The 240,251-nt window shown below is 43.9% G+C and overlaps 3 protein-coding genes and 6 long non-coding RNA genes across 10 annotated transcripts; 3 read left to right on the top strand and 6 right to left on the bottom strand.

Moving 5' to 3' along the window:
- Positions 1–4,118: 4,118 nt before the first annotated feature.
- On the bottom strand, positions 4,119–7,088 carry LOC122455460. Its single transcript, XR_006273675.1, has 3 exons — positions 6,762–7,088; positions 5,971–6,538; positions 4,119–5,753 (listed from the first exon to the last, which is right to left on the bottom strand). It is a non-coding gene; the product is annotated as an uncharacterized LOC122455460 (long non-coding RNA).
- Positions 7,089–37,409: 30,321 nt separating this feature from the next.
- Positions 37,410–39,586, top strand: LOC122455461. Its single transcript, XR_006273676.1, has 3 exons — positions 37,410–38,493; positions 38,854–39,337; positions 39,536–39,586. It is a non-coding gene; the product is annotated as an uncharacterized LOC122455461 (long non-coding RNA).
- A 17,933-nt stretch (positions 39,587–57,519) lies between these two features.
- On the top strand, positions 57,520–66,955 carry IRF1 (interferon regulatory factor 1). Its single transcript, XM_043490493.1, is given in 16 exon segments — positions 57,520–57,781; positions 60,422–60,513; positions 61,474–61,573; positions 61,768–61,944; positions 62,410–62,459; positions 62,581–62,685; positions 62,687–62,717; positions 62,954–62,995; positions 62,998–63,053; positions 63,055–63,076; positions 64,035–64,060; positions 64,063–64,080; positions 64,986–65,015; positions 65,017–65,067; positions 65,069–65,120; positions 65,717–66,955. Coding segments are annotated over 16 exon segments (966 nt in total). The 5' UTR covers positions 57,520–57,774; the 3' UTR covers positions 65,824–66,955.
- Positions 66,956–72,656: 5,701 nt separating this feature from the next.
- On the bottom strand, positions 72,657–100,467 carry LOC119860237. The gene is made up of 4 exons (XR_006273893.1): positions 98,559–100,467; positions 91,666–91,812; positions 75,293–75,470; positions 72,657–73,597 (listed from the first exon to the last, which is right to left on the bottom strand). It is a non-coding gene; the product is annotated as an uncharacterized LOC119860237 (long non-coding RNA).
- A 947-nt stretch (positions 100,468–101,414) lies between these two features.
- Positions 101,415–167,080, bottom strand: LOC122455583. 2 transcript variants are annotated; one of them, XR_006273891.1, is made up of 3 exons: positions 166,726–167,080; positions 103,829–105,547; positions 101,415–102,039 (listed from the first exon to the last, which is right to left on the bottom strand). It is a non-coding gene; the product is annotated as an uncharacterized LOC122455583 (long non-coding RNA). The 2 variants fall into 2 exon arrangements; XR_006273892.1 differs by having other exon boundaries at positions 101,415–102,042; positions 166,726–167,054.
- Positions 141,739–146,343, bottom strand: LOC122455586. The gene is made up of 3 exons (XR_006273895.1): positions 146,167–146,343; positions 143,917–143,954; positions 141,739–142,244 (listed from the first exon to the last, which is right to left on the bottom strand). It is a non-coding gene; the product is annotated as an uncharacterized LOC122455586 (long non-coding RNA).
- Positions 167,081–177,727: 10,647 nt separating the features above from the next.
- LOC119860060 (solute carrier family 22 member 5-like) lies at positions 177,728–228,590 on the bottom strand. Its single transcript, XM_038413235.2, has 10 exons — positions 228,100–228,590; positions 208,347–208,450; positions 205,049–205,203; positions 203,835–204,006; positions 199,123–199,249; positions 190,872–190,972; positions 184,373–184,587; positions 182,746–182,928; positions 181,856–181,991; positions 177,728–180,878 (listed from the first exon to the last, which is right to left on the bottom strand). Exons 1-10 carry the CDS (start codon positions 228,490–228,492, stop codon positions 180,791–180,793), a joined length of 1,674 nt encoding a protein of 557 aa, XP_038269163.1. The 5' UTR covers positions 228,493–228,590; the 3' UTR covers positions 177,728–180,790.
- On the top strand, positions 219,019–219,694 carry LOC119860061 (60S ribosomal protein L12-like). The gene is given in 3 exon segments (XM_043491233.1): positions 219,019–219,260; positions 219,262–219,448; positions 219,451–219,694. Coding segments are annotated over 3 exon segments (492 nt in total). The 5' UTR covers positions 219,019–219,098; the 3' UTR covers positions 219,594–219,694.
- On the bottom strand, positions 223,166–227,843 carry LOC122455585. The gene is made up of 3 exons (XR_006273894.1): positions 227,761–227,843; positions 225,637–227,501; positions 223,166–225,489 (listed from the first exon to the last, which is right to left on the bottom strand). It is a non-coding gene; the product is annotated as an uncharacterized LOC122455585 (long non-coding RNA).
- Positions 228,591–240,251: the final 11,661 nt, after the last annotated feature.

Genomic DNA, 240,251 nt, shown 5'->3' with positions numbered 1-240,251 from the left:
ACTGGTAACCTCCCTCCAGCCTGACAGTTCACCTTTCAGTATGACCTGCTGTAGTCTCCCTGTTAACCAATTCCTTATCCACCTTTCAATTTTCATATCGATCCCCATCTTTTCCCATTTAACTAATAATTCCCCATGTGGCATGGTATCAAATGCCTTACTGAAATCTAGATAAATTAGGTCCACTGTGTTTCCTTTGTCTAAAAAAATCTATTACTTTCTCAAAGAAGGAGATCAAATTGGTTGGCAAGACCTACCTTTTGTAAAACCATGTTGTATTTTGTCCCATTTACCATTAACCTCAATGTCCTTAACTACTTTCTCCTTCAACATTTTTTCCAAGACCTTATATACTACAGATGTCAAACTAACAGGCCTGTAGTTACCCGGATCACTTTTTTTTCCTTTCTTAAAAATAGGAACTATGTTAGCAATTCTCCATTCATATGGTACAACCCCTGAGTTTACAGATTCATTAAAAATTCTTGCTAATGGGCTTGCAATTTCATGTGCCAATTCCTTTAATATTCTTGGATGAAGATCATCTGGGCCGATTTAGTCCCATTAAGCTGTTCGAGTTTCGCTTCTACCTCAGATATGGTAATATCTACCTCCATATCCTCATTCCCATTTGTCATGCTACCATTATCCCTAAGATCCTCATTAGCCCTATTAATGACTGAGGCAAAGTATTTGTTTAGATATTGGGCCATGCCTAGATTATCCTTAATCTCCACTCCATCCTCAGTGTTTAGCAGTCCCACTTCTTCTTTCTTTGTTTTCTTCTTCTTCTTCTTTCTATGGCTATAGAACCTTTTACTATTGGTTTTAATTCCCTTTGCAAGGTCCAACTCAACTTGACTTTTAGCCTGTTTCACTTTATCCCTACATGTTCTGGCCTCAATAAGGTAGCTTTCCTTGTTGATCCCTCCCATCTTCCATTCCCTGTATGCTTTCTGCTTTTTCTTAATCACCTCTCTGAGATGCTTGCTCATCCAGCTTGGTCTAAACTCCTGCCTATAAATTTTTTCCCCTTTCTTGGAATGCAGGCTTCCGATAGCTTCTGCAGCTTTGACTTTGACCCCCTCTCGTCAGTTCAACAACTACTTGATGAAGGAATCCATCAGCTATCGCATCTAGGAAAATCTGAGCCCTATTATTATTACTAGCACTTGTTCTCCAGTCTGTATCTGGGAAGATAAAGTCTCCCATCATCACGCAGTTTCCATTAGTATTTACTTCATTAAAAACATTAAAGAGGGCTCTATCTATATCCAAGTTAGATCCTGGCGGTCTATAGCACACCCCAAGCGCTATCACAGGGGAGGCTCTAGTAGTTTTCTTCCCCAATGTGATTTTTGCCCAGACAGACTCTGTCTTATCCATTCCATCGCTTCTTATTTCTTTACATTCTACCTCATCATTAATATACAATGCTACTCCACCACCTTTACCTTTATTTCTGTCTTTCCTAAACAGCACATACCCTTCAATACCTGTAGTCCAGTCATGACTACTATTCCACCATGTTTCTGATATCCCTATAATATCTGGTTTCACTTCCTGCACCAGTAGCTCTAGTTCCTCCATTTTGTTACCTAGACTCCTCACACTGGTGTACAAACATCTTAATTTTTGCTGTTTGGCCTCGCTCACATTCTATACCCTATTAGGCACGGTCATTCAACAGCCAGTATGACCTATTAGACTGGTATCCACACTGCCCTTCCTCCTTATGTCCACTCTCCTACCCTCAGCTGTATCCTTTCTTACTTTGCTTTCTTCCTTCTCAATGCTAAAATCTGGCGTGGAGATTACCTGGACATCTCCCAACCATCTCCCCCAAATTCCTAGTTTAAAGCTCACTTAATCAGTTGTGCCAGCCTCCATCCTAGAAGTCTATTTGCTTCCCTACTCAGATGAAGTCCATCCCGAGAGAACTGTCCTCTGTCCATGAATGCCTCCCAGTGGCCATACATCTCAAAGCCCTCTTTATAGCACCACTGCCTAAGCCATCTGTTGATAGTCATAATCTTGTCACACCTTTGTTGCCCTTCTCTAGGAACAGGCAGAATCCCACTAATGATCACCTGAGCCTCAATTTCCTTAAGCATCTTCCCCAGCCTAGCATAGTCTCCCTTGATACGTTCCAGCGAGAATCTACCGGTATCATTTGTTCCCACATGAAGGATAATTAGGGGATTCTTTCCCGCTCCCTTTAGGATCCTTTTCAACCTCAGGTCTAAATCCCATATCTTAGCACCTGGAAGACAGCATACCCTTCTATTCTCTGGATCAGCTCTGGTTACAGGCCTGCCTATTCTTCTCAGTAAAGAGTCCCCTATCACATAGACCTGCCTTTTCCTGGTGACAGTGCTATTCTCCAGTCTCTCCCCTGTTCCCTCTGGCTGCAAGTTCTTTCCATTCCTATTCTCCCTTGTAATCCTCTTCAACCCATCCTGTATCCTCCTGGGGCTCATATTTGGTGTAGTCTCCATTGACTCTTCCCCTTTTCCTATAGGACTAGCTGCTCTTCTCTTCTTCCTTGCCCTTCCACCTTCAGTGACTACGTGCTGAGCCCCTTCTTCATTTTCCAACTCTGCAAACCTGTTCTTGAGCTCTATTTCTCCTTCACTAGCCCGTCTTTTCCTCTGCCTGGTTCTTTTATTCACATGCTTCCACTGTCTACTTTCCTCACCCAGCAGTCTCCCCTCAGAATTCCTCAGTCCTGCTTCCATCTGCAAGTCTGAGCTTTTCCCTTCAGCTACCTCATGTCTTTGCTCCATAATCTGCTCGAACCCCTTTCTAAACTCAACCAGACTTTCCACCTGCATCTCCAATCCTCGGATCTTTTCCTCCATCAGCTCTATCAGACGGCATTTCATGCAGACAAAACTCTTACCAGATACCCCCTCCAGGATCATGTACATACCACAGCTTCCACATCCAGTCATCTTCATTGTGTCTTCCACTACATGGGTCACTCCCACTGCTGCCTCTGTATCTGTCATAGCCTTCCCACATAAATCCTGGCTTCAACCTCTCTCTGGAAGTATTTTGGCTTGTGAGTAAATTATTGCAACAACCACGGGGGAGCTAAGGGTGGGGTGGCTGCAGGGCCATGTTGTGCCACAAGGGGCCAGGCTCAGGGATGGCACCCTGCTAGTCTCCCCCAAACAAATCCTTGAATGTAGCCTTCAGTATATGCTATGTATTAGGTTGGCAGCTGCTGCAGAAAGGAGTGAAGACTAGAGAGTCCATTCATTTATTTAAAGAAAAATGCTTTCTTACACCCACAATAAGGCAAGAGGCTGCACCACTGGGCAACAAACTCCTGGAAATAGTTTTAGTGGGTCCCTGAGAGCTGTACTGAGTTTGTTGGTAAATTTTGACAGCATCCAACTTGTGTAGAAAAGGAGTACTTGTGGCACCTTAGAGACTAACACATTTATTTGAGCATAAGCTTTGAAGTGAGCTGTAGCTCACGAAAGCTTATGCTCAAATAAATGTGTTAGTCTCTAAGGTGCCACAAGTACTCCTTTTCTTTTTGCGAATACTAACTAAGACTAACACGGCTGCTACTCTGCAACTTGTGTAGCTGGAAGTTTGGGACGGGGATAAAGAACATGTGAGGAATTCAGAGGATTCTCTCCTCTGAGAAAAGTTTGGAAAAATCCGTGCCACTTTGTGCAATCTGGTCAATTCCAAGGGCAAAATTTTTGCAGGGTTCTTAGGAGACCCAGGGGTGAGTTGTCTCTGGCATAGATAACTAAGCAGCATCCAGAGAGAGGTTGAAGTCCATCAAACAAGGACTGAGTGGTAGAAGCTTAATGCAGTGCTCCTATGAGCCACTCTATCACATTGCAAAAAAGAAAAGGAGTACTTGTGGCACCTTAGAGACTAACAAATTTATTTGAGCATAAGCTTTCGTGAGCTACAGCTCACTTCATCGGATGAAGTGAGCTGTGGTATGTACATGATCCTGGAGGGGGTATCTGGTAAGCTCACGAAAGCTTATGCTCAAATAAATGTTAGTCTCTAAGGTGCCACAAGTACGCCTTTTCTTTTTTGCGAACACAGACTAACACGGCTGCTACTCTGAAATCTATCACATTGCTGCTTTGTAGCACAAAATAGCCCTATGAAAGGAGATTGGAAAACAGCAGGGGAGTGTTGTGTTGTTGGAAGTTAAAGTAAGACATATTGATTATGAGTTTGTTATTTATCTCTTTTCGTGGTTTGAATTTGGCTGGGAGTTGGTTACAGCTCTGACATCTCTAAAAGACCACACCAAAGGCCGTCAGAGCATGGTTTAGGATAAGCAGGGCTTGATTTTTAAATATCATGTTCAAGCAGAATTGCAAAAACATGTTTAATTTTCTGTATGTACTTACTGGGCCTGGGAATACAAGCCAGATTTTTGTATGCACAAATGGCCACCCTCATAAACATTACTACCAGAATGGTTCAGAATACAACATGCATGCTTTTCTGTAGAAATGATTTGATTAGATCCTTTTATTTGTTTCACCCAAGAGGTAATAGATTCCCAATACTCTCCTTGAATCTGGACACAGCAAATCCTCGATGATCCTCTCTCTTCTGTGTTAGCTTTGGTCCACTTCTTTTTATGTTCTGGTTATGTGATGATCTGTCTCCTTCCTTAAAGACAGCTGAATTATTCTTGCTATGTGAATTAGTTGTGCGAGTCTCCTACCACTCTGATGCATTGCTATTATGAAGTATAGTATACTCAAGGCAGAAGGTGCCATTGTCAGGGAAAGGCTCAGAATCAGATAACTTTCTAATTAAATTCTATCCGTAATAATGACTCAGTGGGAATACTTTCCCCCCCATCTCTATGCACAATATACAAAGAAAGAAAAATCCCAAACACTGCACTGAACCAAATATCCCTAAACTTTGGACAGGTTCAAATAGGACTTAGTCACCTGACCTGCTTATGTGTTTCTGATGTCTGTGTCCCACTAGGCCTCTATCTGCATCTTTAGGCATCTAAACACCTTTGAAAATCTGGCCGTTAGGACCCTACATTCCATTTTGACAAGTGACTGAAGCATTTAAGGACCGAGGTCACTTACCCACTTTTAAAATTTTTACCCCTAGTCAGTGATTCGTGGTGGCAAGAATACAACTGCAAGAGACTCTTGTGCTAAAAGGCATAGGTAAATCTATCTTGGATGCTTCTAAGGTGCCATGGTATCTAAACCCTATGGAAGGGGCAGGTCAAAGGGGTGATATTTGTTAAACTTGACAGTAGATCCAAAACCATACCAGAGCTGTTAAATCCACTGATTATTTCACAATCATCTCTAGAGATCAGATAAACTGATCAGAAGTAACCTTATGTCAATGGGATACTTAGACGCATGCTTAAATAAACATTTCAAGTGCTCGTCTTTCAGCCTGAAGTACCTAAGTCAGTTGAAAACACATTTGCAAAAACCTATTAAAACAAACACTGCCACCATTACTTCTGGGGCATTTAACCATCTCTGTCAATCTTTAGCAGGTGGATACAGGGCTAGTAAGTTGAAGTTGAGCCTTATCACTTAAATAATCAAATGGATTTGGAGAGTTGGAACAAAACTATTATGGGGCAAAATCAAAAGGGCAGTGTCAACTTGACTTTTTTTAAATGGACTCATTTAAAACATCGCAGTTCCTGTTTGAGCACTGTTCAAATGGTGGTCCTGATTCAACAAATTCCTTAAGCATATACCTAACCTAACCTAAAGCATAAAAGAAAAGGAGTACTTGTGGCACCTTAGAGACTAACAAATTTATTTGAGCATAAGCTTTCGTGAGCTACAGCTCACTTCATCGGATGCATAAGTGAGCTGTAGCTCACGAAAGCTTATGCTCAAATAAATTTGTTAGTCTATAAGGTGCCACAAGTACTCCTTTTCTTTTTGCAAATACAGACTAACACGGCTGCTACTCTGTAACCTAAAGCATGTAAGTGGTCCCACTACAATCATTTAAGTTAGGCACCTCATTCAGTACATTGCTGAATCTGGATCAGTCTGTTTTCAGTATATGTATATTTTAAAATTCTTTAAAAACAGTTTTTATACAGATTATTCCGGCTCTGGTGATATTTATAAAGGTCTTCTCAGCAAGAGAGACACAATATAGGGGAACCCAGTAATACTGACTACCCAGAAACTGCACAGATTTTAAAAAACAAAACACCACACAGAACACTGGAAAAAAAGGGTGTTTTCATTACCATCTTTCAGTTATCTTATGGGTCACTAGAATTTTCAAGGAAATGTCATTATCAGACAGCAGCCATTTAACATTACCAGAATTAGCATTTGCCTATGATATGTAGAAGGCCAATAGAGGAGAATGATGGAGATCTCTACAATATTCTTATGATTATTATATGCACATCAGTTTATCTGCTTGATATTATTCTGTATGAATGCATGGAGTTAAATCAAAGGAGACTGTTTGGGAAAAAACACACATGAAACAAAACAATGACAGAGATCAGATTCCTCCACAGAGACTACCAAAAAGAAAAGGAGTACTTGTGGCACCTTAGAGACTAACAAATTTATTAGAGCATAAGCTTTCGTGAGCTACAGCTCACTTCATCGGATGCATTTTCGTGAGCTGTAGCTCACGAAAGCTTATGCTCTAATAAATTTGTTAGTCTCTAAGGTACCACAAGTACTCCTTTTCTTTTTGCGAATACAGACTAACACGGCTGCTACTCTGAAACCAGAGACTACCAAGGGTCCTTAGGAGAACAATGGAGGACTATTAATTGGAATAATGCCCATCTAACTGGTTCCAGCCAATTAAGCAGATTTGTTTTCCCAAGGTCAGAGCCTAGGGTCAAATGGCTATAAAATCATTAAACCCCTTTTAAGAGGAAGGTGGGAGCAGGCAGCAGATGCTGGAAGGGAGAATGCAGTAGTGTAGCTTGTTGGGTGAATAAACAATACGTTTCAGAGGGGTGGCCGTATTAGTCTGTATCAGCAAAAACAACCAGGAGTGCTTGTGGCACCTGAGAGACTAACAAATGTATTTGGGCATAAGCTTTCGTGGGCTAAAATCCATTTCATCTACACAAAAGAATAAATGGACACAAAGCAGACATCAAGAATTGTAACATTCAAAAACCAGTTGGAGAACACTTCAATCTCCCTGGACACTCAATAACAGACTTAAAAGTGGCAATTCTTCAAAAGAAAACCTTCAGAAACAGACTCCAATGAGAAACTGCAGAACTGGAATTAATTTGCAAACTGGACACCATCAACTTAGGTCTGAATAAAGACTGGGAGTGGATGGGTCCCTACAAAAAGACCCTTGGGTCCTGATTCTGTCATCTCAGATCTGCTTGAGGCTTCATACAGGGGAAACGTAAGCCATAAGGACTAAGATCCCAGTCCTTATGGAACACCCTGCAATGATATTGGACATTGGACTATAACCTATGAACTATTTCTGAAAAAACTCTTTGCAACTACAAAACTCAATTACATTACTTCACCCAAGATTCATCTAAATGTTAATATTCTCTTTTGATCTCTGAATTAGTAGGTACAAAGCTCTCCATCTCTGCTTTGAATCTAAACCTCAAGAACTGAATTCATGTCCGTATGTATATTGATCTTTTAGCCTATACTTTCTCTTTTGTTTTTAAATAAATTTTAATTTAGTTAATAAGAATTGTTTGTATGCATGTATTTGGGTAAGATCTGGAATATTCAATAACCTGGGAGGTAATGTGTCCGATCCTTTGGGATTGGTAGAACCTTTTATTTTATATATGATTTTCAGAAATCTTCATCATATTTGACTTGGGTACCTGGATGCAGGCCTGAGACTGGGTCACTTTAAGGGAACTGTGGTGTTGGTTTTTGGGCAACCAGTGAGGTAATAAAGAAGCTGTTTTATGCTGGCTTGGTCAATCTAAGTATTGGAATATCCACCAGCTTTGGGGTTTGTCTGCCCCATTCTTTGCAGTTCATCCTGAGTGACCTCAGCTGGCCCCACTGAGACTCTGGTCACACAAGCATAAGAAATTAGTTCAAAAGAAAATGATATTTAAGGGGAGAAATTTTCAAACCCTTCCTCATTGCACCTCAGCAATTAGGCTAAATTAGCAGCATCGTCCCTCTTTGCTGCTCCAGGTTGGTGCATTGCAATGAAGAGAGCACCCTGCAGCAGCACTCCACAAAAGTGGGTGCTGCCAAAAGAAAAAAGGCACAGCTAGGAGAAGAAGCCGAGTCCTGTGTGCTCCTCTCCCGATATTATATATCTTTTATGTTCGTGCATTTTTAAATGCATGCACAAACCCCAACAGATACTTTCCAAGGGGAAATCCATGGGAAATATTTTTCTTTGAAAAAACATATACTTTTACCAGTAACTGATTTGGGAGTTTCAGAGTAGCAGCCGTGTTAGTCAGTATTCGCAAAAAGAAAAGGAGTACTTGTGGCACCTTAGAGACTAACAAATTTATTAGAGCATAAGCTTTCGTGAGCTACAGCTCACTTCATCGGATGCATTTGGGAGTAATTCACTCCTGCAGTAATGAATGTGCAAAATTATGGTACAAGGTAAAATGTATTGTAACAGTTTATTATTTCATGCAGTTACATTTTGCCTGCATTTTATCATTTGGTTCACAGGAAGCTGATGTTTCCTTTGATAGCCATACACCTAAGGGGATTCTGACGATATTACTTTCCCCTGTGACAGGTAGCAAATGGCTACAGTCAGCAGTTTTATTCTTGAAATAGGTTTGCATTTCAGTGGGTTCCAGAGTATGCATTGTACAGTAATAAATAAATACTATCCTAGCTATACCAATTAGAAATCAGTTAAGGCATATTACATTTTCTAATAGATTGTGGCAGGATGGGCTATTACACACAAAAAAAGGTTCAAATAATGTTATTGAGGTTGCAAAGTCAAGCACTCAGAAGTTAAGAAATGCCAGGTTTATGGTGAAGAAAAACAAACATTATTATGTACAACTTCCCCTCCCCCAATCATCCACAAGCTTTGAAACCTGAACCTTCAGCACTGACACACAGACTGCTCTACTACTCCAGCTAAAAGGAGTAAGATGGCAATGAGAGGAGGTTGTTTTTCCAGAAAGGATGGGGATTAGGGTTGCCAACTATCTAAATTGCATGAAACCGAACACCTTTGCCCCATCCCTGCCCCATCCCCTCCACGAGGTCCCACCTCTGCCCCTCCCCTTCTCCAAGGCTCCACCCTGCTTACTCCATTCCCCTCTCCCTCCATCGCTTGTTCTCCCCCACTGTCACTCACTCATTCATTTTCACCGGGTTGGGGCAGTGGTTGGGGTGCGGGAGAAGGTGAGGGCTCTGGGTGAGGGTGAGGGGTGCTTACCTTAGGCGGTTCCTGGGAAGCAGCTGGCATGTTCCTCTGGCTCCTAGGCAGAGGCGGGGCCAGGCAGCTCAGCATGCTCCCTGTCCCACATGCATGCCCCCATTCACAGGCGCTGCCCCTGCAGCTCCCATTGGCCACGGTTTCCTCCTCAGGTTGGAGGGATCCCAGCCTGGCTCCCTTTCCTCCCCCTTGCTATAGAGCTTAGGCAGCTCCAGGTGTCTCCGGTGCCAGGTGTGCTCCTGCTGCTTGGGGAATGACATGAGCCCAGCCTGGGAATATTTAGTGACATTGGAAGTCTGCCAACATTTTTACTGAGGAACACGTGAGAGAAAGAAAATAGCAATTTTTAAAACTCGGTATCTGAGCTAGATCTTCATGGAATTTTGTCGGGACAAAGAAAAGGCAGTTCTGTAGCCTGAGTTGATTTCTGCTGCCAGATTTCAAAGGCTTGATGTAAGCAATCGTGGTGTGAGAGCGTCTCAACAAAAAAAAAAAAAAAGTTGCAAGAAACCGTAATAATGGAAAGTTGTTAGGCAACCAAAATCTAGGGTCTCTACAAGCTCCCCTGTAGTGTGTAAGTGTATGTGTATCAATCTTTCTAAAAATATTATGTACTATGTTGTTATTTATGTAGCAATAGCGCCTAACATATGTAGTTAAGGTTGATTAGCACTTTCCATTTTAAGACCCTGTTGTCAGTTGCTTATAACTGCTAGACTTAAACATTTCAACCAGAACTTTTCCATGCCAGGTATTTGCCTGAATTTTTTTTGGACAATTTCAGCTAAAATTGTTCATCTGTTTTCAGGGATAAGATTAGGGAAAAATACATTGTTTTGCCTGTGTTAAAAAAGTTCTTACAATGATTTCACTGAGAAGCTCTAGTGCCCTCATGCTTTGGAGCAGGGAACTGCAATTTGGCAAGGGAGTCACACTGGTGTCAGGGATGTGCTTTTAGTCATCCTAGTGAAAATTCACCCAAATTTGGCCAAGCTATGAGTCTCTGAAAGAACTAATTTCCTCTATGCCGAATAGTTTGTTAGAGTTTGACAGCTAAATTCTCTAGAGATTCTGCCTGCACTGAGCATGTTCCAGTCCCTGTTCTATTCTAGATAAGGTATCATACTGCGCTCATCACAGTAGCATCTGTGTTGTGACTAACACCTGTCATATGTTTGTTCTCTCCTCCTCCTCCCAAGGGGAGTGTTTCAATTTGGAATTTTGTTAAGAGAGGATGTGTGCGCTTAAGCTGTGGGGACAACACTAGATTACACAGCGGAGTGTACAAATTGATAATGCACAGCACTGCACATCCGTTACCTCATATTATCATTAGCAATCTGAATGAGCTGCTGTGTGACTGGTTGGGTCAGTGTATGGAAGATGAGACGCCTTCGGGGAGACCAGCGGTACAGATCCTATTTCAGGAAGGGTTTTGAAAATACCTGCAGTTTGATGCAGTCAGGTAGACAGCTATTCTGATGGGTTAGGTCCTCTCTCCATCGAGCTTAGGGGTTTCAGCCCAAACTTCCCTTCATTTTGTTGGCAGAATTTTAACAGAGTTTCTAAGAATCCCCACCACACTTTACAGTTCTCAGAACAGTTTCTGATCCAAGCAGGTTTTGCAGCTGCTTTGCAGCAGTTATGTCAACTATGCCATGTCTTTGGACAGTATAAAAATGAGGTGCTCCATAGAAGTTACGAAAAGCAGATACTCTAAAAGGATGTGACCCATTAGCTGTGATGCAGAGCCCTGTCCTTCTTGGCTGGTTAAAGGAGAGTCTCAAGTAACTGGGCTCCCCACGTCAAGAAGGAATGGAAAGAACTTTGCTTGAAAGACATTAGTCACTGTTGTTACACAATGTCTGCAGGGACACTTTGATGCCATGGTGGTGAGTGGGATCTAGAACCTGAATAGAGAGAATAGCCTGTAACTCCACCAGATTAGAAATGTACAGAATTTTAACATGGGGTTTGTACTTCCCCTTTGCTGCTCAATGCTGACTGCCACCTTTATCCATGATGGTTGTGGAATCTCCATCATTTGGAGGTTTTTAAAAGCAGGTTAGAAAAACACCTGTTAGGAATGGTCTAGATAATACTTAGTTCTGCCATGAGTGCAGGGGACTGGACCAGATGACTTTTCGAGGTCCCTTCTAGTTCTATGTGTAATTTTTTTGACTGAATGTGGATGCTCACTACTCAGCAGTCCAACATGAATACACAGATTCAAAAATCTAACAGCCTCAGACTAACATCACTTCAGAACCAGTGGAGTGTTGATTCTTGACAGGCACAAGAGGATTAAAGGATTTTTCAAACGTCAAGTGATTCACAGAAGGTAAGAGGCTACATTTAAATCAATACATACAATAGGGCTTCCTGGAGCCCCTTCTGAAATGGCATCAGCTGGGTCACAGACCAAATCCTGCTGAGAAGTGAGAAGCAGGGATTTTCATTCACACATGGCAGAGGAGTGAGACAGCAAAACTATTCTGGCAGGCCACGGAGATAGTATATGTGGTCCTGGGGATTTCACTAAGAAAACCCACATATGTTCAGGTTAGGTCATTTTTTCCATCAAACAATTTAAACAGCAATCAAGAGAAATGCCTACAAAGGATTTCTTTCAAATTACTTTACTGAAAAGTTAACTCAGACTCTGACTCGGAGTTACCTCTATCCCCACCCCAGCCCCCACACAAAACCCACTCACCTGAAACGAGTAATGCTTTCAGCTCAGGCTAGCTAGCCCTGCTTGGGTTATGGGTTAAAACCTGTGTGCTGCTTTCACTTAGGGTAGTAACATACTCCTTTTGCGGTGAGGATGTAGGCAAAATCCTGAGTATTTATATTCCTCTAAAGCCTTCCCACAATTCCCCATGCCCCCACAAGGACAGACAAGTTCTCCCATAATTCAGTGGGAGAGAATCAGAGTGGCTCAGCTTACTGCAAAACAAAGAACCATGGAAGTTCATGGAAGCCCCCAGAAGATCTAGCAATGCACATGGGAAAGCGCATCACCATTGAGGATATAGTCAGATACTGCCATGTGGCTGCTTACACCTGGGATAGGCTAACCCAGGGGCTCAGATCCAGGTGCCAGTCACCTGAGTTAACTTTGCATGAAGACTTACCCTATTGGATCATTGGAGAAGTATCTGAAACAAAGATACTTTCCCCTTTCATTGATAGTTTTTATATTAGTCAATCATAAGTATGTGTTTCATTAATCCTGAGCTAATGGCTAATGACAAGAAAGCAATGTCTATCTTGGCCTCTGATGCACAACTAAAAAGTATGGAGTAACATGTACCAATTTTTAATATGTATAGAGCTATGAATTGTTTCATATTCCACAAATGGAACCTGATGCTTAAACAAAACGAGTTATAGGAACAGGACATTACATCCACTGTCAAATGCATTCAACAATTTGCTCTGAAATATGGACGAACAAGTGAAACAAACATTTGCAATGTTTACATTAGACTTGTTAGTCTATTTTGTCTTGTGGTAGTTGTACAAACTCTGAAACTTGAAAAAGACTTCTAAAGAAAAGCTGAAGTAACAGGTATAACTTGCTTATATTCTTTCCCTATCTCCTCTGATTTTCTTATACATAAGACTGGTCCCCTCTGCTGAAGAGTTTACAAGCTATGCGGTCCCCCTTCTGAGCCCAAGAACAGGAAAATGCACGAACACTAGACATATGGACTAGAAATGAGGAGAAGACACAGAGTTGCTATCCAAACCGATTTTAAATAAATAATTGGTATTCTGATTTTGTATACAAAGAGGCCTGAAGCTTTGAAATTCAGATCTAGAGCCAAATCTCACCAAAATTCGGGAGGATTATGACCAGTGTTCTCATTTGTGGCCACCTCTAATAAAAACGGTGCCTGGTGATTAACCTGTACCAAATTTATATTGAACCTTATGAAAGAGTGTGAGCAGGTGATTGCAGTTTAGGGTCCAAGCAACACTGTAGTCAGTGGAAACACTTCCAGTGACTTTACTGGGTTTTGGATCAAGCCCTTGAAGGAGGAGAACAATCGAATCAGAAAATGTCAGCCAGCGACCACTGACACTATTAAGTCACTCTCACTCTTTCCAGCTCCCAGTGCGGAACATTATTGTACATCCTGCTCCAATGAGAAACCAAATCTATGAGTCAACATTCTTAGAAATCATAAAGGGCAAATCTGTAACTTATCTTGTGGACCAACACAGGGAAGCAAGATAAAGAATTGTGTAAATCAAAGATAAGAAAAGGAGTACTTGTGGCACCTTAGAGACTAACAAATTTATTAGAGCATAAGCTTTCGTGAGCTACAGCTCACTTCATCGGATGCATCCGATGAAGTGAGCTGTAGCTCACGAAAGCTTATGCTCTAATAAATTTGTTAGTCTCTAAGGTGCCACAAGTACTCCTTTTCTTTTTGCGAATACAGACTAACACGGCTGCTACTCTGAAATCAAAGATAAGATTACATAAGTCTGCCATCTTCTGGGGCACAGGACTAACACCCATTTCCAAATAAGCACAGATCAATGAAGGGAGGACAATTAACCTGATGTCAGCCTATCCCCACCAACAGAGTGTTAATACTTTAGTGTTATCCTGCCCTAGTCTGCCAAGCAACCTCCCAAAATGAACATCAGAATCTAACCTCCCATTTCTGAGCAAGCTGTTCAAGCCAGGAAAGAACTATCTCCAACCATATCCATCAGCTAGCAGAAAGAAGAGGGGAAAGAGGCTGCATAAGTTATGTTGATCCAGAAAGATGTCCTCTTCTCCATGACCCAGGGGCATAGATCCATACTCATTCTCTGCGTACCACAATGGCATGTGATTCTACTGAACATAAAGTATGGCTGTCTCACTGTAGAGACATAGTAGTGAAAGGGATCAAGCTGAAATAGCTCCTAATCTTTCTCTGAGAGGGTCATTATGAGCAACTATTCTTCCCTTTCAGACCAGTTTCAGAAGGATTATTACTTTACTGAATGTTTCCATGAAATCACTGCGGGAGACCATGTGTCAACATATACTCAAATGCCAGTAACACAAAGACAATACCTAACCCTACTTCTTTATGGAAACAGCATTATCTTCCAGCTCATTGCCTTGGAGACATGAAGCTCAGACAAAGAACAGCTGGCTGAAACTGAACCCAGACAACTCTGGTGGGAAGAAGAAACTGTTCTGAAGAGCATTCCCTACTATCCCCCTCCATCAAAGTCATCTGCTCTCTGATTATTAAGTCAGGCCGCAGTGCTCCTCACTCAATGGGATGTTCAAGTAACCACAACATAATGGTGTAAAATGCCCTGTTCCATCAACAGCTGGCCAGAAGACTGCCCCCCATGCCATCAGACTCAGGCTTGGCTATAACAAACCATGCATTTGTGACTTCCAGCATTGATTACTCAAGAACATTATATCTAGGAATGAAGTTGCTCTCTCTGAGAAAGCTCCCATTGGTACAGGGAGCATCGTCTCACAGGACTCGGCCTATGCCTGCACTTATGGCAGTAGGTAGAGTTCACACACTGCATGCTCCCCTAGCACATAGAAATAGTGGTGTAGATGGTGAGGCCCTGTTAAGATGAGTACAGAACAGACACACCAAAAACGTAGGGTCTATACCATACATGGCTCTCCACATGCCCGAGCCATGCCACTCTGCTGCTGTTTTTAGCAGTGTAGTGTCCCACTGCCTCCCTGCTGCTGGAGTTTTCCCTGCTGCAGGGAAAGGACCTGGCAGTGGGGAAAGGCTCTGGTGGGGGAGGCAGCAGAAAAAGTCTCCGGCAGCCTTTCATTGCCATGTGTAGCTACTCACTAGTGTGGATGCAGCCTGCTTTTCACTGCAGCACGTACCTACACGTACCCTATATGCTGCCGTCAACATAAACAAGGCTTAAAAGCACATCACCATAGTGTTCAGTTCTCTGCACCTGGGCCCTCTTGAATGCCAAGTCACATCCAAAGTTTTGGATCTGATATTCAAAGCCTTTCATGGGACTGATCCAAGCTGCCTGTGAGAGATCACCTCTCCCTCTGAAGCCATGGCACCCTGTGACAGCTACGCTCCTTAGGAGAAACAGCTGTGTAAATGACAAGCATGAGAGTCTCATGAGCACAGGAGACAGCTCTCATAATGTAGACTTCATTTCCCTACAAGATTAGAATGACAGCAAACATCAGCACCTTTCCAATAAAAGGGCAAAATTTGCCTCTTTGATTTTACATTCCACAATAGTTAAAAATGTATTAAAGCTAATGTTAAAAAAATTGTATAGTACACAGGTTAAGAAAAGAGTGTCTGGGTATAGTGCTTGGATTATTCACAAATACAAAGTTTGTTTTTAAAGTCATATGATTTAGATATTAGCATCCAAGTATTCAGGTACATCACTCATGAAAAGTTATACAGAGAGTTGGATGTGGAAAGCAAATATAGCAATGAGTGAAGATTATCCCTCAGTAATTGAAAATTTAGAGAAGGTTGTTGCGAACGCTCTGTACCTCAGGGGAATGCCCTGCACCCCAATGTTCATCTTTATAAAATGATTGTGTGGTATCCAATGCAAAGTTTGTCATGTCAGGTGTCTTCGGAAGGCTCATAATGCACTGAGCATGGTTGTTATAGTAATTGTTACAGTAATGTTATAGTAAGGTTATAGGAAATATATATATAATTTCATGTATATAGTTATGAGGTTGAAAATGTATCCTCATGACTTAAAGCAAGCCCATGCAAAAACTCTCCAAGAACAGAGAGGCAGTTCACACCTCGTCAGGGCATGGATGGGACAAACCCAGTCCAGCCTCACAGGAACAATGGATGCTGGCTTAGGCAGCAACAAAGAACCTGTTAGACTCTCTAGGGAGCCACCTCCTTCCTTTGGGCACTTTGGAACTGTGATGAGGTAATGCTTACCCGACTCTAAAGGGGCTGGGGGGGGAGCAAAGCCATTTTGCCATGCTCTCTCTCTTCCACCTCCATCTACAGACACCACCAAGCGACTGAAATGCTGATCAAAGGGGAGAGCCTGACTAAAAAATAACCAGCTAGCCTGTGGTGAGAAGCATCTAAGTTTGTAAGGACATTGAAAGTGTTAAGATCAACTTAGAATGTGTTTTGCTTTTATTTCATCTGCCCAAATCTGACTTGTTATGCTTTGACTTATAATCACTTAAAATCTGCCTTTATAGTTAATAAATTTGTTTGTTCTACCTGAAGCAGTGTGTTTGGTTTGAAGTGTGTCAGAGGCTCCCCTTGGGATAACAACCCTGGTACATATTAATTTCTTTGTTAAATTGATGAACTCATATAAGCTTGCAGCTTCCAGAGGGCATAACTGGACACTGTAAGATGGAGGTTCCTAGGGTTGTGTCTGGGACTGAAGACATTGGCTAGTGTCAGTCACTCACAAGTACCTGGCAGCAGCTTACATGCCAGAGGCTGTGCATGAACAGCCCAGGAGTGGGGGTTCTCATAGCAGAGCTGGGTAAGGCTGGCTCCCAGAGTCAAGGATTGGAAAGGCTGAGCAGATCACCGGACCAGATAACACCAGAGGGGAACGTCACAGTTATCCATTTAGAAAATTCAATCCATGGAGAAAGTATTTCAGTTACTTTCCCGATTGCACTTCTCATCGGCACTCCAGCTCATCCCTCCCCATATTGCTGACGTATTCTAAGTAGATGTCCTTCGACCACCTGATGGCGTCCGACACCATGAGTTGTGTAGCATCTACCGATTCTACATTCTCTCAATACTCACTTGTTACTGGGATCCCATGCGCCCAGGGCTCCGATGATCAGCGCGTGTGTCTGGACCTGGTAACCCTTAGCTCTCAAGGTGTCGGCTAGAGGGACGTATTTCTCCAGCTTTCGAGATCAGGCATCGTGGAAGGCCAGGATCCTGTTTTCAAAGGGAACTGTGACCTCCACCATGATGATCTTCTTTCAGTCCTCGTTGGTGATGATGATGTCCAGTTGGGCTGTCGGTTCCAGGGATGGCAGAGTTCACAGCAACCTTCCCCACGAGCGGTGGGATAGCCCTGGCCAGGCAATCTTGGATGGCATTGTGGCACAGCTGCCAGGCTCTGGAATGGGGCTTGCAGCTACACAGTACAAGGGGTAGCATCTCATTGGCATAGACGCACTTCCTGCATCGCTTGTCCCAATTCCCATGGCGGACAGCTCTGTTCAGTGGGACGCAGTTGAGCTGGGCCCTATGGATGAACCTCCAGTTGGCAATTCAGGAGAAGCTGCCCCCGGGGAGAAAGTGGTTGCTGGCGTCCCACTTGCATGTCACCTCAAACACCTTGCCCTGGTCTGGCTTCTGTTTCAGGTTTTCCACATATTGGCAGCAGATGGCATCCTTCAGGGTCCTCTCCAGCATGGTTCTGGCTCTCAGAGTGATGATAGTGTGATCCGTATTTTTCATCTGTGACACCAGAACTCCCATCTCCTGGCATTCCTCACACACCACGTCCAACGGCAGCTGATACGCTTCTCCAATCATTGCGTAGCATTCTGGGCATGAGTCCAGAGCAAAGCAGTCTCCCCCCTCTCTTCCAAATTCTCCTTCCAGGGAGCCACTCAGGTAGATGGCGACATCTTTGTTGGAGGGGTCGTTGCAATTCGTTTCTTGACAGCTTCCTGGATAGCACTTTCTGCTATGTTCCTCACCATGGCGTCCGGGCACGTCAGAAGCCGTGAGTGATCACCACAATGTCACACAGATCACCCATTCAAGGGACACTGGCGCCACCTTGCCAGTGCAAGATGTACACCAATTCATTGCTGGCCCTCTGGGGAAGAAATCTCCACTTCTTCACCAGCTCCCTGATCGTGTTGTCTGCCTTGTTAAGAGCTACCTTCACCATGGCAGACCCCCTCAGGATGAATAAAATCTGGGGAATCAGGAAGGTATTCAAGGTGTTGATCTTCTGCCATGGTGCCAGTAGGGAGGAGTTAATCCTGGCCACATCTCATTGGATCTCTGTGATGATATCCTCAGGTGTCTGCTGGATGCAGAAACCTGTGGGCGTGCCAAGATGTTGGTACACTTGCCCATCCTCTAAGAAGATCATGGGTTCGCCCTGGATCTGAAACGGCATCACCTGAACCAAGTCCCTTCCATGGCCATCAATATGCAGGGCATTGAAGTGGAGACCCATCCAGCTGGCAGCCTGGCTGGTGATTTCAAGCATTTGTTGGAGACTCTCAGGGTTGTCTGCAATCAGATCGTCTCTGTAGGCCAGGATATTCTACTACTAAAAGCGCCAATACTATAATTGCCACACCCAACATGCAATCAGTGGGAGAAAAGGAGAGAAACAGAGGTAGATTTTAATTTTAAAACAGGTCAGGCACTCAAATACAACAGCAGTAAGTCTGGTATAAACACATGGGGAATGGCAGAGAGTTACTACTATGGGGTCACAGGGAAGTCAGATATGATGGCAATTAAAGTTTTGTTTTAAAAACTACCTGTTATTGATAGAGCTTATTTCATTGGCAATGCAGCAGGCAGAGTTGTAGGAAAGAGATCTTTCCTGAGTTTGCACAGAGGCCAGTCTTACATGCGGAGCAGCCTATATTTATCCAGTAGCAACCTCACCACTAGCTTGCACTCCTGAGCTCCAGGTGTTGAACCAATTGAGGTGTGACAATCAAAGGGTCCAGACACCTCAGTGGGACAACAGGGGGTCTGAACCCCGAAGAGTAGGCAATTGAATCAACTAGATAAGGTTATTGGGTATAAAAATATGCTGAGCAAGGTATTTTATGGAAGCTTGTAGCATTCTGAACTTGATGGTCATTGTGAGATGGATTTATAACCACAGTCTGTATACCTATGTATTTATGTATAAAAACTGTGCTCATAACCTGTACTACAGATTCAAATACAGTGCACAACAGAGAGGAGCAACTCCTGGAACCTGACCCTCTTCCATTACTTACTGCAGCTCTGACTTCAGCTGGTGAGTGAAAAAAAAGAGTTCCCCAGGAATATTAATTTGGTGTTGTTAATGAATTTGCCTTCACTGTCTTCATGCCCTGTTTGTGTTCCCTTTCTACAAATAGGACTTGCTGGCACAAATGCTCATGAAAAGTGAATTTAAAATGTGAGCAGTGAAGAGGGAAAAATGGGTTTGTGCTCTCTTTTTGTCTCTACAGTGTATACAAGCAGCATGGAAGGTTGCTTATTAAAAAAAGAAAGGTGATGAGGATACTAGGGGAAAAGGGTTCCTCTTGTTTTTACGAGAAAAAAGGATTTCAGATCTTAGAAGATTCTAAGCTGACTAGAAAACTACTGAAATTATGAGATCACAAGAGACTGAAGTTGTGCAATTGAAAGAGGAAGAGATTTTTAATTAGATAGTTTAAAATATTCCTATCTGGGTGTTCTTGATACCTACTTATTTAACTACAATGGAAAATACACAGTTTGGACAAATATTGTCTTTGTTAAAGATTCCTCATCCCTTCAGTAAAGATGCCGGGCTCATAATACATGTGCTCTGAGTTTTCCCCAACGTCAAGAAGTCTTCCTACAAAACCTAGGAAGACTGGTCTTGATATTTTAATTTTTAATTATTTTGTAGGTAAGAAAGTAAAACTGTAAAAAAAAATTAAAACAAACCTGTTGTATCTTTATACAGTAGAAGCAAAATCTCTCTCTCATACCCATCACTGTATCTTGGCACCTGAGAATCTTTAATGTATTTTTCTTCATAACATCCCTATGAAGTAGGGAAGTGCTAGTACCCTCCTTTTACTGATGGGGAACTGAGACACAGAAAGACCAAGTAAGTTATTCAAGGTCACACAGATAGTCGGTAGAGCAGGGGATTGAACCCAGTTCTCCCAAGTCCCAGGCTAACCATTAAACAATCCTTCCTCAACATCTCACTTCTCTGTTTGAGGACAATATGTGTGAGAGAAAGAGGCAAAATTAATCAGTTAAATTATTCATGATGACTTGTTTGCTATGTATAACGGTAACCTATCACTTCATGCACCTAAATCCAGTCTTTGAATTGCTGAGTTCTGAACACCCTCTTATGTTCCTAAGGGTAACTATGGAGGAATACATAACTACAAAAAAAAAAAGGAGGACTTGTGGCACCTTAGAGACTAACAAATTTATTTGAGCATAAGCTTTCGTGAGCTACAGCAAATGCATCCGATGAAGTGAGCTGTAGCTCACGAAAGCTTATGTTCAAATAAATTTGTTAGTCTCTAAAGTGCCACAAGTCCTCCTTTTCTTTTTGCGGATACAGACTAACACGGCTGCTACTCTGAAACATAACTACAGCGAGAGTAATCATTCAAGACCAATGAGAGTACAGCTTTCAGACAGCAGATGGCAGCATTAGACTAGAAATTGAGAAGGACAAGGTAGGTGAGGTAATATATTTTATTAGACCAACTTCTGTTGGTGAGAGATACAAGCTTTTGAGCTTACATAGACTCAAAAGGTTGAAAGCTTGTCTCTCTCATCAACGGAAGTTGGGCCAATAAAAGATATTACCTCAATCACCTTGCCTCTGTAATACCCTGGGACAAGCACACCTACAACAACACTGCATATAAAAATTAAGAAGATTTCCGGCATCAGAACAACTGCACAATGTGTTTTCTTGCGTTAAAAACAAAAGTTATACAATCCCCCTTTTCATGCATGGAGAAACTTTTTTTGTGTTTGTGGAAAATCCATGACATCCAGTTATCCTAATGTTAGTTAATTTTAGTGGATTTTCAGTTTAAAAAAAGTCAGTGTCCATTTTGTAAATATACAACACAGCACTGTGTGCACTGACAGGTGTGAGTATCTCAGTCAGCCACCAGAGGCGTGGCACAAACAGCCTGCCTATAATCCACCTTAAAAGATCAAGTTAAACTAGATACCATGGTTAAATTTCACCCCAGGTGTAGCTGACTGACTTCAGTGGAGTTGCATCAAGCATTAATTTAACCCAGCAGTTTAGAATTTTCTTTAGATTTCATACAATCACAGTATTACAGATGCATTTCTAACCAAGTGAGCAATAGTAGGAGTGCTAATGCATACAGGCTGCTGATGGGCTATGTCTACACTTAAAATGCTACAGCGGCACAGCTGCAGCATACATAATCCACCTCCCTGAGAGGCAGTAGCTAGGTTGATGGAAGAATTCTTCCACTGACCTAGCGCTGTCCACCCTAGGGGTAGATCAATTTAACTAATCTCTCAGGGGTGTGGATTTTTCACACCCCTGCGAGATGTAGCGATGCCGATGTAACTTTTCAGTGTAAGTCAACCATAATGCTGAGCAGGTTTAGGTGATGTTGTAGCCAGCCTGCACTAGCTCATTTCCCATCGCTGTCCCTGGTGGGCTGCACCTGTCGGTGCAATGGCGGGAAATGTGAAGAAAAACGCTAGCGCATTCACAGCCATTGTGTCACGTTTAACTCATTTTTCTTATTTGGCTTTTTAAAAGCACATTAAGAGCCAGAATCTTGGACTTCTACACGTTTCCAAATACAGGACATATGGCTCTTCCTGGATGTACATGGCTGGCAACTCTGACCTGGGCTCTCCTTCCACGTCATTGTCTCATTGTACTATAGCCAACATACCATTAACTTACCTGAAACTTCGCCAGTGCCTCACACAGCCTAAAAGAATAGGAGTTCCCAGAAAGGGCCCTATCCTGCAAGCAGCTAAGTGCTCTCAATCCCACTAAAGTCAACAGGAGTGAGTGCTCAGCACCTCACATGAGTAAGGGCTGCGTAAGCAATACTAACTATGTGCTTTGTACCGGTGTATCTGGCTATAAAACCTAGTGTTTATACAGTGTCGTTATAATTTCAAAATGTGGTTGAATTTTATGACTTTGGCTACCACAAGAATAGAGAAGGCACCTGTCACCCACTGTTAAATAAAGCACGTCATGTGCATGTTGAAGGTGTGGCAGTAAAGGAATGGGCGTAGCCAGAGCTCACTTAGCTGTAGGCCATCAGGGAAGCCCATAGGTAGCCATTCAATGCTGCCATAATTCAGAAGGGAGACAAGATGGATGCAGTAATATCTTTTATTGGACCAGCTTTTGCTGGTGAGGGAGACCAGCTCTAGAGCTTACACAGAGCTCTTCTTCATGTGTGGGAAAGGTACTCGAGAGTCAGAGCTAAATACAAGGTGGGACAGATTGTTTAGCATAAGTAATTAGCACATCTTCTAAGGGACCATCATTCAAGGGAGAGTAGGACAGACACAGCTACAACTACTCTGCATATAATTTAGAAGGGCCACTCTAAGTTGTGCCAGGCAGGACTCCAGCAGGGCCCAGAATCTCAGAGATATGAAGGGTATGACCCTAAATAGAGCTGCATGATCTTTCAGTACAGGAGACATTCTGCGATTCAGGGGGAATTCTCTCACAGGCTCGTGCTCATCAGCATTTAATGGCATTATTTATCAGCCAGACCCTCCCCCCCTCCCACTTTGTCAGTTTCACAGGCAAGGCTATGCTAGTGTACCTCAGGTACCCTATGTACCAGCTGTGAGAATGGCAATAGGCTGTGAAATGGGAAATTAAAGATTTCTGGTTGCACTCACAAGCCAGCACAAACAACAGGGGAGCACTGAAAGCTGAAACGGAAACAGTGAAGCGAGGCAGAGCCTCATTTTAATACCACAAAGCCATTTCTGAGGAGCCAAACTGAACCAAAGAGGAACAAACCAACGGGTGGGAAGGTAACAATGCTGTTGCAAATATGAAAAGCAGATGGTATTTCCAAGAGTTACCTCAGAAAGGATGTCAAAATGGAACAACACAGGATTCTGCTGGCAAAATGTCTTGTTAATTACACTGGCTTTTTGCTTCGGGTCTCACTAAGGAATGGATAAAAATGGTGACAAAAGACACAAGACTTTTCCCAAGATTTTTCTGTATGATTTTGTGTCCTCTGAAACGCAGAATTAGTGAAATTTCAGGAGACTGAAAATATTGGGGGTTGAATTATGATACAAATGCAAAACCTTATGAATAACCATAAATGCTTATGAAATCATGACAGTTTCACCAGGAACCATAGCGGGAATTTTCAAAGTTGAGGCCTGCAAAAATTTCAGCGAGGAGGAATGGTCTCTCCTCTCCCATTCCACAAAACCCATGTGAACTACTGAATTAAAGACAGGGCAGAAACCAATAAGGCCCCATGTTCTAGTCCCAGTGATTGGCTTTAATACTTTACAAAGTTTAGTTAATTATTATTGTCCCCATTTCATAGCTGGCAAAACTGAGGATGAGGAGTGAATCAAGGTTGAGTCATTTGCCCAAGATCATACAGCAAATCAGTGTCAAGGAAAGATTACAATCCTGGTCTAAACAACTGTACCATAGTGCTCCAAAAAGCAAGTAATTGAACCTCTGAGTCTCAATCTCACAATTGGTTAAAAAAAAAAAGTTGTTTTTATTTTCCACAGGTAAAATTTGCTATATGCAGGATTTATGTTACCCACAGTTACATCCAGGCTGGTTAGTATTATTATCTGATAAAGATGCTACAGATTTAAAAAATGAGGCTCAGAACATGTAGGTAAATTTCTTGAGGTGCAATGGAACTCTGTGGGTTAACTCTATTTTAAGGCAATTTTTTTACATGTAATAATAATTCTATTTTCATCTTCCTTCTTGAGATCTCACAGAACATTACAAAATATCATTGCGTCAGATATCTCTGCTGGCAAGACGCAAATGGAGGTATTAAAGCTGAATGTTACACAGGGATTCTTGAGCAGAATTGGGAGTAGAATTCAGATCTCCTGACCTTTTCTGTCCTGTTCTAATCACCTGATCATACTTGCTCTGAAGTGCAAAGATCTTTTCTTACAGGTTGGCTTTAAGACCACATCATGCAGGCTAAGAAACCCACTAAAGTACATTTAGGCTAAGAGATGCTCAAATATAGGGCATGAACTTAGTCCCTGGCAAAGCAGGATGGGGGCCACACAGAACCTTTGGCAGGGGGATAAATTGGGGGACCTTTGTACGGGGAAAAGAAAGAATAGGGGCACAGAGGAAAGAGAGGAATGGGGGTGCACACAGACCCTCTGCCATAGGGAAGACAGGTATGGGCGGATAGACAGAGCCCCTGGTTTGGAGGAAGGAAGGGGGAAACCTGACATGGGGAAGAAGGAACGCAGGTGGTGGAGAGTGGTGGGAACGGGGACACACACAAAGCCCCTGCCATGAAGGGGAGAATGGGGGACCTTGGAATGGGAGGGCATACCCCTGGTAAAGGTCGGCTGGGAGAGTTGCAGGGTGTCCCTGAAATAGACAGAGTTTGGGAGGATGGCACACCGAGGGCTGGTGGGGTGGAACGGAGGGATGCCAGGAGCCCCTGTGAGTGCAATGATCTTGGCCAACAGAAGCGATGAAGTGGGTGACCTCCTAGTAATTCTCTGGTGTACTGTAGATGAGAAAGTTCCATCGAGTGCAATCCCATCCTGCACTCTTAATACATTGCTGTATTAACATCTGTATGCTATCTCCCTGCACAGGTATCAATGTTTCAGATTCAGAGACAGACACCTTTATCAAGATCAGTGTTTCAAATTGAAACTTTTGAGTGTGTGCAAAGATCACAATTTTCGTTAATATTTGAACTAGGTTAGATTATTTGGTGTGAACTTGTTCCCACATATTTATTTATAGTAGGTGTATGGGTCAGCTGAAAATGGCAGGCAACTGACGGGAAAACAGGTGTGCACTCACATGTCAGACAAATGCAAATACCCAGTCATCTCATAAAACATGGTATAAGCTACACAGACAAAAGTACTTAAGGTAAAAGGCAACACTTCAGGCATCAACAGGTTCAGTGTGCACCCGTTCCAGTGATAGCTGGCATGTAAAGAAATAGACTTGAACAACAGCATTCCCAACTTACAAGACTAACAAAAACCAGGAGTGAGCAACAATAAATGAGTGCAGAATGAAATACCTGAATGGAAAAGAGCTGTGGTGAAATTAGTATTATGCATTCACAGATTCTAATTGAAATCCATCCACATTAGTCACATAAATCAAACAAGGCAGGTCATTTATCTTTGAAAAGCAAAACTTCATACAGCCTTATAAGAGTTCTCAGATTGGTCTGGATTTAACAGAGAGCAGAATTCTGGCCAATTTTTTTCCCAGACTCTCACCTCACACCATAATCTACAGTGCACAGTGTAAATGATAACTGCTATATTATACAGAATAACTCTTTCTCAATAGGGAAAGCTCATAACAAGTGTCTCTGCTGACCTCTGGTAAGTCCCAGAAGAATTGAGATACCCTTTAAATTAAAGACAAATGTCACAGTTTCAGAACAGCTGTACCTGTGTTCCTTTGCAGGAACAAACTCTAGGCTTCCAGCTCCCATCTCTCACCTCTTCTGGGTGGAACACTTGTGTCTCACTCCCTTCTGAGCAGGGTTTTAAGGCAGCACATCTCCCTAATCTACAGTGTGATATCCCCAGCAAGCCATACTGCCTAAACAGGCCAGTGCCTGTGCTTTGCTTTCTCTCCAAGGGCTCTGAGCAGTGTATTGCCTGCAGTTATCAGTTACCACACAGCTCCTTCTAAGCAAGCATATTTATTTTTAAGGTAAAAGCATTACAGAGAAAACATGTAAAAACAATAAAAGTTCCTAAACACATGCTAAAAGTTTACCAGATGTCATCCATTAGTCCAGGGGTCGGCAACCTATGGCATGTGTGCCAAAGACGGCATGTGAGCCGATTTTTAATGGCACGCTGCAGCCTGCTGGGTCCCAGCCACCTGCCCCACTCAGCCCGCTGCCAAACCCAGGCTGGGACCCCGGCAGGCAGCAGCATGCCATTAAAAATCCTGCCTGCCCCAGCCCGCTCTTCTCTGCCCCATCCCCCAGCGGGGGCAGGGTGAAGCAGCTTGGTCCTGCCGGCTGCTGCTGCAGGACAGGCGAGTTCCCCCCTCCCCCGCCTCTTCCCCAGCGTGCGGCGTTCCTGCCCCTCCTCCTCTCCCTCCCTGCCGCCCATCAGCTGATGGCCCTAGCGAGGGAGGGGGAGAAGTGGAGCTGCAGCGCACTCGCTGCTCCAGGGAGGAGGCAGAGAAGACATGGGAATGGGGTCTTGGGGAAGGGGGGTGGAATCAAGGCATATCCCCTCCAGCCCCCTGCCATGAGCTGCCCTGGGAAGGGGGCTGGGAGTGTGGGCTAGGGTCCTGGGGGCACTCCCAGCCCTCTGCCCTGACCCCTACACCCCCCCACACCACAGCCCCTGCCCTGACCCCTGCACCCCCCAACCCTAGCTCTGACTCCAGCACCCCCCACACATACCCAGCACCCCCACAGCCCATGCCCTGACTCCTGCACCCCCTCACATGCCCCCAGCCCTCTGCCCTGACTCCTGTACCCCTGACATCCCATGCCCTGATTCTTGCACCCCCCACATTCCCACCCCCATCCTGAGCACCAAACGGAAGCTCCTGCACCCCCGCGCCCCACATTTCCACCTGCACCCTCACACCAAATGGGAGCTGCCCAAGTAAGCACTCCACACCCAAACCTCCTGCCCCACCCCTGAACCCCCTCCCTCATTCTAGCTCCTGGTCAAACCCTGCACCCTAACCCCCAGCCTGCTCCTTCACCCCCAGCCCTGTGCTCAGTGCACTCCCACCCTCAGCTCAGTGCAGAGAGAGAGGAAGAGAATGGACTAGAACCAGGGAGAAGGTAGGTACCCACTGTATGTGGGCAGGGCCGGGATCCCAGACTAGCAGCGGGCTGAGAGGGGCCAGCAGCCAGGACCCCGGCTGGCAGGAGCCAGCGGATGGAACCCCAGACTGGCAGTGGGCTGAGTAGCAGCAGGCTGAGCCGCTCAGCCCACTGCCAGTCTGGGGTTCTGGCTGCCGGCCCCTCGCCAGTCGGGGTCCCAGCCACAGGCCCGGCTCAGCGTGCTTCCGGCCTAGGTGAACAGAACCCCAGGCTGGTAGCGGGCTGAGTGGGCCCATGGCGTAAGATCAGCATTTTAATTTAATTTTAAATGAAGCTTCTTAAACATTTTGAAAACCTCGTTTACTTTACATATGACAATAGTTTTGTTATATAATATATAGACAGAGAGAGACCTTCTAAAAAACGTTCTAAATCACAAATGTATTATTGGCACACACAACCTTAAATTAAAGTGAATAAATGAAGACTCGGCACACCATTTCTGAAAGGTTGCCGACCCCTGCATTAGTCTGATGGGGCCCTAGAAGGTCAAGTCCTTCCAACTCTACTGCAAGGATTGGGGCCCCACTTGGACAGACGGTCCTGTTGGTTTGCTGGATCAAAAAGAAGCCCCTGACTCAATTTAAACTCAGGCTATTTATCCAAACATCTTTTCTTTGTCTGTTGGTCTATGCAGCATCTAGTTTGAACTAGTATATGCCAGCCTCCCCAGAAGAGAGTACCTCTCTCCGCAGCGGTTACAACCTGGCTGATCTGCCCCCAACTGTTTTTAGCTCCTTACTGCTAAATGATGAACTAGCAATCAGCTGAGCCCTCAAGGGTTAACCCATTGTTGTTAATGTAACCTCACACTCTACAAGGCAGCACAAATGGAGGGAGGGAAGACAGCATGGCAGACAGACAAAGACACACACCCTGTGTGTGGGAGAGAGAGAGAAATGTGCATTGCCCTTTTAAGTATGCTGACCCCACTCTAAGTACACTGCCTTTTTAAGTAGATCAGCAAGTTGAGACTGAAGCTGCTGCCAGGAAGCTCACTCTGTCCTGAGCCCTGTCGTGTCGTCACCCCCCCCCCATGGAAATGGGGTAAGAGTGGTGCAGGAGCAGGGGGGAGAGGGACAACCTGACATTAGCCTCCCTCTTCCCCTCCCTCCCCCCACACAGCAAGCAGGAGGCTCCCGGGAGCAGCTCCAAGGCGGAGGGCAGTAGCAGCACACAGTAGTGGGGGGAGGGACAGCTGAACTGCCAGCAATTGGTAGCCTGCTGGGCAGCTGCTGCACAGAGAACTTAGGGGAGTGGGGAGCTGATGGGGGGCTGCCGGTAAACCCTGGTTCCAAGCCCCCACCAGCTAGCACCAATGGGCTGCTCTTCCTGAAAGCAGTGGACAAAGCAGGGGGCTGCCAAACGACGTTATAAGGGAGCATTGCACAACTTTAAACAAGCATGTTCCCTAATTGATCAGCAATGTAACAATGAAACAATGTTAACCGGGACAACTTTAAATGAGGAGTTCCTGTACAACGATAACTTGACCTACGTTAGCTCGACTTACAGCCACATCATTAATTACTGTGGGTGGCTGGTGTCCACACTACCCTCCTTCCATTGGTGGTATGCATCCACCAACTCAAGAGGGGCAGTGTGGGGGACTGAGAGCCAGGGCAGCTCCCATCCGGATGTCCAGCTTCCTCCCAGGGCTTCTCGTCTTTCCCCTCCCAGCCGAGAGCAGGGGGGCAGCCGCTGGGGGCTTCTCGCCTCTGGCGGAGGGATCCATACCCAGAGTCCAGTCAGCTCCATCAACCTAAACTACCACCTTTTGGAGAGATGGATTACCTGTGCCAATGGGAGAACCCCCTCCACCGGCATAGGTGGTGTCTTCACTGAAGTGCTCCACTGTAGTAGTTTATGTGTAGACATATCCTCAGCTCACATTTCAAAGTTTATCTTTGCAATCATAAGGGCAAGAGGCTTAAATTTAAGGCTTAGATTCCAGAACACAATTAGGCAATTCTGAAATATTCAGAGTTATGCAGCAATCTGTGCCATTACACACAGGGTGCTGCTCATAATTAGGTGTAGTTGCTCTTCTTTGAGTCTCAGGGTCTTCTCTTGAGGAGTCCATGGCCATCCAAGACAAACTTCAATTATAATAAAACTTGGTATTTCTAAAACACTCTCTCATACGAGGCTCTTAAAGGCCTTCCAAACAATTAAGTAAGCTTCACAACACTCCTGTGAGGTTGGCCAGCACTAGCATTCCCATGTTACAGATAGAGAAACCACAGCACGGAGAAGGAAAGTGACTTGCCCAAAATCATAGAGGAAATCAACGGCAGATTTTTCTGGACTCCATCAAACTGTCTCATATAACAACACAAACAGGACACACTTTGATCTAGAGAGAGTAAGATAAAATGTTTCCATCTGTACTAAGTAGCAGCTGCCCTTCATTTTTAGTCTGGGGAAACTTTGTTTTTGTGGGAATGTGTGTCAACTGGATACAATTTTGCCAAAATATTCAGCTTAACTGAAACAGGATTTTCCAACCAAAAATTGTTTTGACAAAAAACATTAGTCAGCTCGACTCAGGTGCCAGACTGAGGGGGGGGGGGGGGGGGGGGGCCGCCACTAGGACCCAGAGTGTAGAAATTGTTTCTGCTGCTGGGGCATATGTATTCTCTCTGCTCGAGATGCACAGAGATGGAGGAGTGCGGTGCTGGAGGAAGGAGGGCACAAGAGACATAACAGGCAGGCAGGAGAAACGGTGAGAGGGAATAACAGAAAACAGCAGGAGCTGCCGGGAGGGAGAGCAGGAGGAGCCTCTTATGTACCTCGCTAGCACCCCCAGGAGCCTGGACTGATTAACACCAGCTCCTCGGGTTGCTTCCTGTTTCCTGCTGCTTCCCTGAACCCACTTGAGGAGAACAGGCAGTCAACTGAAGTAGTAGGAGCCAGTTAGGCCCTTAAGACGTTGATATCTTCCCTCACTCAGGCCCTGCTACCAGCCTGCTTATTTGTCCCCTTCAATTGGGTGTTGAGAGCCACTATTGCTGGCACAGAACAGCAGTCATGAGTGAAAGAAGAAAATGCCCCTCTGGGGCAGCATCACTGGGTAATACCGAGGCTCTCCCCAAGCCCATGCTGTCACCATTCTCTCCTGTTAGTTCCTGAACTCTTCAAGACCATGCTTAGGCCATTCAGGGGAACAAACCTTCACCTGTCTTATCACAGCTTGTTAAGTTCATCTTCCCTATAATAATAGTACCTGAGGTCACCACCTCATCACCCCAGCTGCAATCACAATCCATGCCCTGAACCTCCTTCTTCTTCTGTACATCTCTGGGAGATGTGTGGCCAAAGCTACCCAGTGGGCCTCACAGGATCTTGAGGCTTTGCAGTTAGTAGACGCTGGAAAAGGAAAAGTTGTGAAAGGAAAATAAAAGGCCCAACTATAGCATCTCAGGTCACAAATAGCACCAAACTCTCAGCTTTAATTCATAGGCTATTGGGCCCATGCTGTTACACTGTGGGTTCTTGACACTGCTGAGGCAAGGTGTCTTGTTTTTACACTACCAGAGTGGTTCAGGGAGCCTCAGCATTATTGAGAAGCAGGCCCATGGATTTTCAGGCCAGTAGAGTCCACTGTGATCATCTAGTCCAGTGGTCACCAACCAGTTGACCACGATCAACTGGTCGATCCTAGAGGATCTCCCAGTTGATCACAATATCCGGCTGCCACTAAGGCAGACTCCCTGCCTACCCTGGCTCCACACTACTCCTGGAAGCAGCCACTGCAGTCCCGCAGCCCTAGGGGCGGGGGACAGGAGTCTCCCTCCGCGCAACACTCCTGCCTGCAAGCACCGCCCCTGCAGCTCCCATTGGCTGGGAGAGCTGTGGGGGGCAGTTCTTGCAGAGAGGGGCAATGCATGGAGCCATGTGCCCCCCGCCCTCCCCACCACAGGGGCCTCAGGGGTGCGTTGGCCCCTTCTGGTAGCAGTGTGGGGCCGGGGTACGCAGGGAGCCTGCCTTAGCCTCACTGCGCCTGCCGCCGACTGGGAGCCACTGGAGGTAATTGCTGCCCTTACCCCATCCCGAACCCCAGTCCCAACCCCCTGCCTGGTGAAAGTGAGTGAGGGTGGGAGAGAGCGAGCGATGGAGGGAGAGGGGATGGAGTGAGTGGGACGGGGCTTTGGGGAAGGGGCAGGGCCTCAGGGAATGGGTGGGATAGATCCTGAGTTGCCCTTAAATTCAAAAAGTGATCTTGGGCGTAAAAAGGTTGGAGACCTCTGATCTAGTCTGATCACCCTGCCTAGCACAGGCCATAGGAATCCACTAAGTGATTCTTGCAGTGTTTGTAAAGCACCACAGGTACGGAAAAATACCTTGGGCTATTGACACGCAGCATAGGCCCAAAGCTGGAATCCGGCCAGGGCACTGGCACCAACAATACTCTGACATGAGCCGAAAGTCCCCATCTTTCGCAATCCCAAATGAGTAAGGCATGTTTTAAATCTACTTCAGAAATGTTCACTGGGAGTTTAGGAACCCAGCTGGGGCATTGGTTCAACAGTGCCTCAGGGAGTATAGCATTCAGAGAGAACAGTATTAACTACTGATACTCCAACTCCTCTTCTTGAACACCTAGGCTTTTCCCGCAAGGTCTTCTAGCTAAGCACTGACTCAGCCTGAAGATGCCTCGCTAATGAGATTTAGTAAATCCACAGCCCAAAACAGAATAGTTGCAGAGCATTATTAAATTATAGAAATCAAAGATGGGAAAGATGTATTAGGTCATCTCCCTGCCAATGCAGGATTAGTTCAGAGGCCGGGGGTTTAAAAATAACCTCAAATACAATTCAGCTGCAATGGGGCAGGCATTATTTAGAGGCCAGCTAATATTTAGCAGAAAGACGTTCAATTATGTTGGTCACAGATATTGTGGAACAGTTTGATAGAGATTATAGCTCTGGGACATCTACTGTGGATAGTGTGGTTACGTGAATGATCCTGCACTAGCCTATAAATGAGGGGTAGAGGGATGTCATTTTAAGGTGGCCGATGAGCACAGCTACTCTCAGTCTGACCAGGAGGTGTCTCTGAGCAAACAGGTCCATCCCGAGGAACGCTCAAGAGACAAAAGCATCACAATGACTAGAAAATCTAAGCCCTGGTCTACACTAGGCGTTGAGGCCGAATTTAGCAGCATTAAATCAATTTAATCCTGCACCCGTCCACATGACGAAGCCCTTTTTTTCAACTTAAAGGGCTCTTAAAATCGATTTCCTTACTCCACCCCTGACAAGGGGATTAGTGCTGAAATCGGTTTTGCTGGGTTGAATTTGGGGTACTGTGGACGCAATTAGACGGTATTGGCCTCCGGGTGCTATCCCAGAGTGCTTCATTGTGACAGCTCTGGACAGCACTCTCAACTCAGATGCACTGACCAGGTAGACAGGAAAAGGCCCGCAAACTTTTGAATTTCAATTTTCTGTTTGGCCAGTGTGGCAAGCTGCAGGTGACCATGCAGAGCTCATCAGCAGAGGTGACCATGATGGAGTCCCAGAATTGCAAAAGAGCTCCAGCATGGACCGAACGGGAGGTACGAGATCTGATCGCTGTATGGGGAGAGGAATCCGTGCTATCAGAACTACGTTCCAGTTTTTGAAATGCCAAAACATTTGTGAAAATCTCCCAGGGCATGAAGGACAGATGCCATAACAAGGACCCGAAGCTGTGCCGCGTGAAACTTAAGGAGCTGAGGCAAGCCTACCAGAAAACCAGAGAGGCGAACAGCCGCTCTGGGTCAGAGTCCCAAACATGCCACTTCTATGATGAGCTGCATGCCATTTTAGGAGGTTCAGCCACCACTACTCCAGCCGTGTTGTTTGACTCCTTCAATGGAGATGGAGGCAACATGGAAGCAGGTTTGGGGGATGAGGAAGACGATGAGGAGGAGGTTGTATATAGCTCACAGCAAACAAGCAGAGAAATCGGTTTTCTGGACAGCCAGGAACTGTTTCTCACCCTGGACCTGGAGCCAGTACCCCCTGAACCCACCCAAGGCTGCCTCCCAGACCTGCCAGGCAAAGAAGGGACCTCTGGTGAGTGTACCTTTTAAAATACTATACAAGGTTTAAAAGCCAGCATGTTTAATGATTAATTTGCCCTGGCATTCGTGGCTCTCCTGGATATACTCCCAAAGCCTTTGCAAAAGGTTTCTGGGGAGTGCAGCCTTATTCCATCCACCATGGTAGGACACTTTACCACTCCAGGCCAGTAGCACATACTCGGGAATCATTGTAGAACAAAGCATTGCAGTGTATGTTTGCTGGCGTTCAAACAACATCCGTTCTTTATCTCTCTGTGTTATCCTCAGGAGAGTGATAACATTCATGGTCACCTGGTTGAAATAGGGTGCTTTTCTTAAGGGGACATTCAGAGGTGCCCGTTCCTGCTGGGCTGTTTGCCTATGGCTGAACAGAAATGTTCCCTGCTGTTAGCCATGCAGTGGGGGGAGGCAAAATGCGACCTTGTTACATGTGCTATGTATGTAATGTTAACAGCAAGGTTTACCGTGAAAGAGTGTACCCATTGTTCTATAAAATGTGTCTTTTTAAATACCACTTCCCTTTTTTTTTTCCACCACCTGCATGTGTTTCAAGGATCACAGGATCTTCTCCTTCCCAGAGGCTAGTGAAGAGTAGAAGGCGAAAAAAACGCACTCGTGATGAAATGTTCTCTGAGCTCATGTTGTCCTCCCACACTGACAGAGCACAGACGAATGCATGGAGGCAGACAATGTCAGAGTGCAGGAAAGCACAAAATGACTGGGAGAAGAGGTGGAGGGCTGAAGAGAGTAAGTGGCGGGCTGAAGCTGAAAGGTGGCAGCAGCGTGATGAGAGGAGGCAGGATTCAATGCTGAGGCTGCTGGAGGATCAAACTAATATGCTCCAGGGTATGGTTGAGCTGCAGGAAAGGCAGGAGGAGCACAGACCGCCGCTACAGCCCCTATGTAACCAACCACCCTCCTCCCCAAGTTCCATAGCCTCCTCACCCAGATGCCCAAGAACGCGGTGAGGGGGCTCCGGCCACCCAGCCACTCCACCCCAGAGGATTGCCCAAGTAACAGAAGCCTGGCATTCAATAAGTTTTAAACTTTTAAAGTGCTGTGTGGCCTTGTCCTTCCCTCCTCCGCTACCATGGTAATTATCCCCCTATTTGTGTGATGAATTAATAAAGAATGCATGAATGTGAAGCAACAATAACTTTATTGCCTCTGCAAGCGGTGATCGAAGGGAGGTGGGGAGGGTGGTTAGTTTACAGGGAAGTAGAGCGAACCAAGGGGCGGGGGGGTCCATCAAGGAGAAACAAACAGAACTTTCACACCGTAGCCTGGCCAGTCATGAAACTGGTTTTCAAAGCTTCTCTGATGCGCACTGCACCCTCCGGTGCTCTTCTAACCGCCCTGGTGTCTGGCTGTGTGTAACCAGCAGCCAGGCGCTTTGCCTCAACCTCCCACCCCACCATAAACATCTCCCCCTTACTCTCACAGATACTGTGGAGCACACAGAAAGCAGTAATAACAGTGGGAATATTGGTTTCGCTGAGGTCTAACCGAGTCAGTAAACTGCACCAGCATGCTTTTAAACGTCCAAATGCACATTCTACCACCATTCTGCACTTGCTCAGCCTGTAGTTGAACAGCTCCTGACTACTCTCCAGGCTGCCTATGTATGGCTTCATGAGCCATGGGTCCCCAAGGATAACTATAGGCATTTCAACATCCCCAACGGTTATTTTCTGGTCTGGGAAGAAAGTCCCTTCCTGCAGCTTTTGAAACACACTAGAGTTCCTGAAGATACGAGTGTCATGTACCTTTCCCGGCCATCCCATGTTGATGTTGTGAAATGTCCCTTGTGATCCACCAGTGCTTGCAGCACTATTGAAAAGTACCCCTTGCGGTTTATGTACTCACTGGCTTGGTGCTCCGGTGCCAAGATAGGGATATGGGTTCCGTCTATCACCCCACCACAGTTAGGGAATCTCTCTGCAGCAAAGCCATCCACTATGACCTGCACATTTCCCAGGGTCACTACCCTTGATATCAGCAGATCTTTGATTGTGTTGGCTACCTGCATCACAGCAGCCCCCACAGTAGATTTGCCCACTCCAAATTGATTCCCAACTGACCGGTAGCTGTCTGGCGTTGCAAGCTTCCACAGGGCTATTGCCACTCACTTCTCAACTGTGAGGGCTGCTCTCATCTTGGTATTCTTGCACCTCAGGGCAGGGGAAAGCAAGTCACAAAGTTCCATGTAAGTGCCCTTACGCATGCGAAAATTTCGCAGCCACTGGGAATCATCCCAGACCTGCAACACTATGCGGTCTCACCAGTCTGTGCTTGTTTCCCGAGCCCAGAATCGGCGTTCCACCGCATGAACCTGCCCCATTACCACCATGATGCCCACATTGCCAGGGCACGTGGTTTGAGAGAAGTCTGTGTCCATGTCCTCATCACTCTCGTAACCGTGCTGACGTCGCCTACTCGTTTGGTTTCGCTTTGCCAGGTTCTGGTACTGCATATACTGCTGGATAATGCATGTGGTGTTTAATGTGCTCCTAATTGCCAAAGTGATCTGAGTGGGCTCCATGCTTGCCGTGGTATGGCGTCTGCACAGAAAAAAGACGCGGAACGATTGTCTGCTGTTGCCCTGACGGAGGGAGGGGCGATTGATGACATGGCTTACAGGGTTGGCTTACAGGGAATTACAATCAACAAAGGGGGTGGCTTTGAGAGAAACTGAATGGCCGCCTCAAGGATAGAACTCAAAACCTCAAGGATAGAACTCAAAATTGGGTTTAGCAGACTGTTGATTTCACAGAGGGAGGGAAGAGAAAATGAATACAAAACAAATCTGGTCTATTTCTTGTTTTGAGCCACTTCATCTATCTTTATACATCTTGCTGGCAGCCGACTGTGCAGTACGACCGCTAACCATCGTCACCTCCTGGGTGCTCGGCAGAAGACGGTGCAGTATGACTGTTGGCCATCATATTCTGCTAGCTGCCGATTAAAAGACTCAATCGCCATGAGACAAAACAAGGGAAATGACCTGGCTGAGTCACTCCCATGTTTGCCCAGGTACCCAGTTAAAAGAGCACCCAGGACTATATCGATGACGGCTACCAGTCATACTGCACTGTCTGCTGCCAAAAAACAATAAACTGCTGCGGTGTAGCAATGCACTACCACGTCTGCCATCACCCAGGAGACATACGGTGACGGTTAGCTGAGCGGGCTCCATGCTTGCCGTGGTATGGCGTCTGCACAGGTAACTCACGAAAAAAGGCACAAAACGATTGCCTGCCCTTGCTTTTACGGAGAGAGGGAGGGAACGGGGGCCTGACGATATGTACCGAGAACCACCCGCGACAATGTTTTAGCCCCATCAGGCACTGGGATTTCTACCCAGAATTCAAATGGGCCGTGGAGGCTGCGGGAACTGTGGGATAGCTACCCACAGTGCAAAGCTCCGGAAGTCGACGGTTGCCTCAGTACTGTGGACACAGTCCGCCGACTACATGCACTTAGAGCATTTGTGTGGGGACTCGACTGTATAAAAACGCTTTCTACAAAACCGACTTCTGTAAATTCAACCTAATTTCATAGTGTAGACATACCCTAAGGATGAATGTATAGGGCTGCAGAACAGCAGGTAGGTAACTCACATCGGGTTAATTTTTTTTATTGTCTAATTTTGTAATTAACGTTTGCACAGAGAGACAAGTGGTTGTACACCTCACCTTTGCGCATGCAAAATGGGTACCCAGGTATCTGTGTGCTATTTAAGCTTGTCACCGCTTGGCGCAAGGACCCTCTCTTATTTATATTTGTAAGGCAAAGTGTCATTTAAAAGGAACCTGTGCTTATTAATAATATTGATACATGCTGTAAATAGCTTTTGATGGGGAACCCTTTACAGCCATGTAAATAAAACCACCCCTGTTCTGCGAATGAATTCCACCACTGAACAGGTTATTTTCATAGGCTGGGCCTGCATTTCCCCCTGACTCATTTCACACTGCCTGCTCATCCAGATTGCAAGAGAGCCTCTCCTGGGTAGAGCGGGAGGCTGGGAGCGATCTGGATCATGACTCACAAAACCTCTACAGAGGGCGGCAGCTCAGAATATAAACAGAGCAGATCCTCTGTGCCTCACTGCCCCTCTCGGTAGCTACCTCGCAGGGATGTTGTGAGGCTTAATTATTGTTGGTGAAGCTCTTTGAGATCCTACAATGAGAACACCTAACTGTCACAGGTAAACACTGCCGATGCATCAGCACCATAGACAGACAGCTGAGCAGAGGGGCTAATTCATCTGAAGAAGGCTGGCTCAGCCCTTTTCAGTCAGTGCTTGTGCAAGTCAAAGCAGCATTATTTGCACAGGCAGGGCAGGGTGCTGGAACAGCCTGGCTGCAGCCATACAGAAAACCCCTCTCCTTGGAGCTGTCAGCGCCCCCTGGACGGACCCAGCTGGGGCTGTTGGCCAGCGAAGCCCCCCTAGCCGCGAGCCTGGCTGTAAAGCAGCCCGCCCCATTTCGGCAGTGAGGACGAGAGTAAACAACCCTCTGCAAAGGCGGGGAGGGGAGCGCGGAAAATCAGGTGCCTTCACGCCGGGTATTTTCCCCCACGGCACGGATTTTCCCAGCCCCAGCGCTGGCGCAAGCACTGGACCCCTGCCCACCCTTGACTCACGGCTCGCCCAGGGATTCCCCAGCCTCCGGGCTCTCTGCTATAAAGCGCCTGGCAGAGACACCAGCGGCGCCCCGGCCCGGGCGCTGAGTCACGCCGGGGGGCGGCTGCAGGTGAGGGGAGGAGGAGGTGGGGGGGGGGTTCACTGAGCCCTTCCTCACTCACTGGTACCATCAAATCTATTCCACTGCCCGCGGGCCAGCTGCAGATCTGCCGCTGACCAGGGTGCAATCGGCTGCACAGAGACGCTCGCCCAGGATCTCGGCCCCAGAGACTGGAGCTGGTAGGAAAATGGGGACCACACAGGCTCCCACCCAGAGAGCTCCACCTTCCAAAGCAGAGCAGGTTCTCTGCACCCCGCGCGGCTCGCCCGGGGGACCCGCCAGCCCCACTGCGTGGTGGAGAGGGGCTGCTGTCCCCTCGCCTACTCGCCAGGCAGCGACCTCCGCCCTGCAGCTGCAAGCTGCAAAATCCCCTCCCTGACCTCTCCTTCCTCGCAGCTGCTGGTCCTGGGGCTCGCGCAGGCGTGTCACTCCTCAATGGCTTCAGAGTAGCAGCCGCGTGAGTCTGTATCCGCAAAAAGAAAAGGAGGACTTGTGGCACCTTAGAGACTAACCCATTTATTAGAGCATAAGCTTTCCTGAGCTACAGCTCACTGCAGCGGATGCATTTGGTGGAAAACACAGAGGGGAGATTTATATACACACACACAGAGAACATGAAACAATGGGTTTATCATACACACTGTAAGGAGAGTGATCACTTAAGATAAGCCATCACCAGCAGCGGGGCGGGGGGGGGGGGGGAAAGGAGGAAAACCTTTCATGGTGACAAGCAAGGTAGGCTAATTCCAGCAGTTAACAAGAATATCAGAGGAACAGTGGGGGGGGGAAATGACATGGGGAAATACTCCTCAATGGCTCAGCCCTGCTGGCCTCCTGCGGCTAGTGCCAATTCCCGGAAGATTCTCCGTTTCATTCACGGCGCGCCCTTTGCAAGAAACCGAAACTCCAGCCTGCCGGGGAGAGGCAGCCCTGCCCAGAAGGGAGGGAGAAAGACGCTTGGTTGGCGGGGCCGGTTGTATCTCGCCCCGCCTTTACCCACAGAGTGAACCCACAGCTCGTGACCTCTGCAAGGTTTAATAAATCGCCAGAGTTTCTACAAAACCAGCAAAGAAAGAGGAACGAAGAACTGGCCCCTTGTAGGGCAGCCAAAGTCAGGACCCCTAGAGCTAAAGCCCGGCACTGGGACTAGTTTAGTAGCAGGTCCCAGGCCTGACAAAGAAGCATGGAGAAAGAGGCTTTATCTAGGCTCATTTACAGAGGACAGACACTGGAACCCTAGGTAGAGTCTGAATTTATTTATAGCAGCATGGGCTTGTCTACTCTTCAAACACTACAGCAGGATAGGTTCCAGAGTAGCAGCCGTGTTAGTCTGTATTCACAAAAAAGGAAAGGAGGACTTGTGGCACCTTAGAGACTAACAAATTTATTTGAGCATAAGCTTTCGTGAGCTACAGCTCACTTCATCATGAAAGCTTAGGCTCAAATAAATTTGTTAGTCTCTAAGGTGCCACAAGTCCTCCTTTTCTTTTTACAGCAGGATAGCAGCACACTGTACATAAGAACATAACACAAAAATGGCCCTACTGGGTCAGACCAAAGGTCCATCCAGCCCAGTATCCTGTCTTCCGACAGTGGCCAATGCCAGGTGCCCCAGAGAGAATCATAAAGTGATCCGTCCCCTGTCACTCATTCCCAACTTCTGGCAAACAGAGGCTAGGGACACCATCCCTGCCCATCCTGGCTAATAGCCATTGATGGACCTATCCTCCATGAATTTATCTAGTTCTTATTTGAACCCTGTTATGGTCTTGGCCTTCACAACATCCTCTGGTAAGGAGTTCCACAGGCTGACGATGCATTGTGTGAAGAAATCCTTTTATTTGTTTTTAAACCTGCTGCCTATTCATTTCATTTGGCAACTCCTAGTTCTTGTGTTATGAGAAGCAAGAAACAACACTTCCTTATCAACTTTCTCTATACCAGTCATGATTTTATAGAACTCTATCCTATCTCCCTTTAGTCACCTCTTTTCCAAGCTAAAAAGTCCCAGTTTTATTAATCTCTCCTTATTCGGAAGCCGTTCCACACCCCTAATCATTTTTGTTGCCCTTTTCTGGCCCTTTTCCAATTCCAATACATCTTTTTTGAGATGGGGTGACCACATCTGCATGCAGTATTCAAGATGTGGACATTACATGGATTTATATAGAGGCAACATGATATTTTCTGTCCTATTATCTATCCCTTTCTTAATTATTCCCAGCATTCTGTTCGCTTCTTTGATTACCGCTGCACATTGAGTGGATGTTTTCAGAGAACTATCCACAATGACTCCAAGATCTCTTTCTTGAGTGGTATCAGCTAATTTAGACCCCATCATTTTAGATGTATAGTTGGGATTATGCTTTCCAATGTGCATTACTTTGCATTTTCAACATTGAATTTCATCTGCCATTTTGTTGCCCAGTCACCCAGTTTTGAGAGATCCTTTTGTAGCTCTTTGCAGTCTGCCTGGGTCTTAACTAATTTTATATGATCTGCAAATTTTGACACCTCACTGTTTACCCCTTTTTCCAGATCATTTATGAATATGTTGAATAGCACTGGTCCCAGAACAGACCCCTGGGGGACACCACTATTTACCTCTCTCCATTCTGAAAACTGACCATTTATACCTACCCTTTGTTTCCTATCTTTTAACCAGTTACCAATCCATAAGAGCACCTTCGCTCTTATCCCGTGGCATCTTATTTTGCGTAAGAGCCTTTGGTGAGAGACCTTGTCAAAGGCTTTCTGAAAATCTAAGTACCCTGGATCTCCTTGGTCCACATTCTGTAGCACTTCAGGCCACATCTACATTACAAAATTATGTTGAGCTAATTTACATCAGCAGTTGGCCACCACAGTTATTAAATTGCCTGTGAATGTCCATGCTTGGCTGCTTGTATCGGCGGTGCGCATCCTCACCAGGAGCGCTTGTATCGATTCCACTGTCAGTGTGGGGCATGGTGGGATGGTCCTGAAAGCCACTAACAGTTGATGTAAGCAATGCAATGTCTGCACTGACACTGCGTCACCTAATTACATCAATCGTGACACTATGTCGCTCGGGGAGGTGGTGTCACTAAATTAGCGTAGAGAAGCACTTAGGTCAGTGGGAGCCAAGTTTAAGTGAAGACACTTCCACAGCTAGGTCGACGCAAGGCAGCTTATGCAGACCTAACCCTGTAGTGTACACATCTCCTATGGCAATAGGGAGGGTTCTCCTGGAAGCCTAAGTAATCCATCTCTTCAAGAGGATTTAGGTCCAGTTTAACTACACTGCTCAGGAGTGTGGATTTTCTAGCGCAGACCAGGCCTTATCTTATGTCACTTTGGAAGCGGTTTACACTAAACCTGACAAAAGCCACTCTTATTTCAGAATGAGGCCTGGTCTACACTAGAAAATTAGGTTGGCTTAACTACATTGCTCAAGGGTGTGAAAAATCCACATCCCTGAGCAGCATAATTCAATTGACCCAAATCCCACTGTAGACAGTGCTAAAAATTTCTTCCATTGATTAGCTACCATCTTTAGGAGGGGGGTGGATTACACACACCGAATGGAGAACCCCTCCCGTTGGCATAGGAAGCATCTACACTTACACGCTAGAGTGACACAACTGTGCTGCTATAGTGTTCCCAGTATAGACATGCCCTAAGGCCTGGTCTTCACTAGGATGTTAGGTCAGTATAACTACGTCATTCACGGGTGTGAAAAATCCACATCCCTGAATGACAGTTACACCAACCTAACTCCCTGGTTGTAGATAGCACTAGGTTGTCGGGAGAAGTCTCCCATTGACCTAGCTGCTGCCTCTCAGTGAGGTGGATTACCTACTTCGACAGGAGAGCCCATTCTATCAGCATAGGTAGCATCTTCACTGCAGTGCTACAGTGGCTCAGCTGTGCTGTTGCAGCGTTTTAAGTGTAGATAAGTCCTAGGTGGGGAGTTATACTTGTATAACTATGGCACTTTAACTATACCTGTATCATTTTACTGGTATAACTGGTAACACTTTTCTGTGTTGACAAGCCCTGAATTGCTATCCAGCATTAAAGCAGATTGGTTTCACACCATTTGCTTTGGATATGATATGATTTTCTCTCACCTTCTCTACTAAACTTGGTTTTCTTTAAGATATATGGGTGATTTCATGTGGATGTCTATTCCTGGAGGAAAGAACACATTTCTGAATTTGCAGGAGTTGCCAGGAGGAGCAAAAGGATGGGGGAGAGAGAGGGCTGGGAAACTGGGTAAAATGGCAAAGGGCATCCCCAAGGGATAGCTGGAGCAGCAAGGCATGTGGACAAAGCCCGATGACCACTAGGAGTGTGTGACAGGTTCAGTCACAGAGCCCATTTTCTTTGCCAGCTTCAGACTCCAGAACCCTGTCTTGTTGAGCCAGACATGCTAGCTTGCTGCAAAACAGACCCAGAGTCTGAACCACGCACCCAATGCTGCAGACTTAACTGAAAACAGCTCAGCAAGTACTCCTGTGTCCAGCACCCAGACACCCAGCTCCCAATGATCCAAACCCCAAATAAATCCATTTTACTCTGTATAAAGCTTATACAGTATAAACTCATAAATTTTCTGCCCTCTATAATACTGATAGAGAGATATGCACAGCTGTTTGCTCCCCCAGGTATTAATCACTTACTCTGGGTTAATTAATAAACAAAAGTGATTTTATTAAGTATAAAAAGTAGGATTTAAGTAGTTTCAAGTAATAACAGACAGAACAAAGTAAGTTACCAAGCAAAATAAAACAAAACATGCAAGTCTAAGCCTAATACATTAAGAAACTGAATACGGGTAAATCTCACCCTCAGAGATGTTCCAATAAGCTTCTTTCACAGACTAGACTCCTTCCTAGTCTGGGCCCAATCCTTTTCCCTGGTACAGTCCTTGTTAGTTCCAGCTCAGGTGGTAACTAGGGGATTTCTCGTGACTGGCAGCCCTCTTTGTTCTGTTCCACCCCTTTTTATAGCCTTTGGCACAAGGCAGAAATCTTGTGTCTCTCTGGGTCCCCCCCACCTCCTTCTAAATGGAAAAGCACCAGGTTTAAGATGGATTCCAGTAGCAGGTGACATTATCACATGTCCTGTGAGACCCCAAGCCTCCATTCTTCCCGGCCTGACTCACACGAAACGCAGGAAGGCTTGCAAGTAAACAGAGCCATTTACAACAAACTGTCCTAGTCAATGGGAGCCATCAAGTTTCTAAACCACCATTAATGGCCCACATTTTGCATAATTACGATAGGACTTGAGTTATACTTCATATTTCTAGTTTTAGATACAAGAATGATATATACATTCAAACAGGATGAACACACTCAGTAGATTATAAGCTTTGTAATGATACCTTACAAGAGACCTTTTGCATGAAGCATATTCCAGTTACATTATATTCACACTCATTAGCATATTTCCATAAAACATATGGAGTGTAACATCACAGAGTGACCAAAAGTGACATGAGCGCTTTTATCATCTACTGCTGATACAGCAGCACTCATGCTCACTGTGCTTTGCAGAGCACACAAAGAGAGCTGGGCCAAAGCTGGAATGTCAAATCCACCCCCCTTTGTGGGATTCAAGCTGGGGGCTAAGGGAGTCACAATTTACTCCACCAATCTGAACCAGCCAAGAGGGTTTTGGTTTACAGTGATCCCAAAAAGCAGTAGGTGCCTATTTTCTGGTTTGACACAGCCAACTTCATGCAAGAACAGCTGATCTCACAAGTTTTCCACCATTTGGGGTGGAAATTTCATGAGAGCTGCTTACAAAATTTTGATACCTGTGAATCTGAACCCAAGCCCCAGTCATGGTTCAGCTTTGAATCCAGATCCCAAGCTCCAGCCTATCATTAATCTGGATCCAAATCCAAACACCACCTCCTAGAGTAAAAGACAGTGGGCAAATTCACTCCTGGGGAATTTGGCCTGGTGTTGCTGCCCTGAAGAATTACTATCTGAGGGCCCCTTCTAAATTGTGCTGGTAGCCTCATTCATAGAGCTGGTTTACACTAACTTGGCTGAACTCTAGTGAGACTGCCCAGTGTGAACAGGGCTAAATTTGTCAGCTAAACCACATTTAAACCATTTTAGCTTGAGCGTCTTTAAAACCATGTTTTAAATGATTTCAGTGAGTAGTTTGAGTCCCATTACAAGATATGGCATTAGCAACCTCATGTCATTTAAAGGAAGTTTCCATCCACAGGGAAGATGAATGACAAAGACCAAAAATTGCTGACTCAACAGTGAGCAATAGTGACCAATCAGGTTCCTTCAGCTAAGTGCCATATCATTCATCAACCGTCCCCTTCTAAATGACAATTTCTCCATTCAATGCAAATAAGTCAGCAATTCGAGATGGAAAAACGTTGAGTAATCAAGACCACCCCATGACAAATTCAGAATGTAGTTAAAGTCAATCAGACATCACACGCCTCCAATATTAAACTGATAAAGTTTTATCAGAGAATATTATAGAGCACAAGTTATTGAACACACATTATAAATACGCCAATTATATCAGTTCATGTTTGTCAAAAACAAGGTTATAACCATGAATTGCAAATGAAGAGAGAGAGGAAAAAGTTGTATGAGCTGACAATTGCCCACAGTAGAAAATACAGACAAAAGGGTTAGTGGTTAAGCATATAACAAAAAAAAAAGTACACTAGTTAGTTAAATCAGTTCAAAGATCCTTCAGTCTTGTTGCTTCTCAGTTAGTGGTCTGGATCATGTTATCCTCATATCGGTGGTGTTCAGTCACATGTTCAATATAGATGTCCCTTGATCAACGGATGGTATTGGAAACCATCAACTGCCTCATCAGCTTGGTGCAGTATCTGGGCACAATACAGTCCCGGAACACAGTCTCGTTCTCTCCCAGGCTCCCAGTGCTCTGATGATCAGCATGTGAACGGCAGTAGAATATCCCCTTCTCTCAAGGTATCAGCCAGGCTTGCGCTTAGCCAAAGGACTCAGGAGAAGTGAAGCTGCCTCTCTCCCATGGCACAGAAGCACTTGCCTGAGATCGTAGTGCAGGGCAGGGGGAAGCCATCAACTACTCTCAGAATGTGCACCAGAGGACTTTTTTAAAAAATGGTTATCATATTTGTCTGAGTATAAAACTTAGACCAGGTTATGAGCAGGGGAGACTTTTTGGGATAGGATTGCTCTGGGGTAGTAAATGAAAGTATGGTGGGTTAGGAGGGCTTTGGAACCGAATAAGTTTGTCTATTTGTTTATGATGACTGCTCAGCCCCTGGAGACAGCAGAGAGAGACTTAGAGAGGTGCATTTTCTCTCTCTGCCTCCTTTGAATCTTCAAGGACTATCATCTGCAGGAGCAGGCTACCATTTACCATTCATTTCATGGCAGATTGTTACCCAGGGTACAAATGTCATGTGATCCCTCCTCAAGAATTTTCTGCTTCCTTTTGTATTTTTCTAAATCTCAAAATCAAAGGTCGTTCTCACAAAAAGTATTTTTGTGTATGGAAAAATATTAATTAGAGGAATTCACTAGAGTACGGATTCCTTGGTACATTAGCAGCCATTCCTGGATTGGCAATGTGTTGTCTTTTGAGAGACCACCTCTTTTGAGTATGTTTTGGTTTAGTTTGAAGTGAGGAAATAGTTCTGCACATTCCCTTAGAGGAGCAATGCTTAGGTTTTTCTCTCTGTCACTTATTGATGCACTGATACCAAAGATGTAGCAGTTGTTTCAGTACCCTCACAGGCTGCATGTCGAATCCAAAGAACTGGGACCCCCTGCCAGCTTCAGCAGAGTGGACGTGAATCATCATCGGAATCCCTTTCCTTATGGAAGGGGATATCCAAGGGATTTTTATTTATTTTGCCATGACATTTTTATTATGAAAGGGACGGGACTGAATCAGAGAGGCAGCTGCAGGAGCTGGATATCTCGTTTGCCTTTCTCATGTGACACATCTCACTGGAGTAGGTGAGATTCCACAAAGGAAGCTAGGGTCTGGCCCTAATGGAGGCTGAATAGATACAGGACATTTAGAGACAAATCCAGAGTCAGTGAAAAGTCTCTCATGGGCCTCAGAGAGCTTTGGTACAGGCTTTTAGCACTAAACAGCATTTCACCTCTTCAAGCCCAGCACAAACATAATTAACCCTCCACAACCCCATAGAAAAGCATTCATTGTATACGGCCTGAGCCAATGCCCACTGAAGAGCATAGGAGTCTTGGCATTAACTTCAATGGGCCTTGGATCAAACCCTTAGGGTCAGATTTCAAAAGATCTCAGGTCCAGATTTCCCAGTGCTCGGCAGCTACAACGAGGGTCAGATTTTCATAAGAGCTCAACTGTCATTTAAGCACCTGAATAAGGGGCAGATTTTCATAAGTATATGCAACACCCAGCAGTTCCCATGGCCAGGTTTTCCAAAAGAGCTAAACACCCAATGTGCATCCAACATGGTGAGCTGTTGAAAATCTGGCCTTTTATTGTGGTGTTGAAATGGGAGCTGAGTTCATTTGAAAACCTGGGCCTGGCTGAGGGGGCTGAACCCTTCTCAAATGGCTGGTTTGAATGCCCAAAATGTGCTAGGCACTCACAAGAAGCTGGCAGGATTGTTTTAAATCAATATTGGTAAGTTTGCCACAGGCAATTTTATATCAAAGCCAAGTCCTGTTGGGTTGCATCTCTTGTTCCAATGTAAACTGACTGGGACTACAATGGCAATGAATGGCTGCTGGCACCAGCTATACCAACTGGCATCAGCCCCATGTTTTGCTTTAGCAGCAAGCACTCATTCAAACAGTTGTTTGCAAGCTCTCTGGTGTTCAGTTGCTTAGGTTGGACTGCAGTCCCCTCACTGTACTAACGGAAGAATGGTGTATGTTTAGCAGCCACGTCTGCAGATAGTGTTGGCAGAACTGGGTTCGTAACATATTGTGGACGGTCTTTGTGCACAGAGACCAAACCTACATTCATCCCAGTGCTGAAACTACTCACAGATTTTAAAACACGAATTAACACAGTCCCCACGAAGCCAGTCACACTGTCATCATCAACTGGTTTCTGCTCCAGGCTTGATCCACGTTGAAGCATGTGTTCTGAGCACAGCTGTTTGGGGTCAGCATCAAACAAAAGTTAGTGGGAGAACTGGAACACACTCCCGTTTTTGTAACATGTAGTCAAAGGCTCGGTCATTTGTAGAACCAATCTCTTTACCACACCCACATTATCAGAGTCACAGCTAGAAACTTTCTTGTTCCTTGGCACCCAGCTGCATTACGGAATTACCTTAAAACTCTGGATGCAAATTTGCACTAGCTGGCAGTCATGTCATGCCCTTGACACCATACGTTCCCCTAATGCAGGCAAACCAAACCGTTGTGAAAATGTAAACAGCCTAGATACAAAGCTACTCATCTACCCTTGCCTATATAAATGATATTGTACCTACCCGTCAAAAGATTCACTCTGTGTGCAGCAAGTGGGTGAGTAGAATTTTGCAAGGCGATAAATACCTTGGTCAGACTGTTTACCTAACACAGCGATAAACTCCATTATGTAAAAGCAACAGTAACTACAGATTCTTCTCCCAGGAAGATTAATAGCAAATCCCTATGGTCCAGTACTGCACAAAGCATTTTGAGATCCTTGAACATAAAGCTCATTATATTGTGACTACAACGAGTGCACTCCAGACACAGCCTTTCTAAGAGACTGTTCACGGCTCTGGTCATGATTAAAGTATACTCCTTATAATTTCCAACCCACCTCAGCTCGCCAAAGCTTGATACTGTGCTTCTTTCAAATCAGAAAGAGAGGGTGCAGACAGTCAAGGGGATGCATACAAATAATCTCTTGATTTGAGCATATCTGCCTTTTGGACCCACAAAACCATGAGCTCCAAGTTGCTGAACCCTTTCTATGCTCTACTCTAGCATCCTATCACCTGCTTTTTCATTTGGACCAAGCAGTTCTACAGCTAGCAAAAGCATGCACTCTCACACTTGGGCTATGTCTACACTACAGACCCTACAGTGGCACAGCTGTACCGCTTGCAGCTGTGCCACCATAAGGTCTTCTGTGGAGCTGCTCTATGCCAATGGGAGAGAGCTCTCTTGCTGGCATAATTAAACTACCCCCAACGAGCGGTGGTAATTATGTCAGCAGGAGAGCTTCTCCCCCCGACATAGTGCTGGCACTTTTGTCGGTGAAACTTATGTCAGTCAAGTGGGTTGTTATATCTTGAGATATTCAGAGATTGAGGGTGAGATCATGACATATGAATCACCTGCTTGGTGGTATGGGAGGGCACTGACCTAGCAGAAGGTCCCGGACACCACTGCATGGGCCTGATTTTTCTCTTGCTTAGAACAATGGAGTAACGTCTCCGAAGTCAAGAGGTTTCAGAGTAGCAGCCGTGTTAGTCTGTATTCCGCAACAAATAAAAGGAGTACTTGTGGCACCTTAGAGACTACAAATTTATTTGAGCATAAGCTTTTGTGAGCTACAGCTCACTTCATCGGGTTACACTCTTGCAAAAGGAGTTAAAGAGGATAGCCCACTATGCCTGAACCAGGTGTAAAGACTCCAGGAGCATGGGACCAGTGACACTCCTTACTCAGCCAGCCTAGCTCCAAGAACCAGTGAGGAGGGACTGTGTCCCCCACAATGAAGTTAGAACTGAAACTCATGCAGAAACTCTGGGGAGAGGTGACCTTTGGTGCACTGTCTCCCTCACTACCCCCTTCTGCTCTGATGCAGGGATAACCACAGTCTCCCCCCGCCCATTATCCTCAATCAGCTGATGAGTACGGATGTGGCTTTTAGGGTGGTGCAGATATAAGCAACAGGCCAATGACCTAGCCTTGTAAAAAATGTTAGAGATGTAACAAGGCAGCTATTTGCAAACAGCGTGACAACAGGGATGGCAGAGCCTTGTTCATGCCCTAAGTGAGCTCAAGCAGAGTGGGAAGGATTCAAATTCAGACTTGGACCCTTAGTACCGAGATTGCTGAGATCCCTCAAACCACATGTGGAAAATGTTGGCACAGGGTGCTCAGCACCTCCCAGGATCAGACCCCTTGTCAAATTTCCCTTGTTGATGTACACATTTGATAAGGGATCCAGCCCTTCCTATGGAACAACATTACAATTCAATAGTGGTGGTGTTTTGATGGAACTGGTAAAATTCTCTAATTTTTCCCCAAGCAGGCAAAACAGCTAATTTTTAAATTAATAATAATTATTATTAAAGTAGGAGCCTGATCCAAAGTCTATTGATGTCAATGGAGAGACACTGGTAGATTTTAATAGACTATGGATCAGGCACTAAATAAGTCATTTGGATTCTGGGAAAATTGTCACCACCCTCTCAAAACATATTTTTTATAGTCTGAATACCTCAACCATCAAGGATATCACCTAATGCCAACTGAGCAGCACTTCAACGTTCTTGGAGCTATTTTCCTACATGTGCTGCAACCAAGCTTCTTCCTTGTACAAGAAGCATTTATAAGAAATGGAAACAGTTTAAAGCTACCCTGCTGCAATTCACCGTCTGGATGACTGGAGGGAAATGACACCCCTTTGTTCTTTGTCTCATATAGAAGTTGGTGGACAAACATGGATTTAACCCCACACAGCTGAGTTAGCACCATGGGTTGGACACGTACATCGCTGTGGGTGACATTGAGTCCTAAATCTGGGAACAATTATTGGATGCTCAGTATTAGGAAGTGGTGGGAGCTGTTCCATAGCTGAGATTGAAGGTAGCTTCCCATTTATGTATTCCCAACCTAACTCCTCTAAAAAGTAACAAGTGCCCCTAAATTCGGGTGAGGGTGAAGGGAGGGAGAGAAGGAGAAATGCAGGAGAGCAGAGATTGGAGGGTGAAGGGACAATAGAGAGGGGGACAAAGAACCCCCAAGTGGGGTAGGCAACTGGGGGTGGGCACTAGTGTTCCCTGGACTCAGGACGGAGACTCTTGGGGAAGCAAGAAGTGTGGTGCACAGGGCAGTTGTAGGAGACTTGTTGAGCATGGAGAGAGTTAAAGGTGGTTCAAGGCACACCAGTGGCATGGGGACAGCAGAAGGAGGGCATGAAAAAGGGAAAAAAATACGTTAAAGGGACTTGGGAACTGCAAGGGCCCTGTGAGGAGCATGGAGGAGGGTGACGGGTGACTGGGGAAGTCAGACAGGTGCTTAAAGGAGGGTGAGGGAATGGAAACTGGGTGTTGGTGGGCATAGAAAGGGTCAGGTGATGGGGGCTTGGGGAGGAGGAGACAGGATGTGTGATGATTTGGGAAAGCTATGTATGCTTTATGAATTATGGTTATTAGGAAGTTGTTACCTTGAAACTGCTTTATCATCATGAATGCTCCTCTGTATCTGTGGGTTCCCCCATTGCTGAAAGGCTGTATCATGTCTTCTCCACACCACAGACAATGGCGAGTGGTCAACCTTATGACTGTGCTCTGACCGTACAATAGTTACTAAAAAAAAGTATCTGAGTAGGGAAACAAGTTTGGCCAAGTGATCTGCAGTGGTGGGGCTTTGGAGAGTGGAAATTCTCCAAGCAGAACAGAGATAGGTGACCAAAGCAGGAAGCTATAAAACAACTCTCTGGGGGGAAGGCTCTGGGAGACATGCAGGAGAGGGCATGGGACAGACAGGCCAAGGTCAGAGAAGAAGAGCTGGGAGGAGAAGGCATGATGTTTCAGAACACAAACTATGCACTGGCGGAGAGGACTCTGGATGGCCCCAAAGGACTCTGACCCCAGCCCAACGAGTGCTCCAGAGTGGTGAGGAAGTTGAAGCAGGAAGAGGTGTGTAGGGTTTATTATTTGTGTATAGATCTATGTATTTCTCATCTGAATAAGTAAAGAACAATAATGCTGTAGATTCCAGTGCAAAGACAGGGACAGAGGCTTAAAACATTCAGGATGCAGCTGCTAGGTCCCCTCACAGCAGTCTGGTGAGTGGCACGGAAATTTTCCATGTGGATAAAGCCTCTGTCCCTAACACTATTCTCTAACCCCATGTCCCACCCCACTGTAACTTATTATCCCCACCAAAATCACACATATGCAGGACCCTTCTATGGACTTGCTCACGTTTGCAGGAGGGAAGCCCTGAACTGGCAGGCCTCATTCAACTGGTCAGAGCAAGTGTCCCCTCTGCAGACCTTCTATGCCAACAAGACTCAAACTGTTGATGCCATTAAAGAAAAAGGGAAGTCACAAGCAAAAAACTTCATATAGGGTTGAAATTAACAATGTGTTTCAGTGATGGCAGCTGACACTCTGCCTGCCAAAAGAATCCTTTCCTTATAAAAAAAGCCAATACCTTCATTAAAAATAATTTTAGAACACCGGGACGTGCACTGATAGGGAATCCTGTTAGCTTGCCAGAATCATGTAATCCTCCATTACTCATGATCATACCACCTGACTCATGCTGTCCCTTCAGCCTTAGCATTACTTCCTTGTTTTGTTCTGTCATTGAGTTATACTAGAGACAAGGTAGATTCCTAGATTCCAAGGTCAGAAGGGACCAATGTGATCATCTGGTCTGACCTCCTGTATAACACAGGCCATAGAACTTTCCCCAAAATAATTCCTAGAGTATTTTTTTAGAAAAACACCCAATCTTGATTTAAAATTAGAAGCAATAGAGAATCCATCACAACCTTATAAATTGTTCCAATGGTTAATTACCCTCACTATCAAAAATTTACAACTTATTTCCAGTCTGAATTTGTCTAGCTCAACTCCAGCCTTGGATCGTGTTATACCTGTCACTACTAGACTGAAGAAGTCATTATAAATATTTTGTTTCCTGTGTAGATACTATAGACTGTAGAGGCAATATCTTTTATTGGACCAACGTCTATTGGTGGCTGGGATAGCTCTCCAGCTTCGAAGAGCTCTTTCTCAGGTCTGGGAGAATGTAACCAGAGTGTCTGAATGAAATACAAGATGGGTCAGATTGTTAAGCACAAGAGGTTCATGTGCTATAGAAGACCACTTACAATGAAGTGGGCAGCAAAGGATTAGCAGCCAGTAGGGTGTGTTACAAGTTGTTGCAGTGAGCCATAAAACAGTCTCTGTTAGGAATTTAAGTTCCCAGGCTCATCTTTTGAAGATGGGTATAGGCCATCTTTGAGGACAAGGATTGAAGTACACTGTTGATTATTTACTCAAGAGGATGGCCCCGTGGTTAAGGCAATAGCCTGCAACTTAGAAAGGCTGAGGTCAAGTCCCTTCTCTGCTACAGATTGCCTTGTATGGACCTTGGGTGAGTCATTTAGGGCTAGACTTTTAAAGGTTATTTTGCACCTGCTTTTAAAAAATTTGGCCTTTAGTCTTTCTGGTCCTCAATTCTGCATCTGTAAAGTGATGATAATAGGTCTATGCTACCTCACAGTGGTGTATGCAGATAAATACATTAAATATTAGGTGATGCTCCGATCTACAGTATGGGGCCATACAGGTGCCTAAGATAATTCAATATCAAATAAAGTAGGACAAAGGAATATAGTTCTGTGTACATTAAGGAATGTGTGAATTCATAGATCTTCTTACTGTACACAACATGTGCTACTCCATGATGTGGAGCAGAATACTTTTTTAATGAATGATCCATCTGTTCTCAAAATGTGTTGATCACACAGTGTTTGCTGGTTTGTGTAAATATTACACAGTGTCCCCACGTTTGTAATTTTACTGTGTTAACTATATTGTTCAGTAATTATCCTAGGCAGTTTTGTTTGTTTGTTTTTTTGTATTGAGTAGGGTTGTTAGTGTTTTAGTATATAAATGGGAATGGGGAATGGGATTTTAGTTCTCTCTGAGTCTAGTTGAGCATAACATACAAAGGGGTTTTTATCTGATTTTTTATTTCTTGGTCCCAGGCACCGAAAGAGCAAACAAATGAAACAAAACAAGCACCACCCTGATTTGGGTAAAATCCTTTGCAGTCACTCTGAGTGGGATCTATGAGCCAAATTCTACCCTCACTTAAATTGCATTGCACTGAGTGAAGTTACTGCTGATTTAACTCTTTGTAGCAAGAGCAGAGTTGGGATCAAGGTGTTAATCTCCCTTTGTGCATTCCTACTCTACATTTATTTTGATTCCTAGTGTAAGTGCCTACTCACAGCTCTAGATGACTTTATAGATTTAAAATACATAGCAAAGAAGATTACATTGTGCACCCCACATACCAAACAGCACAGCTGCTCAAAACACAGTCACATGTAGTACTGAAGAATACTGGCCCACCACACCTGAAAGGCCCAGAATAGCCATTCTTAAATTGACCTGCCAAAAGGGGGGGAGAGGGAGAGATTTGTGCCCTTTTTTTCCCAATCTTTATTATGTATAAAGAAGCTTGTAATGTTTTTCCTACTACTACTACTTTTTCACCCCAAAAAGACTATTGGATGACTGGACCTACATAGGATGACATAAAACCCACTATGTAAATGAACCCTAATTAGTTCAGATAATAAGTGATTTATATTTACCCTGTTTACAGCTCTTGTTTTGCATACCTGCTTTTGTTAGCATCTGTTAAATTCAAATGCCTGAGAAACAAACTGAGAGAAAAGATGTTTTTGTTCAAAGTTTCAACATCTCCAGCCCCTCTGTTCATAGAGATGAGAAATGATACAATAGTAAGAATTTTAAAAAATAGTTTTTGGAAGCAATATAAGCATTCATGCTTCTAAGGCACAAACCAACCTCTAATGCAGTGGTTCTCAATCTGTGGTCTATGGACCACTGGAGTCTGCAGACTAGTCTAATTTCCAAAGGGGTCTGCACTTCCATTCAAAATTTTGGTAGGGTCTGCAAATGAGAAAAAGGTTGCTCTAATGGAACCTTTAGGAAGAAATTTTCCCTGTGGGGAGATAGTGCATACTGCCACCTGTAGGTTTCTTGTAACCGCCCTCTGAAGCAGATGGTACTGGCCACTATCGGTGGTGATTAGGATACGTCCCTAATCCAGCATGTCAGTTCCTATATATCTAAGACTCATGATCTCTCTCTCTCTCTCTCTCTCTCTCTCTCTCTCTAAAGACGTCCACACCTCCAGCAAAGCCAGAGAAGGTCATTCTGGTACTTCTAAAGTTTACAAGTGAGCGGAAAACAGGGCTTTAAAATAAAACAAACAAACAAACAATCTTTCAGGCTATCTTTACACTACACAAGTCAGTGAAAAAAGGTAAATAAACTTTCACCTTCTTTGCAGGTCACCTTTAGGATTGAATGTGACAGCATTTCAGATCAATTGTAGCTCATTGTCTGGAAGTGGAGCATGTGTTTGTTGCCCCCGATAGGGGAAGAATTGCACATACCATTTCATTTTTGCGGGCTTGTCTCCCAGTCTCCCTACTGACCTTCTTATTTGTCTCATCTACCTGTTAGGCCTGGTCTTTTAGACTGTAAGCTTGTTGGAGCAGAGACTCATTTTCTGTGTGTTTGTACAGCACCTTGCAAAACAGGCTCTGACCTGGCTGGCATGAAGGTCCTACCTTAGCATAAATGTTAAACAATATATAATAATAAAATTATAGGCTAAAAAATTAAGAGATTTCTGGTTTTTGCCTCTCTCTTTAGAATCTAAGCTTTACTTTTTTAAAGAGTATGCTTGTGTTTTTCATCATGAAAACAGCAGGCAGATGCTGTTAACCTAGATTTGCAAAAAAACCAAACAACAACCCAAACCTACCTTCCTCTTAGATGTGAACTTCATACCTTACTTGGGGACCATTAAAATGCTAGCATGAAATGACTAATGACATTTCAAAATTACCTCACTCTTTGCTGGAATCAAGTCACCTATAAAAACAGCATACCCAGTGCTGCTCTCAGGGCTCAATCCAGCTCTCTCAACATGAAAAGGAGTCTTTCCGTTGACTTCAGTAGTGTGGATCAAGTCCTCACCTACTCCTGTGCCTGCCCAGAGACATACAAGAGGAATGGTCACCCTTCTTTTCTTTGGATAGTTATTTCAAAGCAACACATCCCTGACACACTGCCGAAGCTGGAGAGACCGTCCCGGGATGCTTTCTCTCCCAGTGTTTGCAAAGTGTCCTTATTTTCCAGTCCCTCCTCCTCCATAGTGATAGCTTTGGAGGGCAGATACATAGGATGAATTTTAAAATTGCTGCTACAAGCAACTGTATGTATCACCTGGCAGATGGGTGCTGTGGAAGTAAAGAGTGCCTTGGGACTCATGGGAGAACTAAGCAATGTTCTATAACCCCATGGGAATGAGAGACTGAGACAAGATCTCAACTAAGAGTTTTATGAACAGAGATAACAAAGTAAGACCACATCTATGTTTCAACTATAAGCAAATTAAAGGACTCAATTAAGATTGTCCAGGTTTTTAACCTAGTCACAGGGCATGGTCAAGTTTTGTCTACACTACCACTTTTCGCCACAGTGACACCAGATGGGGACTATATTATAAGCAGCTCCCCTGACTTAATTATTTTATAGTGTACATAGAGACTTGTTTGGTGCCTGCATTCACAGAGGCCCCCACCTGCTTCTTTTAGACCCAAATGTGCATTCCCTGAACATTCAACACTGCTAGGTTTTGAGTTCTCAGTTAATGCAGGATCAGATCCTTACTAAATGGATTGATTGTATCTGCTTATGTCATTTTAAAGACACACCAGTAACTTCACGTTACCGACTCAAGAAACTGACAAACTGAGCACAGGTTCTTAGCTATCACTACATGCTATAAAAGTTTAAAAAGAAAAAAGGAAATCAGGAACATTCCCCACACATTCATTTTTCCTGATATTTTCTTCTTGCTTGGTTTCCGCAGGTCATTATAGCTGCTTTTTATTCCAGGTGCTGTTACATACTTGCTTATTTCAGAGTAGCAGCCGTGTTAGTCTGTATTCACAAAAAGAAAAGGAGTACTTGTGGCACCTTAGAGACTAACAAATTTATTTGAGCATAAGCTTTCGTGAGCTACAGCTCACTTCATCGGATGCATCTGATGAAGTGAGCTGTAGCTCACGAAAGCTTATGTTCAAATAAATTTGTTAGTCTCTAAGGTGCCACAAGTACGCCTATACTTTCTTATGTAACTCTAATATTGACTAACTATATACATGGTTGCAAGGTCCACCTTAGGACTCAAACTGTGTTATCAATGAGTCTTTCTTTCTAGTTTGTACTAAACTGATGCCCTAGAATGGGCAATCTCTTCAATGAGACGTTAAAACAGCATCAATCCTTGCCAGTTGGTTACAGTCCCACAACCCTTTTTGCAAGAGTTTGGAATGTTAACCCTGAAGTCCTGGCTAAATAGGGTTTTTTGCAATTTCAGCAGTATTTTCATGCATTTCCTGTTCTAAATTGTTAGTGTTATGTGCTTTCAGACAAGCTGCTGCTCTTCCCTGACACCCCCACTGCCACATTTCAGGGGTGGATTCAACCATCTTTGTGTGTAGCATCCTAATCGGTCTGTTAAGTGCTTTAGGAGCCTTTAGAATGAAAGGTAATATTAGCATGCAAGATTTTATGCAGAGGGAGCTGGTCTAGTGGTCTGAGCATGGGACTAGGAGCCAAGTTCTCATGATTTCCAGCTGTGCCTCTTTGAGCTTGCACAAGTCATTTAACCTTTTATGCCTTGACTTCTCTCTCTGTAAAATGGAACTAACACCTGCCACATGGGGGTTATGAGGCTTAGTTCATTAGTGTCCATGTAGTGCTTGGAGATTCTCAGATGGAAGGCACCCAGAGCACAGAGTCTCACCAGTAATGCCAACACACCTTGCACTGCATAAAGGTGCGCAAGAGACAAGATCCCTGCTCCAAAGACCATGCAAAAGGGGCCCAGAGCTGAAAGCGGGACACAGCACCCAGATCCCTATTTGGATTCCAGCCCCTCAGAAGTACAGGGATGGATTTGACCAGTTAGAGAAACTGGGGCAGTGGGACCCAGACCCTGTCTCCCCCCGCCCCCCCCCCCCCCACTCCCAGGGCTAGGGACGGGGGTGGGATGGGAATCCACCTGCTCCTGTGACACTGATGGGTGCACGGTGGGTGGGGAGGCAGTTTCAGAGGGCTCCTAAGGAGCCCCTCGCTTCTCACCCCCATCCCTCCGCTCCCACACCCAGGGAGCAGCCGGGAGACGGGGGGGGGGAGGGGGAGCCGTACTTCCCCTTCAGCTCTAGCGCTACAACAGCCTGATTTCCCCGAAATGATGCTCGCCAGCCAGCCAATGAGCGGCGGGCGGAGCCCAGTCAAGCCCTTGGGCGAATGCTGATTGGTCGGCAGGAGACGTACTGGCCAAGGTGGTGGGGAATCCCGGCTAGTGTAAGGATATACCGAGACCACTCCGCTGCGCAGCCTGCAGAAGTCGCGGGTCGTTCACGGGAGGCGGATCTCCCGGCTCACCGGGCACCTTTGCAAGGCTGAGCACTGGAGACCGGAGAACAAGGTGGGTCACGCCTGGTGCAGCTCACAGCCGTCGAGTCAGAGGTCCGCTTTCCGCTCCTGCCGAGAGCACTCGGTGCAGGACAACTTGGGAACAAGTTGCAGGACTTTGCAGGACTCTTAGCAGCGTTCGGTCCTGTAACCAGGGAGGCCAACAAGGAAATAGACCAGCTTGTCTACGGAGGCTTGGCAAAGGCAAGGGATGCAATGAGTATTTAGTCGTGTGAGCCAGGGGACAGAGAGCAGAGACCAGTCGCAGGAAGTTTGCATGGCAAGTAAGATGCAATAAATGGCCTTAGCCCTGCAAATCAACTTCTGAACTGGTAAACGAGGAGGTTAGCGAATTTGCAGAAACTTTAGCGGCTGTGCACGTAAGAGGTTCACTTTCTGGCGACAGAATGTATCTTGTTAGGGAGGAAAGGGTTTGTTGTTGCTTTTACTTGTAGGTACACTTATGCAAAGACAAAGTAAGAAGCACCTCTAATTCTGTGCTTGTGCATCAGATTGCTTTCTGAGGTGAGGGTGGGGGAAGAGATTGAGACAAATACGAGCAACTGTGTGACAACAAAGGGTGCTGTTGTTGCTCTCTGATACACAGGAAATAAAGGCTGAAAATAAAATCATGCTTTTGGCTTCAACACCGGAGAGCAGCGTTCATAGGCAGCAGAGAGAATTAAAGCATTTGAATGCAAATGTGGTTGGGAAAAGCTAAAAATAGTCAAGGTTTATGGGACAGATCAGTGGGACCAACAAATAAAGAGTCAAACCTTCAGGCATTTGCAGAACTGGCCATAAAAGAGGTGACTGCTGAATTTGACGATTGTTTGTTCAGATGAGCCATGTTTCAAATTAACGTTTAAGTGTTTGAAATTCAGGTGTATAATTATTAGCTGGAGAAATATAAGATCTCAGGATGCATTTTGAAATGTGTTTTGGAAATATATATTGTATAAATATGCATATTACAACTTTAAACAAAAATCACCACAAAAATTTTGGAGCTAGCACAGTTGATGGCATTGTTCTAGTCTCACAAAAGCAATGGTAAGTAAAATGAATACTCACAAACTGTGCGAAATTAATGGCAAAGCTCTAACTTCACACCTCCCAGTGCAAGGAAATGCTGAATGCATGCATGCTTAATTCACCCATCTGAATCTGAATAACACAAGAGTCAAGGAGAAAAGTATAACATTCTGTATTATAATTTGCCCAACGGGGTAGGTAGTGAGAGTGGAAGTCAGAAACCTTAGTTATTGGCTGCTTAGGAATGAAAATATTGCATAAGATTTCTTCATGTTAACATAATCTATTGTGTCAATACATCCATGAGGAAAAGTAAGCATGCAGTGACAGGGCCCCATGCCTTTCTGTATATGTGTACAGAGGGCCTGATTGCGACTGGGGCCTCAGGATGCTATTATCAGACACATTGCACCATAAATATAATTTGCTGTTCAGGATTGCTTGCCAAGGTTTAGTAATGCTATTTTCAGTCACAAACATTGCATTCCTGTTTCAGTTTATATACTTGTCATTAAGTATGAAGGAGCTGCATAAAGCTGAAAGTAATGTCAACTGAGGCTTCTTTAGTCAAAGTCAAGAACCGCTCCTGGCTTGAAATTGTCTAATTAACTGTATTTTACAATAGGGCTCCAAGCATCATTCCTTGAGTTCAGTTTTGCAGCCCTTCTTTAAGCCTATCCTACCACCAAAGCTAAATGCTAATGTCCACATGGAGGCCATACAGGCAGGAATGTGTTCTAGGAAAAGAGGAGCCCAGTGGAAAAGCTGCATGTTAACTTGGAGAAAGTATTTATTTGATCTCCTTTCCCATTATAAAGGGGAGTTGGGTTATGTAAGCTTAACCCCACTGCCAGCCCCCTGAAGCTGTCGAGGAAGGTCTAGGATTTGTAAAATGCTGAATTCTATTGTTTTGGAAATGCTGATATTTCCATATAAAAAACAAGACAAGAAATATATTTATGCCAGTAGGTCTTAGTGTAAGGAGAAATGTGTAGCAGAGTGCAACATTTATAAACTAATCTATTGCAGTGTTGTTGTTTTTTTTGAAAAGGTAAACATTAATAATAGGGGAAACTTGGCACTGAAATAAGTGGCAACAAAAAGACAGGTATCAAAGACACTCCCTCAGAAAGAATTTTTTTGCTAGACTATACTTCCTCTGGAGCCTAATATTCACGTTTCACATGCACACGCCCCCTCACCCAGGTACAAAGATTTTAAGATTTTTTTGTTCATGAGATGTGCAGGTGTGATAGCCCTGGAGACTAACATCCATTCTTTGGTATGGCACAGGGCAAGTGCAGCACAGGACTTAGCAATTCACACTGCCCTGCCAGCATGCCTTGGCCACAACTTAGAGTGACTAACACTGTGGTTGCAAAGAGAGAGTTCAGAGTCCATGAATCTCTGACTCCTTGCCTTCTGCACCGAGCCTGGGAGGCAGAGAACCAGAGGTGTCGTGGCTTGTGAGGTGTGGCAGTTTGCTCACTTTTTGAGACCAAACTCTTTTCACGTAAGCCACCAAACAGCACCTACAGTAATACTTCTCTCTCACTACAGTGCTGAGTTCTGAATGGTATCCTAGATGGGAAGTGCTCTGCATCCCAGGACCAACCTCTGGAGCCATCCAGTTTCCCAAATTCAATAATTTTACTTATCTACTTAAGGGATCATGTAGCCAGATTAGAACAAAAATTGCCATTCAGAAACTGCCAAGATGTTGGAAGAGAAATTTATTGATTCTGGGCCAAGTTTTGGTTTTGTTGAATGCATATTGCCCAGTAGTACGAGTGTTAAGAGTAAGCAGTGAGGGATGTCATTACAAAATGACCAGCATACCAGAATATTTACTCTTTTGCTTATCTATAGTTATTATTTTCCTTTCACAGACAACATGCCAGTAACAAGAATGCGCATGAGGCCCTGGCTGGAGTTGCAGATTAATTCCAATCAAATACCAGGATTGAAGTGGATCAACAAGGTGGGTTTCTTTGTCATTACTTTTGTATCTTTAATCATCCTCATCCTGGTATTCTTAGCTGATGTTTTATAAAAATCAAGGTCACATAAATAGATTAAAAGAAAATGGAAAGAGTTTACACACACTACATAAAACAGCATTTTTGTTTTCAGAAAACAGTAGCTGTAATTGATCAATGATAGAGTAGACCTGACTTTTATAAGGGAAGTACTAGGAAGGAAAAAAAATGAGAGCAGTCAGACCATAACATTGGGAGTCAAGAACATCTGAGATCTGCCTCTGTAAAGTCATTTATCTCAGTTAAGGAATCAATGTTACCATCTCAACCACTGAATGGTTGACTACTCTCACCAAATCTTGAGAGATACTGAGCATCTGAACCATTGACTTCAATACTGTATGCCCACCACTTCATTGAGAACTACAGCCGTATGACATGCACCCACAATAAGATTGTTTAGGTTTATCCTCATTGATACAGGACTTTTTGCTCGTTGAATATTTTGAACTGTAAAGTGTTTTGAAGTGCATTTGAAAGGAGCTTTCTGAGCTAAATTAGTGTTGCACTGTAAGAAATATTTTTCTTATGGTGTCCATAGGTCCTTATTGTTAATTTTTAAAAAGATTCTGTGCAGACAGAGAAAGACACAATTTTATGATAAACATAAGGATCAGAGACAAACCAACAGACCAAGGTAGTTCTGAGATGAGGCTGACAGTGTCCCTCATATCTATTATATCTTGTTATACAGCTCTCTGAAACTCAGAACCCTTGGGGAACATTATATGGGATGTAGCACATAATATGGTATTAAGTGAATCCTACATTAGGAATCTGGTGGCAGCCTTAATGCAGAGTTCCCTTGGTGTGGCTGAGTTATCTTGGATTAAGTCCATATTTAGTCACGAGTGGATGTATGTTTTATTCCCTGTATTCAAAACTGCATTGTTTAACTACAGGATAAGATGATGTTCGAAATCCCATGGAAACATGCAGCTAAACATGGCTGGGATATAGATAAAGATGCCTGCCTTTTCCGAAGCTGGGCCATTCATACTGGTATGTGCTGGTTTTAAAATTCTGTCTATCACAGAAACAGGTAGAGCCTAATTCTACCCTAATCTACATCCCATGTAACTATATTGACTGCCTTATATGACTGAAGAATGGAACACAAGCTAGTTCTTTTGGGAACGATCACTGCAGAGTAGTCTGAAAATTCTGATTACTTATGCATCATCCCTTATTTATAGGGAGATACAAGATAGGCGAGAAAGAGCCAGACCCCAAAACTTGGAAGGCAAATTTCCGCTGTGCCATGAATTCACTGCCTGATATTGAGGAAGTGAAGGACAAAAGTGTCAACAAAGGCTGCAGCGCAGTCCGGGTTTACAGGATGCTACCACCCTTAACAAAGCTTCAGAAAAAAGGTATGTATATGACAGTCTATCCTCAAAATAAATTTGCCTTAAGGGGACCATTACTGCAGTTTATAGACTGTTTACATTTCCTGTTCTGCTTGTGAATAGGTACAGTATAAATTCCTTGATAGAAGTAAAGTGAATAGGCAGTCTTATTACTGTTGCTAAATATTACTTTGGATGTAGAGCTCGTTTCATCCCAAGATCTCCTGGCACTTTTTTGAAAATTAATTCATTCTCACAATACTCCTAATGGGATCACTTCATCAGGCACAGAAGTGCGCTCCCCTCAGGGGAGGGAAGAATACAGCAGTCACTGCTGTCACGGAAATCAATGGCGAAACTCCCAGAGCACAATCATGCCCTTGCAGCGCAAAGCATCACTACACAGAGCAATTGCGGTCGTGTAAGATTGGAGCCATCAGAAGCGGCTGCAGGCTTTTTCTCACTGTCACTGTGTTTTTGCTTTCACAGAAAGGAAGTCAAAGTCATCTAGAGAGTCAAAAAACAGGAGTAAGAGAAAGGTATGTATTGACTCTGGCAGTTTAAGAAGTCAGAGGTTTGCTTTGAAGTTTTGACAGACGGGAACAAATAGATCACATCTTGGTCTAATAGATCTTTCATTCAATGCACGTGTCTTTATAGTCATACGAAGACCCGAGGATGGATGAGGCAGTAGAAGCACTGAACAGCAGCACTCTACCAGATGACCACAGTGGTTATACAGTTCACAGCTATGCAGAACAGGAATGTGGAGATTGAGAATGCTTCCATCACCTTAGGTGAGATTCAATTTAGTTCTTCAAACTTAGCAGAATGTGCTGCTCTTACCAAACCCCAGTATCGGAGATCTCAGCATCATAAGCAGCGGATAACGGTGGCTTTTCCTTGGCAGCTCTATAATGGGATATATGCAATGTGCTGTAGCATGGGCCATGAGGGATTGGAGGGCTATTCTGAATCAGAAAGCCTTTGCATTTCCCAAAAATTCTAACTCTTCCTTTCTGTGCATCCACAGATCTCTCACCGTGTGATATGAACGCATTGACAGATTGGAGAAGTCAATGGAAATAGCAATGGCTGACAGCACCAACGACCTTTACCAGCTTCAAGTGTCACCCTTTGACTTCATCTTCTGAAGGTTGGTATTTTATTGGTTGAAACCTCAGGTCAACAGATTGAAATAATCCTACCACTGATGGTTTCAGGGGGCAGAAGCAAGACATGGAACTGCATGGGGTGCCAGAAAAAAACAATAGGCCCTTCGTACAAGTGGCAAGATCTAGCATGTGTTCCAGGGTTAATGTGATCTACTCATCCGTAATGGAAATTTATACAAAAAACAAAAAGCTTTAGTTTGTTGAAGGGCCCTTATGTTGCATCTCTATATGCTCAAAACTCTGCTGAAGTCATGGCAGCTTTGAGTGCACAAGGACTGAAGGTTTGGATGAAAAATATTTTCATTAGCTGCCTGAACTGTGCTGGGATATACCATGTCTCAGACTCCTCACTTCCAGGTATAAAAGTGTCACCATCACGGGGAAGGAAGAGATCTCTGAGCATGATGCATTGTTGCACAGTGCTTTGTACTGGAGAGCTCCAGGGGGAAAGATTTCTTCCCCAACCTGCTGGGAGGGTGTAGAGCAGATGCAACAGCCAGCCTACAACTGTCACTGAAGTCCATGACCTCTAACAGTAACTGGGTTTATAAGAGGACAGGGGAAGTTTGAGAGTGATGGAAGCCTCCAGTTGTGGATCAGCTGTCTCCTCCTCTGATGGATCTATCCCCTAAACCATGTCACATCACTGCAGAGGAGAGGTACACAAGGGGGCTCAGAATTTCCTAGAGTGGTGATCTCTATAGCCTGCAGAAATTCCTAGGGCTTCCTGTTACCCATAGAGGTGGCAGAAGTGATCCTGAATCTCCTGGCTTACAAGATGTTTTAGTGCTATTATGTCAATAGAAATGTGAAAGTAGCCTCTGGTGATAACTGAATGGAAAAAACTGGGAAGCTGATCTGTGATTTTTGTCAGTGAGGACACCGAGTTAATGGAAACATATTTTCTTCTTTTCCCCCATGTCTTCATAAAACCTACAGTAACAGATGATGATGCAGAAGAAATAGACGAGAGCAACTTTACAAGGTAAAAAAGATGATCTCTTCTTTTCAGAATAATATTGATAAGTTGCTATTCGTATCAGGGAGGAGGAGAAAACAAAACATATAAACAGAGTTAGGTATACTGATAACTTGTAAATAAAAATCCTGTGTACAGCCAGAATATGGAGAACATACACAGGTGGAAATACTTAATATTCTTCTGTCACTTTGAGAGCACATGTACCATTAGAGAGACAAACACTGAAAAGCCTAGAGATAGATCAAAGACTGAGAAGACATTCGCAAAAAGAAAAGGAGTACTTGTGGCACCTTAGAGACTAACAAATTTATTAGAGCATAAGCTTTCGTGAGCTACAGCTCACTTCCACTCTAGAGGGAATCTCTTCTATACCCCCTACTAATGTGGTGCATTTAAATCAATTTAGCTATACATCTAGGCATGTAACATATTAATCACTATTATTTATAAGCACCTTCTTTCTTGGGGTGTTCTCTAGGCATGTGTTCTGCATTAGCTTGATCCCTACTTAAATTAATAGGAATTTTATATGTATGAGCAAGGTTTAGCATTTATGAAAGTGAGGGCTATTAGCAGTAACATAGTGTGGGTAGGTTTTGTCCGAGCTTCCCTACAGGGGTCCTCAGTACTGATCTGCAGTACTTATGCTAGTCCAGTGTTAGCTCTCTTGCTGGTGAAAATTGAAAATCCCAGCAAATTGGTGAGGTCGTTTTATGATGTGTATTCATAATTAGTTATCTACATCATGATGAAATCTGCCCTTAAATTAACTGCACTGCCAGCTGGCATCATCAGCCCTTTGTAGGAAATATTGTTGATGCTGATCTATTTGTCCAATCAGGTTTGGTTTGTTCTCTTGAACATTGTAAGGCCTGCACATTTCAAACCTTCCCCTTCGTCTCTTACAGTTGTTTGAACAACAAGACTGGCATGCAACCCTGTGTCGGTGGGAAAGGGTATCTCCTAATGAGCCCGGCACGGCAAAACATTTTGCAGCAACTTCAGCTACAAGGAGCAAGATTCTGAAATAGATACACCCTCAGGTACAAATACCTTAATTTCTGAAGCAGAGTTACTGAGAATGCAACCAGAGGCAGAGGGAGAAGCAGATTAAGCTCTTTAGGCAAGATGATTTAAGTCAGGTGAAAAACCAAAAAGAAGACAGCAGTTCATGCATTACTCTGTTTTATTTGAGATTTCTGACCAGCACGTTAATTTCAAATTGAAGGAGTTGCTGGGGATTTTTAACAGACAATTTGTACTAGAAAATGTACCACAGATTTGTGTTTAAAAATTATGTTTATATGCAGGCTTGGCTCGATTAGTGGGAATTCACAGAAATACGTGCTTAACTCAATTTCCATTTTAGCCTTACAGATTACTTTGAATATATGTCAGTTTCCAGAGTTAAAGTTACCTAGCCATATCGTGAGTGAGAATGTTTAAAAGAAAGAAAGAAAGTTGTAATAAGGATTTCAGCAAATTTAAAGCATTTTTAAGATAAAAATCTTGCTGATATATTCAATTTTAGTCAGAGATCATTTGAACAGTGTTTACATTTCACTGTAGTATTAGTATACATTCAATATTTTGCTGCTGCACATGTAAATTTCTTCTCTCTCTCTTTTTTTTTTTTTAGGGGAAATAGAGTTCAGATTTTGTACTGATCTGAAAAGCAGTCTAGAATTCTCTTGGCTGGACACAGTTCGATCCACTGGTATACAAGCCATTCCATGTAGCTTGTAAACCTCTCTTGCTTCCTCAGTCTGTGAACTGCTTTACTTCTCCTGTTCCTCATGAAAGTGAACAGAGTGGAAGGCATTTGTTTGTTACTGACTGTGTGAGAAGAAAGAACCTCTACTTTCCGTTTAGCTTCTGGGACTGAAGAGATCGAGCCATCAAAACTCCATTATTAAAAAACCTTAGCAGAACTTTGTGTATCGACGTTGGTTGACTAAGCCATTGTCCTATAAAACTTAAAATTTGCATTCTGACGTGAAGCTGTTCCTACATTAATGTCAAATGGGGTTCTAACCTTTTTGTTGGGATACAAGTGAAAGGTGCTGTGGATCAGTAGAAGCTGGGCTAGGATCCCCATTTCTGTCTCTGTGTTTCATATTATAACTTAAAAGCATTGCTTTTGGAGAAGATAATCTACAGTTTCATTTACTGTCCTTTACCAATCCAGTGCTTAGGGGGCACAGGGCAAATGTGCCTATTCGTGTTAGCTCTGGTTGCTACATACCTGGTGAAGTTCTTTTGAGCTTGATGACAATCATTACAGATTTTGGATTCAACAAAAATTGCACTAATTGACCCTCTTTCCTTTGATCACTCCAGCCAATGTTTGATCGACAAATCGAATTCCTTACTTTTGTAAATATGTTTAGTCCAAGAAAATGTGAAAATCAGCTACAGGCTTTGCTTCTACATATTACAGTTATTCAGAAGATCTGCTCATAGGACATTCTATTCTGTTGTCATTATGCATGATGTCTACCAATTTTTCATTTAATAATTATGAAAGAGCAGCCACACTTTGGGACCATTATGTTTTTGCACTGATGGGCCTAACACTTTATTTATACAGTGCCTTTCATGCTCTTTCAAGCCAACTTAATGCTCTTCATTGCAATAGAGTACATAGACTACCATGTACAGTATATACCCAATGAATTGTGTAGAGAAGAGCTTTAGAGAACCAAAAGCTGTAAGCCTATGAAGAGCAGTACAAAGTACAAAAAAAGAGGGAAGTCTTTTTGATTTATGCTTAAATATCTGGAAACACATCAAATCACTAATTGTAACTGAGCATTTTCCTGTACAGAGTCGTGTATATAAAAGTGTTGTACATTTGTTTTAATAAAAATGTTTTATAATGAAATGTATTTGACTTATGTGAAAGCCAATGAGAAAATGTATTCTGGGTTGTTTGGGCATTTCCTGAGAGTCAGATTGCTGGAGGAAATACTCCTAGTGTCACCATGTTTAAATATGGGGTCTGTTGTGATCCTAACTATTTAGTACCCAACAGAACACTCATTGACTTAAATGGAATTCCTTCCATCGCTTTCAATGAGAGTCAACTGGGAGCCATAGGCCTGGTCTGCATTGGAGATATTTTTAAAAATTTCCACTATTGGAACCAGTGGCTTATTTTTACCAGAGTTAGCAACATTGAGAAACTCTAGTTTAGATGGGCCATTTTCTGTTACTGATGCTTTATTCCTTCCTTACTCAGGCAAGATTCTTATGGACTCAAATGGGAAGTTTTGTTTGGAAAAAAAAAATACTGCAGCATCAAGCCCTTAAAGAAACACCAGGATAGGAAGTTAAGACCAAGATCTAAACACTCGGGGCCTGATCCAAAGCCCACCGAGGTCAATGGAAAGATTCCTATTGACTTCAGTGGGTTTTGGCTCAGGCCTTTATTGGGCATGAAATAGAGTGTAAAGAAACATGGGGAAGTATACTCCAATAGTCAAAAGTGGGTCATGTAACTCACCTCTAATGAAGATACAGAGGAAAATAGAGAAATAAAAGCGAGACCATAAAAATTAGGGGTTTACTGAAACTAGCATATTTGTGCAAGATTGATGGTATCTGGAAGCACAGGGAATGAAGTGGTAAAGAAAGATTATTTCATTATCTGTCACTATCAACAACCCATACATTAACTTTGATGCAACTCAAAGTGGCAGACAATTATGTGCAGTGGAGAAAAGCACCTTTCCCTCAGCTAGGTATCAAAAATGTCACAAAAGTCTTTCCCCATCATACTGGCATTGCTTGTGGTGTAGCTGCAGAAGGGGATATTGCTGTTAACCCATTATTGTTATCACTTCTGTGCTTGCTGGTGCCCAGTAGTAAAGGTAAGAATTTGAATGGTGTCAAGATGGATGTTCAATAGTTAGGTGGAATCAGTTGATCCATGTGATGGATTTTACTCAGCTGGAGAGTACATGTCCTTTAAGTACTGGATTCATTTACATGGTCTTACATGCAGTTGCTGCTCATAGCAGATACAGTTCACATCAGGCAGGTGAGATGCTATCTACTAAATAGATATTGGTGACTAAGACATTGTGTTCTCCGACATTCCCCCCAAAAGGGGCTATTCTCACTTGCATAGTAATGAAGCTCTCCTACAATGCGCACTACAAAATCTTCATGGAAGCCACCTAAGAGAACATGCTGGCTGCCCTCTGGCTTAGATCACAAGTAGGACTGGCAGTGGGGAAAACATTTTTGCTAAGTGTAACGCAGCATTGATATAAACCTAGAGAGAGATTAGGCTTAGCATGTAGCAGCGGAAGGAAATCAACTTTGTTTAAAAAGCTAAAAGCCTCATTAAAATTTCCTATGTAGCAGGAAAATGAACTATATTAATGATGATTTTCTTCAGCCCATAATAGTTTATTCAGTTGGGTAAATTCATCTACACATGAAAGGAGAGAAAATGTCTACATGTAACACCGTGATATAGGAGGATAAGTGTTTGGGAATTTTTTTTTTTTTTTTTTTTTGGAGATTACAAGCTAGAGACATAGATTTGGGGACAAAGTGGGCAAGGCTGAAAGGAGGACACTACCTTGCAGCTGAGAGTCACAAAAAAGACCTAAAATATCCTGGGATTGTCTCTAACCAGCCCCCACCTTCCTTAGTGACTTCCTAAATTAGGGTATATAGTTCAGTGCAGCTTTTCTATGTTCTGTTTTGCCAGTCAAATTAGCTTGTATGTAAATGAGCTGGAATTGGATGTGATGACTATAAAACTGGGAATATTTTTGGGCAATAACCTCGGATGAAAATAAACTAAGCTCCAACCTCAGAGGAGGCTATGTCAGGAGTACAGCTCTGGATGGAGTAGTATTAAAATAGAACCCTGGAACGGTGCAGCATAAACTGAACACTCTGGAGGGTGCCTCGCACTGCCATGCGGCTTGTTTAGCTAGGCCATCATTTCCATTATTTCACTGCCCTTCCGGTGTCTTTAGCAGATCTTTCCTGGAAAATATTTCCTTTAATGTCACCAGTTTCTTTCAGTACATTTTTAGGAAAGATCCCGTGCTGCTTGGGCCTTGAGAAACATCCTGAGCACTTAGCTTTGGATAAACTTCATGCTACTAACATAAAATGACATTAATTCAAGAAGCTTGACCCTTGGAGCAGCTGGAAAGGCTCAGAAGTTGCACTCCTGAAAGATAAATGCAGAACTTGCCCCACCTGAACATCAGATCTATATAAAGTGTGCATTAGATATTTAATATTATTTGTATTGCAGTAGAGCCTAAAAGGTTCAGACATGGACCAGGCCCCACTGTGCTAGGAGATGTATAAACACAGAACAAAAAGTTGGTCCCCGCCCCAAGAACCTTGCAACCTAATAAGCCTCCATGTGAATTTCCCTAACTAAATAAGAGCCATTGTGGCTGTGAAGTTGTCATAGGAGTTTGCACTATGCATACATTTGGCATGGGGAAATTCCCACATAACAAGGGGAGCACATCATTGCAGCGAATCCAATTCCGCTCTGATCTCAGCCAAAGTAGCAGGGTGGACATCTTTAGATGACATGAGAATACCTCCCTCTCATTTTGCATAGTTTGCAGAGGTGGAGTTTGCTCTCTTTGTTCCCCAATAACATCACCGTTTAAAATAAACAGAACCTTTCCCCTCCCCCTTTTCCCCAAAGGATAAATCAGTATCTAAAGTGTTTGGTGCCAACTGCCCCAATGTAATCAATGGGAGTTTTGCCACTGTCTTCTATGGGAACAAAATCAGGCCCTCCCTTTCCAGTTACGTTCATTTTCATCGGCAGTTGTTATTATTCAGGTGTTTACTGTAGCTCCCCTCCTCCCCCAAATCAGTTCATTTGCTGGAGAAGGAACAACAAAATCTACCAGAAACAAATTCCGATGGACTCCCATAGACAGCCCCACAACATGACGCCTCATGACATAACGTTGAAAAACAAACAAACACACACACACACACACACCCTTGTTGCAGCGACTATAGACACTTTGTGACTTTAAAGGCAGAATTTCTGGGGCTTTAAATCCAAAAGTTTTCGTTGATGCAGATACACTGCATTGCAAAGATTTGAGAGATCTGCCTTTGGATATTATTGCATTTTCTAGAGATACCTGTGAAATAATGCAGTGAGAGGGTACTGCTTTTCTCTGAGTTTTAACCGAAGCTGCTCACACAACTGCACCTGTCATGATTTAAAAAATGGCATGTGCATTTCCCTCCCTTCACCCTATGTAAAGCCTTGTTAATCAAAAGGGTTTGGTGAGAATTGTACAGCCTATGGGTGGGATTGATCCTCCCCTGTCTGGCCCCTTGGCTCCATTCCCTTTGCATGGGAGTGGAAAGCGTTACCACCCACTTTGCAAAGGAGTAACTGCACCAGGCAGTGGAGACTCATAGCCTGTAAATAACTCTGTTTGCAGCATCCTGAATCCTGACTACTTTTCCATTTAATCATGTGACTTGCCATATCAGATCCTATAATCGTTTATGATTCTTCAGACTAAAGGTGTAAATGTACAATGGGGAAAACAAAAGGGGCCTATTTTAACTTGGAGCTGCAAGACAAGCTATTTAAATAGCAACATGTTGAATCAGAGTGAAAACACTGATCTTCTTTACATTAGTGGACCTTCCCACCAGCTGATGTAATTTGATAATTTTGTAGTGCTCTATATTGAATCAATGTTTTCATTGCCTTTTGCTCCTTCTCCAGAGTGATATCTTATGTTCCTAGGTGTTATTACTTTCACCAGGGAAACCAACTTAAATGTCTTTATGCCTTAGTTACTTAGATTGTAAGCTCTTTGGGGCAGTGACCAGTTTTTGGTTCTGTTTTTGTACAGCACCTAACACAATCAGGTCCTGGTCCAAGCCAGAGGCATCATAAGAAAAGTAAATACATACTCTGTAAAATAGAATTCTGCTAAGTGGATTACAGAGATTTTAAATAAAGACACTTTATACAGAAGTCTCATTCAACATCTTACCAATGCAAAGTGAAATCACAGTCTCCATTTGATCAGATTCCCTATGGTTCGATTTTTAAGTGCATCGATTGTCTGGATATTAATCATTAATTTCGCAGAAGAAAGTGCGCTTTCGCAGAACAGAGTGAGGATAGGGAGGCACCAGAACTCCTGGATTACAATCAAAGTGCTGTCTTTGACTCATTCTCCTCAGTTTATCCACCCGCAAAATGGGGATAATATTAACTCCCTTCCCAGGGATGTTGTGGGGGGCTATAAAATGAATAGTCTAAAAATGCTAATTAGTTGTTTTTAAAGTGCAATAGAAGTAATAGGGTTTTTTTTACCATTACAAATAATTTCAGAGTGCAGGGGCAGGTTCCCATAAGCACCATGTCATAACTACCCTGATGAAATGAACTGTCTGGGACAAATTCATTGTAACTGCAAGCCCTTGAAAAAGCTATTCAGCTGTGATAAGCTATGTTAAATCACATTCATAGTGCAGGCAAGATCCCCAGCTTGTGTAAGTCGGCATTCAAGGTGAGCAGGAACTGGATTTTCTGTTTTGTGGAAAATACCACCATTTTGAATTTTTTCCCCATTCCAAATTGAACAAAATCTAAAAGTTTTGAAATTTCCCATCTAACAAAAAGCTCTGAAAAAAAATATTTTGGCTCAATTGAAAAGTTTTGTTCTGAAGTGTCAAAACATTTCATTCCAATTTTGACTTATGTAGTATAAATATTTTATCAAAATTAAAAAAAAATTAAAACAAAAAGTTGCTTCAGAACAAACAAAACATTCCATTTGGAAAAAGGTCAAAATGGAATGTTTTGATCTGATGGGAACGTTTTGATCTGTTTTCCACAGTGGAATTTCATCAAAATGGGTGTTTCCACAAAACGTTTCGATTTTGATGACCATTTTTGACCAGAAAAACAGTCTGGTGGAAAATGCTGACCAGCTTTAATTGGTATAGCTTTGCCATTTATACCAGCTGAGGATTTGACCATTCATGTCACCATAATGATTACATTCAAGCAAGCAAAGAAGCTGAGGAATAAGGCTTCCATAGCGCCCTAATGTCTAGCTGGGATCCTGTCTCCAAGAGACAGACCCACAATACAAGACAAAGTCCCACAGGACATGACAGAAAGGAATCCAAACTGCAAAGTTTGGATCAGGATCTGGATTAAAACTTTTCCTAAGTTCCAAGGATTTTGCTTTAGGGCTCATTTTTAGTTACATTCCAGGACAGGTTCATGGCGTTTGTATATTCATGATAGAGGAATACTCCATAGCTATAAATCCTATCATTTGAGGTAAGTTCAGATAAAAACAGAATAAAAACAAATTTCATTTTGGAAATGATTCTTCTTGCTTTATTCGAAGTGTGGGGAGGCGAAGCACCTCTTAACAAGCTTTCAGGTTACAGAGCTGAGCAAGTTGTGATTTCCGCCAAAATGACTGAGTCCCAACTTCACGACTTCACCATTATGTACGTAGAAGGCTGATGCTTTCTGTGCCTCTTTGCTGAGAAAGCCCATCCATGCGTGTACTCAGCCTGTGAACACAAACACGGGATTGGGCAGCGAAAATATGGGCATATACACAAAATAGATGCCTCCCTTCTCTGCTGACTGGCTGTTTGCTCCACCTCCCTCCCATCCCCATCTTCACAGTCCCTTCACCTCAGCCTCACTGCACACCTGCCTTCCACCCTCCAATTCCTTTCCTCCTTTTTCATTCCTTTCTTCCCTTCAACATCTCGCTCTTTCCCTTTGTCGGCTTTGCTAATTCCTCCCCAGCAAGACTTCACCCAAAGAAACAGAAAAGAAACAAGTCAACAAGAACAAAAGATAGTGGAGCGAGCCTGACATTTGCAATCATCACACTATTCACTCTGCTTGTATGTTAGATCCCTTTTGTAACCTTTGTCTGCCTTTTCTATTTTGCTAGCAAGCTCATATAGGCTCTAAGTGTGTACAGGGTCTAGCACAATGGGGTCATGATCTTGGTTGGGTCTGAATCACAGGGACCAGTGACTACGAAGTGAACTGATAACGATGCCTTACCCAGCCTTTTGCTGCAAAGTGCCAGAGATATACCCAGGATGAAATCACTCCACTGCAAGTGAGCAACATAAAAGTGATGAAAAGGAGTTTCTCGGGAAAAATGACAAGTTTTGCTGGCACAAGCTGTCCTTCTCGCCTCCTCCCATTTTGCAGGAATGAGAGTGAAATGTGCTTAAAGCAAAGACAGAAAACAACATTAACTGTCTTGGGAGAGATTTTCCTTTCAGAATCCTGGGAATGTCTACACGGCAATTAAACACCCAGGGCGGGTCCATGCCAGTTGACTCACAGTTGTGGGGCTCACGTTAATGGGCTGTTTAACTGCAGCGTAGACATTCAGGCTCAGGCTGGAGCCTGCTGATGACAACCTTTGCTTCCTTTACTGCAACTTATCCGATGAGAGAACACAAAAGTCAGTGATCAGAGTGAGTTTCAGTGCTTAAAAAAAAAAAAAAAAAAAAAAAAAAAGCTGTAATTGGCTGTATAGCTTTGAATTTGAGCAACAGGAGAGAACATAAAGGTGTTGCTCATTTCAAATCAAATGATATTTCTCCAAAGGACACCGTGTGGGAGACAAGACTGGGCAAAGAGCAGGATCAGTCCAGACATCATTCAAAGTTCAATCACCAGCATCTCACAAAGTAACTTGCAAGCCTGTGTGTTCAGCAGGAGTCCCGTTGTTTCATAGAAATCTGAGCATTTGAACTTCCAGTGTTCTACCATGCAGATAATGACAAAAGTCTGTTTCACTCTGTTCATTCTGTCAACCACCAATGGATACCATCAACAGGGGTGAAAGTAACTTAAAGGACTTACCAGTACGCAGGGTGGCCGGGCTTCTGGGCAAGGTGAGTGGGGCACGGCTCTGGGCCCGTGGAAGGGGCAGGGCCTCAGGCAGAATGGGCGGGGCCAGGGCCAGACTCCCCCCACCAGCCCATCTGTGGTGCCCAGCCTGTGTCGCCTAGGGCTCCAGCGGCGATTTAAAGGGACCAGGGCTCTGGCTGCTGCCTGGAACTCCTAGCCCTTTTAAATCGCAGAGCCCCAGGGAAGCTACCACTTCCCCACACCATGTCAGCAATCTTGCCGATATGGTCCTTAAAGCGCTGCCATGGCAGACTTTAATGTTGTCTGTGTACCGGCCCGTACTGGCAGCCACTTTCTTACCGGTACACCATACTGGCCCATACCGGCTTACTTTCACCTCTGACTATCAAAGGTCCTGTCCACAGAGTCCTTAATCTCTTTAATAGCACAGTGTGTAGAGGGCTATGCGTCAGCTCAATTGTCAAGCCCAGTTAGCAGGCATCTGTGTTCCAAGAGGTTTTTTATACGATGGGCAGGACAACTGTCTGAAAAGAGCAGTAGGGAACAGACAGGAATGGACCTACAACAGAATAGCTATACAGGGGCCTGCTCCCAATCTTAGTCTCACAGGCAGCTGCGGTGAATCTCAGAACAGCTGTTTTTTTTAAAATAGATTTTTTTCAAATAAAAAAAATTGAAATTATGTAAATATACATCATCCATGGGGGCGGGGGAGAGGGAAGGGATTTACATATCAATATCAATTTGTAAATGGCAGATTTTGAGACTGTCAAACAAACCATATTTGCAAATCTACACATCATAGTCCCCCTGGAATCAAGAAGCTCAGCCCATATAAATGTTCATTTAGACCTTTTTTTTTTTTAAATGTATTTTAGTGCCATTAGACTATGTAGCACTTACTCTGCACTGTTCTTTTCCTCTTCAAAGTTCTGCACAAATGTTAACCCTCTGTAGGCCATAGGCACATTACTATAAATTAACTTTACTGCTCCGTTGTGAGCAATTAGGTTAACATTCAAGAACTAGCAGAATTTTGGGTCTCATTCATCCCTCCCTAGTGCAAGTCCATTTGCTTCAATAGTTTTACACTAGGGTTGGATTTGACCCAATGTAATAGTTGACCCAACCACTTTCTCCACAAGGTTATTATCATTCTTGGTTTACTCATCATGAATCTATAGAGTATCTTCTGTACGAACCCTTCCTGTTCCCGGAGGATACTTTGCTCATCTAGAGCATCGCAGACTGTAATTACTATCCGCCAAATGACCAAACAAAGTTATTTGCCACGATATAGTGGCTCACCCAGCTCTCATTACAAAGTGCACAGCACTGCAGCATGTCTCACATTGTGCACTGTAACTTGCTGCTCCAGCTAGTGTAGAGTGTGTGAAGGAAAAGGAATTTCCTCTCAGTGTTTTTATTTCCAGCATGCTTAGCCTTTTCTCAGAAAGTCCCCTTCAAAACCCACTCAAAGAGAGCCCTTTAGAAGAGAGGGAGTGAGAGAAAGGGCTCAGATGGGACCAGACAGCTCTACAAAACTGTGTTCAGATCAAGGAAAAAGCATCTTAAATGTTGCCAAGAGAATATTACTTATAAAACGGGGAGCGTTAATGCTTCATGACAGCCACTAATGCCAGACCCCTTACAAAACGGTCCCACATTATTCAGCAGCAGTGGTCCAAACCACTACAGCTTGTATGGGTGTTTTGCAAGTATAGTAAGATCCCCTCCATGTGTGCACATGTGAGTTGTTCAGATCAGGAAATATGGGTTCTCAAAATCATTGAGTTAAAACAATGAGTGAGCAAGGTCACTGCCCCGGACTACACTTACTTTGTAGTATCTTATTGTACTTGCCATTATTCCACTCCATTGACCCAGGGTCTGTCTGCACTGTCGGCTGGCCTGTACCAGCTGACTGGGGCTCACAGGGCTCGGCTGTGGGGCTTTCATTACTGTGTAGACTTCCAGGCTCTGAGTTGCATCCCAGGCTCTGAGTCCATCCCACCCCACAGGGTCCCTGAGCCCAGGAGTCTACGCAGCAATGAAACAGCTCCCACAGCCTGAGCCCCAGATTGTCTTTCCTGTGTAGACACACTCCAAGAGACTTGGGAGGGATAAAGAGAGAGAAAAAAAGAAGAAGTTCTTTGTTTTAAAAATATCTAGGGATCATCCCTGCCACATAGTGATAATGGCTCTTATGGGCTTGATCCTGCAATGTGCTGAAAGCTCTCTACTGCTACTGGCATCAGCTGCACCAGGTCCTTACTTCCGGTCAGTCAGTGTAGCTCTGTTGGCTTCAGCAGAGCTGTGCCAGGGTACAGCCATGAGGATCTGGCCCAACTGGCTTCTGTAGGAGCTGAATGTACTCAATATCTCTCCCCAGCTGCTCACCACCTTCTGATAGCAATAGGTACCCAGGGAGGCATACTGGAGTTGTTTGCAATGCGCACATCACAGGGCATCTTTGCAGGACACAAACCTTAAAGGGATGTTGTCAGCAGAAAAGGCCCCAATCTGTCCGACTTGCTTTTTTTAAATGAACTATTGTTTGCATGTAACACAGAAGAACTACTATAAATGAAAAAAATTAAGGGGGGGAAGTCTCTGTGTTATGTTTCACAGCATACAGACAGAGAAGTTAAATAAAACAAAATACTCTTGCTGGAAGGTTGCAACATAACTCTACTTTATTTCTTCAGTTCAGAAGAATAGCACACAAGAACCCCAAAACAGAGAGAGAGAAAAAGAAAGAAAGACAGAAAGAAAGGGGCTGCTTCCTAAAACGGAGAGGCACATCTCCACTACCTTACTCTAGACTGGCTGTGTGCAGACTGACTGCTGGCAGACCCAGATCGCACCATGCTTTCCGGCAGAGCTCCCTAGTCTGCAAGCAGAACCAGGAAACTCTTCTAAGCATTTAAAGTGACAGCCTACAGTTTCAATACACCACATTCTTTTTAATTTGATTTGTTTACTTTGGCATTCCACAGCATACTGCGTATAATCAGTTTCAGTGTTTTCCCTTATATAGTCAGTCTGTTTCCCTTGCTCTGCATGTGGGCATCTTTCACTCTAACAGAGGCAAAAAAAATAATTTTAAAGCACAAGGCAATGATGATGAAACCATGATGAAATATTAGGTACAGTACTTGACACTACTTTTTAACTAAGTTCTTGCAATTGAAAAGATTTCAAATTGATGGTGTCCCATTATTGAGAGGCCACTGCTGTGACTTGTAACATCCTTTCTTAGCTGATTTAATGTCATCTTCACCTGCGATCTGAACAAGAGTGCACTGAAGTCAATGGGAATCTTTTCATTGGCCTTTGATAGACTTTGGATCAGGCCACTAGAACTTGCTCCCACTCCCTTTAGGGGACATCTTCACTGCAGAAGTAACTTTAAATTCTGTTCTTGGTCCAAACATCACATTCTTTGCAGACTTCACATTGGAGATACACCAGAACTTTGGTGTCAGCTCTGGCCAGCCAGCTGCATGCTGGGAAGATGTCCTCTTGGTCACCATTCCAATCAGATGGAGCTCTGTACAGGAGCTGGAGAAGTGCATTTGCTGGTCCTGGAAGCCAGGTGTGAACAGTGGTTTCGAACTAGAACATATTTTTTTGCAGTGATTCCCTCTGCATTCTGTCTGAGTAAAATCAGACGTGGAGCAACCAATTAATCTGAATGCAACTCACCCTGGAGTAAGCAATGACTCAGTTTTTTGGTCGTTTGTGGTTTTTATTCCCACCCTCCATCCCCAATCATCATCTTTTACAGGTAGTCTCACCATACTAATCTTTTTAATAGCATTCTGTGTGATAGGTTTTTAGAGTCTGAGCTAAGTAAAGTCAAAGGCAAAATTCCCATTGATTTCAGTGGAAGCAGGATAAGTGCCCTGAGGCTTTGAGTAGGCAGCTAGAGACACTTTGGGCCTGGTTTTCAGAAGTGCATCCATAGCCCTAGCTGAAGTCAGTGGGAGTTGCAAGTGATCAGCACCTCTGAAAATCAGGCCCCAAGTTTAGTTCCTAAGAACTGAGACACCTAAAAATAAACAAGTCACTTTAAAAGTGACCTTTGAAGGTGGAAAGGAGGAGTTGTGGCACCTTAGAGACTAACAAATTTATTTGAGCATAAGCTTTCGTGAGCTACAGCTCACTTCATCGGACATTTAAGGTGGCACAGTGAAATTGACAGGGCGAAATTATAGTTCCCACTCACTTCTCTAGTTCAGAGGCTCTTGTTCTTTTACCAACTGGATCATGTCTTGTGGACATATCCCCAGCCATTCACGACGGCATAATATCCTTGAGCCAACTGTTTACATGGAAAAATAGTGCTAGGAAAGTAATGCCTAGTAAAGCCTCTCCTACGATAGTGCTTGGGGTATGCTATAGACCTCCAGGATCCAATTTGGATATGGATAGAGCCCTTTTTAATGTCTTTAATAAAGTAAATACTAATGGAAACTGCGTGATCATGGGAGACTTTAACTTCCCAGATATAGACTGGAGGACCAGTGCTAGTAATAATAATAGGGCTCAGATTTTCCTAGATGCGATAGCTGATGGATTCCTTCATCAAGTAGTTGCTGAACCGACTAGAGGGGATGTCATTTTAGATTTAATTTTGGTGAGTAGCGAGGACCTCATAGAAGAAATGGTTGTAGGGGACAATCTTGGCTCAAGTGATCATGAGCTAATTCAGTTCAAACTAAATGGAAGGATTAACAAAAATAAATCTGCAACTAGAGTTTTTGATTTCAAAAAGGGCTGATTTTCAAAAATTAAGGAAATTAGTTAGGGAAGTGAATTGGACTGAAGAACTTATGGATCTAAAGGTAGAGGAGGCCTGGGATTACTTTAAATCAAAGCTGCAGAAGCTATCGGAAGCCTGTATCCCAAGAAAGGGGAAAAAATTCATAGGAAGGAGTTGTAGACCAAGCTGGATGAGCAAGCATCTTAGAGAGGTGATTAAGAAGAAGCAGAAAGCATACAGGGAATGGAAGATGGGAGGGATCAGCAAGGAAAGCTACCTAATTGAGGTCAGAACATGTAGGGATAAAGTGAGACAGGCTAAAAGGCGAGTAGAGTTGGACCTTGCAAAGGGAATTAAAACCAATAGTAAAAGGTTCTATAGCTATATAAATAAGAAGAAAACTAAGAAAAAAGAAGTGGGGCCGCTTAACACTGAGGATGGAGTGGAAGTTAAAGATAATCTAGGCATGGCCCAATATCTAAACAAATACTTTGCCTCAGTCTTTAATAAGGCTAAAGAGGATCTTGGGGATAATGGTAGCATGACAAATGGGAATGAGGATATGGAGGTAGATATTACCATATCTGAGGTAGAAGCGAAACTGAAACAGCTTAATGGGACTAAATCGGGGGGCCCAGATAATCTTCATCCAAGAATATTAAAGGAATTGGCACCTGAAATTACAAGCCCATTAGCAAGAATTTCTTAATGAATCTGTAAACTCAGGAGTAGTACCGAATGATTGGAGAATTGCTAATATAGTTCCTATTTTTAAGAAAGGAAAAAAAAGTGATCCGGGTAACTACAGGCCAGTTAGTTTGACATCTGTAGTATGCAAGGTCCTGGAAAAATTTTTGAAGGAGAAATTAGTTAAGGACATTGAAGTCAATGGTAAATGGGACAAAATACAACATGGTTTTACAAAAGGTAGATTGTGCCAAACCAACCTAATCTCCTTTTTCGAAAAGGTAACAGATTTTTTAGATAAAAGGAAATGCAGTGGATCTCATTTACCTATATTTCAGTAAGGCATTTGATACCGTGCCACATGGGGAATTATTAGCTAAATTGGAGAAGATGGGGATCAATATGAACATCAAAAAGTGGATAAGGAATTGGTTAAAGGGGAGACTGCAACGGGTCCTACTGAAAGCGAACTGTCAGGTTGGAGGGAGGTTACCAGTGGAGTTCCTCAGGGATCGGTTTTGGGACCAATCTTATTTAATCTTTTTATTACTGACCTTGGCACAAAAAGTGGGAGTGTGCTAATAATGTTTGCAGATGATACAAAGCTGGGAGCTATTGCCAATTCGGAGAAGGATCGGGATATTATACAGGAGGATCTGGATGACCTTGTAAACTGGAGTAATAGTAATAGGATGAAATTTAATAGTGAGAGGTGTAAGGTTATGCATTTAGGGATTAATAAGAATTTTAGTTATAAGTTGGGGACGCATCAATTAGAAGTAACGGAAGAGGAGAAGGACCTTGCAGTATTGGTTAATCATAGGATGACTATGAGCTGCCAATGTGATATGGCTGTGAAAAAAGCTAATGCGGTTTTGGGATGCATCAGGAGAGGCATTTCCAGTAGGGATAAGGAGGTTTTAGTACCGTTATACAAGGCACTGGTGAGACCTCACCTAGAATACTGTGTGCAGTTCTGGTCTCCCATGTTTAAAAAGGATGAATTCAAACTGGAGCAGGTACAGAGAAGGGCTACTAGGATGATCCGAGGAATGGAAAACTTGTCTTATGAAAGGAGACTTAAGGAGCTTGGCTTGTTTAGCCTAACTAAAAGAAGGTTGAGGGGAGATATGATTGCTCTCTATAAATATATCAGAGGGATAAATACAGGAGAGGGAGAGGAATTATTTAAGCTCAGCACCAATACGGACACAAGAACAAATGGGTATAAACTGGCCACCAGGAAGTTTAGACTTGAAATCAGGTTTTTAACCATCAGAGGAGTGAAGTTTTGGAATAGCCTTCCAAGGGAAGCAGTGGGGGCAAAAGATCTATCTGGTTTTAAGATTCTACTTGATAAGTTTATGGAGGAGATGGTATGATGGGATAATGGGATTTTGGTAAGTAATTGATCTTTAAATATTCAGGGTAAATAGGACTAATCCCCTGAGATGGGATATTAGATGGATGGGATCTGAGTTACCCAGGAAAGAATTTTCTGTAGTATCTGGCTAGTCAATCTTGCCCATATGCTCAGGGTTTAGCTGATTGCCATATTTGGGGTCGGGAAGGAATTTTCCTCCAGGGCAGATTGGAGAGGCCCTGGAGGTTTTTCGCCTTCTTCTGTAGCATGGGGCATGGTTGACTTGAGGGAGGCTTCTCTGCTCCTTGAAGTCTTTAAACCATGATTTAAGGACTTCAATAGCTCAGACATAGGTGAGGTTTTTCATAGGAGTGGGTGGGTGAGATTCTGTGGCCTGCGCTGTGCAGGAGGTCAGACTAGATGATCAGAATGGTCCCTTCTGACTTTAGTATCCATGAATGCGTTTTTAGTTTCTCTTACTGTGATTTAGCAGCTGGAAACAAGGAAGAGAACTCATGCTATGGGGCCAGTCATCTCCCAGCAGGCCACAACTTGAGAATATCTGCTCTAGAGCACGCTGCCCTTGAAGGAAGTGTTCATTTAAGGAGAGTCCGTCCACTTTTTGAGCATGATTCTCTGAGGAAACTGCCTCTGAATTTCCCAGCAAGAGAAAAACTAACTTCCCCTCTGTCCTATCAAGATTTCCCATGGGTCGGAGCGGCACATGAAGTAATACCTTCTTGGCAAAGAAAACAGTGAGGGAATCCTGGATGGTTAGTGAAGAGGTAACAACTGAGAACAGGTGATAGCTCAGGGAAAGCAACCACTAGATTTAAACATCTGTAACACATGGAGTGTAAATGTGAATCTCCTTCTTTTATAAAGTGCTTTACATTTTTATGCACTGTAGAGACACTGGGCACTTAACTCTTGTGACTCCCTATGAAGGAGGCATGTTCTATAGATAGGAAAAGCACGGCACAAACAGGTGAAGTAACTTACTCAAGGGCATCCAGCAAGGCAGCGGCAGGGCCTGGATTAGAACTCTTGAACTACTGAGTCTCCTCTCTGTGCTCTTTCTTCTGGACCACGCTGCCACAAATAGCTCAGCTGTAGCCCATGTCAGATGAATTTGTGGGCTACACTAAAGTTTCTAGTTGTGATGTGCTCTCCTCACATAGTGCAGGATGTTGCACGCTGGCTAATTGTCACACGAAGACAAGCATTGTCAGATGAAGTCCCACCCCATCTAGATTGAGGGCTCAAAGAAAAACTGGCCAGCGTAACGCCCATACCAAATACCAGATAAATCTCAAAACATTCACCAAACCCATACGTGCAGTCGTAGAAACGAGCAAGTGCATAAATCATTGGCCTTGGGCAGTCTCAGCAGAGAGAATAAGGCCTGACCTGAACAAGAGGTAGTTTTTAAAACAGCAGGGATGCACTGATAGGGTGACCAGACTGCAAATGTGACAAATCGGGACAGGGGATGAGAGGTAATAGGAGCCTATATAAGAAAAAGACCCAAAAATCGGGACTGTCCCTATAAAATTGGGACATCTGGTCACCCTATGCACTGATGAGAGTGGGGGCAGCACATGTGGGAAACTGGCCCTGCATCTGCTGTATGATCAGATGTCCTCAGTCTCATGGGACCCCTAACAAAGCAGGTGGAGGCGGAAGGAGCCTTTTTCTTTTGTGAAGTGGGGAAGCAGCATGGGAAGAGAATTTGGGCATGTCTACACTGCCGTAAAAGACCTGCGGCACCACGTCTCAAAACCTGAGTCAACTGACTCGGACTTGTGTGGGGCTTGGGCAGCAGGGATAAAAAGAACAGTTTAGATGTTCAGGCTTGGGCCAGAGCCCGGGCTCTGAAACTGCATGATGGTGGAGGGTCTCGGAGCCTGGGCTCCAGCCCAAGCCCGAACATCTACACAGCTATGTTTAGCCCTGCAATCCCAAGTCAGTTGACCCGGCTCTAAGACTTGGTGCCATGTGTCTTTTATGGCAGGATAGACACACACCACACAGCCCCAAATTCAGGTTCTGACAAGCTATTTCTCAGTTTTCCCAGCAATGACGTAACTAAGTAAGACACCTGCAACTTTAATGTTAGCAGCCAAGAAACCAAACTATTATATCAGCTAATAGACCACAATACCTGGCCAAGAAACATGTGGGCCTAAGCCTTAACTAGGTCTCTCTGATACCCATAGCGCTGCACTCACCTGCTTCATCTGATTTCCCAGTAACTGTCTGAAAGGAAGCTTACTTCAGCCTGCAGCTAGTGAGTCAGCTGGAGTTAGGTTTTCACCACTGTTTCATAATGAACTAGTTGTGGTTTTCCACTCTTACATTACAGGCACCTCATGTTTCATACAGAGGAATAAGAACCCATGGGTGACTTTATTCACCAGGATATAATTAATGAGTATCTAAGCCCGGCTGTTTGTAGTACTCAGTTTATTCACCTCCATAATAATAAAAATAGAAGAAACTTTAACTAGAAGTTCACCTCCTTATAGACCTTTCTAGCACTGTGTAAAGTATGTGGCAGATGGGATTCCATTCAGATTTCTTAGCATTTCCTCAAATATCAGACTTTTGTGAACCTGAAGTTTCCTAGTCACAAGGATCATGTTCCCCTCAGTGTCTCTCCCAGAACACGCTCTTTGCTTTGGAGGAGACAGACGTAGCAAATGATGGAGGAGTAATGAGAAGGGCCAGTGTGACTTTTGAGAACACTTGCTGCCTTCTGTACCTCTGCTGAGCAAACCACAGTGTTTCCTGCACTGAGGTGTGAAACACAAAATACTTGACACAGGGCCTAGCAGACCAACCGTCACTGGTAACAAACAGAACAGTGATCGTTTCCTGGTCTTTAATGTATAAATCAGGGAGCACCGATGTATCTGTTTGCCAGTGCATGATCCTTGTTACCACTTAAGAAGGGATGTTCAAGGAGTTTTACTCCAGTATGGATTTATCTAATCCCTTTTTAGCCTATTTCCTACCTAGGCATTTCTAGTGGGTCCATTACCATGGTATCTAGGCTCAAGGGGCCTGAACTAATGGCTGCTGAAGCCAGCGGGACTCTTTCCTGTGACTCCAATGGGCACTGGATCAGACCCTGAACACAGAATTAAGAATCACCTAACAAACTGTCTGCAGTGACATCCTCCTCTTCCCTACCTCTTGTGAGGTTGTGATGCTGGTGCTTAGGTGCCAGCTCATGCCAGGGCCCCTAGGCATAGGTGCTGGCTTCCTCTGGACCCAGGGGGGTGTTCAACCCTGCACTCCACCCCAGGCCCTGCCTCCACCCTATCCCTTCCCCCACATCTCCACCCCACCTCTTCCCATCCCCGCCCACTCCCCCCCAGCGTGCCCAATCCTCACTCCTCCCCCTCCTTCCCAGAGCCTCCTGCACGCCGTGGAACAGCTGATCGCAGCAGGCAGTAGATGCTAGGAGGGAGGGGAGGCGCTGATTGGCAGGGCAGCAGGCAGACAGCAACTGCTGGGGGAAGGAAGGAGCTGGCTGCCAGTGGGTGCTGAGCACCCACAAACTTTTTCCCATGGGTGCTCCTGCCCTGGAGCACCTATGGAGTTGACGCCTATGCCCCTAGGCCTCAATGAACACTGACAAATGCATAGCTGGAAACCAGTCTGGCTCACCTGTGTGTTAGCATTGTTAAAATAGATGTTAAATTGATAAGAATGTGTTTAGACTTCATGAAAGAGCAGGAACTTTTTTTTTTTTTAAATCATCTGGCAATGCGCAGGGATGAATAACCCTTTTTTCTACAGACTTCCTGATAGTACCACAACACAGCAATAATATTTGTAGATCCCTTGTCATCCTCCTAAACGTTTCACAGCTATTCATTGATTAATTCTCACTACAGCTTTGTGAGATAGGGCATTGGTACTTTACAGGAAGTGTGGCAGAAAGCGTAATTGAGTCAACTGCTCAACACCTCAGAGGGAGTCAGTGTCAGAATAGGGATTGGGGTGAAATCCTGGCCCCGATGAAGTCAATGGGAATTTTGCAATTGACTTCAATGGGTCCAAGATTTTGTCCTAGAAATCAAAACTTCCTTATTCCAGTCCTGTGTTCAGAACATATTCCATCAGAACTCATTGATGAGAGTGAACTAAAGAGACCAGGACTAATCTCTTCAGAACCCAGCATGAAGGCTTGTAGAAGACATTCTACTGCATTCTTCCAGTTACAGTGGGGAAATCATCACAAGTGATGTGGTTCATGAGAAACTATCCTGCTTTCTCTTCTTGGTTAGTGTTATCTTTTGAGGTTGGCTTCTACATCAAAGATGGTCTTAAAGAGGGGGAGTCATTTCCTTGTAAAACCTTGATTTTATTTTGGGCAAAAGCTGGGCAAGGCCTCTCCTGTCTCCTCACATTTTAATATCTGATGGCTATATTTATCAACAGGAATTTGTCCTCTGTGGGATGTAGAAGCCAGAAGCAAAGCATCGCTGTTGCAAAGTGCAGAACAGTACATATTTTGAAATAGAACAAGACATAGTACATTGAGGAGTGAGTCTGGTTTTTGAGGGAGCCTCTGGGGCATACAAAACCACCTATACAAGTTATAATAGCTGATGTGAGTCATTGCTGGTTTTCAGACAAACAGCTTTTCTAGCAAAAGCTTTCATGCTTAGCTAAGGCGTTTGTGAAATAGAGACACTATTTTAAATGTGTCACTTGTTGTTCTCAAGTATCATGCAAAAGAAAACCCCAAATCCATCATCCAAAACGTCAATGAAAGATGCAGCAGCATTAATGGGAGTCCATATCTTCCCTCCAGTTAGGACATTCCAAGATGGTAGTTCCCCGTAAATTGCAAGCAATGTCTCAGTTATGGGTTAACCTTCTCCAGCACTGCTCAGAGACCGCAGAGGGATAAGACTGTCAATTGAACTTTCCCTGTTATCCGCATGTGTGTTTGGGGAAGGTACAGCTAGAGATTTTGTCAAGTTGCAGCCTCTGTTTATTAATACATCTAATGCATTTGGGTTGTATTTGCAGTGCACCTGCTCACTGAAGCAGAAACCCTAACAGTTAAATGATCCATATACCAGAAAATTGAAGTTCAGAAGAAAATGTTCTGTCTGCAGCCAGAGAGTCCTGAATGTGGGTCTCGTCTACAGATCTATCTTGCCTATTTTGAGCCAGATATAGGGGCCTAATCCTCCAAGGTTCTCAGTGTCTTCAGTACCCATTGAAATCTATGGGAGTTGAAGACAATCACCACGCGTGAGTGGAGAGATGGGGAGACATTCAGGGCCAGCATACTCTTTGTCCATTTGCATACATTGGCTTTGCCTATCCGCAGCAGAATTTAATTGCAGAGTTCATTTTTTCCTATCAGATCAAATTATGTTACAAGCTAAACATGTAATTTTAAACCTAATGGAGGTTAATTAAAAGCTGAATAAATCTGAAACTCTATGTCTCGGCACAGCACTAAGAATTGCTAAAAGACTAATACTACAAATACAGAAATCCAAAAAAGCAACCAAAAATTGAAGACTGGACTGGAGCACAGACATTGTTAGCTTGGCCACCATGGAAAGAAGCTGTATACCATAACAGAAATACCCAAGAAAAGCTCTCAGAAATATGTAATGCCTTCCTGAAAGTATCTGAATTATCTTATTGAATACATGGGCCTCCCTTTACCTTACCCTCCTCTTTACGCAAATCCTTCCCTCCCTTTCTCTATTCCCCTCCTCTGAGTTTTGCTTCTGTAATTTATCTTATTTTAATATTTTTAAACAATTGGATTTTTATAAACAAATTTTGTCTGTAAAGTGTTTCATATAAATAAATTATTTGTATTTTAACTTTTCACATTACATTTCAAGTATAGCTACGTTTAGGTAGCAAATGGTTAATATAGGGAAAGTTTATGTATTTTGAGAAGTTTACATATAGTTTATGTTTTTTTCTGTATATATATTTTAAAAAATTAAAAAGTTAATAGGGTTTTGGGTGTTTTTGCTTTGTCTGTCAGATCTCACCAGCCTCCATTGCTCTGCCACCATTCACGGCAAGGCAACAAGTGGCCCAACACACATAAGAGAAATAGGCTGAATGAGGGATTGTAGGGGCATGGGAGCTAAGTGCAGCACCAGGGGTGGAAAATCAAGGCCCAGGCCTGAAAAGGTTGCCTGCAGAGAAACAAGCAGAGCAAAAACCAGATCTGGCAAGTGTTTGGCACCTCTGTGCAAGGCCTCACATAGCACTAGGAGGAGGGAAAAGGCAGCTTCTTCCCCTTACTATGTTACAATGCAATGTTTTGCATGGGAAAGACACACCACAGGGTACAGCTACCTTATGCGTTTTTTACCCCTCTCTCTTGCTCAAGGTGCTCCATAAAGCTCTCCTCTCAGAATGGTTAACAGCACAGTATTTCATAGCACCTCAGCTTATCAGTCAGTGCCCTGAGGTCAGCCACTATTCTGCCAGAGAGCTATCTGTTTCCCACCAAGCCCATACATCTGGGATTTACTAGTTATCTGTAACTCCTATTGGGGAAAGCAGAATTAAAACACACATTGCAATGTTTCATAGTAGCAGCCGTGTTAGTCTGTATTCGCAAAAAGAAAAGGAGTACTTGTGGCACCTTAGAGACTAACAAATTTATTAGAGCATAAGCTTTCGTGAGCTACAGCTCACTTCATCGGATGCATTGCACACGTTGCAATGTTATTGCTAATTTAAACTACAGACAATTAAAGTTAAAAGTATGATCATTTACTACACACCTTGTTATAAAAACACCAACATAGCCAATTAACAAATAAAACAGACTCAACTGTCACTGAAACCAGGGCTGAGACATGACTGGGTTAGTGTTTTTGTGCCTGTAGGTGATTGAAAACCATGGGAAAAATCTTGAAGTAGCAGCTTGCAGGAAGAAACATTTCTGACCCAGGGTCCTGCAATTTTCCCTACCCGCTTACTGCTCCTTTCCTCCTCTGTGCCCCTCACACCCACCACCCCAAGCATGGGAAACACTCCTACAGTGCATTCAGTACGCCAAGGTTACATTTCTAGTAGTTCCTGGCAATTTGTAGCCTCAGTGAGCAGGTAATTATATAACAAATTCAATATTAAAGTGATGTCAGAGTACTTGCAGTGAAGTGGAGCACACAGGCCCTTCAGGTCTGTCTTTGTAGAGGCAGCCATCAAAATCCCAAGAGAAAATTTCTCAGTAATCCCTCAAGGGAGTAGTATATAGATTACTAAAGGAAATACAAAAGTCCAAGAGAGTAAACTGTTGTTTTTTGCCATGCACAGCAAGGACAAGCTCTCACCAAACTGAATAGCTTTATTGCTGTGGCCTTATATAGCTGGCTGAGCTATCCCAGAATCCCCTGCATTAGGATAAATCAAACTGCTGGCTCATGCCTATCCCTGCTATGTAGCATCAAACTGGAAGCCCCTATTGATAAGAAACAAAAGCTCCCTGGGGACTCTCAATTACCAAAAGCCTCTAAACAAAACACACAGAATATATAGATAGTGAGAGGATTAACTATCCTGGATTAACATTGAAGGTATTATTAGGCTGGATTAACACTGAAGGTAAAAAAAAAAAAAAGGAGTACTTGTGGCACCTTAGAGACTAACAAATTTATTAGAGCATAAGCTTTCGTGAGCTACAGCTCACTTCTACAACTGACCGCTATTCCTACCTACATGCCTCTAGCTTTCATCCAGATCATACCACTCGATCCATTGTCTACAGCCAAGCGCTACGATATAACCGCATTTGCTCCAACCCCTCAGACAGAGACAAACACCTACAAGATCTCTATCATGCATTCCTACAACTACAATACCCACCTGCTGAAGTGAAGAAACAGATTGACAGAGCCAGAAGAGTACCCAGAAGTCACCTACTACAGGACAGGCCCAACAAAGAAAAGAACAGAACGCCACTAGCCATCTCCTTCAGCCCCCAACTAAAACCTCTCAAACGCATCATCAAGGATCTACAACCTATCCTGAAGGACGACCCATCACTCTCACAGATCTTGGGAGAAAGACCAGTCCTTGCTTACAGACAGCCCCCCAATCTGAAGCAAATACTCACCAGCAACCACACACCACACAACAGAACCACTAACCCAGGAACCTATCCTTGCAACAAAGCCCGTTGCCAACTCTGTCCACATATCTATTCAGGGGATACCATCATAGGGCCTAATCACATCAGCCACACTATCAGAGGCTCGTTCACCTGCACATCTACCAATGTGATATATGCCATCATGTGCCAGCAATGCCCCTCTGCCATGTACGTTGGCCAAACTGGACAGTCTCTACATAAAAGAATGAATGGACACAAATCAGACGTCAAGAATTATAACATTCAAAAACCAGTTGGAGAACACTTCAATCTCTCTGGTCACTCGATCACAGACCTAAGAGTGGCTATACTTCAACAAAAAAGCTTCAAAATCAGACTCCAACGAGAGACTGCTGAATTGGAATTAATTTGCAAACTGGATACAATTAATTTAGGCTTGAATAGAGACTGGGAATGGATGAGTCATTACACAAAGTAAAACTATTTCCCCATGGTATTTCTCCCTCCCACCCCCCCACCGTTCCTCTGATATTCTTGTTAACTTCTGGAATTAGCTTACCTTGCTTGTCACCATGAAAGGTTTTCCTCCTTTCCCCCCCCTGCTGCTGGTGATGGCTTATCTTAAGTGATCACTCTCCTTACAGTGTGTATGATAAACCCATTGTTTCATGTTCTCTGTGTGTGTGTATATAAATCTCTCCTCTGCTTTTTCCACCAAATGCATCCGATGAAGTGAGCTGTAGCTCACGAAAGCTTATGCTCTAATAAATTTGTTAGTCTCTAAGGTGCCACGGGTACTCCTTTTCTTTTTGCGAATACAGACTAACACGGCTGCTACTCTGAAAGCTCACTTCTGTAGCTCACGAAAGCTTATGCTCTAATAAATTTGTTAGTCTCTAAGGTGCCACAAGTACTCCTTTTCTTTTTGCGAATACAGACTAACACGGCTGCTACTCTGAAACTGAAGGTAAAGAGACTCACACATCCACTGCTTACATCATTCATATAGGAATAGGAGATTAGGAAAACTCTAGCATAAACAACATATTTTAACACACAGTGCTCTGGCCCCAGGTAAGACTTTCTCATAGCACTCTCCCTCTAGTGACAGCTTCCACTTCCTTGCAACTTTAAGAAGAAAAAGAAACATGACCTTCAGTCATGCTTGAGTGTTGATGTAAGCAGGAGAATAGTCCCTCTATTATGGGGAACTTTCCTGGCTTCTTCACTACCCCGGTGAAGTGGGCTAGCAAAAGGATCTGAGTCCTCGCTCCCACTTCCTTTACCCAGTGGCCTCCCTGCCCTCGAGGGCTCCCCTTCCACTCTCCTGTCTGGCAGAGTCCTCGTAACCCCAACAAGGCTGGGCGCAGGATTCCTGGGGGGCTCGACCGCCAACCCTGCTGTGGTCACCTAGGACAGGGGTTAGGGTGTCCCCACTCCGGGGTACTCTCTCTGCACTGGACACTTCTCTGACCCACTGACCATAACATACAATTAAAAGCAAATACAAGTTATTAAATCAACAATTAATTTAAAAAAGAATAAGGAAAAATGGGAAAGGTTAAAGGGAACACATCACCCCGCTCTGTGGCAGGGAACATCACAAACAGTGTCTCTGAAACATCAGGGCAGTTCACAGTCTGTTCCTTGTATGTCCCAGGCCTTCTTCTCAGGCCCTGGCTGTGCTGCAGGGATGCTGTAGGTTGGACACTTGCTCTGGTGGTGGCCACATGCTCTCAGGCTCTAAGTGGTAGGACCCTTCTTCCCAGTGTCACCCCCGCCCTGTTGGGGTTACGATCCAAGCCTGGCCTGCAGAGCCTCTTGGCTGAGGCGTCTCCCTGTGCTGGGCCCGCTGCCCAGGGTCCCCCTCGCTCTCCCCAGCTGCTCACCGCACCCAGCTCCAGACTGCTCCAGCCCCAGCTCCACCGCTCTGTCTCAGCACTGCTGCTGCTCTGCCTCCAGCTCCCTGGGCTGCTTCTTTGGTCCCTCTGGCTCTGGTTGCTGTAGCTCTGCTCCCAGGACAGTCTGCTCTGCAGGCTGCTTCTGTGACTCTGCTCCCAGCACTGACCTGCTTCCTGGCTGCTTTTCTGGCCCCTCTGGCTCTGGTTGCTGCAGCTTTGCTCCCAGGGCGAGTCTGCTCTCTCTGGGCTGTGCCTCTGGCTGTGGGGCTGCAGCTCTGCTCCCAGCACAGGGGCTGCTCTCTCTGGGCTGCTTTTCTGGTCCCTCTGGATCTGGCACAGCTCTGCTCCCCAGTTCAGCTTGGGCCCCTGCTTTCTCCTTAGCTCAGCCAACTCTGTCTGACCCAGGCAAGTCCAGCTCACACAGAGGATGGGACCTCCCTGGCCTCCTGACTCCCTGATTAGCCTGCCCGCCCTGTCATTCAGGCTGACCTGGAGCATTGGCCTCTCCCCGTTGTTCCTGGGAATGTCAGTCTCAGGGTCCTGATTTCCCATCGACCCCCCTTATAGTACGGGGAGCTAGCAACTAAAACACCCCCACTGAATGTTAGTAAGGGGGCAACAGTCCCCTTACATTGACGTGGGTTCATCTATGGTAGTGCTCAGAAAGGGACTGCAACAGACAAACTCTTTCTTCTAATTATTTTTTAATATTTATATTAAGATAGTACCCAAAGGCCCTGACCAGAATGAAGGCCCCATTGTGTTAGGTGCTGGACAAACGCAGGGTTAGATGTGGTCTGTATCCCAAACAGCTTTCAGTCCAATCTCTCAGTCTCTTACCAGTCAGTGGAAGTGTTCGCAGTGAAAGGATACTCAGATCTAGCAAATGCAATGAGTCCAAGTCAAGACACACATTTTCCTTGTGTTCTGCAGCACTGTATTCCTGAATTATTTGGTGACAGATTTCAGAGTGGTAGCCATGTTAGTCTGTATCGGTAAAAAACAACAACAAGAAGTACTGTGGCACCTTAGAGACAGCACTCCTCGTTTTTTTTGCTGAATTATTTGGAACCTTCATGTATGGAAAATCAGGCTAACAATTGTGTATTGTAGACCAGTATAACTGAAACCATCTGACAACCCATGTGCTTGGGCAAGAAGAGGCAGAGAAGGTGATACTGCAATAATATAATCAAAGGCATAGCTCCCAATAAACTTTACTGCCAGTCTCTGAACAATTTTCTAATGCTCTGGGACTTACAGTTTGTACTAGCTGTTTGGGGTGGGAGGAGCCATTACTGCCTAACTTTAAATGGAGGGAGGAAGGAGAGACACAAGAGCCTCAGAGGCAGGACAGAAAGAGCAAAGAGATGGTGCTGACAGCAGAGACAGAGCACAAAAGTGGGGGAGTGTGGCCTGGCTATGTAGGGAGCAAGATGGGGTTTTATTTGTCTTGCTGGAGAGACACAACTGCCAATATCCTGGTGTAACTATCTCCCTTGATCTTATCAAAAATAGCATTTATCAAAAATAAACTGCCCACTTGAAACTGTGATGGAGCTTAACTAAGAATGGAAGGACTGCAGGTAAAAATACTGAAATGCACTTCAGTTCAGTGATCAGGAAGCAAGTGACAAGCAAGCAAGGGAGAGAGAGGGGATGAGCTGAAACACCCAGTGCCAGGAAAAGAGAACTGAAGCAACCATCATTCTTGGGAAAGGAGAAGTCCCTGGGCCTGATTCTGATGTTTCTTAGCCAAATTTGACATCAGTGTAGCTCTGCTGATTTCAGCACAGCTATTACCTGATTCCTACTGGTGTAAAATTGGAGTCAGGTCCTGCCACGGCCAGGGAGCAGCCCAATAGCACTGGGGAGCCCACAGCACTGTGTGATGATGGACACAGTGGTGTTATATTTTTAAGCCATTATTCCTCTTCTCAGGCAACGCCTTCTCAGGGGACAGGGAGCGGTTGGATAGGCGTGGGAGTCCCGGGGGGAGGTCTATCAGGGGTGGGGGTGTGGATACTAGATAGGGGTCAGGGCAGTCAGGGGGCGGTTGGATAGGGGGTGGGATCCCAGGGGGGCGGTTGTGGTGGAAGGACCCGGGAAGGGGCGGTCAGGGGACAACGAGCAGGCGGGGTTGGATAGGTGTGGGAGTTTCAGGGGACCTGTCATGGGGCAGGGCTATGGATGGGGTCAGAGCAGTCAGGGGACAGGGGGGGCTGGATAGGGGATGAGGTCCTGGGGGGTGGTTAGCGGTGGGGGGTCCTGGGAGGGGGCAGTCAGGGGACAAAAAGCAGGGGGTGTTGGATGGGTCGGGAGTTCTGAGGGAGGCAGTCAGGGGGCGGGCAGTGGGAGGGGGCAGATAGGGGGCGGGGGTCAGGCTGTTTGGGGGGGCACAGCCTTCCCTACCCAGCCCTCTGTACAGTTTTAGAACCCCGATGTTGCCCTCAGGCCAAAACATTTGCCCACCCCTGTCCTATCATGATCTCTGGGAAACTTCTCTTTCTATCCTTCCTGGCCAAGGTCAAGGAGATTAATATTCTTAAATGTACTAGTGAACGTAGAGAAGGCTATTTCATCCTAAACATTCCTTTCACAGAAAAAAGAAAAGGAGTACTTGTGGCACTTTAGAGACTAACATTTATTTGAGCATAATTTCGTAGCTCACGACAGCTTATGCTCAAATAAATTTGTTAGTCTCTAAGGTGCCACAAGTACTCCTTTTCTTTTTTGCGAATACAGACTAACACGGCTGCTACTCTGATTCCTTTCACAGTAATTTTAAATGGGTTCGATCTGCCCAATGGTGATTTTGTGTGTATGTTTGTGAAACTTGAGTAAAATGGTTTGGCCAGTTCTGAGAGGCATGGGGGGGGAGGGGGGAGAGAAGGGAGGAAGGAAATACACTTTCTATTTTTAAAAGCAATAGTTAAAATAACAGAGAGGGCTGCATGGGTCAGGGGATTGGAAATGAGAGACAGAGATGTTGATCTCTACTTTACCGATTCAACTCCACCTCAAGTCAGCAGAGAAAGAAAATAATTACTGTCTAATAGCTAAAAGGTTTTCCTCCTTCCCCCCCTCCTTCCTACTGGTAATAGCTCATCTTAAGTGATGACTCTCCTTACAGTGTGTATGATAACACATTGTTTCATGTTCTCTGTGTGTGTATATAAATCTCCCCACTGTATTTTACACCGAATGCATCCGATGAAGTGAGCTGTAGCTCACGAAAGCTTATGCTCAAATAAATTTGTTAGTCTCTAAGGTGCCACAAGTCCTCCTTTTCTTAATAGCTCTGACTGCATGAAATGATTTGTTCATTGCAGTTCAGTCTGTCCACAGCGCAGAAGCTACCATCACAAATAGCCTTGGTTAGCATCCTTGCTGTTTGCCTCAGAAGAAAGGTGAGAGGTCCAAATGGGCACAGAGACTGACCTACCTACGAGTCTCCATGGGAGATGCACATCAGGGTGAAGAAACCGGCATTAGTAGTATCCTGGGGCTGACTAAAGGATGTCAGTGTGACCAGGTTTGATAGCCTGGTGTGTTCCAGGATCACTAGATCTCTGGAAAAATATCTAGTATAAACGAAAAAACCTAAGTGACTGGAAATGTCACTGCTGCACAACTAATCCGTAGCAATTATTTTCAGTCTACTGCAGCAGCAATAGCCAGAATGTCCAGGGATTTTGGATGTCTACTGCGATCATTTAGAACTAAATCCACTACCAATACAGAGACAGGCTCTAATGAAGGTTAAAACTTAGTAAAATAATTGAGACTCACTGGCCTAAAATGACCCACCAACTGCATTTTCTCTTTTTCTGCAACCCATCTAAGGTTCAAATTTGTGGGAGGGGCAAAATCATAGGCCAGCATCCTTCATTTGCCTCTCCACTGGTCCCTGCAGCAGTACCCTCGGCCCTGGCAAGACAACTCTGATCCCAGCCTGGTGCAGAGGGGAGTCCCAGTGGTGGGTGGGTTAGAGAGCAAGCCCACCCCACACTCGCCTCATATCAATGGCTACTGTCCTGCAGGGCTGCGCCTGGTTCCCTGCTTCGGGTGTTCTAACCCTGCTGCACAGGGTCACAGTGCCTCACAGGTTTGGCCTAGCTGTCCCCTGTGCCCAATTGAGTGAGTGGCCAAACCTGAGTGGTGCTGTGACCCCCATGCACCAGATTGCAATGCTATTCATTGGAATTTGGCCCAGCTGCTTCTCAGTCATGAAGAAGGGGTGGCTCACTCTAGATCCAGTGTCCCGCGGCCTCCCCTCTGCACTGGGACCAGGTTCCTTTTAGAACTTTCCAGCAACCCACTGTTTGGAAAACACTGGCTTGGCCAACTTTTTGTGCCCTCCTATCCCTACAGTCTTCCATAACACAGATCCTCCAACTACTGCAGGCCCCTTTCTTACACCCGTTTACCAGTCATTTAAAGGCGTTAGCAAAATCTACCAAAGAAGTGACAACATCGCTGAACTTACGTTCACCTTTGAGCAGCCTGGGAAATGCTAACCACAAACATGAAGTGTACATCTCCAAAGCCACAACCTCTCTCATCATCAGTCGTGTCATTTTATTTGAGCTTATTACATTACAGAAAAGAAGTAGTGAAAGGCTCAAAAGTGCACTTTAATGCAGATTGAAATATAATCTCCCACCAGGTTCACAGCTTGTAAATTAGGCCTTTCGTTCCTTCCTATGTGTTATTTAGATCCAGGGGAGCTCTCAAATAATGTGAATGAATCTAATGTGCAAGGGATGAATAAATCCATCCCAGCAGTTTTAACATGACAGATGGTCAGAAAATATTTGAAGAGTTCAAAACTTCAATGAAAACATGCGGAAAAAAATTGTGGAATTTGTTGTCCAATTCTAATTAACACTTCTAGTTTCACCTTTAAAAGGGAGCTGTCATATTTTTATACACGCATATAGCAGTTTTCATCTACAAGTGCTTCGCGAACATTAGCTAATTATGAGGAAGCATAGTCTTATTGGTTAAAGTTCAGGATTAGGGCTATGTCTACACTACCACTTATGGCATATAACGTATGTCGCTCAGGGGTGTGAATAAGCCACCCTGAGAGACATAAATTACACAAACCTAGGCTTCTCCTACTAACATAGCTGCGTCGCTCATTGGGGGTGGATTAATTGTTGACAGGAGAGCTCTCTCCCATCGGTAGAGAGTAGCTCCACTGGAGAATTTACATCAGTGCAGCTGCATTGGTTCAGGTGCATCTGTAAGCGCTCTGGTACAGCCTAAGCTTCAGATTTGGGTTTCACCACCAGTCCTGGCGCAGAGTTCCTATGTGATCGCAGCGTCCCTCATTGTCAATTGGGGATCATACTTCCTTAAATCACTAGATGATTGTGAGGAGTAAATCATCATTGTTTGTAATAAACTTGGGATCCAGTGGGAAGGCGTTATATAAATTCAAAGGATGAGATTATTAGTAAGGAATTTCATACTCATTCTATTAACAATTTAGGATCTAAAACAGCTTGCATGGTTTTCCAGAACACATTTCACATGAAAAACAAAAAGATGAGAATCAATGTTTTACAAATCCCCATATTCCCAAATCCACTTCAAATTGTTCATGCTTCAATCTGTTCTGCTCCAATACCCTTGCAAGGGAAACAACTGAATAGAACCTGGGTGAGCTAGGGACCCACTTTAACAGGCTGTCACCCAAATGTGATAAAAAGGTGTCCTTTCAACCAGCCTTTCACCTTGTTACACAAAAAACACTAGTGATCACTAGTAAAGGAAACTCAGAAAAGGAGCAGGAGCCTGTATGGAGCTTTGCAAACATATTATTGCCAGGACGTTTTAGGGCTTTTCCATATCCCTGCTAAGCTCCGTCTGGGCTGTAACCTTAGCTGGTGTAAACTGGAGGTGACTGACACCACCTGAAGACCTGGCCCTCAATGGAAGCGCTGAAAAGCTTAAGCTTTGATGGCAGCAGTGAGGTGTTGGAAGTCTCTCAAGTTGTTCTGTGTCCCCTGACATTTCTCTCAGTGGTTTAGGTCTTGTGGAAGTGATGATCCCCCCAGGTTTTACCCCTGTGTGGTCTATACCTGGGATTGTAATGATCTCATAGTCTAGTGACAGTGAAAGATGAGCACACACTGACAGAAGAGTGCTTGTATGAGAATTAACTTTATTTCCTAGGCCTTGTCATACCAAACAGGTCAGGGGCCCCTGTGGCTATCGTTACCATTGTATTGTAAAATAAACAAAGTTTTCCATCCGCCAGCTCTTGCCAGCCGGGATCCCGGCTGCTGGATCTCCTCAGCCCGCTGCCAGTCTGAGGTCCCGGCCCTACCTACCTTCTCCCTAGTTCTGGCCATTCTCTTCCTCTCTCTCTCTGCACTGAGCTGAGGGTGGGAGTGCACTGAGCACAGGGCTGGGGGGTAAAGGAGCAAGCTGGGAGTTGGGAGGCAGGGTCTGGCCAAGAGCTAGAATGAGGGAGGGGGCTCAGAGTTGGGGCAGGAGGTTTGGGTATGGACCGCTTACCTGGGCAGCTCCCATTTGGTGGGAGGGGTGCAGGTGGGAATGTGGGGGGGAGAGGTGCAGGAGCTCCCATTTGGTGCTCAGGGTGGGGGTGGGGATGTGGGGGGTGCATGAGGTGTGGGGGGGGGCTGGGGATGTGTGGCAGTGCCAGAGTCAGGGCTGGGGTTGTGGGGGAGGGGTGGAGGAGTCAAGCAGAGGGCTGAGGGCATGTGAGGGGGGTGCAGGTGTCAGGGCATGGGGTGTGGGAGGCCTGGGTATGTGTGGGGGTGCCAGAGTCAGGGCTGGGTTGTGAGGGGGGGTGAAGGAGTCAAGCAGAGGGCTGGGTGTGTATGAGGGGGGTACAGGGCTCAGCATAGGGGCCTTGGGGTGTGGGGGGCTGCAGGGCTCAGGACAGAGGGCTGGGTGTGTGTGGGGGGGGGTCAGGGCAGAGGGCTGGGCTCGGGGGGTGCTCACAGCAGGGGGCTGCAGGGAATATGCTCCTGCTTCTTCTCTGCGAGCAGGCTGACTCCACTCCGCTCCGCCCTCGCAAGGGCCATCAGCTGATCGGCTGGCAGGGACGGAGAGGAGGAGGAGGAGGAGGAACAGAGGGAAGAGGCAGGGGAGCCGGCAAGACCAAGCTTCTGCGCCTTGCCCCCTACCCCCACGGGAGGGGGCGGGGAGCAGAGAATAGCAGGCAGGACCGGGCCGGATTGTTAATGGCACTCTGCTGCCTGCCGGCACCCCATGCCATTAAAAATGGGCTCGCGTGCTGTCTTTGTTATGTGTGCCATAGGTTGCCGACCACTGAGCTAGATCCTCAGATGGCGTATATTAGCATAGCTCCATTACAGTTAATGGAGCTGCATCGATTTGCATGTTATGAGGATCTGGCCAGTTATATTTACATCTACACTAATTATCTAAGGTCACTATGGGGAGCTCTTCTTTCTATGGTTTGCATTCACTCAACAGCCCGGTGTCTCGTTAACAGGGTGGATCACGGAAGGCAAAAGCCATTCCATAGAAGAACGAACGTGGGAACATTTAATTTAGCACAGATCTTTGCTTTGTTTTGGGCAGGGAAAGGCCTTGTTAAGTGCCACTGCTTTTGCCAGCGCTTACCGAAGGTCATATCTACACACTACAAAGTTACGTCGGTTACAGCCACCAAAGTCTGCATATCACTCGGTTACTTGTCTGCTTGTGTCAGCACTGCGACTACTCACCAGGCACACTTGTGTCGATGCAAAGTGCAATGCACTATGGGAACGTATTCCAATGTGCCATGCTCTGCCATCTGGCGCAATGCTGGGGTCAAGTTCCCAGCAGGTAACTTTCTCCATCCCATCCTGCCATCCAGAGCCCATAATTTTCAAACGCCTCCCCCTGCAAACTTGCATGACACTTCTCAGTCTCTGCCATCTCTGGCTGAAGCACGGAGTCCACAAAGCTCTATACTGTTCTCGTGAATGTTGCAAATACAGGACACACACTTCCCCTGCATTTGAAGACCTTCAGGAAGTACAATAACCAGGAACATGAGAATTTCTTTGAGGATAGTTTGCTGAGAGACATAGTGAAGAACAATGCAAGATTGTTGGTAGCATTCACAGAACAGCTACAGATGATGGAGTGCTGCTTCTGGACCTGAGAAAAAAGCACTGACTGGCAGAATCATATCATAATGCAGGTTTGGGACAATGCACAGTGGCTGTAGAACTTTGGGATGCACAAGGCCATATGACTGGATCTATGCACGGAGTTCACCCAAGACCTTCAGTGCATGGACAGCAGAATGAGAGCTGCATCAGCAATGAAGAAGCCAGTGGTGATCACACGCAGGAAGCTTGCAATACCAGATTGCTACTGGTCAATGAGAAATCATTTTAGAGTTGGAAAATGCAACATAGGGCCATTGTTGTGCAAGTGCGTAGAAACATTATGTCCTGCTATGCAGGCCTGGGACACTTGGCAACGGGCAGGACATAGCAGGTGGATTTGCAGCAATGGGCGTTCCTGAACAGTGGTGGGGCGATAAGACAGCATGCAGCTCTCTATTTTGGCACCAGCCTACCAAGTACAACAGAAAAGGAACCTTTCTATGGTTTTGCATGTGTAGGTGAATCACTGGGGATGCTTCATCAACATCAGTGTTGGTTGGTCAGGGAAGATGCATGACACCTATATCTTTAAGAATACATGGCTGTTCAGAAATCTGAAAGTAGGGACATTCTTTCCTGGCCAGTGAATTACCACTAGTGATATTGAAATGCCAATAAAGATGCTAGAGGATCCAACCTACCCCTTGCTCATGAAGCTATACACTGGCTACCTGGACAGCACCAAGGAAAGATTCAGTTACGAGCTCAGTAGGTGCAGAATGACAGTTGAATGTGCTTTTGGTAGATTGAAGGGATGTTGGCAGTATCTACTCACAAGTTCAGAGCTCAGGTCAGAAAAATATCCCAATGGTTATTGCTGCCTCTTGTGTCCTGCATAATATCTATGAGGCCAAGGGGGAAAAGCTGCCACCAGTGTGGAGGGCAGATGCAAAGCAGCTGTTGACTGACTTTGAACAGCCAGACTCCTGGTTCGTTACAAGACCCCACAATAGAAACATGAAGTTGAAGGAAGCTTTGAAACAGCACTTTAAGTGTCAGCCATAGTAGTGGTCTGTGGGCCTAGAGCACGGGTGAGCAAACTATAGCCCAGGGTCTGCATCCGACCCACCAGCCATTTTAATCTGGCCCTCAAGTTCCCACTGGGGAGCAGGATCTGGGGCTTACCCTGCTCCGGTGCTCCAGCTGGGAAGCAGGATTGGGGGCCACTCCATGAGGCTCACGGAAGCAACGTCATGTCCCCCCTCCGGCTCCTATGCATGGGGCAGCCAGAGAGCTCTGCTCCACTTGCTGCCCCTGTCCCAAGCGCTGCCCCCGCAGTTCCCACTGACCAGAAACCGCAGCCAATGGGAGCTGCAGGGGCGGTGCCTATGGACAGGGCAGCATGCAGCAGAGATGCCTGGTTGCGCCTCCGTGTAGGAGCCAGAGGGAAACATGCCACTACTTCTGGGACCCGCTTGAGGTAAGTGCTGCCTGGAGCCTGCACCCCTGAGCCTCTCCCCATGCCCCAATCCCCTGACTCAGCCTTGATCCCTCTCCTGCCCTCCGAACCCCTCGGTCCCAGCCCAGTGCACCCTCCTGCACCCCAAACCCCTCATCCCCAGGCCCACTCCAGAGCCTGCCCCCCAGCCGGAGCCCTCACCCCCTCCCCTGTGTCACAACCCCCTAACCTAGCCCTGATCCCCCTCGCTGCCTCCAAACCCCTCAGTCTGAGCCCGAAGCACCCTCCTATACCCCAAACCTCTCATCTCCAGCCCCACCCCAGAGCCCACACCCCTGCTGGAGCCCTCACCCCCCATACCCACCCCTCCTGTACCCCGAACTCCTCATTTCTGGCCCCATCCCAGAGCCCACACCCCCAGCCAGAACCCTCACTCTCCCTCCCTGCACCCAAACCCCAATTTTGTGAGCATTCGTGGCCTGCCATACAATTTCCATACTCAGGTGTGGCCCTTGGGCCAAAAAGTTTACCTACCCCTGGCCTAGAGCTTTACATGCTGCTTGTAGTGCTTACTATACATTTATGAATATGACTGGGTGTTTTGCAGTAGTTATGAATTCTATGATGCTCGGCATGCATTTACAAATACTGTCTGCTTTGCATTTTTTGCAAACTCTGCATTCTGCAATGTTGGTTGTGAACTTTGCCCTAGTCTACATTGGTGGGGGGTCAACCTAAGATACACAACTTTGAATAGTGTAGCTGAAGTTGGCGCATCTCAGGTCAACTTACTTGCTGCTCCCCCATCAACTCCACTTCCGCTTCTCGCGAGCTGGAGTTCCGGAGTCAAAAGGGGAGCGCGTTCGGGGATTGATTTATCACGTCTAGACGAGATGTGATAAATCAATCCCCGATAGATTGATCACTACCCACTGATCCAGCAGGTAGTAAAGACCTGCACTAAAAGAGTTAATTTAATTCTCCAAAAAACCCATCTTCAGTGGGAAAAAAAGAAACGCTGCAGAAAATCAATGTGCAAAAACCAAAAGTCACATAGGCCCTATTACACAAGTTTTTAACTTAATGGGGTGAAAGTTTAAAATTATAAAAGGAAGTAAACATGTGTGTCCAGTTGAGGAAACAAGCATAGTCCAGTGTGGCTACACACACACACCTGCCATGGTTCTCACAGATCAGTGTATGCAAAGCTGTGGTTTTCCTTACTGTCCCTGGCATGAAGTGGAAGTGGTAAGGATGTGCCCTGTGATGCCATGTGGTATATTAGGAGGTGCAGGGAGCAGCGACCATGGAATTCTCCAAGGACTGCAAAGGATGGGCAGGTCTGGGATTTTTGGATTGGTAGATCAATCAGGGCCTGCAGCACTTGAGTTTGCTACCTGAGAAGACCTACTACATTCGCTACATTTCCTGCTGCAACTCCCGAGGCCTCTTTCTTGTACTCTCTTTCCTTTTCCATGCTGTTGGTCACGGTGGCTCTCCAAGCTCTTTGTTCATGGTCTGATGAAGCACTGGCTTACAGGATCTCACAAATCATGTCCTCCCTCATTCTCCTCTTTCTCGTCCTCTTCAGGGTCAGGTGTTCTGCTGGCGAGGAGGGGGCACCTCTCAAGGCTACCCTGCCAAAAGCTGCTGATAAACAGACAGATGTGCCACTGGATTTACAGTCACAAGAGAAAGGAAAAGATAAGTTTCAAAACTCTTCCCATATACACTTTTAATAAGCCATGCTTATCAACACTTCAGCTTTGGAGTGCCTCTGCATAGCACTGCTCTCCAGTCCCATCCTTGGTGAGTACAGCCAGTCAGGGAGGCGGGGTGGGTGGAGGAGAGGATGGATTTTATGTGGCCTTAAGCTATAAAAAAAAAAAGACAGTTACCTTTTCCGTAACTGGTGTCCTTCAAGATGTGTTGCTCGTGTCCATTCCATATTAGGTGTGTGTGCTTGCCACATGCATCGGTGCCAGAAGTTTTTCCCTCAGCAGTATCCGTAGGGGACTGGCTCTGGCGCCCTCTGGAGTGGTGGCCACATGGCGCAGTATAAGGGGTGCCGCCGTCTCTCCCCACCCTCAGTTCCTTCTTGCCGGACACTCCGACAGTGGGGGAGGAGGGCGGGTCATGGAAGGGACATGAGCAACACATCCTGAAGACCACCAGTTATGGAAAACTGTCTTTCCTCTAACCCTCTTGCCTCTGTGCTTTGCTGTCATGACTGAGGGCTTGGCTACACTTGCGAGTGACAGCGCAATAAAGAAGCCTTGGGCGCACTAGCTCACTACCCGTCCACACTGGCAAGGCACATAGAGCGCTCTGACTCTGCGGCTACAGCGCAATGGAATAACGTTTGCTGTGTCCCCACTGGAGCGCCACGGCACCAGTGTGGATGAGGTGTTGCATTACTGCGCTCTGATCAGCCTCTGGAAACATCCCATAATCCCCTAAAGTCAAGTAGCTACTCTTGTCATTGTTTTTGAATCGCTGCAGGAATGTGGATATCCCCTTTGAAAGCTCCGTTTCTGACAGTCGGCTGCTTATCTGCTCCGAGACAAAGCAAACCATTAGTGTGGAAAGTTGTGTGTGAGAGAGACAGACGGGGGGGGAGAGGGTCTGCTGATGTCTGAACTTACAAGAGAGCATGCCGACATGCTCTCAGCCCCCAAAACCCCACTCTCTCTCCCCCCACATATACACAACACACTCCCCGTCACACTCCACCTCACTTGAAAAGCATGTTGCAGTCACTTGCATGCTGGGATAGCTGCCTACAATGCACCGCTCCGAAAGCCGTAAATGTGGCCAAGCCAGTGCGCTTGAAGCTGTCAGTGTGGACAAACTGCAGCGCTTTCCCTACTGCACTCTCTGAAGGCTGGTTTAACTCAAAGCATGCTACATCTGCAAGTGGAGCCATGCCCTGACACTCATCTCCTATGCCTGAGCACAGCCTGTCCTTGGCACCCAGCAGTACAGTGAATATTGATTGGCAGTTTTCCACAGCCTGTGGGGATTGTAGCCGAGATCCAACTCCCGAGAGTCACAAAGGCACAGAGAACACAGCTGCTGCTGGCATTCAAAGCTGCCTGAGCTCATATGATGCGAGTCTATTTACTGCCAGCTAAACTCATCACACATGGCAGAAGAAATAAGGCTGCCATCATTAGAAACTAACGGAAGAGGATTTTAGAGTATCTCTCAGGAAGATAAAAGGGACATCCCTACGTGCATAGACAAAGCGCTCTGCATGTCCCCTGCCTCCACCTAACCCAACAAGGAAATGAAAAGCAGATGCCAACTCTACCTCTGTCTCTTATACGAGTAAAACAATGAAAAGTCGATACCTTTGTCTTGTTAACTTGGGGCCAGGCCCGGCACCATCTTTAAAATTAAACATTGTAAGGAAAAAATGTATGTATACACTTACCTGAGTTCTCTTCCCCTTCATTAGGCTCATCTGTGCTCGCTTGGTAGGACTTGCTAGACTTTGGTGGAGCCTCAAACAGGTCCTGGCTCACAGCATAGCTGGAGTCCCCTGCTATGTTTCCCCCATCCCATCCTCCTCCTCCTCGCCGTTCACAGCCAGGATCTTGGGATCCCATGAGGTATCCACAGTGGTCTGTGGGTTGCTGGTGAGGTCTCCACCACGGATGGCATGCAGTTCCTTGTAGAAGCAGTAGGTCTGTGGCGCAGCATCAGATCCATCATTGGCCTCCCTGGCCTTGTGATATCCCTGGTAAAGTTCCTTCGCGTTCACACAGCACTGCTGCTGATCCCCATCATACCCCTTTCTCTGTACCCCCTATGCAGTCTGGTCGTAGATGTCCATGTTTCTACAGCTGGTCCACAGCTGTGTCCAGGAAATCCAATACTTTTTGTTTACTCCAGGCAGGACTGTATCTTGTACCTCTGTGCGCGTGGAGCTGGCATAGGCAGCTGGGCAAGGCAACTGCATGTAACAAAGGTGAGCTGCTGTGTGTGCTTGCCAAGCTGGGCAATCAGGAAGAGGCATTTCAAAAGCACACGGGGGAGTTAAATGGGGTGTGTGTGGTTTCCAGTCTCTGTGACCCATAGGCAGTGGAGATTAAAAATATAACCAGGATGGTCACTGTCCACTGGGACAATTGGTGGAGGTTGCTGGAATCAACACAGGTCATACAATGGCTACACTCACTCTGCATTGACCTCAGTAGGTCAACCATGGCTCTCTGCAGTTCGGGCAGGTGTTTTTACTGTGTCTCTGTAGTGGGGCACTTGCATCAGCCAGAGACAAATTTGAGTGTAGACACATGCACAAAGAGGCTGATGCAAGATGACTTACATTGACCTGACTTTGTAGTGTAGACTAGGCCTAAGCATTCGGTGCCAGAGAACCAAATTCAGCATTACCCTGAAGTCACAAGAAGTTCTTACATTGGTTTTGATGTATCAGGATTTGGCTGTTAATGAAGTCATAGGAACAAGCATGCCAGCAGAATTAAAACCACTGATGTCAGAAGGTCCAAAGTGAAGAAACATTTTCATCTCTGTTGTAATTTAGCTGCTTACAGGGGTCTATACCAGGTTGTTCAGAAATCATCCATCACAGCATGCAACCTAAACACACACATGACACTCCGGCATTATACTGTCAGTTTCCAGTCAAACCTTTTGTTCAAAGCACAGTATGGAAGCCTAGTTATTCTTTGGCTGGAGAAGGCACAAACTCATGGCAACAATAAACATATGGGATCTTTACCAGGTCTGAAGTGATAAATACTACTTCTGTGAATTAGTGGGGATTATAATTCACCACAGAGTGCTAATTGCCAAGCCAAAGTCGAAGGCCCTCTGTAGATAAGGCCCCCAACAGATGTTTGTTTGCCCTCTGTATCTGGTTTTTAAATTGTAGTTATCCAAGTGATAGCCTGAGCCAAACTGATTCATCTAGTTTCCAGCATAAGAGTTGTTCTAGAGGATTGACAAGTGGGAGTTTAGAAATACAGGAGCAGAAGGAGGTCACATTTTTCCTTACAGCTCCCAAACTGTGAATTATTCAGCTCCATTGCAAATGTGCTCTGCATCCTTGGTCCCACAAGGGTAAATTCTCAGGCCTCCATCTCCTCCCATTTACTCTTCTGGAGATACTTGAATTTTGTACTGAGCACTGTAAGAAAATGAGATAAAATTAGTGTCTAATGCCACCCAGGACATTGTACTGTTTCCAGCTCCTCCAGTTAAAACAGTACTCTTGCTATTCCTCTCTGTTATGATGCATTTGCTTCTTCACATGCTGGTTTCTGTTCTCCCTGCACAATACAGAGGCAGCCCCATTTGTTTTCTGTACTGTAGACGAGAGCTTTGGGTTTATTAATCATCTTTGGTATGTTTCACGTTTCTGCCTAGGTACTTCTATATCTCTCCAATTCCTACAACAACTGTGAAATCAGTGGACGTTAGGCACCTAAATTCCTTTGAGGATCTGGGCTGAATGCCTCCCCAAGATTAATAAATTCATTCTGACACCATCCCCCTGAGGGAAGCAAGTACTATTGTCCCCAAAAATAAGAAATCCCATGCTATAGTATATACAGCAAGGAGCATGTTGCAGATTGGTTCTGAATAGCCTTGGATGGCAGGCTACTCAGGTGGGGGTTAGCACTTTGCTAATGGCACTACAGGGAACACGTTTTCTAAAGCAACACAGTCTTCCCTCTCCTCAGCCCAGCTGGAGGCTGAAGTCTGTGGGAGAGCAGCTCTGTGGTCTGAACTGCCGATGAGTCCCATCAATAGGGCAAGAACCATGAGTATTCAGACAGCAACTCCCAGAGCTTTCTACAGCTCCCCATGTCCTGAGAACCTGTCCATCCCACCCGTATTTATTTAGTTAACCAGCATATCATTTCCTATGTGTTTCAGGATTTAGGGACATCACCCTCCCCCCGCCATCCCAGTGTGGGTTTTGCTGTCAAAGCAGATGTGCTTTCCCTGTGATAAGGTTTCAAATACAGAAAAAAAAAAAAAGGAGATGTTTCACACACGGTCCAGCTTGTAAATAAAAACCAGCCAGCAGCGTCAGACTCCGTCTCCTCCCGCTTCCCACCAAGCTTGTCCTGGCTTGGAGTGTCACGAGGTGATTAATGGAGAGTTTGTTGTGCGGTAGAAATGGAGCGGGGGAGGGGTCTGAAGCACCAGAGCCTGGCTTTACAAGTACCGCTTCCATCTACAGCCATGTAGGCCACGTATGCCATGCATTTCTGTGTCCAGGGGAACATGAACCCACTAGGGGGAATCCTTCACTTTCTTGCCATCTGAGCCAGAGAGCAGCTGCACTGGCACCCCCGCCCCAGCTAGGGCAGTCCCCCTGACATAAGGGGCCTCTGACAGCTTTTCAACCCCTCCCTCCCTGGCCGTAGGGGCCCTGATGTAGGAGCCATTCTAGGGGCCAGAGGGACTGAGCCTATATCTCAGCCCTAATGACTTGCTGCAGCCAGAGCACAAGTCAGAGTCGCTCTCAGAGCTACTTTAACCAATGCCAAGGGCTGAACCAGATCCAGGCTAGGGGAGGCAAGTGCCACCCTGAACCAGGCTCTGCCCTGGTGCAGGGATAAATTTAGGCCTCTGACTGCATCTGTATCAGCACTTGCTCAGATGCAATTGCCCAAATTCTTTATTAGACGGTACCAGTACAAAAGCACATTTCAAACAGAAGGTGCCTGTGTGACAGGATGTCGCATTATGAGAGGAAGGTATATCCTAGATCCCAACTCCCTCATAGGAAGCCTTATCTGGCAGGAAAGCAACACGCTATCGGGCTGTCTGAAGCCTTCCTCTCAATAGCTCTGGCTGTTTTTTGCAGTTGTACATCGCAGGAACTCCCACCTCTAACCTTCTACTGAGGTTGCTGCAGCTCTTCGGCAACCAGAGCTATTCTCTAGCTACTCACACCTTTCCCACAAGCCTCTCGGGGAGCCTTTCAATTGGCAGCCTGCGCAGAGTTCAGCTTCCGCTTTCAACCCACCAGAGAACTATCACATTCCTTCACCACACCCCATGAATTAGGTATCTATTATTGTCCCAGATCATACTGATGGGATGGATACTGAGGTGCAGAGGGGTTCAGCAACTTGGCCAAAGTCGCACAGCATGTCAGTCTGTGGTAGAACTGGGAACACAACCAAGATTGCCTGACTCATTAGCTCACATTTCCAGTCTCTACAAGTCATTACCAATCTGATAACGGTACATACAGCCAGAAGAGAACACTAAGCTTGAATAAACATCCCAAATTAAGAAAAAAGTGCATCTTCAGGAGCCCAGAGCACACTTACAGATCTGTTGTAGGAGCAAAAAGGACGAAAATAGTACGTCCCTGAAGAGTAGTAACTCTGAATCCATCCGAAGCAAACAGTTCTACATTGTTATTACTTATCTGTTTATGTTACTTGCAAGCCTGCCAGGCAGAGCTGGCTGGGGAAAAAAAAACCTCAACAAAATCAATTTGTTTGTTGTCAATTTTCAGTGGAAAATTTTAATAAAAAAACTGAAAAATTTTTTAAAAAAAGTTTTCCTTTGCTGAAAATGGAAAAAAAAAATGAAGAAAATCCAACAACAAAATTTTTTTAAAAAAATAGTGGAAATTAAAAGTTTCCACACCAAAAAAAAAAAAAAAAAAGTCGTTTACTTTAAAACTCAGTTCTCCATTATAATTTTTTTTTCCAGCCAGCCCTACTGCCAAGTACTTTTTGGGAAACATAGATCAAGTCACTGCTCCGAGGAGCTTACAGTCTGAATAGTTTTAACTTGGAACGGTCCACGATGAACCACACAATATGCAAAAATTATGCAAAAATAATGTGGAGTTACAGGATACTTTATCAGGGCAAATAGACCAAAAAAATCAATCAACCAAGACAATGACCCATTTGGAAAATCTTACATCAAAGACTGCAGCAATGTTTGATGTCTGAGCCATGCTCCATCCCAAATATAATCAGAAAAGACTGACGTGCAACTAATTATCAATTGACTAACCATAATCCAACAATCAACACACACACCCCTACTCGGAGATGGTATAGCTGCTACAGCAAGAGAATAGGTGGTTCGAGTAAGTAGTGAAAACTAATGATGTCCTCTCATCTCTGCCTGCTAGAAGCTAAATACATCCTTCCTGAACTACCCACTACCTCTAGGATTGCTGATCCTTGGGCCAGTAGAATGACTGTGGAGCCCAGAGTGAAATACTAGTAGCTGAAGTTCAAGTCTGTACTTTCCCTGAGAGTTCTCGTGTTAAATAAAGGCGACCAACTGGCCAACGTGCATGTTATTATTTTAAACATTTATGTTAGTGTCTGGTCTTAAAACTGGGATGATAATTGTCACATATTAAAACTTGGGCATTCCTCATTCCTGCTCCAACCACTAGACCAGAACTCTCTCAAACTGGGAATTACCTACTGAAGGTAAATTTTGAAACAAAAAGTTTTTTAAAAACACAGACCATCAACATAAGCCACACTTCTTCCTGATGTGGGTGAATCTTCCAAAGAAAAATTAGGATCAGTTAGAAATGCAAAAGGCCTTTTAGATCACTGAATCCTTTCACACCAAGAGCAGGATGTAGTCCATGACAGACTGTACCAGAAACTCAATTGATACTATAACTTTGATCTTAACCACAATAATCAGGTCTTCTGTACACAATGCCTCCCAAAATGTTCCACAAAGGATGGGTGAAATGATTTGGATAAAACTGATCCAAACCTTCCCCAGACCTCACCTAACCTTTCATTGAACCTATATGGAGACACAAAAACGAGAAACATTAGAGCAGACATGCCAAACCCACGGAAAAAACACAGAAATTGGGCTTGTTTTTGCTTAATTGGCTTGTGAGTTGCTCGTTGGCTAGTTTTTGGCTTGTAGCTCTTTTTTTTTTATTGGCTCCCAGCAAGCAGGGGCAAGGGAGGGGGAGAGAGTCAGGGGTGCACAGCAGGCCCACCACAGTCCCAGACTGCATGCCGGGAGATCTAGTCACATAGTGTGGGGTTCTTAGGGATTGGCTTACTTTGGCCTTGTTTTGAAATGAGCTGAGCTTGATTTTTAGCTTATTGTGAAAGTCAGGGTGCTTATTTACCACGTGAAAGTTGGCAACTGTGCATTGGAGGCACACCGCTGTTGTCCAGGTCCTGACCAGAAAAATTGTTAAGAACTACTATCCCCACCCCCCATTAGTCCCAGTTCCAGCCTAAATAATCAGTAAATACCCAAAACATCAAGCCTTGTTTTACAGACCAAAGATGCTGAGAGGGCTCAGATAAACCTCTGATCTTTAATGTCTATATCCATTCCATGCCTCCAAACCATTCAAGGTTTGCTTATGCCCCAAAAGTGACCATTTAAGGGCAGAAATGGGCTCAAGATGCAACATTCAACACCCAGCTCTGGGTTCAGATTTCAAACAGCTTCCAAGTCAGGTTGATCTGGCCATCTATCTCCGAGGATAAATATTTTGTTCACTAGCCTGATCTCACTACTGCTCAAACAATTGGAAGCCTTTTCTATGTAAAACACTAACCTGCACTTCATCCTTTATGCTCATTGCAGAGCTCAAGCCTTTGCAACTCAGATATGAAAATGTTAAAAATTATTCCATAAATCACGGGCCATGTAAATTCTGATATGTTTCTGTGGTTTGTTGACATGTGGTACACAGTGCCACTGTTACCACTCCTTCATTTTGACTCCTGCATGGAAAAAACATTGAGACTAATCTGGATGTGCTGGGAACACTGCACTACCAGAGGCGAATGGCCAAAGGTCTCCTCAAGCACTTTGGAATAGCCAACACTTCATACAGAGCAGGCCCCTAGATTCCCCCCCCCCACCGTAATGGGGTTGGCACCCACCTCTCATAAGTGCCCCCATTCTGGTTGGGCATGCCTGCGTTCTTTAGTTCTAGTGACCCCTTTCAGCGATTTTCAGGCAGTTTTGTCAGTGACACAGTGCTCTGGCCAAGTCACCGCATCTGCATGTTAACCAGCACAAACCCCTTCTGGGGTATACGGTTCACCAGGGAACATCTCAGTACCCCTTTGGTGGGGTCTCTCTAGCCCTCCCTGGGCTTTGGTCTTTAGTAATCCAGCCCTCATACAGGCTGCAGCCCTCCCCAGGCTCAATCCCAGCAATCAGCCCAGAGCTCCCTCAGTGCTCCCCCAGTCTTTGTTAGCAAACCGTCCGTGGCCCTGCTGCTCTTCCAGGCAGCCAGCCCTACAGTCCTTTCTTCTCCTGCTCCAGGCAACTGAGTACTGCCTGCTCTGCAGCTCCTTTTTTATGGCCTCCTGGACCCTGATTGGCTGCTTCCCCTACAGCCACTCTAGCCTGCTTGGAGGACCTCTCCACTGCTCCTTCCCTGGGATGGGTGTGGCAGGGGGCCTTTGTGCCTAGTCCATCCCATCACACTCCCACAGTGAGTTGTCTTTCACAGGTATTCTGCCTCTGATCTAACCCAACCTAGTTCACACAGAGCTCTATGGAGTTCCATATTACTTCACCCCTATTCCTTAAAGATCTAGCCAATTGCTTGACTACATTTGTGGGATGCTATTAAGAATGTTTGAGAGACCAGTTAACCAAGCTTAGCCAACTTTTATTTTCAAAGACAAAAGGAGCATAATAGAGAAAGTAAAGAGTTCATACTTCACTAGTCCTTCTGGGAAGCAATTCTGGCAGCATCAGTTCACCTTACACAGGTGTGCTCTAAAAATATGCACTTAAACTATTTATAGTATGGTTAAAGAGCATACTACATGACAGCCAAGATTAAAATCGACCAATCAACTTTTGGTCTTGCTTTTCTTGTATCAAGCTTACTTTTTGTTTTGGATACTGCATTCCAAGTACCAGTTGGGCCGTGGAGGTACATTCCAATCTGTAACAGGACACACCTTTCATGCATCTTGCCTTTGAATGTGCTGGAGCCAAAGCTGACTTCAGCGTTACAAAGTGTTATGAGTGTTATCTGAGCCTGAGTGGAAGCGAACAGCATTGTGGGAAAGACATAATACAACTTGGTTCACATAACTGCCCAAATGCTCTATATAATACAATATTAATGAGTTGTACACTACACCTAACATTTGTAGGGCCTAACACCATCTTTCAAGCACTGCACCTCCCACAGAGGTCATTGTGCTTTTTGCTGCAGCTGGGAGCAGTCTGCTCTCAGAAAGATATCAAGATTCTGATGCTACTCTGAGACCAGTTCAAAGGAAACTCTAGGTGTTGAGCAGCCATTGCTGTCTCACAAACACATTCACCAACCACATTCAGGCCAACAAATCAGATCCTTTCAGATCTCAGTACCAGCATATTAAAGTGGATTGAAGCTGTTCTGAGCATTCCTAATTGACCAAACTAAGCAATTAAAGAATAATTTCAGTCTGCAGAAAAATGCAATGGGCCTACTGTCCTCCTTTACTCGGGTGCAAATCAGGAATAATTCCATTGATGTCAAAAGAGTTCCACTGGTGTAAGCCCAGTGGAAGTGAGATCAAAACAGGTCAGAGTTTCCTGGTCACTCAGCATTTCATATCCACTCCTGTGATGACTGCTGACCAATGGAAGCACATTTTCTTGGTGCAAAAGTTCTAAATTCTGTTGAAGAAAGCCAAGCCATGGAGCTCTTCTGTTGCATAAGAAAAGTCTCATACTTAAAGAACTGGTGTGTGAAATATAGCAAGAGAACTACTCAGATATGAAGAGCTGTAACTAAACAAAAAAGAATTAAAAATCAGGGGGAAAGCAGTATACAATAGTGATGCTTCTCTCACCTTATTCTTAGCTGACTTGCCTAAACTCTATGTGCTCTGTTTGAGATGTCTGGTGCTTTTAGGAAACTAAAACATTTTTTCTTCATCAATGAGAACCCAATAGCATAGGACAAGAGTTCTGTGGTGGGAGAACAAGTTGGGAGATATGCAGAGAGATGCTTTCAGCTTGTTCCAAAATTGTAGCATTAGCTCTAGCACTCTGCTGTAAATCCAGGAAGCTACAGTACAAACCCACAGACAGGGCTGACAAAACATGTCTTAACTATCCCCTCAGAATGGTTAAACAGCTTTGTAACAGCTGCTGGGCCAACTGCACAGACATCTGTTAAAGAAGCAAAAATCTCCTGCAACAAAACCTTCCCTATAGGATTTAATGCTAACCTTGTTCTCATGAGGGTTTGGTATCAAGTAACTGAGGAAAAGAAAGTCATGTGTCTTTTTTTATCTATTCAGTAAAGCAAGGTGTCTTTTTGGTGCTTTTAGTATTAGGACACATGCTGGGATGGAAGGAGGAGTGTTTGATGGGACAAATCTTGCACAATTAGAAAGGCTTTGAAAGCATATGCAGAAGTAATGGGAGGGCTGCTACATGTGAATAGTACTGAAAACCAAACTGGCTGTGTGCAATGGAACATTACATTAAGAGATTCATATTACCTTCAATGTGAATCTCATGAGTGGACTGAGGGCACAATTTGACCTAAAAGGAAAATGGAATTTGAACACACGACCATATCATTTACATATTTGTGTGGGGAAAGCAAACTTTGAAGTTTGACCATGCTCCAAATCTTTTACAAAAACAAATTAACTGAGTCATTGGGAAAACAGAACTGCCTGTGATTCCAAAGAAATATGAAAGCTATGGCCAATGGGTCTCTAAAATTAAGGCTGTAAAAACAGTTCAACAGTAAGTGCTCTTGAAATCATCAACAGTCCGCTAAACCACACGCCCAGGCACTTTGTGGAAGTAATAAAATGTGTCCTACAGTTCATACTGTAGTCAGTGCAGAAGTTTAAAATATTTACTGGTTTGGAAGTCTTATGTCTGTGCAGTCTCCTGAATAGGGGGTCTTTTGGCATAACAAAGGTTAGCTGAATGAGAAGAAGCACCTTACTCACCTTCACTAAACCCCAAACTGCTCACTCTTAGACTCAGTTCAGGAGCTGTGATTTGATTTTGCAAAACCTCACTGGTCAAGGTTTGGTTTCACAAAACAAAATCCCATAACAGGCATTTTTGGGGTTCTGAGCCACCAGAGTGTGAAGGCTTTTCAAGAAAATGTTCCAGTTTTGGCCCATCTCTAGCTATCAGGAGAGTTGAATTGACAAATGGACATCTAAGGTTAACACACCTTGTGCAGAGAAGGTGCACAGGTAAAGTACTGGCGTGACTTTATGGCAATCCAGCAGCACACCTAGCTCTACCTCTCACCAGCAACTTGGAAGATGGCTTGGTCCCCTTACACCTGCACCAACGTTAGCTTATGACTTGCTGGTTGTCAAAGGCATGAGCCAACTCAGGAGACATACCAGTGGGATACCGAGCTTCCTCTGAGACTCAGAGTTCCCCCATCTTATTTAAAAAAAAAAAAACAAAAAACAGGCAAAATGCCAGAGGGTCAAAATTTGAGCTTGGGTAAGCAAAGCTCTGAAGTTTACATTTAAAACTGAGCCAGACACTGCACAGTAAAATGCACTGCAAAGAACAATCCAGGACGGACCTAGAGGATGTACTAAATGTCACAAGACCTCTACCATCTCCAATTTCTAGGGTTAGCTGAATTTTTAACTTGAGGCTGACAAACTGAGCTGAAATCTCGTAAGAACTACTCTCTCAGGGTATTCTGGCATTTCTACTGTCTACCCTTACCGGAACCAAGCTCTGGAGAGGGATGTGGCAATGACAAATAATAGGTTCGTGGGGGAGGGAATAAACCTACTGTAAGCCTCCACAACTCTTGGGTTTGGTAGTTTTGGGGTTTTGTTTTATCCAGCCCAGCCTCACTCTTTGGATGAACGTGCCCTGTTTCAGTTAACAAGGTAAAACCTGAAGCTATCCTGGCAATGGTCACACTGACCCAGTTACTCTAACACACAACACGCCCTTCAACTGAAGGAAAATTCATTTAACAACATTAAAAAGGTGACAACCACGATACAAAACCTTGTAGGTAAAGAAAGAATAACTTCCTGCAAAACCCGCAGGCAGTGATGTTGGGACAATCTGAGGTGTGTGTGGCACAGAAGGGCAAATCCTGCTCTGCATCAAATCTCACAGCCAGGACTCAGTTTCTTGGCCTCAGTCCCAGGTTACTGCAGGCAGAACAGCATGGAAACAATTTCATTCATTCTGTTTTGCTGATAATGGCACATTGGGAGCTGAAACTTTGCACTGGCCACGTCTGCCATTAGATATCACCTAAAAGAAATTCAGTGCTGTGCCAATTCAATCAAATGGGAGAAATACTTTATCCTCATGCTGGGGGCAGGACTCCTCTAACTAGATCTTGGTGGAAATATTTTAATCCAAAACTAATTTAGATGAAAAATGGCTTATTGTGAAAAACAAAACAAAAATGTGGAGAAATTGCTTTTTGACATTTTCCTAAGAGAAACATTTTTTGATCAAAAACACTTTTCAAAAATTGAAAATTTTTACTGAAAACCAAAGTTTATTTTCCAAAAACAGTTTTTTGAAAATCAAAACATTTTTAGTTTTCAAAAAAACTAAAATATTTTAATGGGGAAAAGGAAAGAAAATAATTCTCCTCCCTCCCAAAAAATCCTATGAAAAATAATTGCTATTTTCTGACAAGCTCTACCTCTCACCGGTAAACTGGGAAAAGGGGTAGTTACTGATGCACCAATGTTATCTTATGTCTTCTACGTTGTGAAAGAATTTCCCAACACTCAGTGTGGTTGGTTTCACCACAGAAATGTAGGACAGGACTGGAAGGAATTGTGAGAAGACATCCAAGATAGTAACAGCCAGGAGTTAGACCCTGAGCTAAGTCCAAAGATCCATGTAGCTCAGTCACTGGGTGTTTCCAAGGGTGTAGTCACCTCCTGAGGACCCAGACCAGTAGAGCTAGCTGCTCCATGGAGGCTGCTTTATCCCAATTCAGCAGATTGAAACACCGGCAACGCTGAATCAGCCTTTCATTCTTTGCAGGAACATATGATGGGCAAAATGTTAAAATCCAAAGCTTTGGGCGCACTTTCATCACAGTATTATACATATCTGCTGCTGGGGTGGGAGGCTGGGGAACAGAAGATCCCATAAAGCCTTTGTTCTCCCTTTGCCAAGATTTCTTTTCCCATCTACTATTGTGAAGGCTGCCACCTTCCACGCCCATGCTGGCTGTATTTCATGTGTTAGTACTTTGAGACGGAATAGAAGATAAGATTAACGTTACTGCAAATAATAATTTCCCTCAAGGTCAAGGTAAACATTTATCAAAGTAAAGGTTTATATTAATTTTATTTCTTGGCTCATTTTTGTTCAAGTAGTTGGTCCCTCTGTGTGTTGGGAATGGATGATCTGTGCAGGAGAAGAGAGGTTGTTAATAGAAAGCTTAAAATGATGATGAAATTGATGCTTCTCATTAGTAGTACTTAACTGTTGAATGTCTTTGCCAGAAACCAAAGACATAGTTACCCCCACCGTAAGGTAGTACCAACTTATATACTGCAGGACTGGAGCTTTTAGAAGCTTGATCTCAATTCAAACCACTTGTATTTGACTGGGATTGAACCATGAAGCTTGTGGGGAAGACAGTTGTATTTATATTGGTTATTTATTGGGTATCAGATTATGTTTGGGCTGAGTTATCATACACAGTACTAACGGCTGGTGGGTTTCTGCTTGTTTATGCAGCTAATGGAGTCACATAAACTGTCACAGCTCTGATTTCTTCCATCCGCTGACACAGACAGAACACAGGGGACATCTGGGGGAATTTAGAGGGACTAAATTGAAGGGACTGACAGTAAACCAGGCCTTCATGCTCCAGCTAAGGCAACGCACACCACCAAATGTATGCAAATACCACAGGGTTATTCAGGTACAGTTAAGACCAAAACCAATGCCTGTGCATTCGAAGTATCATTTGCATTACCAGCCCTGTACCCCGAATGTCTAGAACAAATGCTTGGCTTAGAACTGATTGGGATCTCTCTCTCACTCTTTTTTTATGTGGTTTCCATAAAGTTAAAATTTTCTGGGAGTAATTTTTGATTTTGCTGAAATTCCACTGGGAAAAATCAAAAGGAAATATTTTGCTTCCCAAGTTGAAAGAGTTTGGTTGGTTGAACTGTATTTAAAATGTTTGTATCAGGTCAGTTAGACATTAATCTGCATCCCTCGAGTTGCCATATTGCCTTATGGGAGTTGTAATTCAAGTTTCTTGGGACCCTGTTCGTCTGTTGGCCAGATTCCCTGATAGGACAACATCTTTCATAATGCACTCCTGTCTCACTTCTGGCTGAGCCATCCCAGGAGTCTGGTGCCTGTGGTGCATGTAGTCTGGCCAGGGAGCCTCACTCACAGAGGAGAATATGGGCATGTGGCTCCTGAACTCAACTCCCATGAAGCAATGCGGCAGCTCAGGCAAATGCAGGTCAATGTCCAACTGAGCCAAACTGCAATGTTTTGATTTGGGAATGTAACAAATTTTCATTTCAATGAAAAAAGGTGTTGAAACAAAACATTTTGATGTTTCTGAAAAATTTCTTTTTACAACTTTTTGTTCCATAAAACCTTTTGTTTTCTCTACTTTTAGTCCTGATTTGGGATGAAAAATGTCAAAAGTAGTGGAATTTCCCATGGGATGGAAATTCCAGTTCATGCTGAGCTCTAAACAGGACAAAGTGTCAAGCTACCAAAGGAGTTCCACAACAGATCACAGCCAGCTAGGAGTGCATTATACACTGGAGAGGGCCATATGCAATATTTTCTGACTGATCAATCAACTAGATCTACTGTGAACTGCGCTTGTAATGTTCCCTTTCTGTTCTGCAAGATTCACCAGGTCCCCTTTATCTACATGAATTTCTTTGTTCCCATGTAAATTTAACATGTTTATAAGACAAGTTAAAAAAAAAAAGTTGGGGCCCACAGTTCTCTAACTAGGACCCAATATTAACAAGTAGAGGAGGCTGAAAAGAACAACAATTTTGTCAAAACTTTTTATGTGGGTCTTTTTGTTTTCAAAATGTTGATGAACAACTGAATACACTAACAACCTGATCAATGCATCTCTAAAGTGGAGTACTGAATGTGCTGCAGTCAATCATTTTGGGCAGTTGTCAGAGATGGCAGATTGGAAAAACATACTCACCTCCTGGGCCAATTTTTTGCTTAGCCCATACATTAAACATTGGAAATCCTGCAGCTAGATTATGTAAAGTACTGAGCAGCTTTACCTCCCACTGGCTTCAAGAAGCAGTGAGTGTGCTGACCGCCACATTGAAGTCTGAACCTGCAAGGTACTGAAATCGGACTTCTAAGGTACCTCAGCTATTAAACCATATAGTTTTTTTTAAACTGAAGTGTGGCAAAACCTGCCAGTTTCTTTATTTACTGCTTCCTACACTGAGGAAAAAGTTGCAGTGACCCCTGATAAAAAAATGTTTCCTACAGAGGAGACAATGGCTGCTCAGTTTCTCAACTACTTTCAGCACCGCCTCTGTGTGTGAGTCATGTTCTGAGACACGTTTATGTGGTTTAACACTTTCAAGTAGTTCTTGTTCTGCACCTGGCCCAGCAGTTCTGGAGTTCCTAGGTCAGTGACTAGGCATCTTATTTCTGGCACCAAGCCTATCTGTCCAGCCCAGTTGCAGAAGGTTTCTAGAAAAGGCACCATCCCACAAACTATTAGGGAATTTTTTTCTGAATTACTTGCTTAGAAACTGTCAAAAGTTCTCTTTACATCAGATTCAGATCCTTTAGCAGCTAAATGGGAAGGGATTTTTCTGCCTTTCCAATGATGAATATCATTGGAGAGGCAAAAATGTTTATGTAAACCCTGGGAATTAAATCCCATTCTTCATTTATCATTGTACCATAATAAAATAATAAAATAATAATAATAATAAAAGATCTTTAAAGAACAATGCAAGTAGTAATGTAATATTTGAACATAGAAAGTTTGTGTTGCTAAGGTACTGGTATCGGACTCTGGGTCAGTTCCCACCTCTGCAACAGGACTTCCTATGTGACCTTGGGCAAGTCACGATTGCTCTGTGCCTGGGTTTCCCAGTCTGGACAATGGAGATAATTATTCCATACCTCATAGGGGTACTGTGAGGAGAAATTCAGTAATGTTTGTGAGGTGTTTAGATACAATGGTGATGGAGACTATTACATAAATACCTTTATAGAGTAAGGCCTTGTCTACACTACATGAATAATGTAGCTGGAGTAGACGTAGCTTAGGTCGACTTACTGCAGTGTCTATACCGCACTGGGTCAACGGGAAACACTCTCCCGTTGACTTCCCTGACTCATCTTGTTTCGGTGGAATACCAAAGTCGACAGGAGATCGACCTGTGGTCGACTTAGTGGGCCTTCACTAGACCTGCTAAATCGATCTTCCGTGCATCGATCGCCACAGTGTCAATCCCCGGTAAGTATAGACATGCTGTAAGCCTAAAAGTTATTGTAGGTAAATAGAATACACTTGTCACCAACAGTTCATCAGATAGGCCAAGAACTAAATGGGCCATGGAGATTGAAGTAGCCTCTTACCATGACATGATGCTTCCAGGACAGCTTTGTGGTGGCAGCATGAAGGAAGCTGGCTGCCACCTGCTCTGTCAGAAGGGGGTCTCTAGAGTTGTATAAATACACTTTTAAAGAGCATTACATTCACTTAACATAGTACTTCCTGAAATTTGACATGCCTGAGTAATGCCTGTGATCAATGACTAGCTGCCAACCAGCACCTCTGTCATGCCATAAGATGCCAACACTCCTCCATTTTCTCATACACCCACCCTAGTAATGGTCTGGTGGGCAGCACTCTTTGGAGTTACCCAGCTTTGCATCAGGAGAAGCTGGGATGAGAGGGATGGAAGCTAAAACTCTCCCTGAATTGTTTAGACCTCCTCTAATGAGGAGGTTGTTGAGGCTCCTTACATATGAGCTGGCATTGAGCAACGCCTCCCTGGTTTGTCTTGCTTTGCAGTGATCATGCTTAAAGACTGTTAGAAAACTACATACTGCAATCTAGAGAGGTTACTTCAGTATTCCCTGGAAAATACTGCCACTACTGAAGTACCACAACCAGCAGAGAACTTCCTCAGGGCTCTGTGTATTACAAGCTTATGCAGCTGCACAAATGGTCATGTAATTGGATTATTTTTAAACTATCACATAACTTTGCACAGATCTTCAGCTGCAAATTAAGGTGGCTTTCTTCACTTGAGTGCAGCTACTGTCTGATAACTTACACCAGAGAACAATCTGACCCCTTAATTTTTTAGCCCTAAGATAGTGAAGAAAACCTTCAAAATAGGAACCAAATGTATTCAGACACATAGTAAGGTCTGTCTGCAGTGAAATGTTCTGGTTCATCTCTATCGGTTCTTTCTCTGAAGCCCAGAGATGAACAATTCAAATGGCCACATTATTTCACTGCTGATTAGTTTAGGGGAAACGTAGAATTGATATGCTTATTTGTTAGTTTTGGATCCTTGCCCTGAACACCTTGATGCCCAATTTAAGTGGGTAAGTGGTAATTAATATAACAAACAATAGGAGAAGAAGTGAGGGAAGAATCATGAGAGCATGCAGTTAAATCTGACTACAAGGGGCATATCCTGAATGCTCCAACATTATTAAACATTTTACTTTTTTAAAACTGCCAGCTTTTTTTCTTTTTTGATTCCCTGTGTTGATTCCCTGACTCTTCCCATTTCTTTTACATTTAAATGTTAGTTTAACACATTCCTGTTTCTAGGTCAGAGGAGTGCAATGAGCCGTCCCACAGCAAAATTATCTGTAAGCTTTTAAAGTGTCCCAACCTCCGCTCAACAGGCAGATGCTGGACAGCTCACTCCTCCACTGCAGGGCTGATGACCCTGAAGGTAAAAAAACACTTTTCAAAGATAAGTACTTGATACAAATCCACCCACACTCTCTAGGTGCTGTATCCTTTATCATCTGCTACTAATTACATTCAAGCACAAGAAAGTACGCCCTGGAAATCCACTAACCTGGCCAACCCTTGGGCCTGCTCTGCTTCTTCCCCCATTGCAGAACATCCACAGGCCTCATAGAGCCGGATGTGGTTTCTTGTTTTTGAGCTAGGTGGTGAGAGTGTCCAGAGCTCTCAGTTCAGTTAACAGCGCTGACTGCTTCACATGCACATTAATCAGTTTGCCAGCTGCAAGCAATGTGTTCTTACTTAACTAAAATATCTAACAGTTATTCCCCAAAGGGCTACCCAGCACACACACACACACACACACACACACACACACACACACACACACACACAAACTTTCCAGCTCAGCAGTGCAGAGACTGGCTCATTCACACAGTCTTGCCCTTGGCCACAGTTCTCATAAACCTTCATTGCTTTACAGCGCACCCACTCTCACCTCTTGGTTCTTCCAATGCAGATGGTTTTTAAATCCCTTATTTGCCCTTCTCCCTCCCCTATTTGTCACCGATTTACACCTTCAAACGCTGGAGGGTTTGGTGCATTTGTAAGACACTCTGGGTGGGGAATAAGAAATAGGAAGCGAGCACTGAGGAGAGATGTACAGATGATTGGATTCTCTTTCCTCATAACACACCACCAGTGCTTGTTTATTGCAAACATCTGGCCCAGCTTTAACACCACCGACAATCTTCAGGGCACCCAAGATACTGCTATTACTCTTTACCCCTTATTTTTGTAATCAACCAACACCACTGTGGGGGTAGGGAAGTATTATTAATTCCATTTTACAGATGGGGAAACTGAGTCAGGAGTGTAAAGTGACTTGTCCAGTGCAAGGGCAGGAGTCATTGTTAGGGCCTGTTAGAACTCTGTGGTTCCTGTTTCCCATCCCCTACTCAGGGCCAGACCACTACAGCACATTCTGTAGTGACCAGACTAATGCTAAGCACAGTCATGGCAAAATTTATGACTAGAAGCTTAAGGAGAAGCCACTTGCGGGGAATGAAGATGACAACCTTCTGTATGGCCACTGGTCATAAAATCAATACCTAGTGGAAGGGAAAACAAAGCAACATGGATTCAAACCAAGGGAGACATGAAGAGGACTCCCCAGCAATAAGCCAGAATAAACCGAGAGGAGCAAAGAATAAAACTACATCTGCTACAACGCCAAGCAGCCCTCTCTGGCATCCCTTCCAACAATGGCCAGTGGGTATGAGAAACTGGCAAGCAATGCTGCACAACTCCCAGCACACTAGGAGTAATTCCTGGCCTGCCATGAATGTACCTTTTTTCAAAAATAATTTCTCCATGTCTCTCCCTCTCTCTCCCCTCACTTCTCCTTTCTGCCAGGTGAGCCAAGGTTAACAGAACCTAGATCCCTGGGTGGAGAATGAGGGAATTAAGTGTAGTATTTTTTAATAAATACCATATATCCCTCAGGTTTCATTTGGCTGGCAGTCAGGCAGGCTTAAATCAAGAGGCTGTTAAAGGAGAAAGCAAACAGGAAAAGACAAAATGGCAAAGATAAGGCTCCTTAAAGGAGCAATGGGGAGATCCTACACTTGGCTCCCACTAGGTTGGCATGGTTTACTCTTCCCTAAAGCCTCTGAAAGCCTAGGATCAAAGGCGAACCTAAGCCTTAAAGCAGCTGGTCTCGGGAAGGAGGGGTGGAGGTGCCCAGGGAGCATTAGCAAGAGCAGCCAGGCTGGCAAGAAGGCACACAAAGAGGTCATGCTGCAAGCAGGCCAGTCTGCTCAGAGATGAGGGTGAGCTTGGATGAGGGGAAACTTACAACCAAATTCAAGAAAAGACTTGGGGCAAGTCTACAGTACAAAATTAAGTTGACCTAAGTTACATCAACATGCAGCCACCACAGCAATTAAATCACTTTTGCATGTGCACACTATGTTCCTTGTGACAGCATGTGTGTCCTCACCAGGAGCACTTGCACGGATTTAACCGTCATTGTGAGGCATTGTGGGATGGCTTCTGAAAGGCAGCAACAGTCAAGGTAAGCAATGCAGTGTCTGCACTGACACTTCCTTGACCTAACTACATCAACCTAAGTGCTACACCTCTCGCAGAGGTGGAGTTATTAAGTCGATGTAGTGGATGAGTAACATTGGTGGGAGTGACATTTTAGTGTAGACCAGAGGTGGGCAAACTACAGCCCGTGGGCCGCATATGGTGTAGTGTATTAAATTGCTCCCCGTAGGAGTGTGCTACTTACGGTGTACTACTTACAGCTGCGGGTCCTGGTGCTCCATAAGTAGCACATTCCTACAGAGAGAAATTTAATACACTACATCAGCAGCGGGGCTTGGGGGACGCTTTAAAGGGCCCAGGGACTCCAGCCGCTGAGGCCAGAGACCCTGGCCCTTTAAATCACTGCCGGAGCCCTGCCACCGCTACCCCAGGGGCTCCGGCAGTGGGGTTTGGGCGGTGCTTTAAAGGGCCCAGGGGTCCAGCCACTGCGGGGAGCCCGAGACCCTTTAAAGCGCTAGCCTGGGGAAGCTGCTCTGGTCCTGCACGGTGTACTGGCTCTTGCTGGTAAGCCGGACCAGACCGTACTGGCTTACTTTCACCTCGGAGGTAAGGGGAAGTTTATATAGAACTTTATTGTTTTACCCCTTTGCTCTGCATAAGACGTACCTTTGGGTGCAAGAATAAATCCTGCCTTGCTGTGAAGAAGCTGTTTCTGAGTCACTTTACACAGGTGCTGTCACAAGTCTCTGGCAGTAAAAGCCTTCAGGGGCCAAACTCAGTTGGGCCTCTTGGGTTAACCTGGTTGGGAAACAGGGAATGCTGCCACCCAGAGATCCAATTCAAGAGTGGTTGGACCACAGGATTCCATCCTGAGGGAAGTGTAGGAAGCCATGTAGGGGACCAGATGTCCGGATTTTATAGGGACAGTCCTGATATTTGGGGCTTTGTCTTATATAGGTGCCTATTATCCCCCACCCCCGTCCTGATTTTTCACATTTGCTGTCTGGTTACCCTAAAGCCACGGCCTGTCACCCGAGGACTGCATTCACGAGGGACAAAAAGGAGTCTGAAGTACAGCTCAACCTATAACCATTACACACTGAAATATCACCCCCCAGGATGGTGTCTTGTTCTCATCTTGCTTGTGAGCCTTGACTTTCTTCTTAACTGAGGCAATACAGTTGGCTTAACCCCATCCCAGAAGGTAGCCTTCTAACAGCAAACAGCTGTGAAGCATCTCACCTCTTTGACCACATCTCCCCGATTTATTCTAACCTACTCTTTCCGTGCATGAATGATTTTCTGTCTCTTTCACCTCTCCCTCCACCACTGGAGCCACAAATATGTGCGTAACCTTACTACATTATTACACAACCAAACACAGCTCATTGTCACCCATAAAATAACCCTGGATGCTGGCAGGCCACATAACACATGGACTCACAGTCAAGCTGGCCACAGAGAGCCAAACTCAGAGCTGATGTAAAATACCTAAAATTAAGGGGTGTGGAAGTAAATTATATACCTGGTGTGTGTCCATGTTTAAATTATATGCCCCAGGAAAGGAAGGGTAGGGACTATAGCAGGAAAAAAAAACAAATGAGAGTAAGAAGGTGTGAGATAAACCAGAACCCTCATACTTTATCTTAGCAACCAACAGGAAAATGTCTCTTCTGCCACATCCTCACTCTCCCTTCAGCATGTGCACTACACTAATTTGCACCCATAAACAGCTGCTTACACTCTCCTTTAAGCCAACTCTGAACTGAGACCAGAATGCGCCAAGCCATATTATTGCTATTTGTATTGCTACAATACAGGACTCATCCAACCGCTCAGTATTTGTACTGCCACTGTACAAACACCTCCCTCCCATCCCGTGTCTGTTAAACAGCACACTCACACGCGGAAGATGGGGTCAAGTCTCACACACACACACACACACACACACACACACACACACACACTTCTAATGTGGCTTTATAGTGATACTTACCAGGCAACTGTGTAGCAGCAGGGCTGGAAACCCCAAGACACACTACACTGTGGTTGAGGCAGGGAAGCCCCAGACTTTCCTGTTTTTGCTAAATTCATCTGTTCAGCAACAAGAAAAACAACAGGTTTCAGAGTAGCAGCCGTGTTAGTCTGTATTCGCAGATAACACACCCATGGAACCCCGACCTGGGGTATTCCATCTGCTACCCAAGATCCATAAAGCTGGAAATCCTGGACGCCCCACCATCTCAGGCATTGACACCCTGACAGCAGGATTGTCTGGCTATGTAGATTCCCTCCTCAGGCCCTACGCTACCAGCACTCCCAGCTATCTTCAAGACACCACTGACTTCCTGAGGAAACTACAATCCATCGGTGATCTTCCTAAAAACACCATCCTGGCCACTATGGATGTAGAAGCCCTCTACACCAACCATTCCACACAAAGATGGGCTACAAGCCATCAGGAACAGTATCCCCGATAATGTCATGGCTAACCTGGTGGCTGAACTTTGTGACTTTGTCCTCACCCATAACTATTTCACATTTGGGGACAATGTATACCTACAAATCAGCGGCACTGCGATGGGTACCCGCATGGCCCCACAGTATGCCAACATTTTTATGGCTGACTTAGAAAAACGCTTCCTCAGCTCTCGTCCCCTAATGCCCCTACTCTACTTGTGCTACATTGATGACATCTTCATCATCTGGACCCATGGAAAAGAAGCCCTTGAGGAATTCCACCATGATTTCAACCATTTCCATCCCACCATCAACCTCAGCCTGGACCAGTCCACACAAGAGATCCACTTCCTGCACACTATGGTGCTAATAAGCGATGGTCACATAAACACCACCCTATATCGGAAACCTACTGACCACTATTCCTACCTACATGCCTCTAGCTTTCATCCAGATCACATCACATGATACATTGTCTACAGCCAAGCTCTACGATATAATCGCATTTGCTCCAACCCCTCAGACAGAGACAAACACCTACAAGATCTCTATCATGCATTCCTACAACTACAATACCCACCTGCTGAAGTGAAGAAACAGATTGACAGAGCCAGAAAAGTACCCAGAAGTCACCTACTACAGGACAGGCCCAACAAAGAAAAGAACAGAACGCCACTAGCCATCACCTTCAGCCCCCAACTAAAACCTCTCCAACGCATCATCAAGAATCTACAACCTATCCTGAAGGATGACCCATCATTCTCACAGATCTTGGGAGACAGGCCAGTCCTTGCTTACAGACAGCCCCCCAATCTGAAGCAAATACTCACCAGCAACCACACACCACACAACAGAACCACTAACCCAGGAACCTATCCTTGCAACAAAGCCCGTTGCCAACTCTGTCCACATATCTATTCAGGGGACACCATCATAGGGCCTAATCACATCAGCCACACTATCAGAGGCTCGTTCACCTGCACATCTACCAATGTGATATATGCCATCATGTGCCAGCAATGCCCCTCTGCCATGTACATTGGTCAAACTGGACAGTCTCTACGTAAAAGAATAAATGGACACAAATCAGACGTCAAGAATTATAACATTCAAAAACCAGTCGGAGAACACTTCAGTCTCTCCGGTCACACGATTACAGACCTGAGAGTGGCTATCCTTCAACAAAAAAGCTTCAAAAACAGACTCCAACGAGAGACTGCTGAATTGGAATTAATTTGCAAACTGGATACAATTAACTTAGGCTTGAATAGAGACTGGGATTGGATGTGTCATTACATAAAGTAAAACTAATTCCCCATGTTATTTCCCCCCCACCCCCTCACTGTTCCTCAGACGTTCTTGTTAACTGCTGGAAATGGCCCACCTTGATTATCACCACAGAAGGTTTTCCTCCTTCCCCCCCTCCTTCCTGCTGGTAATAGCTCATCTTAAGTGATCACTCTCCTTACAGTGTGTATGATAAAACCAGGTTTCAGAGTAGCAGCCGTGTTAGTCTGTATTCGCAAAAAAGAAAAGGAGTACTTGTGGCACCTTAGAGACTGACAAATTTGAGCAGGTTTCAGAGTAGCAGCCGTGTAAGCTTTCGTGAGCTACAGCTCGCTTTAGCTCATGAAAGCTTATGCTCAAATAAATTTATGAGCTAAAGCGAGCTGTAGCTCACGAAAGCTTATGCTCAAATAAATTTGTTAGTCTCTAAGGTGCCACAAGTACTCCTTTTCTTTTTAACAAGAAAAATGTTACTAATCAGTGGAGTCTTTGAGATTGCAAGGACATGTCAACACAGAAAGACTCTCTCTAGCAGTGAAAACACCAGGAGTCTTCCTAAGTGTAACCTACCTGTTAGAGCCCTGAACCAGGATCCAAAGGACCTGGGTTCTATCCCTGGCTCTGCCACTGGCCGGCTGGGTAACCCTGAGCAAGTCACTTCATCTTTCTGTGGCTCAGTTTCCCCATCTGTAAAAGGGGGGTGATGACACTGACCTCCTTCGGGGCTAAACGGAAGAAATCACATAAAAGCAGCATTAGGCGACACAGTGCTGCTGGAAGTGGGATTTTTGAATGAGGCACAGAACTGAGGGTTTCACCTCTGTTGGTTGCTACAGATCCATATAGCCCTCCCCTTCCTCCCCCACCCCGAAAAAAGCAGCGGCCTGAGCCTCTGTTTTACATTGCAGTCTTTGGCCCAAACTTCCAGGATTAGCAACTTAATGATCCCTTCCCTAGTGTAAATGGAGTTTCAGCTGATGATAGGTTTTCTGCATCACATTGATTAGATTACCTCCAAAAGTGTTAGCTGACACAGCCTTCATAACACAGCGTTACAACTCTGTCTGCACTGGGCTCTCATTGTTAGCATTGCTAATATCAATTTAATTCAACTGATGTTAGCAGCCACGGGGATTTTTCATAAAGTTCCCTAGCATAGACAAGGCTTCACTGCCAAGGCTAAATTCCATCTTGAGTAATTATATTCTGGCCTGCTGCCTGCATTCCCTTGCAGTTTCAATGTGTGATTTTACTATCTTAAGCACCTGACAACAGCTGCTGTGTGTTAATAGCCATTGTGTTTCACCCCAGAGGTGGCTACATTTAAGTGGTGGGTGAAGTGAAGCCAGCATTGCTCATCAACACCTTTACCACAAGTTATCAACTTGATACTATGTATATTACCACCCCCGGAATAGGGAATTTGCTGCAGTCTCTCAGTGACAGCCATTGGTAACTGTTTACCTTTTAACAGTGATCAATACATAGTGCAGTATATGCTGCTCCACCAACTAGTGCTCGTCTTAAAAAACTTTGGGTCAGATCCTTCCTGTATCAAAATCCACACAGCATAAGAGTGCAGGATCTTGATGTGGGGGGAGAGAAGAGAAGGGAGAAAGGGGCCATTGGACAATTGTTTATAGCTTCCTGTTTCTACAGACTGACCTCCACTGGTTGCAGCTCCACCTGCTGTCGCTTGTGACAGCTTAGTTTGTTCCCCCTAAGGGATGACTACACCAGCTGAAAATTGGTGGACCCCCTCTTCACCTCCTGACACGCCCCCTATTCCAAGGGGTGTGTCTGTGCGTGTGGGAAGAGGGTCGTTGAGCCAGTATGCACTGGGGCAATTCCCAGCTTTGGCCAGATTCCAACTCCTTTGTACTGACACACTTTTAAAAAAAATAAATAAGTAAGTGGGATTTTAATACTTTGTCTACAGAGTGAACACAACAGACCTCTTCCAGAGTGACACAGAAGGTTAAATCTGCTTTGAAATACTCCCCCCCCCACCCTCTTGTAAATCAAGGAAAGTATTATTTAGCATCTCTCCCTTTTCCTCTTCTCTCCTCTGGCCCACAACCAGCTGGAGCCTTTCAAGGCAAATTCAAGGGGGTTGCTATCAAAACACAGATAAATATTGTGTAGACAGAGAACAGTTTATTAGATAAGCTATATAAATAAGTCAAAAGAAAAGAACATAAGAACAATAGTCCATCTAGCCCAGTATCCTGTCTTCAGACAGTGGCCAATGCCAGAGGCCTTAGAGGGAATGAACAAAACAGGGCAATTTCAAGTGATCCATCTCCTCTTGTCCACGCCCAGCTTCTGACAGTTGGAGTTTTAGAGAGCACAAGGTTGTGTCCCTGACCATCTTGTTTGATGCACCTATCCTCCATGAACACAGTTACACTTTTTGGCCTTCACAACTTCCCAAGGCACTGACTTCCACAGATTGATTGTGCATTGTGTGAAGAAGTACTTCCTTCAATACCAAATATAACTGACATTATTCAGTGCTAATACTAGAAAGGAAGACCCACTGAAGATCTGCAATTTTAAAAAAAGTTTAGTTTAATGCTAATCCTATCGTCAGGAATTGTCTGAACTAACTAGCCTGCTAGAAATGAATTTGAAGGTGGGCTGCCCCTATAATATTTCTTATAGCTGAAAACATGGCAAACTTTTTGAAATTCATTAGTAGTTTTTCAAAATTTTATCAATTATTTTTGAAAATTGAAATGTTCCAACCAGCTCTGCAGCTGGTCAAAAACTTTTTAGAAAAGAAATCTCTATGAAAATTTAATTGAAATCCTTTTGAATCCCTCCTCCTCACCCCCCACATCTAAAATCAAAGTTGAAAATGAAAAGATTGAAATGTGCAGAATTCCAACAAGCGTAGAGAAAGAATTCTAAAGTGCAGCATAAAACAATGGGGAAGGATTTTTTTAAACCGATTCCTTCAGGGTCTTCAAGGTGCTAATGAGTTCAAGGGTAAGATTTTCAAAAGTCTAAGTTACTTACAAGCCGAAGGGGACATCTATGCTACAGCGGTTACAGAGGCACAGCTATGGTGCTACAGCTGTGCCACTGTAGCACTGATGCTTCCTACATCAATGGAAGGGGTTTTTCTTGTCAAACTAGTTAATTCATCTCTTCTGTCGACCTAGCTGCATCTGCAGTGAGGATTAGGTTGACCTAACAACAACATACAGGGCACAACATTTTCCAAATCCCTGAGCAATGTAGCTTGGTCAATCTAATGTTTAGATGTAGACCAGGCCTAAGGGTGTGTGTCCTCTACGGAGACTATGCCTGCATAGGTACATTGCCACAGCTATGCCAGCAAAACCCTGTACTGTAGACACAGCCATTGGATCATCACCTTCCTGAACAACAGTAGGTTGGTTGACAGAAGCATTCTTCCATTGACATAGCTACATCTACACTATGGGTTAGGTCAGCATAGCTATGACAGTGAAGGAGCTGTAGCTATGAATACCTAACTTAAATATAGACCAGGCCTTAGTCCCATTTTCAAAAGTGACGAAGGTATTAGGGGCCAGGTTTTTAGAGGTATATAGGCACTTAGTGCCATTTTCAAAAGCATCCAGGCACCTAACACCCATTGAAATCAAGACCCAGATCATCAAAAGACAAAGATACCTAATTTCTATTGATTTCAATAAAAGTTAGAAGCTGAAACTGCTTTAAGGACCGGGCCTTAGGAATAAAGTCAATGGCACTTAGGTGCCCAAATGTCAGTCACTTCTAAAAATGAGATGTAGGCTTCAAAGTCACTTAGGCACTTTTGGAAATTTTATCCTTACTCCCCAGACCTTAAATAATCCAAATACTTGAGCCATGTTCTGTCAAAATTGCTTTGCTTCCTTCATGTACATATCCATTTTATAAACTCAAGGTAGCTAGCAAGTTTTTTTTGGCTGGAGGGAGTTGAACTGTGGAAGCAGATGGAGAATATAAGCTTTTTAGCAATTAATTTGAAAAACACCTCAAGTTCCTGTTTTCAGAAGTAGCTTTTTTAGAGTGATTCAGCAGTTTACAATACAAAAGATAAGTATCTCCAGATGCAGGATCAGGAAAAGCACAAAAACCAACAATCATAATAAATTTTGCAAAGAACCCACAAACCCGTGTTCTGAAGGAGATGCTCTCCAAATGTAATGTTAAGGGCAAGCAATTTTTGCCTTTGTTAGGATTTCCAGTGGAGGCAAAAATTCTAAGCATTCCTGGCACATTTTCCTCTCCTTGCCTGTCATTTCACAGAGCACATTAGAAACTCACACTTTCTTTAACTTTTAGTGTGATTGTTCTCCAAACCTCTCATCTGGCTGGCATCCAGTCCCCCACAACATCCAGCCCTTAGAGTGTGGATACCAATATTGTTCCATGGCTCAGCCAGCAGAACATGCTCTTGCTGGGAGCTGATGGTCTCGAGGATAACCCACTGAAATCAAGAGACTTAACTTTTATTTCTAGTGTTGCCATAGAAATCTTGTGCGACTTTGGGCAAAGTTTTAAAAATTGCCTTAGATTTTGGGGGCCCATATTTAAATGCTTAGGCCTGGTCTACATTTAAAAATTAGATTGACATAGCTGAAATACGGTTATGATATGAATATGGTATAACGAAGATATACTTTATGCAAGATGGGTCTTGTAAGGTATCATTGGAAAGGTTATAATTTACTGAATGTGTTTACCCAATTTGTATTTTTTGTTTTGTATCTAAAGCTAGGAATATTGACCATGTCTCTGTATTTCAAATGTGCTACGTTAGATGAGACCAAACAATGTTAGTGGCTTATTGAAGAAATGCACACAAGCTTAAGGATTACCCCAGGAATTGTGTGCAATAGACACCTCTCAGAGATAGCTCCACACAATGGGAACTGTTTGACCCAAGTCACAGCAAAAAAGTTCCAGCAAGTGGGGGGAAGATGTAAAAGAGGGACAACAACAACAAGAAGGGGCATCACTCTCCCTACAACAACACACCTGAAATCACCTGAGGAAAAAAGACTGAACTATGGGAAGTGATGGTCCCAGGCTGGAAGGATTTTTAGCCTGTGCAAGAAAACCTGGGAAAGCCAAGGCAACTTGTGCCTTAAGAATCTGCCAGCCTGTTTATCGCTCAGGGTGAGAATTTGCTAACTTGTATCCGACCTATCTAATGTGTCAAGCTCAGTTTGCGGCTTTATTTACTAAGGTAATCTGCTTTGTTTGCTATTCCTTTAACCACTTAAAATCTATCTTTTGTAGTTAATAAACTTGTTTTGTTTATTATTCAACCCAGTTTATGCAATTTCTAACAGTGGGGGGGGAGGAGTCATGCACATCTCTCTTCACATTGAGGGAGAGAGCAGATTTTTATGAGCTTGCGCTGTGCAGATTTTTCTATACAGTGCAAGACCGTATTATTTTGGGTTTGTCTCCCAAAAAGGGTGGGCATCTGAGTGCTGGGGGAGTCTTCTCACACAGAGCTGACTTCAGTCTTTGGCTGCAGATGCGTGTGGCCCTATGTGTGTGTATATGCTGCAAGAGGCCAGGGAGCCTAATTCAGCCCAGCAGGGAGTAGGAAACCAGGCTGGTGGAGCAGGAGAGGCTTAAGTGAAATCCCAGTACATCAGGTGGCATCCCAGAAGGGGGGGTCCAACCCATCACGATAGCTACCTCACTCAAGGCTGGGAAAAAATGTTCACAGCCCTGAGCGATGCAGCGAGGTCGACCTAACCCACTGTATAGATGCAGAATTCTTCCATCGACCTAGCTACTGTCTCACAGAGAGGTGGATCAACTACATCAACAGAAAAATCCTCCGTCAATGTAGGAAGCTTCTGCACTATGGCACTACAGCTGTGCCGCAGTACTGTTGACATACCCTAAGGCTAAAATATTCAGACATAGGTGCCTAATGTTAGTCACCCTGCAAGATTCCCTTGAATACAGTGAATGCATATTAGTGTGGAGATAACGATGAGCCACTCAGCTATGATAGAGCATACATAGTTGACTCTAATGTTTGTAGTTTCTTATATTTGGATCAAAGCGGGACTGATTGCAAACAAAGTAGCATGAAGGTTTTCAAATCCCCAGATTCTGTTGAAAACATATGAGATTTATGAACACTCAGGTGTTTTTACAGTGCTGGCAGCATCCTTAGATAAACATATTCCTGGGACAGAGTCCACTTCATGAATACGGCAGGACCACTTCAAATACAGAAACAGACGCGGGAGTCGTGCCATAGCACACAGGCCACTTCAGCGGCCAACTTCTCACCTAGGAAATCCCACTTGTAAGCTTTTGCAACAGTTGAAGTGAAATCTGGCCACCTGCCTGGCACATCTGTGCAAAGCATTGCATCAGCACTTCCCATGAACAAGTGCAAGTTCATGGCACTAGTTCCATGTTTTCACACACAGCCAGTTTTACTGATAACCTAGCAACAGTTACACACATCAGGAGAGAGAGAGATTCTTCTTGTGAAGAATTAAAGATGCTTCTCATAGCAATGGTACAAGAACACATTTTGCTGTGGTTATTATAGGGAATCATCCTAGCTGACAGGTCTGTCACAAAACAGGCACTACCATCATATATAGACATATCTCAGCTCTGGGCGTCTGAAAGGACAGAGAAACTATCCTAGTAATAGTTAGGGGAAACAGCATCTACCCCACATGAAGCAAGTCAATAGTCACAATTACATTATATTAGATATTGTTGTATCAACCAGGCAAGGTACTAACCAGCTTCAACAGGACTTTATTTTCAAAGTGGAAACCCCTCTACCAAGCTGCTGCTGCACCCTCTGTAGCTTTCTCCTGACCTCTCAATTCCTCCCCCCTCCTTCCTGTCCTTTCAGATGCCCAACAGCCAGTGCTCCCAATTCTAATAATTACAAGTAACATCTAAACACCACATTCCCTACTCTCTTAAGAAACTCTCCCAATTAAAACAAACATTATTGTTCTAACCACAGGAACAAATATGAAACAAGATACTATACTGTTGGCAGAAATATTACACTGAAAACACTGTAGATACTACATAACAGTCTCTAGTCTAGATATGTGGTCATCTGGGTCTGACAGGCCGTCTCTCAAGTCCTGGTTCTAGTGCAATGTCTTGTTATGTTGGTACTATGGTGAAGTCATCCAATGCAGATTGGGTGTTGGCATAATCTCCTCTTGGTGCATAGGCAGGTGCAAGATAAGAAGCATTCCATACCGGCCATCAGAAGGTCGATAGGTGTAAGGTCCCTTCTTCTCTATGATTTTAAGAGGAGCTGTGAATTTATGGTCCCCTTTGTGTAAAATTCCAGGTTTTCGTATTCTAACGAAGGAACCACACTCAAACTTCGGTTCCTTAGCATCCCGCCGCTTGTCTGTGAAAGCCTTAGACTTTGCTTGGTTCTGTTCAACTGTTTTTCCTCACATCATCCTTGTTTGGGGCATCAGGTCATGCCTTTAACAATCCAGCAATGTTCAGTTTAGTATTCATCTGTTTCCCATGCAGTAACTCTGAGGGTGATCTTTGCATTGTGGCAACTCGTGTAGCCCGGTATGCTTGCAAGAAATCAGTAGTGAAGGGTATCCACAATCACCCTTCTAGTTTAGCAGTTTGTAAACTCTCTTTCAAACTTCTGTTAAACCATTCGATTTCCCCATTGGCTTGAGGGTAATATAGGGATGACCTTCTGTGTAAAATGTTCCCCTGTGCTAGAAAAGTTTCAAACTCCAGGGAAGTAAATTGACTAGCATTATCTGAAACCAGTTCTTTGGGGTTACTTTCCCTGCTAAAAACTGGAGAGAGGAACTTAAGCATCTACCAATGTGATATATGCCATCATGTGCCAACAATGCCCCTCTGCCATGTACATTGGTCAAACTGGACAGTCTCTACGTAAAAGAATAAATGGACACAAATCAGACATCAAAAATTATAAAATTCAAAAACCAGTCAGAGAACACTTCAGCCTCTCTGGTCACTGGATTACAGACCTGAGAGTGGCTATTCTTCAACAAAAAAACTTCAAAAACAGACTCCAACGAAAGACTGCGGAATTTGAATTAATTTGCAAACTGGATACAATTAATCTAGGCTTGAATAGAAACTGGGAGTGGACGGGTCATTACACAAAGTAAAACTCTTTCCCCATGTTATTTCTCCCCCCCACCCCAGGCCCCACTGTTCCTCAGACGTTCTTGTCAACTGCTGGAAATGGCTCACCTTGATTATCACCACAAAAGATTTTCTTCCTTCCCCCCACCCTCCTTACCTGCTGGTAATAGCTCATCTTAAGTGAAAAAGAAAAGGAGTAATTGTGGCACCTTAGAGACTAACAAATTTATTTGAGCATAAGCTTTCGTGAGCTACAGCTCACTTCATCAGATGCAAACTCACGAAAGCTTATGCTCAAATAAATTCGTTAGTCTCTAAGGTGCCACAATTACTCCTTTTCTTTTTTGCCAATACAGACTAACAAGGCTGCTACTCTGAAACCTCATCTTAAGTGATCACTCTCTTTACAGTGTGTATGGTAATACCCATTGTTTCATGTTGTGTGTGTGTGTGTGCGCGCGCGCGCGTAAAAATCTCCCCACTGTATTTTCCACTGAATGCATCCGATGAAGTGAGCTGTAGCTCATGAAAGCTTACGCTCAAATAAATTTGTTAGTCTCTAAGGTGCCACAAGTACTCCTTTTCTTTTTTTAATTACTGTAGCAGAAGAGATTTGCGATGTAAACGCTACCTCAGGCCATTTACTGAAATAGTTTATTAAAGTGATGGCATAATGGTAGTCAATTGGAGCAGTATCAAAGGGTCCTACAATGTCAATCTCCACTTTTTCCCATGCAGATTCAGGAAGAGGAACAGACTGTAATGGAGGGGTACATATCACTGTCGTCTTATGTATTTGGCAAGTGACACAGGATTTTATGAATGCTTCAGTTTGAGAGTCCATCCCTGCCCACCAATACAGATCGTATAGTCGTTGTTTGGTTCGGACAATTCCTTGATGAGTATTGTGTGCCAGGTGTATGAGTTTTGACTGTAATTCTTCTGGCACAAGGAGCCAGTGTGTAGCTCGTAGCACACAGCCATCAAACAAAGAAACTTCATCCCGAACTCTAAAATAAGGCAGCAAAACTGGGTCAAGGTTTTTAGGGTGACTGGGCCATCTCTTTGTATTGGACACGCTGAACAAGCGGCTTGAAATTGTTCTCTTGTAACTGCAGTGAAAGTGCTTGTAATAAGTGCAACCACTACATCCTCATCCTCTGGTGGACCATCTGGTGAAGGCAAAGGCAGGCGAGAAAGGCAATCAGTGACCACATTTTGGTTTCCAGGCTTATATTCCAGTTCATAATTGAAAGAGTAGTCTTGCAGACCATCAAGCAATATGGTATCCTGCTCTACCCAGTCCTTTTGTGGTGAGCAACGTCGTCAAAGGGCTGTGATCTGTGCGCAACTTGAATGTGCAGCCCCACAGGTAAGTTTTCCATTTTTCAGTAGCCCAGACACAAGCAAGTGCTTCTTTTTCTACTCTAGAATATTTTCCTCTCAGCATTACTTAGTATCCTTGAAGAAAATGCAACAGTCCTCTCTGTGTTGTCCTCATGCAGTTATGTGAGAACAGCCCCAAGTCTATAACCAGAAGCATCAGTAGTTACAACTGTGGGCAATGCAGGACTGAATAGTGCAAGTACTGGACTAAGTACAATCAAGTCTTTCACTGTTTTGAAACTAGCTTGTGCATCCGTTGTCCACACTAAGATTGAACTTCTCCGTAGCAATTCCTGTAACAGTTCAATGACAGAAGCATAATTGGGAATGAATTTTGCATACCAGGAGGTAAGACCCAAGAAGTAACGTAAGGTTTGCAAATCTGTTGGAGGAGGAGCATTTGAAATTGCCAGGATATGATCTGGATTAGGTTTTAGTCCAACCTGTGAAACTGTGTGCCCCAGAAAGGAGAGTTCAGTTTGTCTAAATTTGAATTTGGACCTACTGATCTGGAGGCCTGCTGCGCTGATTTAGTTTAGTACAGACTGCAGGTTATTGTCACGCTCCTCAGAAGCATTTCCAAACACGATAATATCATCCAGATAGCACTGAACTCCATGTTGACTCTTCAGAATCAATTACATCATTTTTTGAAAGGCACTTGGAGCAGATGCGAGACTGTATTGAAAATGTTTAAAATGAAATAGTTCCTCATGTATAATAAATGCTGTGAGGTCTCTGCTATCTTCATGCAACATAACCTGGTGATATGTGCTCCACAGATCAAGAGTAGAAAACATATTTGCTTCACAGAGTTCTGCAAATACTTCTTCTATGTGAGGAAGAGGATGGCTGTCAATCACAATAGATTTATTTGGCTCCCTTAAATCCACACAAAGGCGAATGCCTCCACCCTTCTTTTGCATCACCACTATAGGTGAAACCCATTCTGAGGAGTCTCTCTCTTCAATAATGTCTTTTTGAACAAGTTTTCTAAGTTCCTCTGAAACAGCTTCCCTGACTTGAAAATGGTAAGCGCCCTAACTTCTGTCATATAGGCATCACATTATTCCGCATTTTAACTTTATGCAGAAACCCATAAGCACAGCCAAGTTTCTCCTTAACCTGGTGTTGGGTCCCAGCTGAAACTGGTGTGTGTACCGCAAGAGTGCTTTACTGAGGAAGATCAATTCGTCCATTAATTACCCTGAGATTTAAAGCAGCCAATAAATCTCTGCCAAGGATAGGAGTGCCTTTGTGGACAATGTAGAACTCTGCAGTTACACAATAATCACCAAAAGTAATTATTACTGGCAGGCAGCCATGCACATCTTTAAAGTAATGCAGATAGATGTAATCAGGTAGTATAGATACTGCTGAGCCAGTGTCCAACATTAGCTGAATAGAATGTGGTTTGCCTGAGGGTATGGCAGAAATGTTTACAGTGCACTTTATCTGTTCTGGAATATGTGCAGTAGTGATTTGTCCACACTCAACACAGTAACATCTGGTATTGTAACTGCATGCACCTGTTGATTGAACTGGCTACTGCGACATACTTTAGCAAAATGTCCAATCTTTTTGCAATGATTGCACTGAGCTTCTTTTGCTGGACATCCTGTGTAGCTTGCAAGGTATTATGGGGATCCACAGTAAAAACATGCTTTTACTATTTTTTGAATTTGCTGATTCGGTGGTTGTTCATTAGTTTTCCTCTTGCAATTGTGTGTCTGCAGTGGTAGTGAACTTTTCTGCAAAGCAGTCACAGCCTAGACTGTGCCTCCTGTATCCATGCTCATTATTTTGGCTTCAGCTGTAGCTGACTCAATCTGAATATCAATGGTTATTGCTTTTTCTAGTGTAAGTTGTGGTTCTAGAAGTAAGTGTTCTCTTACATGAAGCATGGTTGTTTTCTCAATGAGCTGGTCTCTAATCATCTCATCTGCTATATTCCCAAAGTCACAAATTATAATCAGACTCCTCAGGGAAGCAATATACTGCATTATAGTTTCCCCTGATTTCTGCTCACGCTGGCGAAATCTGTAGCAATTAGCTACTACATTCACTTTTGGCACAAAAAAATTCTTTAATGCAGTGAGTGCAGTCTCATATGTATCATCTGCAAGGGGAAAAGTGTAAAATATACGCTGCCCTTCTGCAGTGGTTTAGCAGAGCACGCTTTCTTACTTCAGAAATCTCTGTAGCACTGATTGCAAGCAGATAAGTCTCAAACATATAGATCCAGATAGCAAAAGCAATTGGAGGCTCACCTGGGCTTTGCAGAAAGGGCGCAGGTGGGTTCAGAGGCAGAAGATCCATCCTCATCGCCAAAATGTTGTATCAACTAGGCAAAGTACTAACAAGCTTCAACAGGACTTTATTTTTGAAGTGGAAGCCCTTTTACCAAGCTGCTGCTGCACCCTCTGTAGCTTTCTCCTAGCTTCTCAACTCCTCCCCCCTCCTTCCTGCTTCCTGTCCTTTCAGTCTCCCAACAGGCAGTGCTCCCAATTCTAATAATTACAAGCAACATCTAACCACCACAGATATGTACCAGCAAGGTATAGAATGCCTAGAACTGAATGGCCATTTGATTGTGTTGCTGTGTCGCTGTAAACCTCAACCTTCCTCATTCTATCCCCTCATTTCTGTTTGTTATGCATTGTCTCGTGTCTAAATACCAATGCATGCTGCTCACATAAGCAACCCCATAGTGGCTAGGCCCGGATCCAAAGCCAATGAACCTTTCTGTAAAGGTTTCACATCGATTTTGGGTATTGCAAAAACAACACATGGCAATGATTTACATCCCGATTTTACCTTCTATACAATTTTTATGGGATGATGGGAGCTGCACCATATGTAAGAGTGAACTGGGCTATTATAAACTAGTGTGAAATGCGCTCTAGAGTCTAAATATTCATATAGTGTTTGTCTAAATCAACTACATTGTCAAAAAATTAATAAAAATAATCTTCTCTGTATGTAGAATCTGTTCAATAGGGCTAGGCATTTCGAAGGAGATAGGCAGCCAGCCCCCATTGATAGTCAATGTGATTTGATATTGTCTTGTGCTCCATTGCTAGTTTTGCATCCATCAGCCTTCCTGTCATCATTACTAGCACATTAATTAGAAAGTGAACAAAAGAAGCTGTATTGGCTTAAACTTCTTCAGAAACACAGGGAACTAGACACCACAGAAATAAATGGAAACAGGCCAACTTCTGCACATACAGAGAGAGAGAGAGAGAGAGAGAGAGAGAGAGAGAGAGGTGTGACTTCGATTTTCAAAGAGGAGTTCACACAGATAACGGAGAACACAAAATGTAAAATCTCTTTAACATGCCGACAAAACCCTTTACCCAAGTGTCACTAAACTTGGAGGAAGTTCTTATCTAGAGCCAAGGGTTGCAGATCTGACAAAGCAGTACCTTTCACCTGACTTTGTTTCCCTCTCCAGCTACTAAGGTAGCTACATAGTGCTGTACGAAGACATACATTACATTAGGATTTAAAAAACAAACAAAACACTTAGGGCTAGATTCCCAAAAGGACTTAGGCACCTGTCACTTTCAGTGCCTAAATCCCAGAATCACACATACCCTCCTAGGATTCACAAAAATGCAGCTCAGCTGCCCATAAACGCTGTAGGTGCCTCAACTTGCTCATTGCCTATATTTGTGCTGTAAAGTTTGCTTGGCTCCCAAGTTTCTACCTTTGAGCATGCTTATGTGGCTCCACACCAGGCGTCCAGATACCCAAGCCCCAATGTGATGCACAAACAAGGGGAAAAGATAGGAGTTCCTCCACCTAATTCACCTGCAGTGCCCAATCCCATAGGTGTGCTCAGAGCTCACCTACTAGATCTAGCCCCAAGAGGGGAACTTATACAAAACAGCTGAAGGAGATAGAGGAGGAGGAGGCCTCCCTCATAACTTTTAGCCCAGTTGTTAAGGTTCTCACTAGGGTGACCAGGTGTCCAGTTTTGGACTGGAACACCAGATCAAAAAGGGATCCTGGTGGTTCCGGTCAGCAGTCTCTGGTGAGGCTCTAGCCCAGGCCAGACTTCCCTTCATAGAACTAGGTCAAGAAACCTATTCCTTCTTTCTACCAGCCACTGCTGAGCTGGGCTTTTCTTCATTTATCTCTCTCCCAGATTGACAACTTGCACAGGTGTAATGGCCAGGGTGGGGCTGATTGGGACCACACCCTCTCATTAACGTCTTCCTGGTCAGTGTGAAGTCTGCGTACCCATCACACACACGACCAAGACTTCTGCCTTCCAGGGGCACGATTGTAGGTAAATAAGCAAGCATCAAAGGAAAAAGAATTTTACAAAATTATGAAGGAAAAGGAAACTTTCTGCAGTGGTTAAAGCACAGGGTAATAGGAAATCTGTCACAATTCACTTAACTTCTCTGTTCTGTACTTTTCTTCTCTGTAAAATGGGAATATTAATACTTGCTTACTTTACAGGGTTGTACTTACCATTAAAATTTATAGAATACTTTGAGTGCCTCAGACAAAAGCAGCCTCAGCTATGCAACAATAAAAAATAAAGATTGTAAGCAATTTAGAAGAAAAAGACGCACCAGGGAATCATACGGAGCTCTAATTCTAGTGCTACTGTCAGAGTTATTTGCAGGATTCCCTTGTAGGCAATGCACCTTTCAGGTTCATAGCACATCTCAAAGGTTTGTGGTGTGACTGACTTTTAAATAGATACTTGAACTGGAAGGATAAAGTTTTCAACCTAAGAAGCAAGTGTCCCATTAACATGAAAAGGAAGGAAGCAGCAGCTAAACACTCTTAAGGTTTCCCAACTAAATACATATACTGCTGTTTACTGTGTTACAGTGCTGTATAGTGATGTAACTGGAGGGCTCAATGTTCCCACCAGTGCCAGAGAGTCACATTCACGAAAGCTTATGCTCAAATAAATTTGTTAGTCTCTAAGGTGCCACAAGTACTCCTTTTCTTTTTACTCACGTTAATGTTACTCATATGCACAGAGTGAGTCTGAGCACAAAAAAAGGCCATTTCAGGATCAGTATAAATTAAGGGGAAATGAAACTAAATCATAGAAAATAAAGTTGTGCAAATATCTCCTTAACAAAAGTAGAAGGATAAAGCACCAAGTTAAGAAACCTGTGGCAAATAGCTCCTTCTAATTCAACCACTTCCCTCTTCTATAGTGTTAACAACTTCGTATGTTTCTTAAAGTGGGTTTGATTTAGCAACATGGTCCAGTTCTCAAAAGGTCTCAACTCCTTTTTTGTGTGTATTTTATAGCACATAGACATCTAAGTACTTTTCAGTGATGAAGCCAAGCATTGAACAGCTAAGTGCTATTAGCAGGCAATTAAACGTGCCTGCCATTTTTTGTGGGCCCAAGAATGGGAAGCTATTGGGCTCTATAGCTGTTAAAATTGCTCTTTGCTGTGGGCTAGGGCTGGTCAAAAACTTTCCATCAAAACTGCCTTTCCTGGGAAAACTGAGTTTTGAATTTAAAAAAAAAAAACAAAAAAAAAAAAACTTTTTTTTTTTGAGGCAAGTTTCTGCTTTCCAAGGAAATTTTCACTTTCATCCAAAATATTTTTTCAATTAAATATTGACAGGTTTAAAAAAAATAAAAAGTTTTTGTCAAAAAAAAGTTCTGGAAAATAAAACATTTTCTCAGCAGCTGTAGTATATATGTCTATGAAATATGCAGACCAGTTCCTCACATGTTATTTTCATAAGTAGCCAAAAGCTGCAACACACTAAATGAACAATATCATCAGTGCTAGAAATTCATACGGTAGAACCTCAGAGTTATAAACAGATTGGTCATCCACACACCTTATTTGGAATCAGAGATATGCAATTAGGCAGCAGCAGAGACAAAAAAGAAGAAGAATAAAAAAGCAAATACACAACAGTACTACTAAACATAAACTACTAAAAATATAAAGGGAAAGTTTAAAAAAAGGTTTGACAAGGTAAGGAAATTGTTTCTGTGCTTGTTTCATTTAAATTAAGATGATTAAATGCAACATTTTTCTTCTGCATAGTAAAGTTTCAAAACTGTATTAAGGCAATGTTCAGTTGTAAACTTTTGAAAGAACCACCATAACGTTTTGTTCAGAGTTCTGAACAACCTCCATTCCCAAGGTGTTCACAACTCTGAGGTTTCACTGTATTTAAAATACTTTGAAAATCATTTATGTATGAAACAATTTTAATTAAGTAATGCATAGCAACTTAACGTGCAATCAGTGTATTCAAAATGAAATGGAGCTTGCCTATTTTAACCATGAAGTTGAGGAACCAAAATTTAGAGCGAACCCTGAACTGTACAGAGAAGATTTGTGTCACGTTACTGGTTGTTACATCCTGGCCCAGTCCCACACTGTACAGTCATCAGTCTGTTGTGAGTGGACCCGTTTGCTGGGTCCCTCGTGCTTCCAGCTGGGTCTGGGTAGAGTCTAGTATCACTTCTAGCTCTGGGTTTATAGGGCTCCAAACTCTTGTCTTACACCATTCTCTGGGGCCTGGGCACCACCACCCAGCCATCCTGGACCCCAAATATAGCATCTGAGACCTCCGAGACAACCTGGCAGGAAAGCAAGGAACCCAGGCTTAGCAAAGAAGTTTCTTTACCACAGACACCACCTCTAAAGCACTCAAAGGTTAGAAATCTTTGAAAACAACCACCACCAGAGTCCTGAGACCCACCTTCCCCATGTCTGACCTCCCACCTGCTGGGACCAACACAGCTACAACAATACTGCTCCCACCTCCTGTGAGTCTAAGTCTGTCAGCATTTCCGGCTGCGCAGAGTCCCTCCCACCCCCTTTCTCTGTCAAGTCCTTTGTATATGTGGCAATGGTCACTCCCCTGCATACAACAGTTCCCCTGTCTCTATGCAATCTGCTCCACTACTATAGGAGATCCAGCCCCCTCCCTGGCCAGGTTTTCCCCACTTGTGTAGAAAAAACATTGTTCCATGGTGGGGTAGGCAAGCAGCTGAGAGTGATTCCAAGTAGCTGGTCCCATATGGCTCTCAGGGACAGTCCTTCAATGAGGTGTCAAAACACCTTTCCTGGGCAGGGCAGCTGTCTTGAATATCATAAAGTAGATTGTTTGGGAGTATGTCCAGGCTGGTTTTCCACGCGTAATACAAAATGGAGTTCATAATTTGATGCAGACATATCCAATTCTGTCACACCAGTTTCCCTTATTGTTTTTTTCCAGATGCTCATTTCCAGAACTAATGAGTCTAACAACAGGGACCTGTCAACAAGTGATATCTACTGTGCAATATCACCAACCGTTAAAAAGCCATGACTGAACCCCACCCCCCAGATCAGGAGATTTTTTTTAAAGTAATAAATGTTGGGTTCTTATTCATGTTCTGGATTTGAGCTTTGGGGGAGGGGGGGGTGTCACATTTTCAAGCTATTCTCTGTAAACCTGAGGGCTAGAAACTTTTAAATAAAAGCAGAAATTCTTATGTATTCACATGACTCCCGGAATGGGAGCTTTAAGGAAAATACCAAATATCATGGGACATGCAATAAAATTATAAGAGCTGGCAACACTTCAACACCAGCCATTCCTAGTGAGTACTTTTTATATGTATGTAGTTTCCAAAATGACAACACAGGACTTTTAATCCCAGGGAATCCAGTGCATCAGTCCGAAGAAGCCTGTGTTGTTAATTCATAGTTTACAAAATTGCACTGATTGTTTACTTGCACTAATATGTTTGAACATTGACAAATTCTGAGAATTAATTTCCTTCCAAGCATAGTAGCTGCTCAGACATGTAAAACATTTTACAGTAATGTACACTATATATTTTTAATAGGTTAAACTCTTGAGACTGCTGTTCAAACAATATTATCCAAGTAATCCAAACAACAGGCTTTTCAACTAAAGGTCAGAGGAACAAATCCCGGTTTACAAATTTGCAATGCAACACAAGGCAGACAAGTCACTGCCAAGTGAGGAGAGAGATCTACGGGACAAAAATGAGCAATTGCCCATCCACTAGTGCAGCTTCCTTTTGCCCGGGAGCTGGATGTTGTTTAAACTGAATGGGCCCTAAAATTTGAGATATGGAATTTTCCTCTTTACCCGCTTGCAGCTTGCCTAGTGCAAACTCTTATACATACAGAATTAAAGTGACCGAATTTCTTGTGACCTTCAGTCCTTGTTCAAAGAAAACAAAAACTATCACAAGGCTTTGCAAATTCAGCAATCGTATAGTAAGCAGCAATAACCTTTGAACTTCATATGGTCTTTGATCTTCCTCTCGAGTCTGCAAAAGCAATTTTTAAATGGGTGATCACCTATGAAGTCTTTGAGAGGAGCAACAGCTAAGCATGAAAGTAACAATTTAAGATTCTCTATATCCACATTATATAGCCATCCAGGTAGGAAGCAGGGTGTAGCCAGAGTGGGGCCTGGGCTACATACACCCTTTAAGTACATAAATTTGTTAAAAGGTTGTTTTAAAAATAAATAAATACTTGTTAAAGGGATGTACGGGGTGATATTCAATGTATTTGGAGTTTTAATTGTTTCTAATCATTTACAATATAAATGATTTACTGAGACATCATTGCTCATCCACCCTAGGTTGGGATTCACCTAAATTTTCTTTCTTAGCTACATCACCGGTAGAAAGCTGCACACATATTGAGTTGCACTCTGTTCTTCACCACCTAGACCTGGGGGTCCAACATAACTAAATGACCATGTACTGTATGGCTTTACAGTTGTTCCATATTTGTGCCTCTTTTTGACCAGTCCCTTTTAGTACAGAATAGCAGATCAGTGAATAGAACTGTAAAAAATTTGGGACCAGTAGGGGTATTCATCCAAGATGGAACGCAAATCCAGACTGACCAAAATGCACTGACATTGAGAGAGTTAAACCATTGCCAGCCCTCCCAACTAGACTGGGTCTACACTCAAAATTTTGGTGAATTCTCTCCCACCACTGGTATAGCTCCATTGTTAGTAATAGACTAGGTGCAGGTGCTTTTTCCACTATGTGGTCTAGACCTGCTCAAAACGATGACTCAGAGAACTGTAAGTGCAGCAATGATATCAGAATCTGTAGTTTTTCCAAAGGGATGGGAAAGAAAAATAATGGAGACATACAAACCTTTGCACAGCTTTTGTAAGGCCAGCAATAAGGCTGGTTGAAAAATAAAAAAATAATTTAACAATTTCAAAAGTTTAAAGTTGTGTGTGTTCTGCCTTGTTTTTTATATTTTCAAAAAACGCTCGTGAAATATTTTTAAAGTCAGTTTTTGAAAACAGAAATTTCCCCTCAAAATTTCAGTTTTCAAAAATGATGGGGGGAAACCCAAAAGGAAAGATGAAAAATGAAAGACAAAGGAGGCAAAACCAAAACAATGAAAAATGAGAAATGAAAAATTCTGAGAAAAATGTAAAAAGAAAAAGGAGTACTTGTGGCACCTTAGAGACTAACAAATTTGATGCTCAAATAAATTTGTTAGTCTCCAAGGTGCCACAAGTACTCCTTTTCTTTTTGCGAATACAGACTAACCCGGCTGCAACTCTGAAACCTGAGAAAAATGTGAATAGAAAAATTTCAAACCCTGAATTTTATTTTTATTTAATAAGCCACTTTTCAACAATAAAACTCTAATTAAGTTGACCAGCTCTGTGCTGCGATTGCTTGGAAACAGGACAAAGCTAGAATCCTGGGGCCAAATTTGGAGTTGCACCTATTTGTGTCAGCAGAGCGGTTGGCCTTTGGATGAAAAAGCATTTGGAACAATGGCATGAAGACTAGTTGGCCATAAGCAGCATGTAGAGGTTTAGGCCGCATGAAGCCCACCACAGTCAATGGAAAGCACATAGTTAAAATCCCACACTGCTCTGAAATTTTACAATATTAGAGCCCAATCCCATTAGAAACTGTGAGCCTATTCAAACTCCTCCTCAATGCCCGTCAAATTTGCATAACACAGAAAGCGAGCCAGAGCACAGCCAACTGCAGCTGGGGAGACTGGTTATATTCTGGTTTAGGAATATCTGTTTTTCAGCTGCTAGAGTGGGCTCAGGAAATTCTGCTGATACAGGCCAGAAAACTAGTTTGATGTGTAACAGTGGTCCAATCAGTCAGGGCTATAGCCTGAAACCAATGCGTCTCTGTTCAAGGACGATAAGCCAAGCCCAGGAGAACATCCGGAGTCACTTCAGATAATTGTAGTGCTCTTATGGGTTTGGGATAGGGCTTTTACGCTCAGCTTCATTAACCCAGGAATTATTTGCCTTGTTTACTCAAGAAAAACTCCTTAGCTGGTCTATAGTTTGGCTCTGCCTTCTAATTTTCTGTTTTCCTGCGATTTCCTGGAAACATAAACTATGTTTGCCAGCCTGATAATACAAAATTTATGGAGCAAATAACATCTACAGGAGATCTATGGCTAGGTGACCCAGCCTACCTGACTCCAAAGATAACATGATACTATATAATTTAATGTTTAACTTACACATTTAAAGGAACAGCAAACACTTGTCTTCTGTAAGGCCTTTCACGGCAGCCAACCATATCACTGCTTGTTGCCTGACCACAGTTGAGCTTGTTCTTTGAAATCACATGGTTTGCTGTCAGGGTGTCAAGTTACTGTTTTATTGACGTTATCAAAGTTCTCGTAGTCATGGTTATTAAAAAAAAAAAAAAAAAAAAAGAGAGAGAGAGAGAGCTACTAGGAGCATGGTTCTACCAGATACTGCCAAACTCAGAAGAGAGAGAAGGAGATCTTTTGTATGACACAGAGCGTGCCACATATCCACTCGTAGTTATTATTTTAAGATTCTTATTTTTCCACATGGCCATTGTCACAGTTATATTTCTTCAAAGTTATAATTAAAGAAAGCTCCGGAGCACTATTAGCTATTTCAGGAATAGTGTGGGCTAGTGGCTTTATCTTGGGAATAGGAACTACGAACACTAATGTTCTAATCCCAGCATTGCCACCAGCTTGTTCTGTTGTCTTGGGCCAGTCACCACTGGTGTGCCTCAGCTTACTCATCTGTAAAATGGGGATAATAATTCTTGGCTGCCTACCTAGGGTGTTGCAAAGAGAAATGTGTGTAAATAAGTCCTAAATATTACTCCTATTTCCATTTCCAGGCAGAAGTCCAGTGTGATGATGCATTTTGAGAAGTAGGCAATGGCAGCATTTGGACAGATGAGAAAGCAGGAGGCTTGGGAAATCTAGGTCTTCAACAGGCATCTTGAGTGGCTTAGACAAGTCATCTACTCCTGTGCATCAGTCCCCTGCCTATAAAGTGCAGGTGATAATACTGCCCTTCCTCAGAGAAGTGTTGTGGGATAAATTCATTGATATTTGTGCAGGGCTCAGATATTCATCACCATGAGTCTATGGCAGGGGTTCCCAAACTTCATTGCACCACGACCTCCTTCTGACAACAAAAATTGCTACTTGACCCCAGGAGAGGGGTAGGGCCCAAAGCCTTCAGCCCCAGGTGGGGGCCTGTAACCTAAGCCCCTCCAGCAAGGACTGAAGCTCAAGGGCTCGGGTTTCAGCTCTGGGCGGTGGGGCTTGCGCTTGGGCTTCAGCCCTGGGTGGTGGGGTTTGCAGGCTTCAATAAGTCTAACACCAGCTCTAGCAACCCAATTAAAACAGGGTCGCGACCCACAGTTTGAGAACCGCTGGTCTATGGTGATGGGGCTATATGCATAGATAGATATTAGAGCTGATCGGGAATTCACCATCAAAATGCGTTTTCAACGGGAAATGCAATTTCCACAAAATCAACATTTTCCATGGGCACACCTGTGGTACCTCATGACAATGGTGCATCATGGAAGATGTACAGTCTAGACCAGAGAGGAGAATGGGGATATGTGGCACCTGACCTACAACTCCCATAAGGCACCACAGCAGCTCAAGGTGACATAGATTAATACTGAACCAAGCTGAAATGAAATGTTTTGATAATGCTGTATTATAGTTTTTCTGAACTTTCCACTCCACAAGAAAACAATGATTGATATTTCTACTATTCATCCCACTTCGATGAAAACACATTTTAAATATCATTCCCCATGAGATAGAAATTCCAATTTTTGACTAGCTCTCATAGATCTAATAACACTGTTAAATTAACCAATTAAGACATAATACTCTATCTAGTATAGCTGGCTGTACACCTGGCTGGTGATCACATCCGGCCAGAAAGATTCCCCCGGTAACTGAATATACCCCTGTATTCACACCCTACACACTATTGTAATGATATTTGTACAAAATATGCCTTGTGAGCTATCATTTGAAAACTAACAACTCAATGGTCAATATGGTGAAACGTACGTAGCAACATGGTGTGTAAAATTATAAAACCCCCATGTCTGATGTTAAAGGCATGTTCAAACTCATGTAGCCCCAATTAGGTAGAACTGGTCAATTAGGTAAACCTGCCTTAAACAAAGGGATATGTGTTTACCTCAATTTGCAAATAAGCTGTAATGAATCTGAAAGAACAGGAGCATGAAGAAAGAAGACAAAGATAATCTGCATTTCATCATGCACAGGTGAAAAGAAACAGCATAACACCTCTTCTTCATCAGACTTCATTCATGTCTCCTTGCTCTCAGCTGGAGAGAACTTTATCTAGAGGTCACTCTCAGGACAATGCATTTCAAAGAGTGATTGAACAATAAAAGGGCAAAAAAAAACCCCAAGTTCTCTCTCCTGCTCTTTTCTACTAAGACAACAACAAAAAAAATAGCTGTTGAGCAGATCCTGGCCTGAGAATTTGGTCGGGATTGTCCTGAAAAACTGTGGTAAGAACTTAGTTTAAATGAACTTCCGTTCATTTTCTTGCAACCATTTCTGACTTTAATGCCTTGTACTCACTTAAAATCTCTTTGAATTTAAATAAACTTGTTCTATTGTTTAATCAAAACTAATCCACTGTTGTGAATTGCTCGGGTAATACCATTTGAGGTGGCAAGCTGAAGTACCTTGATTCCCTTAGAGGGGCAATGGATTTAATATATCTGGACTAAGAGTTGGACAGTGCTAAACATGTTTTTCAGGAGAATCTGGGACGGAAAGGGTGTTGGGGTCACCCTGTGTGTCATCATCCAGGCTGGGAAGCCAGAGTGTGACTGGACAGCTAGCAGGCTGTTTGCGAGCAACCCAGGTGGGAAGCTACAACAGCAAAGCATTGGGAGACCCCCAAGACTGCAGGGCAGGGGGTGACAGCTCCTCACTGATCTGGATTGCATCCCATTATGTCATACCTCCACACCAGAGCAATTCCCCAACTGGCCAGTTAAGCTGGCTTTAAGCTGTTCTCCACTACTGCCTTTACAAGGGATAGGGTCTGGCCCGACATATCTGTCTGTCTATACACACACTCTCTCTCTCCCCTCCTACCCCACAACAATCCCATAGGGCCACTTTGACTAGTATTCTGCAGCTTTCCTCCCTTGGCAGGAGCTAGTCAAAGTCGTAGTCCTCAAACTGCCCAGGACCAATCCTCCTCTCACTGAAGCTAGCAACAAAACTCCTATTGGCTTGAATAGTGCAAGGGCAGGCTGCCTGCTCATGGATAACCACCAAGAGTAGGGTCAGTCTCCTCAAGGCAGGAGGGGAGAGAGGGGCCACAGCCACATATAACTTGTACTGAGCATGCTCACGGGCAGGGCTCAGATGTGTTTGGTGCGGCACATTTTTTAAAGGGCTTAACAGGCTACTTTGGCCTGTGGTCATCATAGCTGAGGGAGTGCGCTCAGGTCAGGAGCAGCAGCCCTGGGAGCTCCTTTTAGGGAAATGTGTGTCCCAACACCAGCAGCAGAGAGTAGCCAAACAGCCACACTTTGGCCTGCATTTGGAGGACACAGTGTGTGTCAATCACTAAGTGTTTCTCTAATAGCTATTATTCCAAGCATTAGAGCAACCACCAGTCAAAACCTTTCCTATGGTTGATTCACTTATTATGGCTTCATCTCCCTGTTGTCATGGAAGCTGCTCCGAGAAACAGTCACCGGTAAAGGAAACCAGGGGAGTTTACAACACAAAAGCCAAACCAAACAAAACTCAGCTCTAGAGTTGTGAAGCAACAATCAGTGGTGCTCTCTGGGACCATAATCTCTCCTCTACTCCAGACACGTAACACAGCAGCGCTCTGGCTCTCACCCCAATCCCAGGCTCAAAATGGCCTGACCGCCCTTACAGCAGCGCAAACAATTCGTTCTCCAACATGCCAGAGTTTTGTATTGCGGCAGCACCAAGAGGCAGGGATCAGGGCCCTGTTGTTCTAGGTGTCGTACACACACAAAACAGAAAGACAGTGCCTGTCCCAAAGAGCTTGCAGTCTCAGTATACACAGCTGGGGATAAACGGACTTCACCATCATTTCAGTAACTGTGGTCAATACCTGCTCCAACCAGCTGACCTGGGCTGAGCCCCATTCGTTATCACCAGCCCATATGTTTCCCAATGCAAACCAGCCGTCTATTAAGGGGAATTCTTAATATTTTTTCCAAGTGTTTGTAGCCCCACTCACTCCAGCAGCTTCTCTCTGAAGATCTGGATTGCCATCAAGCAGGCTGATTTTATTTGTATCCTATCTGGCTGCAGTGGCAATCATTTCTGATTTGGGAAGAGCTCGGCGCCGGTCTATACAATTTGCTGAGTAAGAGAACCACAGATCAAAGTTAATTCATGCTTTTGAAGACTCACAGAGGCTCTATATTGCCCTAGCTCCATATGCACAAAGGTCCCTACATGGGAACAAATAGCAAACTAGCATGACAAAGCCAGCAGGACACTGTAAAGGAATTTCAGCAAATAGAAACACACAAACTTTGAAAAAATATCCAGATTAAATTTGTGGTTGAGCTGTTTAGGTCACAACATTCTTCTTTCTTTTCAAAATATGCCAAGCAAAGACTGAGCTAATTATAGCTAATGTACCAGTCACAAACTGAGTGCATAGGAGGGAGACTGGTTCTAGCATTCCCTAAAGAGCAATGGTTAATCAAAACAGGCAAAAACAAATTAAAAACAACCTTCCATTAAACTGAAGTTAAGATTGTAAATACATATTAATTATTTCAAACAGCACTTAAGAGAATACCGTTGCTCTCAAAAATAGCCCTAGAAATTCTGGAAATTCTAAGGGAAGGCTACACTTAGATGAAAGTCAGTGGGAGAAATCCTGGCTCCATTGATGGAAAACTCCCATAGACTTCAATGAGACCAGGATTTCACTCCAGATTTGTTGGGCCTCAAACCAATTTGGAATCTCAGAGTTATTACTGGGGTGTCCCAGAGGCTATAAAAATGCCAGGGACAGAACGTGGCTGCTCTAATGCCCTTCCATGAGAGAGAAATTCCTTAGCTACAAAACTCAGTTGTGGCAATAATGCCTCACATTACCAGTGGGACTCCTTGATTTAAAATGCTCCCTGCCCCAGTCCTGTGGGCATGCTGCATAAGGGTGCTCTTACTGCTCCAGACTCCAGTGGGGAAATTAAAAAAGAAGCAGAGCCTGCTGATGTTGAAGCACATGTTGCTGACCTGAGACAACTTGCCTCTGCTCATACCCTGGGAATAAATTTTCCCCAGCAGTTTCTCCAGTGACATTCTAGAATGTATTTGGAGGCTGTAATTTTAAGTTATTGGGTGGGTTAAGATGCAGGCTGTGGTAGGCCCCAGCTTTGTTTTGTTTTCTGATGTGCCATTGAACTACACATATTCATCCAACAAAGGAAAAGTGACCTTGCCAAAACTGAGATGGGGCTGAGACTACTACAGAGATTCTAACATTTCCAAAGCTAGGTTTCTAGATGTAAGGAGGGGAACAGTCCCGCTATTGTGGGGAACTTTCCTGGCTTCTGCACTACCCCGGTGAAGTGGGCTAGCAAAAGGATCTGAGTCCTCGCTCCCACTTCCTTTACCCAGTGGTCTCCCTGCCCTCGAGGGCTCCCCTTCCACTCTCCTGTCTGGCAGAGTCCATTTAACCCCAACAAGGCTAGGCCCAGGATTTCTGGGGGGCTCGACCTCCAACTCTGCTGTGGTCACCTAGGACAGGGGTTAGGGTGTCCCCACTCCGGGGTACTCTCTCTGCACTGGACACTTCTCTGACCCACTGACCATAACATACAATTTAAAGCAAATACAAGTTATTAAATCAACAATTAATTTTAAAAAGAATAAGGAAAAATGGGAAAGGATAAAGGGAACCCATCACCCCGCTCTGTGGCAGGGAACCTCACAAACAGTGTCTCTGGAAAGCCCGGGCAGTTCACAGTCTGTTCTTTATAAGTCTCAGGCCTTCTTCTCAGGCCCTGGCTGTGCTGCAGGGATGCTGTGGGTTGGACACTTGCTCTGGTGGTGGCCACATGCTCTCAGGCTCTAAGTGGTAGGACCCTTCTTCCCAGTGTCACCCCCGCGCTGTTGGGGTTACGATCCAAGCCTGGCCTGCAGAGCCTCTTGGCTGAGGCGTCTCCCTGTGCTGGGCCCGCTGCCCAGGGTCCCCCTCGCTCTCCCCAGCTGCTCACCGCACCCAGCTCCAGACTGCTCCAGCCCCAGCTCCACCGCTCTGTCTCAGCACTGCTGCTGCTGCTCTGCCTCCAGCTCCCTGGGCTGCTTCTTTGGTCCCTCTGGCTCTGGTTGCTGTAGCTCTGCTCCCAGGACAGTCTGCTCTGCAGGCTGCTTCTGTGACTCTGCTCCCAGCACTGACCTGCTTCCTGGCTGCTTTTCTGGCCCCTCTGGCTCTGGTTGCTGCAGCTTTGCTCCCAGGGCGAGTCTGCTCTCTCTGGGCTGTGCCTCTGGCTGTGGGGCTGCAGCCCTGCTCCCAGCACAGGGGCTGCTCTCTCTGGGCTGCTTTTCTGGTCCCTCTGGATCTGGCACAGCTCTGCTCCCCAGCTCAGCTTCGGCCCCTGCTTTCTCCTTAGCTCAGCCCTCCCTCTGACCCAGGCAATTCCCGCTCACAGGGAGGACGGGACCTCCCTGGCCTCCTGACTCCCTGATTAGCCTGCCCGCCCTGTCAATCAGGCTGACCTGGAGCATTGGCCTCTCCCCATTGTTCCTGGGGACTATCAGTCTCAGGGTCCTGATTCCCCATCGACCCTTCCCCCTTTTTAGTTCTGGGAGCTAGAAACTAAAACACCCCCACTGAATGTTAGTCAGGAGCAACAGTCCCCTTACATAGAGCTAGGCTCCTAAACCCACACTGATGTCTCCATCAACCCTGAATCCTTAATGATAGCCTTCTCATTTTGCATACATCTCAGGAAGTAAAAACAGACCAAAACAGCCACAAGAAATCATGCGCAGGTTTATAACGGTGTGCTTTTTAGCCTATATTGACAAAACTTAAAAATAGTGAAAGCTGCACTGTATTAAACATTCACACAGCCCGACATTAAAAAAGGGATTCAAAGAGCACTATCACAGACTGGCAGTGTAAAAGTGCCTTGGGCTTTTCTTTTCAAATCAGGCATAAATCAATTGCCAGCCATCCCTATTAGCCAGGTAAATACACAGAAGCATACCACTAAAGCAGCTTTTAATGTCTATTTAGTTAAATCATTTCCTGGCCACACATCCCATGTGTCTGGCACTGACTGCACAAGCTGTTTTTTATTAACATGGAGAAAAGGCAGGCAGCTAAGAATTAATTCCTACACTGCAGCTCTGGAGTAAGCAAAGACTCTTCTCAAGGGGTGATGGGAGATCTTTTGGGGAAGAAGTAACCCAGCCCATCCTGTAGCGTGGGCAGGGTGTGCCTCCCATATTCATGCCTGTATTGCAGACTTGTGCATATATTATTTTTATTAACCACAATTCTTGTTTAGAGGAAGGTGATGCAAAAGCTACATGGGAAGTATTGCACAACACTATTTACTGCTTCTGAAAAGAGTAAAGAAATCTGATGTTTGCTGCTCTGTTTGCTAACCCCCTGGTCTGTGGCTTTTGTTAGCTGCTCAGGTGTAAAAGCATCTGGGATCAAAAAATAGTGTATCTGAGTGGAACTGACGCATACTCCCCTGGTCCCTAACCATGCAAGCCCTTCCATGAGCTCTGGGAGGAACAAAGGATGTCTTTTTCCTCTGAATCATTTCTTCCCTGTTGCACTTTCCCTGCAGGGGTTCAGGTGTAAGCTACTTCTGACCCAATCAGCACTAAAAAATGCTGGTTCCTCCACTCCTCAGTTAAACATCCTTCCCCTGCAAGTGGCTTTGGGATAGCAGCAGTTGGGAAGAACTTGCAGGAGTTGTGCCGCCCTGGGACACAGGAGGGGGCGGGATGTCCTTGTGTATCAGTGACTGAACCATTTTCTTATTCCATGGAGTGGGGGTAACACTGCTTCCCCCCAGGAAGCGATTGAACAGAATTGTCCAGTCCATGGAAATAACCCATGTAAAGGACGATTTGGCCTTCTAGGTTTTATAGCTTCAATGGCCAACCTCCTCTTGCAAGATCGTAAGTTCCAGGCTCATGGGCAGTACTTGGTACTGACCTGCTCCATGGTCATAAACCCATCGTTTTCAATTGCAGCAGCACAACTAAATCAAATCTAAACCCACAACAAGGGAATGGATTTAAATCAAAGCACAAAACGCCGCTAAATCAGTAATACGAATTTACAAGATAAAGAGGAATTGGGAAATGCAAATTCAAATGGCCAAGTTGGACCTTTAAAAATTGGTTGAAGATGGATACTAACGGACTTCTAGCAACAGATTCACTATTAAACCCCAGTACATTCAAATCCAGGTAGGTCTATTTGTGCAAGGCAAGCTGCAGACATGTTGATCTGAATCAGCATTTCTTCTAGGACATAAAGCAGTATGTTGAAGTTCAAATCAACAGGGCATCATCATGTGCCTCAAGTATCTTTTGTAAACCATGTGCAAGATGGAGAGAGCTGAGGGCAATTCTTTGTAAGTCATTTGAGAGACACACTGCACTTCCATAAACAATGGGATAATAGTGTCAATAATGTAAGCTTTCCATTGAACAGCCTCCTGGGAAGCTGTTATCCTTATCGCCAACTGGGAATCATTAACCCTACAACTGAAAGTTCATCCTCATACAGGTTGGAACGTAGTCAATGAAGCTAGATAATACCCACTTTCCCCACATTTATATATTTAGAGTTCACTTCTCAGAAGGCTGAAGCCTAAGGTCTGTGTAAGTTTGAGCGCATGCAGCTGCATGGCTACTCAGTTGTTGCCATTGTCCGTGCCAGGGGGGCTAAATATCCATTTGTACACAGAAAAGCATGATTTGCATTAGCAGTTCTGTGGCGATTGGACTCGGATGTATGTGACCTTCCATTGAGTTCAATGGGAACTATGTCCACCCAAAGGCAGAATTTGGTGACAGACAGGACTGGACATTAAATATGGGTAGAGTCACACTAGCAAGGATGAAAAAGCAAACAAAACAAACAACGCTCTCCCCCACTCCACTGCCATCACCAAGAGTTTTGGAAGGGCTATAAACTAGAGCTCACCAGACAATGACTATACCATCTGGCAGAAATTTCCACTGAAACAAAAACTAATCTTTTGAATGTTTTCACCAAACCAGAATTGTGTCAAATGCCTGTTTTTGGATTGAAACCGGCGTGTGCGTACATATCCATGCAGTCCCTCGTGGTTAGGGCACTGGCCTGGGAGAATCTGCCGGATTCAGAGCATCTCTAAGTTACATGCACAGAAGAATTACTTTACCCACCACTGAAATACAGCCTCCCTTCTGGGGAGAAACATGGCAGCTTTTAACAGCTGACAGCAATGCTAACAATGGCTTTGGACAGGAAGTGAAAAGTATCACATTCAGTTGCCTCTGCGGAAGGAATTTTAGGTGGACAATGTACAATTACCCAAATTACTGAACAGTAATAAAAATGCAGAAAAGAGAAACTAGAGACTCAAGGTGTTCTTTGTTCCAATACTCTCATGTTCTAACCATAACAACAGTCATGACATGATGCAAAGGCAAAGCTTGTCTGACATGTAAAACCATGAAATAAACAAAGCAGCTCGATGGAATCGAGGTCAGGGTGGCCAGTTGTTATTCCGATATTTCTGCCTTATGAGAAACATATTAGAGACTGTCACCTTTCCCGAAACAGGCTGGCAGGACAGGTTTTACAGCACTTCAGATCAGGTTACCCTGTGCTAATTGGTGGTGGCCCAGGGAAGATAGTAAACCTGATGTTCATAGCACTATTGTGCTATGGAGAGACCTTTATTCAGGTTAATCATATGTCTCATTGTGATTAACTTTCAGACAAGAAGAATACTGTTGTATAACTACAGCAAGGCGCCTCAAGCAGAGTTCACTTAACACTTGTCCTTTCTCCCACAGGACCTTTTAGCTCAGGGGAGTGTAGTATCATTTTAAATAGCTAATAAGTCTTTTATCTGTAGGAGGAAGAACTCCATGGCCTAATGTGAATTTTCTATCTCTAACTGCTGTGATCTTATATGAGGCTCCTATTTGGGACATGCCCACTAAGATCAATACCCTTGAGTTGCTTGTATTCATCTGAGAATGCAGACCCCATTAGATTTCCTATTTGGGCTTCTAATCCTAGGGAATGAGAACAGCAATTTAAGTGGAAATTGTGGATAATGCATCACCTAAATAAATACAAAGGTTGTACAAGGTGGCAAAAAGTTGGGACCTGACCCAACTCCCATTAAAATAACTGAAAGACTTTAATGGGGCTTTGACAGCTTCCCAAATGGAGAAGAGGCTCTTGCCTTCATATCATTGTAGGATTTCTCTTTTGCCTAAGTTCCCCTTCTTTGTTTTTCATCGATAGATCCTCAGGCATCTCTCTCTCTCTCTCTCTCTCCATCTCCCCATGGATATTATACTTTCTCTACCTTGTGGAACTATAAACATTGAATTCTATCTTTAAAGCCTGAGTCTGACCTTATGATTCTGTCAGGTTTTTCTTGTTCTCTTCTCTCTGAGTTGACAGAGACTGACTACCAGTTTTATTATCTGATTTCGAGTCTCCTAAGAAGTGCAATCTAATCAGCGTTAAGTCGGCCATTATTATATATCCAGGAAACCTGCTTGAATAGATAAAGAACATCCTGGCAGCTTTGGCTGGCAGGTGGTTTTTTTTTTTTTTTTTTTTTTTTTTTTTAAAACATGCACCTTAGGTTACAGCTACATGGCTTGAGGACAGCTGGCAGTGTAATTGAACTAATGAACTCGCTAATTTTGGGGCTGTCCCTTATCATAAAGATATCACAAGTATTTAGTGTCACACTGTACGTTGTGCACAATGACACAGAACTAGTAGGACAAACAGCAACCATATGAGATTTAACTGGAAAGCAAGGCATTAAATCTGACCCTACTTTATAAATAATAGAAGGCTGGCTTCTACCACCCTTCCTAATGCTGAGTAGATCCTTATACTCAGCAAGTAATCCCACTGAAGGATAAGGTATTTCTTAATACGAGTAAGGATGGCAGAATCTGGACCATAAAACAATATGGCAAGAACACCACCATAGCAAAAACACCTGTCCCCCATTGCATCTATACATTTCATAGCTGAAGATAGACACTAACGTTACTGCCATAGACAAAGTCAGTGATAAATGATCCAGGAGAACTCAGATAAAGTAAGGACCGCATTAGGGATTAAATAGTACCCCTCATCCAAAATCTAATGCTAAACCAAGACAAAACAGGTGATTCTATGGCAGGAAATAGTACAAAAAACTTCCCATTTGCTTTCCCAGAGGTCAAATGATTTCTTCCTGACTCTGTAAGAACCATCAGAGAGTACAAACTGTCCTCCACTTTGGAGGAAACCTTCAAACAGACCCGCCAAGTTCATAATCAGAAGGAAGCTGCCCATAGACCAGGACCCACCAGCTCAAAGTAGCATCAGACACAGCACCAGATGCAAAACCTGCCAACATATCTCTACTGCTACAATGAGCTTCCTGTGTGTGGGCTGAGATACAAACCCAGCAGGAAAAATTCTGGCTGTGACAAGGAGCGCAATCCCACTATTGCAGCTCAGTCCACCGCTCTGTTGGAAGCACCTCCAGGGTAGTTTGGTCTCCATGCTGGTCATCTGATTTCTGTAGAGTCTCAATGTTGAGGATGAACAAGAGTGCGAGTTGCAATGGTCGTGGTAATGATCTGGCCTTCCTGGTGACATCCCATTTCCTTCCCCCACATTGCAAGTTCACCTCCAACCTCACCTCTGTCCTACAGGGAATTCCTTTTTCCATGGGTAGTGGGTCTCAAACTACATTGTGTCACACTGCTGCTGGGCTGAACACCTTTCACCATAATACACTACAGCAGCCACTGCATTTGAGCTCATATTTGTACAAAGGCTTCCCAAAGGTACCTGACAGCTGGCCCATGAGGTGCGGGATGAAACCATCAAGTGAAACATGGTCGAAAGAACAGGGTGCTAGAAAACACAGGTGAGAAAGAGACCTATGGGTCCTCAAATGAGTCTAGTGGAGTCCTAGGACAACCTCCCTTGCTTTAAGTGCAGCCCTCCTGTGTGTTAGCAGAGCACAGGACCTGCATACACACCGCACGCTTTCTGGAGGATCTCTCTCTGCTACTTGCAGCCAAGCAGCAAATGTTTGAATGTTTTCTCGATTGCTATTATTGCTCAGTGAAAAAACTGCACAAATGAGAGACCGGTGGGACAGAGCCTGTGTCTTGCAAGCATTCACAGCGGCTGTGAAGTGGTAAGTGTCGCTGCTACCGCTTTCTTTCCCCTGCAAAGGCTCGTGATGAGGCAGGAAAGGGTTGGGTGGGGTGTCAGCTTGAGAACAAGTTGCAGCTATATGAGATGAGAGACAAACATCCGAATTCTCAGAGCAACTGAAATCTCCTCATGCAGCATATGAGACGCAGCCCCACACAGCACCCACTGGAATGTGCTGTTACTGATCTCACAGTGGCATACGCCCTAAAGCAGTTTGCTGGTTTCCTCCTGGCATGACGCACCATGCAACAATTATTGTATTTTCCAGAAAACAACATACACACTTCAACTGAGTTTTGACCCTAGAAATGAAATATGTGGCGGGAGATTGCAGGGAGCTAGCCCTGTGGCTAGCTGGTAGGTCTTTGCTGCCATATCAGAGAACTGGGGTTGGGCTCCAGTCCTGGGGCCCAATTCACCTCTGATATAAGTCCAGTGGCTTCAAAGGCATTATCTCAGGAACGAGTTTGGCTCTCTGGTGCCGAGCTCCAGTGAAGGTAGCATGCTCATCCCCAGGGCAGGAGGGAGAGCTCAACCCAGTAAAGGAGTTAATGTGGGGACAAACTTGGTAGTGGTTCAAACAGTAGATGCAGAGACAAGCCCAAGCCCAACTGAATCTGCTGTCCTGGTTTCCATTATGTAAAACAGCTGTTAGTACAAAGTAAAGACAGGGGAAAACTCCCCTGCGGGGCACTTCTGGGGCCTGCTGCAGAATACAGGCTGCAGCACCCCAGTGGAGAGGAGAGATAAAGAAAGGGGAGATGAGATTCAGAGGACACCACCATCTGGGGCCACATTCTGATTAGTTACATGAGGGCAAATCTGGAGTAATGCCACTGAACTCAATGGATTCACTCCACACTGGTGCTGGTATAAATGATCAGGATCTGGTTAGACAGTATGGAAGACATGCTGTTCCAGAATCTCCATCCCACCTGAGCTTTACTTCAGGTAGGAATGGAGTGGTGGGGCTATGGTGGCCATTAGCCACCATTGTTCCTTCCCTTCTGGAGTCATCTGGGGCCGATGCAACTTCCAACACAGCTTACAGCAGCCTTGTGCCTGCTCTAAGTGGAGCTGACACATAACAACCCCTACATGGCTGTTACACTGGCTCAAAACTGCACTCTCCACAAGGGCTGTCAAGCGATTAAAAACATTAAAAGCAATTAATCACTCTGATAAACAATAATAGAATACCATTTATTTAAATATTTTTGGGTGTTTTCTACATTTTCAAATATATTGATTTCCATTACAACACAGAATACAAAGTATACAGTGCTCACTTTATTTTTTTGATTACAAATATTTGCACTGTAAAAAAACAAAAAAAATAGTATTTTTCAATTCACCTAATACAAGCAGTCTAGTGCAATCTCTATCATAAAAGTTGAACTTACAAATGTAGAATTATCTACAAAAAATAACGGCATTCAAAAATAAAACAATGTAAAACTTTAGAGCCTACAAGCCCACTCAGTCCTACTTCTTGTTCAGCCAATCGCTCAAACAAGTTTGTTTACATTTGCAGGAGATAATGCTGCCCGCTTCTTGTTTACAATGTCACCTGAAATTGAGAACAGCCATTCACATGGCACTGTTGTAGCCAGCGTTGCAAGATATTTATGTGCCATATGCGCTAAAGATTCATATGTCCCTTCATGCTTCAACTACCATCCCAGAGGACATGCGTCCATACTGATGATGCTTGTTTAGCATATCTGGCATGTAAATACCTTGCAATGCCAGCTACAAAAGTAGCATGAGAATGCCTATTCTCACTTTCAGATGACATTGTAAATAAGAAGCGGGCAGCATTATCCCCTGTAAACGTAAACAAGAAGTAGGACTGAGTGGACTTGTAGACTCTAAAGTTTTACATTGTTTTGTTTTTGAGTGCAGTTATGTAACAAAAAAATTCTACATTTGTAAGTTGCATTTTCATGACAAAGAAATTGCACTAAGTACTTGTATGAGTTGAACTGAAAAATACTATTTATTTTGTTTATCGTGTTTACAGTGCAAATATTTGCAATAAAAAATAATAATATAAAGCGAGCACTGCACATTTTGTATGTTGGGTTGTAATGGAAATCAATATATTTGAAAATGTAGAAAAACATCCAAAAATATCTAATACATGTAAATTGGTATTGTACTGATTAACAGTGCAATTAAAACTAATTAATCACAATGAATTTTTTAATCCCAATTAATTTTGAGTTAATCGTGTGAGTTAACTGATTAATTGACAGCCCTACTCTTCACCCAGACCCCTTCTCACCCATCCCTGCCCCCCAACCCACAACATACTCTGTATGAGAAGTGGCTGGGGAGGCAGTGTGGAGTTCTACACCAACCAGGGAATTCCCTTGCTACAAGGGTATTCCCCTGCAGGGCTTGATTCTGTTAGCCCTTTTATGCTGCCAAAACAGCATCATGGATCCACAGTGGAACACAGAGTCTGGAATACTGTGTTTTGTCTAACGTAGACAGTAGGTTCCTTGTGGCAGGGAATTGTGTCTATTTTAGATCAGGATGGTGCCTAGCACGCCGCGGAAGGCTTCGAGAATAGACGAGCAACAACAAACATGACTAGTTTTTTGAAAAAAATTCCCTTGCAAGTCATCACTGATAAAGCAAGACAATGAAAACCAAGTGATAAACTAACATTAGAAAAAGGGCCCAAACAAGGACACTCAATGATTTCCACTCAATTTCAGTATTAAGGACACCCAGAAAATAAACACAAAGTCAGTAAAAGAGAGCCAACATTACTGACTGGAGCTCAGACCATTGCAAGCCCAATGGGCTTATCACAAACCACGATGCCAGTTAAGAATGTGTGCATATTTCCTGACTGCCTTTTGTTTCTTTCATGTAACCTGCTTCACTTTGAATATGGATATTCTTGCAAGTGCTACTGCCCTCTACAGTTCCAGGAGAGTCATCACAGCAGCACATTACAGCTCATTGTAACCTTATCATGCAAGATGGCATGTCTTCTCTTAACCTCTATTTCAGTCGCTTATATCTTTCCTTAAGTCTCCTGAGCAGACTCACCTCATGGTCTAAGTAAGTAAGTCTAAGCCCCACAGAAAATTTCTTATTCCTGGAAAATTTGAAGTAAATCCATCCAGCCATTTTTGGAGTTAGCCCAGCATGAAAAATTAAATTGTGTGATAACCCAGGGTCTCTGACTCACAATCCCTCATTCTAGCCAGCAGAGACACGGCCTAACCCAGATGGGATGCTTGTTGACCATCCAGATGTATCAGGAAAGCACATACATCAATTTCAAAAGCCCTTTAGAGCGTCAGCCAGGTCCCTTACTCAGGTGTCTACTGAGGGGGAGAGCACAAAGACTCTCCTCCCTCATGCAGCCCCCGTAGGGACTATGCATAATTGCAGCTCTTGTGCTCAAGTGCAGAAGCTGCTTTGAGTACTCCTCATGGCTCACATAATGTCCTAAAGGGGTGGGGAGGAGGCAGTCACAGCCTGGCCCCCGAAACAGGAACACCACAGAGGGTGGGATAGGCTGCACGCTGTAACAGGGTGTAGAAGGGGGCACGCTCCCCCTACACACAGGAACGCTCCAGGAGACATTCCGCCTCCCGCTACTCCCTCTAGGATGGTACTGCTCTGAACCATCCCTTCTTCTGGGTGGCAGCTGAGCTTACAGGCCCAAGCTAGCCCTAGTATCAACAGGAATACAACAAATTTCTATTAGCTCATGCATGCTCAGCTAAACCATTCAACACTCTGAGTCCCCTAAAGCTTAATACAATTCTCCTGTGGGGTCGGAAGCCACAAGGAAGATTGTTTTTTCTCCTAATGGTTTGTATTTTGAGCCTAAAATTAACCCACTAAACTGATCAATACAGAATTAGAGACATATTGAGCCAAGCTCATCCCATTCCCTGGAGAAAGCCTACTGGCTTCAGCCTGGCCTATTGCTTCTCTCATATCCCAAAGCCAGCTCACCGTGCAGTGACAGAAGGTGACAAACAGGTGTACAGTGTTGGCAATGCAGCCTTAACCACCTTAGTCCTAGTTTTTGGGAAAACCGATCAATTAACTGGTTTCCCTTCCCTCGCCGCCCCTCCCCTCACCCCCGACATCAACAGTCCTGTTACGCTGGTTGTAGCTCACCAGCTAAGTAGGGTTTGCCAGGCCAAGACCAGGCTGGGAAGCTGCCAAGAAAAACTGGGGTCTGCTGCAGGAAACAGTGGCAGTGACTTAGTAGGTGGCACTGACTTAGTACTGAATCAATGCTCCTGCCTCAGGATGCTGTTGTGCTTAGCTGGCCTGTTACTTGCCTCCCCCAGCCTCCAGGAGCTGCTCTCTCTGTTCTGCTGTTGAAGGAGGCCTCCAGAGACAATGACTCCTCCTTTGGCACAATCTCACCTGGCATGATCTCACCCACCCCACCTGTCGTGTCTCTGCTCTGCAGGTGGTGCGGTTAGCCTCCCTTTCTCTGATACACACATGCACCTAGGCCCGGGGTAAACAGCTCTTCTACAGTTCCTGAGGCACGCTCTCATTTGCTTTTCAGAGAGTAAATGAGTGAGTGACATGTCAGAGTCCGTGAAGGATGGTCTTGTGATGGAAGAACTAGACTAGGATTCAGAAGCACGGAGTTCAGTTTCTGCCACTGACCTAGGCCAAGTCATGCCACCTCTCTGTGTCTCAGGTCACCATCTGTAAAGTGGGGGTAATCATTCTTCCTTCGTCTGTCTTGTTTAGTTACCCTGGGTTGGTACAGCACTCAGCTCAACATTGGCCAAGCTCTGTAGGGGCTATTGTATTTACTCCTGGGGAAATTCTGTGCCACTGTGTGCACATAATTCATATTCATAATTCTGCATATTTTTTTTTTGCAGAAAATAGCTTCTGCTGGAAAGTTGCTGCAGTTCTGCCTTTTCCCCACCAAAGGGCACTGTGCCTTCTTCACAGTGCCTGTAGGGCCAGGTCAGGTGACAGGAGATGTGGAGACAGACAGCATGGGGCAGGGGCTGAATGGGAGTGGGGGTGCAGAGCCACATGGGGATGATGAGAGGGGGCTGGGTTGAGGGGGTGCAAGGACACATGGGAACAGGGGGGAGTGGCTGTCTGAGTGGGGGTGGAGGGATACATGGACAGGGGGTGCAAGTTCACATGGGGACAGGCAGTTGTGCCTGACTGAATGGGAGAGGCTAAGGGTCAGCCAGCGTCTGGATGGGGGAAGCTCTTTAACAATCCTTCCCCATACCCCCTCCCCCAAAAAATCTGTTCCATACTTTTCCCACCCATACCCAACAACCCTCCAAGTTTAAACCCAGGCTATGTCCCAGCAATTACTGCCCTCTCCCTCAGCTCCTCCATTACCCCTGCCTCCGCCAAGCCTTTGCACTGCTTCTGAGGGGTATGGGAAATAAGGTTCTGTATTGTAGTTTAAATGAATTGTTACTCAGACTTCTGTATTAATATGCCTAGTAAGGAATCTATTTGTCCAAAAACATTTCCTGAATCTTTTTTTTTGTTGTCTGTATTGTTACAGACATACTTGCTGACAGGTATTTTGAAATAAATTACCAAAATAATTGAAACCGGGGTGATTATATTGTGTTATTTTTGACAAATAAAATATGTTGAATTTTAATTTTTTGGTGCAGAATTCCCCCATGGGTATGTAATATCCATAACAAATGGAAACAGAGTGAGTGAGGGGCTACTTAGGAAAGTATTTGTGAGGAACAACTAAGGCATGGGGCAGGCAGGGGAAGGAGGGGAAGACTGTTGGGGGTGACACAGTGAGAGGCTGGAAGTGGGGGTTAGAACACCACAAAAAAGTGGGAAGAGAGACTGAGCGTGCACACAGTGTAGGGAGAGGAATGGGAAAGGGAAGAAAAAAGGTAGACTGAAAAGATTTCCTCGAGAAGAAGCAGGAACAGCAGACGCAGAGGGGATATCATTCCATTGCAAGATTATTAGAAAAAGTGAATGTCAAATATTACAAATAAAATCCATACAACATCCAACGTGATGTAAGCGACAGAACCAGAGCGTTACTAGTGTATGAATGCTGGGTGAGAAATACCTTGTGCTGTGGAGGCAAGTTAAAAAACAACACCATCCCCAACTGAAACGCTTGGCACAAGCAACAGCAGACACGGCTCTCTATAATTCTATCAAGTCTGAAATTGAAGGAGACTTTGGAGAAATCTCCCTGCCTCTGCTGGGGTTTCCCTTAACTCTGGTTAGTTCTCAATCTACCCTGCTAAGCATGACATATCTCTGTCTCATGAATGGAAGTTTTCTCTTCTCTTTAGAAAACACCAGATTGCACCATGTCACAAGTATTTCCAGAAGCATATGAAGGAGGAAGAGAGCCCAGCTGCCTTACAACCACTTTTCCCAGATTACTGAAGATCTCCTATTTTGTTCAAAGAGACATTGCCCAGCCTGTTCAAACCTGCCAGGCCAAAGCAACTAAGCATATCCAGAGACTTTAAATGAGTATGGATTTCGAAATGTACCTGTTAATGAGGAATTGTAAAAATTGACTCATGTGGGGGAGGGGAGAAGCCACAAACTTATGCAGAATTTAAGGGCTTTTTTTTTTTTTAAAATATAAATGTATATTACTGGCCCTTATGGTTACAAAGGCATTCTAATGTGAACAAATGTAAATGGGTATTTTCTTGAGTCTGCAAACAGCTGGTTCCCATGTGTTTGCTGCTATTCATAGATCTGCCAAGCAACAGCAGAGTGTAACTAATATAAATGATCAATTTCATTGCCACTACTCAAAATCCTGGGGAGGGATGTGGCGAGATATGCCAGTTTCATGCTGCTTCTGCTGCTTCTTGAGAAATTGCTGAGCAGCAGTGAAGTGGAACACTGGAGTGATTCTACCCTGCACTAGCCTGCTGCATATTAATTGTCCATGTGGACTCTGCTGACATGCATCAACTGTTCATTAGTGTGCTTTGATTAGTCTCATTTCCAAGAGGACTAGATCAAAGCACACTGAAGAACAGTTGATCCATGTCAACGTGAACAGTAAGTCTGTGGCAAGCTAGTGCAGAGTAGATTCACGCCCTAGCTTGCTGCAAACTAAATGTTTGTTTAGACAAGCCCTAAGTGCTTCACAAACTAATTAATTTCTCTTCACAAAACCCCTGTCCCTGGGAGGAAATCCTGATTTCCAATACACTTTGATATGACAACTAGACATCTGCTTCACCCACACCTGTATCAGCCCAAGGCATGGGAAGAGAAATAGAAGCTATCAGGCTAATAACGAGTAGCCCCAGCCTTCAAATGGACAATGGAAATTAGCTACAGGAATGGTTTGCTAGGAACAACAACAAAAAGACACCTTACACCAGCTGCCCTAAAGAAACTCTACCCCCACCCTCTCCACCGCTTCTTTCCCTCAGCCCCCTCGCTTCCCCCAGCCCCCCCTCCCATCCCCCTCTCCTTTCCCTCGGCCTCCCCTCCCATCCCCCTCTCCTTTCCCTCGGCCTCCCCTCCCATCCCATCCCCCTCTCCTTTCCCTCGGCCTCCCCTCCCATCCCATCCCCCTCTCCTTTCCCTCTGCCCCCCTCGGCTTCCCCTCCCATCCCATCCCCCTCTCCTTTCCCTCTGCCCCCCTCCCTTCCCCTCCCATCCCATCCCCCTCTCCTTTCCCTCTGCCCCCCTCCCTTCCCCTCCCATCCCATCCCCCTCTCCTTTCCCTCTGCCCCCTCCCTTCCCCTCCCATCCCATCCCCCTCTCCTTTCCCTCTGCCCCCTCCCTTCCCCTCCCATCCCATCCCCCTCTCCTTTCCCTCTGCCCCCCTCCATTTCCTCTGCTCCCTCAGCCTCCCCCACCCCCTCGCCTTTCCTTTTGCCCCTTTGCCCCCCCCACCATTCTCTCTGCCCTCTTTGGTGCCCCTTTGGTCCATCTCCCACCCCCTCCTTTTTCTCTGCCCCCTAGGCTTCCCTTCCTACCCATACTTTTCCTCTGCTCCCACAGCCTCCCTCTCCTTTCCCTCTGCCCCCTCGGCTCCCTTCCTACCCATCCTTTCCCTCTGCTCCCTCTCCAACTCCTCTATCCTTTCTCTCTGATCCTTCCCACGCAGCCCCACCCTTTCCCTCTGCCTCCCCTTCCCCCCCCTTTCCCTCAGCACCCTCTTCTGCCTTCTCACAGTTCCCCTGTCGGATCAATGGAGGATACAACCTCCCTGAGCTGAGTCTCAGGTGCCGGAGATCTCCTCGGGGCTGCCCCCACTTGGAATGAAAGTCAAAGAAACCCTTTACCTGCACATGCATCTCCTCCTTTCAGCACAGTCTTTAGAGAGCCCCTGTGGCGATCTGGTGGGGGTGGGACAGAGCAGGCAGGGGGGCAGATGCTTAGTCTGGTCCAGGCTGTACCCACAGGTTCACTGCTATTTCCAAATGTCTTTAGGACCCCATTTCTTAGCACACTCCCATTCAGAGGCCGACTCTCGTTGCTTGTGTTCCCGAGGTGTGGGCTGTTGGCTGTGAACCCCAACTGGGCTGTTTTTCTCTGCAGTCAAAACAAAGGCTGGTGACTTTCACTTTTCCTTTAGGCAGCATCCTCCAAAAATATAGGTGGGGGAGGGAAGAGAGAGCTGTGCCTGGGGAAAGTGAAAGTGCACAGGAGGGAGGTGAATCAACGGCCTAGGATCTAATTCAGTTTGGTACACAGAATTTTCCCAGGGATTATTAAACTTCACAAAAAGAAAAGGAGTACTTGTGGCACCTTAGAGACTAACAAATTTATTAGAGCATAAGCTTTCGTGAGCTACAGCTCACTTCATCGGATGCATTTGGTGGAAAAAACAGAGGAGAGATTTATATACACACACACAGAGAACATGAAACAATGGGTTTATCATACACACTGTAAGGAGAGTGATCACTTAAGATAAGCCATCACCAACAGCAGGGGGGGGGAAGGAGGAAAACCTTTCATGGTGACAAGCAGGTAGGCTAATTCCAGCAGTTAACAAGAATACAGAGGAACAGTGGGGGTGGGGTGGGAGGGAGAAATACCATGGGGAAATAGTTTTACTTTGTGTAATGACTCATCCATTCCCAGTCTCTATTCAAGCCTAAGTTAATTGTATCCAGTTTGCAAATTAATTCCAATTCAGCAGTCTCTCGTTGGAGTCTGTTTTTGAAGCTTTTTTGTTGAAGTATAGCCACTCTTAGGTCTGTGATCGAGTGACCAGAGAGATTGAAGTGTTCTCCAACTGGTTTTTGAATGTTATAATTCTTGACGTCTGATTTGTGTCCATTCATTCTTTTACGTAGAGACTGTCCAGTTTGGCCAATGTACATGGCAGAGGGGCATTGCTGGCACATATCACATTGGTAGATGCGCAGGTGAACGAGCCTCTGATAGTGTGGCTGATGTGATTAGGCCCTATGATGGTATCCCCTGAATAGATATGTGGACAGAGTTGGCAACGGGCTTTGTTGCAAGGATAGGTTCCTGGGTTAGTGGTTCTGTTGTCCTATCCTTGCAACAAAGCCCGTTGCCAACTCTGTCCACATATCTATTCAGGGGATACCATCATAGGGCCTAATCACATCAGCCACACTATCAGAGGCTCGTTCACCTGCGCATCTACCAATGTGATATATGCCATCATGTGCCAGCAATGCCCCTCTGCCATGTACATTGGCCAAACTGGACAGTCTCTACGTAAAAGAATGAATGGACACAAATCAGACGTCAAGAATTATAACATTCAAAAACCAGTTGGAGAACACTTCAATCTCTCTGGTCACTCGATCACAGACCTAAGAGTGGCTATCCTTCAACAAAAAAGCTTCAAAAACAGACTCCAACGAGAGACTGCTGAATTGGAATTAATTTGCAAACTGGATACAATTAACTTAGGCTTGAATAGAGACTGGGAATGGATGAGTCATTACACAAAGTAAAACTATTTCCCCATGGTATTTCTCCCTCCCACCCCACCCCCCACTGTTCCTCTGATATTCTTGTTAACTGCTGGAATTAGCCTACCTGCTTGTCACCATGAAAGGTTTTCCTCCTTTCCCCCCCCTGCTGTTGGTGATGGCTTATCTTAAGTGATCACTCTCCTTACAGTGTGTATGATAAACCCATTGTTTCATGTTCTCTGTGTGTGTGTATATAAATCTCTCCTCTGTTTTTTCCACCAAATGCATCCGATGAAGTGAGCTGTAGCTCACGAAAGCTTATGCTCTAATAAATTTGTTAGTCTCTAAGGTGCCACAAGTACTCCTTTTCTTTTTGCGAATACAGACTAACACGGCTGCTACTCTTAAACTTCACAGCGTTCGCAGACAGGGGACAGGCAGAATGGGCAGGGGAGGAGAGAAAAGAACCCAAAAGCATGTCGGGGGACAGGATATGAGGAATTCAAATTCTATGGGGGTAGAAGACGGTAAATTAGAGTGTTTCAGGCTTGGTAGTGGGAGAAAATCCCTTTTACTAGGTCAGAGAAATGTTTTCCTGCTGGGTTGCGTGAAGCCTTATACCATATTGATCACCATGCACAGTGGCCTGGTTTTGATGCATCATGACTGGCTCTCATTTCCAGACAGGGAAACTCAGACTGATTCTCTTCTCCCTTTCTATTTAGAAAGTGCAGAGAGATTTTAAGCACTGTGTTGGCTCTACCCAGAGCCCTGTTTCTCCTAGTGCATCTGCCACTGGCGGCAACAGTGAGAAACAGGACTGGTCAAACATTTTCCTTCACAACTGTTTTTCCCATGGAAAATTGGATTCACAACTAAATGAAATTTTTCACAAATATCTGCTTTCTCTGGAAAACTTTTTTTTGGGGGGAGTCAAAAAATTAAATGTTTTGGCATTCAAATTTCTGATGTTCTAATTTTTTATTTATACATATTCTTCTATTTAATGTTGTTGTAGGTAGGTGGAATCCAATTCTGTTTATTCCAGTTTAAATAAAGTCCCCTTTATCTTATTTTTTGACAACCAATTGTATTCACTTGGCTTCCATTAAATAACCTTTTATCACAGTTTTCAGAGTAGCAGCCATGTTAGTCTGTATCCGCAAAAAGAAAAAGGACTACTTGTGGCACCTTAGAGACTAACAAATTCATTTGAGCATAAGCTTTCGTGAGCTACAGCTCACTTCATTGGATGCATGCAGTGGAAAATACAGTGGGGAGATTTTACACCATTGGGAAGGAAATCATAGATCCTGTGGTTGAGAGAACTCATAAAATGGCTGACCAACACCCATTGTTTCATGTTCTCTGTTTATAAAAAATCTCCCCACTGTATTTTCCACTGCATGCATCCGATGAAGTGAGCTGTAGCTCACGAAAGCTTATGCTCAAATAAATTTGTTAGTCTCTAAAGGTGCCACAAGTACTCCTTTTCTTTTATCACAGTGTAACACTTCCCCCAGCTCTCACCTGCTACGTAAATTACATCACCTCCATGACAGACCACTACTACTAAATTTTGGATAGTGGTTTTAGGACAGGGTGACTCTTGTATGTATTTCAAATTATAAACACAATAACCTTCCTCTGAGAGGTCTGTTTACACCTCTACACTCTAGCCCTGGGGAAAGAGTGTGCAAGGAAATGACCCCTACGAAGGGGTGAAGCCTGGTTAGAAGCAAAGCTAGTAGGCAACACTGATGAAATGAATGAGCTCTGTGGAGCTGCAACCTATTGGTGATTGCTCTGAATATTCTGGTTCCACCCCACAAGTTACGTTATCCAATTATATTTCCTAAAACAAAGCTTTCTGAAAACTTGATTAACACATCTACACAAGTTCCCATCCGAAGAATAACTATCTTTCAGACGAGAGCAGGAGGCTCTGTACATGGCTGAAATCTGCACAATGTCATACAGCTTCAGATAGTAACCAGATGTGATGTAAAAGCCCTTAGATAATGTTGTAAAACATATTTGGGATCCTGAGTGTGCCACCTAAAGGACTTCATTCCTACTCAAGCCATATAAATGCCAAATCTCCCATATTACTTTCAGCTTTCCTGTGAAAGAGACACAAACCCCATGCTAAAGAGACAATTTAAAAATAAATCTACCCAGGGCTTGTTCCTGCTGAATGTTCCTGGAAGCACTCCTGGAAGATACTTGTAGTACAGACATCATGTGTTAAATAAGTCTCAGGGCTTAAAAGCAGATTTTTCTACCCTGAGCTGCAATTGTAAGAGTAAGGAAAGACACTGTCTGAATCCTGGTGGCTTAGAGAACAACATTGAAGAGCCTTGAGATTGTTCATGGCTCAAGGCAGTTAATGAGTAAGTCAGAAGGAAATGAATTAAGTTCATCCCAGGGTCAAGAACCATTCTGTACTACCAGATGGAAGCAATTAAGATCTCTTAAGAAACCAAACTGTTCAAAACTTCAGAACCAGAGAGAAGAGAACATCTCCCTCACTCGCTGATATCACTGACTTAAGTTGGGAATGTCTGAAAAAAGAAAACTGGCACTTTTAGGCAATAACCCAGCCTTCTCCGGTGCAAACTGCACACTTAGTAGTGTTTTGTTTAACTTCTCCTGCACTGCTCCAGACAGCACAGTGCCATTACCAGGGGAGTTCATTTAATGACTCAGTGCTTTAAAACCATTTTATTTAGTCTGAGAGATTAGTCAGTCAGTCAGTGTCCCTGGGCACTTCCTGTTAATCAGTCATATTATCTACCCAGTCTCCTCAAGTAAAGATGCTTGAGGAATTAGAGATAATGACATTAGCAGCAAACTGAGACTGCGGCTAGCTTTTAGATATGCAGGCAAAGAGATATAAGTGATTGGGCTAAGTACTGTTAGCACAAGAGGTCACAGAGGTAAGAAAGGGGTTTCCCTGGAAACATGTACATTCATTTTTAGAATCAGATGAGCAGGTTCGTTCTCTCTCTCTCTCAGGCTGTCATATCTTCACCTGGATTTTGAGAATGCCTCTCACTGGTCTTATATTGAGGAATTACCCACAATTCAAAGCAATAAGACAGCTCCCAGCAGATAAGCTGTTGTTCTGAGACCAACAACATCACTTTCCCAAAACATGGCTCTTTTTCTGGGCCACAAGTCACAACTTTGGCTTGTTCAGGCAGCTCTTACAACATGGCTTCTGGGTCAAAGCTCTCACACTTTGCCTACAGCAGCTGTTTGCAACTATTGTAGACTCCCTTTTTAAAATAAATGTTGCTATTTTGCTGTATACAGTTGTCCTACCAACAGATGTATCCAGTACAAATACAGAGAGCAGAGCAGGGTCAGGATATAAACATTGAAACCACAGAATAAAATCCAAGAAGAAAAATGTTTTAAAAAATAATTCCAAAGAGCTATTTAAAGACTGTCAATCATTAGCAGGCTAAGCGAGGGGGAAAGACAGTCTTTGGTTAAGGTAGTAGACAAAGGATAATATTTTCAAAAGCACTTAAGTGATTTAGAAGCCTACGGCCTATTTTCAAAAATGACGTAGGCACTAGACATCAGACACCCAAGTCTGGATGAGACTTCTGAAAATCTCAATGAAACTTCTGTGAGGCTCCAAAAGTTTAAGTCACTTTTGAAAACGTAACAAGGCCTAGATTAACATTCTACTTTTTCCAAAGAAAGATCCCATAGTCTGAGTTGCTTGCATGAACTAAATTCTTGAGAGATTTTGCTTAAAGATAGCAGAAATCTCACAACAACACACAACGGGCCTTAATTTGGCCTCAGACTGAACTCTGACCAGAATTTAATTTGGGTACAAATCACTGGAGATTCTGGCTCTAGTTCATTGGGTTCCTGGCCCATGACTAGGGCTTCTATCCACTAATGGTAACACAAGTAATAATGATACTTCAAACTTAAACAGGAGTTTACCAAACTTAACTATAACAAATACATTTCTTAGGTAAATATGGTAACTGTTTAAAAATTATCTGCCGACTCCATACACTGGAAAGGAGAAAACTTAAGTGTGGTGTGACTGTAGTAGGATCACAGAAGTAGGGTCCAGAGACACAAACAGTGATAAACCAGGGGGAAAAAAAAAAAAAAAAAAAAAAGTATGAACCACTTGGTTTCTAGCAACAGAGAGAATTCAGACTGTGGGATTTAAAGAAAACAAACAAAGAGATAAATCCATTAACCACACACTTTATGGAACAAAATAATGAATGGCTGTTTAGTCCAAACTCACTCAGATTAGTTTAAACCTACAGTAATTATGTTGTAACAGGACAGCATCTAAGCACACACCAGGTAGCCAACCCTAGTGTAAATATTTAAGGACCGAAATCTGACATCTTTTTAAAACACTGAATCTAATGGTGAATAAATCTCCTAATATTTTGATGTCTTTTTCCTCTCTGGGGAAAGGTAGTTCCGTTTCCATGTCTCTTCAGCTTTTGGCCTTTCTACTAGATTGCCAACAGAGATGTCAATTGTAATAGTGGTTTTCTTTTCCTCAAAAGGTGAAGACACCATTTATCTACTAGGAACTGCTCTGATACCTCCTTTCCAGGTAGCAGCCACCTAACAGCCATCAGATTGCACTTCTGGTCATATACCAAGCTGGTATGAAAGTCTATGCTATTTACGGGTGCTGAGAGCCTGTAAACCCTGTATATGATAGAAACCACTTCAAACACTGGGGTATGAGAGCACCTCTAGTTCTAGCACCTATGATGCTATTCCCCATTTCCTGCGCTGTCCTAGTCTCCTCTACTATATGAAAGACAATAGCAAAAGCTAACCTTGCTTCTGGTAGTTATTTCTGCTTTTCAATAAATGTACAATATAATACAGCGTGAGTCAGAAAGACAAATTATGGGGATCTTGGCCATTCAGTAGAACAACTTGCATGACTTGTCTATTTCAGGCTGTGCAAGAAACAACCCATCTAGTTTTGACCTGTACGCCAGTGGCTCTCAACCTTTCCAGACTACTGTACCCCTTTCAGGAGTCTGATTTGTCTTGAGGACCCCCAAGTTTCACCTCACTTAAAAACTACTTGCTTACAAAATCAGATCTAGAAATACAGAAGAGTCACAGCCCACTATTACTGAAAAATTGCTTACTTTCTCACTTTTACCATATTGTTATAAAATAAATCAATTGGAATATAAATATTGTACTTACATTTCAGTGTATAGTATGTAGAGCAATATAAACAAGTCATTATCTGTATGAAATTTTAGTATGTACTGACTTCACTTGTGCTTTTTACATAGCCTGTTGTAAAACTATGCAAATATTTAGATGAGTTGATGTACCCCCTGGAAGACCTCTGCGTACCCCTGGTTGAGAAGTACTGCCATAGGCTATGGCAGTAGCAGTTCAGAAAGACTTTGTCTTGTGCATCTCAGTGCTAGATTTCCAGGAGATCTGTGGAGTTTGTAAGCAAATTAGAATTACTGATGCTCTTGCTACAAATGGCAATAGCAAAGGCCTAATGGGGAAGCATTCAGGAACCTAGCAGTGGGAATGCGAAATAAAGGTGGTTGGGAAGGGTACGTGCAGGAGAGAAAGAAAAGCAAGAGAGACAGGTGACGCAAGATACAGATTTATCAATTCTAAAGAGTCATTTATGTCCTACTATACAGTTACATAGTCTGATTCTCAAAAGGTGCTGACCACTTGCCCCTCTCATTGACTTAAATGGGATTTCTGGCTGCTCGGGATTTCTGGAAATGAGGCCAACAGATGTGCTCATGTACACTCGCATATGAGAGTCTTGAGTAAAATTCTTAATGATTTATTGGGTGCTATATTTAATGTCTGAATGGATGAGTTAGATATCAGCAACTGCTGTAACAGACAGACACAGTGAGCTGAGCAAATGCTGCCATCTGTTGGTGGAGAGTATACATACCTGACCGGATGCTCTAGCTCAAGGGTGGCCAACCTGAGCCTGAGAAGGAGCCAGAATTTACCAATGTACGTTGCCAAAGAGACACAGTAACACGTCAGCAGCCCCTTATCAGCCCCGCTCCCAGCGCCTCCCAGCAGCCCGATCAACACCTCCCCCTCCCTCCTTGCACCTCCTGATCAGCTGTTTTGTGGCATGCAGAAGGCTGGGGGGGGGGGGGAAGGAGTGAGGGCACGGCTGGTTCAGGGGAGGGGGCTGGAAGGGTTGAAGTGGGGGCAGGGCCTGTGGCAGAGTCAGGGGTTGAGCAGTGAGCACCCTCCCACCAGCACACTGGAAAGCTGGCGTCTGTAGCTCCAGCCCCGGAGTCGGTGCCTATCCAAGTAGCCGCATATTAACTTCTGAAGAGCCGCATGTAACTCCAGACCCACAGGTTGGCCACCCCTACTCTAGCTTAAGAAACTTCCTTCCTCTTTTAGGGTTTGTCTGCATTTTAAGCTCAGGGTATAATTTGCAGCATGAGAAGATCAACCTAGCATGCTACAAACAGAATGCAACCCCGGTGGCACAAGGGCCTAGCTGCCTGGAGGACATGCCTTTCTGAGACACAAGGCATGAACTTGGAGTGACAAGCCCCTCCTACTGCTCGCATGACCCTGACTACTTTATTTTGAGCATACTAGGCTCAACAACAGCTAGCATGGATAGGTCTCCTTGACTTGGGAATTACATCCCAGGCTCGAAGAGTAGACATACCCTTGGTTAATTAGCATCTGTGGAGGAACGGCTGGTACAGAATTTACCTGGCAAAGTTCAGTTTCTTGCTATTGCAACACTGACAGATCCCAGTTGTTGGTGGGTGCCATCAAACTTGAGACCTCTGAAGCTTAGTGTATGAGCCTCAATTGCATGAGCTAAAAGCCACATGGCTCTTAGCTAAGGCTGTAGCAGACTACTCAATCTCTAGATGGTCTAAGGTGTCACTAGAGGAGGACAGAGGACCACACCAAGCAGGCACGGGTTACATAATTCTTTTGCATCCTAGTCACCTCTTCGCAAGCCTGCAGCCTGTACTCATTTGGCTGTGGAAACTGACAATGCTCCCCTTGGTGAAGACCTACGTGTGACATTTGCTTAGAGCAAACTTGACTTGAAATCCAGGAGAAATGGCATTGTACCATGTGAGATGAAGCATGATAAGGCCTGGAAGGTTTGAAAAAGGGAGGAGGCGGCACTGGACAGTCCATATTTCATCTGGTTAATGAATAAAGAAAAAAAAAAAAACCATGAAGGCATAAAAGAACACCAGGACAACACTTCATATTTGGAATTCTCTTTAGAATGATCTTATTCAGAATATTACAAATAATCTTATCACAATTTTTACAGGAAAATGCTTTAAGAATCAACTATTTTAAATCAACCTTATTATATTTAAAGAGTATTTACATTCACAGAAGAAACCACTCTTTGATTTTGAAAATATTTGGCTTTCTATATACAAGGCTCTGGGCATAAGTGGTATAATAAAGTACCCCAAGATGCATTTGCAAGCAAGGCACTACGTTATCTAAGCTGATTTCTCGTTGTGATCAAATAATTTCCAGCTGTACAAGTTTAGGGCCCAATCCTACAAATAGTAACACAGACAACTTTATTCACAGGAGCAGTCTCACTGAGTTCAATAGGACTACTCCAGTGAGTTGAGCTACGCATGGGCTTAAGCGCTTGCAGGCTTAGGGCCTCAAAGAGCAATTTATAATAAAGGATGAGCCACTTGGAGCCAGGACATAGAGGTCACAGCTGTGGTGTCAAGCCAGGCGTCTACCGCACCCATGGCAAGCAGGTTCCAAGACATCTGCACCATGGCAGTGGTATTATTATGGATGCTCTGAACAAATGAAAATCTAGCGACAGAAGATCATCTCACCATGCACTTGGGAGAATAATGTAAATTTTAAATGTGCCCTACATTCAAAAGGAAGCACTCTCGGAAGTGCAGTTTTACATAGCACTGAGGAAGCAGTTTGTGACTGAAAGCACAGGATTGGGGACTAGAAAACCCAGGTTCTAAACCTGGCTCTGTAACAGACTTTCTGTGGGGCCCTGGCCACCTCCTCTTTTGTGCCTCTCTTTCCCAATCTGTAATTTAGGAGTATGAAGTGGGGACGGGGGGGAAAAGAGATGTACCAGCACTGGTGAAGCTAACATCACAAGTGCTCCGAGATCAGCTGGCAGCAGATACTACAGAACAATAACCAGCCAGATTCAGAAGTAAAGCCAAACATTCTAACTAGTGCTCAGAAATGGCAGAGAATCATCCTGAGCATTTATATAACTCTTCACAAACATTCATTAATTCCAACCCCTTTGAGATGTGGTATTATCTCCATTTTACTGGAGATACTGGGAAACTGAGGTACCAAGGCCAAAGTGACTTGTCCAAAATGATGGAGAGAGTCAGTCTCAGAGCTGGGATTAGAACTTGGGCTTCCTGGATCCTAGCCCTGTGCTCATAAACACTACGCCATGTCTCTCATAGCGATGATGGAGGTTCTCTATCAGCAAGGAATCTTACGTACCATACAGGCAGTGGTTCCTAGCAGATGAGGAAAAGAATGCATGAGCCATTCTGAATTTTCCAGCTTTTGTAGATTTAAGACAGCCTGAATCCATTTTGCATGCTGCCCTGGTGTAAATATTACCACGAATTTACCATCTTAGCACAACCCCTCATTCAGGGGTAGTTTCTGCCACCCTTCCAATGAGTAGTACCTTAATCCTTGGAAAACAATAGGACTACTCACAGACTAAGGTAAGGGTGACAGAACAGGGCCCTCAGTTATTAACTGAAGCACAGTTAAAGTCTTCTTTATAGCCACATATTTATGTTCTCTATAGTATATCTGCTGTTAACTAACGCACTTGTAAAAATTAAAAAAACAGTACAATTTTAAAAGCCTTTACATAATAGCAGATGGAATTACACAGTACACCTTGATGATCTCACCTTGGAACTCTACCTGGTGCTAAAGGACCCTGTTCTAATGTTACTTTCATAGGGGTCTTTCTAGTTTAGAAAGTGATTCATAGAAGGAGGAAGGCTTAGATTAAATTTACGTATTGGCTTTTTTAGAAAGAATGGAGCATTTCCAGAAGCCTGAGTTTGAAAAAAATGTATTCAGATCAGAAGGCCCCAATGCCACCCCAACCTACAAAACACTAAAAATAAGTGACAGGCCAACAGAATCTTTAAAGACCATTACTGAGTTTATGTCCTGAAGGTACAAAGGTCTGAACATGTAGCACTCAAAATGACTCTGCCAAAGTTTAGATATAATATGGTGCCACCAAAATGTTCTACGAGTATCTACAACTGTGCTAAACACCTCCAGATCTTACCTTCTATTGCCATTACTGATGTCACTGTTTGAAATTGATTACCTGAATCGTGTTCCTCTAGTCTAGATTTTATCTGTGACTCTCTTCACCTGCACATTGATCTTATTAAGATACATCCCCAAAAGAACATAGGAGGAATATTTCTGTTAGATTCTGAGCTGGTTTTTATTTTACTAAAATTAGTGCATTCTTTTCAAGATCAGAGAATCCACTGAGTCACACACAAAAATAACCCAGGTGGGTAGTGCCACAGGTTAACAAAACCAGTTGTGAAAACAGTGCATGGGGTAAACTGTCAAATGTGAATCAGATTAATATATTAATATCCATACACTCTGCAGAAGCATACAAGATATTTTGTGTTATATTTTCCAGTTTTAGAAGACTAATATGCATTAAAATACAGGCTGTGATATCAGAATTGTTCATTATTGCCATGGTATACCTGCCTTGCATCACAACCGAGAAATTCCCTGTTCAGCTGGCTCAACCATTGTCCTTAAGATTGCTTAGTAAACACTGGAACATTTAAAAATTCAAAAAAGAAAATCTCATCCTCAAGTGACATAATGGAATAAATCAGTGGAGGAAAGTAACAGCTAAACGTTAAGGGTGTTAAGGGAAATGCAAACCTTGGCCAAGAGTTAATTCCAGTTTTAGATTAGGCATCAATTAAAAGCCCACATGCTATAAGACTTCAAGTTATATTTCTGAACCGATTTTCATGCATAGGACACAAAGGTCAGTATGTCTGCACTCTGACCTCGAGGTGTAATTCCATGTGTTTGGTGCCATTAGTCCCTTCTGCCACACGCACTGCTGCAGCTACATTCTATTTTTAGCAGGCTAGCCTATTGCTAGCTAATGCAGGCATGTCTCCTAGAGTTGGGCATTACACCTCAGTGCAAAGTGTAGACATATGCGCTAAGAGACTGTTTGTGCCCTTCTGGTAGGAATGTTGCAAAGTGCAATTCTTAGGAGAGAAAAATGCAAATATAGCCAAAACACTGTAACCAGAGTTACCCAAAGCAAACTCAAAAGAGTCGCCAATTTGACTTGGCAGAGTGACAAGTCCCTGCCAAGTGGATTTTATAAGGCAGTGGTGTATGATTTGAGACCAGTGTAGAGTATGGTGTTGACCTGAGTCAATTTTGAAAATCTCACTCCAGATCTCATAATGGCCCTAACAGTACAAGGAAATGTAGAAGGGTGGAGCATGAAACAACAAATCTCTCTTTAAAAGTTAATAGGGGCCTTGCATGTTACTTGCAGTTCCCTTTTACACAGGATAATTTGTCAGTTCTATACCCCAAAACACAGTAACACTTGCCAACTTCTAGTTACTTCCATCAGATGATTAAAGACATATCAATGGCACATCTGATAAGAGATTTAATAGATAGGGATAAGGTACATACAATCTCACACCTTTAGGGATGGGCAGGCAGAACTACAGAATCAGATCAGGGTCAGCTCATGCACACACAACACATGCAATGTGCATGCACATAGTAAGGGCAAGAAAGAGAGCAAGGGTCTACAACATACTTCTGTAAAGCAGGAGGCACTGTGCCAAACCTGTTGCTACAGCACAGTCTGCAGGGAGAGAATCAGGCACCCTGGCTGGCTATCTAGATAATTAGCTGCTGCTAAATTTAACTCCGTAGTAAAATGTTAAACATTTGTAAACAGAGGCTTTTCTTTCTGGAAAAGCAGCTAACAGCTTTGATTACTGAAAGGTAAGACTCTAATTTATTAAACCACTCCAAAAAAATTAAAGTACCACAGAATGCTTTATGAAATTCATTTCTTAAACCTGTCCCACTGTGAAGAAATGAGAACGACACAGAAGTTTTCCTGAAAGAAACACAAATGCTACCAAGGCAGCTTCTGTAATCAAAGGAATTGGCTCTTGGCAGATTTGCAACACGATTTCTTTGTTTTGCTCTTTAAAAAAAAATTTCACTGATTTCATGATATTTGAGAGAAAACAGAACATGTAAAATGACATTCTTGGCTCTTAGTTGATCTTATGGCCAGGACTTGAGACTAAATATTGATCTTAATTATACCCATGTAACCCCCTCACATTCAATTCTATGTGGGTGCACAGGGTACACACGAGAGTGGAATTTAGCCCTCCATATTGTGAGGAAACTGACAAAAAAAAGAACAAAAAAGAGAAAATAGAAAGTTTTGAAAACAGACATACTGCCCCCAATCAAACTGTACAGAAGACATATACTGTATCCTAAAAGGATACAAGAAATACAGATGAAACCTATTTATAATTTTAAAATTATAAATAAGCACCTGGAATAGGACACACCCCAATATCAGATGTAAACAACTTCACCCTGTGGTCGTATTAAAGAGATATTTGAAACAATCAGAATTACTTTGCTAGCAAAACTTCAATATTGCAAATGATTTGTGCAAGAAAATCTTCCCAATACATTTCCAGCTAAAATAAAGTCAAGTTTTCTAATTCAATTGTCAAAGTTTTTCTTTTTTCATCCCTGAAGTTGTTCAGGAATTAATCATGTGCAAAGCCACCTGTGTATGATTTATGTAAAATTGCCAAGCCAGGTATTTTCACCACCTTTGTTACTTTATAACAAGCTCCCTGCCTGGGGGCATATGTGTGCGTTTGTGCATGTCGAGAAATCCAGTGTCACTGGCAGCCTTTTCTTACAATTTGGAAAGAGCTGGCAATTTTTAACTCTTGTTAACATGAGTTATCTTAAGTTCCTTAAGGCCCGAAGTCACTCCATCAGCACTCAGTGACAAGCACCTTTTAGATACTGAGGTCTACAGCAAGTGTGTCAGTCATTCTTAAAATTATAAAGTGTTTATCCAACATAGTTCTGTGTTTTTGTCACATTAAATGACTGTGGAAGGAGATCTCATGAAGGGATATACAGTATCTACGTTCATATAAAAAGAACGTATTGAAAACAGTGTTTCATTTAATAAATAAGTTTATAATTATAGGACACAAAGTGTTGCTATTAGCCCTTTCTGAAAGGAAAATTAAAAGAAAAGTCAGTTTACTTTTCAGTCCATCATGAAGTATACAGTGTAGTGTCATCAAAAAGCTGTGCTTTTAAAAATCACTGGGCTTTCTTCTTCGTCCTTTGAAACCCTTGTGCTATTAGATGTATGTCTGTACTTGAGTCTGTAAACAAGAAAAAACAATGAATAGTGCAATTTCTAATTAAAACAGTACCCTCCAAAATCCTAAATGTAAGTTTGTCCATATGGGCCTTGATTCGGCAAAGTACCTAAGCATGTGCCTTACTTTAAAAACCCACTGACTTCAGTGGGATGACTCACATGCCTAAGCATCTTCCTAAATCAGAAAATGAAGTGCTGAAAACTCTCAATGACCTTGCAATTCCATGGGATTTGAAAGTGCTGAACACTTCCAACAGATACCCAGGGGATTTTCTACCTATACTTGTATCAGGAGAAATTATTTGAATGATGAACTTTCATACTATGAAACAATTCAACATTTTTACCATGTTTGCTACATGTCAAGGATGTTTATGTTAAATATCTTAAATGTGGTTATACTCTTAAAAAGACTATATAAAATAGATCATTTTTCAAGTTTATTTTCTGTGGGCACTGTGTACTCATGTACACAGAGCCACCCAGAGCCACACAACTCTGAAAGAATGACTTGGATTCTATTCAGGCTCATGAATCATCAACAGAATCACAATTAAATTCCATTAGTAGGGCCAAATTCTTCCTTTAGTGACACCTGTGCAAACCCATCAAAGACAAAACTATTCATGCCTGCCCATGCTCCATTTAATTTGCTTGTTCAGTTGTTTCTCGTACATTAATCCTTACAACTCCTTTTTGTTCTTCTTCTAAGAGCTCCCTCCAATTTCTGAACAACTTTCAAGCAGCACCATGTATGGTATGCACAGCATATTGCCAATAGTCATCTCTGCTGTAACTCAGTGGAGTTCAACTTGGCCAATTCTATTGCTGATTTGAGATCTTAATTTTTTTTTACTTTACCATCCCTAAAGGATTGCTGGGGGCCAAAGAGCTAAGAGGGAACTGTATTTTATGTAGATATTTTTCTCAGAGATGGTAGAATTTTCTTGAGAGAGAAGATTAGAAAGTAACACTTACCCTTTAACCAGCAGCATCTGCTCTATAGTGTCTGGGAGAGGCATACCATAACTTTCTGGGAGAAACAGAGTAAGGACTCCCGTCAGCACAGTCAGGCTTCCCATAAGGATGTAAGGCAGGAATCTGTCATAGCCACCTAAAAGAACATAGGACATGCTGATATCAGGTTTACATCACCACCATGATGAACCAGTGGTTAATATTTGGGTCATGTGTATAATGTAAACATACAGCAGTCTAAATTGCAGTACCATTGTGCTGCAAGATATAAACTTTCATTAAAATAAGTTAAATCACTAGTCCACGTGGTTGCAAAGATAACTTTCACATGGTAAAAATTCGTTCATAGTGGCATTCCCCGAGTCTCCAGACAGCCTGAAAAAAAAAAAAAGCTGAGAGAGAAGAGCGAATTGCCCCATTCATCGGGTACGTCACCTCAGAAGCCTAACAAAGAGATACTCTAAAACACAGATACTCTGTCAGGATCATTGTTCAGTGATTTTCTGAGGCCAAATGTTCTTTAGGAAACTAATGGCCAAATACAGATCCTATTATATGGGCATAATTTCTTCGAGTTCTGTGTTTCCAAACCACAAAATATTGAGCAATGTTAAAATTTCTAAATGTTTTCTGTGAGCTGAGATTACTCACTGAGAAGAGTAGAAGCAGCTGTGATTCTGTTATAGGATATTTGTTGACTAATCTGTGACAAATATAGGGTAATAGCTTGGACTTTACAAGGCAAGATGAGAGCATGACGATACAGACATAACACAGTTTAACTGAAGCACTGGTTCATAGTTACAGAAATCAGCCTACCCTTGCATTTAATCGATTTTGTTTTCAATACTAGCCAAATTTGGCAGGAGACACAATAGCTGGTATCTTACCGAGGTAAACAAAATAAGGTGAGAGGATGCTTCCCAATCTGGAGGCCATGGAACTGGCTCCAACTCCCATATTCCTCACGACTGTTGGGTACAGCTCAGCAGTGTAAACGTAAACCATTGAAAAGGATGATGTGATCCCAAATTTACCCAGCATCACCAAGATAATGGACAGGACGTGAAGGTCTGAAAGGAAGATCCAATCAGAACATCAATAAACTGTAACAAGTCACTGCATCTATTAACCCCATTTTTATTTTTTGCTTCTCGTCAACTTAATTCCAGTGTTGGGGTTTTTTGGTTGATTCATTTTAACATAAAGACTCTTAATAAAATAAAATGATCTTCCTTCTAAGGTCATCCAGTCCTGGCACCTATAAAGTTTGAGAACAGAGAGACAGCTTAAGGAGAAACACATTGGCAATGTATTTCTAAGATCCTGATTCACCCTAGCTAGTGGGATGATCTTTGTAATAAAAACACATACCAATGTACAGGTGATTTAAAGATCAGGAGTACCAAATAATATAACCCACCTGTCACTCTTGGAGAATAAGCAAGACAGTTCTCCCTTTCATTTATTTATTCTTTGATTTGCAATAATATGGTTATACACCAAGCCCTAAGCACATGGTCAAAGCCATCAACAGATCAGTATGATAATCTCTAGTGTACCTAGCAGAAGGCTACTTAATGGTCGGATTCTAAATATGAGATACCTTCCTTCAAATATTTTTTTAAATTAGCAAACATTCACTTTTTTTTAAAAAAAAAAGTATCTACACTTGCTTACTTATAGTATTGTTATTTATCACAAAGGCTACATAATAGCTCTCCTGAAATTCAAGTTCTTAAGGAGACCAAAAATAGGAAAAACATTATTGACAACTGGTTCTTCTGGACACAAGTTCTGCAGGATTATGCCAGCTCCTGGTACCATCCATGCCACCCAACTGATTACTCCATTTGGTCTAAACCTTGTCCCACACCATGAATTTATTGGGATTCCAAGGGTGTAAATTAGGGCAAAACCAGACTAGTCTGAATCTTAAGAGACCATAAAGAGAACAAACTATCTTTACTTTAGAGAAAGAAAAGGCTTAGGAATGTGTCTAACACTAGGTATGTCTACATTAGAGCTGGAGGTGTAATTTCCACCCAAAGACGACATACTTGGGCTAGGTCTGATTGAGCTAGTGTGCTAAAAGTAGAAGTGCAACCATGGCAGCATGGGTGGGAGGAGGGGCTAGTTACCCCAAGTATGTACCTAGGGTTTCAGGTGTGATCATACCGTCCCGCTAGGCTGCCCCGTTGCTTGTCATACCACAGCTGCGCTTCTATTTTTAGCTTGCTACCTCAACCAGAGCTAGCACAGGTAAGTCCACCCAAGCTGGAAATTACACCTGCAGCTCTAGTGTAGACATACTCCTTGTGTCACATGAGCTCCCTGTGCAGCAGCAAGCAGATGTGGAGGGAAAGGGCAAGGATGGGTAAGGAGAATCTGCATTTGGTCTACAGCTCTGGAGAAAGATTCTTCTCCTTCACAATACTTCACATAGTTGCCCAGTGCTAGGCACTGGAATTTACCCATTTAAAAAAAACTGGTTGATATCAGCTAAAAAGTTCATACATGGAGGGACCAGCTGAATGAAGAGAAGGACGCAGCCTCCCAAGAATAACGCAGCAGCTATTGAATACCGTCGGGGGAGATTTCGGAGAAGCACCCAGGCTATAATATAGGCTGGAACTTCGATAACCGCCGAGAGGAAGCAGTTTACGTAGGCATCACCATGCAGGTTAGGAGTGTCAAGTGAGAGGCCAAAATAGCCTACAGAGATTATCATCCTGAAAGACACAAAATAGGAAAGAATCAGACAGACAGACTTGTTCCTGCTCTTCCTCAGCCTCCTATGGCCACAGACTGCCAAGTGCCTCTCACATAATTACTGTGCAAAATATTAAAATTGATTTGCCTATGTAAGAAACGTCAGTGGCTACCAGACTTTCTTAACTTTGAAGCTAGTATCAGGTAGATTTATTGCTGTACACAGTAATGTTACAGACTCAGACAAGGCCTTCTAGATACTGAATTGATCTTTCCATTTTTTCCTGAATTTAAAGCAACTTTTAAAAAAAAAAAAACCTCCCGTTGAGTTTAAAAATGAATCCAATCTGACTAGATGATTCCAGAGACGTTTGTTAGCCCTGCTGATGCATGAGTCCATGTAAGCACAATCTACTGGACCCTCACTATTGCCCCTGTAGCAACAGTGGCCACACATGGTTTCCGCTACCTTCTGTTGACAAGATGCCCATGTCAATTTCTCTCCAATATAGACCTAGCAAAAATGATTCATGCATTTGTCACTTTTAGACTGGATCCCTGTTACATTGTCTGAAGAACTTCTGATTGTTGCTGGCATAGAGAGTTTCCAACATACAGCTGAACATTTCCGATTGCACCAAGTAAAGGGCAGCAGTGCACCCATATTAGAGTGATTACAATAGTCATACTACTATTAATAAATAATTTTAATCTTAGTATGAAAGGTAAGAATCGAGACAACTGAACTCAATCCGTTTCCAAAATTAAAATGAGGCCTACATTAGCTGGAGACAAGGAATGGGAGAGGGAGCTCTGTGCTGAGAGAACTGCACTCCGAAAAAGAAAACTGGGACTTTACAGGCTCTCTTGTTGCAGAGCTTTAGTAAAGAACTAGGGAACGAGAATATCTTGAGACACATTGAGCAGGGAAGGTTACATTTCACCAACCAGAGACAACCATTAAAGAAATGAGGAGGTCACAGCTATTGTACTGGGAAATCTCTGAATGAATCATGTAGGCACAGAGCTCTCACCTTTATCATTATTATTTATCAAGGCCTAGAGCAGGGATTGGCAACCTTTAGCGCGCGGCCCATCAGGAAAATCCACTGGCGGGCCGGGCCGGTTTTTTTATCTGCAGTGTCCGCAGGTTTGGCCGATCGCAGCTCCCACTGGCCGCAGTTTGCCGTTGCAGGCCAATGGGGGCGGCGGGAAGCAGCGGCTAACATCCCTCGGCCTATGTCGTTTCCCACAGACCCCATCGGCCTGGAACAGCGAACCGCAGCCACCGGGAGCTGCGATCGGCTGAAACAAACCATCCCCGCCTGCCAGCAGATTTCCCTGATTGGCCGTGTGCCTAAAGTTGCCGATCCCTGGCCTAGAGCCTCAAGGAGGTCAAGCCCTATAATGCTAACTGCACACGTAATAAATAACCAACGATTTGCGATCCAAAAGACAATCCGTTGCTTGCTGGGTTCCTGCACAGCAAAAAAATGCTCATGGTTCAATTGCTTAAAACAAAATGAGAAGCTATCAGTGCACCTGTGGAGATGTAAACGTGCCATCTGTAAGGTACCAGGAAAAGCCTCATGACGAAGGAAATAGTTAAGTCACTACAGCCATGCAGATTTTTTGGTGTGACCTAGCAACCTAAGCTATGATTTACAAACAATAACTGTTTGGCAGAATTTAATGAGATAGAAGAATGGTTCTTATCACAAATTATCCCTTTGAATCCTGAATTCCCAGCTGTTCTGCCATATATTCAAATCTGTGCTTTCAAAAATTATTACTGAGCTCAAGGCATCATCAAATCTAGACCGGCCACCACCTGCTAATACAGTTTGCATTAGGCTGTCATGTTGGAAAAAGCTTAATACTCAGATATGGATTTTCAAAGAACATTCTTGTAGGGGGATTTACACACTATGTGATGACCAGGCCTCAGACTTCCACCTCCTAGAGTCTGGCAAAGGGATTTGATTAGGGGGCTCTCACTTGTTCAGAGGCAATAGACTCATCTCATATAGTTTGAGATGTGTGATGGATTATGCACCCCTTTATTTGCAGCTACTCTATACTATACTACTCCTAGTACTAATACCCCAAACATACAGAGCACACTATTTATAGGGCAGGAGATGCAAGCCAGTTTTTCAAAGTTATTAAGAGATACTCTATGGTGGCTGCTGGAAGTGAAGTTGGAGGGCAGAGTGGGCCATGCACTTTTTACAATGGCAGCAGACATCCCTGCAAGAAGTTCAAGAGCAGTGAGAACACACAGGTTAATATTCGACACAGGTCAATATTCACTCTTCTCACAAGTCTTTTTTTTTTTTTTTTTTTTATTAGTTACTGAAAAAAGTCACTTCTTATAATCCGTAAATGAAAAACCAACCTGTTTAATCTGAATCTTGTAGCATTAGCCAGAAGTTTACTGGCCTTTGAACTTTATGCTAATAACTTTGTCTGTGCCTCCTTTTTTTTTTTTAAATTTTTTTTTCCACAGCAGTTTCTAACAGCAGGTGCTTATCATTCAGCGGGCTTTGTACTTATAGATTCATAGATACCAAGGTCAGAAGGGACCATTCTGATCATCTAGTCCGACCTCCTGCACAGCGCAGGCCACAGAATCTCACCCACCCACTCCTACAAAAAACCTCACCTATGTCTGAGCTATTGAAGTCCTTAAATCATGGTTTAAAGACTTCAAGGAGCAGAGAAACCTCCCTCAAGTCACCCATGCCCCATGCTACAGAGGAAGGCGAAAAACCTCCAGGGCCTCTCCAATCTGCCCTGGAGGAAAATTCCTTCCCGACCCCAAATATGGCAATCAGCTAAACCCCTGAGCATATGGGCAAGATTCACTAGCCAGATACTACAGAAAATTCTTTCCTGGGTAACTCAGATCCCATCCATCTAATATCCCATCTCAGGGGATTAGTCCTATTTACCCTGAATATTTAAAGATCAATTACTTACCAAAATCCCATTATCCCATCATACCATCTCCTCCATAAACTTATCAAGTAGAATCTTAAAACCAGATAGATCTTTTGCCCCCACTGCTTCCCTTGGAAGGCTATTCCAAAACTTCACTCCTCTGATGGTTAAAAACCTTCATCTGATTTCAAGTCTAAACTTCCTGGTGGCCAGTTTATACCCATTTGTTCTTGTGTCCACATTGGTGCTGAGCTTAAATAATTCCTCTCCCTCTCCTGTATTTATTCCTCTGATATATTTATAGAGAGCAATCATATCTCCCCTCACCTTCTTTAGTTAGGCTAAACAAGCCAAGCTCCTTAAGTCTCCTTTCATAAGACAAGTTTTCCATTCCTCGGATCATCCTAGTAGCCCTTCTCTGTACCTGCTTCAGTTTGAATTCATCCTTCTTAAACATGGGAGACCAGAACTGCACACAGTATTCTAGGTGAGGTCTCACCAGTGCCTTGTATAATGGTACTAAAACCTCCTTATCCCTACTGGAAATGCCTCTCCTGATGTATCCCAAAACCGCATTAGCTTTTTTCACAGCCATATCACATTGGCAGCTCATAGTCATCCTATGGTGAACCAATACTCCAAGGTCCTTCTCCTCTTCCATTACTTCTAATTGATGCGTCCCCAATTTATAACTAAAATTCTTGTTATTAATCCCTAAATGCATAACCTTACACTTCTCACTATTAAATTTCATCCTATTACTATTACTCCAGTTTACAAGGTCATCCAGATCCTCCTGTATAATACCCCGATCCTTCTCCGAATTGGCAATACCTCCCAGCTTTGTATCATCTGCAAACTTTATTAGCACACTCCCACTTTTTGTGCCAAGGTCAGTAATAAAAAGATTAAATAAGATTGGTCCCAAAACCGATCCCTGAGGAACTCCACTGGTAACCTCCCTCCAACCTGACAGTACTCCTTTCAGTAGGACCCGTTGCAGTCTCCCCTTTAACCAGTTCCTTATCCACCTTTTGATGTTCATATTGATCCCCATCTTCTCCAATTTAACTAATAATTCCCCATGTGGCACAGTATCAAATGCCTTACTGAAATATAGGTAAATGAGATCCACTGCATTTCCTTTATCTAAAAAAAATCTGTTACTTTTTCAAAAAAGGAGATTAGGTTGGTTTGGCACGATCTACCTTTTATAAAACCATGTTGTATTTTGTCCCATTTACCATTGACTTCAATGTCCTTAACTAATTTCTCCTTCAAAATTTTTTCCAGGACCTTGCATGCTACAGATGTCAAACTAACTGGCCTGTAGTTACCCGGATCACTTTTTTTTCCTTTCTTAAAAATAGTAACTATATTAGCAATTCTCCAATCATTCGGTACTACTCCTGAGTTTACAGATTCATTAAAAATTCTTGCTAATGGGCTTGCAATTTCATGTGCCAATTCCTTTAATATTCTTGGATGAAGATTATCTGGGCCCCCCGATTTAGTCCCATCAAGCTGTTTCAGTTTCGCTTCTACCTCAGATATGGTAATATCTACCTCCATATCCTCATTCCCATTTGTCATGCTACCATTATCCTTAAGATCCTCTTTAGCCTTATTAAAGACCGAGGCAAAGTATTTGTTTAGATATTGGGCCATGCCTAGATTATCTTTAACCTCCACTCCATCCTCAGTGTTAAGCGGCCCCACTTCTTCTTTCTTAGTTTTCTATTTATATGGCTATAGAACCTTTTACTATTGGTTTTAATTCCCTTTGCAAGGTCCAACTCTACTCGCCTTTTAGCCCGTCTCACTTTATCCCTACATGTTCTGACCTCAATTAGGTAGCTTTCCTTGTTGATCCCTCCCATCTTCCACTCCCTGTATGCTTTCTGCTTCTTCTTAATCACCTCTCTAAGATGCTTGTTCATCCAGCTTGGTCTACTACTCCTTCCTATGAATTTTTTCCCCTTTCTTGGGATACAGGCTTCTGATAGCTTCTGCAGCTTTGATTTAAAGTAATCCCAGGCCTCCTCTACCTTTAGATCCATACGTTCTTCAGTCCAATTCACTTCCCTAACTAATTTCCTTAATTTTTGAAAATCAGCCCTTTTTGAAATCAAAAACCCTAGTTGCAGATTTATTTTTTTTAATCCTTCCATTTAGTTTGAACTGAATTAGCTCACGATCACTTGAGCCAAGATTGTCTCCTACAACCATTTCTTCTATGAGGCCCTCGCTACTCACCAAAATTAAATCTAAAATGGCATCCCCTCTAGTCGGTTCAGCAACTACTTGATGAAGGAATCCATCAGCTATCGCATCTAGGAAAATCGGAGCCCTATTTTTATTACTAGCACTGGTCCTCCAGTCTATATCTGGGAAGTTAAAGTCTCCCATGATCACGCAGTTTCCATTAGTATTTACTTTATTAAAGACATTAAAAAGGGCTCTATCCATATCCAAAATTAGATCCCGGAGGTCTATAGCACACCCCAAGCACGATCGTAGGAGAGGCTTTACTAGTTATCTTCCCCAGTGTAATTTTTACCCAGACGGACTCTGTCTTATCCATTCCATTGCTTCTTATTTCTTTACATTCTACCTCATCATTGATATACAATGCTACTCCACCACCTTTACCTTTGTTTCTGACTTTCCTAAACAGCACATACCCTTCAATACCTGCAGTCCAGTCATCACTACTATTCCATCATGTTTCTGTTATCCCTATAATATCTGGTTTCACTTCCTGCACCACTAGCTCTAGTTCCTCCATTTTGTTACCTAGGCTCCTCGCATTGGTGTACAAACATCTTAATTTTTGCTGTTTGGCCTCGCTCACATTTTGTACCCTATTAGGCACAGTCATTCTACAGCCAGTATAACCTATTCAACTAGTATCCACACCGCCCTCACTCCTTATATACATTCTCCTACCCACGGCTGTATCCTTTCTTACTTCGTCTTCTTCCCTCTCAATGCTAAAATCTGGCGTGGAGATTACCTGGACATCTCCCAACCATCTCCCCCTAATTCCTAGTTTAAAGCTCTCTTTATCAGTTGTGCCAGCGTTGATCCTAGAAGTCTATTTCCTTCCCTACTCAGATGAAGTCCATCCCGAGAGAACTATCCTCTGTCCATGAATGCCTCCCAGTGGCCATACATCCCAAAGCCCTCCTTATAGCACCACTGCCTAAGCCATCTGTTGACAGTCATAATCTTTCACACCTTTGTTGCCCTTCTCTAGGAACAGGCAGGATCCCACTAAAGATCACCTGAGCCTCAATTTCCTTCAGCGTCTTCCCCAGCCTAGCATACTTGTGTGTTCTAGGAGCATACTTTTGCTTACCAAAGAATCACTGACATAATAGTGACAAATCGGATATTTTGGGTCCTCACTAGGTCCAAAATGGTGTGTGTCTGCTGCTTCTGGGAAGTCATTTCCTGTAGCTGGGGGGGGGAGGGGGGGAAAACAGACATGTACACATTGTCATTACAGCCAATTCTGTATTGCAAAACGTTTATTTTGAATGAGCAATATGGACTGCAGTAAACATCTTGAGAGGCTTTAGGACATCTTACAGGGAGAGAAATTTAAATCACAGTGATTATAAATAAGGCACACATTTTTAATAGTGAGGATAATTAACCATTGGAACAAACTACTAAGAGACGTGGTAGTTTTTTACATGATTTAAATCACAGGATTTATTAAAAAAAAATCACTGATTTAAATCTGGTTTATGCTTTGTAAAACTAATTTGCAAATTTGTGCTATTACAACTTTAAAATTTATAATTTATAAAATGCTTTCTTAAAATGTCATTACTGGTAGGGTCTCTTATCAAAACTGCTATCAGCAAGAGACAAAATATTGAAAGATAAAGCTCTGATCATGCAAACACTTAAGCAGATATGTAACTTTAGTTACATTAATGGTCCCTTGATCTCCATGGAATTTCTCATGTGACTACAGTTAAACATATGCATAAGTGTTTGCAGTATCAGAGGGTAAAATTCTATTTCTACTCAAAACTTTTTATTGGCTACAAATTTTGTCACTTCAAAACAAAATTGCTTCAGTGCTAACAAAGAAAAGTTATTTGTGAACTAATTTTTTCTGACTAACTTAAGACTCCTAAACCTATATTTAAATATCTAAGGGAAGGATTTTCCAAAGCATGTAAGTGACTTAGGAGCATAAGTCCCACTGACTTCAAACTGCAAACCCTGATGGAGCTTAATAGCCTGGTCAAAGCATTTCAGCCTCCTTGACTTGTGGGCGTTTGATACATCAGAAGATGGTGTTGTTTGGAAATATAGCACAAGGTATTTACTTAACAATTTCATGTCTGAGTCGTCTTTTTTTTTTTTTTTTAAAGGAAACAAATTAAGGAAATAAGTACAAGTATCCACTTTCGCAATTCAAGACTATAAAATGAGAAGTAAAGAACCTTCAACACAGAAACAATAATCTGATTTAATTTTTAATCATGATTGTTATCCACCCTGGCAATTTATGTTAAGGTGAAAACTTCCATTTCTACAACTGCAATAAGATGAAGCTTTTTGCACGTTAGCTTCATTCCATAAACTGCTATATGTGGAGATTCACACTGAGTGAAGGCAAGCAAAAACAATTGTGTAGGAGGTTCCTTTCTCCTCTCAAGTTAAATTCAAAATGGCTGAGGACAGCAAATTCTAAAGATAGAATTTATGTTGGTTCTTTGAACCCCCTAACCATGTTAGTAATAATACTAAACAATATTTGGCACTTCAATAGTACTTTTCAAACACTAGTTTTAACTTGCACTAGACAGATGATGTTACAGTACACTCTGATACTGTGAGTTTCAGAAGTTTTTGTTTAGAAGCATTTTCTCCTAGAGCATTAGGTTACTTTAGGGGTACAACATTCACTACTTTAATCCATACAAATCAACACTCAAGAGGTATGCTGGACAATCCAACCACTGGTTTTATCATCTGATCAACCCTATATTGTGATACACCACACCAATTTCCTGATCAACCTCAGTTCTACATTTCTTGTTCTTACAACAAGCTGGTTCCTGGAGATGGAGGAAATGTCTGGTTTGTCCACATCCTTTTCAGCTAGGTCATTCTGAGATTAAATTGCAGCCTAAGCATAGAAATGCATGTAAATAAATGTGAGGTTTGCACATGCAGAGAATGGAAGGAATGTGTTATCTTTGAGGCTGTTGTAACAGTAGCTACACACACAGCATTTCCTAGTTCTCAATGTAAGAATGTATAAAATACTTCATACCAAATCAAGTCCCTATAAGCCAACTGCATTGGAGCTTCTGACCCTAATAAACTGTCAAAAGTTACATACTGCCTAATCCTGCAATTTTACTGGGCCTGAATCTGCCACCCTTACTCGCAGAATATTACTTTACTGTGAAAGAAGTTCCATTCACTTCAACAGGAATAATAGTGGAGTAAAGTACTTTCTACATGAAAAATGGTGGCAGAATTGCCTCCAGTGTGAGGAATCCTTATACACAGAATGTGTCCCACTGAAATCAAAGGAACTACTTGCATGAATAAGAATTATTAATGTGAATAACAGCCCTAAACTTCACCCCTCAACACCAAAAAACCCTCACCAATGTGCTGTAAATTGTATCTGATCTAGTGGGCGTGCAGCTTTTCAATAAGGCTGATACAGCTACTGTGGGTGAATGTAAACTATTTCTGAGGGTACATCTACACAGCAATCAGACACCTGCAGCTGGCCCATCACAGCTGACTCGGGCTCAAGGGGTTCGGGCTAAGAGGCTGTTTAATTGTGGTGCAGATATTTGGGCTTCGGCTGCAGCCAAAGCTGTGGAGCTCATCACATTGCAGGGTCCTTTTGTTGTTTTTATAAATCATCATCTGTTAAAAAAAAAAAAAAAAAAAGCCTGACATTTTTAGTAGCATTAAGAGCTAGAGTTTTTGTTTTCCTGAAAATGTGCTGCCCCCTAAAGACATAGATGTCACGTGTCAACTGCTTGCACTCTTTCTTGTAAACCATATGATCTTTATTAAGAACTATACAGTTGTGTCACCATTAGCTGCCAAGAAATCAACACTCAGGAAACTTCAAAACAGGAACATAGCAACTGTTAGAACTTGCACTATCTGTGAAGAGACTCTGCCCATTAGTAGCTGGATACACAGACAATGAAATCCTTGATGGGGCAGGTCTCAGAAGGAAGGCATGGGAGTGGCTGAGAGGGCTGGTTATTTGCTATGGAGACAGAAATGATGCTTTGAATGCAACTATAATCTGAAACCCTACTGCTCCTTAACTGAACAGAGTCCAGGAGTCCCTCATCCTTCAGAATCAGTGGCACCCAAATAGTCTCAGTGTGACCTCCAAAAGTGAGACAAGTTTGGACATTAGCACATTTTCCCCACCTCAAATCCTACATTGTTTCAGCCCAGCTCAGACAGAAAGAAAACTTTCAGGAGCGGGGGCAGAATATTGGTGGGGCTGAGGGAAGAAGAAAGAGGAAAGCGGTGCATAATAATGACTCCGCCCTAAAGGGTTTTGAGAGTAATGCTGAGCTTGGATATATTTATATTACAGTAGTACCCAGAGGTCCTGACCAGGATCAGGACTGTGTTGGACTGGACACTATACAAGCACATAGGTAGACCCAATCCCTGCAATGAAGTGCTTACAATCTGAGGAGTTACAGTCTCTCCCTTTAACATTCAGCACCAGCCTCCAGTGACACTGGCAGACTTTTGGGTTTGGTCCTATTCAGGGAAGATAGAGCCCTGGCCACGCAAGACCTGTATCATACTAGAGAAGAGTAAAACAAATAGCTAGACTTTAGTTTTGAGGGGAAGTCCTCAAATCATTTGCGTGGGGCTCTTCTTCTCTAGCAATGGTCCTAAATAGCACACGGAGATCCATGAGTTTTCATTCATCCCTTTAGTTTAAGGCCAGGTTTTTGCCCGTTTGCTATCTGCTCTCTTATTCTGTTTCACCATGGGGGGGCTTTACATCTCTATCTGGGACAATATTAAAAAAAAAAATCAATAACTGGAGGAAATTTGCAAAAAGAAAAGGAGTACTTGTGGCACCTTAGAGACTAACAAATTTATTAGAGCATAAGCTTTCGTGAGCTACAGCTCACTTCATCGGATGCATTTGGTGGAAAAAACAGAGGAGAGATTTATACACACACACACACACACACACACACACACAGAGAACATGAAACAATGGGTTTATCATACACACTGTAAGGAGAGTGATCACTTAAGATAAGCCATCACCCACAGCAGGGGGGGGAAAGGAGGAAAACCTTCCATGGTGACAAGCAGGTAGGCTAATTCCAGCAGTTAACAAGAATATCAGAGGAACAGTGGGGGGTGGGGTGGGGGGGGGGGAGAAATACCATGGGGAAATAGTTTTACTTTGTGTAATGACTCATCCATTCCCAGTCTCTAGTCAAGCCTAAATTAATTCCAATTCAGCAGTCTCTCGTTGGAGTCTGTTTTTGAAGCTTTTTTGTTGAAGGATAGCCACTCTTAGGTCTGTGATCGAGTGACCAGAGAGATTGAAGTGTTCTCCAACTGGTTTTTGAATGTTATAATTCTTGACGTCTGATTTGTGTCCATTCATTCTTTTACGTAGAGACTGTCCAGTTTGGCCAATGTACATGGCAGAGGGGCATTGCTGGCCCATGATGGCATATATCACATTGGTAGATGCGCAGGTGAACGAGCCTCTGATAGTGTGGCTGATGTGATTAGGCCCTATGATGGTATCCCCTGAATAGATATGTGGACAGAGTTGGCAACGGGCTTTGTTGCAAGGATAGGTTCCTGGGTTAGTGGTTCTGTTGTGTGGTGTGTGGTTGCTGGTGAGTATTTGCTTCAGATTGGGGGGCTGTCTGTAAGCAAGGACTGGTCTATCTCCCAAGATCTGAGAGAGCGATGGCTCGTCCTTCAGGATAGGTTGTAGATCCTTGATGATGCGTTGGAGAGGTTTTAGTTGGGGGCTGAAGGTGATGGCTAGTGGCGTTCTGTTATTTTCTTTGTTGGGCCTGTCCTGTAGTAGGTGACTTCTGGGTACTCTTCTGGCTCTGTCAATCTGTTTCTTCACTTCAGCAGGTGGGTATTGTAGTTGTAGGAATGCATGATAGAGATCTTGTAGGTGTTTGTCTCTGTCTGAGGGGTTGGAGCAAATGCGGTTATATCGTAGCGCTTGGCTGTAGACAATGGATCGAGTGGTATGATCTGGATGAAAGCTAGAGGCATGTAGGTAGGAATAGCGGTCAGTAGGTTTCCGATACAGGGTGGTGTTTATGTGACCATCGCTTATTAGCACCGTAGTGTCCAGGAAGTGGATCTCTTGTGTGGACTGGTCCAGGCTGAGGTTGATGGTGGGATGGAAATTGTTGAAATCATGGTGGAATTCCTCAAGGGCTTCTTTTCCATGGGTCCAGATGATGAAGATGTCATCAATGTAGCGCAAGTAGAGTAGGGGCATTAGGGGACGAGAGCTGAGGAAGCGTTGTTCTAAGTCAGCCATAAAAATGTTGGCATACTGTGGGGCCATGCGGGTACCCATCGCAGTGCCGCTGATTTGAAGGTATACATTGTCACCAAATGTGAAATAGTTATGGGTCAGGACAAAGTCACAGAGTTCAGCCACCAGGTTAGCCGTGACAGTATCGGGGATACCGTTCCTGACGGCTTGTAGCCCATCTTTGTGTGGAATGTTGGTGTAGAGGGCTTCTACATCCATTGTGGCTAGGATGGTGTTTTTAGGAAGATCACCAATGGACTGTAGTTTCCTCAGGAAATCGGTGGTGTCTCGAAGATAGCTGGGAGTGCTGGTAACGAAGGGCCTGAGGAGGGAGTCTACATAGCCAGACAATCCTGCTGTCAGGGTGCCAATGCCTGAGATGATGGGGCGTCCAGGATTTCCAGGTTTATGGATCTTGGGTAGCAGATAGAATACCCCAGGTCGGGGCTCCAGGGGTGTGTCTGTGCGGATTTGTTCTTGTGTTTTTTCAGCAAATGCTGTAGTTTCTTTTGGTAACTCTCAGTGGGATCAGAGGGTAATGGCTTGTAGAAAGTGGTGTTGGAGAGCTGCCTAGTAGCCTCTTGTTCATACTCCGACCTATTCATGATGACGACAGCACCTCCTTTGTCAGCCTTTTTGATTATGATGTCAGAGTTGTTTCTGAGGCTGTGGATGGCACTGTGTTCTGCATGGCTGAGGTTATGGGGTAAGCGATGCTGCTTTTCCACAATTTCAGCTCGTGCACGTCGGCGGAAGCAGTCTATGTAGAAATCCAGGCTGCTGTTTCGACCTTCAGGAGGAGTCCACCCAGAATCCTTCTTTTTGTAGTGTTGGCAGGAAGGTCTCTGTGGGTTAATATGTTGGTCAGAGGTGTGTTGGAAATATTCCTTGAGTCTGAGACGTCGAAAATAGGATTCTAGGTCACCACAGAACTGTATCATGTTCGTGGGGGTGGAGGGGCAAAAGGAGAGGCCCCGAGATAGCCCAGCGGAAGAATCTGTCCTAAGAGTATAGTTGGATAGATTAACAATATTGCTGGGTGGGTTACGGGAACCATTGTTGTGGCCCCTTGTGGCATATAGTAGTTTAGATAGCTTAGTGTCCTTTTTCTTTTGTAGAGAATCAAAGTGTGTTTTGTAAATGGCTTGTCTAGTTTTTGTAAAGTCAACCTCAACCATCAACCATCAACCTCAGCCTGGACCAGTCCACACAAGAGATCCACTTCCTGGACACTACGGTGCTAATAAGCGATGGTCACATAAACACCACCCTATATCGGAAACCTACTGACCGCTATTCCTACCTACATGCCTCTAGCTTTCATCCAGATCATACCACTCGATCCATTGTCTACAGCCAAGCGCTACGATATAACCGCATTTGCTCCAACCCCTCAGACAGAGACAAACACCTACAAGATCTCTATCATGCATTCCTACAACTACAATACCCACCTGCTGAAGTGAAGAAACAGATTGACAGAGCCAGAAGAGTACCCAGAAGTCACCTACTACAGGACAGGCCCAACAAAGAAAATAACAGAACGCCACTAGCCATCACCTTCAGCCCCCAACTAAAACCTCTCCAACGCATCATCAAGGATCTACAACCTATCCTGAAGGACGAGCCATCGCTCTCTCAGATCTTGGGAGACAGACCAGTCCTTGCTTACAGACAGCCCCCCAATCTGAAGCAAATACTCACCAGCAACCACACACCACACAACAGAACCACTAACCCAGGAACCTATCCTTGCAACAAAGCTCGTTGCCAACTCTGTCCACATATCTATTCAGGGGATACCATCATAGGGCCTAATCACATCAGCCACACTATCAGAGGCTCGTTCACCTGCGCATCTACCAATGTGATATATGCCATCATGGGCCAGCAATGCCCCTCTGCCATGTACATTGGCCAAACTGGACAGTCTCTACGTAAAAGAATGAATGGACACAAATCAGACGTCAAGAATTATAACATTCAAAAACCAGTTGGAGAACACTTCAATCTCTCTGGTCACTCGATCACAGACCTAAGAGTGGCTATCCTTCAACAAAAAAGCTTCAAAAACAGACTCCAACGAGAGACTGCTGAATTGGAATTAATTTGCAAACTGGATACAATTAACTTAGGCTTGACTAGAGACTGGGAATGGATGAGTCATTACACAAAGTAAAACTATTTCCCCATGGTATTTCTCCCCCCCCCACCCCACCCCCCACTGTTCCTCTGATATTCTTGTTAACTGCTGGAATTAGCCTACCTGCTTGTCACCATGGAAGGTTTTCCTCCTTTCCCCCCCCTGCTGTTGGTGATGGCTTATCTTAAGTGATCACTCTCCTTACAGTGTGTATGATAAACCCATTGTTTCATGTTCTCTGTGTGTGTGTGTGTATATCAATCTCTCCTCTGTTTTTTCCACCAAATGCATCCGATGAAGTGAGCTGTAGCTCACGAAAGCTTATGCTCTAATAAATTTGTTAGTCTCTAAGGTGCCACAAGTACTCCTTTTCTTTTTGCGAATACAGACTAACACGGCTGCTACTCTGAAACCTGTCATTATGGAGGAAATTTGAAAGCAAAGTCCATTTTATATGATATCTCAGGAATCTCCCCACCATATGGCCAGGCTCCAGCATTCTGAGAAGTAAGAATTCACAGGCATGTGTCAGCTGTCTCATAAAGAAGCAGAGTCCATTCTCATGAGGGGGAAAAGATTTACTGCATTACAGGGGATAAGACAGCATTTCAGATAGTCTACTTAGTGCAGGGTATGTACAAGCCACAGAGTAACAAGTAAACTATGAAGCAAATTAAAGTGCCTGCCCTAAAGAGACTACAATCAAAAAGGCACAAATGGGTACAATGCAAAACACAGAGATGTGTTTTCTTCCTGGCTGGAGTGCTCCTGGAATGGAAGTCACAGGAGGTTCAGAAGATTTACGAAGAGGAAGGATATGGGGTGAACATCTGTTAGGAAAGTGCCTAGGACGTTACAGGGAGGATCAGGCAGACAGTTTTAATACACATGAAAGTTTACCTCCATAGGATTAAATATTACATCTGGGGCTGTAATACCATTTGTTTTTGCAGCCTTTCGGATGATGATTTCTGCCTCTTGTAACCTTCCTTGAGAGATCAGCCACCGGGGAGATTCTGGAACGACCCTGCAACAAGTTTCAGAACAACAACAACGTTTGCATTTCCACACTGACCACTGCTGCAAAGACACACATACATATAGCCACAGGCATAAATAGTTTAAAATGTGCTGTACCTTGCAGTGATTAAAACCAAAAACACAACACACATTTATACAAAGCAGATGAGCATATACTGTGAAAAAGATTGAAATTTGTTTGTGGACTTAAAAAGGACTAAAAAGTTAAGCTACAAATCAAACTTGCAAAGTACAGGAAGAAAATGTTTTATCAAAAGAAACGAAGGCAGCGTGAAACTGTGTGCATGATGTGCTGTAGGTGGGTAATATTTAGACAGTGATACATATAAGTTAATAATTATAGATATCACTATCGGATGAGACACCTAAACACAAGCTGCCTTCACAAGAGAAAGTGGACTCAATTATGTATTGTACTTTCTACTATCTAGGAAGAGAAGTAGCTCCACCTTGTGGACTATTTAGGCTTATTGTGTTCCATAAAAACAGTATTCAGTGGAGGAAAATTCTGAAATCATATAGATGCCCAAATACTACTTTTTCTGAATAAAGTTCCACCGACCTCAATCCCAACTCACCTCCCAGCTACCAGTGGTCTCTAGTTCTGCCTTTCTTAGCCTGATCCTACTCTCAATAAAGTCCATGGACTTCAATGGAAAAAGGAGCAAATCATTCCCTTCTGTCCAAAATGCTAGGCGAGACCTGGCCTTTCAAAAAGCAAGGCACAGGACTCTGGAGGAGGTTTTGAGTAGGAAGTAGCTCTACACCACCTTTCTACTTTTCTCCCCGGATCAGCCTCACCTAGTGCAAAGGTGGATGAAGCCAGGGATTAGGATCCGACGGATTATTTCTAATGGACCTTGAACTAACATGGCTTTTTGTTTATTTCTTGTTTGCCTGACAGCAGCAGTGATGACAGAGTAGTCCTGAGAAAAATATTTCCCTTCCTATGGTACAAATTAACTACGTTTATTAAAAGTTAACATTTTAAATTTCTAATTTTGTTCCTGCTACAAACCGCATTTCACCCAGCGTGGTCAACTTCAATATTTGGTTCTCACAAACTAGCACAGTGCTGCATTGTTCAGGTTGCAAACACTGCAGAGGAGAATGACAATTTATTCCTTAAAGCTTGTTTGTATTGAACTGTTTGTTCAATTTGATGGAAGCATTTCTAGTAATTTTTTTAAAAATAAAACTAAATGTTGGGTAAAATTTGATCTGACAGTGTCCCATAAACTGCAGCTGCACACCGATAGCATTTTTATTTAGTCTTGGCCCATGATTTGTGGCGGGGCTGGGTGTGTGTGGGGGGTGCATGGGTCAGGGCAGAGGGTGTGGGGAGTGCTGGAGTCAGGGCTGGGATCGTAGGGGGTGCAGGGGTTAGGACAGAGGGCTGGGGTGTGTGGGGGGTGTGTGCAGGAGTCAGGGCTGAGGGCATGTCTGGACTGTACGTCCTTTTACATAGCAATTTGACTGATGATACTATACAGAGATTTAAAACTGATAAGCCGATATTTATTTTAGTATACTCCATTCATGAACAAAAACAAACAATTTATCTGTAAAATGTCCCAAAACAACAAAATGCAAAGAAAGACAAACAAGTTAAACCTGGAGTCACAAGGGGAAAAGCACACACCAACCCATACCGACAGGAAGGTAAGAGTTAGAATCCTGAAAGCAATTCCAAACAGCACTGGAAACCAGCTTAGAACTTTCTCTAAGCATGTGGGCAAAGGCCCTGAGATTCAATATACATATAAAGGTTTTTTGTAAAACAGCCTCATTTTGGCCTTGGATTTTGCACCCACATACCTTGTACCTGCAGATGCATTTTATACTTCTTTTGCATTTAACTGCCTGATTTGTGGGTGCAATCAGATAGATAGCCAAATTCTATAAAATGTACCAGCAGTTATTTTTGGGCACATAACCTCTTAGATATTTAGATGAGCTAACTGAAAAGGATGTAGCACAGGGGTCGGCAACCTATGGCACACATCCCAAAGACGGCACACGAGCAGATTTTTAATGGCACGCTCCTGCCTGCCAGGTCCCAGCTGCCGGCCCCGCTCAGCCTGCTGCCGAACCAAGGCCAGCAGCAGGCTGAGCGGGGTCAGGGCCGGGACCCCGGCAGGCAGCAGTGTGTCATTAAAAATCCTGCCCGCCCCGGCCCGCTCTTCTCCGCCCCTCCCCCGCAGGGCAGGCAAGTTCCCCCACCCCAGCCTCTTCCCCCAGTGTGCTGGGTTCTTGCCCCTCCTCCTCTCCCTCCCTGCCACCGGATCAGCTGATGGCCCTTGCAAGTTGAGTTGCTGCTTCAGGGAGTGGGAGGAGGCGGAGACGAGGTGGGTACGAGGCTTTGGGAAAGAGGGTTGGAATCAGGGCATATCCCCTTCAGCCCCCTGCCGTGAGCTGCTCTGGGACCCTAGCCCACACCCTTTTGCCCTGACCCCTGCACCCCCCCTACACCCCAGCCCTGACTCCAGCACCCCCCCCACACCCCATGCCCTGACTCCAGCACCCTCCTCACCCACCCCCAGCCCCCTGCCCTGATTTCTGCACCCCCCACACATACCCAGTCCTCTGCCCTGACCTCTGCACCCCCACACACTCCCCAACCCTGACTCCTGCACCCCCCACACATACCCATACCCACCCCTCACACCAAAACGGGAGCTCTTGCACCCCTCGCACCAAATGGGAGCTGCCCAGGTAAGCACTTCACACCCAAACCTCCTGCCCCAACCCTGAGCCCCCTTCCTTATTCCAGCTCTTGGCCTGACCCTGCCTCCCAACCCCCAGCCTGCTCCTTCACCCCCAGCCCTGTGCTTAGTGCACTCTCACCCTCAGCTCAGTGCAGAGAGAAAGAGAATGGGCTAGAACCAGGGAGAAGGTAGGTACCCACTGTATGTGGGCAGGGCCGAGATCCCAGACCGGCAGCGGGTTAAGTGGAGCCAGCAGCCAGGACCCTGGCTGGCAGGAGCCGGTGGATGGAACCCCAGCCCAGCAGCGGGCTGAGTGGCAGCAGGCTGAGCTGCTCAGCCCACTGCTGGTCTGGGGTTCTGGCTGCTGGCTCCTTGCCAACCGGGGTCCTGGCCGCAGGTCCACTCAGTGCGCTTCCGGCCTAGGTGAATGGAATCCCAAGCTGGCAGCGGGCTAGCGGCTTAAGATTGCATTTTAATTTAATTTTAAATGAAGCTTCTTAAACATTTTGAAAACCTTGTTTACTTTACATACAACAATAGTTTAGTTATAGAATATATAGACTTATAGAGAGAGACCTTCTAAAAAACATGTATTACTGGCATGCAAAATCTTAAATTAAAGTGAATAAATGAAGACTCAGCACACCACTTCTGAAAGGTTGCCAACTCCTGACGTAGCAGAAAAGCCATGGGCATCACTAGATAAAACCACATGTAGGGGAAGGTATCAGAATGCAGAGACACTACAGTGATGGATACTATAGAAAAAGCTAAAATAGATACAGGATTAGCCGAGTGCAAAGATAAGACAAAAGTGCAACAAATTTCCTCTAGCTTAACGATAATGCCAACAACTACGCCATCCTTCATTAATATTATGGGAAGTTCTTAAGGAAGGCTTTGGTAATAGACCAGAGATGCTGGCGCTAAGGTTAGTTCTTTACTGAGAGAACTTTAGATGTAGGTTCTGTCTATATCAGTTATTTTCAACCTTTTTTCATTTGCAGACCCCTAAAAAACTTCAAAAGGAGGTGTGGACCCCTTTGTAAATTCAACCTGTGGTCCATGGACCCCTATCATAGAAGTCAGACTGAAAACTGACTGAACAGAATTCAACTACAAATGTTGCACCTGCTTGGTACGACATTTGACATAACATGAGAAAGGGCTAACTGTGGGTTTCTATGGTAATGATAATATTTCTGGGTTTTGACCTGTCGGTGGGGATATTCACATACTTTTGATTGATAAGAAAAACGGAATGCCTTTTTTGGGACCTGAAACTTTATTTTCAGAGTCACCTTTCACAGATCCCTTAGACATAGTCTGCAGACCCCCAGGGATCCGGCGACCACAGGTTGAAAACCACAGGTCCATGTTAACTAACTTCAGAGCACTGATGCAGTACTACTGGTGGAAGCTTTAAGTGTAGGTAGGACTTGGGTGTTTCTATGACACTTATAGACCAGATTCCAATCTCAGCTATTGGTATGAAGCCAGCATAGTTATATCAGTGTAAATCCAGAGCTATTGAGACAAGAATCTAACCTTAATTTCACAGCCAGACAACCCTAAATTTAAAAGTAGTTTTATACATTTTTTAAAGATTTTTTTTTAAAAGGAAATTTAAGATTCTGTACTACAATGAAAGAAATGAAAGCTAAAGATTTCTACTGTCTATGATTCTATTAAACACCCCCAAAGGAAACAGACACACTCAGACTGTTTCAGTCAAAACCTCTTGCTAAAGGCCAATATTGCATCAGATTCCACATTTCTGTTATGTTAACCTCAAGTCTGAACTCTGTCAGCTGTAGGTGAGACTTTCTGAAGCCAAACATCTTTTAATATAGTTACCCTCACCACCACAGTGGAATGCAAAGCAGCCCAGGTAAAGTAAGAGCCAGAAGCAGCGTCCGCCAGTCTCTGATGAAGTACGCGAACAGTGGCAGCAACATGTAGCCAATTGCATAAAATATGCAAACGCCTAGTGTGCAGAATATAACACGAACTGTTTTGCCAAGAATTTCTGTGCCTGTTAAAAACAAGAGAATGTGGATTAGCATTTTAATTTATCAGAAATAATAGCATCCAAATATTTTACCACTATACAAGAACTGACGCTACTTTTAGCAAAACTGTTCCTCACACATGCTACAATTGTTAGCACTATATTAGTTGCAGTTTTTCCTGTTTTAAAGAGACGCTGCCAGATCTATCTTAGGGCCTGATTCTGCACCAAAAGGTAATAATTTTATGAATAAAAACTATATGATTATACCCTAAAATTGTTCTAACCCAATGAGTAAAAGCCTTCTGGATTCCAAAAAAAACTCACAACAAAAGGCACTAGTCTGGTAAAACCTACACCAATAAGCCATGTTTTTTGCCTGCTGCAGCAGTTAGCTAAACACTGGTTTTCAGAACTGTTCTGGGCTTTGTTATGGCCACAAAGAATTCAGTGCTCTAGACAGGGAAGTTACTTTTTAAAACAAAAGCATTCAGAGATCTCTCAAACAGATTCATAGATAGTTTTACTTGTCCTCCAATCAGACACCTTTGCTTAGCTATCATAGAATGGATGCAATGACAGAATCCATGTGACAGTTTAACTTTTATCACAGATTGTTTTAAGAGGTCTTAAATTGTGCTTACATGTTTGATCACAATTACAAATTACAGTATCATATGTACAATTTGCATGTCTTTGGATCCAAACTGCAGTTCACCAGAGTAACTGGGTACAACTCATTCTACACATCTACCAACGTATGACTATGAGTGTGCATCTAACTGCAACCTCTCACTGGAGAGCTCTTGCTTCAGATAAAGACTTGTTCTGATTTACTCCCATTGCTCATTTAAGTATTTGGTAAACAAAGCATTTTATTTTGATGTGTGGCTATATTACTAAAAGGAAAATTTTCAAATGGATTAGGAGTTAGCCATGTTTGGTAAGGTTATATTCTTATTAACAGTGCTGCTTGGGAAAAAATAAAAAACAAGCCATTAGTAAATGAGGAGAGCAGGGGGAACAATAACACTGAAAATGTGCTATGCATAACAAACTCCCATACCAAGTACAAAAGCCGCCACATAGTTAGAGATCTGTCCCATGCCGACGATGACAAAGAGCACTGAAAACATCTCCCAGCTGGTAGAGAAGACCTGCAGGAAGCTGAAGCCGGTTTGCACCCCCATGGTCGCAAACAGAACTTTCTTCCTGCCAAACCTTTCGTGAAAAAAGACAAAAAGGAGAGGGTTACAGAAGAAAACAGTCACGAAAATAACAGCAAGATCAGTGAATTAGTTTTGCACATAGGGGGTCTCTAAAACGAAGAAAATGTCTCAGAAAGTGGGACAAGTAAACAAATATTTCAGACAAGCTAAAAATTCCAGTCCAAAAGTGGAAGAATATCTTAAGTGCTGCAATTTGGGGTATGTCTACACTGTAGCTAGGAGCATGCTTCTCAGAATGGGTAGACAGGCACATGCTAGGTCTGATCACTGCTAAAAATAACTGTGGTTGCATTGTCTTGGGCGAGTACCCTGGCAACAGATGTGATTGAACTCAGGCAGCTAGCCCAAGCTGCTGGCATGCCCACACCACCATTTTTAGTAGGCTAGCTTGAACAGATCTAGCATGCGTCTTGTCTGTCTTTCCACACTGGGAAGCATGCTACAGCTGTGGTGTAGATGTACCTTACGAGATTTCTTTGAGAATGTGGTGGGAGGTTCTCTCTTCAGGGATGATGGAATGGGTGTGGACAAGTGCAGACACCTAGAAAGTGAATTATCACTAAAATGCAAAAGATGAGGGGTCAATGACTCAAAAGGAGTGCTTTCTTCCATGCTCCAGAGTGGGACAATAAACATAAGGCAGAGAAGTGGAGTCTTTTGAAGAGAAAAACTCTGGCCCCGTGCCAGTCTATAGTCATTAAGGGCCTCAATTCTGCAAACCTTACTCAGTTACACTGAGTACCTTGCTCTGTGACTAACCTAACTGCTCCTTGAATGATCCCATTGGAAATCAGAGTACCAGACAATGTAAAGGTGTCAGAATCAGGCGCTAAATGCCCTTTGACCTCAGCAACATGCACATTCCAGCCTAGTTATCTAAATATCAGCAGTTGCCTTAGCTTCCCACTTTGATGCAGGGAATCCTGCTTAACACAGATTTCATGTAACCCTACTTCAAAATTAAACTTGGTCAAGAGAGTGACAACAATGATGCCCAGATACCACAATGTAACTGCACTATAAGACTTCGCTAGATTGGAGGGATAAGGATGCACAGATGAACCAGAAAAAGGCCTTTCCTCGCCAATCCATTCTGAGCTGCTATTTCTTCATTTACTCCATTACTCTTGCCTCTCAGATTACTATCTGCCTGCTCTGTAGGAGGAAGGCAGATTCTAACATGTCTGCAATACTATTTCTGAGGCACACTGCTTGATAGAGCTAGAGTGTAAAACATATCATAAGGGAGAAATCCCCTGGGAGCAAAACTATGCCAAACCAGTCTCTCCTGGGATAGCGTGTGGCTGTCCATCATGCCTACTTTGGTACAATAATCACATTAGCATTTGGAAGAGACACTCTGTACCTATACCAGTGGTTATGTTTCTGGGATCTTTAGCAACGTTTCCTCGGGAATCATTAAGGTAGCAAGAGAGCTGAATCTAGCTTCAGGATTGTCATAACCTAAAGGTATGTCCACACTGCAATAAAAGACACACAGCAAGGCTGTGGATGGCCCGGATTAGCCGATTCAGGCTCACAGGACTCAAGCTGCAGGACTATAAAATTGCAGCGAAGATGTTTAGGCTTGCACTGGAGCCTGGAATCTAAAGGGCATGTCTACACTGCAGTTAAAAACCCATGCCTGGCCTGTGCCAGCTGACTCAGGTTCAGGAGATTCAGACTAAAGGGCTATTTAATTTTGATGTAGATGTTGTGGATGTCTCAGACCCTTTGATGTGGGAAGGTTCCAGAATCTGGTTTCCAGCCCAAGCCAGAACATCTACATTGCAGTTAAACAACCCCTTAGCCCGAGTCAGGTTGCCCGTGCCAGCCGTGAGTGTCTAACTGCAGTGTAGACATTCCCCCTTGCAATGTCTTAGGATAAGGGTCTCAGAGCCTGGGCTCCAGCCCAAGTTCAAAGGCCTAAACTGCTATTTTTAACCCTGCACTCCAAGCCCCATGAGTCCACATCAGCTGACCCAGCCTCTGAGACTTGGTGCGGTGGGGTTTTATCACAGCATACACATACCCTAATAGTGCATGATGAAACATGAGTTTCGGCAACAGAGTCCCTCCCTGTTGTAAGAAGAGAGGGATGGATTCTAAATACCTTACTCAGGCAAACTATTAAATCCTTGCGGGCGCTTCGTCCAAGTAAGAACTTCAGGATTTGGCCCCAAAAGACCAGACGTTAAACATGTATGAGTACTAATATTAAATCTGAAAAGTAGAAGGGTGGCAAGTGATTTCACTGGAAACCAGGTAGATACCACATAATGTATTGCACATTAGACCTCAGATATTTTGAAATGCAAGAGATTAAAAAAAAAAAAAAAAACCTGGGTTTTTCAAATACAAGAATGCTTCCATTTTGTTTTCACCCTGGTGCTGATAAACAAGACAGCCCATGGTTCTAGTAGCTGGGTCAATAAGCCACTTTATTAGAGAGTGGTGAACAGATTCGCGTTTTCTAGCTTCCACAAACTCAAATCACTGGACTTAGACCTTGAATTTGACCACATAGGGTACAACAGAATCTATGAAAACTTGTACAAAGGGAGTTATTGAACTGAGCTAGAGAAAGGAAAACATGTTTGCGGTAAGTACCCATAACAAGAAATAGTCCACATTAAATCAAATAGTACAACATCGGCTGATTTTTTCAGTAGCAGCCCATAATTTTCCTCCAACACATCAGGCAGTGGGAGGTCGGAGTGCTATGTAACCTACCCAACAATTGTTAGTGCCTGTTTTAATTTGTGGCTGCAAAAAGACTTGAAATACAGAAAAAAAAAGGCTTTTGGGGAAAAAAATAAGCCCCATAATAGTATTTTGCTTTGATTAGGGTAGCTGACTTTATGCCAGGCTAAGGCTCTGTCTACAATGAGATTACATCGTCTGGGGTAAAAATGCCAGCAGTCAATCCACATTAGTGCTTTCGTTGTTAGTATCAACGCTACAACCATAGTGTTTTTGGTGACCATTTCTCATCAGTGTAGGCCCAACCTAAGACTATATCCACTTTGCTACAGTTTGAACAGGTCAGGCATTCACCACTGGCTCATTTAATTTTTTAAGTGTGCTTTTAGAAAATCAGATAGAGAGCTATAAGTTTTGGTGTATATACTTTACTTGTCTGAGAGTTGTCCTGATATAAAGGATCCAATCAGAACACCCACAAAAAACAAGGAGGCAGTTAACGGAGCTTTCCAGTCATCATCACATACCAGATTCCACTGCAAGAGAAAAAGAGCGAGCCTTAACATTAAACGTTTACCAATAACACTTTGATTTTTCTTCTAAATTAACCAAAAAGTTAATTTAAATTCTTTGATGGTAAATACTTTGATGGTAAATGATTAAAACGTACACTCTGAAAGGCAAAAAGCCCCCACCAAACAAAGTCAACCTGTTTAGGCCCCAAAATATAACTTCATGAAAGATCATTTAAATGGCATAATTGGAATCCAGGGCCTAATTCTGCAGCAGGGGTGAATTCCTTGTCATCCTGGAAAACTCAGTAACAATATATTATTCACATCACATGTAGTTCCCCCACCCCCAAAGTTGATGCAAAGGATTTTTCTTCTTTGAAACAAAGATAAATAGTGTGACAGTGTTTCTTTATGGGCCTTATCTAACTCCTGCTAAAGACCAAAAAAAAAAAAAAAACCTATTAAAGTAAAGAAAAGGATAATTTTTAAAAAAAGTCTTCCATTAGATCTTTGGATTTCTGTCTTGGGGCAAAATGCAGAGAACTGCAATGGAAACTTCTCTGACCTTAACACTGTCTTCCTCAAAACAATATGAAGTAGAGACATGCCTCCACTGAGCAGAGAACAAGCTATCCATTGTGGCTAGTTATGCAAGCTGGGTTTTGTGAGATGCTCCTACACTTTGGTTTTGCTCTGCTTTGCAACCCAAGAGTACAGATTATGCCATTATTTGGGAGCAGAATTTCCAGATACTGTTCTTACTGTAAACCCCCCAGCTAGGCTTAAAGGATATATGCAAAAAGAGGGAAAACAAAAGATGCAGTGCTCTAGAAATTCTGCTTGGGAATTTTTGGTCATAAACTTCCCTTCCAAGAAATGCAAGCACACACACACACACACACACACACACACACACACATACACACAGTAAAAAGGTCAAGTGTTTGAGTCTCATTACTGACAAATATTGTGGAGCAAAGGAAAGGGATAAAAATATCCAATCAACAAAGGCATGCAATAGTTTACAACTGTTCACATAGCTCAGGGGAGGCTGAACAGATGTTATTGCACTAATAAAGCCTTCATAAAGCACTTTAAATCTTACAGTGATATATTAACGGTAAGTAATGTAAGAATTTTATTCATATTATCTGGAAATTTTTTTAAAAAATTGTTTACTAGAGCCAAAGAAAACAAAGCCAGCAGGGAAGCAGAGTCACCCATAACTAGCTGTTATATCACCTGCACAGGAATAGTTGTGGCATTCACGCCCTGCTGAAGTTTGCTTGTTAAAGAGATTTAACAGAGGACCAATGAGCGTTGGGGAAGAGGAGCAGGAGCGGTGCACTTAATAGTAGGCTGAGCATGTGACTGGAAGCCAGAAACTCAGGAGTTCTAATTCTAGCTCTGCCTGTGAGGCAAGGCCAAATCCTGCTTGTCTCACTCATCCATAGAGTTCCACTGATTCAAATGCTACGGATTGTTTTTTTAAAAAAAAAAAACCAACAAAACGAGTGGATCCTGACCCTGCTGCCCAATAGGGAGAGTCAGAGAACAAAGCAATCCAAGGGAGAGCTTTGCATCGCAGAGAAGGAAGCAGTCTCTTGAGCTGCCAGCAGTTCCCCTTCTTCTTGATAACTGCCCTTTGCAGAGTCCTAACTTCTTAAAGACTAGAAGGCCTGCACAACAGAAGGGAGAAAACCAGGCGCCCAGAGCAGAGTACCAGCCTCAAGTCAAAGATGCTTCCTCCTCAAGGAAACCAGCTGACAACATCCAGGCCTTTAGAGAACTGCAGTTGTTCCTCACTGCTCTGTACTAAGGTACTGAGAATAGTGTCCTCTTCAGTACCTCAGCCTCCATGACCTCCTCCACAAATGCCCTCCTTCCTACCCTACTCTCTTTCCAGAAAGGAAGAAAGAAAGAACGGTCCTCAGTGCAGATGGCAGAAACTCACCCCACACTCATCCAGCCAACAGCCTTAGACTGGCCCATTCTTTTAGTCTGCTGGTCCCACAACCCTGCACAGAGATGCTATGAGCTCACCCCTGCCTCTACTCTCTGTGCAGCCTACCCTCCCACTACTGGCTCCTTGCAGGGAATAGGGATGGTCAGCGGGAACCAGAGAGTAGTAGGAATCTAGGGGCCTCACCATTTGCTCCACTCTAGAGTCCTAGCTCACAATGGAGAGAGTTTCTTTTTTTCCTCCACCAAATGCATCCCATGAAGTGAGCTGTAGCTCACGAAAGCTTAGGCTCTAATAAATTTGTTAGTCTCTAAGGTGCCACAAGTACTCCTTTTCTTTTTGCGAATACAGACTAACATGGCTGCTACTCTGAAAAATGGAGAGATAGTGTCCCTCCTTCCCAGCACTGCACTGCCAGTGGGCCCAGAACCCCCATGGAAAAATCCACCCCGATCCATCTTCACTCACTATTAAAGTAGTTCCTTCAGGGCTAACAAAGCGCTGCCTCCTGACAGTTTGAAGTCAATAGTTTGAAGACAAAGAGGGGAAAGGGAAAAAGGCTCAGACTGTAAGTGAAGTTGTTTCTGGGGTGTGTGTAAATCTTAGGGGTCCAGTATCTTCCTTCCTGCACCATTTGGCTCTCCAAGATCCCCATGCCACTGAGCCTCTGGTACCAGCAATCCAGGTCAGACTAGATGATCACAATGGTCATTTCCAGCCTTAAAAATATACAAATCTATAAACTTCTGGTTGAGTCAGAGCATGTTTTTAAACCATATCTAATTTGATTTTAAAATTCTGAGTGGCGGAAAATTCACAATATCCCTAAGTAAGCTGTTCCAATAATTACTCATTGTTAAATATCTGTAACTTATTTCCAGTCTAAATTTGGCTAGCTTCAGCTTCCAGGCATGAGTTCGTTCCATGAATTTGTTCACCATATTACAGAGCCCTTTAGTAAAAGAAATCCTCTCCCTATGTAGGTACCTATAGAGTATGTCTACTCAGAGATAAAAGACCTGCGGCACAGCCATGGCTGGGGCCTAGTTTGTGGGGCTAAAAACTGCTGTGTAGACATTCAGGCTTGGGATGGCACTTGAGCTCTGGGACCCTACACCCACATAGGATCCCAGAGCTCAGGTTCCCACCTGAGCCTTAACATCTACGTAGCAATTTTTCAGCCCAGAATCTGAGCCCTGCAAGCTCGAGTCAGCTGACCTGGGCCAGCTGCAGATTTTTTTTATCCCCGTGTGGATGTACCCACAGAGCGAGCATGATCAAGTCACCACTTAACCTTCCTTTTGATAAGCTAAATAGCTTCAGCTTGTTTCTTACCATACGGCAAGTTACCAGACCATGGATCATTGTTGTAGCTTTGCTGAACTTTTCCAATTCTGCAACTATCCTTCAATTTTTTTTTTGCTGTTTTCCTCCCATATCAGATGACCCATGATTATGCCTTGGATTAATGTTAGAGTAACCAGTTTATTCTGTTTACCCTTTTTAAATACTAATACAGCATTAGTTTTTTTAAATACTAATACAGCATAAGTTTTTTGGAACTTCCGCAGTGCACCAAGATTTGTTTTAAAAAAAACACTCAACATTAATACCTCATTTTTTCAGGCAATTCTTTTGAAACTCTTAGGTGCAAGTTATCTGGTCCTGCAGATTTTAAAATTTCAAATTGCATCTACTAAAGTTAAATGTCCACTCTAGTTACTGTAGCAATAGAAAGATATTAATGCGCTGTCCAGCTACTTTCCAGATACAGAAGAGGAATATTTATTGCCTTTTTTGCACTGTTAATCATTATTATTGCATACAAACCATTACTTTAAGTGTTACAGCAGATGCTGGAAGAACTTGCTCTTTAACCTTGGTAGGTCCTCCAAAAATCTCTCAAATTAAATGCAAAAAAGATGCTCAGTAGAATATTGGATTAAAAATTGGACATTCTCCATTATTGATATGAGACACTAAACCTTTTCCTGAACAGGCTGATGAGACTCCCTTTAATAATTCTGTGTATTGAACTAAACAGTGGATTAGACCATTTCCACACCCAATGCTAATGTAATTTTCACCAATCTTGCCTGAAACAGGCCTGTTTATACAAACTGGAGTTTGAAATACAGATTGTTCTTTTGAAGTTCTCTCTCAGTCAGAATTCACTGAGTGGCTTCGCTCCATGTTCTAACATGCGATGTCTCCTACATAATACAACACAGAAGTCACAGAAAAAAAAAATGGTCATTCTATCTTGACAAGCAAACAGCACACTGCTAATCTCTGAATTCTTCTCTAGTTCAGAGGCTATCAGACATACACTGCAAACAATTTAAAAAAAAAAAAAAAGTCTATTATGTTCCTGTCACTGAACAAAACTAGAGAGCCTAAACTGCCTGGAAAAAGAAAAGCAGTACTTGTGGCACCTTAGAGACTAACAAATTTATTAGAGCATAAGCTTTCGTGAGCTACAGCTCACTTCATCGGATGCATCATAAAGATCTTAGTTTAAGCCCAGGGCCTCAGACTGTCACAGTAAGAGAAGGACCTTACACCGGCAGACGGTGATTTTGATTCTCTCTTTTATACCCTTAACTAGCCAAGTGAGAAGAATACACTTAAATTCTTAGAGTATAGACCTTTACAGACAGGCCTGAATATCTATATCCTAGCACTCTCCTTCACTCATTCCACCCACAACAGCAGCCAATGGAAATGGGCATCTATTTAAATACATTACAACTAACATGGGGCAAAGATCCAATTGGCCAAAGATTGTGTCAAGCCATTTATAGAGTCACTGGCAAAAACAGTCCATACATAAGTGATTATTCTCAACTTGTCATATTGTACTTGTGAATTAGCTATATGAAGTAATGTTTAGCTACCTGCTTTTATGGATCTTCCACTGTGTACACATAACATGCTGTCCACTTACAGTGTGCGTATCCAGGGACTAAAATTTTCTTCTGGTCACTGGTCCAGGGCCATTTCTTGGAAACGTTCATGGTACTGAAAGTTTTCATACTACTGTGCTAGTGTAAGTAACCCGTTGGCAGATGGGGAGATATCCAATATTAAAATGCCACTCCAGTCATCTTGGCTTTTCTTCCACTCTAATAAAGCCATTGAAATGCATCCGACGAAGCGAACTGTAGCTCACGAAAGCTTATGCTCAAATAAATCTTGTCTCTAAGGTGCCACAAGTACTCCTTTTCTTTTTGCGAATACAGACTAACACGGCTGCTACTCTGAAACCTCTAATAAAGCCATTTAGGAGTTGTAATACTGAGAATTGCTAGAAGCAGAAACCAATGAGAGCAACTTGGAATCACAGCTTTCCAAGGCCCTCAGTTTGTGGAACATCAGTGGTTAAAAACAAAAAGTCATTTTAAGTAGGGTCAATAAAAGTGTGGGCCAGATAGCAATCAGAATGTTGAAATCTTAAGGTCCAATATCTCATGACTTGTTTGGTCATGAATGAGCACAATAAATGAATGCTGCGGTCTTCAGTTTTCTAGTGGCATATGGAAATGGTTCATAAACTGTGGTCTACAAAGCCACCGCTGTCACAATAATGAAGTATTGCCATTCTTTAGGAATTACATTTCCTGCTGGGTGTTGCCAGTCCAGATATCTTGCAGGGACTAAAGCTCTGAGGTGTAACTAACCCAAAGCCTGCACCACTATACTTGAAGGTCACCTGGGTTGTCACTTTCCACTAGAAGTGTTGTTTGGCATTGGTCCAGGACTGAATAAAGAATTTCTGAGACCAGAGAAATGAGTAATTTTCATTCCCCAATATCCTTTCAACAAGGTTAATAGAGTTCATGGAATTTGCCTACAATGATGTATCAGCATAGCAGGTATGTCAGAAGTGGAGTGAAAGGGACAGGCATTCTTATTTCCATGCTCCCACCTTCTGTTGCTCTTCTCTGTCCTCATAACATGCAAAAATCTATTTTAGAGGTTCTGTTCTCTCCCCTTGGGATGACAATCATCCCAGGCTCCCAAAAGGCCTTCTCAATGGTTCCAAGCATATCCTGGGCAGCTGCTGCCCACTTTTTTTCTTAGCTCAGAGCCACTCCACGTAGCAGAGGAGAATGGGCCCAGTTACATCAAAAGCAAAACAAGTTCATAAAAAAAGCCTACCTTCCACGCACACCCCCCTTTTATATAACTCTTTAAAGCTGCCTGGTCTTTGTCTTCAAATCCAGCATTTGTTTCTATGCAAATGTTAGCAACAGAGTAATCAAATCTCCTGAGGATTCTAAGAGGCTGCAGTGAGTGAAACAAGTGCTAGAAATGCTGCTTTCTAATGTGTTAGATACCAGCGTTTAGGAACATGATGAAACCTACCACTCAAAACCACTGGCACAGAGTATTCTTGCTGTCTAGTGTTCTAAAGCAATTGGAGAACATACTTTATTTAAACCTTACCATTTTACAAGACTTCAGCTCCCAGACACTCTTAACATTGCATTATTTGAAGCTGACTGTCAGGCCGATTGACTGCAGAGTCAGAAACAGCTTCAAGATATCGGTCAGGTGGGTCACACAGGATGTATTGAGAAAGCAAAGGTCATAACAAAAGAGTAGGTGAAACAATAATAATTTACACATTTGATCTGTTTCAAAACACACTTGGCAAGTGAGTATCACACTCCATTAATGATAGGTGAAGAGGCACAAACAGGTCATGTGACTTGACAAAGGTCACAGAAGTCTGTGGGACAGCTGTGAATCAGACTCATGTAAGCCGATTCCCAGTCTCTTCATCTGTTAATAGTCCATACCCACCCTTGCTGTTTATACGCCAGATAATAAAATGGGTGTGGGAAGAACTTAATATCCCTCACACTATCAGATATTTGATTTGTTCTCTGTACAAAGCCCTACTTTGTTTGTAGTAGTAATGAATGCTTTTCTCTGGAGAAAATTTCCAAAATTCTGTACAACCTGTTTTGTTTAAAATTGGGCATTTGGAACCAAAGTAAACTCCCAAATTCCTAGCATTATAGGAAACTCAGTTCCAAAACTTAAAGCATTTTTAATTAATTTAGTCATTATGAATTTCCAACCCTTTAATTCAACAATAGAAAGTATTTTAAAAAATTTTACACTTAAATAGGATTACTATCACAGCAGAGATAAGAGAATTCAACCTGTTAAACTGGCATTTCCTTTATTCTTTCATCATATGCCCTGTAATCAAATAATGATCTGAAAATTTACATAGTACCTTTTATTTAGAAGGAATGAACTTTGAAAACTCTATACAAATAGCACTTCAATCACAAATGGAATGAAAGTAACTCTCTGATGAAACACTTACAATTTTTAAAACAAGCACAGCCAAGCTATATAATAACATTCAAGACAAGAAGTGAAGAAGACTATCATACCAAATCAGAAATGCAGGGGAAGTTTAGGTAGAGAAGAATGTACTGTAATTACCTTAACTGAAAATTCGGCCAGGCCACTGAGGTTAACACAATCACTCTTATGAAAAGTTCTGTGAGACCTTCAGTAGCCTCAACTGGTCAAGACCACATTTTTAAGATGCATTCACTACACCCGTAAAATCCAACCTAACTCAGATGGAAGAAAAACACTTTGTAAATTAACATGACCAAATCCTGCAGTGTCTAAGGGCTTGTCTACATGGTGCATTAGTCGGCACTAGTGGGATGTAAATTATACTGTTAATGTAGTCACAAAACAGAACTGCATTAGCATGCAGTAGGGAACTGTTAGGGTGCACCAGCAGGATCCATGCAAGCCTGTCAGTGTGCAACATGCTGGTGCACGCTACAATTTATACCCCTCTAGTGCAGACTAACACACCGTGTAGACAAACCCTAAGACTCCCAACCAGACAGTGACCTGGCTTGACCCTGCTCAGCTTGTGCTGTGATTCTGTCAGACCTCCTAAGAATATAACATACGAACATAAGAACGGCCATATTGGGTCAGAGGTCCATCTAGCCTTCCGACAGTAGCCAGTGCCAGGTGCCCCAGAGGGAATGAACAGAACAGGGAATCAAGTGAACCTGTCCCTGTCGCTCATTCCCAGCTTCTGGCAAACAGGCTAGGGACACCATCCCTGCCCATCCTGGCTAATAGCTATTGATGGACCTATCCTCCATGAATTTATCTAGTTCTTTTTTGAACCTCTTATAGTCTTGGCCTTCACAACATCCTCTGGCAAAGAGTTCCACAGGTTGACTGTGCGTTGTGTAAAGAAATACCTCCTTTTGTTTGTTTTAAACCTGTGGCCTATTAATTTCATTTGGAGAACCCATGTGCTATGAGAAGGAGTAAACAACACTTCCTTATTTACTTTCTCTGCACCAGTCATGATTTTATAGATCTCTACCATATCCCACCTTAGTCATCTCTTTTCCAAGCTGAAAAGTCCCAGTCTTATTAATCTCTCCTCAGACGGCAGCCGTTCCATACCTCACATGATAATATGACAAAAAAGAAAAAGGAGTACTTGTGGCACCTTAGAGACTAACAAATTTGAGCATAAGCTTTCGTGAGCTACAGCATCCGATGAAGTGAGCTGTAGCTCACGAAAGCTTATGCTCAAATAAATTTGTTAGTCTCTAAGGTGCCACAAGTACTCCTTTTCTTTTTGCGAATACAGACTAACACGGCTGCTACTCTGAAACATGATATGACAGTATCCCATTTTTTTAAAAAAAAAAATCAAAATCAATCAACCAACATACAGTGATAGGAGAACCTTCTTATAACAAACTTCCAATCTGATTTCACTACAAATTTTTCAATGCATTACAACATGTAAATTGCAATTCTATTATAGGGGAGTTTTTCCATGGAGGTTGAGAACATCTTACTATATAGTACCATTATGCATACAGTAAGCTTCACCACTGTTGTGTATGCCTGGAAAGTTACAGAAGTAACTGCCAAGCCAGTAGTTTGTAATTTATTACTCCCCACGAAGTAGGCATGTTTCTCAGATTAATCTGGAACAGCCTTCTAAGGGGAGTGGTAGGGGCAAAAAACCTAACTGGCTTCAAGACTGAGCTTGATAAGTTTATGGAGGGGATGGTATGATATAACTGCCTACAGTGGCACGTAATTGATCTGCAACTGCTAGCAGCAAGTATCTCCAACGGCCTGTGATTGGACACTAGATGGGAATGGCTTTGAGTTACTACAGAAAATTCTTTCCCAGGTGTCTGGTTGCTGGGTCTTGCCAATATGCTCAGAGTCTAACTGATTGCCATATTTGGGGTCAGGAAGCAATTTCCCTCCCAGGTCAGACTGGCAGAGACCCTGGGAGGGGTCTTTTTGCCTTCCTCTGCAGCATGGGTCACTTGCAGGTTTAAACTAGTGTAAATGGTGAATTCTCTCTAATTTGAAGTATTTAAATCATGATTTGAGGACTTCAATAACGCAGCCAGAGATTATGGTCTATTACAGGAGAGAGTGGGTGAGGTCCTGTGGCCTGCAAGATCCAGGAGGTCAAACTAAATGATCATAATGGTCCCTTCCGGCCTTAAGTCTATGAGATTGCAAAGAACTGTTCCACTACAGAAGCACTACTCTGACATTAATGAAGGTTCCGTTTCCTTAAGAGTGTTACTACAGGCACCAAACATAGATAGACCATTACAAATATCAAATACTTCCCTAGAGGCTTGCTCAATTTCACCCCTGTTATACAAGGAAAACTTTTCTGAATCTATCAGTTGCAGGCTATGCTGTTTGTTGTTTTCTGATCCCAGCACGGGCAAACATAAAAGAAAGAACAACAGGAAATTTTAGCATGTAGAATACTTCCAATTTCTTTTTTAAATTGATAGTAACTGAGCTGATAGTAACTGTTTTGTTTTGGTCGACACTGCTCTTCCCTCCCATCTGCTACCCTGTAAATGAAGGCAGAACTTTCAAGTGACCCGTCATTCTCACCATTCACTACTTATGAACTTTGAACCAAATAGCTATACCCATGCAAGCCACTACACTTAATGGGGTAACGTGGGCATAAGTGAAGGAAGAACCTGTCCCTCTGAGAATTATCACATATGTTTGTGTTATTTTGTATTCTGTATAATTTATTTACATTTATCAAATGCCCAACGCCCAAGGTGCGCTATTACACTATATAAACTATCCAAAAATGCAAACAAGATCCACATCTACAAAAGGATACAGTATATTTCTTAAATTGCTTCTCCTGAAGTTGTGTTAAGCCTTTGCAAGAGAGTCTCAGCCGCACAGAAAGATAGGGGAAATTTCAAGCTCTCTCATTACTTTATAAATCAATACAATACAATAAAATAAACCCAAAACAATGGTGCTGGTGGTAAATTTGGGAGGAGTGGTGGAGAAAGGAGCATGGACCATGATATAATGGTGAACTAGCCAGCAACTTCTTTTTTTAATGCTAAAATTAGTTTAAGAATCATGGAAACATTAACTCAATAAATATATTGTCTGTGTTATGTCTAAGGTGGTGATGTCTTCATTTTCACTGCAACAACACTGAAATACTAGCCTACTGAGCTATACAAATATGGGCTACTTCAGGTAAGTACCTCTGGGGCACTTCTGTCTTTTTGCTATTGATTAACTGCCCTAGGCCAGGAGGTGGCAGGAAGCTGCCCGAGTCTCGCGCCCGGATCCAGATCCATCTGCCTCGGGCCCGCCGCCACAGCCATGCCGCCCAAGTTTGACCCCAACGAGATCAAAGTTGTGTTCCTGAGATGCACCGGCGGAGAGGTCGGCGCCACTTCTGCTCTGGCACCTAAAATCAGCCCTTTGGGTTTGACTCCCAAAAAGGTTGGTGATGATATCACCAAGGCAACAGGTGACTGGAAGGGGCCCGAGGATCACTGTGAAACTCACTCTCCAGAACAGGCAAGCTCAGATCGAAGTTGTTCCTTCTGCCTCTGCCCTGATCATCAAAGCCCTCAAGGAGCCTCCTCGTGACAGGAAGAAGCAGAACATTAAACACAGTGGCAGTGTCAGCTTTGATGTGATAGTAAACACTGCATGCCAGATGAGGCACAGTCCTTGGCCCGGGAGCTCTCTGGAACTATTAAGGAGATTCTAGGAACTGCTCAGTCTGTTGGTTGCAATATTAATGGCAGACATCCTCATGATGTCATCGATGACATCAAGAGTGGCACAATAGAGTGCCCAGCTAGCTGAGACAGAATCCAAGAAGAACTCTTAACATGAAAGCTGATTAAGATTTTTTGTGACAATTAGGAAACCTCAATAAAACCTGCAGTTGAATGAGAAAAAAAAAATTGATTAACTGAGAGGCAAAAAAGGAGCACTTTTCTGTGCTGGGAACTTGCCAGGAGACCTGGCAGTTTCTCAAAGAGACAATATTAAAAGTACAATAGCAAGCTATCCTAATGCAAAGGAAAGATAAGAAGAATTATAAAAGGCTCCATCAGGAGCTCTTTAATGACCTGAAAATCAAAAAGCAATCCCACAAAAGCAAAAACCATGAACAAATTGCTATGGATGAGTACAAAAGAATACACATGCATGTAGAAACAAAATCAGAAAGGCTAAGGCACAAAATGAGTTACACCTAGCAAGGGATATAAAAGGTAACAGAAGGTTTTATAAATACATTTGGAGCAAGAGAAAGATGAAGGAAAGTGTAGGTCCACTACTTAGGAATAGGAAGGAGAGCTAAGAACAGGTGACATCAAGAAAGCTGTGGTGTTTAATGCCTATTTGGCTTCAGTCTTCACTAAGAGGGTAAATTCTAACTAGATACTTAACACAACTAATATTAACAATAAGGGGGGAGGAACATAAGCCAGAATAGGGAAACAAGAAGTGAAAGAATATTTATCTAAAATTAGATGCACTGAAGTTGGCAGGGCCTAATGAAATTCATCCTAGGTTACTTAAAGAATGAGCTAAAGCAATCTTGGAACCATTAGCAATTGTCTTTGAGAAATCATGGAGGACAAGTGAGGTCCCAAAGGGCTGGAGAAGGGCAAATATACAATCTATCTTTAAAAAGTGGAACAAAGAGGATCCAGAGAATTATACTAGTCAGCCTAACTTCAATAACTGGAAAATACCAGAATAAATGATTAAACATTAAATTTGTAAGCATCTAGAGGATAATAGGATATAAAAAATAGCAAGCATGTATTTGTCAAGAACAAACCCACCGCATTTCCTTCTTTGACAGGGTTACTAGCCTAATGGATAGGGGAGAAGCAGTAGATGTGACATATCTTGATTTTAGTAAGGTTTTTGACAATCCCACATGACAGTCTCATAAGCAAACTAGGGAAATTAAGTATAAATTAAATTGCTATAAATTGGATGCACAAGTGGTTGAAAGACCATACTCAAAGAGTAGTTATCAATGGTTGGCTGTCAAAATGAGCAGATGCGTCGAGTGAGGTCCCACAGAGTGTCAGCCCTGGTTTCAGTACTATTCAATCTTCATTAATGACTTGGATAATGGAGTGGAAATTATGCTTATAAAATTGGCAGATAACACAAAGTTACACTTTGAAGGACAGGATTAGTACTCAAAATAATCTTGATAAATTGGAGAACTTTGATGAAATCAACAAGATGAAATGCAATAAAGAGAAGTGCAAAGAACTTCATTTATGAAGGAAAAAATTAAAATGAACAACAAAAATGGGGAACTGGCTAGGCAGTAATACTGCTGAAAAGATTAGAATGGATCACAAATTGGATGAGTCAATATGATAAAATTGTGAAAAAAGCTAATATTCTGGGGTGAACTAACAGAAGTGTCATATGTAAGACAAAGGAAGCAACTATCCTGCTCTAATTGGCACTGGTGAGGCCTGAGCTGGAGAACTGGATCCAGTTCTGGATGCTGCACTTAAGAAAAATGTGGACAAATTGGAGACAGTCCAGAGGAGAGCAACAAAAATGATAAGGTTTAGAAAACCTGACCTATGAGGAACTGTTAAAAAAAAAAAAAACTGGGCAAGTTTAGTTTTGAGAAAAGCAGACTGAGGGGCAAACTGATACGCTTTCAGGTATGTTAAGGGCTATTATTAAAAAAAAAACAAAACAAAACAGGAATAATGCATTCATCATATTCACTTAATGTAGAGCAAGACCAGCAAGGGAGATTTAGGTTAGATATTCAGAAATCTTCCTAACTAGAAGGAAAGTTAAGCACTGGAATAGGCTTCTAGGAGAGGTTGTGGAATCCCCATCATAGGATGTCCAACCTGCTCTTAAAAACAACAAACAGATTGGACAAATATCTGGCAGGGATGGTCGAAGTTTACATGGTCCTGCCTCAGGACAAGAGGCTGGGCTAGATGACCTCTTGCGATGCTTTATAGCCCTACATTTCTATGATCCGATATTGTAGAATCAAAGAGCTCCTTCAAGTGCAATTCCTTTTTAAAAAGTGCTTATTTAACAATGATATTGTGGGCCTCTTAAGGACTTAAAAGATCAAGTCAATTTCTAGTATACAAGTCAGGGGTCGGCAACCTATGGCACGCGATCCCATTTTCAATGGCACGGGGTGCCGGCAGGCAGCAGGGTGCCATTAAAAATTCGACCCGGCCCTGCCCGCTCTTCTCCGCTCCCCACCCCCTCCGGCAGGGGCAAGGTGCAGAAGCTTGATCCTGCCGGCTCCCCTGCCTCTTCCCACAGTGTGCTGGGTCCCTGCCCCTCCTCCTCCTCCTCCTCTGTCCCTGCCAGCCATCAGCTGATGGCCCTTGGGAGGGAGGAGCTGAGTCAGCCTGCTAGCTGCTAAGAAGCAGGGGCAGGGCCTTGGGGAAGTGGGGCATATCCCTTCCTGCCCCCTGCTGTGAGCACTCCACGACCCCAGCCCACACCCCACACCCACACCCCCAGCCCTCTGCCCTGCAGCCCTGCACACTCCCAAGGCCCCTGCCCTGAGCCCTATACCCCCCTCACACACACCAGCCCTCCGCTTGACTCCTTCACCCCTCCCCCACAACCCCAGCCCTGACTCTGGCACCCCCATACATACCCAGGCCCCCACACCCTATGCCCTGATTCTTGCACCACCTCAAATCCCCACCCCCACCCTGAGCACCAAATGGGAGCTCCTGCACCTCTCCCCCCCACATTCCCACCTGCACCCCTCCCACCAAATGGGAGCTGCTGAGGTAAGCGCTCCATACCCAAACCTCCTGCCCCAACCCTGAGTCCCCTCCATTCTAGCTCCTGGCCAGACCCTGCCTCCCAACCCCCAGCCTGCTCCTTTGCCCCCAGCCCTGTGCTCAGTGCACTCCCACCCTCAGCTCAGTGCAGAGAGAGAGGGAGGAAGAGAATGGCCAGAACTAGGGAGAAGGTAGGTACCCACTGTATGTGGGTAGGGCCAGGACCTCAGACCGGCAGCAGGCTGAGCGGGTCCGGCAGCCGGGATCCCGGCTGGCAGGAGCCGGCGGATGGAACCCCTGAGCGGCAGCGGGCTGAGCCACTCAGCCAGCTGCCGGTCTGGGGTTCTGGCTGCCGGCCCCTTGCCAGTCAGGGTCCCTGCTGCAGGCCCTGCTCAGCCCGCTGCCGGCATAGGTGAACGAAACCCCAGACCAGCAGCGGGCTGAGCGGGCCAGCGGCGTAAGATCAACCTTTTTATTTAATTTTAAATGAAGCTTCTTAAACATTTTGAAAACCTTGTTTATTTTACAATATAACAATAGTTTAGTTATATAATATAGAGACTTATAGAGAGAGACCTTCTAAAAAACATTAAAATGTATTACCGGCATGTAAAACCTTAAATTAAAGTGAATAAATGAAGACTCTGCACACCACTTCTGAAAGGTTGCAGTCCCCTGATATAAGTAAACAGGATGTCTTTTCAAATTGTGGGCATATTCAGTCTGTAATTTGAAATCCAAGATAAATGATTTTCTTGCTCTGACATGACCAGTAACAAAGATTCTGAAATCAGGACTTTCATTAGATTTCCTCATCTTCATTTGTTAGTAGCTATCCCAATCAATACATCCGTTCTCTGTGTATAGTCAGTATCATATCTGCTCATTTTTCTGACATAAGTGCGGACTGCTTTTCACTTCTGATTGCCCTGCAGAAGTAGCCTAGCTATGAAAGAAAGCTTAACTAAAGTCTTGTCTACACAGGGACATTCAGGAAAATTAATCCAAATTAACAAAAGGTTGATTAGTTAAATGGCATTAAACCCATGTGGACACACTCATTCTACCCTTAATTCTGTTTATCTTAATTACAAATTAATACACAGAAAGAGCACATGTATTAAGAAAGCTGGTAACATGTGAAGAGGAGGAAATCTAATGAGAGTCCTGACATGACTTTTGGTATGCTAAACCACCACTATAACATGCATGAAGACATCAGTAAATATTTAACTTGGTAGAGAAAGCTTTGATTTGAACTTCAGCCACTGGTTCCATTGTTATATAAACAAGGCCCGTGCAGTTTCATTAATCTCTCCTGTTTACTCTTTAAAAAAAGTAAAACTTGAATACCTGGAACTTATGTGCATTGCTGGTCTATACTTCCGTGGGCAACTCCAACTGTTGGTACCATTGTCTCCACTTTCCCACACATCTCCTGTAATTTGTTTCATATGAGCTCTACAAAGGTGCAGGGGTCTGCCTGCATAGAGCTAATTACATGATCAGGGCCCTACATTGTCAATGTTGGGGGGCAGGGACGGTCTCTTACTATAGGTTTGTACAGTGCCCAGCACAATAGGATACCAATACTGAGTAAGGCCATGGGGCACTACTGTAATTCCAATAACAACAACCAGAAGAAGAACAGAGAGAGGTAGGCTTACAATAAAGTATCTTTTTTTTTTTAAAGTCAAATAATGCTTGCATTTTGTTAAAGGAACAAACAAAAATGTACAATCTTGCCCTAATCACTTGATTTCAAAATTCCCACTAGTGTAAATTCTGTAACAGGATATTAAAAACAAAAAAAACCACACACCTGAAAAATTTAAGGATGAACACACAAGTATCATAATTTTACGTCATATACCACCTGGCATGCAGCAATTACTCCTACCATCTTAACACTTAGAAAGTGGCTGAACGGAGGTTTTCAGAATAGCAGACCAGAAGTTGAGCACATTTTAAATTGGCCAAAATATGTAAGACCATTGCATTATCCAAGACAAGTCTACTTCCTCTTTGAAATAGAATGAGACAAAGGGACTGTAGAGGAGGAACAGTGGCAAATTCTGCTCCCAGTTACACCTGCTCAATGCCACTGAAGACAGCAGGGTTTAACAGATGTAACTGGAAGAGGAATTTAGCCCTTCATTTAATTATCACATCTCTAAGTGTTTTAAGAGCCATATATCACTTTTTATTACCGTTTCATTCTGCCACTTACTTGCATAAAAAAGGAATAAGAATTACATACATGGATGTTTTCTTGAAGTTTTATTCACCTCTCCACTTACAGTGTTTGAAATGACTCACAAATAAAAAGCAGTTACAGTATGCATAAAATGATCAAATATACCAGCATCTCTAACTACAACTTTCTGTTATTAAATGTACACTAGGAAGACTGACATGAGAAAGAGGGATTTGCTTTTAGATAAGGAAGAACAGAAAGGCATTTTAACCTGCTTCTGCTCCTTAAAGACTGTCACATAAGTGAGGGCCTTTACTGTGGTCATGTGATACGAGACAGAAGATGCTTCAGGCAACATTTTTTTTTTTTTCCTTCTAGATTTCAGTTAAATCCAGATCTGGGACAAAGGTCCTCTTGGCCATCTTGACAAGTCAGAGAGAGATATGCAGCTAAACATGAGATTAATGAATCATAAAAGGGCAGGAATGAGCCAACAGATTAGAGAGTTAAACAAATTTAACATTGAAAACCTGTAAGTGGGTGAAAGGCCACAGCTCTTGCAAAACACACCCAGAAGCATAAACATTCGTAAAAGAAGTCATGATGCATGAAGTCTGGGACTGCCAAGTTAACTCCTGCATGCACAGGGATCAGGCATACAAAAATATAGTTTCAAACAAAATATCAGCCAAACTGTACAGACAGTGTGTTTTCTTGAAATTCGTGTCACACACTGTATCAGCTTCCTTTATTCTTACAAAATGCATCCGATGAAGTGAGCTGTAGCTCACTAAAGCTTATGCTCTAATAAATTTGTTAGTCTCTAAGGTGCCAAAAGTACTCCTTTACTTTTTGCGAATACAGACTAACACGGCTGCTACTCTGAAACCTGTCTTTATTCTTACAGTTTGTTACCAGACTCTCCAGCTTTCTGAAGTTTAAAATTCAGCCAGTTTAATTTGCAATTGGGCTGAAACTCAGTACATGGTTTTGTCAGCAAGAAGACAAATTATAGGCTGAAACCATGTCTAAATCACCCAGCCATTGAGCTTTGAAGCATTCAGAATAAAAACAAATACAATGTCATGTGAACTGAAATAATTTTAGAGACTCCATTTTTTATGTTCTCTACAATAGTTTAGGCCTTTGCAATAGTGCTTTTGGGCAGTGTCCAGATGCAGTTCTCTTGAAAGAAGTTCAGAACAGTTAAGTATCTAAAGCAGATCTTAAAAAGCAATTTAGGTGATGCATCAGTGCTGAAAGGTGAAAGCTGGGATGGAGATGACAAAACTTCACTAAAATCAGCTGTGAAAATCATTCAAGCCTCAGTCACTACCGAAGCTCAGCAACAGTTGTCAACAACCAATTAAAGTTTTGCCCTGTCTACACTGGCGTGAAAAATCATCATAGGCCCATTTAAAAAAAAAAAACAAAAAACCCTCATGTGCCAAATATAATACTGGGACAGCAAACTCCTAAGCCACTGAAGTATGCAGGTTACATCAAAAGAGGCTCACACTGCCTTTGTTACAGCAATCTCCTAGGCACTGCTGCAGAGAAGCACAATGGTGCATGTAGTTCCTGCTATTTATTTTTCAAAAGGTCTCTTCAGTTTCTTGTAGAAGCTTTCAGCAGGGGAAAAATACCACAAGAGCTTGACAGACAAATTTACATATGATGGGGGGGGGGGGGAAACAAACAAACAGAAACTTACACAGTATCACTGTTCTCTCTCATAGCCACATTTCCAGTAGCTTAAATAGAAATGACAACTTTTTTTTCTTCCAAGTCTCTCCTTCAGCAATAGCTTCCTACACTAATCTGAACTCTTGTCCTGTATATTTTAATAATCTACATTAAACTGTATGCTCTCCAGTGCACACACTTTGGCATTCCAAATTATTTTAAAAACAGCATGTACATTTAAGACACAATATAAAAACAGGCAGGCTACAGAAGTATAGGTTCCTTTGCAAACACCTATCTAGGTCTTCAGTTAAGAAAGACACATCAGCAAAGCCCAGCACAAACTTCTCTATGCAAAGTGGCTTGCTTCACTAGGGAATGTCCAATTTATTTTAATATGAACATTTGGTAGGCATGTCTGATTTCATAAATATGTAATCAGAAGTTTCACTTGATTTAATAAGATCACCAAAAACAATGTCTGGGTTTTGTAAAAAGTCTCTGTAATTTGATAGCACCCTGTTACATGGAGAGAGCTGATGACTGTATTACCGTATAATGTTTCTCTAAACAAAAGCTCACTGTTGTAATGATTTTAGTTTGATCTCTGATATTTACATAGCAATGATTAGTTAACCTGTTAAAACTTTCTAAAGAAAGGCAATATATTCAGTGACCTGAACAGTCAGAGAAAAGTCAAAAGGGGAAAGTGTAGGGTTGATGTAGCTACAGTAAGCAACTCAAGATGAACAGGTCCCCAGAGTAATGTGCCCAGTATTGGATATGCAATCCCAAAAGTGTGTAGGTAGTGGGCTTCAACCTAGAGGACAGGTGTATTTATGGCCCTGCAGCCTCCTCTCCTGCAAGCATCCCTATTGTTATTAGGCAACTATGGGCCCACTTTTCCCCTTCCACCAAGTTTCAGAGCTCCCATCCACTCCACATCTCAACTGAAGCAGTAGCTACTGGAGTCAGTAGGCACCACCTCCCACATCCTGTGACAGAGGGACTGACGAGGGTAGAATTCTGTCCCATGTCATGTGTCAGGGACTAGGAAGCAAAGCACATCTCTCATATTTGCAAAAAGAAAAAGGAGGACTTGTGGCACCTTAGACTAACAAATGTATTTGAGCATAAGCTTTCGTGAGCTACAGCTCACTTCATCGGATGCATTCGGTGGAAAATACAGTGGGGAGATTTCCACCTAATGCATCCGATGAAGTGAGCTGTAGCTCACGAAAGCTTATGCTCTAATAAATTTGTTAGTCTCTAAGGTGCCACAAGTCCTCCTTTTCTTTTTGCAAATACAGACTAACACGGCTCCTACTCTGAAATCTCTCGGTATTATTGATCATTTATGCACCAAAATCAGCACATCATCAACGTGGCATGGCAGGCTAGTCCCCAGTGGTTACCCCTTACCCCAGCCCTCCAAACTCCTACACTGGCCCCACGTTGTTGGCACTCCCCTTCCCGGCCCCCAATCGCCACCATCTCCCACCCTGGGCACCCCACTCCCGGTGCGCCCCCCCCCACATCCCTCCCAGCAGCATCCCACCGCTTGGCCCCACCCCCCAGCCTTCTCCCCATCTCCATCACCCCAAGACCCCTTCACTCCCCACCCCTCTCGTCCCTGGCCCCCAGGGCGGCCCCCGCCCGGGCGCACCTCGGTGACGATGGTGGAGAGGTAGAGCTCCCGGCTGTACTCCCAGCCGTCCAGGCACTTCTCCTGCTCCAGCTGACTCAGGTCCACGTCCCGGCCGGGCTGCAGCCCCAGCGCGGAGAAATTGGCCAGCGACTCCAGGCGGTAGCGGCGGCACCGGCTGGGCCCCTCCCGGCCGCCCCGCAGCTCGCGGGGGATGCTGGCGTTGAGCCACTCGCGGCTCAGGTTGGCGCTGGGGGGCACCCGGCAGCGGTGCTCGGGGGCGCCGGCCAGGAAGACGATGGAGAGCCCGGTGAAGCCATTGGGGACGATGCTGGCGCTGAGCAGGAGGAAGATGAGGCGCTGGAAGGGGCCCCACTCGCCCAGGAAGGCGGTGAGCCCCTCGTAGTCCTGCATGGCGCGAGCAGCGGCGCCCGGGGGGCCAGGGCTGACGGGGGGGGGGGGGCGGCGGCGGCGGCTACACGCGGCCCCTTCTGGCGCGTAGAGGGAGCGGCCGCCGGAGAAGTAGCGGCGGGAGGGGGGTGGGGCTTGGCAGGCGCTGGCTCAGGGCGGCCCGCCCCCGCGCGGCTCCGAGCCCTGGCGCTGCCCATCCTGGGGGGCGCGGCCGAGCCCCGCTCCGCTGCTGAGCCGGTCCCTGGGGCAGCCGCGAACCCGGCGCGCTGGGGAGACGTCCGGCTTCCAGAGCCCCAGGCCGGCAAAGGGGCGCGATAGCCGGTGGCAGCCCGGCAGGGGCTCCAGCCGCAGGCGGGGGCGGTGACGCGGCCTGTCTTCGCCGTGCTGAAGGGGAGCAGCCGGGCCCTGCAGCCACAGGGATTGGCCCTGGGTAGGGGGCAAGATACAGCCCCTGGTTTGTGTAATAGATCTGGCGTCTTTCCCGCGTCCTGCTCCCATTTGGCCTGAATCTCCTGAGCTGTAGCTCACGAAAGCTTATGCTCTAATAAATTTGTTAGTCTCTAAGGTGCCACAAGTCCTCCTGTTCTTCCTCCGTGTGTGGCCGTTTGCCCCCCGTGCAAAGTAAGGTCCCGGTCTAGGTCCACTGTGCAGGTTCAACCAGCCTGGGGGGGCCACTTCTCCCCTGAAGCGTTTACAGTCTAGTTTAATGACAGGTTTCAGAGTAGCAGCCCTCTTAGTCTGTATCCGCAAAAAGGAAAGGAGGACTTGTGGCACCTTAGAGACTAACCCGTTTGTTTGAGCATAAGCTTTCGTGAGCTACAGCTCACTGCATCGGATGCATTCGGTGGAAAATACAGAGGGGAGATTGATATACACACACAGAGAACGTGAAACAATGGGTTTATCATACACACTGTAAGGAGAGTGATCACTTAAGATAAGCCATCACCAGCAGCAGGGGGGGGGAGAGGAGGAAAACCTTTCATGGTGATGATCAAGGTGGGCCATTTCCAGCAGTTGACAAGAACGTCTGAGGAACAGTGGGGCCTGGGGTGGGGGGGAGAAATAACATGGGGAAATAGTTTTACTTTGTGTAATGACTCATCCATTCCCTAAGCCTAAGTTAATTGTGTCCAGTTTGCAAATTAATTCCAATTCAGGAGTCTGTTTTTGAAGTTTTTTTTGTTGAAGGATAGCCACTCTCAGGTCTGTAATCGAGTGACCGGAGAGATTGAAGTGTTCTCCGACTGGTTTTTGAATGTTATAATTCTTGACATCTGATTTGTGTCCATTCCTTCCTTTACGTAGAGACTGTCCAGTTTGGCCAATGTACATGGCAGAGGGGCATTGCTGGCGCATGATGGCATATATCATACTGGTAGATGTGCAGGTGAACGAGCCTCTGATAGTGTGGCTGATGTGATTAGGCCCTATGATGGTGTCCCCTGAATAGATATGTGGACAGAGTTGGCAACGGGCTTTGTTGCAAGGATAGGTTCCTGGGTTAGTGGTTCTGTTGTGTGGTGTAACAAATGGGAGAATAATGGAGGAAAGATGAGGAGAGCGGAGACAGCTCAAGACAATGTGCTTTAACAGGAGATGACCATAAAATGCCTACAACATGCACGATACATCTGGCACATCCCAGCCTGCCATACACTGTCTACGTGGTGCACCATGCTAACCCGCATTAGCAGTTCGTTAATGGGCTTTGATCTAGTCCTCTCTGAAAGGAGATTCCATCTGCTTTGAGCTAGTCCTCTCTGAAAAGAGACTCCCCTCCGAGTGAATCCATCTGGGTGTTAATCTGAAGGGTGCCCTAGGATACAGGAGGAAGCGGCACCAGGCCAGAAGGGGGATCTCTAATATGAGGCTGGAGGGGGGGCATGTAATACATGGGTGGAACAAGGGGGGATAGTAGAGGGGGACTGAAGCCTGGACACAGAGTCCAGGCCAGGACTCAGAGGGAGATGAAGACACGGGAAAGATGGGGTGGGGTTCAGAACACAGTGTGGGACAAATGGAGTGGGGGGACTAGAACATGGGGAGGGGCAGATGGGTGGGGAAGGCTAGGAATATGGGACAGGGAGCAGACCACAGGGCAGATGGGGTGGGGAATGGGGCAGGATGCTAGAGAAGGGGGCCTACAGTATGGGGTGGGAGAACCCCAGGGACAGATAGGATCGGGGCATAGGACTCAGTGGATCAGTAGCCTGGAGTAGGAACAGTGAGTGGGGATGGCAGCAGACTCCAGTAGTTCAGGGGCAGACGAGGTGGGAGATAGATGCAGGGGCAGTACCCTGGGTGCCATATGAGTGATTTAGTGCATCTGCCCTCCCCTGAAATGAATGGCACATTCCATGGACCACACATGTAATTCAACAGGGCTGGGTTGCCTATAGTAACACTAATCTGAGATATTTATAGAGCATTGCAGAAGACCCTTCCTGCGGCTGCTGCAGGCCTAATTTCCTATGATGTAGTTCCTCAAAAACCATTCATGGCAACTGACACAGAATCATAGACTTTAAGGTCAGAAGAGACCATTATGATCATTTAGTCTGACCTCCTGCTCAACGCAGGTCATGGAATCTCACCCACCAACTCCTGTAACAAACCCCTAACTTATGTCTGAACTACTGAAGTCCTCAAATCGTGGTTTAAAGACTTCAAGGTGCAGAGAATCCTTCAGCAAGTGACCCATGCCCCAGGCTGCATAGGAAGGCGAAAAACTCCCAGGGCCTCTGCCAATCTGCCCTGGGGGAGAATTCCTTCCCGACCCCAAACACAGCGGTACAGCCAAACCCTGAGCATGTGGGCAAGACCCACCAGCCAGACACCCAGGAAAGAACCCCCTCTTTGCAGCAACCCAGATCCCACCCCATCCAACATCCACCACAGGCCATTGGGCATATCTACCGCTAGTAGTCAAAGATCAACCAATTGCCAAAATCAGGCTATCCCATCATATCATCTTCTCCATAAACTTATCGAGCTTTGTTTTGAAGCCAGATATGTCATCTGCCCCCACTGCTTCCCCTGGAAGGCTGCCCCAGAACTTCACTCCTCCGATGGCCAGAAACCCCCGTCCAATCTCAAGTCTAAACCTCCCGATGGCCAGTCCACATCCACCTGCTCCCGTGTCCACACTGGCACCGAGCTCAAACAATTCTTCTCCCTCCATGGTATCCATTCCCCCGATACATTCACAGATAGCAATCATATCTCCCCTCAACCCTCTCCTAGCCAGGCCAAACAAGCCAAGCTCCTCGAGTCTCCCCCCACAAGACAGGTTTTCCATTCCTCGGACCATCCCAGTAGCCCCTCTCTGTACCTGCTCCAGTCAGAATCCATCCCCCTCAAACACGGGAGACCAGAACTGCACACAACGCTCCAGATGAGGCCTCACCAGTGCCCTGCACAACGGTACCAAGACCTCCCCATCTCTACTGGAAACACCTTGCCCGATGCATTCCAAGACCGCACCAGCCCTCCCCACAGCCATATCACATTGGCGGCCCACATAAGCTGCCATGGAGCAAAACCAAATAAACCTTGAAGTGTTGCGCAGCTATTTGCAATCTTATCCACAGTTCTCATTTACAGTATCTGAGTCAAAGGTAAAGCAGCCTCACGTAGCAGTGAAACATGGTCACCCAAGTGGCTAATCAAAGTTTGGGCCCTGGAAATGTTCCATTTGGGAGTAGAAATCAGTGATAGATATTGCTTAAAAAAACCTTTGTGACTCTGAATGCAGAAAGTATCAAATAGCAGGAAACAGATTTTTTTGCTCAGAGCCCCAAGAACACAGTTTTCAGCCTGAACCTCTGACCCAAGAAATCTCTCCCTAGGTTTCTTCCAGGGTCAGACCCTGCTTTCAGCTGCTCCTCGTGACTAGGCTGTCTCTGCTCATGCATGCACATATCCAAAACAATACTCAGCAAAATTCTGAGTTTTGCCTATTCAGTCCAAAAATTTCTGGGCAGGTTGGTTCACAACCTCCCTTTTGTTTTAGGTTGAGGGCTTGTGATTAATTTATCCTGGTAGTTATGTTAATTGAAGAGTGTGTTACACTCAAAGAAGTTTGTGATGTAAGCAGTCACTACTTCTCAGCATACCAGTATTTTATCTCAGACAGCAATAACACAGCTCTCTGATGAAAATTTAACTTTTACCAGGTAATAAAACTAAACTTTAAGAACCTGTATTTACATAGAGTTAAAATTTACACGAAAGGTCACAAAGTCAAGGAAAAGAAGAACTAAGAAGCAGACTTATCACCTTACTAGATATTCCACCAAGTATATGATTCAGAGTGGGTCTATGCCAGCAGATCTAATAAGGGTAGATTCCACAAGGAAAGCCGAGGCTGTAGCACTTCAGCGTAGAGTCACTACAGCCACGGGAGAGATTCTCCCAATGGCATAGTTAATCCATCTCGCTGAGAGACGGTAGCTATGTTGATAGAAGAATTCTTTCGCCAACCTACCGCTGTCTACAACGGGGGACAGGTCTGCTTAACTATGTTGCTCAGGTATGTGTGTTTTTTTCACAGCCCTGAGCGACGTAGCTGGGTCAACTTAACTTTTGAATGTAGGCCGAGCCGAACCCTGCCGCTCTGCTCTGTTGGTGTGTTAAAGGTAAAACAGGGTATTTTTTACTCAGCCACTGTCCCCCAAAAGGACCAAGAGTCAGAATTTCTCCCTAAGGCTCCAGAAAATGCTAAGAAAGGAGACAGGCGGCTGAACTTCCTCAAACACCATGGCCCCATAGAGTGTGGTTTTTCCAGCCGGCAGTTTGTACAGTCATCGCCCCACAGCTGGCTGCGTTCAGTAGCATTAAACAGCCCAAGTTCCAGGACATTCCTACTTTTTTTTAAAGGAGCAGCAGAGCATACTGCACCATGTGGTAGCCTCAGCTTTCCTTGTGGAATCTACCCTTATTAGATCTGCTTGTCCCCCACTTTGTTGGTTAGGGCAGAATTTGGCCTCAGCATTCTAAATCTCAGGAAGAAAAGGAGTACTTGTGGCACCTTAGAGACTAACAAATTTATTTGAGCATAAGCTTTCGTGAAGTGAGCACAAGCTCACGAAAGCTTATGCTCAAATAAATTTGTTAGTCTCTAAGGTGCCACAAGTTCTCCTTTTCTTTTTGCGAATACAGACTAACATGGCTGCTACTCTGAAACCTAAATCTCAGGGTTTGTCTAGATTGGCAATTTACAGCGCTGCAACTTTCTTGCTCAGAGGTGTGAAAAAACAGTGCACCAGTGCTAGGAGCCGTGCTCCCAGCAGTGGTAGCTATTCCCCTTGTTGGGGTGATTTTTTATAGCGCTGGGAGAGGTCTTTCCCAGCACTATGCTGTGACTACACAGCCACAATAAAGCGCGACAGCACTTTGACGTTGCCAGTGAAGACGAGCCCTAATACAATAGGTAAGGCTCAACAGAGTGGGCTAAGAAAAGGCTCATACTCTTAGCTGAGTTGCCTTGCTTCTAAGTTTAAATCAGACCCTGGGCATGACCTTTTTATGGTAGTACTGTATTTAAAAAAGGGTGCCTGTAAGTCTTTTAGAATAATTACTTAAAACATAGACTAAAACACCACCTAGGGCTTCAAGCACAGGGATTCTGGTCTGTTCAGGGCTCGTAAAAAAAAAAAAATCAGCACAGGTTTGTGGCTTGGTCTTTCCTGAGTTTATCTACAATGCTGCTGTCTGTGAAGGTGAGCAGCTGTTCCAGGTGCAGATTTTATTTGCTTATTTTTAATTTTATTTCCCATTTGGGAACTTATCCCTATGATTCTGCTTTAAGAGGAGGAGTGAAATTTGGCTCAGGGATTGCTCCAAAAATATTGCAGGGGATGAGGACTCTACCTGCTGTCAAAAAGAGGACAAGGCTTGTCATCTCTTCTGTGTAGGCGCCATATGACCAAAATAGGTTTGCATTTCCCCTGGAGAGTCCAGCCTAGCATATCAGTAGTGAATCTCTGTGAGCCTGTTACTGAGGTGGAAGCAGGGGACTGAGTCCAGCAGCCCTGTAGCACTCCTTCCAACTGGAACCTGAGTAGGGGGTGGAGACGGAGGAGGTAACTGAGCTGCACACCCAGCATAGGATCTAGACACAATCTTTCTTAGTTTTGCTGAGATTCTCTGCTGGCTCTGTTGGTACATCCAAACCCTGATCAGGGGAGGGGAAAGGGAGGGTTCTACAGGGGGAGGCATGGCAGCACCACTCTTGGAATCTGCAGGGTTTGAAGCAGGCCTGGGCCTTTTAGTTCCTTGTGTTGGTTTTCCCAATCCTGCCTGCCCCCTTTTCTTCTGGAGGGCAGGGCACTGAGGCAACCCCACCCACAATAGGCTGCTGAAATAGTGCCTGAACCTTGCTCCTGGAGCCAAAATTTTCCTGCCAGGCTCTTTTCCTGCGGTCTTGCCTTCTCAAGGGTAAACTGCATTCTGACCCCAGTGTTGGCTAAGCTCCCCAATGAGACATTATTCAACGAGGACGAGGAGGAAGCAGGAGACCTTTCCTTTTGCCTTTGTCTTTCTCAATCTGACTCTCTCTCTGAAGCCTGCAGCATCTGCTATAAGTGCCTCAGAGCAGGAAGTGGAGCTGAGGGGAGAGTCTCCTCAAAAGTCAAACGCAGCCCCAAGACATGGCTTGGAATTAGACAAATCGTTGAGCTGAATTTTAGTCTGACATTTGGAATAAAGGGTTGGAATTTCCCCAGACCGAAGTACTCATTGTAGTGGAGCTGTGGACCTTAGCACAATGAGGAAAGAGATGTTGTCTGAGCCCTTAAAGGCCCCTGTAGACTTTGCACAAGAGTGCTTTCATGGGTGGATGGTTTTGCATGCATGGTCCCTCTTAACTTAAAATCCCACTGTTTAAAGGGCTTCTCTCTCTGAAAAAGATAGTGGTACACAAATCTGTTTCATGCAGGTATATGGAGCGGTGGTTCCTGAGAATGGGTGCCCAGGCAACTCAGTTCCCGGCTCTTAGTACTCTAGTGGGGAACATTTCAGAAAGTTGAGGCTAATCAGAGAAGTAGAGATTTAACCCTGCCTGCCCCTGCCCGACTCCACAGAAAGGAATACCAGATGGCAAGTTGAAGCAGTCCCTGAAGTAGAACAGGAGAGAATATCACTTTGCGAGTGCTAGCTGGTGCTGAGGCAAGGTCAAGAGCTGCCCTCAGGAGCCTTGCAGCAATTTGCAGGACTGTCACTCAGCCCTGTCTGTTGTTGGACCCCCAGACTGGTGGCAGGCTCTTTCATGCTGAGACCAAAGGATTACCCACAGCTTGGGTCAAAATGAATTTACTGGACATTATTCCCAGGATGTATTTAATGGAGCTGTGCAAGAATCACAGGCACAGTTTTGTCCCATTCCCAGTACTTATCAACCCACAGAAATGCTGATATATGGAGGAAACCAGCCATCTACTTCAGATAGTAGGGAAACAACCCATTCCCCGTAAAGGGCTGTACCCTCTCTTATCCTTAGTCTCAGAGAATCAGAGATAAATGACAATATAGCTCTGTCTGAAACATCTGAAAAAGGTCTTAAACAAGGCTTATCTTTGCTGTCCCATTTTCTCAACTTCGGTCATTAACATTTTATCAGGCAAATGCTTCTAGGATCATAGGAGTGTTAATATTAGCTTTAAGGATGAAGGAAATTCCCTTTCATCTCTTCCTGGGCATTTCTGTACAAGAGAAAGCAGAAACAAACAGAATGAGACAGCTTCCGGCTTATCTTGGTTTCACATTAGACACAATGAATAGATGTGGTACCAGGGAAATCAGTCACAGAGTATCAGGCAGAAGATCTCATCTCAGAGGAATGTAAACAGAAGACAAAAACAGCCAAAAAGGAAACAAGTGCAGTTACAGAAACAAAAATCCAATCTGTATTGGAACCTTTTGGAAACACTTGTCTCATGCAATGATGTACTTAAAAAATAATAGCACCTAGATCTCAAAGCACTTTATAAAGAAAATCAGTATCATTATCCCAGTTTTACAGATGGGGAAACTGAGGCACTGAGCAGACCAAAGTTCATATGCAATTTATCCAGTTATTTCCCCCTCCTCTCCCGCATCTCATTCTATTACATCTGTTCATATTTAAAAAGATGATCTTGCTTCTCACAATGGAGACATATAGTATAGAGACAAAATGTATGAGACTTTACCTGAAAAATGACTTTAAGTGGTATGTTCCATAAATCCAGCCCACTTTAAAAATGAAGGGATCATTCCAAGTCAGGACAGTGATGAAAATTGACATCCAAAGCTTCAGGTTTATGTCATTAGGGGAAACTGTACCCATGCTCACGCTGTTGGAGAAACTTTGTGTTAACTATACTTGCAAAAAACAAATCGAGTCTCATTTAGGAAAGCCAGATAGAACTAGCCCAGCTGTGGCAGTAATCTCAATTGAATGGAACTTGAGGGGTGGTGCATTTCCCTGCTGCTTGTAACTAACAGGTCTTGTTCTGCCCCCAAGATGTAAGCAGGCTGAAATCACCTATTGTAGCAGATCTTATCACACAAAGGGAATTTTCAGGTAATTTTGCATACATTTCCCCAGTATATTGTGCTTCACTTTTCTCATTTGTAAAGTCTGTGGAATAGTCATAGAAAACTCAAAAGTGTGGAGAACATATGAATGTACCTAAATCATTCACAGGCAGTCTGTATGTTCCAGTGATCTCCAAGGGTAGTAGGACATGACCAGGTGCCTGATTCTGTGAACATGTACATGTAAAGACTTGGGAAATTGGGCCCTGGTAGAGTCCCTCTGTGTGTATTACACCAAACAGCAACCATACAAAAACTGCAGATTGAGGACTTGGAATGGAAGACAACATTTTAAAATGAGTGCAGGTACAAAATGACTTCACCTGTTTGATGACATCCAGCATGTAACTCAAACGTTACTGTACATCTCTCAATGTGCAGGTTACCTTAAAAATAAACAGTCCTCTTCTGTTTTTAAAGAGCCTTATAGACTGCAAATTTTAGAACACGAAGCAGTGAGTTACAGGAACTCAACTAAAGCAGCTTCACAGGCTTTCAAAGAAATAGTACAAGGCTCACATCATGCAAGGAAATTGTTTAAAAATTTACTCAAGTTGCCCCTCTGCTCCCCAACCCATTTCCTGCCAACTGCTGACAATTTCATCAGGCTTTTAAACAGGAAATGCTAGTTTTTAGTGGTATAAGCCCTACTCCATACTTTGACGTTCATTAAGATGCCCAATTTCAAACTCCTATTGCAGATAGGATCAAAAAACAAGTCTGCCATGGCTTAACTGGTATATTGGGTTCTGGTTTGGACTTTAATGTCAGGTTGATGCTGCAAATTTATTTAACTCTTTCAGTGATCTTAGTTTACAAGTCTATTCAATTAGAGTTTTACTTTTGCTTCTGTAGGATTGATGTCTGATTCCCGTACTGCTTTCTGGGACAGAGTGCCAGACATTAATAAAGTATAAGTATGGGTATGGTGTTCTACTACTAAACTGAACCATATTTTTTAAAATTCTAGACTAAAAAGTCCCAACTAGAACAGTTACTTACTCTACAGTAACTGTGGTTCTTTGAGATGTTATAGTCAGTGTGGATCCCAATGTAGAGGTGCAAATGCCTCATGCCTATGAGATGGGACCTTTTTGAGTAGCAGCATCTGTTGGGGCCCCAGCATGTGCCTTGTGCCACCTCATGTGCAAGGGTATAAAGGGAACAGCAGCTGCAACCCTGACCCAGTTCCCTTGCAGTTGAAACTGCATAACTGTCATAACTAAGGACTCAGGGATGGAAAGTAGGTTGTGGGATCCACACCAAAGTACACTGTGAAGAACCACAGTTATTCCATGGTAAGTAACCATTCTTTCTTCTTCGAGTATGTGTCAGCGTGGATCCTGCTGTTGGTGACGGGCAAACAGTAACCTCCTTGGACGGTGGGAGTGAGGTGTTCTAGCTGTATCAAATAGTGATTGGAGTTACTGCTGTCCCAAACTTGGTATCTGCCCTGGCACCCATGTCAAGTGCATAATGTTTCAGGAAAGTCACTGGATTACTCCTCATTGCAGATGTCCAAGACTGGAGCATTTCTGAAGCAGGTGTTAGATGAAGCCTGTGCTCTGGTGAAGTGTGCCTTGATGTTAGAAGAGAAAGGCTCATCTGGCAGCTAATGGCAAGTATGAATGCAGTGTGTGATCCATTTGGACATTCTCCATGGTAAGATAGCTTGGTGTTTGGACAGGCCAGATACAGACACAAAGAGGCAGGTAGAAAGACAAAAGGACTTGGGCCCAGTAAGGTAATACAGTAACACTCTGGATTCATCCAGGGTGTGCCGTTTCTTCTCAGAAAGCAGCTTTGGGAAGAAGATTACCTTGTCAGTCAATTGATTTAGGTGAAAATCTGAGACCACCTTAAGCGTGAACTTGGGGAGTGGTCTGAGCACCACCTGTCTCTATGAAAGATTGTATAATGTGCTCCAGCCATGAGAGCCTGGAGTTCACTGACTCTCCGAGTTGAGGGGGTGACTCCCAGAGAGACCATTTTAATGGTAAGGTGGTGCATCAAACATTCTGGCAGTGGTTCTGAGGGAGGCTGCATAAGCTTCAGGTGACTGACAGTGAGGTCCCAAAGGAGAGCTGGGTCTCCAAACAGAGGTTAAGACTTTTGATACTGTGGGATGTGAGAAGATCAAGTGTGACACACCTGGTGGAGTTCTCTCCAGAGGCTTTGCATTGTCTGTTCTTTATGAGAAGACACTGAGCTCTGCCTGGAGCCTCTGTGCTGTTGATGCCAGACTGTGTGTTAAAGCAGACACTTATGATCTCAGATGATATAGGTGTCAGGTGCAGTGCTGGCGCTGATGCCAGTACTAGCTCCTTTCTTGGTACCATCTTTTCTGCACTGGTCTTGGGTGTAGCCTGTCTTCTGGATAACACTGGCTTATCCACTAGCAGGATTTGAGAGCTTGTCTTCTCAGGGTCTGATGAGACATTCATAGATTGTGCCAAAAAGTGACGTTTGAGCCTTGTGTCTTGTGACTTACATGTCCTAGCAAAAAATGACAGACACACTGACCACCTGCCAGGTATGTGCAATTCCCCTAGGTAGAAAGGCAACTTCTGTGTCTATCTTATGAGTATTAGTCGATCACAGGATGGGCATGGCTTGAAGCGTGCAGGTTGAGTTTACCATGCTAAGGAACCCTGTACAGGAGGCCTTCCAGGATGTGCAGGGGAGAGAAGGGGCAGGGTCTAGCCATTCTCATTTGGTCAAGATGGCTAGACCCCCTTCCTCTCCTCCCCCCTGCCAGTATATTGGTCAAAGATAAAGGTAGCAAAGGAGTTCTGAAGAATTCAGAAGGTTTGTGGTAAGGTTTAGCTAAAGCTAAGAGCTAGTGGTCGGACACTCACCAGATTCCATCTTACCGCCCAGGCAGTAAGAGGGAACTGAGGGAGGGTCGCAGCTACTCTGCCCTTTATGCCATTGTACAGAAGCCCAAGGAGGCCAGAGTGTGTACATGGGCCTGATAGACACTGTTACTCCAAGATTTCTGGTCATGTGCACTTGGCATACTGACATGTACTCAAAGCAACAGCAACATTTTTCACAACCTTATTTATGTCACAGTGATTAAGCTTATTGTGATAAGAGTTCTGAACTTTGGTCAGTACCATTATAAAACCTAACTACAGAAAACTCCTATCTACTAAAAGTTGAAAAGCCTTCCTCTTTTG

Source organism: Dermochelys coriacea, chromosome 8, assembly GCF_009764565.3.
Source record: "Dermochelys coriacea isolate rDerCor1 chromosome 8, rDerCor1.pri.v4, whole genome shotgun sequence".
Classification (NCBI taxonomy): Eukaryota; Metazoa; Chordata; order Testudines; family Dermochelyidae; genus Dermochelys; species Dermochelys coriacea.
This window is presented reverse-complemented; position numbering and strand designations above follow the sequence as displayed.

What these genes read in the sequence shown, in the direction of transcription:
- LOC119860060 (XM_038413235.2), bottom strand. Translation starts at nt 228,492, where the DNA reads ATGCAGGACTACGAGGGGCTCACCGCCTTCCTGGGCGAGTGGGGCCCC. An exon ending in TCTCCACCATCGTCACCGAG is followed by an intron (nt 208,451 to 228,099) that starts GTGCGCCCGGGC and finishes TTTCTCTTGCAG; the next exon opens with TGGAATCTGGTATGTGATGA. An exon ending in CATTCAGCTGGTCCCTCCAT is followed by an intron (nt 182,929 to 184,372) that starts GTATGAACTTTT and finishes TCTTCCTTTCAG; the next exon opens with ACCTTCACGTCCTGTCCATT.